Below are 274,476 nucleotides of genomic sequence, written 5' to 3'. Positions count from 1 at the left end.
TTCCAGGCAAACTTTATGTAAAAAAACTGGTGGAGGGTCAGATTTGACCCTGGGGCCACAGCTTGCCATCAACTGAAGGTGTTGAACAGATACATGAAGCTGCTTATCACTCAGGACAATGTGGTTTTCTGTTGAAGGGGAAAAGGAACAGGAGTCTAATGTTGTGGCAATTTATCCTAAGTCACACTGAGAATAAGGAAAAGTGATTTTGGACTCTGGCCAGAGGAGATGTCATTCTGCCCGTTACTAGAAGTGTGGGATGAAAACTTGTTCACAGGGATAATAATGGTTTTGGAGCCATTCCCTTCAATGACCTATACTCCTGTTCTCATGTTCCTGGAAAATCTGCTCAACTGTCCAACACTGGGAAATCCCTTCACTGACTTCTCAGGTTGAGGTGAGCATCTTAGTTGAGCCTAGACAAAGGAATGAGTTCATGATTATCCTCTCCCTTTTGAGGGTGTTCTCCCAAAGGGACAGGTCTGCTTTCCTGCCACTGTCTTTCTTTTTCTGGAAAGTGCATCTGAAAGTAAGCCTCAGGCAGGTCTAGAAGGCTATCTATCATCACCCTGTGTCCTCACTTTTGGAGCATGCCATTGTGAAAAGCAACAATCGTCTCCTTCACCTGGGTGGGTAAGTTTCTCCTCTGCAGCCCAGATTCTCCCTAGGTGGGTCATCTCAAAATCTAGGCTTTAAGAGAACATTAGGAAGTCTATTGACATGAGTCTAAGCCATGCTCCGTAATCAGCACAATATAGTGCTACTACTACTTACAATAAAGGTGATGTTTTGATTTTCAGATGACTCTCTGAGAGGAGTTAACACCGCAGGTCTGGCTCCTTATTTCTTTCTTGTCTCCAAGGGAACCATGCTTGAGCCTTCATCAATCTCCCTAGAAAATGTGTTCCCTTCCCCACCAAAGTGTTCTTTGTATTAATGATTGATGATTTTGTTATATATACCTGGAGTGATGGATCAAGCCATACTGGCTTGCTTTGCATAATCAGTCTTGATAATGTGCACCTGGTTTTATTGTTGGGGGTCCTAGTCTCCATTGTTATAGCTGGTGGTATAGCAATGGTTGCCTAGCAAGATATGTCTATATGACCAGTCCCCACATAAAGGCCTCAGGCCCTGAGCCTCAAAAAAACAAAAACATCCCTAGGTGGAAACATTCCATAGGGGTGCCTGGGTGGCTCAGTGGTTGAGCATCTGCCTTTGGCTCAGGTTATGATCCCTGGGTCCTGGGATTGAGTCCTGTATCAGGCTCACCATGGGGAGCCTGCTTCTCCCTCTGCCTGTGTCTCTGCCTCTCTCTCTGTGTCTCTCATGAATAAATAAATAAATAACTTTTAAAAAAAAGAAACATTCTACAGATGTCCTGGAAGTTTACTACCAGAGAGCGAAAAACAGCACTGCTATGTGTCCCCAGCCAAGGAAGAACAGCAGAAGCCTATTCTGGACCTTTCTGGACTCTGCCAATGCTTATCTTTTTCCTGATGCTTTTGCTCTGTATTTTCCATTGTAGTAAATCTCAGCTATAAGTATAATCTGCTATTGAGTCTTGTAAGTCTTTCTGGCCAATCACTGAATGAAGTACTCCGATATTTCAATGATTTAAAACTTAGAGGACAGGGCTAAGAGGAGGATGTAAAATTTGAGGGGTTCCCAGAACTCAGTAATCAAGATACATAATATTTTAATAAATATTTAAAAAGTTAAACATTAATGCAAAAAATCCATCATGAACAAAATATCAAAAATGCAAATAAAGACAGGATTCCACCCTATACTTGGGCAATCTCCTGCCTCACTGGCTTCACCCTAATCCCTGCCCTGGAGAAAAGAGAAATATAAGTAATTACTTCCTTTGAATTGCTAATACCTAGAACAATATCACTGCTAAATGGTGATAAATATTTGCTGTCCATCTCTCTGTCACTTTCCCTCCATCTCACTTAGTTCCTGCTCCTTTCAGTCAATTAATCTCTGCCAATGTATCTGCTGTTTATGGGGCTGACATGCATTTTTGGACTTGAACACCATGGGAGAGTGCTTTTATTTTCCCTCAGGTGGAACCCTCCCTCTGTGTCTAACACCATCCATAACAGGTTGATTCCCAAATGCTAAGATGGCTTAGCTTAAGTGGATATTGTAGTTATTCAAAGACTTTTAGAGATCTCTCTTAACAACTGTTTCCGAATTTCTGTTTATTCACAAACTTTCAGGGAGATAGGCACACAGATAGATTCTAGAGCTCTAGCAATAGTCTTATTTTAAAATATGCACCAAGTCCTGTGCTAAAGCACTTTATATACATTATCACAAATTTTCATGACAACAGTTCAAAGGTACATGATATAGTCCCTATTTCATAGAGAAGGAAACTGAACTCAAGGTGGTGAAGGCACAGTCCCAAGGTCACCCACTAATAATCAATCTACAGCTGTCTGACTCCAGAGACAGCAAGAATTAGCTGCACTCTTTTGGTCAATGAGTCAAGCACTGTTTCTTATGAACTTGAACACTGAGCATTTGGGAGGGTGATTCTCCAGGGACCACCATCCTCCTCACTTCCTGTTGTCTCATTTATTGTCCCTGCCTGGCCCTTAAAGACACCAATCCTGTCCTCTCTTGAGCACACCAAGGTGTTGGGGATTCTTTCAATCTCTGTACCTACTTGAAGAAGGGAGCTTGTTGGAAATGATTTCTATGACCTCAGCAGGAGCCTTACTGTTCACAGGCAAAAGGGCAGGAACTTCCTCCCACTTGATGTGAGCACAGGAGCACTCAGTTTTTCTGAATTATTCACTTGTAAATAACTCTACTTATTAGCATCTATGCACCAATATCCCATTGCTCTTATGAGTAGATTTAAGTGCTTTGAGAAGCCATTTACTCTCATATCAAAGAATGAAAGATGGAACCATTTTCTGATGTTGGCCTATGTATAAGCAGTTGGCCAAGATCCTAAGAAATTGTTACTCTTCCCTTCTGCTATTCCATTGACCTAGCCAACTTTGGTCTGGAATCAATGTTATTAGCCCAGGGGATCTACTGATGGGCTTCAGAGCCTCGATGAATAACTAGTATTATATGCATATTGCAGTTTATGTGTATATATGTATTTTTCTATTTACAATAGAATACAGTATAATATTCTGGTTAAAAAAATAATCAGCCAAAGTTTTGGATGGTCCATCTGAAAGGCTTTGCAGAAATTTTTTTTTTTTTATTTTAACCACACTGAATCTTACAGGAACAGGATGTGATGTCCCAGGTGAAAACATGAAGGAAGGAATACAGCAGGAAGGAATAATTCCACCTTATTTATTACCTAGAATTTGCTTTCATTGTCCTTTGCCCTAACACTGTGAAATAATTACAACTGTCGTTTATAGTGCATGCCTGCTAGGTGGCCATCCAAATCTGCGTGAAAACTTCCAGCACCACGTAATGCCCATTATCCACCATGACCCTGAGTCATTGTTAAATAGCTTTACCTGTTGCAACTTTTAAGTTTTATTTGTTTATATTCTATATATTTTGAAAATATTTGAAATGAGCTAGAATCAAGGGCAAGATAAAATAACAAAACCATTCAAGTATGATTCAATATGCAGATGGCAATTACGGAATGCCAGGAAACTGCAGATAAAGGAGGCTATTGTATTTGAGTAAAGGAAGTAATCTTGAGATTATTGGCACCAATAGACAAAGAGAAACCCTAAACCTTCTGATCTAATGGAAGGGAGTAGATCATATTTTTAAGGGTGGCAAATATTCTCCTAACTCTGTTCTATGAGGAATTATCACAAAGCTTTTTACACAATGTACATTTTGAAAGGTATAATGGATCATCGTTCCTTGCCAGATATTTTACTAGAAATGTGAGTACATTTCTTATAACATCCCTTAATAGAAACTGGATTCTAGGTGGGTTTTTAAAAAATACTAGGTAAATAAGATTTACTTTCTTAAGCCAATTTTCAGTTGTGCTGTCCCAGATAAAAGAAAGATGGAAGAGGTCTCAAAGTGAATTTAATTTTTTTTCTACCCTAAGGAGAACAATGAATGACATTGGTAGCCTTCCCAGTCAACTCCTATGAGAGAGGAGGGAAATTCACATAGACTGGTTGGTTCTTTTGCACAGCTATGCCCAATTTTCTCTGGTTCCAGTGATTTTCCTGTGTAGACCATTACAAGGTAGAACCTGGGGGCATTTCAGAGGTCTCAGGTTTTGACCACAGCTTTAGATGCAATGGTAGAGGGGAGTACCGTCCAGAGACCCTATATAGATGCTAAGATACCAAACACTAGGGATTGAGTGGAAGAGGTAAAGAGATCTGTAATACCATCTCTTTAGGATCTCCTGCGTGCATTTTTTTGCTGTTGTCTTTTGTACAGAAGATTGATTCTTTGTCGAAAGGAAGCCAGCATTGCAAATCCTTTCTGTAGGTTTTGAAATGATATCTAAATTGATCCAAGTATGAATCCTTCTGGAGATCACACTGAAGTCTAGAAGTAGAATTATTTGTATATTATGCTATAAATGATCTCAAGTTGTTGTTGTGTGTGTATTTTTAAAAATAACTCCATAACCAGGATGGTATGTTGGTAATATTCAATGTGACACTCAGTTCTCAAGAACATTTCTTGGGACATGGATATCCACGTTATAAAAGGCTGGCTGGCTGATGCTGGAATTAGAATATAGGGAGATAGATGAGCTTAACACACGGTCATCAATTCAGTTAGTTTTATTTTCTGTTAGCTAACTGGCATAAAATTCAAATTTTAGATCCTTCATGCTGCCTAGAATACAGGCATTTTGTTCCATCAATTCAAAAGGGATCCATACCCTGTAGAAGATAGTTAAGAAATAATTGAATATAAGAGGTCACCCCACCCAGCTGAGAGTTTTTCACCTCCATACAGAACTGAGACCAAGCGGGGCCAAGCCTTTCCTCAAATTATAGCTATGGATTTGATCAAGAGCAGCCTAGACACAGAGTCAGTTGAGAAACCAAAGCTTTGTTTCATAAAATGGAGAACAAACTACTGAATGGTGATAGACCTTAAGCAATATCATCTACAGAAGAGATGAACACAGAAATCTGTTCTGAGCTGAAGAGAAATTCTCCAGTCAGAATGAGAAACAGCAATGCTGGCAGTGGGATGTCAGGCAAAGACAGCAGCTCAGCTTTTATTTACTCTTTCATTTATTCACTCACTCATGAATCAAACACAAAATGAGTATTTTCTACCAAGGGGGGATTCTTCTAGACATTGATGTGAACTCCTCTGGGTGCTTGAAACAGTATGACAAAAATACATGAAGGTCTGAGTCAAACAGAAGTGGGCTTGGAAAAGAAGATTGGGTTGAATTATAGAGAAATTTGAATGCCAGACTTGAACACGAGGGTTTAGTCTTGATTCTGCAGACAGTGGAGGAGAAGGGGGATCCGATTTTAAATAGAGGAATGACATATGTGGAGCTGTGCCAAGATCTATTGGGAAAAGAGAAAAGATCTCACAGATCTCTGAGTGTGAACTCAGGTGAGGAGGTCTATCACACTTGTTTGTGTTATAGGGAGTTACAGCTGGAACTAGAGGTAGGGACGAAATTACTAAAGGAAAAAAAAAAAAAGAATGGGAAAAAGATAGAACCTTGGGAAATACTTACATGTTAGGACAGCAGGAGATAAGCCAGAGAGAGCTTGGGGGCAGGATCAGGGATAGATGCCAAAGGAGGAGGAAGTTTCCAGAATATAGAAGCTAGTTAGTTAATGGTGCTTTTGTGTAACCAAGGAATACAAGGATTGAGAAATGGCTATTTGAATTAGATGCTGGAAGATCCTTGGCGACTTTTTAAAGAGCAGATGAAGGAGTAAGTGGAAAATGAGAACTGAAGGCAGTAAGTATATTCTACTTTTTTGAGAGTTAGATCATGAAATGAAGGAGAGTAGTTTAAGAGAACATTAATTTTGTCATTAGAGATTCTTTGGTTGTAAGTAATCGAAAAAACAACCCCAGGTTTACACAACTAAAGAATCTGCAGGTGTAGTACAGCTTCAGGCATGGATAGATTCAGGGTTCAATCAATGCCATTAGTATTTCCTAGTTTGACTCTGCTTTTTTGCTGTGTGGTGGCTTCTTTTTCAGGTTCCCTGTGGTGGCAAGCTAGCTGTAGTACCTTCAGCTTCATATCTTCCCAAGTTCAAATCCAGTGAAATCAAAAGAGAAGGCTTGTACCTAGCTGCTTATGTCAAGTCTTAGAATTAGCTCTGATTGGGCTTGGATTGGCTAGACTGGAGTCAAGGGCCCATTCCTGATAAGAATGGAGTTCACTCACGGGTCCAGGCCTGGAGATGAAGCCCTAAGGAAGCGCATGGACCAAGAATGGGAAATTGCATGGTTCCTTGGAGGAAAATCAAAGAACTCTTGATAGAGAGAGAAGAATGGCAGTCAGTGGCAAAAAGGAGCATCCAAACACTAGGTCCAAAAGAAGACAGTTGATCAATGGAGGCCTGGAGCACACAGGAGGGAATGCTATCAAGTTGCAATGTATGAAATCCATTTCCAAAGAAGGAAGCATTCTCATTTCTGAGATGGAAGAGAAGATAACAAAAAATGACACATAAACAATTTGATAGGTGGGGGGTGGGGAGTGGAGGGTGCATCTGTTCAATAGTTTCCATTTTCAAGTAAACACTCAAGAGAGGGAATAGGTAGTGTTGATTCTTTTTGAAGAATTATTTCTATCTATTGCACCGATTATGTTCCAACAAATACACAATAGATAGAAGCTGAAAATTAAATAGCCTATCAACTGCTTTCATTTTTTATATTGTAGACATAATCTTAACAAAGTTTAAGCATGAATATTTTTGCTTTCCATATGTTCTTCCCAACTCTTTTAATTGTATACTGTTTCATAGAGTAGATGTATCACAAATCACTTTGCAATTCTGCTAGAAAAGACATTCAGCTTGTTTTGTATTTTATTAGGAGTAATGCTACAATTACTATACCCTTAGCTGCTTATTTTTCCTTTAGGTATTTCTGTAGCAAAAGTTCCCAAGAGTGGATAATTGAGTGAAAGGAAATAGTTTGTTCCTCTTATTTGTATTGTAAAGCCACTTTCATAAGGTGTGTACAGTTGTCAGTGCTCCCAGCCATATGTGGAATTACTGGTTTCATTAAACAGGAAGTATTTTAGACATTTTATTTCATTAATATCTGCATGATAACAACTACCACAATGTGCCAGCACTTAATGCATGTTAGGATGGATCTGCAAACGTGAGTCACATTAATTCATTTCTTATTTCACATTAAATCTCCAACACCCCATGAAGGGAAAAACTTGTGACGATCTTTGCTTTTACAGATAAGGAAACTATGATCAAAGAGAATTTTTAAGTAAAATGCTAGAAAGTAGCAGAACAGGTCTTTGAACCACAGAAACCTGAATCCAGAGCCTGCATGCTCACCCACTAGGCTAATCCTGCCTTGAGACTGTTTGATTAACATTTCCCCAGGCATTGCTAACAATCTCTGTGCATTTGTGTGAGAATTTCATCATGTCCTTTTCTGTAAGATTCTTTTTTTGATGGTTCTGCCCCCAACAAAAGGGAGAAGATAGGGATGAGATGAGATATTTCTTATGGATTTGGATATCTCAAATGGTCTGAATGAGGAGATTTATTATAATTCATGCATTTTTGTGTGCTCCTTGCCAATAATGGAAAGTGCGGAAACTAAGAGTTACATTGCTATATATTAAAAATAAGTGCAGTTGTTTCATCCATCCTGGATACCTCAGGCCTTTTTTTAGATTCTGATGATTCTATAATTCAACTCTGCCAGTTACCATGGAAACATACCTTCTGGGTCTGCTTGAACATCTGAAATGTGGGTACTGCTTTGACGCGATAAATTTGGGCCAACTCCTGGGAAAGGAAAGAAATGGCATGAAGTCATAATGTTGGTATCCTCTCTCTACACCGAGCCCAGAACCTGGTGACTTCTCAGGAGGCATGTCTGGAAGCCCAGGGACAGCTAACACTTTACAGATTCTCCTGCCAAGGAATGTCAAAGCCTCCAGGAATGTTACAATAGAAAATGGTTGCTCTCCGCATTCCTGAGCTTTCTCAACCCAGAGCCCTAGGAGAGGGCTGAGAGATGGAGGCCAAATAGAACAGATGCTGAAGGACTAAATGAGCTCTATTTAAATGAACTTGTGAAAAGATTGCAGAGGGACCCCAGTGGGACTCAATATGGAAACAGCACATTGCAAAAATAAGGAAGTATAAAGACATCTCTATAAGGCACACTTGAGACATGGGGTAATACACTAGTCTTGCTTTTTTTTTTTTTAAAGATTTTATTTATTCATTCATAAGACACACACACACACAGAGGCAGAGAGGCAGAGACATAAACAGGCTTCATGCAGGGAGCCTGACGTGGGACTTGATCCTGGGTCTCCAGAATCACACCCTGGGCTGAAGGCGGCACTAAACCACTGAGCCACCCAGGCTGCCCTGGTCTTGCATTTTAAGTAAGGCTTACATGTCTTTTTCTTTTAAACCCTACTCCCTCCTCCACTGTCCATATCTTTCTGAAAGATGAACCAAAAGACAAGAAAATATGTCAGGATTCCAATTGTTTTAATCCACTACAATCTGCTTTCAAATGCCAGTTTTTGTTTATTTTGTTCAAGAGTCAAAAGAAAATTAGCCACCCACATGATCAACAGAACTGGACTTTTCTCTGTAATATACCTATCATTTCATGGAGTGAATCTCTCCCCTGCCACCTATAACGTGCACAAACATTAAATTATAATTTTCACGACCACAGCAATGGTAACTAAAATAAATAAATTATTGTTAAAGAAAAGTGGGCATTTTGTTCCACCTTCAAAGGAAAAGAGCTCTAGTCAAAAAGGCAGACAATAACATGTGTTGGTGAGGATGTGGAGAAATCAGAACCCTCACACATTGCTGGTAGAAATACAAAATGGTGTAGCCACATTAGCAAACATTTTGCCAATTCCTCCAAAAGTTAAACATAGAGTTACAATATAACTCAACAGTTCCACTGCTAGATAAGTACTCAAGGGAAATGAAAAAATATATATACATGTTTATGCCAGTATTACCCATAAAACTCCAAAGGTGCAAACAACCCAAGTGTCCATCAACAGTTGAATGGCTAAATAAAAGGTGGTGAAGCCATACAATGGAATATTATTCAGCCATAAAAAGGAATAAAATGATGCCTGCTATTACATGGGGAAACCTTGAAAACTTAGGCTAAGTGAAAGAAGCTAGTCACAAATGACCACCTATATAATTATTCCATTTATATGAAATGTTCAGAATAAGCAAATCTATAGACAGAACATGACTTGTGGTTGCCCAGAGTTGGTAGAAGGAACTGGGAGTGGCCATTAGAACTCCAAACGAGGGGTGTTTTGTTTTGAAATAAAATTCATTACAGTGATGGTTGCACAACTCTGAATATAAAAAAAAAGGACAAAGAGATAATGATTCTAGTATATTCTGAATGCACAGCTTTTCTGTGTTCTGAATTCTGAATGGTTCAGCTTAAAAGGCAATTCAACACTGTCTCACTTTGATGAAGCTTGATGGAAATGGAGACATGGAACTTCTATTATGTGCTGGACACTATGTCATGCATCTTATGTATTTTAGCTCATTTTATATTTTGTTAAATATTACTTGCCCTGTTTTATAGATGAAGAAACTAAGGTTTATAGAGGTGGTAAGAAGTTACAAAACTATTAAAGAAAAAGATGGGTGAATAACAGGATTTTTTTTTTTTTTTGTATTCTAAAAGTCAGATTCAATCCAATAAGGCACATTTTGACTGAGGACATGAGGTTGATTATTGTTGCGGGGGATGTGGAAAGAAGGTTTCTAGGGAGGGTCATGAGGGAAGGATTTCTTGGAATTCCTTGTGGTGTTTAAAAAAACTCACAAAAAGCATAAGGTATAGCAAGAGGAAAGCAAGGTAAATTAAAATGTCTGTATTGCATTCGGTTAGGTTTTAGAAATGGATTAAAAACTTACTACAAGGGTGAAAAAACACTTTTCATCTTGAGCCCAACATCACCCAACTGGTATTGTCTGCATAGAGCAATTCTGCTGAGCCCAGGGCAAGTGGAGAAAATGTTAGGATTGAGTGGTGAAGTCTGCCATAGTACGGGAGGGGATGGGGGCAGCAAGAGAGTCACATTCTTGCTGGGGATGTTTTGTTTTTAAAATTAATACAAAATATACAAGGACATGATGAGAAAGTTTACTGCAATTTATCAGGAAAAAAATCATGAAATTCCACTAGACTTGAAATTGATTATATAATCACCAAGGCAGTGCTGTCAATGACATGCATTTGGGGTTTTATGTATCCTCATGGAAGGATTTATGATTCTTACCTGAGAAGCATCCACATCCACATTAGCAAACATTACATTTTGGTATTTCAGAGACATTGCCTTCAAAATAAAGGAATAAAAATTTCCTATTAGCCTAGGAATAAAAATTTCCTATTAGCCTGGCCTAGCATTTAGTATTAACTAAATCCCACGTTAGGATTACACACATGTCTTTTGGCAAAAGCAAACAATGAACAAAAAGGTTGTTCAAGAGAGCTAAGCATCACTCTGGCATTTCACTACTGCCTAGGACCTGAAGCATCAAAGTCAAATGTGGGATGATACCAAGGTCAAGCAAGGATCAGTGGAGTCTAAACCAGAGTCTCAAGAACCAGAGTTTCAAAGCTGGGAAAGGACAGAAAGCAAAGAAATAATGTCATATACGTGGTGGGTCCAGATTTACTCTGCAGGGTGAAGGGACAGATGGTAGCTTTGTCCTGGAGTGGCCAGAGGTCAGGGGCTGCCTTCAATGATCTTCAAAACACAGATCTCTGAACCAAATACCCAAACTCTGCTTTTACCTTCATCTCTTGCCAGGCTTTTTGAGAGACTCCTTAAGAGGACTAAGGTGATACAAAATATGTGTGCAAACCCTCGGCTTCGCTGCTTTTTATGCTTCTTTTGACATCTTCCGCGTTCTACGTATTGAAACTGTACCTTCCAGGATCCTCTGCCAGCTGTCTTCCATGTAGGTTCTGCTAATGGGAAGCATTTGTAGGAAAACAGACAGTGGGAGGAGAAAGAAGCAACTCTCTTCTGCTTCTGTTTGGTTCTGAAAGCATCTTTGGCAGCAGTGGTGACAAAGATGTTGGTAACGGGTCTGGGAGTAGTGGATGCAGTGGCAGCAGCCTGTGGATGTCAGCTCTTGGGGTTTTTTTCCGACAGTTGTGCTCATACTTTAAGGACACTAACTAGCTTCTTGATTTGTTTGCTTTAACATCATATCTCAAGCATTTCCAGTGACCTATTTCAAATGGGATCTCTTTCTGAGGGGATGAGGTGTCCAAGACAAGACAGGAACAGATGGAGCTGGCTCTGGGAGCTGCTCCCATGGAGAAGCAGGGAGAAGCATGGGATGGGGTGATGAGGTGGCTATGTGCAGAGTTCGGTTGTAGAGATGCTTTCCAGTTGTTCGTGGATCATGACCAAAGTGGAAGTTCTTTCTTCAGTGGCTCATCAAGGTTGTAAAAATGGGGGAAAACTCTCCAGAAAACTCTAGAGCTTTCTCTTAGAGAGTTCTCTTAGAACTCTTAGAGTTCTTGGGGGAAAACCCAAAAGCCTTTTCAGAATATTTTTCACACAGAAAAGAAGCTGATTTTGGTCAGTGGCATCCCTATGTCTGGCAGGAAAATGGTATCACCCATGAACTCCAGGGCAATTGATTTGTACTTTTTGGGTTTGAAGAAATACGGATGTTCCCCAGTAGAAGTTGTAGGAATGAGTTTGACTGATGTGGACATCTAACTGTATTTATGAAGTTTTGAGAGGCTGGCAAGTCTGTTGGAAAATGGACAGGAAATGGCAGTTGCCATTTTCGCATCAAGTGGTACATATACATGGAAGACATATGGGTTCTTTGCTAGGCCGGGGTTCCCCTATGGACATTGTGTTTCCTCATTATCCCATTCCATCCCCCTAGGACCCCCTCCCCTCCCCTAAGAACTCTTCCTTCTGCTCTGTTCTTCCTCATAAGTAGTTGGCTACCATTTAGTTACCTATTCTATTGGTCTTAACGCTAAAATAGCTCCTGAATTTAATCCTTCCTTTTTTTCTCCAAAACCACTGTCCTAGTTTTGGAAAACCTATCATTGAGATTGTTGTCACCTTGGGTTTCCTGCCTTCAGTCTTTCTAACCCATTTTTATACAGCATGGCTAAAAATATTCTCTAAAACCTCCCTTTGACCATGACAAAACCCTTAAAAAATTTTTCCGTTTGGACTATCTACAGCAACTCACTAAATTATAACATGAAGTCCTTCTTGATTTGGCCTCAGCTTTCCTTTTGAAGCTCATGTGTCACCACTCCCACCATGTGCCCTGTAAGTCAGCCTCACAGACTATTTGCCTTCCCCTGATCATACCATGCAATTTCTTAACAAATTTATGACTTCTCCTTTCCCAGAAATGTTCTTTTCAGGGTTCTATGCCTGGTGATCTTCTTAGCCCACGGTCAGCAAACTGCACCATGTCGAACAAATCCAGGTCCCCACATGGTCTTGTAAATTAAATTTGATCAGAACACGGTTTGCCTGTTGATTTGCTCATTGCCACTGGATGCTTCTGCACTACAACAGTGAAGCCAAGTAGTTATCACAGAAGACCACTGGGCCACAAACCTGAAAACATCGACTGTCTTGTCCTTGACAGAAGTTTAGTTGGCTAACTTCCATTCCACTTTCCTGCAGGGCCTTGAAAGGAAAAGAGGTAGAGATTCCTTGGACTCCCTTGTAGCTAGAGTTCTGGATGCAACTTGGTTTTACCCACAAGATACATGCAGGAGAGACACGGAAGGCAGAAATGAGACAGCAGCTACTTTCTTCTTGCCTTTGGATGTTCCTGCTGGAAATCAATGGAAGTGGTTGTGCTGAAGGCAGCAGCAGAAGCCAGACTCTGGCTCTGGTGTCAAGACATTAGCTTCCCAGATGTCCAGAGGCACTTGTGGCAGCAGGAGCCTCCTGATTGCAGTTCTCATTCCGACCTGCTGTTGCTCTGTTATCAGTTTGTTTGTTTTTTTTTTTCCTGGGTGGGGGAGGTAAAAGGAGGATCCCCAAAGGTGGGTCTGTGGTGTCTTGAGACAGTCATGCATAGAACCTATTCATTTAGTCTTCCAATAATTTTATAAGCGATCAATTCCTTGTATTAAAACTCTTTTCTGTTTAATTTGCTTTCTGTTGCCTGCTTTGATATCTGACTAATAAAGTGACCTAGAGTAAATAAAGCCTTTTCTCCACCCCCTTATGTACAGGCAGTTTCAAAAAATTACACATATGGTACTTGGATACATTATCATGCAAAAGCTCAAACAGCATGAGAAAAATAAAGGAATCCAAATTTAATACCCTTTCACTGAAAAAAAAAAGCTTCTTTGATATGCATCCTCTGTTCCCCCTTTCTCTACATATATGTGTGTTTGTATATGTATATACATACATGTATGTGTCTGTTTTATATAAATGGGACCATACTATATACATTTTTCTATGTTATACTCTTTTTACTTAATACTACATTGTCTTGGAGACAATGCCACCATTCCATATGGGTCTACTTGATTCTTTTTAACATCTGGATAGTATTTCAGTAAGGATGTACCAAAATTTATTTTAAAACTGTATTTGCATTAATCTGGATTCCAACAGGAAACAGATGGCACATTCAAATTAGGATCATTTGGGGAGGTTTGTCTCCAAAGGGCTAACTGTACCTACCAAGGTGAGAATAGGTGTAGGAAGACCTGCAGGAGCCTCTACAGAACAATGGCAGGGCAAAGGTATGAAGGGAGGAGTTAGTAAGCCCTAGATTTCATTGCACTGTCTGAAAATGTTGCATGTTGGCTGTTGGAATTTGATCAGCTTTGACTGTGGCGTGTGAATATATTTATACTCTGGAAGCCGAACCTCGAATACTTTTCTTTCTTCAAGTTTTGAGTATCAGAATAAAGGGGCCTGTGAGATAATAAAATGTTTCTTCTGGATATTCCAAGAGTTTTAGGCGTAGAATGGATGTTGAGATGTCATGTAGCCAATTTCTGTACTTGGATATGGGTTTGTTCTTAATTCAATATCAAAGCTTGTGACTGTGGTTAGAATGAATTCAGGTAGATTCAAGAGTTCAAGTCAAAATGCTAGAAACCTTGCTGAAAAGAACTCAGAGTATTTTTGGTTGTATAGAGAAATCAAAACTTCTTTAACTTTGAAGAAATAGATTTCCCAAAATTGACCATAAGTGTGAAACTTCTGCATTATAAGGAGAAATGAAACTGCCCTGAGGTTCTTTCTGTGACATATGATACCAAAAATAAGTAAAATAGTGAAAACTTTTAAATGGGGCAATAAGGAAATTAACTAGATGAAACATTGTAGAGATATTAAAATTATAATCTGGAGACTCAACAAAAACACAAACAATTGTGTACGTGGAAAAAAGACCCAAATATAATTATACGATTACAACTAGGCAGCATATTTTACTAAAATATTTTATAAAGTAGAAAAGACATGAAAGAATATGTAAGACCTCAGTTCTGATAATAGGGTTGAAGGATGGGAGAAGTTTATTCTTTTATGTTATAGTTAAAAACAAGTATCACATTTTTCTATAAACCAATATTTGGAAGTTCTGAACTCTGAAACTTTGGTAAGATGTTATTATTATGAATAATCCATTCATTTGTACAATTGTATTGTTTTGCACATCTTGATGCTCCTTGCAGAATTATCCGTAGGCAAGTAGTATTAGTCTTCTTGTGTGGATACTAATGATCTAATTAGATCTTGATAGATTATCATCTGGAAATCAGGATGCTTCAAAAAACCATGATTCCATATGACTCACAAGTGCAAACTTTTACGACTGACTGAGAAAATTATTAGGGGATTTAAAATTCCTTCTAAAGCTGGGATATTATATACAGGTGATACTTACATGAACAAGAGGATATATCCTTTGGCAAGGACCACACCATTTTGCTGAAAATTCAACCACCACAAGTTTGCATCCGGCAGCTTTCAAAAATGTTTTTAATTCATCCTGAAACCAGAGCGTAAATGAAGAAACATGCATCATCACTGAATCTCATAAAGCCTTACAGAGAATAAATGGCAGTTCGGTTCTTTGTAAACCTAGAAGAGGTACCTCACCCTTTCATATCATTCTCCAGGAGACACACCTTTCCTAGAAGTCCCTGAGGTCACATACGTTTATTATTGTAAGTATACATAAGTGACCTATAAATCTGCATGATTGATTAGTAGTGTATTGACTAAATGGTGGTTTGTAATGGTAGGTTACCTCTGGGGAGAAGTGAGATGGACCAATGAAAGATAAGGGGTGGAGGGTCGTGATAGATCGTTGTTCAAGGTGGACATCTATATTTGGCTTCTTTTAACAAGGCCCTAAACATATATTAATAGTGAAATTTAAAAGGAGAAATGTAATCTAACACCTTGAATCATTTCTTGTTTTGCTTTGGGGGGTAATCATTACCAAAGCTGTAGTCAAACCATACATTTAAGCATTTGACATGCTTCTGGCTGAATATCTTCAGTGATTTTTCCATCAGCTATCCAGATCATCTAAGTAAAGGTTTCCCTTTCTAGAACCTCAGATCATTTTAAATTGCCTTGCTTTATGGACAATGACTGTCCATACTAGGTATATCATGCATGGCTTCTCTATCCAACAAGCTCCTAGAGAACTCGATCCTGATTCGGTCCTGAACCACCATGGCTTCTGACCTAGGCACATAGTTAGTGCTCATGGATTGTTTAGTTGATGAATGACTTGCTAATATATACTTTTATGTTCAAGATTTATTTTTCCTTTTCTCACTGGAATTGCAACAATAGCAGCTAATTCACTCTGCACCTGGTGTCCTCTCCTTTAATCCTTACAACCATCCTCTGGAAGGGGTGTTAGTTTTATTTTTATTTTTATTTTTATTTTTTTCTTTTTTTTTTTTTAGGGGTGTTAGTTTTATCTCCATTTTACAGGTGAAAAAACAAAAGGTCATTAACTTTCTCCTGATCAACCAGCTGGTGACTGCGTAGTTGGGATTGCTAATCTAGGCAGCCAAATCCAGAGTCCCTTTCCTTCGCCACTGCACAAAATCATCTCCTGAGTTCTTCCTAGTAATGGAGTTCACGCTCCCTCTCACTGGCCCTGATTCTGTCCTGTGCTCATCCTGGACCAATCATTAAGATGGGGGATGGGATCATAATTAATCAAGTCAAGCAGGGCTTATCACTGGAATGAGGGATGGGGCTAATCCCATACAAATGGCATACTGCTCTGTAATAGGGGGATCTTGACCATTACATTACCATTTGATTTAGTTCAAGCAGGTGAAATGGATGACTGAAGGAAGATAAGCTCTCTTCCTTTACTCATATTCCTCTAGGATGGGGGTCACCTAATTCCTCAGAGAGCCATACCAAGCCTTTGTTTCTCACTTGTTTCTGAACTTATACAGCAGATGCCTCTCACAAGCCCTCGGCACCTTCACTTCTCAGCAGGTTCTAGGGTATAAACTGGCCTAGCTGGTTCTATGAATTTGACTTGGCTAAGTTCCCCCGAAGGGAATACCCCCATAGGATACATATTGTTTTGACAAGTACCTACTGAGACTGATGCTAGGCCAAGTAATGGACACACTGCTAGGAGACAGCTGTGCACAAAAAACCGGACAAACATTTCCCTGCCTTTATGGAGCTTACGTTTAGAAGCAGAAGCCAATGGTAAGATCGGTAAGTAAAATATGCAGTGTGTTAGTGACCATTGCAAATAAAGAAAAAAAGGAGAAAGATAAAGCAGGAAGGAAGGAAATGAACTGGATTAGACTTGTAGTCTGGGTGGCCATGGTCCATCTTGACTAGACGGTGACATTTTGGATACAGACATGAAGGAGACAACAGGTCCTTAGGAGATGTCTCTGAGGAGGAGATGGTGAGGGCTTCTCAGGGGCTAGAGAGACCCTGGCTTATTCTGTGAGATTCCCAGAAAGTCAAAAAAAGAAGTACCATGTGCATTAGCTAATGTGTGCTATCTGAAAACATTTTCTTATGACAAATCTACACGGCAATGCCATCTTTCAATCTGGCCAGCCTCATTTTTTGTGACCTTATATATAGCTGCAATTGGGGAAAATGCCAGAAGGCTAAGTCTGAGGGTGCTGATGGATGGCAGGCCCAGGCCCTAGGCCTTCCGTCTTCCCTCCATATAGAAAGAGGGCTTTGATAGGCAGAGTCCAGGATCTGCGCCTCAGGTAACAGGGCCCGGCATCAGAATATCTGGGTTCTAATGCCCATTTCACTCCTACATGGTATAGGATCTTAACCACTCCTTTAGAGGCAAATCTCTTCTTTATAAATAAAGAACTCTCCCTGACCTATCTATACATTTAGATTTTTTGTGGCAGTAACACTGGACAATGGATAGAAAGTGGCTTTATAAAATACCATCTAAGGAATTGTTGATACTGTTGGCTGTCATTTTTCCTACCCTATTCCATAAGCATGTCTGAGGCTTCTGTTTTCTAGAATAAGAGAAATATGTAGACTTTTCCTTTCATAGAATGTTCCAGGTGCAATTAAGGTGGAATCAGTGGCATCAGGCACAGGACAGGATGTGTTAGGAGCTGGCCTGGATCCAGCTACAGTCAGAGCAAGAAATGAGAATCTGGGAAGAACAAAACCCTTTGATCAATTTGTCCCTTGGCTATTCTCTAGATAGTGCCACAAAAAAGAGAGCAAGACCTAAAAAATCTTCCTTTGCTACACAGCAGTGAAGGAATACTGATAGAGGAAGTCATTCTTAAAGTTTATCCAATCTGTTCTCAAGGTGTCTCCTTTGAAATATCAATGAAGCCAAATAAATACTTGCCATGTCTTTAATAATCTGAACCATGATTTACTGGGAACTGTTGACGAAACCTGCCTGTTGGTCCAGTCGACTCACTGTAGCGGTCTCTTATTAATTAAAGGATCCTAGCTGGGATAGAAGGGTCACTTCTCTATGACATCATTAAACGTGACATCTGAGAACCTAGAACTTTGGCAGACTTGAAGTCAATTTCACTTTCATGTCATGACTAGGTAGTCACCGTGTGGCCAGCCAAGAACCATCCATCTCCAGGTCTTGTGTGCAGACTCCACAATATGTTTGTCTACTTTTGATCTTCATCATCTATTTCCATGGCCCTTCTTCCTTCTCCACCCCCTGCAACCACCAAATGAGAAATAAGCAAGCCAATATTAAATGGGTGAAGATTATTTTCATTTAGGATTTTGAAGGGATTATTTTACACTTCAGAAAAATATTAAAGCCTTAATCCTATAATTGCAAGTTTCCTATGAGTTAGGTTTTTTGAGTCATAGATTCCCTAAACTTTGTTATTTTGCTCTAATTTTTTAGGAGGTAAGGAAAATTCACTTTTATGGACTGGATCATGGGTTGGCAAACTTTTTCTGTAAAGGACCAGATAATTTGGGCTTTATGGACCACAGGCACGTGGACTTTGTTGCCTATTCTTTGTTTTCATAATCCTTTAAGAATGCAAAAACCATCCTTAGCTGGCAGGCCATACAAAAAGAGCATTTTGCCAAGTCTTACACATGGTGATTTGTCTCTTTTCAGAATTTAATGTTAGAAAAGGGGATCCCTGGGTGGCTCAGTGGTTTATCTCCTGCCTTTGGCCCAGGGCATGATCCTGGGGTCCTGGGATCGAGTACTGGGATCGAGTCCTATATCGGGCTCCCTGCATGAAGCCTGCTTCTCCCTCTGCCTGTGTGTGTGTGTGTGTGTGTGTGTTTGTGTCTGTGTATCTGTGTCTCTCATGAATAAATAAATAACATTAAAAAAAAGAAAAAGACCCAAACATGGACATGCCCAATGTTCCCCAAATCTTCTTTAGAGCAATAACAAGAAAAATAACAGGAAAACGAGTTGCAGAATTCTAGACTAACACAAAAACAGCAAAATCCTCCTTTCTGGCTTTTCCATACATCAGTTAGGTCTCTTAGGAATGAGTTACCTGCCTTTCCTTTTTGTATCTATTAGATGAAGTATGAAGCATGCATATTCCCTTTATAGCCACAGGCCAACTTGGCTTTTGTAGCAGATACCAGTCACCTCCCAGTACCTTCTTCCTCCACTTTTCACCAAAGACGTACCGATTTTCCTGTGAGCAAATTTATCCCTCCTCCATTTTATAGCAGCTCTGCAGTTTGTGTGGGATTAATTTAACCCTAAATCCAGGGTTAGACCCCCATTATCTTGACTCAAGCAATAATCTTATCTTTAGGTCAAGGTTTAATGAAGAGAGAACAATAAAGCAAGAGAACGCCATTTCTAGCACTTGTGACAGAGTCAGTAAAACTTTCTCTTTCTCATCTGGATGGAACAAGATGCTGGCTGGCAACTCTTATAAAACACACGGGAAGCCAGTCTTTGTTTAAGGCTCATATTCCACAAAGATGTGAGGAGACACTGAAGAAACGTGGGGTTTTGGTGATACCTTGATCCACTGGATTAAGCGTGGTAGAAGCTTAAGCTAAGTCTGAAATTTTCATTTCCACAGTAAATTCCTTTATAGTTTAAACTGGATTAAGGTGGGATTTCTGATGGTTACCTGGAAAGAATTCAGACACAGTATTTTAGAAATTCCTCCACTTGAGTCAAACTGCAAGCACTATGACTAACATCATCATGGGTGCTTAAAAATTTCTCACACAAGGTATGTAGTAATAGAGCAAAATCTAGCTTTAGGATCAGGGAATTTAATTTCTGGTTTCCAATATGTCCAGGCTCAGAATATTCATTAATGCTCTGAAATTCCCAGGGGGAATGTGGAAGGAATAAAGGAACATGAGCTTTGGACTCTGACAAATGTCATTTTTCCACTTTTTGATATATGATAGGTGCTAAACTTGGGTAAAAGAACTTGGTTTCAAATCTGAGTGCCCTTCTGAGATCTTGAGCAAAGTTTTGCTTAATTCCTCATCTGTTGAAATGGGGATCATGTCCGCCTCCTGGGGATATGGTGAGATGAACAGATATAAAAAATAAGTCTGGTCAAGTGTGTACAATTCCTAGCCCAAGCCAGCAGAGACATGCATTCCATTTCGGATTGCCAAGCTTATACTTCAGAAAGGGATCTCTTACCTCTTGGAGGATAGAAAGCAAACAGAAATTCAACGTGTTACCCTTCTGAACCGGCAGAACTCTAAAAAGAGAAACAAGGGCAGCCGAGTGGCTCAGCGGTTTAGCACCACCTTCAGCCCAGGGTGTGATCCTGGAGACCCGGGATCGAGTCCCAAGTTGGGCTCCCTGCATGGAGCCTGCTTCTCCCTCCGCCTGTGTCTCTGCCTCTCTCTCTCTTTATGTCTCTCATGAATAAATAAATAAAATCTTAAAAAAAATAAAAAGAGAAACAAAACCTAGCTGTCCACAAGCCTTTGATGGCATGCTACGTTGGCCGTATGGTAGTGTTGGCCAATATTTATGAACTAAATGTTTTAGGAACACACAAAGTCTCTTATTCACCTTGATAAAAGTCATAAGCTCTGGCAGCACTGGGCCTGTAGTCTTGTACTGCATGATACCTGTCAGGTGGAGAGTAGTGACTGCCCCTCTGGAGGGGGGCATACTCTTTCCGGTTAACCACTATTCCACCATTGTCTACCCCTTTAAGAACTCAAGATGGAGTGGCAAGGTGCCTCGTTGTTGTGAGTGTGTAGCTATTTGACTTTCACTGCAATAGGTATTTGAGGTATTTCTAATGTCTTTGTCCATTGTCTGTTCATTCCTTTTTCTTCGCCTCTAGGGTGTTCTGCTTATTTATAAGACTTGCCTGGCTTCTCTTGGCATTTGACTTTGAGACACCTGATTCTGATGTTTCTACCATCAAAGCTAGGAAATTTTTTGTGCCCATGTATTGATGATCTCATTGTTTCCTTCTGCTTTTCTTTTTCATCCAAGAAGGAAAAATGGATGTTGACACATACTGAACATCCCCCCAGCCCCCAGTTAAGAACCACTACTTTGAAGCATGGCCTCTAGGCATCACTTTACTTAGGTTACCTTTCAAGTAACCATCTCATCTACAGGTGAGATGATCAAGGTATAGTACTGCAAGTTTAGATAACTTATCCTAATTGGAATTAATTTAGAATTTAAGTCTGGGTCACCTGTCACATAGAGAAGAACACAGGGCCAGCTAAAATATCCAGGTCTCTGAGCCATTTAACAATGGATGAACTGAACTTGGAGAGGGAATTTCTTTTTTTCTCTGCATCAACATGACATCTATTATTTCCATTTCCCTTTTCCTCATAGAATTAGCTCTTCTTGAACTTTGCTGCATTTGCAAAGACAGTAACACAGAATTAACTCTCAGGCTGCTGTACCAATAAACTCCTGCTGAGGCTTGCTGGAAGTTGGAGGCCAGTAGTTCTCTCTTTCAGTACTTGTAGACTTTTCCATAGAATTTGCTAAGCTGCTTGCTCAGCCCCAGGGAAGAGAGAGTACAAGCTGACAACTCACAGAAATCTGTTTATTCTTAACCAGAATTAAACACTATTCAAACAAAGAAAAAGGCCAGGTTCATAAGAATGGACATCCATTTTTATGGTTTGCAGAGAAAACGCTTATACGGTAAAGAGGGCAACTTTTAAGTCCTAGAAAAAAGTTCCTGATCAAGTCTTTTCTAGAAAAGAGCAATCCAGCCTTCTCCTTTGCACTTGACTGCCTTCTTTGTTTCCCTGACATGCACTCACATGTCATTTTCCTAGACTCATTTCTGACCTCATTGTTGGAAGTAGGAGGCTTCCCTGTCATCTGGGTGGAGTTTCTGTTTGAGAAGTCAGGGGTGTGTGTGTGTCTCTGTGTGTCTGTGTGTTTTAGTTTACCCAGGGTGGAATCCTGAGAGTGGGTTGGGACTTTTAGGCCTTAAAAAAATGGACAAGAGAAAACAGAGAGTGAGCAGATGTTGAGAAAAGAGGAAAAAAGTTGAGAGGAAATGAGAGAAAGGACGGGCAAAAGAAGACAAAGTGAAAAAAAATCTTAAAGAATAAAAAATAAGTAGATAAATCATACCTACACCTTACTTGTAACCTACCTCAGAATTTAAGGAGATATACCAGAATGGTAAGTACCGTGGGGCACCTGGGGGGTTCAGTTGGTCAATAGTCCGATTCTTGATTTTAGTTCAGGTCATGATCTCAGTGTCGTGAGATCAAGCTCCACATAGGGCTCTGCACTGAGTGTGGAGCCCGCTTGAGATTCTCTCTCTCCCTCTCTCTCTGTGCACCCCCCATCCCCACTAAAGAATGTTAAGTGGCACAGACATAGGGAGATAACTACTAAGAAACTCAGATCATTATTAGTCTTATTCTAAAGAAAAAAAAAGCCAGTTTTGTGCTCTTACCAAAAGCCCTGGTGACAGCTTCCCCTTTGTGGAGGTTTAGGCTTTGGCTGAGAGGGAGTAGCTCAAGGATATACATTCACCAGGGAAAGATCGGAGGGGCTTCTCTAAAGTACTTCGCAGGAGAGGCAGACAACTGGTATTGGACCCACTACTGGAGTCTGGTACTGGGTACTAGGTAGACCAACAGTATCAGCATCACCTGGGAGTTTGTTGGGGGTGTTGGCGCAAAAAGAAGCTACAGGAATAACAACAAAAAGAATAATAAATGCAAGAAGGAATGTGGAAAGGAAACGGTATAGAGGAACGATAAAGGATTTACAACTAGGACTTTATGTGCAGGAGATGCATGAATTCTCTTTAGTGCTGTAAGACCTTGCTAGTCAAGGTCACTTGTTAACACTGGGAGGGCCTGGGAGCTTAATAACCACACAGAACTTCATCCACTGAGTAAGAATCTGTATTATAAGGTTCCCCAGGGGATTCTCAAGCATGTTGATTTTTGAGAAGCAGTGCTCCAGTGGTCTGCTTCTCTCAGGGAGCTGTCGGTGGACAGAGGACCAGGAGCACTGGCATTAGCATTGCCTGAGAATCCTGAGTAATGCAAATTCTCAGACCCCACCCTGAACCTACTGAATCACAATCTCCGAGGGTAGGGCCTAGATGGGTAGGTTTTCACAAGTAGTCCAGGTGATTCTGCTGCATGCACAAGTTTGAGAATCACTGGGCTAGTTTTCTCTTTTTTTAAACATTGGGATTGATTTATGTTGGTCTAGTGTAGCACGTCTTCAACCCCATAATGATGCAGGAGTACCATTCAAAATATTTAACACCCTGAATGACTTGGAGGCTGATCGCTCAGAATGGACCACAGCTATGCATTTGCTCAGTGGGGTGGGTGGGGGGTGGGAATGAGGGCTGCTCTGTTAGGTGTTAACACCTCCAGTTGCTGGAGTTGGGGGAACTCCAGAATGTCCTGGGGGAGGAATGAGTCAGCCTCAATGAGGTGGGATGTGAGAGTGGGGGTAGGGGCAGAGGCTACTTATCAACCACTACATATTCCAATAATTTAACAACTGGTTAAACTGGCCATTCCTGCCTGTATTGACTGCGAATCGCTCTTGTGATATTGATGGGAAATATAACTCTTCCCAGAGGTCAGGTGGGCAACTGCAACCTTCAGAGGTAAGTTCTTTACCAGACAAAAACATTTTAAATCAGAACAAGCAATCATATTTGCTTAGAGTTGCAGCACTAAAATGGGAATTTATAACCTTCAGTGATTCCCTTGACTACTAGGAAGCAAAACTGTGCTAGGTCCCCAAGCCAGTGGCTAGTCTCGGGAACAGAACAGGAAGGAGCTCTATCATTTGAAAAGCGCTTGGCACTGGCTCATGCTAATGGTGCAGGAGTCACAGCAGTGACTGGGGTGGGATGGATAGTACACATCTTTATACCCCTCAACTCTGGAAATCTTCATTTGCTCTCTGTGTCACCCCCATTTCCACAGGAGGCTGACAATCTAATAGACTTGATGTTTCTTGTACAAATCTAGAGTTAACTATGTACTTCTGATTGCTTTTATTACAAAACAGTTGAAAATACTGAAGACTAGAAAGTGGAAAACTGGGATACACTGTCTCTAAGATGGTATCATCACCACTGTGTTTTGATGCCACACACACACATTTCTACGTAATATGTGTGTTTGGGGGCTCCCACACCAACAAGGAATTCTGGGGACAGCAACAGGGTGTCCTACAATTCAACTCAATTCTGACACTCTCTACTCAGACAGAGTCAGATCCCACAGGCTGAGGGTTCAGTCCCAACAGACCCTGCCCCTTCAGACCCTAGTCACAAGCTCAGGTGTAAGGTTTACCTGTGCTTCTAACTGACTATGAACAAGAGTTTCCCATGACCCCTCTTCTGGTTCGATTAATTTGCTAGAGCAGCTCACAGACCAGAGAACCATTTTACTTACTAGATTACCAGTTTTACTTACTAGGGTCTTAATCCAAGGGATGCCATTTTGAGGATATGGTTTTCTTTTTTAACAACACAAAGGATAAAAGATGTACTCCTATGTCTCTTAGAGTGATTTCTTAGGAATAGAACTATTTTTAGTGATCTTAATGTGTAATGTCAGACTCCTGTCTGGAGAGCTTATACCAATTTGCAATTTACATAAAAGATGTACCCACCTTTCAACCAATAAAATATTAGACACACTGCTTCCCTATTGCGTCCATCTACACTTTAATCTTTCACTATTTGTTGTTATGGGAAGAGATGAGAATCTACATACATTTCTCTGGAGTCAATTTACTGAATGTCAATAAATCTTTCTCCATTGCCTTGTGATGTTTTCCTATATAACCTACTGAAGTCATATCTAACAGAGCATGTTAAGCATTTTTCCCCCAGTGGTTTGTGTGTTTACTCTTGCCTCAGACTCACATTTATTTATGACACACTTAATGAAAATATAAAAGCTAATATGATTACTTGTTCATTGAAAACTTTTTTAGCTCTGAGAAAAAGTTCTGAAAAAAATGTAAGTGCTGGTAAAGATAAATAAAAAATAGCTTTGCACGGGAAAGACAATAGAGTGTTAGTATGCGACACATGGAGACACGATCTGTATGAAAGCTAAACACTTGAACATTGACTCCCCCTATGCAGGGCAGGTTTCAGGTGATGTATAAGAAAACTAAGGTTGGGGGATAAGTAAACTGGGGTAAGACTATGGAGGTCCTTCAAGGAGAGAACTTTGAGGTTCATAAGCAACCAAGGAGCCTTAAGGGTTCTTGAGCTGGGGACAATGATAAGGAAAAGCCATCAGTATGATAATGCTCTACAGGCTAGAGGTCGGGACACTGGATTCAGAAAAGCATACTGGGAATTACAGAAATTCATCTGTGACAGAAGGAGGCATTTTACAAGAGTGGCAGAGCAGCAGAAGACGATGTTTTCTTCATGTGTAAGACAGACATAAGGCGCCCACTCAACAAATACTCAAGTTTGCATATATTTAAGGTGTATAGAGGACAGCAAAGAGTCAGAGAATGCCACTGTTATGAGTCACACCTAAAAGAAATAGTAATACCACCGATCAAAATGGGAACATTTTTTTCCTATTGTGTAGACTGCTGCATGGCCTTTTCCTATTCAACTCACCATCACTAATCCCAAGAAACTCTGTCCTTGTCATTTTTCTCTATGATAACTTCTAAGGGGATTCCAAACATTCCTGTGGTTTTTTTTTTTTTTTTTTTTGTCCACCAATCCATGGATGAGGAGTCCAATTGTGATCACTGTTCATGTGCTCTGATTTATTGGTGGTCTTAGCTTCCCTCCACTCTCCCCAGATCTCATATAGGATGAGCTCTAGTATGGGCCCTTTTGCACCAGAGGTCTCTACTAATGTGGGAAACAAAGGCAGAGGAAAAAGTATTAAATTTCCTTGCTACCTACACCCCACCAACAAATCCTTGAAACAGGCAGAGTGACATTCCTCTAGGGACTCAGCCGCCTCCATGTTATTACTTTGCTAAGGACAAAGGCAATCTTAGCCCAACTCCTAGGATCCTTTAAGTCTACTTTAACATGTAAAAATTCCTTTGGAAACTTCCTTTATCTTTACTCCCCAGATACATGTTGGTGATCATCCCCCAAGCATAAGACCCACTGATATCCCTCTGAAGGGTTTCATGACTCAGGTTTTATTAAACAGTAATAAATGACCTTTTCCCAACATTAGCTGCCCCCCTCAAGGTCTTGGAAACCTTACTTCCAAATTCCTAAGAGGCTCACACTATTCCTAACCCCCTCCCAACTTGAGAATTTATAATGGGCCACTCCTCATGACCCCAGTGCAGCTCACTCTGACCACAGGTCCTGACCCCGTGCTTTAATAAAACTATCTTTTTGCACCAAAGACATCTCAAGAATACTTTTCTGGTCATTGGCTTTGAACCCTAATGTCTTCTCCTACATCATCTATCATCAATTTATGTAGAAGGAGGACATGGATCAAACTTCTCTTATGCTATATCTAGGTCTTGGAAGAAGAGTCCTCAAGAATGGGTCCAGCCCATCTCAGTGGGGTAAAAGATGATTAACATTGACTTTACTTCACCATTTTGGTTCCAAATTTTTGGCTAATTTCAGTTTCTTACTTAACCATCATGAAATCAGCAGGAACCCAGGGACCTCAACCCTGTTCCTAGTCAACTATCTGGCCTTCTGACCCCTTTCTCTGCATTATCATGTCTGTTACTCTGAGCTTCTTGCTTTGTCTAGGTTCGCTTGCTTATCTTGCTCTTTGGATTTGGACTCTAAAAAGCCTTCAGATCACTTCTGTATAAAAGTCTGCTTTTGCCTTTGGGCTCTACTCACTACTACCCTCACCTAAACCAAGTCCCAGTTCTAATCACCTCCTCTCCCAAAGCCCACATGGATTTCCACCTAACCTCTAGTTGGACATTGCCTGCCCCAGAATCTACAGTTAGTTGCTATGTAATTTAAAATGACATTAGTTCATACCATCCCTCAAAGAGTACCATGACCTCTTATTGCTCCAAATCTAAATAATTTGAGAACTGCTGATCTATAAAATGGGGCTAAGATGATCTGGTCTGCCTATCTGAGTTTTTTTGAGGATCAAATGAGATTATATATGGAAATTATATATGGAAATCCACAAATCCATGGGATTACTATTACCATCCTTTAGACACTGAGCCAACAGTCACTGGGCACCTATCCTGAGGCATATGGTGAATGACCTAGTGAAGACATTTAGACATTAAATAGAGCCTAGGTCTTAAATTTATTGAAATGGAGCTTCTCCTTGGCCTGGTTGAGCAACATCCTCTTTTGGATTTTGATAATGCAAAAAGGTAGAGGATTCAGAATACATAGCTCTTTAATTAGACCATCTTGTCTTTCTCTTTTCTTTCCTTCCTCCCTTCCTTTCTTCCTCCATTCCCCATCTTTTGAAAACAATTTCAAAGCATGCTTTTATACATGCCATATGGCATGTATATGTTTGGGAATACAGAAGAGGTAGATTTCAGTGCATTAGTCAATTTTTCTAGAAGCTGTTGGATGGCCAGGTAAGTAGCTCGATCAACTGTAACTCCCTAGACTTTTCCCACTCTCATTCTTTTCAATGATGCTCACTGGGACATACGACAGGATCTAATTTGAGAACTCTACTACAATATGCTGTATGTGCTGCATGACATAGAAAAGGCAACAGTCTGCAATTCCCACCTTGCCTAAGTGAACAATTCTGGGACAAATTGTAAGAGCCTTCGCTTGGCACTGGAGCTGGTAGTGAATCAGCCAGCATTGGTGCTTGAAAACAGTTCAGTGCTTGATCAAAACATTGTGCTCTCCTCTCCTCCTATCACTTCCCTAGTTGCCTTTCTTACTTTCTCCCCTCCGACCTCCTCCCCCAAGAGATAAAGATAAAACATGAGCAAAACCAATACAGACATATTTAGGAGATTATATTACCACCTTCATAAATGTAAAACCATATGAATTGAAGGTTTAAAAATCAAACACAAGGCTTTACTTAATTGGCTAATGGGAGAGGGCACAGAAGCAGATTAGGAGTAACTAGAAATAGAGAGGAAGATTTGGGGAACCGAGTCTCAGAGAAGGGTCTTCTGGCCCACCCTGGGGAGAACTCTGTCTTAAAAAAGACTGGAGTTCACAGTGTTCACAGGATGTTGGGAATGTGAGCACTGCTACTTGCGATCACTGTGCCAGACTGTTGCTACAATGGTTGTGGGGGGCAAAAGAGACTTTTCCTCTTTTAGTAGAGTATCACAGGTCAGTGTGATGGACACAGGTGAACTTCAGGGGCCTGACTACCTACTGGTGGGAAGGGAAATGGTGGCAAGTTCCAGAAAGAACTTCACAATGTACATTCCAGAGATGTCTCATTTTAAGGAACCAGAGACAAAGAAAAAAAGAATGGCAGATGTTATATATTTCGGAAAGCTGTAAGACTGTCTCAGGCCCTCCAGAAATGGTGGAGAACACAGTGAGGAGAGGTGAGCCTGAGATCTTACAAGAGCAACAGATGCTTAGTAGGAAACACATCTAGAATATACAGGGGCACAGTCAAGTCCAGATTTCTTGTGCCTCCAAAAACAGAGAAGGTGGACCCAGCACACCTTCAGAGGAGGTATCAGTGCTTAACACCACACATTAAATTCCTTCTTTTAGAGTAAGACCAGATTTATCACCTTTTTTTTTTTTTTTTTTTTTCTGAGCTAGTGTTACAAGGGAGTTAGCTCTTTCAGGTAGTCAGGGAGGGGCAATCCAAAGAGAAAGAAAATACAAAGGAAATTATGCCCTAGTCCACATGTCCTCCCTTTTCCTTGGGAACTAAAAGCCTCCCCTTCTGCTGTATGCAGCAGTTTTAAAAGATGGAGGAGAAAACAGCTAAGCTGAAGACTGAAGATTCACAATATATTCAAAGAATCTTGGGACTTGCCAACTTTTGGGAAGGGGTATTGTCTGGTAAAGGGGGGCAGGGAGATGTGACTTCTGGAGGGGAAAAATGTTAAAGGAGAATGGGGAGAGGATAGAAGGGAGGGTTTATTTTTATTTTTTAAAGTTTATTTATTTATTTATTTATTTATTTATTTATTTATTTATTTATTTATGATAGTCACAGAAAGAGAGAGAGAGAGAGGCAGAGACACAGGCAGAGGGAGAAGCAGGCTCCATGCACCAGGAGCCTGATGTGGGATTCGATCCCCGGTCTCCAGGATCGCGCCCTGGGCCAAAGGCAGGCGCCAAACCGCTGGGCCACCCAGGGATCCCCCGAAGGGAGGGTTTAGATTGGACTTCTCTCCACTGTGTTGGAGAACATCAAAGAGGGGACATCAAGAAGGTCTGGGCATGGAGGCCTCACATTTCTACAGAGTAAAGGACTATATAGCTAGATTAAGAGGCACCCTCACCTCTCACCACTAAGTCTGTTAAGTTTTGATATTATCACCTTTATTTGAGACAAAATTATTAAATCTGTTTTGGATTCTGTGTGTATGCTTTTCCTCAAGAGGGAGCAGAGCCAAGTTGTTCAATAGCATGGGGAAGAGATATACATCCCCAAGTCAGTGTCATACAATTTTACTAAAATAGGGAATCAATCCAGCCAGGAAAGATCCCCAAATGGAAAAGGCATTTAAAGGGTCAAAGATGAAGAACCTATCACCCAGTTGGGTGAGGATGCCAAGGACATAGCTTAGGGCATGCTCTGACCCTTTCCATACATCCTCCACTCTTCCATATGGACAATTGATTCTTTCCAGTTCTTAAAGTCATTTGCAGGTGTGCCTTCAAGCCCCATTTCCCAACCTCATTGTTGTACCTATAAAGCCATCACTCTCTGGGTTATTTAACAGTGATGTTCAGTACATTCTCATACCTTTTTATTATAATCCAGAAAGGTTTCAAAGAGGATGGCAGCTGCCCAGGGTTGCAATTCATCTGCTCTTTTTGAGATTGCAGTTGGAGACAATCTAAACTGATGGAAGAGGTACACACTCCCTGGAAGAAGGGGTAGTGGTCGTAGCCAAGGTGCTGTCCTTCATGGTATTCCTAATGATGTCACCCTGGGTAAGTCCCTCACCCCTGAGCTTCATTTTTAAAATCTGAAAATCAAGAAAGTCCCTGGCTCCTTTCCAAAGCTCTATCCCCTTCTGGTTATAACAGTATTTTAGAAAGTTATGCCATTAAGGGGACTGACCAGCTGTGACTGCTACTGCAGAAGCTGATTGGGAAAAAGGTATATTTCCTGGGAGACAGGAACATGAAGGTCAGCAAACCAGGAGAAAAGGGAAATGTGATCATATCAGCAGTGGGAACACAAAGTCAGGGTGTAGGGGTGTAGTCCAGATACTGCTGCCAAAAAGACAGGCCCTCCAGTGTGTTTATGTGACTCACCGGGGAACTTGATGACAAGGCTGATGATGGGTGGAGAAGGTATTTGATGTGTGTGAAAGGGAATGATTCTGTTATGAGGCTCGATTTTGCCAACTCTCCTTTTTTCCCACTCTCTCTACTCACTTACTAGGAAAACCAACAGAATTGAGGGGGAGGGTCAGGATCTGGAGCGGCATTCCATAATGACTCATACAAACAAAAACAATGATACTAAGGAAAGCGTCTTTTTCAAATCAAAGTTTAGGTTTTCAAAGAACTCATATGATTTTCCTTTATCTTGATGTGTATTTTTTATTAGTAATAGCAGAGTTTAAAGAACACAGAGACTCAAAAGGCTTTCCCCAGACCTAGAGAGCACCTCCAGGGCCCTGGGCCAGAAATTTACCCTAGGCCATAAGTTTCCATGTGTCAAATATTATATTAATACTAGGTCAGGCACTGAAGATGTCATTTGATTGCTTCTTATTAAATCTAAGATACCGTGATGGTAAGATACACCATCAAACTGGCAATTACAGTATGCCATGCTGTTGTAAGACGAATTTCCATCTTAGAGATGTTAAAAATATATTTTGGATGAATGACACATGTTAAATATCTCAACTCTGCTGAATTTTGTGGCTTATGTTAAAATCTACGTTTAATTGCTACACGCTACACTGTTACATCTGGGGATGTGGTCAGGCAACTCCGGTCAAGAGATTATTAGTCCTTAAGGCCTTATTCTAATACATAGATCAGAATGCTGAACACTAAGCCAGTGGAACTATTAGAGGAGGGTCTCTTGTGCTGTGCTGGTAGCAGTGACACTGGGTAGTAGGGTATGGGAAAATTGATTGTCTTGGCAACTTGATAGCAAGCCACAAGAATGGGCCAAGAATTAGAGTGCTCTTCAATTCCAATTCTGGTGCTTGGCCGTGCAGTTATCTCAATGTCATTCTTTCTTTCATGGAAGATGTTTAGGGCCATCGAGGCATGAAATCCATAAGATCCACAGAATTCACCGGTCTACAGTATCGGCAACATTGCATGGGGACTAATGCTATCCGTATTTCCTCTGAAGAGCTCAGTATTCGGTATTGTAATGTTTCCTGCAGTCTAGTCTGGTCGCTTGGACAGAATGTGGAGTCAGGAAATAACAGAGCTTGGGTTACAGTCCCATGGATGGTTAGTGTAGTAATGGGACTCACAAGGAAATGTACTCAACTGAGAAAAATTGACTGATTCAGTGAATTGTGCGAACACTTACTTATTTGTGAGACTTTGTCATCCTCATAACAATAGCCATCAGAGTAGGTCCTATTATTTTTTACATTATGCAGATGAGGAAAGAGAGGCTCTTGGACCAGGACCTTGTCCAGATGATATGGCTCATAAGGGGAAGGGCCAGGATGTGAATGTGGGTGGTTCAATTCCAGAGCCTGTGCTTCTCTTCACTGTATCCATAAATAAGAAATAACTCTTGCCATTTTGGAGACTCAGACACATAAACTAGTCAGGATATAAAGAGAAAATTGCCTTAATAGATACGTGTACAAAGTGCCCAGAGGATGAAGCAATTAAGTTCAGAGATCTGACATGATATGAAAAGTGACCATGAGAGTGAGCCAGCTACATTTTCATTTTAGAAAGCGACTCTCTAAATGTTCTAGAACTTCACACTGTGGTTTCCTAGACACCAATGCATTTGCCTGTTTGTGGATTGAGCAGGAACACCTTCTCTCCAAGTCTCAGGAATATCAAACACAAGGCTCTCATCAGCTACTAGCCAATAAATGTGATGTAAACACATTGGTTGTGAAGAAGAATTTCAACCACACCCAAAGGTAGAGAGGACAGTGTAATGAACCCTGAGGATAACTCACTCAGCTTCAGCTCTTAGCAGCATTCTACTGTTCTTGCTTTAGCTGTTCCTGCCTGACCCCCACTTTTTCTTTCTTGGGCATTTAAAAGCATATCCAAGCATCCATATATTTTCACTAATAAACACTTCAGTATGACTGTCTAATATACCAAGCCTTAAAAAAATAATGAAAATACCACCAGCCCAACCACTGAAATCAATGATAATCCCAAATACTCATCTGATACTTGGTTTGTGTCTAGTTTTTCCTCATTAATTAATGCCCTTTTAACCGAAGAACTTCCACTTCTTCTGTGTACAGTAGAGGTAGACAGTTTTCCCTCACAGTTCTATCCTGGCATATTCCTGAGGAAGCATTTCAATTGCTAGGAAATAAAAATGAATAGTTTTCATAGATCACACATCCACATAACTTTATGTATAAGGTTAAAGCTGCTATGTAGATTGAAAAATAAATGCCTCATAATGATGGAAACAAAATAGCATGTGCCAAGGTGAGTACTGCTGAGGCAGTGGCTACAAAAATCCTACTGAAGTATTAGCACATTCTTGAGACGCCAAGGTTCCATTTCTGTATTTTTGGATTTACCCAAGCTTCCAGGGTAGCAAGCTAGGCAGTGTCTTAAGACCAACATCATGGATGAATTTAATAGGAATAAAAAGGATTGTGGGGTGTGTGTGTGTGTGTGTGTGTGTGTGTGTGTGTGTGTGTGTAAGACAGCTTCTGGATATATCTGACCTGTTGTTTCTCCTTTTGAATCGTATACACACTGTATATTCATTCTGTAGGTGGATAGAACATTGCTTTATCTGTTCTAATCATTGGCATCATTGACTAGAGGGAATATTGGAGTAAGAAAGGGCAGAAGTCACTCTCCCTATATCCTATGAAGTTGACTTTGGGGTGGAAGCAATGGGGTTTAGGGCACAGTCAATGACATCTGAGAACCCAAGAACAGCGTGGGGGATGGTGATTACCCTGGTGGGGGTTAGGTCAGAACTGGGAGTAAGAACAGTGACACAGGTGAAAGGAATGACTTGTGCCAAGGCCTGGAGATGACAACACGGGCATTCAGAGAACTGAAAAGCCATTCATCATGAAGTCTTCTCAATGTGGCAATTATGACTTATGGAACATTTTGGGCTGCCCTTTAAACATAGCCTACAGTTGTTTGGTGGGACTCTCACAAAAACCAAGGCTGCTTTGTGATTAAGAACATTTTCTCTTGCAAACGCCAGAAACATAGGCTGTCATAATAAACTGGGACTCGATCCCAGGACCCCAGGATCACGACCTGAGCCAAAGGCAGATGCTTAACCACTGAGCCACCCAGGTGCCCCAGCATTGCTTCTTGGTACCTCAGTTTTCCTAAGGTCAACAGGGAGCTTTGTAGAATTAGCCAAGAAGGGTTGGGAAGGGGCTAAGGAGACGGAGGACGTGAACATTTATCCAGCCACTGGTTAACACAAGGCATCCATATAACTTCCAATTCTTACAACTTTTTGAGACAGCTTGGGAGAAAATACATTTTACATGCCAAAGCAGCAGGCCGACAACTATTAGGTGTGCAAAAATGAGTTTGGAAATCTTTCCCCTTTGATTCCATACTTCAGAGAGTCTCCACAACAGCTCTCAGAGAGTCTCAAGCAACAAACGCACATGGTTTTTGCTTCTTTTTTTGTGGTTTTCACCTTAATCCATTCGTTCAGGTTTTTCTAGTTTGTCAGTTCACACTCTTTATTGCCTTGGCTGATCGGATACACTTGAACTTACAGAAGCAGAAGCCAGCTTGAAGTACTCCACCGGGAAAGCAAAAGATCCAGTGGACATAATGAAAGGAGGGATCTCAGTGATTCAGAAGGGCGAGGATCAGGCGTGTAATTAGACAGGTTGGGACTCATGAGGGTGGAGGGCACGCACCAGAAAAATGTGTTCTGTGAAGGGTGGGTGTGATCAGCATCTCTCCCCCAGGACAACAGTCTGTACTGTAACTCTTAGAGACACCCAAGCTGCCCAGCTCTGTGTGGGTCTCTTTAAAGTAGTGTGGCTTCGTTTCACAAAACTCAACAGGGCAGCAAGGTTCCACTGGAAGAGCATGTATTTTTAAGTGGCTTTGCCCACTGACGACTGCAGCTAGGAACACGTAGATGTGTGGCTCTTAGAACACGTTTGCAACTTTGCATTACTTTTAAAACAGTCCATTTCATCCAGGTGCCATCCAAGTCTGCATTTGGGGCCCGGTTTACCTGGAATGACTGATTTATAAGATCATTAAGGAGAAAAAAAAATGGAAGTCTGAAGTTGTTGTCACTGCCTTAAGATCAGAGGTAGGAGGGAATCATGAGTAATTAGGTGTAATCCCTTAAAAAAAATAAAAGAGTACTGCTGTCGCTATGTTGGTTGCTAAGGAAGCATAAGAAAGTAATTCTGATGTAATCTGGCCTGTAAATTTGCAATCTTGTGTCAGTCTCTTACATTCAGTCTGGAGCATGAAGCACAAGAATATACTGTAAAAATACACTAACAGTCCCCAAAATTAATTTGTTAAACCCTTCAATTTGATTATCAGTGAATATTTTTCCCAGGTGCAGAAATGTAGCTCAAAATTTATATATATTTCCTCTGGGTAGCAGTTTCCATCTTTATTTAACCTAATGATCACCTTGATCTGAATTCTTCTCTAAATGTTCCTGAGAAAGTGTTTGTTTTTTGTTTTTTTTTAAGATTTTATTTATTTATTTATTTGAGAGAGAGTGTGAGAGAGAAAGCAGGAGCAGGGAGAGGGGAGGGGATGGGGCAGTGGGAGAGGAAGAAGCAGACTTCCTGCTGAGCAAACTGGGACATGAGGCTCCATCCGAGGGCCTGAGGTCAAGACCTGAGCTGAAGGCAGACTCTTAACCAACTGAGCCACCTAGGTGCCCCTGAGGAAGTGTTTAAACAAAACTTTATGAAGACAAGATCTTTCAAATTATGCCAATGCCTACGCCAGATTAATTAGGGTAGATAGAAAGATGACCTATGCATTAGTGTGGGGCTTTTACTTCAATTAATTTTTATTAATTTAAGATTACTTTTGATGAATATGAAAGTATACTTATGAATATAAAAGTAATATATTTTCATTGAAAACATATTTCATTGAAAATATATTTCAAAATATTGCTGTTGGTCCTTGAACCGTACTAATACCTTGCCTGAACTTCTATATGTGACTCTGTTCTTTAAATATTAACATATGCGATAAATATAAATTCTCTTCATGTTTCAGCAAAAAATTAATAAATAAAGGAGAATTTTGTATAAGAGATAAAAATTTCCCAATGTTCCATGTCTTGGGGAAAATCATTAAGAAAGTTTGGCAAATCTCTTCCTATGCATACTGCATATGCATATTCTAGGCAATAGAGAACACACTATAAGCACTTATTTGTTGTTTTTTAAGAGTTTTTATATTTAAGTAATCTCCACACCCAATGTGAGGCTTGAACTCACAACCCTGAGATCAAGAGACACATTGCACCAACTGAGCCAGCCAGGCGACCCCATAAGCACATTTCGTATACTATCTTCCACTGAATGTTATGCCATAATGATTTTTCATGTTATTAAAACTCTTTGTAAATATAATACTTAATGGCTTCATTATATTCAATCCTATATATATATATATATACCATGAATTCCATAACCAATTCCAGGAGTTTTAGTCATGTAAGCTGTTGCTAATTTTTAATATTAAAAATGCTGTTGAAGTCTTTGTAGATAAATATTTGCCTCTAAGTCAGATATTTAAAAAAAGATTTATTTACTTACAATGAGAGAGAGAGAGAGAGAGAGAGAGAGAGAGAGAGAGAGAGCGCCTAAGAACACATGAGCAAAGGGAAGGGGCAGAAGGAGAGCAAGAGAATCTTCAAGCAGAAGACTTCCTACTGAGCGTGGAGCCTGACATGAGGCTCAATCCCAGGACCCTAAGATCATAACCTGAGCCAAAATCAAGAGTTGGATGCTTAGCCACTGAGCCACCCAGGAGCCCCTAAGTCAGATTTTTTTTTTTTTTTATGGGAATGCTTCTCGGACTAGGAATTACTGAGGTAAGAAATATGCATGCATATTTTTAAAGCTTGTAATACATGTTGCCAATTGTTTTGGAGAAAGGTTGTACATTTCCTAGAGAAGTTCAAGAAAATGATTTTATTTAATAACCAACTGCGTATTATCTTTAAAACAAATACTACCACCACCACCACTAAAAATCTTTGCCAATTTGGTAGGCAAAAATCTGTATTATTTTAATTTGCATTCCTTTTATAATTCATGAGACTGCTCCTTTTTCTATCTGTATTTCTTCTTTAGTGAATTGCTTGTGCATATCTCGGCCCCAAACAAAGTGTTTTCTAATGATTATCTATTAAATCATAATATTTTAGAATATTATTATTTTGTCATGTATGTTTTTGCTTGGTTTCAAAATTCAGTTAATGGTAATTTTTGACTTGTGAGAGAAGTTTTCACATTTTGTAGTCAAATTTATTTGTTTCTTTTGCAGATTGCTGAAAATTTTATTTTCAAATTATTTCTGAAGTGGACAATTCTGTGGTTTTTCGTATATTCACAAAGTTGTGCAATGATCACCACTGTTTAATTGCAGAATAGTTCATAACCCTCCAAACAATTCTGTACCCATCAGCACTTACTCCTCATTCTCTCCTTGTTCATCTTCTGTCCCTGTAGATTTGCCTATGCTGGGCATTTTACAGAAATGGGATCAAACAATAAATGACCCTTTGCATCTGGCTTCTTTCACAGAGCATAATGGTTTCAAGGTCCACAAGGTTAATGTCAGTCTTTGTTTTTTGTCTCCTCCTGACCAAGTTTGGTTTTGCTACATCCTTTGTCATTTTTGAGAAGCCACAGGAACTTAAGATTTATTTGGACACAGCATACCCTAACCCACTGACTTCAGTTAATTTGCTAGTCAGCTTCTACTAAGCATCCTGGATATTAGTTTGAAAAGAAAAGCCTTACTCTCATAGAGCAGTACCTTTCCAGTATGAGTTTTAGAGATTTTATTGAAAATGGATATTAAAAAATAAATAAATTAAAAATTAAAAAAATTAAAAAAAAAGAAAATGGATATTAAACTTTGCTGAAAGTTTTTTTTAAGCAAAAAAAATTGAATTTATGCATACAGACTATCACACTGATGCCTTTGTGATTCTTGATCCATCATGCACTATTTTAATTAGTGCAGCTTTTAATTGTTTTGGTTTTTAGTAAAGTGGGCCTTTTCATTATTTTTCTTTGAAATATTTTAATTTTCTACTTTCCCTCCAATGAACATTAGAGTAAGTAATTTGGTCACGCTTCAAAAAAAATCCAATATGGCAAGTATGACTGGAATTAAATTATGCCTATAATTTTATTTGGGAAAAATCAACATCTTTAAGACATGTTATTCTCTCATTGAGGCAGGCTTCTTGTGGTTTGAGCATTTACAAATGTTTATACATACGATTTTATAATATTCTTCCTTAAGGTCACATGTATTTTTTATTTATATAATACATACATACATACATAAATATGTATGTATATATTGATATTGTGAATAGGATTTTCTTTACTATATATCCTATTTATAAATGACATTTAGGAAAGCTCTTTTTGTGTACTTATCTGTAACCACGCAGTTTATTGGACTCAGTGTTTTTAAATGAATTTTCATGCCTTTGGGTTTTCATTTTATAAGGTATATCACCATACCTTTTCCCAGAATAAAAAACTGTGCCTCTTAATTTTCTCATTTGTATACCTTTTATTTATGTGATAAATTTATGTATTACTACTTTGGTTAAGACATCAGTGGAGATAGCTTTTTTGCTTCACTTCTGATGTGAATGGGAAACATTTAATACTTCACTCCAGGACTAGTTATAGTTGGTTTGAAACAGATATGCTTTAGTATGCTGGACAAACACCCTTACTTCCTTTTTAGAAATTTAAGAATTCACTATGAATGTATGCAGTCCTGAAAATTTAAAAAGTAACATTCTTCAGTTAATTTTGGTATTGTTACACTGTGACTCACATTTCCAGATATGAGATGTCATTTGCAAACCTCATTTGCATGATGCTTCACTGTACTGTCTGCATAACACTAATAATTTGACTTACTATGAAGTAAAGATCTTTTCATCTATTCAAAGCAACCCAATACAAATTCCACTTAGTAGGTACATTTTCAGAGCTGAGTTTTGTTTTCAGATGCAGTAGCTTTCCCCGGCTTAGATTTTCTGGTACCATCTTTCTTTTTATTACTTGGCTTTCATTTTGTGATTTTTATGATGATAAATGACGAAGGTCAACATAGTTTGGAGGCTGATGGGACATCCATAAGCTAAATAAAAGGTATACTGATAAGCATGTAAAATTGGTCAAGAGAGTGAATGTCAGGAGACGGAAGGAGAAGTCAACGGCTGAGGTGAAGGGCAGTGAAGACAATCACTAGACAATCAAGATCTTTTTCATTGTTCCTGCATTTCTTCATAGTGTTACAACACACCCTATGTCCTATTTGGGAGCATTTCTCCCAGGATCAAGGTGAGTTGATTGTGATTTTTCCTATTTTAAACACAATCTAGTGTTTGGCTTCATTTTCCAGAAGTCTGGGGAAAGTATCCTGGCAGAGGTACAGTGATGGAATTAGTGGGGACGGAGGGGCAGCCTCAATTCTTTTCCACAAGTGAGACAGAGGAACACAGTTTTGGGCAAATTCTCCCCTTTGCCTTTCTCCATCCCTTTCTCTGTTCTGCTATTCCTACCTTCCAAAGCAGTGAGGTGTGGGATTATGACACAGTAGTGGGCTCTGTATTAATCTTCCGGTTCTTGCATTTATAATTCCACCCTTGAGAAGGAAGGGAAGCACTTTGTTTTGTGAGCCATGATCATACTTTTTTCCTCCATCCACTAAGGTGTTTGCCTATAGCTTTCCAAACGCTGGGAAAGGAATTAGCCAGGATGCCCTCAGCACCAGGGCAGCATTCTGTGTGGAGGATAAGGTCCAATAGTTACCCACTGACTAAATAAAAGGAAACCTTTATTGTTTCCCATGATGTAGAGAAGATGGAACTGGAATGAGAGGGGTCTCCTTTATTGTGATTTCTCGGTACCCCGTATGCTGCATGTGATCCTGCATTGTGTCGGCAGCATGGATGAAAGATCTTTATCCTCTTCATTATTTCCTGGACATCTCACAAAATGGCACTATCCAGCCAAATATGATTTAATAGCAAAATATATTTTAATTGAAAAATCATTTTAAGTAACCGAATAAAAATGTGTAGCGGGAACTTCCCCAGTAGACAGCAGAGTATGTACATTTTGTGAGTGGAGCAGCATCGATTTAATATACTTTTATTTAGAAAATACAAGCATATTTAAAAATGGAAACATGTAAGAAAGTATGTCACAAGGAATAACAAAATAGAACACAAAATACAAAGGCAAACCCCAAATAACAAGTTTACCAAACAAAACAAGACCCAGCACCGTGTTGGAATTTCTTTGCATAAGTTCAAGGATGCCCAGGACTCCCAGGAAGAGATGATCCTGCCTTTAGGAGAGCGGGTTGGCTGTGCAGTTGTTAAAACCCAGTCCTCCTTTTCCTGGAACAAAAGACAAAGAGATTCAACAGAAGAACTGAACCGAAGAGGTAATAGTTTAGGGGCTGATTCAAACAGGATTGAAAGTCTCAGATGCCTGGGCATCATCCATGACATTGTTTTGTACGGATGCGGGTCAGAAGAACACGGAGAACACGTATCATCTTACAGAAAGACCCGAGAATCAGCAGAACCTGAGTTTTGATCCTGGCTCAGTTTCCTGTCTGATAATCCTCTTATATATAAAACGATGAGTTTGGACTTCAAATCTGAAGGCCCCTTATGGCATTAACAGTTAATGGTTTTTATTTATGGCATTTATTTAGGATCAGTTTTCTGAAGATACACATGGAGATCAGAGGAAAGGCGCTTTCTTTCTGAAAGATGGAACTACCTGGGAACAATACTGGGTCGGTCTCACTCATCAGCAGAGCAGGTAATAGGTTGAGGGAGTTAATGGATGTCACAGGGCGTTTCACCACCAGCTGCTACTGCTGCCTGGAAACTGCCCCATCTGTGAACAAGCTTTACGGAGCACTGTTTTTTTTGTGCCTGTACTCAGTAGGAGGAATGCAATTTTGTGGGAGAGAAGGAAATAAAAACATGCTTGGAAACATTTACTGTTTTGATTTCTCAGAAAAGCTTTCTCCTCTTCCCATTGCAGGGAATCACAGTCCACCTTTCTTTGTTCGTGGAATCGTCAGCCTCCTTTCCCCTTTCCCCCAAAAGTAAAGATTTTGACAAAATGACCCTTCACATTAGTACAGAGTAACTCAACCTAGGACCACAGTTCACGAATCCATCGTGGGCCCTTGAATAGATCTGGAGTAGTCAGTTCTTCTCCTGGAGTTTTAAACTGGGTCAGCACTCTATTTCTGTGGATGCTGTGGTATGACCTGTAAAATGTGGAAGTTGTAAGCAGGTCGGTCCTTCCACTTGAACCGAGTAGCAGAGAAAACCACACTGCAGAGGATGGAGCAGGCACTGGAGAGAGGAGGGGAGATGGGCAGTGGAGGGTCTTAGGTGGCTTTCAAGTCCTCAGTCTGGTCCTACTAATGCTTAGGCACCTCACGTCTTTGGCTTTGATGCACGGTCCTTCTACTGGGATAACATATTCCTTTCTTTAATTGAGCAAGTTAAAGTTACAGTGAGAGAGTCCTAACTAAGATGTTTCTCCTAGGATAATCGATCACGGTACAAGGAGGCAGGGGCTTACCCAGTCTTCTGGGTTGAAGATGACCTTTCCTTGAATGTGGGATATGCCCCCGGAGCTTATTTTGCTGAACATACACATATGGATTCCTTTATCGAACTTTTGCATAATAAAATCTAGATTTTGTTTTCTTTATTAATAGACAATATTTTCACCAAAGTTAATAGTTATCCTTCCCCTAGTTGAGAAAGAGCTCTTTTGGGGAGTATTTTGATGTTAGGGAACCACACAAACAAACTCTGGAGGTCCTTTTCTTAACTACAAGATGGAGTTGAGTAGAGAGTCTAAAATTATAAGAATGTTATAAATACTTCCTGTTCCTTTTTGAATCACTGCCATTCTTACTCCTTCTATCTTTTCTTTTTCTCTCTCCTTTTTTCCCCAGAAATTCATTCCAGCTTGATTTTCATTTTCTTCAAGTCTTTCAACTCTGCTCTCAGGTAAAACTACCATTTTTATCTTGGAAGCTTCTACATATATAATCCAAATTTGCTCTTTGGGTTTTTTTTTTTCTCTCTGCAAAGGTGGCATATACTTGAGATGATACAAAGAAATTCATTGGCACATGACTGACTTTTTTTAAAATCAAGTTTGGACTTTAATAACTTTTTGTCTTTGCAAATTGACTCTGATATTCTCATCACAATGAAATAAAAGGAAATGGAAAAATTAGAGTTGTTTTCAGTTAACTAAATTTCCCACTTTTTAAAGGGAATATGAAAATATCCATTTGTTTTTAATGACTATTATAAGATGAAAGTAAGCATACATAATACAAATCTAAGTGATGTAATGCAATAATATATAATGAAAGTCTCAAAATAGAGCTGGTAATATTCTGACATTTCAACATTTCTGAGGACGATGTTATAATATTGAAAATATTATATCCATTGTATGATGTAGTATGTCTGACATTCCCGAAGTTTAAAAAAGCTTAAATGTTGAGAGAGAAGAACAAAGCTAGAAGCATAATGTTCTCTGATTTCAAAGTATATTACAAAGCTATGATATTCAAAATAGCATAGTGTTGGCATAAAAAATAGACACATAGATTGATGAAACAGAATAGAGCCCAGAAATAAACCCATGCATATATGGTCAATTGATTTATGACAAAGGAGCCAGGAAGATACAGTGAGGAAAGAATAATCTTTTCAACAGATGGTATTGGGAAAAACTGGACAGCCACATGGAAAGGATGAAACTGGACCCCTTTCTTAAATGATACATAAAAATTAACCAAAAATGGGTTAAACACTTGAATATATGAGCTGAAACCATAGGACTCCTAGAAGAGAACATAGTTGGCAAGCTCCTGACATTGGTCTTGGTAAAGAAGTTTTTTTTTTTTTTTTTTGGATTTGACAGCAAAAGCAAAGATAGCAAAAGCAAAAATCAACAAGTGGGTTTACATCAAACTAAAATCTTTTGCACAGCAAAGGAAACCATCAACAAAATGAAAAGGCAACCTACTGCATGGTATCATATATCTGATAAGACATTACCATCCAAAATATAGAAAGAGCTTATATAACCCAATAGCGGAAAAACAAAACAAAACAAAACAAAACCAAAAGACACCCTAAAACCAAAGCCAAAAAACAACCCAAACAATTTGATTCAAAATAGGCTGAGGATTTGAATAGACATTTGTCCAAAGAAGACATACAGAAGGCCAAAAGGTACATGAAAATATGCTCAACATCATCAGTCGCCAGGGAAACACAAATTAAAACCACAACAAGGTATCACCTCACAACATTTAGAATGGTTATTATCAAGAAGACAAGACGTAACAAGTTTTGGCAAGAATGTGGAGAAAAGAGAACACTTGTGTTCTGTTGGTGGGAATGTAAATCACCAACAGTGTACAACTATGCAGAACAGTATGGAGGTCCCTCAAAAAAATAAAAAAAAATTAAAAATAGAACTGCCATACAATCCAGCAATTCTACTTCTGGGTAATTTTCTGAAGAGAATGAAAATATTAGCTTGAAAAGATATGTGTACCACTATGTTCATTGCAACATTATTTATAACAGCCAAGATATGAAAACAACTTAAGTGTCCCCTGATGGATGAACAAATAAAGAAAATGTGATACACACACATACACACACACACACATACAAATACTATTCATCCATGAAAAAAAATGTCATTTTGCCATTTACAGCAACATGGATGACCTCTGAGGGCATTATACCAAGTGAAGTAAGTTGGACAGAGAAAGACAAATACCATATCTCACTTATATGTGGAATCTAAAAAAAAAAAAAAAACCCCAAACAACCAAAAAAACCCTCTTACAGATAGAGAACAGATAGATGGCTGCTAGAGACAGGCAGGGGGTGGGGAGAGGGTGAGTGAAATGTGTGAAAGGAGTCAAAAGATACAAACTTTCAGTTATAAAATTAATAAGTCAAAAAAATTAATAAAATAAATAAGTCATGGGGATGTCATGTACAGCATGGCGACTATAGTTAATAACACTATATTGCATATTTGGAAGTTGCTAAGATAGTAAATCTTAAAAGTTCTTAACAGAAATAATAACAGAACACAATAACAGAAAAAATGTTATTATGTGGGGTGATGGATGCTAACTAGATCTACTGTGGTAATCATTTTGCAATATATATACAAATATCAAATCATTATGTTGTATACCTAAAACTAATGTAGTGTATATCAATGGTACTTTGTAAAAAAAAAAGTTTAAATTATTTTTAACTATTTTCCCTTAGACTTACTTTTGTGATAATCTTTTCTTAGCCATGATATGTATCTGGTTAGAAATGAGAAACCAATTGACAGACATATTTTTACATCAGTTTCTTTAGTCAACTAAATACTGCATATACATATACTAGAAATATGAAACAAGATTTTTGACTTGAAAAACAAACATTCCTTGTCAATTTCAATACTATTTTTTATTGTAATCAGGATGCAAATGAACATCAACATGATGTATTGAGTTTATTATTCATTTTACATCCTTACATATGAATGATGTAATCTTCTGTTCAAGAGGGCAGTTAATTTGTTTGTTTAATTAACCCCTTTTTGTGGAAAATTATGAAATGTTTATGGAATATTTCATGAATTTGCATGTTATCCTTTTAAAGGGGCCATGTTAACCCCCTCTACATTGTTCCAATTGGAAGAGTTGGAACTGTTCCATCTGGGAACAGCTGTTCCATCTGGGCAGTTTACATGCTGCCCAGATGAGTACAAGATTATTTATTTTCGAGATATCACTTTGTCAATTCTTAATGAATATTTCTTTGTGTTGGCTTTAGTTCAAATTTAGAGGATCTGAAAATGGACATTTTTGGATGCAAAAAGCTTATACTTAAACTAGAGATACCTTCCAGCTTTTGGGAGAAACTTAACTTGATTTTTAACTTCTTTACATTATAGATAAACATTCATTTTTAATTGCCTTACCTGGAGCAGTCATGTCCTGTCCAAGCTGAGACACAATGACATCGGTTTGGTCTTACACATTTTCCACCATTTAAGCAGGGAGACTGGCAAACAGCTGGGATGAAAAATCCATGCATTTACTTAATTAATACTTAGCAAGTTGGAAGATGTCCATGAAGGCACACAGAATAAGATATGACTCTGCTTTGTTCCAGCCGCTGCTATTCCCCATTGACCATTTGTATTACACATTTCTACCACTTTTTTGACCTCACATCATTATGTGACACCATCTCCCTCTTTCCCTCCAAGCTAATCCATTCTCATATTTAAGTCCCAGGCTAAGTCCTACCTATGTATTGAAACCTTTGCTGATAACATTAAATCCACTGATTTTTTTTTCATTTAATCTGTATGCAACCAATTTGACATATACAGTTTGAACTGCAAATTTTTCATATGCTCAATTAGATTGTATAGCACTGGAGAGAGCTAGCAGTGAATTCTATGACTGAGTCATTACACCAGACATCAGATGCCCAGATTATCTAAAATAATGAAAAGCAAAGAAAGAAAGAAAGAAAAATAGTAGATGACTCAAAGCCCTTTGTATTTGCTAGAAAACATATTTCATGGCTTTTACCATCTTTAACTGGAATTATAGAACCTGGAATAGAGTTAAAAATCAGCCACAGATAAAACCCTGAGAGAACACCCAAGGATTTACAATCTGGACATCTTTCTCACAAACCCACTGTATCATAACCACACTCTTCAATTGCATGAATTTACTTGTTAAAAAACTTATAGATGCTAAAAACTGATGAGGACCTAACACCCATGAGTTTAACATATCAAAGAGAAGAACTTCCTCGTGGAAGAGAATAAAATTCCTGTTGAAAGAAGGCTGGAAACAGGAAATGTTTCAGCCTCATGATAGCTTGGAAAAGTAGGTTTCCCTAGATGAAAAACTCATCTTTGGTGAAATATAAATAAATGTCATTCCCTTAATCACTCATCCATAAAGCATGGGGGAAAATGTCAGCAAGTTCCAGATACTTGATAAGCAAGCACTAGGTGGGAAGGGAGAAGACAAATGTAAAACCCATCTTCACCCTTGGAGTAACTTTCTTGGGGGTTCAAGAGTAGCAGTGGGTCAAAGAATGTATGTATTTGCCACAAAATAAAGAGGAAACTATGAAACAAAGCAAGATTAAAAGGCAAAAATAAAACCCAATCATTGAAAACTCACTCTCCATAGATTCTGCTTTTTAAAGATTTATTTTTGAGAAAGAGCACAGATGTGCGTGCCTGCATGAGTTGAGGGAGGGGCAAAAAGAAAGGGAGAGAGACAGTCTCAAGCAGATTCCCCCCTGAGCATGGAGCTCAGTGTGAGGCTTGATCTCACAACCCTGAGATCATGACCTGAATTGAAATCAAAAGTCAGGTGCTCCAGTGACGGAGGCACCCAGATGCCCCACTCCTTTTTAATAGTGTGATGATTTAGTGGTTCCTGACTGTACTAACAAATTCATTTCACCTCTTTGCCTAATACCTTACTACCTTCCTCTTTCCCTATAACATTGATGCCCCCAAAGTTCTCTTTGGGCTATGTGCCTTCTGCACCATCTTACACTTTTCTCCATGAATGTTTTCCAGGGATGACTTATGTATCGCTATCTTCAATCTAGATGTATCTTCTGGGAACCCAAACCCAAACTAAACTATCAGACCTCTACCTTATATGTTTCACAGGCTCCTCAAACTCAGCACGTAGCTACTTAACTCCTCATCTATACCTTCACATCTCCCCTAAGGTGCCCAAAAGGTGTAATCAATCTTGATGCATCTCAGACTTTTACTCCCACGATAAGTCTATAACCAAATAGTGAGTCACCTCCCTAATTTCTCTCAAATCCACTCTTCCTGGTTATCATTTTTTCAGACTTCATTACATCTCGCCAATGCTGTTTTATTAACTTCCTAAGTGGTCTCCCTATCGTATGTCTTGCTTTCTGCCATTTTCCATACTGCTGCCAAAATTACTTTTCTAAAAGAAAATCTCATCATGTGATTTTTTTGTTTAAAACCTTTCAGTGGCTTCTGTTACTCATAAGACATAATTCAGGATCTTGACCTTGGCACACAATGCATTTCCTTCTTTGGCTCTGCCCAACTTTATAGCTTCATTTCCAACTACACCCCTACATTTCCTCCATGGCTTCAGTTCTACTATGTTGAACACACCTGTGTTATGCTTCCATGCTTTTGACTAGAATGATCGTCTCCTGGTGACTACTTTTGTTCTTCTTCTGATTCTATGCTTATGAAGACTTCTGAATGTCTGTGCTGGGTTAGTATGCCCATATTCACTGTTGCCATAACCCCTTTTAGAGAATTTAATTAACCTCTAGTTATCTCTTTATAGGCCATTCCACATCCTTTCTGCTTTTCTAGATTAAATTCCGGAGGGCAGGAACTCCTGTTTCATATGCTGTTTTATGCTTAGTGTGTAGGGTGTGCGAGTAGGATATGTGCTTAGGTAGCTGCTATAAGAAAGGAACATTATGTGGCTCAGTGTCATTAGGGAGCTTATGCTAATTAGGGAGTCAAGGAGCTAAAAGAAATACAAATACATGAGATCAACGGGGCTTTAGATTGCGTGGTTGTACCTAATTGTGTCATATCTATAGAAATGGAATGCTAGAAAATAGATTATTGTGGTATAAAGCAGGTTTGGAAACCAGAAGAAACTTAGGCAGGGCACCCAAGTTTGGAAAGGGAGGGGAAAGAGGGAGAGGCAAACTTGCGCTGAGAGATGGGGATAACAGGGAAGCCCTCACTGCAGGGGACAGCGTGTGATTGGCTGGACAAGAACTGAGTTTTATCAGTTTATCAGAGGTGTGTCAGCCTCTGCAGAGCCTTGGAAGTCAGAAGAATTTGTGCTGAAAACTTTGGGCTGGATGTGGAGACCACAGGGAACCATTTTAGGTTCTGAAATAGGGCAAAAAGATACACCAAAAGGAGTACATAATGATGTTTAGCTTGGAAATAATAGAGACAGGAAGATTAACTGGTAGACTCTGATGGTGATCCCAAGAAGAGATCTTCTACTAGCTGGTGATAGCGGGGACACAGCAGGATGGAGGAGGTACTGTGTAGAGAGAAACAGAAAGGTGCTGATGCTGGTAATCTCAGCAGAAGGAGTGGGAGAATCAAGGATGCCTCCACCTGAAAGAGCAGGGCCACCACCTATAGTGTCAGATGGCTGGGAAAGGGTCAGACTCCTTTGCATGTGACTTCAATTAGGGGAATGCAGATAAAACAGCAAAGCTGATTTGTTACAAACACTAGATATAGTACTTTTAGGTACCAAGTAAAAGCTTCTCATTTAGCCTCCAGTAGATCTTTACTTTTCTACATTCATGGATGGCTGTTTCAGCTTTAGGTAGGGGGACTACACAACTGGTTTTGCCTGTGGCAGTACATTTTACTCCCATTTCCTTAGTTTACCCCTTTTGCTTGCAAAAATATCCTAGTTTGAAGGCTAAATTATATCGTCACTCAGCCTTAGAGCTCATGACAAGCTCTGGGACCAACATGCCTGTTCTACTTGGTGTTTCACCCCACCAGAGGTGGTATAAATATTGTTTACAGGAGGGGTGGTGGTATGTTGGAATTAATCTCAAATAAATACAGCAAGTTCTATTCTTTTAACAGTTGTCTTAAAATTTCAGACTTTAAAAAAGGTTGAAACCTATCATTTTAAACTGAATCATTTCTTCAACATGAGAAACTTATCATACACAGGCACTATGCTAGGTACTGGGTATCTAACGATCACAAAGAGGTATCCCTGCTCTCAAGTGGCATATAATCTAATGGGAGCAAGGACAGATGGATAATCAATTATTAAAGTGTAGAAGAGCAGATGTCTTATTTGAGATAGGTAAGGGGGTTTAGGGGGACGTGTTTATCTCCCATCAATCAACAATAGTTTGTTACTGTTGTCTGTGAAGGAATCATCTCTTTGATGAGATTTTCACTTTAACTTAGATGGTATTTATGCAGAGCCTTGTTCTTTCTAAATAGTTACAACAAGTTAGCAATTCGATTTCATAGAGATTAAAATAAATATTCTTCTGAACCTCTGCATGTTTTCTCAATGTTGCAAAGAGCAGACAATACGAAGAAGGCTGACAACTGAGTGGACTTAGATGCGTATCTTTGGTTCATGGCCCAGACAGGTGTCTCTGGAAGCAGCTATAGAGTCCAGCATTGAGACTCTCATTCAAGAGACCATCTTGAGGAATTCTTGAGAGGTTTTGGCATCTTTTTGTTTCACTGCTACCTGTGAATCTGAGTCACACTCACCAGTGTCCTCTAGGGCCTCTTGGAGCCAAAGCAACAAGAAAACAAACCCGGAGAGAAGGCCTACCTGTATGACAGCGGGACCCCGTCCAGCCAGGTGGACAGTCACACTGGTAAGGGGCTACACAGCGACCACCATTCAAACAGGGGAGAATGCATATTGCTAGAAAAGAGATTGAAAAGGATTTAATCAAAATACACTCAGATATGTTCAAGTGTTCAAAAAACATTTTCCAGGAAGATAAAACCCTCAAGGACCCACTAGAGAGTCTCCCTGGCTATGTTCTGTTTATTCATCAGTATCATTGGAAAAACACCAGCAGGAAAGTAAGGATGGACCTTTAGCCTAACAGAATGACTCTAGTGCCAAATGCACTCTTTTAGAGAGGATATACCATAATCGACGTCTGCTAAGTGCTTTGCTCTCTCTTCACAGACTAATCTTCTCCATTTATTATCATTTCAAATTTCCTTTTCAAATTACATGAAATGCTCAAGAGGGTTGGCTGTCTCAAGGCTTCTTATTGTCTTGAATTAAATGTAAGAATAGGGTCAGATGGGTATCGTGGAGGCTGGTTTTGGCAATACATTAGTATCTCCATTAGTACTGATGGGACACCTCACCCTTTATTTCCTTGGAGCAGTGGCACTTACACCCTCCAAGGCAATCACTCTTCCTAGAAATCATTGAGCTCTTTATAGAGGAATAGTCCATTTAAAAGGAGTGAGATTGTCTATTGACTTGCCACACAAAGTACGGTTCTCAAGCCAATAAATAGCATTGGCATTACCTAGGTGTAGGCTAGAAATGCCAACATCTCAGGTTCTAACTCAGAACTTCTGAATCAGCATCTGCATTTAATATCTCCCAGATGGGTTGTATGCACATTAAAGTTTGGGAAGCCTTGGTCTAATGCAGGAGGGTGGGCACATGCTCAGTGAGCTAAGCTAGGCCTGCTATCAGGGTCCTCCAGGGTAAATGTTTCCCTGGTCTTTGGACTCTTAGCATGACAGCAAGTCAAGTTTGGGAGTCCTAAATGGGAAGGAATGATTGGAGAGAAGAGGAAGGAAAAACATAATTTCTCTTCTTTCTTAATCCCTGTGAAACTACTTGTTTTCATGAGTTGTTAGCAGCCTCAATTTATTTCCATTGCATATTTTCCTTTCTAGATTAGTTGCAAAAGCTACACTCAAAACAGTTTTAGAATCTCTTGTAATGTGTCTGGCCTTCAAAAAAACTGATATAGACCAATGGGCATCACACAAATGACTCTTAATGTGATTTACACACACCACTCCCAAAGAAACATGAAATCATTTTATCCCCATATATATTTTTAAAGATATTGAAACAAAGTATAGTTTAGACATTAAAAACACCCTTTTAAAATCACTTATTTTCATTCTCCTGAAAGTTCAAATTCAAATGTATTTTTATAAGGATCAAAATTCCATAATAATTTACTAAGCATTGTGTAGATACCAGAGTGCCAACTTTCCCTGTTTTCTTAGTTGAGAAGAACTACCCCTAATGAAAAAGAGTCAACGTTGGGCTGCAAATACTAGAGTGTGACCCAATGCTGCGAATTTCTCCCAACCGCAGCAATGAGCAGCGTGGTACATAAGTGGGTCTGAGATAGGGAAGATATTGGCTGGGAAATCCTCTATTATAAGTTCCTTCTCAAGAGGATTCTTGGAAATTTGTGACAAGAGGCATTTGGCAATGGCTCTGGATGGATCTTTATAACTGTATTTGAAAGGTCATTTATATTCTAGATCCTTTGCAACTAATTGACATACTCAGATCAACTTTAGGCGCTCTTGTCTGGTCTGCTACAGGATTTAAGCAAATCAATTCCTTCTAATAGTAAAGCCAGTTCCTAGTAACTTCCTCGAGTTGGCAGCTTCCAGGCAAATTGTCAGGATTCAAAGAAAAATTTAAGGATATAACATGTAAAGTTTGAGGATAGACTCACGCTCTTCACAGAGGCGCCCCATCCAGCCATCTGGACAGGAACAAGCATTGGGGCGTTGGCAGATACCTCCATTCTGACATGGGAATCGACAGACAGCTGGAAAAGAAGGAGGATGGATCATAAATCCAGGGAATTACGGAAGAGTATTTGTCAGAAAATAAGATTTCTTATTCACATTTCATAATATTTCCTTGAGTCAAGCAAAGAAACAAAAGCAAATCTCAAGATTCAGAAAGGGATAAACATGAGAGCTCTCAGAAAGGGGCATAAACAAGCTTGGGTAGTTCTGAGAATATGGTTTTCTAAATTTTAGTAATTTGGGGACTCAGGGCAGAAGGGAACAAGTGGTTTAGACCAAAGGTAAGCTCTTTTGGTCTGGACCAGGGGAAGTGTCTCTTTCAGCAGAGCTGAGAATGCCCTTCCAAAGATGGCCTTTGATGGTCAATAGCTCTTGGGAGCTGCCACCATCATTCACTGTCTTAAAATAAGCAAGTGAAGAAACAAACAAGTGAGCAAGCAAACACTGAAGTCTCATTTGGCTTCTGTTTTTAAGTGAAGCTTGGGCTGGTCTATGAGGCTGTTACCTCCTCCCTTGCCCTCTCATGAGGAGGTTGTATGTTCTCTTATATCCCATGTGTTAGTGATTTCATTTCTCATTGTTGCTTTCAGACAATTAATCTCCCTTCTCCTGCAAACTCTCTTGCCTCTTTGAGGCCCATGCCATTTGTTCATTGGTTTTTCTCAATTGTCCCATCCCCCAAGGGTCATTAAAGGCTCTGGCCTTTTTACCCCAAATCCAAATCTGACCATTGTCATGTGGACAACCCACTCAACAATCTGAGTTTTCTTTTAGTTCCTTGGTTATATTTGTCTTGTTCACTAGCATAGCTCTTGACTTTCAGTAAATATTTGTAGAATGGAACAATCATTATGATTTGTAAGAAAGAATTCTATTTTATTAGAACAATGTAAGTTTTAGGACATACTAGAATGGTTCATTATCTACCTCTTTCAATTTTGCAGAATTTGAAGCACAGATCCTTCTTCCCCCAAGAAGATTTTATTGAATGCACACACACAATTCATTCTTGGGTTTGCAAATTCAATCCACCAAGTGAAGGGACAGTAGTGCTTATATAAACATGGAGTGCTTTTCACCAACCCCCAGCATGGCCAGGGAGACCAAGAGGTAGGCTTCACTTCCCTGGGACTGGACAGTACCTCTTGTCTCTTACATTGCCCATGGGATGGACTACCCCATCTCCAGTGGGGTTAAAGGTCTGTTCAGAATGAGGATGGAACTGGAATCTGCTGAGACACCTGAGTATCCCAGAGGTACCCTCAAGGCTCAGATATGCTGCAGCTCTCCCTAGCAGTTGGAGAGTAGAACACTATGAGGAGCCATGATTGACTCAGGAAGGAGCCATATGCCAGGTCAGAGTTCCCTATGAAAGCTTTCAAAACTCAAACCCATAATAAAGTTAAGGAAAATGACATAAATGTCAAAAGAAAATTTAAAACCACGGAAAAATAAAAGAGCATGCATACAGTTGTTGGCTTTGTCAGACTTTCATATGAATTTCCCTACAGCTTCACTGAGACATAACCATGCAAATATTTCCTTACCTCTGCAAATAGGAGGTGATGTCCAGGTTCCATTCTCTAGGCAAATACTCCTTAGGGAGCCCTCCAACATGTATCCACTGTAACATGAGTAGGTGATCATGTCCCCATACTGATAATGTATGCCTCGAGCAATCGCATTTCCTACATGAGTTGGCGGACCACAGGATATTTCTACAGGAAAACAAAACCACAATGAAGTCTGTGCTACTAACTCAGCCAGTGGATAGAAGAGAACACAACCTCAAGCCAAAGACTGAATTTATTTTAAGAGCAAGGATAAAACACATAAAGGTACCTTTTTATAATAACTAAAAGATACTAGGGATTAAAAGCATAATCTGCTCCTGTTTAGAAAAATGAGATGTGCACAATCAAAGGTTTGTCTTCTAATTCAAACACTGAAGCTGCACTGCCATTTTTTACTCAGCCAAGAAGTCTCTAGGAGCCCAATGAGCTCTTGTGGATTGCCAAAGAGATGGCTTCCGAGAGAATGTCAATGCAGGATGCTTATCAAATTAGAAGGGGAGAAGCCTGGGGATTATTTGTAGTCTATTGTTTTAGAGTGAAGATCATGAATTACAGTACTGCATATTCCATCAAGGCTGTTTTATTAGTGCCTAGGACAGCACCTGGCATGTAGTGGGCTCTTGATACGTGTTTGAAAAATGAGTAAATGAATGAATATTGTCTCTAGCCTGTCCATACTCAGTTTACACACCTTGGTGAGACTTATGACATTCAAGGTTTCACATCAGTCTCCTTCTTTTCAAGACCGTGAGGCAGTGACTCTTCGCTTTTGCAATGTGTGAGATTGAATGATAAGCCTCTTTTAAAAGCTACATGTATTGTATGTTTAAATAAAAAATCTTATAACTAATTTTGCCTTGAGAAGCCCTGAAATAACTAGAGTTATTCTGGGGTGGCTCACAAGACAAGGACTGGATTGGAGCTGGGACTCCAATCAATATCCAATTTGTATAAATGTATGATGATGACTCTCCATGAATTGGCTTATCAAAGGTCACTTTGTGGTCATAATACTATTTAAAAAAAAAGATTTAATTTATTTATGAGAGACACAAAGAGAGGCAGAGACATAGGGAGAAGCAGGGTGCCTATGGGAGCCTGATGCGGAACTTGATCCCAGGATCCAGGGATCACAACCTGAGCCAAAGGCATATGCTCAACCACTAAGCCACCCAGGTACCCTTGTGATCATAATACTACTAAGAACTTATTTAAAGCGATGACTGATGTGTATGATTTTTCTAAATTTTCTTTTCCTTCTAAGGTGATTACAAACACCAATTCAGTGAGTCAGATGTCAAATATGTATTACTGCCTACTGTCCATCAGAAACTGGAAAGAAACCAATGAAGATAATGCTGTCCCTTTGCTCAGACAAGTGGAAGAATGATGAACAACTTAAAAAGAGCTGTCATATAGGCCTGGATACTACACTATAGGAAAATCAAAGTGAATGCAACTAATTATGCTTAAGATTATCAAGGTACAAATCACAGTGAAAGTGACATTTGAATTGGGCTATAGAGCTTGAGTGGATCAGAAGGAAAGAGCTTCCAAGTTGGGGGAGCAGCATGTAGAAAGACTGTGATGAGAAGATGCCTGGTTTCCTGAAGTGATCAAAACACAGATTTCAGACCACCTATATGGGAATCACCTTGGGTTCTCGCTAAAAGTGCGAGAAAATTTTGGGAGTTTCTAGTTTATGAGTCTGCATCTTATCTACCTTCCCTAGGTGATTCCCATATGTGCTAAATTTTAATCACTGATTTGTAAGGATAAATATCAGGATGAGGTGAAAAGAATGAGGTAATTTGTTGCTCTTGTCCCTCAGGGAAGAGACTTTCTTCTAAACCGGAAGTTTTGTGTTTAATAAAAAATGCAAAAGAGGGACTGAGGAAAGCAAACAATGGTAGAAATTGTCTCCTTCTCTCCAAGGCAACCCCTGAGCCTCTCAAGAATATTGAGGAATAGGGCACTTGGGTGGCTCGGTTGGTTAAGCCTTCCACTCAGGTCATGATCTCAGGCTCCCTGCTCAGTGAGGAGTCCACTTCTCTCTCTCTCTCTCTCCTTTTGCTCCTTTCCCCCACTTGTCTTCTCTCTCTCTCTCTCTCTCTCTCTTAAATAAATAAATAAATAAATAAATAAATAAATAAATATCTTTAAAAAAAGAAAAAAGGAAAAAAGAATATTGAGGAATAATCAAACATGTACTCGAGTGCATGTCTCTTCTTGCTCTTCCTTCCAGTGCTCTGAGTGGTACGTCTCAGGGAGCCGAGACCAATGTGGGGATATGTGTGCAGAATCAGGCCACTTGGCCTGCGTTAGTTAGGGCTGGTGGTCAAAGCTTACACATACATATTTCGTTCCACTTCACTTGGAGTAGATTTTATAAGGCTAAAAGTATAGTATACATTTCCTGGAGTAAGATCTAAATTCTAATACTGTAGTAGGCTTCTAGTTGAAAATTCAGGCACGTGGGCTATTGATGTATGTCTTCCTGTCAAAAGACATTGCTAAGATAAATACGCTGATTCATTTATTCTTCAAAACAAACCTATAACATAGGTATTATTGGTGCTATTAATAAATGAGAGCCCTGAGGTTCAGAGAAGTTAGGGCATGGCCATAAGTTTACTTAAAAAGTTTTGAGGATAGGATTCAAACCCAGGTCCTCTCTGACTCCATAATCCCTACGCCCTTCACATGCACATTTCTTTACTAATTGGAGCGCAAATGTTCTGAAGATGAAGGCCATCGCAGGCATGGTATAGGCTATATAGCCCAGTGTCCTGCAGCTGGTTAGACTCAATGAATATTTGTTATTTTTTTCCTACAGAGGGAGTTGTTTGGACTACAAAGGAGCCAGAGGGTAGGATGTTGGGCAGAGCAGATGTTTTAAGTGATGGAAGTATGCGTCAAGAGACGTCAAGAGTAATCACAAGGCAGCAAGAGATGCTGCCGTATTGTGTATTATGTACCAACATCGTTCTAGCCCAGACTGGAACCCAAATTGTGGTTCCAGGACCAATATCGCCAGCAGCAACACTTGGGAACTTGTTTGAAATGCAAATTCTTAGGCCTCACCCCAGACTACTGAATTAGACTTTCTGGTGGGGGGGGGGAGCAGAAATCTGTTTTAAACAAGCTCTCCAGGTGGTTCAAGTTTGAGAACCACTGTGGAATAATTTTTGTATTGCAAAGCATCCACAGCCTATTAAAGGATAGTTTGGGATGCTCAGAAAATATGGGAAAAACATGTACTTTATTTTATTTAAAAATTTTTACAATAATCTCCGCGCTCAACGTGGGGCTCAAAATCATGACCTCAAGTTCGAGAGCTGCGTGTTCTACTGACTTAGCCAGCCCGGCACCCCGGAAAAAATATATTTTAGATTTAATATTTTGCCCATTCTTAGAAGAACATATTTTGAAAATCTGTTCAGTGAATTCTGGCCAGATAGGTTTTAGCCAACTTCTGGAAAGTTTTTTCTTTTTATAGTTGGAATTCAAAGATCTTTTTTACAAAAATTATCAACATAGAAGCTGATAACCATGACAGAGATCTAAATATCTACATTTAAGTTACTTGATTGAAAATATCTCACAAGGAAGAATAAATATTCTGCACTAATGAACTGGATTCCATCATTTACTTACTTTCACATTTGGCATTTGTCACCGTCCATGTCTCATCGGGGTTACAGGTAATGATGCCCCAACCCTGGAGCAGGAAGCCTTCTCTACACTTGATGGACACGTTCTGATCAACATAAAACTCCTTTTCGGAAAGGACAGCATTCTCAGGAATCACAAAAGGAACAGGGCATGGATTTGCTGTTAAACAGGAAGAAAAAATGCTTACTGATATTCTTTTCTTCTTCATTTATTTCTCTAAAGATAGAGAACGATGAGCCCTGTAGGAACTGGCTTCTCAGTGATGATAATATGAGGCTTAAAAATACAGAACTTCAAACATTAAAAAGAGTAAATGTGTTTTATAGCCACATGAAATTATCTTTAAGGATAAGATCAGATAAGATCTGAAAACCCCAAGTTATTCAACCACTAACACTTTGTCCTAAAATTCTAAGATGGTAAATTAAATAGTTGTTTGAAATATGGCCCAACACTGGGAAAAGAAAAGGTGTGCCAGGAATCAGGGAGCACATCAAACATCCCCTTAGTTTTTGAAAAATATTAAGAAAGCATAGTAAGTGCTTCTCATTGTCACTTTACTTTCTTTTACTGAACATCCTTCAGAAGGATGCCCCAGAACATCATCAGACTTTTCTATGTGACTGAATAAAAGTTCAGACTCACACTGCTTAAAAAAGGGTATTATAACTTAAATTGTAGAGTTTGTGAGGCCTGTTCATAAAAATGGATTCATTTTATACATCTGAAGCAAAAACAAAAATGATTATAGTGCAAGGATTTCTTAGTTCAAGTGTGTGACACACACATCAACATATTTCAGAAGTTTTGGTTTTTCTGATTTCTAAAGAAGTATTTATGAGTGAAGCAGATGTCAGTGAATCCTAAAGACACAGTTACTACATTATAATACTTTAAATAACACCAGGGCGCTCTCAATTTAGATCTTGCATGTGAATATTGTTTTCATTCTAGTGCTTACAACTAATTATCTTCATTCACTATATTTATATATACTTTATTATATTAAAATTCCATGTAAATATATTCTCTTTACCCTTTTACATCTTCAATCAAATTCATTACACATTTGTGTCAATTTTTTTCCATTAAGTTGCTTTTTTTTTTTTTTTAAATTATTAGTGCCTTGGACTACCTGTAATCATCCAAGGAATCTGGTGAAAGCTAATTTGCAGACTGGATATTCCAGATAACGTGAACAGATTTTAAAAACACCCATAGTATTTGGTTTGAATATGCACAGATCGCTTTCTCGGGGCTAATTTCACTCAGTGGAGTTTCCTCTAGGTTTTAGACATCTGGGAAACGAGTCAGGAAACCGAATCTGATTAAAACCTCTCTTAGAGTCAACACACACGTTTGCAGAGAGGATGTGGGTGGCTCCAAACTCCGCGTCCGGTGCAATGTATCTCAGGTGCTCCTTCAAGGCTGTACCCTCTGTTGCAGGAATACACTACCCTGAGTCCAGCAGTCGTGTTTTCAACTTCAGCTTTCCCATTCAGAAACCCAAGCGGAGCTTCACACCTGGTCTCTAGAAAGAAAAATGAAAGCCTTGTATGAAATGCTTCTTCCAATCCTCTTTCCTCCTTCTGCTACAATTGCTGGAGGTACTTAATTCATCATATCAAATATTAAAGCCTACTCATTTGTGAGACACAGGGATATGCTTTGAATCAAAGGAGGAAAAAATCCCCAGCATGGGGACACCTGGGTGGCTCAGCGGTTGAGCGTTTGCCTTTGGCTCAGGGCTTGATCCCGAGGTCCCAGGATCAAGTCCCACATTGGACTCCCTGCAGCATATGTCGCTGCCTCTCTCTGTGTTTCTTATGAATAAATAAATAAAATATTTTAAAAAAAGAATTTAAGATTTCTGTATATGTAAAATCAAATCATTAATCTACCCCAGAAGATATGGTAAAAACGACAATGAACAAAGATTTGCAGACCTCAAGTCTTACTGCCAGCCTTGCCACTAACTTAATTTATGATATTGGACAGGTCACTGTACTTCTCCTCGTCCCTCTATTTACTTACTTAGCAAGAGAAATAAATCTAGCTGATCTTGACTTAGTCCAATCTAGACCGGCTGACTCATCTAAGAGGCTGCTTAACTAGATAATTTAAGAGGCCAATTCTAGTTTGAAACTTTGATAACTCTCCCAGGATTATTAAGAGAAAAAGGTTTAAAGCCCGACATTTTAATAGGCTTGTACACTTCATCTAAATATAGCTGATCCTTGAACAACTTGGGGGCTAAGGGTGCCAACACCCCATGCTGACAAAAATCCACATATAACTTTTAACTTTCCCAAAACTTAACTAACCAAAGCTTACTGTTGACTGGAAGCCTTCCTGATAACATAAACAGTTGATTAACAAATCTTTTGGATGTTACATGTATTATATACTGTAGTCTCACAATAAAGTAAGCTTTAGAAAAGAAAGTGTTATTAAGAAAATCACAGGGAAGAGAAAATAAGTTTCTAGTACCATACTGTATTTATTGACAAAACCCCACATGTAAGCAGACACGCACAGTTCAAACCTGTGTTGTTTATGGGATCAACTATACATTGTCTCTGGCAGAGGAATCATATGGGCTATGTGTTGGGAATAAACTCATATGGATTAACTCGTATTTTGATAAATAAACTTGGATGCTCTCATAAAATGAGTGAATGTAAAATTCCAGAAAAATGTGACTTTCATTTATTTGACAGATGTGACAGCATCACTTTAAGAAAATGTCAGCATTGGATGGTACCATCACCAAAAAAGCAACAGTGCTAAGCCTTCTAATTTATAATTATTTGGGGGAAAAAAACCACAAAAAGAATGCAAATAGTTAACTAATTACTAAACAAAATCTTTGCCATTCCAGAGCCAGTAATCTTGTGTTCTATTTCAATTTAATCATTCATTTCTACCACAATTTTTGATGTAGATGTGTGGAATCTACATCAATTTTTGACTCTTTTATTAGTTTGGTGCTCTTGAGCAAAAGCCCAGGAAAGATTCTCATACAGTTTATGGAGATGATTAAAATTTTTTTCTGAATTAAAAAACTGGTTTATAAAGGAAATGTGGCCACATTATTATGTGTTCTCAGTATTGTTTTTGGGACTGCTAAATGTCATTTGACTTACTTTTGCACGTTGCTACCTCTCCACTCCACCTTCTGTTCTTCTGACAAACACGTTCCTTGTTCCCCTGTGAATCCATGAAAAAAGGGGTATTTTCAAGATTATACCTCAATAATGGGAAGATAATAAGGGAATACAAAGTAATCTTAGCTATGAACCTGAATCTCCCGGCACTGGAATGCTAAATAAATTCATTAAATAAATAAAGTTTAAGGGCTAGGCTTAGATTTTTAGAAATGCTTTCATCAAATTACTTCAAAATTCATACCTGGGCTGACCAGTGTAATTAAAGTACAGACTTGGTTTCACTTTCTATTTAAGTGACAACTGATTATAACCAATACCAAAGGTTGATGAGGAATGTGTCTGAAATATCAAAGAGGTATATTTGCTTAGTAAATTTTAAAAAATATCTTGGATTGAATTTATTTATTTTATTTTTATTTTTTTAAAGATTTTATTTATTTATTCATGAGAGACACAGAGAGAGAGGCACAGAGACACAGGCAGATGGAAAAGCAGGCTCCATGCAGGGAACCAACATGGGATTTGATCCTGGGTCTCCAGGATCACACCCCGGGCTGAAGGTTGCGCTAAACCGCTGAGCCACCAGGGCTGCCTGAATTTATTTTTCAATACCTGAAATGTGCAGCAAAGAATGTGTTTTGTTTTATTTACACCTTTGAACATGAAACAAGTCAAGGTATCTTATTGGTATGAGGACTGAATTTTTTAACAATGTAACTTATCCACGGAAGATAAACTTATCTTATTAAGGGTCCAAGCATTTAAAATTTTAAATATTTGAAGTAAAAATCTTCCTAAAATGTACTTCCCTGCCCCCTGAAATAAAGTAAAATGAACAGAACTTACTTGAAAAATTATTTACAACTATTATTCTAAATATATTTTTGTATAATTCTTCAGTATCTCATAGCTCTTGGTGGTTATATAGGCTGTTGACCGCGCCCCTATAGTTATTATAGGCATATATGAGCTAAGATTACTCATATATGAGCTAAGATTACTATTCTTTGACTTCTGGGTATAATTTTTATGAGTCTTTGTTTCTTCCTTCTTTGCTGTTTACCTTTTACTATAATCATCAATGTTCCTACATAGTCAGGGAGCTGGCTTTAATGGCTTGTCATATACTTCCTCAAAATTAATAAAAAATAATCTACAAACTAAAATAATACATTTTGTGCATATTTAAGTATATAAACATAGTAAAAGTATAGCAAAAGTTATCAGTGTTTATCTCTGGATGAAGAATCCTGATAAACTCTATTTTTCTTTTGCATCTTCCAACATTTCTATAATCAATGCATATTGCTTTTTTCAATAAGAAAAAAAATGACTATATTAAGAGACATATTTATTTAATTGATTTAATTATTTTCTTAGGAAGTCAGGATAGTAACCCTCCATTAAAATCAATGGAACCTTAAAAAAATAAAAAATAAAGTCAATAGAATCTTTATAGGCAAAGATTTATCAGTAGTTAAACTGACAGCTCAAAGAAAATATCTTTGAATAGAAGAATAATGATGAGAGGTATCAGATAAAACCAAAAGAGGCAATAGCTCTTTTTCAGACATCTTGCTAATGTAGAACACAGTTTTAAGACAATATGATGTCTCCAAAGGGCTCTGAGCAATGAAGAAACAGGTTAACAAAATTTGTGTGTATATATTCATTTAAAATCAAGCTCTTTAATACATTACTCAGAATCTAATCTTTTTAAACCTATATTATAAAATTTAATGCATTATTTCATAGTAGATAAGGAATTTAAAGCATGGAGAAGAACTCAAACATGAAAAATGTAACAGTAGAAAGAATAGTAACAAACTCCCATGCAGCCATCACCCACTTTACAGTGTTAATTCAAGGTCAACCTTGTTTCATCTAAGCTGTTCCTCTTTCCTAAGAACCCACATTATTTTGAAGCAAATTCCAGACATCAAAACACTTAACAGCAGTTATTTCAGTATGAATCTCCAAAAGATGAGGGCTCTTAAAACTATAACCACAATAACCAATAACACTATCACAGCTTAAAAGGTAACAATTCTTTAATATTAATAAAAATCCTGTAAGTAGTCAAATTTCTAATTGTTGCATACATTTTATAATTTATTGCTTTATAGTTTCCTTGAATCAGGACCAAAACATGGTTTATGTACCTTTTTAAATAAGTACCTTCTCTGTATTTCTTTCCCTCTTACCCTTTCAACTTATTTGTTTCAAAAACTAGAAAACTGGGTCATTTGTTCTGTAGCTGTTTCTACAAACAGTTTTGCTGATGGTCTCATTATGGTGTCTCTTAGCATGTTCTTCTGTCTTTGGTACTGGTTGTTGGATTTAGAGGTTTGATAGGATTCAAATTCAATATTTCTTCTTTTTAGCAAGACTTTTTCATATGGTATGTTTTTCCATCCAGAGGCACATAGTGTTTGGCTGTATCTATTTTTTCTAACACCAGTAGCCATGATGATGAGGACCTAAATCCGCTAGTTCATCAGAGTTGCAACCTCTGAGATTTAAATTCTATCATTTATTGACTGAAATAAATTACTTCTATAAAGGAAACTTTTCTTCATCTACTACTGGTTTTGTCATCCAGTTAGTGCTGAAAAGACAATTCTTCCCCTTTCATGGTCTTTTATCAAAATAATGAGTTTGTTCATGAGCCTCCTCTCATAGTTACCAGCTAATTTTCTTGTGTCCCTATGAATCTGCTGTTAGGGATGCCTGGGTGGCTCAGGGCATGATCCCAGAGTCCCAGGATCAAGTCCCACATCAGGCTCCTTGCGAGGAGCCTGCCTCTCCCTCTACCTATGTCTCTGTCTCTCTCTGTGTGTCTCTCATGAAGAAATAAATAAAAATATTTCTTTTTTTTTTTAAAAAGAAACTACTGTTATTCATGGAATATTTGATATGTTTAGTCCATTAAAATTATTGCCTTGTTGAAGCCCAAATGGTCTAATGTTGGCCTATGGGAACCTTATCCAGTTGGCTCCCAAGTCTTTTTAACATGTAATCTTCAATAAGTTCCCTAATATCTCACATGACAAGCTTTTCTAGGCTAATCTTTTATATTTCATGTCCCAGACCTGGCTCTGATTATTTATGCAAGTAATTGGACTTACATTAAACAATTATTAAATAATACAAAAATTACTTTGTAATTTTGTAATTACTTTGTATTCCCTTATAAGCAATATTTTTTTAAGGTTTCTAAGATGATTCTAATAGGTAGCTTAGAATGAGAATTATTGCTATAACATTTCTCTCAGTTTTGTAGTTAATAGGATATTCCTAAATTTTAAGGTAATTTATCTACTTCCTTAAATTTAATGACCCATCTAGTTACTAAATATTAAATTTAAATTCAAAAGTTTAAATTTTGTAACACTTCACTTCTTAACAAATTGCAGGATTAGTACTCTCACATGAAGAAATAAATTTCAAAATCAGAAAAATTCTCCAACTGCAATCAACCATTACATTATCATACTTCTTTTTTTCTTTTCTTTTTAATCTTCTAAGGAAATGAAATAAGATCCATACAAGTCTAGTTCTAGTTTTCATGGACCTATCTTATGACAATCCTCTGAATGTGTGGTCAGAAAACAATGGAATGAGTGGTCAGAAAACAAATTACTGATAATGAATACTTCTGCAAAACCCACACTTAAATATAATAACAATAAAAGCAGGAAGAAGTTGCCTGAAAAAACAGGTGATGGCATTATGAAATATGAATAAGCCTCTCAAATTTCAAGTTTGATGATATGATCAGTGCTTCAGCAAGATTGACTCCAGATAGGATGGGAGCATGGCAGTGAAGTAGGAGGACGCTAGACTTACCTCATCCCACAAATACAACTAGGTAACTATCAAATCAGAATAAATACCCCCCAAATTAACTTGAACATTGGCAGAACAATCTCCACCACTAAAGGTAGAGAAGAGGCCACATTGAAGAAGGTAAGAAATGCAGAGATGCAGTTTGGGAGAGAAAAAGATCAAGGCCACTGCAGTGGGGAAGGGGAGCTGCAGAACAGAGAAGGATGAGCAACAATCTAGCACACAGGGGAGCACATGGGGAAGATAAATCTCTATAGCAATTGGCTTGGAAAGCAACAGGGCTTGAGTTTCATGAGTTCTGGCAACCAGTGAGGCTTAAAGCCTAGAGTTTTAAAGATCAGTGTGCTTGGCTCTCAAAGAGCTTGGAGGGCACTGGGGTTGTTCTTGGAGAGAAGGCAGGCAAACATCCCCAGACATACAGTGTGGACACAGTGATCTGAAGAATGCCTGACACACACAGTGGGGACGTTAGTTGCTCATTTCAGAGTGTGTCTCAGAGAGGTAGCATTCATGGAAAGACTACTCTGGGAACAAAGGAACTGGCAGGCACAATTTCCTTCTCCCACCCCTCAGCAGAAGCGCAGGGGTACCTGCAAGCACCAGCACAGTTCTGACACTTACACCAAGCCCTACCATCCCGCATTCCAGGAGAACCGCCCTTCCCAGTCACACTTGGCTGAGTCCCAGTGCAATGGGCTCCCTACCCTAGAAGATCAGCCTAAACCCCTACCAATACTGCATCTCTTGACCTGGGAGTTTTCCAAGGCCTCAGTTCTGGTGGTAGTGATGACAGATCTCATTTCACAAACATACCAGAGTACACCTAGTTAAAATTTGCCACATTTAGGCCAGGGACAAACACTGTCCACAATAGGCAAAGAGAACCTCTACAGACCACTGGCCTGAAGGATAAAGCAGCCAGGATACAAAAGCAGAGCACACACAGCACATATTGGAGATACTCTCAGAAGTGCCAGGCCCTGGGGAATAAGGGACACTACACTGCAAGGCACTATAGGAACACTTCCTCATAAAGCCACGACCCTCAACAAGGAGACATAGATGACTTTTTTAACATAGAAAGGAAACCCCATATGGCTATCAATGGATTTTTCAGCAGAAACTTTCCAAGCCAGAAGGGAATTGTAATATATATTCAAACTGCTGAATGAGAAAAATCTACAGCAGAGAATACTCTAGTCAGTGAGACTATCATTCAGAATAGAAGGAGAGATAAAGAATTTCTTACACAAACAAAACTAAAGGAGTTCATGACCATTAAACCAGCCCTGCAAGAAATACTAAAGGGGACTCTTTGGAAAGACCAAAAATGACATTATGAAGGTAGGAAACATAAAGCAATAAAAATGAAATTTTTTAATAAAAAATATTTATTTTGTGAGTTAAGGAACTCACAAAATAACAGGATGTAAAATATGACACCATATACCTAAAATGTGGGGATGGGAGAAGAAAAGGAAATGAGTTCAAACTTAAATATCCATCAACTTAATATAGACTGCTATATGCAGAATGTTATATGCAAATTTAATGGTAACCACAAGTCAAAAGCCACTGAGAAATACGCTAAGAACAAAGAGAAAGAAATCCAAATGTATTGTTAAAAAAAATCAGCAAAACATGAAAGAGAGAATTACGTAAAGGATTAGAGAAAAACTTCAGAAATAACCATAAAATAAGTAATAAAATAGCAATAAATACTTATCTATCAATAATTACCTTGAATGTAAATGGACTAAATGCTCCAATCAAAAGACATAGGATGACAGAATAGATTAAAAAATAAGACCCATTTATATGCTTCCTATAAGAGATTCATTTAAGACCTAAAGATACCTGCAGATTGAAAGTGAGGGGATAGAGAAACATCTATCATGTACCTGGATGTCAAAAGAAAGCCAGAGTAGAGATACTAATATCAGAAAAAACAGACTTAAACAAAGACTGTAACAAGAGACAAAAGAAGGAAACCATATAATAATAAAGGGGACAATATAGCAGGAAGATATAACAATTGTAAATATTTATGTGTCTGACATGGGAGCACTCAAATATATAAAATAAATAACAAACATAAATGAGCTAATCGATAATAATATAATAATAGTAGGGGGTTTTAACGTTCCACTTGCGTCAACAGACAGATCATCTAAACAAAATCAACAACGAAACAATGGCTTTGAATGACACACTGGAATAGATGGATTTAACAGATGTAGTCAGAACATTCCATCCTAAAACAACAAAATACACATTCTCTTCAAGTGTACATGGAACATTCTCCAGAACAGACCACATATTAGGTTACAAAACAAGTCTCAACAGATTAAAAAGACAGAAGTCATACGATGCATCTTTTCTGACCACAATGCTATAAAAATGGAAGTCAACCACAAGAAAAAAATCTGGAAAAACCACAAATACATGGAGGTTAAATAACATGCTACTAAACAAATGAATGGGTCATCCAGGAAATAAAAGAAGAAATAAGAAAATAAAGGGAAACAAATGAAAATGAAAAAACATCAGTTCAAAAGCTTTGGAAGCTCCAAAAGTGGTAGTAAGAGGGAAGTTTATAGCAGTACATGCCTACCTCAAGAAGCAAGAAAAATCTCAAATGAACAATCTAATCTTAAACCTAAAAGACCCAGAAAAAGAACAACACACAAAACCTAACACCAGGAGAAGGAAGGAAACAATAAACATTAGAGCAGAACTAACTGATATAGAAACTAAAAAAACAATAGAATGGATCAATGGAACCATGAGCTTGTTCTTTGAAAAAAAAAATCAGTAAAATTGGCAAATCCCTAGCCAGACTTATCAAAAAGACAAGAGAAAGACTCAAATAAATAAAATCATGAGAGAGAAGAAATAATAACCAATACCATAGAAATACAAACAATTATAAGATAATATTATGAAAATCTGTTGGATGTAGAGATTACTTGAAAATAAAAATCTTAAAACAAAGCTTTTGTACAGTGAAAAAAAACCACAATCAATAAAACTAAAAGGCAAGCTACAAAACGAGAGAAGATACAGCAAATGAAATATTTGAAAAAGGGTTAGCATCCAAAATATGAAGACCTTATATAAGTTAACACCCAGAAAACCAAATAATTCAATTAAAAATGGGCAGAAGACATGAACAGACATTTCTCCATAAAAGACATACAGAGAAGGTCAACAGGCATATGAAAAGATGTTCAACATCACTTATCATCAGGGAAATATAAATTAAAACTACAATGAGATATTATCTCACACCTATCAGAAGAGCTAAAATAAAAACACAAGAAACAAGTATCGGCGAGTATGTAGAAAATAAGAACCCACTTGCACTGTTGGTGGAAAGGCAAACTGGTGCAGCCACTGTGGAAGACATTATGGAGGTTCCTCAAAAAGTTGAAAGTAGAACCACCCTAGGATCCAGCAATCACACTACTGGGTATTTACCCAAAGAATACAAAGACATTAATTCAAAAGGGGGGTAAATACACCCCTACATTTATTGCAGCATTATTTACAATAGCCAAGACTTAGAAGTAGCCCAAATATCCATTCATTGATGAATGGATAAAGAAGATGTGGTGTATATTATAATGGAATATTATTCAGCCATAAAAAGAATGAAATCTTGCCATTTACAGTGACATGGATGGATCTAGAGGGTATAATGCTAAGTGAAATAAATCAGAGGAAGACAGATACCATATGGTTTCAATCATATGTAGATTTTAAGAAACAAAACAAAGGAACATAGGGGAAAAGAGAGAGAAAGAGAGAGACAAACGAAGAAAGAGTCTCTTAACTACAGAGAACAAACCAATGGCTACCTAAGGGGAGTTGGAGGGTAGGGAGATGGGTGAAATAGGAGACAAGGACTCAGGAGTACTTATTATAAAGAGCACTGGGTGATTAAAAAAAAAAAGAAAAGGAACTTAAAAAATTAACTGCAGCCTTCCCACCAAAGTAAGTAGGAAGACATAGATGTTGCTGATGGGGTTTATAATATTAATTATAAACAAGGGGTGGTCTTGAGACCTAATTTGGTATTTGGCTAGAACTGCTCTGAGGATTTTCAGGCCACACTTGCCACAGGCCAAAACACAAGTTTAAATGGCCAACTAAAGAACAGAATCAGTCTTGTGGCTGGTATACTAGCTTCCTCTTCCTTTTCATGGCTCTGCTGTGTGTTTTTGTTTTTGAGACTTAGTTTGTTTTTTAAAATTATAAGGCACTTTAAATGTTTCTTGGAAAGTGTTCAAATATACAGTAACAAAGTACAAAAAAATATTTTCGGACCAAAATCAGAGAAACAAACTGGTGCGAATACTAAAAATTCTCCAATGTATATATGTTGGAAAAACAAATGAATTCTAGCTAAACAATTTGTTCACATACCTGTAATTCATAGCCAGTTTCACACTGATAAATAACTGTGCTTTCAAAACTGTATTTACTGCCAAACACAAACCCATGTTCTGGACTTTCAGGTTTCCCACAAGAAACTGGACTGCAAGATTCATCAGAAAATGGTGGTTCCCAGGTTCCATCAAGCTAAATGACAAATGACAGATTAGAAGTTACATTAAGGGGTTTATACATATGAACTCAGAAATTTGCAAATATTGGCATAGCAGAATAATCCCCAAAATGATGGTCAATAGAAGCCAGAACTTGGTTCTACTTCTGATACATGTTATCTGTGGCCTGAAAAAACACACATTAATTATTAGATGGTCTCATTAATTATCGCTGAACAATTTTAGACATTTCTCAAGCACAGAAAATAAGCATTTTCTTCCTAATAGAATCCATTAAAAAAATCAAGAATACCAAGGATTTGTTTTCGTTATGATGAAGGACTGGGCGGTTGACACAAATATTCCATGACTGATATGAATGTGTCCTTACATTTCACTCTACTTCCCCACCACCACAGAGTTAACATCTTTCAGCCTTCTGTTTGGGGAAAGTGAGGCATAACCAGATGTTTCTCTTGACTGTTGTTTTCTTGCTAGTATTTTTTTGTTTTCTTTGAGGAAATAGTACATGAGTTGGATAACAGTCCAAAACAGGACATTTATTCTACATATGATGCATAATTAATTTTATATATCTGTCTGCCTCATAATTAACCATTCCCCTAATGTTGGAAATATAAGTTGAATCTAACTTTTCAATACAGAAATAATGCTTTGATAAATATATATTTCTGCATAAATTATTCTGGGCATTACTATCCACTTTTAAAAACTATGTAGTATTGGTTTCTTCTGATATACCCAGGATCTGTTTGGGTAAATTTTAATTTTTCCCTATAATGGCTAATTCATTATATCAGAATAATTTATTAATGATTCCCTTCATAGACTTGTGATGATTCCTTTATCAGGATGTACTTTTGATTTATTTCTTCCATTCTACTATTTTTCCTGTCTGCCGAATCTATACCAAAACCACACTGATAGGACCTTTGTAATTCTGTAATACGTCTTAACTTCGGGAAAGGCTGGATCTCCTTCAGTATTTACCCTTCAAAATTCCTATTAATCTTCTCATCCATCTATTTGTTCTATGAAGTACAGAATCATTTTGTTGTAGCAAAATAAAATATTTCTAGGCACTGAACAGAGTTTTAGAGAATTTCTGCATTTAAACACTTCGAAAGGACCTATTCTACTTTTCAGACTAAAATTCAACCTAAAAATCAGTTGTGTGAGGGTGAGGGGTTATACCTTATGTGGAGAAAGTAATAAGGGTTGTTAAAAATAAATTACTGAGTCCCCCCCCCCAAAAAAAAAACCCCAAACCAATAGCAACACACTAACCAAAAAGAAAAAACAACATAGTTATCAAGATGTCAGGGTCCTACAGGGGACATATTTAAATTAAGAAAACAAGTTGGGGTAATAGGTCATCACAGAGCCTGTCAATATTTGAGATGGAATTCAAAAGAATGTTTAAGGTAAAAGTCATTTCTATACCATGCAACCTGTCCCCCCTTTCAACTCCTCCCTCCCCCAACTCCAGCACAGAAGACTATATCAGTAATTCATTTTATTTTTCTTTTTCTGGTCCATCTCATGGAAGCAAGGAGAAGGTGATGCGTTAGGGATATCTGCTCTCTATGGTGCTGATTTAGACACTTTTCCCTTCTTGACTTTCTAATTTCTTGTTCCAACCATACAAGACACATATTATTTTTTTTTTAATTCATCTATATAAAGTTCTACTTGTAGACAATTGAGATTTTTTTTTTTAATTTTCATTTATTTATGATAGTCACAGAGAGAGAGAGAGAGAGAGAGAGAGGCAGAGACATAGGCAGAGGGAGAAGCAGGCTCCACGCACCGGGAGCCTGATGTGGGATCCGATCCCGGGTCTCCAGGATCGCGCCCTGGGCCAAAGGCAAGCGCCAAACCACTGCGCCACCCAGGGATCCCCAAGACACATATTATTATACACAGTTTTATATATTATTATAATTTTATGTATAATTATAATTATACATTATTATATACAGTTCTTTTATATATAGTTTTTCAAATAAGGAAACAAGGCTCAAACATTTTAAGTGACTTCCTTAGAGTCACACAAGTAGTAAGTAACAGAGACAGAATTTGAATCCAAGTTACTGTTTCTACAACTTTCGGTTTTTTAACTAAAACTGGAAACATTTGGTATCAATCAGGGCTCATTTCCCACACAAGGATACTCTTTACTAAAAAACAACAACAACGACAAAAAAAAACAAAAACAAAAACAAAAAACAAAAAAAAAAAGGATATTCTTTACTGCATTTATGTGTAGACCATCTAACTTCTGGTTAATTTTTCACGAATATTTTGTTATAGATATTTTAACATTTTATCTCACATTGGCACTTTTCACCTACTCTTGGTATTTTCTTAAAAATAGGAATATTGAAAAGAAAGATATGTTTTGTAATATTTCTACCAAAAAACTTCTCAAATTCTTGACATGATTGGAAACTTGAGACATTTTTCCCCCTTTTTTGGATAGCAAGGTACTGCTGTGGACAGACACACATTTAATATATATAAATGAGTTAAAGGTACACGTTCTAGGACAGAGAGTCTTACCTGGCACGTTGATATGTTAACTCCCTCATAGATATACCCTTCTGCACACGACACAGAAACTTGCTTATTCACACTGAAATCATCCCCCTGAACAAGTATGTGTGCTGTATTTGCTGGCAGAGGACATTTTTTAGGGCTGCAGGAGATCCTCTCAGGAAACCAACGACCATCTTTCTGACAGGTGAATGTATCTATATCTGTATCCATCACATAACCTTCCAGACATCTGTAATGGAAAATCAAAATGAGTGACCTCAAGAGAGTACGATGCACTTGGCGACCTATTCTGGATTTAAGATGCTGTCTACAAAGTTTAGTAGGCATTTTATGTGATATATTAAAACTGATTCAAATGTCAAGGGAATGGCATCACCATGCAAAAACACCAACATAACAATCACAAGCAGATCAGTCCTTAGCTGTCCACATTAAGGATTAGCCAAGCCTAATGTCGATTTAAATGTCCTTTGTGAAAGGGAATAAAGGGAAAGGAGAGAAAATGAGTGAAAATATCAATGAGGGTGACAAAACATGAGAGACACCTAACTCTGGGAAATGAACAAGGGGTAGTGGAAGGGGAGGTGGGCGGGGGGTTGGGGTGACTGGGTGATGGGCACTGAGGGGGGCACTTGGCGGGATGAGCACTGGGTGTTATGCTATATGTTGGCAAACTGAATTCCAATAAATTTTTTTTTTTTTTTTAAAGAATACTATTTAAAAAAATGTTCTTGGCAGGAGCAGCCTGGGTGACTCAGCAGTTTAGCGCCACCTTCAGCCCAGGACATGATCCTGGAGACCCGGGATCAAGTCCTACTCGGGCTTCCTGCATGGAGCCTGCTTCTTCCTCTGCCTGTGTCTCTGCCTCTCTCTCTCTTTCTCTGTGTCTCTCATGAATAAATAAATAAAGTCTTTAAAAAATGTTCTTGAAATTATTACCCTTGTAGATTAGATCAACATTGAATTCACTTTTATTCTGAAAATAGCTAACAGTTCAAAAAATTCTAGATGTAGTACAAAACAGACTCAGAACTAATAAGAATATAGCAATTAATATTTATTGAGGATCTACTTTGTGCCAAACACTGTTCTAAGTCCTTTATATAGGGTATCTTTTAATCCTGAGTAGTAGATATTATTATGTAACAATAGTATTTGGTGTTCAAACTCAAATCAACCTGGCTGTAGAATGTTCTATGATTTTTAAAGCTCGCATTTACTTATTTGGCATATGTTTACATGGCACTTATTAAATTCCAGCCACTGTTCTAGTGCTCCACAAATATTAATTCACTTATTTCTCATGTCAACCCTATGAGTAGGTACGTTTATCTTGATTCCCATTTGGTAGATGATGAAACTGACATCAAAGACACTAAATAACTTCCCCAGGAAGCAACAGATCTGAGATTCCTGCCTAGGGATTCTGGTTCTAGAATCCATGCTTCCACTACTATAGGACACTGCCTTTTAAATTAAACCATTTAGCTAATTAGCATTTTAAAAGTGTATATATTTTTTAAATTTCACAATTCACTAAGCTAGATAGGAGTCACATGTTTCACAAACTTGTAATCTGTTTACTACAAGTAAAGATCTAAAACATAATCAAACATGACAAGGCATAGCAAACAGGGGGCTCTTGAGAAACAGGTGATGTGATTTTTCTAGACACCTCACACATCAACATCCAAATAGAAAACTGAAAATGTATTTCAAAAGCAAGGGATAATTTTTGTTTTTCTTCTCGGTGCATGAGCAACCGGTCTTCAGCTTTCTGATCATTGATGATACTCCCTTGGGTCTCCTCCTTACTGCAATTAGGAGAAGATGAAGGTAGGCCTAAAATGTCCACAACAAGCATGTTTAAGAAGAGCTAGTGAATTATTAAAATCTAAGAAGCCAATATGTGAAGGATAATCCATAATTCCTTCCAAGATGTGACTAAAATCTACATTGATTTAGAGGGTTGAGATATCTTACGGGCATTTATTCCAATAAGAATTTAATTTATAAGTTTATTCCATATCTCTAATTTCTTTTTAATAATGCATTGTAGAGAGGGAACTTTACAGCAAAAATCACTATTTGTGCATTAGTTTAGTTTGTTCAAATAGCATAGGTTGGAAATCTCCTTAAGATATCTTCCTATTTATATTGATCAATGAAAGTATGTGCCTTTTTGACCTGAATTCTTTAGTGTTTGCCTTATTTCCCCAATATCTGCTTGTATGAATATAACCATAAAGTGATATCATAAAGAAATTTACCAGCATGACTTTTGAAAGGAAAAAGAGCCTGATGACTTAAAAGATAAAAAAGCCAGCAGAGGATCTCACTGTTTCATGAAGGTCAACAGAATATGATAATCATAATTATTTTAGGAACTACAATCTGAAAATGTAGAAATTTATTTTTTGTAGCCAATGGATTTCTACACAATTATGAATAGAATAAGGCCAAGTGTTAAAAGCTTCAGTTTTTGGAGAGCAGTCTAGAGATGGTATTTTCCCAATTAGCTAAATTTTTGACCTAGCACTTTTTTTTAAATTAATTTTTATTGGTGTTCAATTTACCAACATACAGAAAAACACCCAGTGCTCATCCCGTCAAGTGTCCACCTCAGTGCCCGTCACCCATTCCCCTCCAACACCCGCCCTCCTTCCCTTCCACCACCCCTAGCACTTTTTATTTTACAATTCTCCTGCCTGCATCTTTTGGAGACTCTAGAGCCATGGTCTTACCTGAGTTTCACTTTACTTTCGTAAACGTGTGCGTCTCCAGTTGCCACTGCATTGGCGACAGATGGTGGGGATCCACAGGATAAGGGCTCACAGGCTGGATAAGGCTGGCTCCACGTCCCTTTCTCTGTACAAACCAGATCTGAACTCCCTTGTATGACATACCCAGATCTGCAGGTGTAGGTTATCACATTTTCCTCCAAAGAGCCACTCTCACTGATGAATGCATTTGGTATCACTGGGGGAGAACCACAAGAAGTGTGTTCGCAGTGTGGGAAGCCAGAGCTCCACTGATCATTGGCTTCACAGGTGATTTCAGAAACTCCGTGGAGCTTGAAGCCTTTGAAGCACTGAATCTGGGCTACCTTTCCACAGCCAAAATCTGTCCCATTGACAGCTCCATTTTGAATTACTGGTGTGGAACACCTGCAAGGCAGGCAGGAAGGTGGGCTGCCACTCCAGGAGCCATCAGAAAGACACCTTCGTGAAGGACTTCCATAGAGCTTATAACCAGGAAAGCACTGATACTGTATATGCCCTCCATGATAAAAGGAGAAGCCATTAGGAAAGCCATGGGGAGGATCTTCAGGAGGGCCACAGCTGACTGGTTTACAGGAAGGAAACTCTGCATCCCAGCTGCCGTCTGACTGACAGGTGAGTTTTGGGGCACCATGCAGCATGTAGCCATCCTGACAGTGGAACACCACTTCCTTTCCAAATTCATAGTCCAGGCCGTCCATCACTCCATTTGCCACTTGTGGTGGGGTGACACATCTGACAGGCACACAGATGGGAGTGGTTCCACTCCAATGTCCATCAGCAAGACAAACACGACTCCTGTCTCCCTCAAGGAAGAACCCTACATTGCAAGTATACTCAATCTCCTTTTGGAATGTATATTGGTTTCCTTTCACCTGGCCATTGGCTGAGATTGGAGGTGAACCACAGTCACAGGACTGCAAGTTGGCTCACTCTCATCCCATTTTTTATTTTGTTGGCATGTTCTCCTCTCAGGGCCATTCAACACATACCCAGGATTACACTGATAGTACAACACACTCAGGTATGTGTAGTTACTTCCTTTGACAGAGCCATTCATAACTGGATTTGGTTTTGGGCATGAAATGGCCTCACATCTTGGGGAAGTACCACTCCATTCTCTATTCTGTAGACAAAATCTCACGTCCGAGCCCAGTAGAATGTGTCCAGGTTTGCAAATATACTCTACAGCATTGCCCATAGTAGTCTCTGTAAAATGCAAAAAGCCATTTTCAGGAGCAACTGGTAAGTCACATTCAATTGAAATGCAGGATGGTGCACTGCCATTCCAAGTTCCATCTTCCTGGCAGATCAGTATAGGGCTCCCTAAAAGTTCATATCCTGGATTACAGGTGTATGAAACTATGGTGCCATATGGAAAGTTTGCTGAATGTGTAGCAGGAGATCCTTTTGTGTTTTCCCAGGTTGCCACTGCTGCCATATGATGAGGAGGGCGAGAAGTCAGATATGGAATCTCCATCATATCTTCTTCTTGGTCAACATGTCCCTGACCATCTTTGACCTTAGTACATTCTCCAAAATCAATATGAGGAGGAAGACCACAGTCTACAGGTACACATTTTGGTATGGCACTTGACCATCCCGACTCTCCACAGGTCTGCATGGCATGACCAGCTACCTGCCACCCAGGAAAGCAGCTGTAGATGATCATGGCCCCATAGCCATAATCTGCACCTTCTACAAAACCATTTTCAATGGGTTGTGGGGGACTACAGTGGATGGCACTGCATGATGGGACATCCATATCCCAGTCACCTGTCTCCAAACAAGTCAAGGCTTTGGGACCCTCAAGCCTGAAGCCTCGGCGACAGGAGTATGTAATGGTTTGCCCATAGTGCAGGTGTGTGTAAGATAATTTGCCATTTGAAATCTCCCTGGGCTTTGGGCACTCAACGGGTTTACAGGTGGGTTTTCCTCCAAGCCATTGACCATTTTCTCCACAAAGGATGGTAGTATTTCCGACCAACTCAAAGCCTGGCTTGCAGGTATAGAGAGCTGTGCTGAGATAGGCAAGACCTTGTACATCGATGATACCATTGAGAATTTCCTCAGGGTGGGGACATTCCACTGGGACACATTCTGGCAATGGAGAACTCCAGGTACCATCAGCTTGACAGGAGGTGGTGGGATCCCCTCTTAGGAAAAACCCATCCACACAAGAATACTTGACAGTACTTCCAAAATGAAGTGCAGAAGAAGGAGCAGGGACACCAAAGGAAATGAGGGGAGGTGGGAGACAAAGAACCATCTTACAAACAGGAAAAGAATCATTCCATTGCTGTGATGGCAAGCATTTCAGCACAGAGGGCCCCTGAAGGGCATGTCCCTCTTTACAAGACAATGTCACCACTCCTACTTCAGTAGCTAACTCCTTTAGGACAAGCTGGTTTTCCAAGAGAGGTGGCTCTGGGCACTTGGCAGGCACACACTTCTGGTTTAGTTTCTTATTCCATTTGCCAGATTTCTGGCATGTCCAAGAATTATCACCAATGAGCTCAAAACCCTCATTACAGAAAAACTGAACCTTGGATCCTACTTCAAAATTTTCTCCTTTCATGTAGCCATTCTGGATTGGGGGAGGTTTTCCACAGTTAAGAGGGACGCATGACAGTGGGGATTCACTGTGCCAGTGGCGATTGGCTTGGCAGACAAATACAGGACTTCCAACAGATTTGTAGCCTGGATTACATTGATATCTCACTTCACTCTCAAAGATCCTGCCAGTTGTATGCTGTATAATAGGGAGAAAACAATTAAGTATAATTTGTAAAACAATATAATTAACTAAATACATTGAATAATAAAAAATAGATTAAAATGCCTCTGTTAAGACAAATCAGTTAAGACATAAGCAAATATCGATTTATGGTTTTTTTTTTAATAGGTCTACTCTGCTTTTAGTGAGTGAAAAGGATGGGTCAAATTAGGTAATCCCCACTACAGAAATGTTTATCATTGGGCTGAGCCTACAATAAGTAAAAGATAATAGTTTTAAAATGATGATTTGGTGGATCACTACCAAAAATTGTAAGTTAGTAAGTTCAAAAAAAATCTTGCTCACCAAAGCAATGCTGTAGTTCATTGCTTTAACCACCAAAAAGGAAACATGCACATACAATGTACATTTGTTAATATTGTTTAAAAAAAAGCAAATAAAATATTTTTCATGGATATATTCCAAAGAGTGCTATCAAAGTTTCGTGTTCATTCTTAACACAAATTTTAAAATTGTGGCTATAAAGATGGGAAATTAAAAAGCAATATTTTATCTTCTAACCAAAAAGTTGATACTCAGGATCTCAACATTTAAATAAATGAGTGATAATATGATTAACAGGTCATTTTTAGGCAGTACCAAAGATGAATTAGTTATGAAAACTTTAAGAAAACTTATCATGGTAAAGGCTAGCTAGCTTGCATGCTATAGTGAACTTCTTGTTCTAGTGGACATAATTCTTTGTTTTGTTCACTTATTTATTTCTTGGGTGCCCTACATACATGTAAGTGCCATGCCATCACAGACCTAATATGCATTGTTAAATACTAGTTCTCCAATGCTTACCTGGCACCCAGTAGGAGCTACAGAGATATTTGTTAAATGAACAAATGAAAGCCTCCTTATCTATATATACCCTCTTCCAGTGGAACCCTACTACAGCAGAGCAAAGATGTGAAACAGCAAGTGTTTACTGCTGTTTGAGAATATAAAGGAGAAAAGGTATTATGTATATGTGGGTTTTTACATAATATTTAATCAGAATATTGTCTCTTTCAAATAGCCCTTAATTTGAAGAAAAGGCACATGTTATTGCGAAAGGAGTAAATGAAAGTTTCACCCTTTGTCCTGGTGAAAGTACCTTTCACCTTACTAAATGTGTTATTAGGCACATGTTAATGCGAAAGGAGTAAATGAAAGTTTCACCCTTTGTCCTGGTGAAACTACCTTTAGGTCTGCTGAAAGAAAACCATAAAAACTGCATTATAGTTAATAGATGATTCACCCCATCTTTTGTCTAAAACTTAGAAATGATACCAGATATCACTAGGTTCCATTGGGCCTTGATTTCTATAAAATATACATCCATCTTGGGATGACTTCTACATAAAGGAAAATAATACTGTATTAAAATTGGTTCATTCTAAAAAAAAAATAAAATTGGTTCATTCTAACTTCATAGCTAGGGCTAAGGTAGTGCTACAAAGCACTTCAACCGTCTATATACTAGGAGAAGGTAGAAAGCTATAGATTAAAAAGGCTTCTCTCTAATATTCACCAGCTAGAGGTTTAGCCACTTCTGTTTTTCCACAATTAATCTGTTCAGTGTTCTGCCTCTGAATCCCAGGTTAGCCATAGTGGGCTGGCTGTCAGTGATGAGAGCCATGGACCCCTTGCTCATTAGTCTCTTACCTCCAGAAAGCCATTCTCAACCTTAGGCGGTTCATTGCAAGACACAGGGTGGCATGTAGGTGTGGGGCTACTCCACTGTCCTGTAGCTTCACAGGTGCTCTTCTTCTCCCCTTTGATGTAGAACCCCTTGTTGCAGCTATAAGCCACCATGGCCCCAAAACTGTAGTTTGATCCACTCGCATAGCCATTCATGATGCTTGGTGGCTCTCCACACCGCACGGGGAATGCACTGGATGGACATCGGGGAAGGGTTCCACTGCCCACCTTTCAAACACTCAATCTTTGCCGAGGTATTCAGTACAAAACCTTCTGTGCATTTAAAGCTTACAACTGACCCTGCTGCAAATTTTGCTTTGCTCACAGATTCCAAGATGCTATAGGAAACAGATGGAGGTTTTTCACAGAAATGAGCTATACAATGGGGCATGGCCTGACCTTCTGGGGGAACCCACTTGCCCTGGGCATTGCAAAGGAGCTGGGAATTGTCTGCCAAGCTGTAACCATCTGAACAATAGTAGAATGCAATGTCTCCAAATAACCGATGGGCAGTCTCTGGAGAGGCATGTTCCACGTTGGGGGGCTCATCGCAGGAGACAGCCAGACACTGCTGGTTACTTCCATTCCACTTCCCATTGGCCAGGCATTCAATGGTGTCGGGACCAGCAAGGGTGTAGCTATGAGATTGGGAGGAAAGGAATAATAATTAAGTAAAATATGTTTGTATCTTCGTATATTCTTTTTATTTTTTTATCTTTCCAACAAGGACTTTACTTTTATTTTTTTATTCTTTAAAAATAAAATAAAATAACATTTTTAAGATGGAGGCATAGTAGGAGAACTCTACAGGCTCGTCTCATCCTTCAAATACAACTAGATAATTATCAAATCATTCTGAATACCCAATAAATTGACTTGAGGATGGATAGAACAAACTGTACAACTAGAGGGGGAGAAGAGGCCATATCAAGGAAGTGCAGAGACATGGTTTGGGGGAGAAACAGATCCTGAGTACTGTGGAGGGGAGAGAGCATTGGTCTCAGACAATGGTGAGAGAAATGGGAGTGCTCAGGGGAACTCACACAGAGAACACTTCACCACAACCATTGGCTGGGAAAATGAGAGGGGTTGATTTTTCGTGAGTTTTTGTAAATAGAAGGGCTTCAGCACTGGAGTTTTAAAGGCTGGCAGGCTTGGCTGGTATAGAGACCTGAGGCTGCTGCTCTACTCCTGGAGAGAAAGTAGGCAAGCAGCCCAGGGGTACGTAGCACCATCTGAGGAACGCCTAGGTCACATGGGGAGACTGCTCTTCTTGGAGAACGTCTGTGAGAGGTGGCATTTGCAGAGTTGCCTCTCCAGGGACAAAGGAGCCAGCAGGCTCTATTTTGCAATCCTGCTCCTCAGCATAAACACAGAGCCACCTGTGGGTAACAGCACTGTGCCGACACTGGCTGCCTGACCTGCTTATACCAGATCCCAAGCCCCTGTGCTCTGCCAGTACTGCCCTTCTTGGACAAGTGTGCCTCAGTGCCCGCACAGCAGGGAGGAGAGAAAACCTGTCGACCCTATCTACACCACATCTCCCAGCTAGAGTTCTGAGAGGCTTTAGTTCTAGTGGAAGTAGTATCAGGGTCTCATTTAACAGACCAGAGTACAGCTAGTTAAAACTTGCCACACTCTAGTTAAACTGCCCACTGCACACAAGGAGAACCTCTGCAGACAAGAATAGAGTAGCCAAACACAGAAGCAGAGTGCACACAAGTGCACACAGCAGCAGAGTCTCACACAGGAGTGACAATCTCTGAAGCACCAGGCCCTGGGCACTATCTAACCATTTCTTCAAAAAGCCATTACTCTCAAAATCAGGACACATAATACGCTTTTTTAACACAGAGAAAAAGACAGAGACTTAAACAATAATGTCAAGATAAAGAAGTTCATCATTAATGAAACAACAAGATAAGGTCATGGTCAAAGATCTAATTGAAACAGATGTCAGTAATATGCCTGATGGAGAATTTAAAACAACAATCATAAGGATACTTACTGGGTGAGAGAGAAGAATGGAAGGCTTCAGGGAGGCCTTTACCACAGAGATAAAAGAGTTAAAAAACAATCAGAAATGAAAAATGCAATAATGGAGATTGGAAACAGGATGTAATGAACACAAGGCTGGAAGAAATTATAGAAAATAAGGAAGCAGAACAAAGGAGAGAAAGAACAAATATGGGTGATGAGAATAGACTAGGGGAACTCAGTAACTCCATCAAACATAATAACATTCATATCACAGGAGACCCAGAAGAACAAGAGAGAAAAGGGCACAGAAAATTTATTTGAGGAAATAATAGCTGAAAACTTGCCTAATCTGGGGAAGGAAACAGCTATCCAGATCCAGGAGGCAAGAGAGCTCCCATCAAAATCAACAAAGACAGGACAACATCAAGGCATATTGTAATTAAATTTGAAAATGCAGTGATAAAGAAAAAATCCAGAGGCAGTTAGACAAAAGAAGTCCCTAACTGGGATGCCTGGGTAGCTCAGCAGTTGAGCGTCTGGCTTCAGCTCAGGGAGTGATCCTGGAGTCCTGGGATCGAGTTCCACATCAGGCTCTTTGCGCAGAGCCTGCTTCTCCCTCTTCCTGTGTCTCTGCCTCTCTCTCTCTCTCTCTCTCTCTCTCTCTCATAAATAAAAATAAAAAAAAAGAAGTCCCTAACTTACAAGGGAAGACCCATAAGGCTAACTGCAGATCTCTCAACAGAAACTTGGCAAGATAGGAGAGAGTGGCATGATATATTAAATGTGCTGAATGAGAAAAATCTGTAGCCAGAATACTTTATCCAATGATAGCAAGACTATCATTCAAAATAGGAGGAAAAAAAATAGAAGGAGAGATAAAGAGTTTCCCAAACAAACAAAAACTAAAGGAGTTTGTGACCACTAAACCACTCCTGCAAGAAATATTAAAGGAGACTCTTTGAGTGGAAAGGAGAGACCCAAAGTGACAAAGAAAGGAACACAGAAAATCTTCAGAAACAATGACAAAACAAATAATAAAATGGCATTAAATACAAATCTATCAATAATTACGCTGAATGTAAATTGATTAAATACTCTGTGTCAAAAGACACAGAGCGTCAGAATGGATAAAAAAACAAGACCCATCTATATGCTACCTACAAGAGATTCATTTTAGACCTAAAGATACCTGCAGATCGAAAGTGAGGGGATGGAAAAACATTTATCATTTATGATGCAAATGGACATCAAAAGAAAACCAAATAGCAACACTTATATCAGACAAACTAGATTTTAAACCAAAGACTATAACAAGAGATGAAGGGCCCTATATCATAATAAGGGGGACTATCCAACAAAACGATCTAACAATTGTAAACACTCATGACACCAGTATGGGAGCTCCTAAATATATAAAATGGTTAATAACAAACATAAAGGAGCTAATTTATAATAATACAGAAATAGTAGGGGACTTTAACATTCCACTTATATCAATGGACAGATCATCTAAACAGAAAATCAACAAGGAAACAATGGCTTTGAATGACATACTGGAACATACCAATTTAGCAGATATATTGAGAACATTCCATCCCAAAACAACAAAATACACATTCTTTTCAAGTGTACATGGAATATTCTCCAGAACAGATCACATATTAGGTCACAAAACAAGCCTCAACAAATTAAAAAAGATTGAAGTCATACCGTGCATCTCTTCTGACCACAACACTATAAAAATGGAAGTCAACCACAAGAAAAAAATCTGGAAAAACTACAAATACATGGAGGTTAAATAACATGCTACTAAACAAATGAATGGGTCAACCAGGAAATAAAAAAAGAAATAAGAAAATAAAGGGAAACAAAGGATAATGAAAAACATCAATTCAAAAGCTTTGGAAGCACCAAAAGTAGTACTAAGAGGGAAGCTTATAGCATAAGAGGCCTAACTCAAGAAGCAAGAAAAATCTCAAATAAATGACTTAACTTTACATCTAAAGGAGCTAGAAGAAGAACAACAAAACCTAAAACCAGAAGAAGGAAGGGAATAATAAAGATTAGAGCAAAACTAAATGATACATAAGAAAACGAAAAAAAAACCAATAGAACAGATCAGTGGAACCATGATCTGGTTCTTTGAAAAAAAAAAAATCAATAAAACTGGGCAACCCAGGTGGCTCAGCAGTTTAGCGCCTGCCTTCGGCCCAGGGCATGATCCTGAAGACCCCGGATTGAGTCCCACATCGGGCTCCCTGTGTGGAGCCTGCTTCTCCCTCTGCCTGTGTCTCTCTGCCTCTCTCTCTCTCTCTGTTTCTCATGAATAAATAAATAAAAATCTTTTTTAAAAAAGAACACTATATAAAAAAATCAATAAAATTGATCAACCCCTAGCCAGACTTAACAAAAAGAAAAGGACTGAAATCAATAAACTCACAAATGAGAAGGGAGAAATAACAACCAACACCACAGAAATACAGTTTAAGAGAATGTTATGAAAAACCACACACCAACAAATTAGACAACCTGGAAAAAATGCATAAATTCCTAGGAACATATAAATTACCAAAACTTAAACAGGAAGAAATAAAAACTTGTACAGACAGATAATCAGCCAAGAAGTTAAATCAGTAATCCAAAACTCCCAACAAACAAAAGCCCAGGACCAGATGGCTTTAGAAGTGAATTCTACCAAACATTTAGAGAAGAGTTAATATCTATTCTTCTATATTCCAAAAAATTGAAAGAGAAGGAAAACTTCTAAATTCACTCTATGTATCCAGCATTACCCTGATACCAAAACCAGATAAAGACCTAATCAAAAAAGAGAACTACGGGGCCAATATCCCTGATGAACATGGATGCAAAAAATCTCAATAAAATACCAGCAAATTGAATCCAATAGTACATTAGAAGAATCATTCACCATAATCAAGTGGGATTTATTCCTGGGCTGCAAGGGTTGTTCAATATTCACAAATCAATCAATGTGACACAGTAAATTAATAAAAGAAAGGATAAAACTTTTCAATAGATACAGAAAAAGCATTTGACAAAGTACAACATCCATGATAAAAACCCTTAAGAAGTAAGGGTTTGAGGGAGCATACCTCATCATAATAAAGGCCATATATAAAAGACTCCATGGCTAATATCACCCTCAGTGGGGAAAAATTGAGAGCTTTTCCTCTATAGTCAGGACAGATAGGGATGTCTACTCTCATCACTATAACTTAACACAGTACTAGAAGTCCTAGTCACAACAATCAGACAACACAAAGAAATGAAAGGCACCCAAATTGGCAAGGAAGAAGTCAAACTGTCACTATTTGCAGAGAACATGATACTTTATATAGAAAATCCAAAAGACTCTACCAAAAAATTGCTGGAACTGATACATGAATTCAGTAAAGTTGCAGGATACAAAATCAATGTACAGAAATATGTTGCATTTCCATACACCATTAAAGAAGCAGCAAAAGGAGAAATCAAGAAATCAATCCCATTTGCAAATGCACCAAAAAACCATAAGCTACCTAGAAATAAACCTAGAAGAGATAAAAGATCTGTATTCTGGAAACTATAAAACACTTATGAAAGAAATTGAAGAGGATAAAAAGAAATGGAAAAACATTCCATGCTTATGGATAAGAACAAATATTGTTAAAATGTCTATATTACCCAAAGCAATCTATAGATTTAATGTAATCTCTATCAAAATACCACCAGCATTCTTCACAGAGCTAGAACAAACAATCTTAAAATTTGTATGGAATCACAAAAGACGCCAAGTAGCCAAAGCAAACTTGAAAAAGAAAAGCAAAGCTGGAGACATCACAATTCCAGATTTCAAGTTATATTATAAAGATGTAATCATGAAAACAGTATGGTACTGGCACAAAAATAGACACACAGATCAATGAATAAAACAGAAAATCCAGAAATAAAATCACAATTATACGGTCAATTAATCTTTCATGAACCAGGAAAGAATACACAATGGAAAAAAAAGACAAATGGTGTTGTGAAAATTAGACAGCAACATGCAGAAGAATGAACTGGACCACATTCTTACACCATACACAAAAATAAATTCAAAATGGATTAAAGACCTAAATGTGAGACCTGAAACCACAGAATTCCTAGGAAAAAACATAAGCAATAGTCTCTTTGACATCAGCCATAGCAATATTTTTCTAGGTGGGACCCCTTGGGCAAGAGAAACAAAAGCAAAAATAAATTATTGGGACTACATGAAAATAAAAAAAGCTCTGCGTAGTGAAGGAAACATCAACAAAACTAAAAGGCAACCTACAGAATGGGAGAAGATGTTTGCAAATGACAAATCCAATAAAGGGTTAGTATCCCAAATATATAAAGAACTTATATAAATCAACACCCCAAAAAACAAATAATCCAGTTAAACCACGGGCAGAAGATACAAATAGACATTTCCCCAAAGAAGACATATAGATGGCCATACACATGGAAAGATCCTCAAACATCACTCATCATCAGGGAAATACAAATCAAAACTACAATGAGATACCGTCTCACACCTGTCAGAATGGCTAAAACTAACAATACAGGAAACAACAGGTGTTGGTGAGGATGCAAAGAAGGGGGAACCCTCTTATACTGTTGGTGGAAATGCAAATTGGTGCAGCCATTCTGAAATATAGTATGGAGGTTCCTCAAAAAGTTAAAAATAGAGCTACCCTCCCATCCAGCAATTGCACTGCCCTGTATTTACCCAAAGGATTTATAAAAATACTAATTCAAAGGGATACATGCACCCTGACGTTGATAGCAGCATTATCAACAATAGCCAAATTACTGCAAGAGCCCAAATGTCCCCTGACTGAAGAATGGACAAAGAAGATATGGTATATACATAGACAGTGGAATATTAGCCACAACAAAGAACAAGATCTTGCCATTTGCAACTACATGGATGGAGCTCGAATATTCTGTTAAGTGAAATAAGTCAGTGAGAGAAAGACAAATACCATATGATTTCACCCATATGTGGAATTTAAAAAACAAATCAAATGAACATAAGGGAGAAAAAAGAGAGAGAGAAACCAAGAAACAGACCCTTAACTATAAAGAACAAACTGATGGTCACCAGAGGGGAGACGGGCGGGGGCATGAGTGAAACAGATGATGGGGAGTAAGGAGGGCACTTGTGACAAGCCCTGGGTGGTATATGTATGTATTAAATCACTAAATTCCACATCTGATACTTTCATTGACACTACTTACAGTATGTTAACTAACTGGAATTTAAATAAAAACTTGGAAAGAAAAGGAAATATTTACTGTTTGAATACTGAGCTTACTAGTAAGGATCAAATGACCTTCATTTAAGATACAGAAATGCATCCTGATATTAATATTATGCTTGTTTAGAAAGGGCAGTGGATTAAAAGTTTTTTGCTATTTAAGGATCTCTAAAAATTACTCACATTTCTTTAAAAATAAATATGACTCAGTATACATTTAGAACGTCATCTGTCAATAGATGGTTTTAGTTGATTTCATCAGTAGTATTTGAAACAAAAACACTAAAAAAAACATAGGTTTCCCACACATAACTCATGCATTTACTTAAATTCAATGAAATTCAAAGCAATGATTGTAATTCTAGTCTTCTGTGTTTCCTAAACCCTTTCCCAACTGAGTGTTAGCATTTCGAGCTGTGTTCTGTGTATGGCTCTGCTATTCAACAAGGATGAATCAATTTAGCTTAATAACTCTCAGTCTTTCTTTCTGCCTTTGACAGGTATTTTCCCACAGAGGGTGATAGATTGATGACTTGCAAAAATCTTGAATTATTCTCAAGTGCTCTTGCAATGCAGGAGAACAAAATATTACGATATGTAGTATTAGAATAACTACGTGTGATTCATTCTTGATTTGTTCTCGCTTTCTTACTGAAGAGAAAAATGACAGAATTTTAAAGGAATGTCTAACACCTGAGCCATCTGTCATTTTGATACTAATGAAGGATAAGGGTATTAAAATAATTTGGCGCCTAATTTAATTCTGTTAAGACATATTAATTTCTTCATTTTACAGATGAGTGAATGGTGGTTCCACAGGCTAACAGACCTGTCCGGAGCTGCACAGTTACATACAACTGAATTAAAAAATCTGAATTTGATTTACCAGATTCCAACAATTATACCTTTTCCTTGACATTGTTCTGTTTCCTTCCTTTTATCTTTTTAAAATGAGGTGGATCATAATTTGTGGGTATCCTGTGGAAACTGCACTGCTGAATCACCAAGTACAAATTATTTGACCCACCTTTCAGCAAAGATTCTTATGTCATTAGTTAGCAAACATTTCCCCTAAGGTTCCTTTTAGTTTTATAGGGGATCTGCTATGATAGAGAGGTTGGAGTTCATCCCCCTCACTGGCCAGATTCATGAGATCCACAGGAAGCAGACAGATCAAGAAAATAGAAGAGCATCAGCAGAAACGTGTGCATGCATCCTACCTATGGCCATATATCCTGCTTTGGACAGAAGAGGTCTCGAAATACTCATGGACATCCCTAACAACTATGTGCAGTCTCTAATTAGGGTCTGCTGCAGGTTCATTGTTAAGGATAAGCTCTGCTCTTTCTATTAGAATTCAACTTAATAAGTTTTTAAATGGTTTCTGTCTAGGAGGATACAGGAAGACATACAAGATGCTAAAGGCATCATAATCTTATTATTAAAAAATCCATTATCCCAGATTCTACTGTTCCTGTATAGAATGTGTTCTGAGTAGAAGTTCCATTTATAGAGACTCTTGACATTTAGTCTTTCATTAAATAATTCTTCAGGATCATGCTATGGGCTAGAGTCACTTCCTTAGTGCATAATGCAATGCTAACGCATTTGCTTGTTTGCACATCTATGTCCATCCTGCCCTCCTTACCCCACCTACTGGCTGCCGCACTGTGGGCCCCTTTACACCTATAGCAGTGGCTTAAAGAGGAAATGATTAATTCTATCTGAAGAATGGAGAGGGAAAGAAAGCCTTCCCTGTGGAAATGGCTTTTGAGGAGTCATGAGATAAGAGTAGAAAAGTCATGAGATAAGAAGAATAGAAAAGAGAGGAAAAGTATTTTTCAAGACAGAAAAATAACACAAACAAAGGACTTGGAGTATGATATGGCTGGGGCATAAGGGGAATTTACAAATAATTAGGAACAGCACCTGAACACCTGAACAAGGAAGTGGCAGTCACTAGGATTTGTGTGTTTTGACAGGTTGTGATGGTTGATGGATAGAGATGTGGCAGGCACAGGTAAACTGGAAATAGTTTTTGACAGTTTCTTTTACAAGGACTTTCATAAGATTTTAGCAGGCAAAATGTCACTAGAACAGAAAGATACTTAAGTGGTTTATTAACTGGATGACCCAAAGAATACTGGTTAATAGAAATAGCCTCGTTGAGAGTTTCATTTCTTATGAATGCCATAAAACTGTCCTTAGACCCAATGTCCATCAGTTTATAAGCGACACATAACTGTAGGGTGGGGAATAGGGTGTTTACAATCCAGTTCAATGTTCTAATCTTACAAGGTAATATTTAACAAAGATAAGACAGAATGTACTGCATGTTCACAGTAAAGAAAAACCACACAAATAAAAAACCCAGTTTATCACATGAAAGACTTTGGGTTTAATTGAGAGTAAGTTGAATGAGTCAATGGCGGCATCTTAAAAGGGTGACTGCATTTCTAAACTCATTTATTTGGAAAGAGAAGATGAGAAATGAAATAAATTATTGCCTCTGTATGTGTGTATATGTCAGCCCCTAGATGTGGCATTTTTATCTCTGCTATATTCTAACTTGCATGTGTCAATGTGCATATTCAGCTTTGGGTACTGTAATTGAAAATGGCCCAGCTGGTTGGATGTCTGCCTTCGGCTCAGGTCATGATCCCAGGGTCCTGGGATTGAGCCCTGCATTGGGCTCCCTAATCAGCAGGGGAGCCCACTTCTCCCTCTCCCACTCCCCTTGCTTGTGCTCTATCTCAAATGAATAAATAACATCTTTTTTTAAAAAAATGGGCTACAGACCTACTGGAATAGGCTCAGAATGATTCTGAGAGGAACAGACTCAGAATCATGTTCATTTATGTGAAAGAAGTACCGATTGGAGGCTGAACTGGCTGAAATGTCTGTCTCCCTGCACCAAAGTGAGGGATCATTTCTCAGTCGGGAGCTGTGGGAAGGGCTGGGATCTTTCACAGAAGCCTCCCACTTGGCTCTACTGATTCATTTGTAGAATCTCAGGATCAAGCTGTGAACACTTGAATGGCTGGGATTTCACAGGTGCAGAGAAATGTACACTGAGTGATTTCAAGAGGTAGAACCAGAACCTTAGACTAGATGAAGTACTCAGTTAAGATGGCAACTAAGGGTTATTAAAAATTACCATCTTCCAAAATACATCAGTTAGTCTTTGAAGGTGGTAAAGAAGTACATATTTTCCAAATGACAAAAAGTGAGGAATTGTTAGCTATTGCCTAGATTGAACTATGACTGGCCTCTCTGATCCAAGTGCTGTATTATTTCCTTATGTTAGACATCTCAGGGTGTGTTACAATATCTGCAGAACATATTTCACCTGCTTATTTGTTTAAAAGAATCATTTGAGGTACCTAGGTGACTCAGTTGGTTAAGTGTCTGACTCTTGACTTCGGTTCAGGTCATGATCTCAGGGCCGTGAGAGTGAGCCCTGAACTGGGCTCCACACTGGGTGTAGAGTCTGCCTGAGTTTTGCTCCTTCTCACTTTGCCCCTCCCTGCTCACACAATTTTCCTCACTCTGTCTCAAAAAAAAAAAAAAAAAAAGAATCATTTAAAAAAATGATAAAGTTTTGAAGAGATGATGACATTCATCCTATAAACATTGGCTACCAAAGCAGAAAAACTGGAACTGGTACAAATCTAAAATGCTGGAATATTTAATTTTATTCTGTGGCATTTTGTATTCTCATTCAAGAGACACTGGGAATGCTATTGCAGACTATTATTTAAAATCAGGCCATATAGGGGCACCTGGGTGGCTCAGAGGTTAAGCATCTGTCTTCGGCTCAGGTCATGATCCCAGGGTCCTGAGATGGGGTTCTGCATCAGGCTCCCCACAGAGAGCCTGCTTTTCCCTCTGCCTATGTGTCTGCCTCTTTCTCTATGTGTTTCTCATGAAGAAATAATAAAATAAAATAAAATAAAATAAAATAAAATAAAATAAAATAAAATAAAATAAAATAAAATAAAATAAAATAAAATAAAATAAAATCTCCCTTCAAAAAAAAAATCAGGCCATATACATTATAAAACAAATTGTCCTATGCCATAACTCCAAAGAAAAATGGCCCATTGATATTACAGTGATGCTACAGAAGGACATATTTCAGGATGAACTTGCAGCAATTAATTAGCATATTTCTGGAATAATAATGAAAAATTCTTTGAAAATGGGCAGAGTAATCTTCAGATACAATTTTCAGTGATTTGATTGACACACTGAGTGGAAGCCAACTAATGAGCATGTGGGAAGCTTTATGAAAGAGCTCCCCAGTGGATCATCAGCTCCTCTCTTTTTAAAAGAACCTTCTAAGAGCCTTAAAAGAGCAGCATACTAGATATTTAAAGAGTTGCAACTTAATCAAAGCAATGGAAAGTAGATATCAGTGTCAGCAGTTAATTCTGTTTTCAGCTAAAAATGATCAAAAAATTTATCTTAGTACATTCAGTAATTGCATTTAAAAATCTACATTTAAGAAGAATCAAAGGGGAACCTTCTATGAGGGTTTTGGGATTTTGATGACCCTTCCTTCCCTCTGAGCTTCTCACCAAGAGAGTAAACACATAAGGATGAAAAGGGAAATGGGAAACAAGTTATCACTTTATTAATTTGGGCAAACAGCTGAAAACTCCCAGCCCTGTGTTTTGGTAACAGGTAAAGGTGGAAGGCCAATTTTAGGGCAGGAGGTATACTTTTTGCTTCTCTCCTTCCCTGGCAATTATCTTACTACTCGTGTCTCCTAAAGTATTTGCTCTTCCAACCTGAAGTTGAGAGTGATTCTTTCCCCCTTATTTCAAGGGAAGGTCTGGGCAAAGCACAACACCAATATGAGAAGAAACAACATTGGGACCAAAGTAAGAATGTGTGTGTGCACATGAGAAGCAGGTTGGGGTGGCTCACAGAGTGTGCAGGGCAGTGGGAGTTGAAATGGCTGGAGAGGCAAAGAGGCCCTAATCCTTGTTTCAGGCCAACAGCATCTCAGGAAGCCAAAGGAGACGGCAGGTCCATTGCACAAATAGGCCCATTGCACAAAAGCCATGACTTGAATACAGTGATGCCATCCCAGAATAGAACAGACACAGAGGATGTTGGCCTACACCAATCAATTCCTTAGGGGGAAGAAACAGAAAAGGAGTGAAGAGAGAAAACTCCTAGCTCTGGCTATACCATAATCTGAAAACCTTCCCTATATCACACTTGATGAAACATAACAAGTTATTTTAGGTGCACACATTTCTTTAGAAATAAAGAGGAAATTAACAACAGAGAAGTGAGCCTGTGATCCAGTGCTGTGACTGCCATCGGATTAGACGGGGAAGGGAAGAGGAGATGACAGGAAATAAAACTCTGGAGTTGAAACAGAGTAATAGCTGAGTCTCTGGCATGAATCTGTGTCCTAGAAAAATATTATCAGTTTCAGACAAAGATTTATGCTGATTCTTACTGGAAAAAAAATACATAATGGATATACTTCAGGAAGCAGAAATGTTAAACTCAAAAGGGTGGGATGAGATGCAAAAAGCCACGGTGATGAAGAGAGATTAATAAACCTGGGAATAAATCTAAGCAAACACTGGCTATATTAAAAAATGACTAATTTGAGAAGTTGTAAAAGAAGAGGGAAGCAAAACATAGATGGTGATAGGATGTTTATGGAGAGAGATGGGATAGAAATTTGTGCTTTCCAAGATATTTGAGTCGTTCAGGAGAGGCAAAAATATTCACTATGACCTCGGGGTAGGATGATTTCTTAAATTTGAAACACACACGAAATAAAATATAAAGGAAACAACTGATAAATATCAAGGACTATCTCATAAAGCTTAAAATATTCATATTTCATGACTCAACACCTTCAACTCTGGGTATGTGGGCCAGAGATGGCCTTAACTTACATGTACCAGGAGGCATGTGTGAGAGACATTATTTCAGAACTTTTACATCAGCAAATAAGGTAGAAACAAATTAACCTTCTACCAGTAAGGAAATGGGTAACTTAACAGATAGCTCATTCTTCCAAAGGATACCATAGAGCAGTTAAAAGGAACTCTGTTGATTTACATGCATCCATGGAGAAAAATGTAAAAAAACCCCACAGAACACGGTAAACTTCAAAAGGATAGTACAAAGCCGCCACATATATAGCAATTAAAACACAAAAATCAATAGAAAGTTTATGGAGACATAGATATGGAAGGACAAAAATGCACATTTGTTACTTTGAGGAGGATGGGAAGGTGGTGAGAATGGCTTCTTGTTTTATCTGTAATACTATATTCCTTTGATAAAAAGAGAGCTAGCAGAACTATGGCAAAAATTAAACATGTGCTTTTCCCTCAAGAATGGATGCCCAGGGGGGTGCCTGGGTGGCACAATCAGCAATGGGTTCGACTCTTGGATTTGGCTCAGGCTGTGATCTCAGGGTCGTGGGACTGAGCCCTGCCTTGGGCTCCAAGCTCAGCACGGAGTCCGTCTGAGATTCTCTCTCGCTCTCCCTCTGCCCCTCCCACTTGTGCTCTCTGTCTCTAAAATAAATAAATAAATCTTAAAAAAAGAAAAAAAAAAGGATACTCAGGTAACTTTAAGTAGAGATTAATTAACTACCTTTTCTGTGTTCCTATCTATTTCAAATGCTTCATTAGCTATTTGGCCAGAAAAAAACAGGAGTACAAGGGCTTTCTTTCTAGTCCGGCCATCCTTGTAGCATCCCATGGTGGAGTAGGGATATTGCCAAAAGGCGTCAGTGTTCTTCCTCTCACTAAAAAGTGTTACTTCCAGAAAAAAAAAAAGGGAAATGTTCTCTTAATAGGTATTGGTTTTTTTTTTCTTTTAGAACAAAATGTAGGTGGTAGTGATTTGCAACTATAGATACTCTCTACTAATTTGATTAGTTTGATTAACTATTTAAGAACTCTTAATTCGGTTAACTATTTAAGATAGTTTCCCCTTAAATTATTAAAGTGTCATCACTGTATACAGCAATAATGATGACAGAGAAAATAAAGCTATATATGTACCTAGAACTCCATGGATCTATAAAGCACTTTCATAAGACTGTTCTCATTCCTTTTAACAGGTATGTGATTTAGGAGGGTAGATTTGGTTTCCATTTTTTCGATGAGATAAAAGCTCCCACAGAGTGCCTGCCTGCCGAGACCAGAAGGAATATGCAGGATAATGTGGTCTAATACCTCAGGTTGGAATACTATTTATTTTGCCAAGCTTCCATTATTACAGTAGGGAGCACATAGGATAATGCACGTGAAAGTCCTCTGAGAATGGAAAACCCTCTACAAATGTATGGACTTGTAATTTTAATTAGTGCCTTTAGTGCTTCTTTTAATAAAAACCCTTTTGTACAACATAGAGGCCTAACATTAGGCAGAACTGTAACCCTTCTGATATATTTTAGGTGAATGATTTGTAAAGAAAAGAAGAAAAATATTAATTTGTATCTATCGCATGGTCTCTAATATTAAAAATATATCTAAAGACAAAATTCTGAGAAGAAACATAGTCAAACCCCACTGTTTACCTTTGGATAATGTTTTAAAAGATATTTTCCATTTTCTTGTTTTATATGGTGATAATGCATTCCCTGTTTCATCAGAAAAAAAAAAAACCCACAGGTCATCAAGATCTAGCTGTTATCTGGAACATGTATAGTTGATAAGACTTCACCAACACTGAGATGACTAATCTCAAATACTCCTGTGCAGTTCGTTGGGAAGCAGTTTTTAAAGGAGTCAAACCGTGGGGGACAGACAGAGATGGAGCCATCAAAAGCTAACTCCTGCAGTGACATTTTATTTACTTATTTAATCCTAGTACACTTAACACACAGTGTTGTTCTATCAGTTTCAGGTGTACAAGAGTGTGATTCTCCACATCACTCAGTGCTCCTCAAGATAAGCATACTTTTAATCCCCTTCCCCTATTTCACTCATCCTCCTCCAATTTATTATTTTTTTTAAATTTTTTTTCCTCCTCCAATTTAATATTAAAGATTTCTTTTTCAGTTCAGAAGGTGTTAAGATTTGGGATTTCCATCAACTATTTAACCAAGTGTTTGACTCTCAGAAGCTTTTTGCAAAAAGACAGAAACAAAAACCCCCAAAAAACCGAACTGTCGCCACCTGCTGGCGGTCTTGTATGACCGGGACTGTCTTCTATCCAAGTGAAAGGAACTTCAACTCTTAGGATAGAGTAGAAACTACCCTCTCATTTGGGCTTCAGTCATAATAATGGCAAGGTTGGTTGAATTAATGAAGGCCTTTTTTTTAGCCTGGGTAGGCCAGGCTTTGTACTAGGCATTTTATTTCTCACAGTATCTGTAAGTATGAGCCTTTAATGAAATTGTTTTTATATAGTACACTCGAAGCACAGAGAGGCTATACAATTTTCCCAAAGCCACACAGTGAAGGACAGAGCTGAGCTGTAAATCCTGAAGGTGGCAACTCTCTGCTAGTGCTGCTTCCAACTATGTCAAAAACACCTGTGGTCAAATCTGGAGCACGAAAGCACTCTTCATGGTGAAAATATTTGTTGAAGAAGCATGGGGGTCGGGGGGTGCAGTGGGAAGCAATGAAATGCACATCGGGGTCCTGGGATTCACTTACCCTCACTTGCTTATCACCTTCTTGAGACAAAGCAGACCACCACCCCAGGCCCCCCTTCCCCTTTCTCTGCACCTCACAGGGCTTTTGTAAGGATCGAATGAGACGGTGAGTTAGAAAGCTCCTTGTGATCTGCTTCCTTGCTTTTCACATTTTACCTCTGAATGAAATGAGATCATTCAAAATATAAAAACCTGAATTTTATTATCTTTGTTCCCCTGTGGACACGTCATCTTTAGGTTGTGACTCAAAGTCTTGCCTTCAGTTTTGCAGAAACACACAAATGCCTTTTGCATCTTTAAGTATAAAGATGGTTTCCACTGCATTGCCCAATGTCCCTTATTCGAGGCCTACTGCGATAAATTACTCTAATTCCAGGAAAACACTGTTGCCACAGGAGACTATATGCTCCGTCTCTGCTGTCAGGAAATAAGAGCATAAAGCTCTCTCTGGCTTTGGAGGCCAGGAAACCTGATCTAGTATTCGACGGAGCCCATCCCCATGGTTAGGGGCGCGTCCACTCCCTGGGGCTCCCAAGGCTTCTTTCTCCTGCAGGGTCACTCACCCTTCTTTGCAGGTGTAAGTGACAGTGCTCCCAAAAGTGAAGTTCCTTCCGTGATGACAGCGTCTTTGATGGCTGGTGGCTCTCCACAGACAACAAGATGGCAGGTAGGTGGCGCTCTGTCCCAGCTGCCCGAGGCCGAGCATTCAATGACAGAAGGGCCCTGTAAGCTGGGAAAGCAGGGCTATTATTCACTGCCATGGAGCAAGGGAACCTGAGCAGGCTCCAGAGCGTTTCTGTCAATGAATGGGCTAAACCCACATCACAAGGGCTGCAAAATAAAATGTGCTCCCTGGGGGTGCAGTAGGGCTCCAGACCTCGCAGACAGAGCCCCTGGATGAGAAGGGGTTAATAGGCTGGTTGGGATCCAGTGAGAGCAGAGAGACATCCAGGAAGTCACAGTGGCTGAGGTCAAAGGGCACACTGTCCTTGTCCTGAGCCTGGGCACCTGCGCTGTGTTGCTCATGACTCTGACCTGTGTTCTTCCTTTCACTTAACAATCCTTGCATCCCAGTGGCGTGGCTTCTCCACCTTTGTCTGCCTACCTGATTCTGACTGTATCGTTTGACTTTCTCTTCACTGCATCTGTTTCACTTCAGATCCCATTGGCCAAGTTTCTGACTACAGCCTGTCCCTACTGTCCCTTCTATTTGAACACACACACACACACACACACACACACACACACACACACACACACACTGTTGATCTAATCAACCTCATGCGGTATTAAGAAACTGGGCCCTTGCCCTGATATGCTTTTTGCAACATCCCATGCAATGTTCAGTATAAGCATGGTAACTTATGTACCAAAAAAAAATCCAGATATTGTAGTAGGCCTCACAAACATGTTTTTGCTTTCGTGTTTAATGACTAAATGTTTATAGTGACTCAATTAGTGCTCCCAGAGTCAAAGTTAGCTGAAATATTTCCCTATATAAGCTGGTTTTCCTGAAACATACTAATTTGAGAATATCTTTTACATTTAGGAACTTGTGTCTAAAGTCAGCTAGTTACACATAAATGAAACCTATTGAGTAAGTAATGAGTAATAGGGTATTTTAGAAGCTTGGCTGGTGTCTATGGACATTACCTGTATCCACTCTCACATGAATATGATGCAGTAGAAAGGTAGGTAAGCCCACTCAAAATATATTTCCCATTATTTATGCTTTCAGGGCTAGAACACTTGACCAGTTCACATACAGGAAGAGAATGACTCCAAGAACCACTAGCAAGACAGGAAGATTCTTTAGCACCATTCAGAGTATATCCTTTATTACACCTAAAGAAGATAAAGGGAGATTACTGAATATAATTTGCTTTATTTTGCATAATTTTATTAGCACCAAGACCTTTAAAAATGTTGAGAATTCACACTTTACAATTTATTGGAAGAGTTGTTTCTTTTTTCTACTGAAATCATGCTTTGAAATTATTGTTTTTCAAGGTTGAATACATCTTCCCCATAGGGACCTTGGTGAGTGGTAGGTAGAAAAATTAAGAATTTGGCTTGCCTGCAATTTATGTCATGGATTAGTAGCTGCAAACAGAAAATTCTGAGTTTGAGAATGTTCTGGTTTGGTGTAAGTACTTGAGATAGTGGGTCTAGAGCCAAAGCTCCAGCTTATAACCAAGAATATTCCTTAGTTTGCAGGACCTTCCTCGATTGCATCCATTCTCAAAGCTCCTCAAGGATGCTGGTGACAATAATAAGGAACTTGTCAGAGGATTTAAGGATTCTAGATGGGACTATCACCATTAGGCTATTGAACTTGATTCCTTCATCCTACACATAATTTAAGTAATTCCATATTAATTAAAAGCCATCCTCTGAGAATCTTCTCTCTTTCTTTCAGTTTTATATTACAGCCTGCATGTCATCAATAACTTTTACAATGTAGTTTTAACCTTCACACTTACCTATATGTTACTTTACTGCCATAGGTAAATGCTGATACATCAGTGTCAGTGTCACCATTTTCTGGAATATCTGGGACACCACAGAAAACAGCTACAAGGTAGAGAAACAAAAGAAGTATGTATTGCTTTTTTCACAGTGTGTACAAAAAGCTTTTTTTTTTTTTTTTTTACCATAGTTGACTTTTTATTTAAAAAAAATTACAGGGTGCAATTTCCAGCATATTTTATAAAAGTACTGCCTGTCTTAAACCCTTATGTCACTATTAATTCCATTGAAGAGCTGCCTTTTTTTTAAAGGTGCTAATTCCAATTGATGGATACATGGCCTTAAAATAGAAAGTTTCCATTATTTATCCAAATGTCAAAATTAAGATAACCGAGAAGTTTATTGCCTTATGGCAATAATTTATTTTACATAAATAATATTCTTTACTAAAAACTATGAGGTCATCCTGTTTAAAACTTTCAGGGTAATTCACAGAAAATGGATGTATTTATTCAAATTATACACTGAAGCGCTGGGCTATTGGCTATAGACATTTATAAGTAAAGCAGCTCTGTAAAGAAATAAGACACACAAATGGATCTGCCTTGATATAATATACATAATTGAAATTAATGAAACCTGGAAGACCAATATTGTTATACTATGTTCTGTTAGGATCTTAAAGAAGAAATCACACATTTAGTAGTCCAAGGGCAGCTCTGCGTTACCTTGATTGCCTTTAAAAATGAGCCTAAGAGTTGGGTTTTAAATACAAAGAATATTGATACAACCTAACACGTAACATGTCTATACCTTAAATGTTTAGTATTGCCAGACCCCCATGAACACGGGGAACTTATGAAACGTACCTTCACAATATGGTAACAGATCACTCCATTCTCCAGACTCTAAACATGTGATTTTGGTGGCTCCCACCAGCTGGTATCCTTCCTTGCATGAGAATGTGACTTTGGCACCCAGTGTATAAATCTCACCAGAAGAGTAGCCATTTTCTGGATTTCCCGGAGCCTTACATTTTATAGGTTCTTGAAAGAGAGGACAAAGGTTTTGTGGGACAATAAGTGGGTGTTCATACAACCATGCAAGGTCTCATAGCAAAAGAATTTCACTACAGTTAAAGTACCAATTGAATCTTGTGGGAAAAAAATAAAAAAAGCTTTTGAAGGGAGATACAGGAGGGTTTGGGGTACACTGGACATTAGAGCAGAACATACATTTAACAGGCATTCAAACTACAATATTTTGAAACACAATGACTAACAAAAATATACAAAATTTATGTGGCCGAAAGGGAGGTGTTTATTGGGTGGTGCCGGGGCATTTATTAAAAGAACTTTAGCTTCTCCTATCTCCCCTCACCTTCACGCCTACTTTTTAAAAGCAACTGGCTTTCTGTCAAATTTATGTAAAGGCTGTATCCTAAGGAGATGGAAAAAAATTCTCAGCCTGCCTTTCTAATCAGACTATGGATCAGAAATCCCTACTATGTGCAAATTTGGGGGTTGGTCACCACTTCTACGAAGGGAAGTAAGTTAAAGGGATATTTAGGACTAGTGTTGGATATGAGTAATTATAAAACTTGAATTATCAAAAAGGGAAGATATATTGATTCAATCTTTCTGAAAGTAATTCTGGCCATATGAGTCAAGGACTTTATTTGTATTTATTTATTTATTTTTTAAATTATTTATTTATTTTTTTGAGGGGGGAGGAGCAGGGGGAGAGAATCTTTTTTTTTTTTTTTTAATTCAATTAGCCAACATATACTACATTATTAGTCTCAGGGGAGAGAGAATCTTAGGCAGGCTCCACACCCAGCACGGAGCCTGATGCAGGGGTCAATCTCACGACCCTGAGATCATGACCTGAGCCAAAATCAAGAGTCAGATGCTTAATATACTGAGCCACCCAGGCACCCCATCAGTCAGGCCTTCAAGTATTTTTTTTTAAGATTTATTTATTTATTTTAGAGAGAGAGAGAAAGCGCACACATTGGGGGAGGTGCAGAAGGAGGGAGAGAGAGAGAGACAATCTCCAGCAGGCTCCGTGCTGAGCATGGATTCTGATGCGGGGCTCGATCCCACAACCCTAAGATCATGACTTGAGCTGAAATCAAGAGTCGGCTGGTTAACCAACTGCGCCACCCAGGCGCCTCCTCCGCCAAGAACTTTAAATGAATCCTCTCAAAAAGTGAAGGCCATTTTAAGACTTGATTTTGAGAATTCGTCTTTACTTTCTATTTTATGGGAGTTGCTTTCTCACAATAAATGCAGAATGACATCAGTGAGTTGAGAGATGGCCTGTTTGATCAAAGTTATCACAAAATATAGAGACGTGATATGGCAAGATGTCCATTTCTTTTCAACAATAGAATTCTGTGTGGCTGAGGCAGAAGAGACGCACTGATGGTGAAGTATCTTTTTTTGCTCTGACTGAGGCCATAGAGGCCAGTGATTGTATTTCTAAATCCCCTCTATGATTCTTGTACTATATGGACACTGCTTCAACTTTCTGGTGATATGGTTGGTTCTCAGTTTTATTTTTTAGAGATTGGGAAGTTGGGAAGGGCACAATGCTAATTTAAAGCTCCTTTAGTTATTACCTATGTGTCTTTTTAAAGATGGTTTATCTTCTCTACCTGCCCTTTGCACTTGAAAATGATGTCTTTTTAAATAGCATACATTTGAAATAAATATATACTTAAATAAAAAATTAATAAACTTCCCAATGATACATGTACTAGTTACCTGCACAGTTTTTACCATCTCCTGTGTAGGGTGGGATACATGAGCAAATGTAGGATCCATTTGTATTCAGGCAGGAAGCATACTCACTACAATCTGACCCAACTGCGCATTCATCAACGTCTAAAATGAAGATAGCTTACAGGTAGTGAAGTTGATTGATTTTTCTTATGTATCAAATACTTGTTTTTACTCTTAAGTCATTACATATTGCTTAACGTATAACACCAGAGATATTTTCATATAGCAAAAATAAACTATATTCTAGCAAATATAGTAGTCATGAACACATTGCAGATACACAATAAAAGCTGTTATTCTCCCACTTTATAGGTGGGTAAGTAGAAGAACAGAGATAGATTAAAAATAATCTTGGTATCGAGCCTGGTAACAATTCTAAATATTCTTGGCACATCTAGAGACAGCTGCTTTGTCACAGTGGCTTGTCCAGAGCTTACTGGGATGAGATGAAGTTAACAAAAGAATGTCACAAGAGAGCCTCAGGAATTTGGGATGATTGTCTCCCAGGGAGCTAGAATAAACCCAGACAGTACTGCCAAGATTTATCTCACCAAGGCATGATGGTGAAATGCCATTCCAGCTCCCGTTGTCTGTACAGAACATCCTTGAGTCACCCAACAAGTAGTAGCCATTGTTGCACTGGTAGGTCACTGTGCTGCCAGCATGGAAGTCCTCAGCTGAGTAAAAGCCATTCTCCAAAGGGGGTGGCACCCCGCAGCTAATGCCTGTAACATGCAGGGAGAGCACACCTACATTAGGAGCGAAATGCTCCAAGGACATTTGGTTCATGTTAAGCTAGTAGTTGAGTTAAACGGGACGTTTTCATTGGACACGAACACAGATTGAGAGCCCTGGAGGGGTGGAAGCAGGCCGTGGCCGTACCTGTGCCCTTGGCAGCTGGCAGGCTGCCTGGCTCAGAGTGGGCACGCGATTCATGAATTAAAAACCAAAATATTTATGAAGGTCCTGCTAGACACTGTCATAGGCGCTGAGGTTACAGTAATGAACCCCAGAGGTACACACCTGCCTTGCGGAGCTACTGTCCAGTGGGAGCAGAGAAACAAGCCACAGGTGACCACACGTCAGTGAGCATAAACACTACGGAGAAACGTTGCTATCGCCCGACCTAAACAAGCAGTCTCCTTCCACCCAGCCCCTCTCTTGGGATTTCCCTCCTTTGCTTTATTTTTCTCCATAGCCTTTACTTCTGGCCCTTGTTCTTATTTATGATAAGTCATATTTACTCATTATTTTCTGTCCCTCCTGTTCCTGCGGAAACTCCACCAAAGAGACTTTCTTCCAACCGCTGCATCACTAGAACATAGGTCGCTGTCTAGCCATGTAGCAGGTGGTTTAAAATCGTTGGATAAATAAATGAATGGATGCACTCAACTCAAGAGTTCTTCTCCTGTGTCCCACCTGGCCTGTAACCCATCTCTCTTTGGGCTCCGGGCCCCAGTTCAGTCTTCCCTTCCCATGGCAGTTCCCTGTTGCATGTGGGGTGCAGCCACAGGGCTGGTCTCCTCATCCCCCATGTCCCGCATAGAGAGGGAACTGCTCAATGAGTATTTGCCGTGTTTACTACTGCGGTGTATCTAGCTTTTATCTGGCATTCCTGAAAAATGTTCCTGTGGTGCAACAACTGTCAGGAGCTACTGAAATGCCTTCTGCAAAGGCGGCTCACGTTCGCAGTGGGGGAGTGGTTGTGTCCACTGTCCTTGATTCAGACAGTACTGCACAGGGTTCCCAACCATCTGGAAGCCTGGGTCACAGAACAGACTGATTTTGGAGCCTGGCTTTAAGTCTACCGACGTGGTTCGCAGGTGAGGTATCAATCCTTCTAAGGGCGGGCAATCTGCAGGCAAAGAACACAGGCACAGAGCTTGTCAGTGTGGCAGCACCACCAGGTCAAGTCTCAAATCACATGTGGCACCAGCATGTGAGCGCCACTCTACTGCTACTAAGACAAGGCGGCATGTGACCCGATCACTGGCGAGCAAAATTGCGAGAAAAAACTATTTGAGTTAACCACTTTTCCTCCTCCTTCCTCAGAAGTCAGCTGAATATTTTCTATAAAAAAAAGTGGTATTTTACGAATATTGATGAAAGATACTTAGAAGTTATCAAAACCCATGAATTCTAGGACGTCTTTAGAAACTTCTTCAAATACATTGGATTTTATGACCATTCAGAGTTTGATTATTTAGTGAGTGGACTCTACCATCCATAGCTTTTCTCTCTATGCTACCTGCCTCTAGATGGCCACTGGGAATTACAGGGTTGCAGGTAGCCCATCTCACACAGGAGGTTAGGGCTTTCGTGGCATTTGAAAAATTAACCGTATCCCTCTTCTCATCCTATTCTCCTAATCTGATTTCATCATTGTCCAAGTTTCTTCCACAATCAATTTTGTACTCTCTAATGCAGCATGCATTTGAGTATTAAAAAATAAATCCTTTGGGTGAAGGTAAAGAAAATGTGAATTAGTGGTTAAGCAGCAGGCTGACAGGCACACACTACTTGACCCACAGGGAATTCTGAACTGTCTCTTTTTTCACTAGAAAATCTTGGGAGTAGTCAAGAGATGCCAGTTTACAGAAGAAAATTCTAACCAGAACAGAATATGCTCTTGTAATTTATCTTCACTTTTCCCATAATTCCAGACAGGAAATCAGGCCAGGCTAACACATTTCCTTTTTTGAGTTCCTCTGGGCATGAGGTAGCCAGTGATTTCACCTGAAAGTGTAAACACATGTCTTTAGATACACCTTCCTTGTTTCCATATGACAGAGTCATTATATCTTAACGTAGTCCTATTGAAAACATTCACAGATCTGGGGGTCGGGGTGAAGGGAAGGCGGCTTTTGAACAGTATGGTTTCAGGAGTAACAGATAAGTCTCTTCCCTCCCCCTCTCTCCTCCACCTCCATCATCCCCTCTCCCAAATAGGTCAGTTGCCAGATATTCTGAAAATCTCCACATAGAATCTCTAAAGTTCTGCAGTTTAATGAGGTATTGTAGATGTTCCCTACTCCTCATTCTCCTGTCTTCTGCCTCTGATGTAGAGGTGGGTAAACTGAGGCCTAGACAAGTTCTGTCCCTATAATAATAAGGGCAGACACTGAGGAAGCCCTTGCTGGGTGGCGAACGAGACCACTGCTGTACGTGCCATGTTGTGTGCGATCCTGCTGAAACTTCCCTACTCACTATGCTATCTGCTCATCTTTCACAGATAAGGAAACCGAAGCATAGAGGGATGGAGTAAATATGTTCAAAGTCATCACTACAAGGCTGTTGTAGAACTGGGATTTGAACTCAGGCTGTTGCACTCCAGCCTGGCTTTAACTGCTGGCCTCTCTGTCACTCTCTAAGCATGATCTTGCACCAGCTCTCAATTTCTGCATCTCTAGTCCGAGGGATTTGAGCCAGTATCTCTCTGATTCTCTCCAGCTTGGAGATCAGTCATTTACAATTATCCTAAAATAATCATATCCAACAAAATTTAAAAACAGCACCAAGAAACAGAAGAGGGGATTCATTGAAAGCAACCTTAGGTAACCTCTGCCCAGCTTAGTCTACGACCATAGCATCAAATGATATCGGTGGTCAAGTCTGAAAACCCAGAGGTTACAGTAAGATACGGCAACGTTAGTCTGTTCACATTTTTACTAGGTTTGTACCTTTGTATCTCATTACTGTCATACACTGAAAATGGAATTGACCTGCTGTGGAGACAGGACATAGTCCCAGAGGTTCAGCTGGCTTATGGAGCCCACAAAAGACTCAGCTGGGTTGAATCCTTCTCCTTTCTGGTCTTGCTCTTGCCCAAGAACTAATGCACCACCACCTAAAGAGAGGAGACAAAGGAGGAGGAAGACTGACTTCATTGTCTGTTATTCCTAAAATGCTAACTGAACGAGAGCATTGGCAATATAAACGTACCAGGGAAAATTGTTGAAAAAACCAAATTACCTTACCAAAAAAAAAAAAAAAAATCTGCATGTTTCACCGATAAGGACAAATTCAATATTGTATATAGAGCCACTTAAAAATAATCAGAGAGGCTTTATTTAGAATATTACATCAGACTTACAAACACTTCATGACAAAAACCACACATAAACATATGTGCAGGTAATATTATATGTCAACAAAAGAGGTAAGTTCTAATTTGCCTCCTTTCTTCCAGGAAGTTACCCTCCATGACAACTACTACCAGTAGCTGCTCTGCCTTTTCTTCTTCTTAACCCTACAATGATTACATTTCTATTGCCAATTCCAAGGTAACTCTCAATTTGCCAGCGGCCACCAAATTGCCAAATTCAATGGAAACTCTTTTATATCCACCTCTGGTGATTTCTTTTTATCTTTGGTTCCTACTGGCCATTTCATTCTATTAAACTGTCCTTCCTGGATGTACTGGATGGTCTGTTTGCCCCTCCAGAGACATCTGCTACCCTTCTCAACGCTGCTTTGTACCCTCAAAGGTTGACACCACCTGGTTGCCCAGTTCCTCTGGCTTCTGTTCATACCTGACCAATGGAAGGACCAACCCAAGACAAGAAAGTGGGATGAAAGAGAAGTTTAATTTCCTGGATACCTTCTCCCCCAGGCAACAGATTGGCGGTGGCTGCTTTCCTCTATAGAACATCATGGCTTCTGCTGGGTGAATACTCTCCAGAACTGCAAGTTTGCCTAAACTCTGGCCACATCTTTGAAAATCGTCCCTTCCTTAAACTCTCTTCAGTTATCCAACTTGAGTAAGCCACCTGTTTCCTGCCAGGGGCCTGGTTGATTCCACTTATTTTTCATAAAGGCATCGTTTCCTGGTTCTCCTTGGACCTTTGTGCTAATTCTGTCCCTCTTCTCTGCTTGCCTCTTAAGATGCTGATGCACCCAGGCTTCCACCTCTGGCCTCCTCTCTTCTTCCTTCAATAATCTCCCCATCTGATATCATTCACCTGCCAATTGATACACATAGAACCCCCTTTTGGGATTTCCCAAACTATGTTCTTTGCTTATTAATCATTAAAAATTAATATGTGCACGGAAGAAAATTTGAAAAAATAAAGCAGAAGGAATTCCTCTTATCCAGAAAAAAAAAGTCATTAAACAGTTTTGTGTATTTCCTTCCACATTTTATTTTTATTGTTTTTTTTTTTTAGTGTATGTGTATGTGTGTGTGACAGAGAGATTTTAAAGCACACAACTCAGGATCATACTATGAATGATGTTTGAATCTGGCTTTTTGTCTTAGGTAGTTCTCATTTCATGAGTTTTAATAGCTATTTTATATATGAATGCAGAACAATCCAATTAATTAATTAACTAACTAAACACCCATTTCTTATTGGATACTGGAGTTGTTCCCAAGTTTGGTACTGAAGTATCACTGAGATCAACATATTGATACATGAGTATTTATTCAGATCATTGATTATTTCCTTTAATCTGATTCCTGGTAGTTGAATTGTTGGTTATGTGCCAAGGGTTTCCCTAAGGTTCTTGATGAAAGTTCCTAAACTGCTTCCCAGAAAAGTTGTACTTTTTCATACCAGCACTCTATAAAAGTGTCTGCCACGCTGAATCCTTGCCAATCACATCCTATCACTAAGAACGACTTTGTCAATTTGATATAAAGCGATATCAACCTATGTTTCTAGTTGCATGTATTCCTTTGATTAGAATTCAAACCCAATATTTGTAAAATCAAATGTAAATTCTTCCCTCACCTCTAACCCCTGCTCTGATAATTATCCTTTTTCCTAGAATTCTTCTCTCAGCTTTTAGACTCTTTAATAGCCCTAGTCACCCAAACTAAAGCTAGCTATCCACTAAGCTCTGTCAGTTGGGAGCTCTGCAATACTTACGGACTCCAATTCACTCTGACTGCTGTGGTGAGACAACCATCTCCTTGGCTGGCTACTATTACAATCTCTGTGTTTTAGTTTCCTATCTTCCTGAAGATAGGAAACCTACCTTCACTCTTTTATCAGGGTGTAATTTTTTTTAAATATAGAAATGCTCTTTTTCTTATCATAAAGGAAATACATGTTCATTATAAGATACAAGAACAGAATAAAGAAGAAAATAAAAGCCACCTGCAACCCCACTATCCAGGGAAGAGAGAGCTGAAAACAAGAATACTTAGACACAAAAAGGAACCACCTCTCCACCTGATAATGCCACTTCTTTTTGAAACATTCTGAATGTTTCCTTATTTACTACAGGGAATCTCCAACTTTTCCTCTTCATGTGATATCTGTCATAGAAGGATCTAGATAGATGCCATGTATGATACTAAGAACACCGTATCACCTAATGCTTTTGTATTCCTTCAAAAGAAAACTCCTTGGATACATTTTTTAAAAAGTATTCTTAGAAGAAAGTTGGAGTTCTATTTGAAAAGGGCATAAAGACAGACAGTTTTAGCAGTGCTGCAGCTTATACACTGGATGTACTTGTGTACTATGTAGAAGATCACAAAACAAAACATACCAGTAATTCATCTCCTTGGAAGACAGTTTAGTAACCTTCCATTGATAGCTCAGCCTGCGACTTCCTAGTCTTACTAAAAGTCCCCAAATGCATTTCTTACACAGAGAGTCATACAGCTCACCTAGGAAAAGCTTGTAATAATTCAGTCTGGATAATCAGGGAGTAGAAAATGGGAGAGGTAACTGTTGTCCTTTGTGTAGAACCAAGGACAACAAAGCTAGCGAAGTTGATGTTTATCTAAGCACCACCACATCTGGTATCTAACATAATTATATTCCTTTAGCTAAGACCTACCAGGTATGGCTGAACCAACAGAGAGGCCCAGGCCACCATCAGATAATTTCCCATCGATATAGACTTTCCAGGCTCCATCAGTACTCGTCCAAGTGATTGCAATGTGATGCCAATGGCCATCATTCACGGAGGGACAATCTGTTATCTTTTCCTTGCCATTCACATAAAGAACCCAGCTGTGAAAAGATTCCAGACAATAGAGTCATCAGTCATATGTCGTAATCTCATCTATGGGGCCACATTACTATTTTTCTTCTTTTTTTGTATGTAAAGCACTTCACGTGAAACCATTACATCTTTTTCTCCATTTGGTCATATTTCATACGCAGGGTTGATTTATAAATTATACTTCATTGTAGCTCACTGAAAATTACTTTATGTTTCTTGGGCAGCCCGGGTGGCTCAGCAGTTTAGCACCGCCTTCAGCCTAGGGCATGATCCTGGAGACCCGGGATCGAGTCCCACATTGGGCTCCCTGCATGGAGCCTACTTCTCCCTCTGCCTGTGTCTCTGCCACTTTCTCTCTCTGTGTCTCTCATGAATAAATAAAATCTTTTAAAAAAAGAAAATTACTTTATGTTTCTTAAACACGAAAGGGTAGGAAAAAGTCTTAAGATAATGAGAAAAGTTGATCCAAGTTGAGATAATTTACCAACTGTCTATTCCGGAGAAAGTGAATCAAGAATGGAAGGAATGAGAGCTGTACAAACATCAGACTGGTTTCCTTCCTTCGGAATGGATGTTTTCCTAAGACCAGGAACAAACTTTAGATGTCTCACAGAAAGTAAGCTCTGTCTGGATTGCCAAAACAGTCACATAGCAGACAAACTATGTCAATCCAAAGGCAAGCATAAATAGAACAAAGATGACCAACAGCAAAAGATTCTAACAATCATGTCACATTGGGGAATGTCAAAGATACTAAGCAGTTTAAAATGAAACATCTTCAATAGCAATTGGAGAAAAAGAAAAAAAAATAGGGAAAATTGATAAGGAAAAAAAAAGAATTCATTGCATACCTCTCTCCATATCTTCTCAGTTCCTACTCAAAGATATTTATGGAAAAAATGGTATTTTTATCACACCAATCATTTCCCTCTTTGTGTTTTCCCATCATCCTCCCCTGTTCAAGTGGGTAACAGGTTCTCTCTTTGTATACATTCTGCCTCAGGGAAGCTTTGTGCAAATTTCTTGGATTTTATTTTTAAAAGTTCGGGTCAGTTCAGAAGAATAGGGTTTGGGGATGAGGAGGGTTCCACCAGAATAGTGAGTCCCATGGACTGAAGAAAGGAAAGAGAGTTCAGTGGGGCCTGCATCCTACTCAGCAGCAATAGGACAGAAACTTGAGTGGATCTGAGATGAAAAGGCCACCACAGAATCTGTCTATTTTGAAGATTGGGATTCCATGTGGCAAAGAGCTGTGATTCTGAAGGGCCCACAGAGGTTGAAGCAGTTCACACAGCCCAGTGATAAGCAGTATGGACAGAGGACAGTGATGGAAGTCCTGGCCAAGTCTGTGGCTCTTTAGCAAGACCCTGTGGGTCTTGCACAGTCTATGAGAATCTATGATAGGAAAAGCATTAGGTAGAGAAAGAAGGAGGGAAACAATTGAGGTTGTCCTTTCTGACAGCCCAGAGAGTGATGGGCCCTGCTGTTGAATTAATAACTGACCCAAAGAGAAATAAATATCATCTGTACACCTGAGATTGTAGATGGAGTCATATTTCATATATGTGTCTTCCATGGGTCAGTAGTGTCACTGAAATCCTTAAATCCCCGCAGGCTCTGACATATAAAAGAAAGAGCATCAGTCTTAAGAGTCAGTCTGAGACTTAGCTCTACCACTCCCAGAGTGTGAGATTTGGGGCAAATCATTCAGTCTCTCTGAAACTTTGTTTTGCTACCTATAAAGCTAGTTCCTCAGGTCATTGTGAAGATCAAATGAGGTAACACTTAGCAAAGAGCAAAACATAATTCATGCATAAGGTGCTATCACTGAAACTTCGCTTTCTTACAGAACTTGTCCAGATGCTTTGTTTGGTCACTGGTCACTCATCACTCTGTTGTCCTGCTGGAGCACCTGACCCTCTTGTTCCTCTCTCCCCCACCCCCATGTCATTTCTAACGTGGTGCCAGGATAAGATCCAGAGTATGTCTTTCCTGACATTTCTGCTTACCCATTGTAATCAGTCAGGAGGAAGGTATTATCACTGCCATTCTCAAGTGCATAGGAGATTGGTGTTCCATAATTATTGATGTCAGAGGATTTCATCCAGAATGTGCAAGTTATAGCCCAGAGAGATGGAAGCACACCGTCTAGCATGACATAACCATAGGTACCCGAAACTTCAAAATCCAGGTTAAAACCTGAAGACTGGTCTGTAACAAATAAGAAAAGTGTGTAGACTATGGCACTTATGAGGCATTTCTTCAGTTGTCCAAGGTAAGCAGTAGATATGCAGTACTATTGTCAAAGAAGCCCATTTCAGTCAATATGATGATCTGAGATGCAGTTTCAACATTAAATATCTATATATTATTTACAAAATACATCACACATCCTTCTAAATAAAATAATCAGTGATATCTAAGATAGGGAAAGAATTCAGTAGGGCAAGGAAGCAGAGAAATAGGAAAAAGCTGGGGGGAGAGGTGGAATCAGGAAGTTAATAAAGATAGAAGACTCTAGGGCACGTCCATATGCTGATGGGATGACTTCACAGAGTGGGGTAATTGAGGCTGCAGGAGAAAAGGGGGTTAACTGCAAGAGCCACATTCCACTTCTACTCAGGGCCCTCATTCTTCCCTATTTCATGAGCAATTCAGCTCTGCCCCAGTCGTGCATACCCCATCAAGAAAATGAAAGTCCTACAGCTAAAGGTCACCAGCACCCTGAGAAAGCAGCTTAGCACTGGTTCTCAAACATGTCTTTGAACTCTGAGCTCCTAAATCAAGTGTCCTTTCTAAACATGTAGAAGATGAAGAGTTTTATTTAATTCAATTTTCTCCTCTGAGCTTCATTTCCCTCCATCTTTGCCATTAGGGTTAATAGGACCTAGTTTGCTGGATCGGTGTCAAGATTAAATAAGTATAAAATGCTTAGCATCATTTTTAGTATGTAGACAGGGCTTGAAACAGGCAAAAACTAACATTGTTATAAACTCATTATTTTTAGTATTGTTATTAATAATACTGAGCTCCTATATACCTGTTTCACACCTGCTGCCTGAAAATCCTGGCTGGCATTTACAACTGTATGAGTTTAATTCATCCACACAGGTGGCCTGATTTCTACATGGGTTAGACTGACATTCATTGATGTTTACTTCACAATGTGGCCCTGTGAAGCCTGCTGCACATTGGCACCTGCAAAGAAACAAAATATTATTAACACATAGAAGTGCATTCGAGGAAGTCTCCCATTTATGATGACAATGTCTCAAAGGACTTTGAAAACTGAAAGCTCACAGATGCAGAGAATAGACTGGTGCTTATTGGGGTCAGAGTGGGGTGGGAGAAATGGGTGAACTGGGGTTTTGTTTTGTTTTTAGTTTAGATGAATTGAGTAAACTACTCTGAAATCATGAAACATTTTCCACATCAAAACAGTGCTTTAAATATCAGTTACCTTTTTTTTAAAGTTCATTTAATTAAGCCTAGTTAAGATAATACATATCTGAAGTGTTGTAGCAGCAAAAATAGTGGTTCTGTTCCGGGTGAATTATTATTTACACACTGGGAGTTTCTTTCCCTGTAGAAGTGCTAGGAAAAAATATAAAAAATTCACATGCTGTTCCAAAGGCTTTATATATATTAAACCAGTCTTTATAATGAGGTAACATTATCCTCATTCCCATTTTACAGATGAGTAAACTATGGCTCAGGTTAATCTGCCCAAGTCTCCTGGTCACTAAGCGGTGGAGTAGGATTTTAAACCCAATCAAAGTGCCTTGTTCTTAAACAGTATGCCATACAGTCTCTGTGGTATGCAACAAACCATTTAAACCTATCAGAATGGAAAATGTATCAAATATTGAGATCAAATGTTGACAAAGGTGTCATGAACTGGGAAATATCACATAGTGAAGAGAATTACAATTTGGCAATGTCATATGAGATTGAGGGTTTGCACTCCCAGAGCCTGTATATCCATCTCTACTTATGTGCTCTCAGAAGTTACTCCCCAGGTGCAAAAGGACACAGGTAATGAACATTCATAAGAGCATTATTCTAAGTGTTTATGAAGAGGAGAGTGGGAAAATAAACTATGGTATGATCATGGACTACTGATCAGCAGTTAAAATAAATGAACTAGAGCCAAATGTATCAACCTTGACAACACATGATGTTGAGTGAAAACAAAACCCAAATTGCAAAAGGATGTATATAGTATAATACCAATTATGGAACATGTAAAAGTGTGCTATGCACTGTTTATGTAGTAATATATGAAGTCTGAATGAGAAAGATGTACACCAACTTCAGAAAAGTGGTTACTACTGAGGAAGAAGAGCAAAGTGTATGTGTGTTTGTGTGTGTGTGTGTGTGCACGTGTGCTGTATTGGATGAACTCTAAAAGGATCTTTAGAAGGTTTTTCTTTAAAGCAAAAGATGTGAATCAAATATGGCAAAATGCTAAGATTTGGTAATTACTGTGATGAGTGTGTGACCTTTACTGTTCTTGGTAATTTTCTGTATATCTGAAATATATTTTTAATTAAAAAGGACCTGTGCAATACATGCTAATTAACATTGTCATTAGCATGTTTACGTTGGAATTGGGGTGGAATCTTCGCTGAGTTCTCTGCATCTGATGATAAATCTATTTTGGCTAGAATTTCACTCATCTTTATCTGCCCATGTTGGACATCATTCTAGCAATCCAATATCCTTGTCTACAAAGTAAGTTCACTTTGGTGACAACTCACAGTCCCTTTGAGTTAGGAGAGTTTACCTTCCCTTTTCCTCTAGTTAGGATTTAGGCAAATTTGGTATTCATCAATTGTTTTTGACTCTGGGTGGGGGGGAGGGCGGAATTTAGAACTCTTATTTCTCTGGAAATTTCTCACTGCCTATGGTTAGGCACTACAGGCCAGAAGAAGCAAAAAGCCTCTGAAAAGATGAAACAGTTATACTGCTGAGACTTCATTTCCATATCAAGAGTAAAAGTCTCATACTAGAAATAGGGTTGCCTATTTCTTCTGGATCATGCCCTGGCTATCTGTTGGGGGAACAGAATATTGAAGGAGGCTGAACCACACGAGGACTGGGAAATGGTGCAACTGGGGTGCTTTTTTTTCCCTTTTAAGTTTTATAAGCTTCCAGAGCCAGTGGCATGTTGAGGATAATAATGTTTCCTAAGATTCTGCAAGCAAGAACAGTCTGTCTTTTGTACTGCAGAAGCCACAGACCCTGCAAGGGGAACGGATGTAACGGAGTTAACTTGACAGTGATGAAGGAGAGTACTGATTTTTAAACTGTATTCTACTGGCACCCCAAGAGCTGCCTCAGGAAGACAAAGCATGTCTCCTCTACAAATCCTGCTGTTTTCAACCACAAAAGGTTAGTTTTTATTATTTCACTTGTTTACATTCGTATTAGATTTCTTATGAACCAAGGGTTACTAAACCAAAAAAAAAAAAAAAAAAAAGCGTTTGAAAACCACAGATAGAGAATGTCAATTGGGACTGTAATAGAATGATGGCACAATTCCTTTTGACTTCAGCTAGTGCAAAAACTCCAGCTCAAATTTAAAAATGAGTTTTGTCTAGTGCTTCGGGGTTACTGTGTTTTCTTTCATCTTTTGTGACTTCCCAATGACAGAACAGTGGTTTCGCAATCTGGTCATGCATCAGAACCATTAGGGAACTTAAAACACATAGGTGGCCTATTTTAAAATTACAGACTGTACCCCAGACTTAGAGAATCAGGACCCCAGGTGGTGGGGAGCATCTATGGCAGCCTATCCTTGGACTAGAATTAGGGAGTGGCTGACTTGGGACTTAGAGTAATACTCCATAAAGGCTGCAGGATACTGAGTGGTTGAGAAAATAAAACTAGTGCGAAGAACCAGACCTAGGGCTTTACCTGAAGCTATTGGCACCATCTTTACAGGTAGCTCCATTTTTGCATGGTTGACTGAGACACTCATCCAGGTTTTTTTCACACCGGGTACCCAAAAATCCAGGAGGGCATTTGCACAAGAATCCTCCAACCTGATCTTCACAGACTGCATTATTTAAGCATGGGCTTGACTGGCATTCATTGACTTCTGTTTCACAGTGCAGGCCTGGGGATGGAGGAGGGTGAGAAAGAGCCCAAATGTTAACCCCCCTTGGGAAACTAGGACCCAGGTGTTGACCTCTTGGAGGATGTTGCTCCTCAAGGATTGGAATGGAAGCTGCAGAACTACTGGCCTCTCACACTGGTTTGAGATCCACTCTTGAGTGAGATTTGGCTTTTGTAAGTCAGTTTAGGATTGTATTTTTGATAATCTGCTCTTTTGATCTTGGGTCTCTCTGAAACTAACATTTGCAACGGACATCTAACTGAGATGATGCTAAAAAATTAAACTAATTTAGTTCAAAATTTTCCTCTCTTTCTTTGACCTTGTCTTTTTTCCTTCACTGGTCATTTTTGGGGAACTTTGTCTTTATATATATTTCTTCTTATATATATTTATGTCATATTGTTTAGCATCTATTTGCAATATTATCCTAAATGATTTATTTCCAGTGCCTTCTTGAATGTTAATCTTAGCACATAAACTCTTGTCTTCTCTATATCTCCTTCTCTTTCTGTGTCTCCCTTGTCTCTCTCTCCTCTCCCCCGCCCCCACACACACTCTTTTTTCTAACCTGTTTGAGAGTAACTGCACCCCTAATGCCCTTTGACCCCAAAATCCTTTAGTGTGCATTTCCTCAAAAATAAGGACTTTCTCTGGATAATCACAGCACAGTTACAAAATCAGAAAATGAACAGTAACATAATATGATGCTTAAAAATGTAGTAATTTTTGGTGCCTTGCAGAACATTAAGACAATGTAGGAAGAATGGAAACATCTTACCCGTGTATCCTTTCACGCAGGTGCAGTGATAGCCAGCCAAGCCATCAGTGCAGGTTCCCTTATTTAAACAAGGACTGGAGTTACACTCATTTATATTTTCTTCACATAGTTGACCTGCAAAAAATCACAGAATATGTTAGCTGGAGAAAACTTGAAAAGAATTTAAGACTAATAGTTTTCAAGCAACCTGTTCAGGTGTAAGAACAGGATAATCATATATCATGGTTAATACGTTTGTGAAAAACTTTGCTCTTTGCCAAATACACTGAAATGTTTTCTTCCATTCTATTTATTGCAAAAATTTTCTAGCAAGAAATCTGAAATTTTCAACATACAATGAAAAATGATAACCATGGATATCTAGCTTTTCTTTTAGTTAGTATAAGTGTTATCTATCTTAAAAATGTTATAGTATTTGCTAGTCATTTACCTCTTTGCTGAATTTATTCCTTGAGTTCTTAAACATGACTTGTTTATCAACTAGTTGCAGGTTTGTAGCCTTATAAAACATATTCCCAATAACCCCACACCCAGCCCCTGGCAACTATCATTCTACTCTCCATTTGTATGACTTTGGCTTTCTTAGATTCCACATATAAGTGAGATCATACAGTATGTCTTTCTCTGTCTGACTTATCTCACTTAGCATATGCCCCCAATTTTTATCCATGTTGTTGCAAATGGCAGGATTTCCTTCTTTTTATGGCTGAGTAATATTCTATTATGTATAGCTCAATCATGTTCTCTTTATCTTGAGAATACACTTAAGCTTGCTTCCATATCTTGGCTATGGTGAACAGTGCTACAATGAACAAAACTTCCAGATAATGATTTCATTTCCTGGGGATAGATACCCAGTCGTGGAATTGCTGGCTCATGCAGTAGTTCTATTTTTAATTTTTTTGAGGAGCTTCCATACTGTTTTCCATAGTGGTTGTAACAACTGACATTCCCACCAACAGTACACAACAAGGGTTCCCATTTCTCCATGTCCTCACCAAGATTGTTATCTCTTGTCTCTTGATAACAGCCATTTAAACAGGTGTGACATGATATCTCATTGTGGTTTTGATTTCCAGCAATGAAATTTTAAGGATTCCAAGGTTTATATTGTAAAAACAAGAAACTTTCCTCTTACCTGTGTAACCAGATGGGCATTCACAAATGAATTCCCCAACTAGGTCTTTACAAATTCCATTGTTGAAGCATGGCAGTGAGCTGCATTCATCAATGTCTATTTCACACTTTAAGCCTAAAATGCAAACCAAATACTGAAGGACAATCAAAGAGTGGGATCAATAAAAACAGAACCATGATCATTTAAAGGTAATGATCTCAATAATTGAATTTATAGGGAGTGGTGGGGGTGAAGGAAAGGGAAATATTCCTTGAGTGCTACTGTCTAGTTAAGCATTTAATAAAATTATTGCCTCTTTCTAGAGATTCAAGATATCTTGGGGTACCTAGGTGGTGCAGTAAGTTAGGCATCTGACTCTTGGTTTCACCTTGACTCTTGGTTTGGGTTTAGGTAGTGATCTCATGGTCATAAGATTAAGCCCTGTGTCAGGATCCGTGTTCAGTGTGGAGTCTGCTTGGTTTTCTCTCTCCCTCTCCCTCTGACCCTCCTCTCTGCTCTCTCTCTCAAATAAATAAATAATTAAAAAAAAGATATCCTTATAAGGAGGGGCTTCTGGGTGGCTCAGTAGGTTGGGTGTCTGACTCTTGGTTTCAGCTCAGGTCATGCTCTCAAGGTCCTGAGATCTTGGGGCTTCATGCTCAGCCCAGAGCCTGCTTTTCCCTCTCCTTCCCTCTCAGCCCTTCCCCCCTTACTTTCTCTCTCTCTCAAATAAATTAATAAATGAAATATTTTTTAAAGGATATCCTTATAAGAATACATAAAAGATAGCAGAAAATCCCAAGTTAGAAGTTGGTGGTAGGTAGTGCTGGGGGAAGACTTGGGAGCATAAAATTAATTTAACTCCAAAGTGCAAAGTATAGAGTCATATATACTTGCTACCAAGCTGAGGAGTAGGGGTAGGGCTAAGTCCTGCCAGATATCAGCTCATATGCCAGGTGTCCTAAAGTGCAGACATATTTTCTGAGAGGGTGCACACAAGCTATCTGTGGGGTAGCTCTGCCAGAAACCCATGCTCTTCCTCTACACCAGGGGGTCTCCAAGTGTGGCCCCTGGACCAACAGCATCAGCAATTACCTGGGAATGTAATAGAAATGCAAATTATGAAAACTTCTTTAGAGCTACTGAATGAGAAATTCTGGGTTCAGGTCTAGCACTCTGTGTTTTAAGAAGCCCTCCCAACGATTCCGATGCACATCAAAATTTGAGAACCACTGTCCAAATTATGCCCTTTCTCAATCACCACTTGCTTATAAAATTCTGGGACAAGATCCATTATTTCTTATGGAATGTTAGGACAAAATCTTTTATAAAAATCGAGACACACATACACATATAAATGGAATGAAATAAGTGGAATGCCAATATTCTTGATAGCCCTGGGCTGCATTCTGTTTTCCAATTTTCCTTTTGCTCATTTTGTGGTAAATTCTTTTATTTTAATTTTGTGGTGAATTCTTTTATTTTAATAACATCTTTCTCATTGAAATGACATTTCACGTTGGCTGTACAAAAGTCAGAAAAAATGCAAAAACTGCATTTCTAGGAGAAAATAGTGAATTAGTTGAAATAAATTGCAGTTTTCAGATATAGTTCATTTTCCCCTCAAAAAGTATATTTCTGAACTGAACTGGAATGTGAATTACACTACAAGAAGATATAATCGTTATATAATTTTTACATAATCAAGTTCAAAGGCATATTGTTTTTCCAAGAATAGCTTCCAGAAAGAGAAACAAAGCAACAAATCATAGCCATTCATAAGAACTTCCATTAATGTAAAGCCAATGAGAGAAACTGGAGTTTGTTTAAAAATATTTGTGCTGGACAACCTGTTCTATGCTGGTATCATGTTATACATTTGTTTTAGTATGGAACCTTGGTCATGGCTCTGAAACTGTATTCCTCTTTAAATTGTGAGTTATGATGTGACTTTTCATAGAAAAGATGATTCTTTGTTCTTCCTTCAAAACATGCAAGGAGAACTGCCATTTGTAAGATATGTATACTTTTTTTCACCTTGGTTTATCTTGTTCAACCAAAATTTTTTGCACTGATATAGCCCAATGTATTTATCTTATAGGGTTAATTTTTAGAGTTCCATAGTTTGATATGCAAGTTACAATGATTTCATCTGAAAAACATACTAACATTTTCATTTCTCTGTTACCTGTATATCCAGATGGACAGAGACAAACATAACCACGCCCAAGCTGTTGGCAGGTTCCACTATTGTGGCAGGGATTTAAGAAACATTCATGGAAAACCTACCAATGGCAAAAAAGAAATCTATCAGAGACAAAACACTCCAATCATTTCGAAGTAATTCTGACCAGGAGTTTGAAGATTTGCAGGATTAGACAGGTGGTCCCTGTTTCCAGGTGAGTTCACTCAAGCTAGCTGGCCCACTGCCTGCATCATGTAGGTGCCTGCCATATATGAACACATATGACATATTCTTGAGTGATGATTTTAAGTGTTTCTAAAGGCTGGATGCATGTTAGAAACCATTTGGGATGCTTTAAAAGTATAAAGGATAGGGCCCCAACCCAGACGAGCTAAATCAGAATCTCTGGGGGTGTGATCTGTGCATTATTATATTTTAAAGTTGGCCAGTGGTTTCTAATATGTCTCCAGGGTTGATAGTCACTACTCTAGCAATTCTTACAAATGTCTGTGTCTGCTAGGCTCAGTTTCAAATATGACTTTCAAAGCCCTTACAAGTTGTATGTTTGGACGAGACTGTAGGAAGTTGAAATAAAAAATACAACCTTATTATCCCTCTTAAAAATACTTAAAGCCAAAGAATTTATCATGACATTGAGCAAAGTCTATTCAGAGTAATGGCTGAATCTACCAAAATAACTGGTAATCTTCACTAGTCTTTCTTTTTTTTTTTTTTAAAGAAAACAGTTTAGTTATGTTCATGAATTATGTTTCTTAATTTTTAAAAACCCATACATTATTCTAATAAATGATCTTTTATCTTTTTCTGACAAAAATTTAAATGAACATTATTGAGTAACTCTTCCTGCCAATCAGAAAAGGCCTTTGGCTAAACCAGAGGCCTCTTACTCAGATGATAGGTTATGCTTGACGTAAGTGTTAATTACTAATGAATTTAAAGGCTCCCCACATTTACACATTCTCTGTGCCAGACATTGCTGGGAAAAATTCCCAACTTTTGATAGTTAGAACTTTTCTAACGCTGCATTTTTGGATAGTTCTTATTGGAAGTCACAAGTAAATACTATTGTTCATTGATAATGATCCTGAGACTTGATTACTTAAGGTTCCAACTTTGGTAGTATTCCTCTGTGTAATGTGTAATGACAAAGTGTTTTCCAAACATTCCACTGGAGATGATTCTGTAAGTATAAAAGGGACTTGCCTGACTGCTGGTTTCATACTTCTTTTTGATATGTCCAGGAGAAGCACGGGGCACTACACTTTCCTCTGCTGCTGAAAATGTTGAACTGAAACCTAATAAGATTAATAAGAAAACATTAGAAAACCCTCTTAGTGTGTGGTAGATATTGCCCATACAGAGACTCTGCCTAAATACTATGATCAATATTCCAGTCTCAGAGCTGGTAAAGTCACATGTATTCTGTTTTACTAGTAGTAAAAATAGAGAGTGTATAGATGGATGGGGTCTATCATTAAATTCTAGACTCTTAGAAAGAAATTGGGAAGCTGTCAAGTTCAGAGTTCCCAAAGTAAGAATCTTTGAGTCATAAAGGCCTCAAAAGACCAGACACCCAAATCCCCTGAAAACAGGAATATTGAGAATCGAGACTATCACAAACACAAATCTCCAACACTCAGGATTAGGTAAGAAATAAAGTATATCTTCTTACTGGAGCAATCTGTGATAGATCTTGTACCACTGGTGGCTGTAGTTCCATAAAAGGGACAAGATAAGCAGAAGGACTTCCCTGGATCGGGTTGGTAGTAGTCTTTAGGACATGGATGACAAGGCATCAATCCAGAACGAGAGAACTCTCCTACTGGACAAGGTACTGCAAAGGTAAAAACAAATTGTTTGTGAGTCCGGAACAATGTACTCTACTTTTGAAAGAAGTGCATTGATTCTCGGTTGTAAGAAACTACTGAATTGCTAATATAATCTCTTGCACATATTTTATACCTATACTATTTTATCACCCAGAGAAATATTTTGTTGTTTCTTTCTTCTTACACAAAACACCTTTAACTCAATAAAAATCTGAATTGACCATGTAATATTGTATTCTGATTTTTCCACTTTATATCCAAAGCATTTCCCAGATCGTTAAATAACATGGTGTCTAATAAAAAAAATATTGCATGCCATTGACAGACCATAATTGAGCTAACATTTCCTCTACTATTAGACGTTTAGGTTGTTTCTATTTGTAGGCTATTATAAATAATGGTGACATGAAATTTTCTGCATAAACCTTGTATATAGCTCTGATTGTTTCCTAGGGATAATAGTTGAATTTGAACAGCAGAACTTGAGTAGTTGAATCTATAGATCTAAAGATAATGGAAATTTTATTTTATTTTTTTTTAAAGATTTTATTTATTTATTCACGAGAAACACAGAAAGAGAGAGAGAGGGAGGCAGAGACACAGGCAGAGGGAGAAGCAGGCTCCATGCAGGGAGCCTGACGTGGGACTCGATCCCGGGTCTCCAGGATCAGGCCTGGAGCTGAAGGCAGGCACTAAACCGCTGAGCCACCTGGGCTGCCCAATAATGGAAAATTTAAAGCTATTAATATATAATGTCAAATCTGCAAGAAAAAATAGTTCTAACTTCCAGCCCCATTATTAATGTATGGAATTCCTCTTGCTTCATACTCCTCATCACTGATAATGATCATTTAAACATTTTTTTCCAATTTGAAAGTGAAAATGGAATTGCACTGTTATTTCAATTTGCATTTCAATGATAAATTAAGGGTCTTTTTCATGTTTATCAGAAATTTTTATTTCTTCTGTGTAGCCGTCCCTTCTGCAGAAGAGGGCTTTTCTTTTTTTTTTTTTGAACTTTCAAACCTTTTAATGTCATTTTGTGTTAAATGTGCTTTTTATAAACAACATCCCGTTGAATACTATCATTTAACGAAATCTGAAATTCTCTTGCTAATAGTTGGTGGAATATTAACTAGATAAGAAACAGCTTTGAACATAATATGAACCTGCATTTTCTTCAGTAAATTTTGGCTGCATCTACCAGAGGGACACTGGGGCAAACCAGTCATGACTAAATCTTTAGGTTGGGATTTTAGCTTGTGATCCAAAGATGAAGTAAGTCAGGCGGAGCATGTTTTTTATTTGCATGAACTGGGGTCATCCGCAGGAGGCCTTAAACCATTACAAACTGAGAAAATCACTAAAACTATTAAGACTTGTATTTTACATTTAAATAAAGAAGATAGAACACAAGGAAGTAGCTATCTGGGAATCTCTGCACATTTATCACGCAGACTTTGGATTTTGTTAATAAAAATTAGTACAGCAGAAATAATTAGCAATATGGTTGAAAAATTTAGAAACGCACTCAACTCCAGGGAGCAGGATACTCCAAGTAATGTCATGTCTTTTTTTTTTAACATGACAATAAACATTAAATAAACAATAAAGCATTTGTGGTAATCTCAAGATGTTTAGATCAAAGTTTTTAAGAAAAACAGCCAGCCACATCTTTTGCAAAATTGCTCTTTTACATACCCACTGACAAAAAGTCAGGAATCGAATCAAGAGATGGCTGAAGATATCAATAGATATTAATGCTTATTTAGAAAAACTTATTTCTTCCAGCTACATTTGTTATCTTAAAACTTTATAAGTATCTTGGTGAAATAAGATACTTGTTATACCTGTGATAAACAAGATACTTGTTATAACAAAAATATTTGTTATATTAAAACTTTTTAAGCATTTAAAAAATATTTTATTTATTTGAAATAGAGAGTCAGCACAAGCAGAGGGAGAGGGGGAAGCAGACTCCCTGCTGAGCAAGGAGCCCAACAACGTGTGGCTTGATCCCAGGACCCCGAGATCATGACCTGAGCGGAAGGCAGACACTTAACGGATTGAGCCACTCAGACACCTCCAAAACTATAAACTATAAGTATCTTTGCTTCACCAAGAATAAATTAATCTATTATTTGTTGCTAGACCTCAGAGTTCCAGACAGGGCTTTGCACAAACATATTACAAAGCTGCTGAGCTTAAAATGGGTTTTCTGAATCTCAAGTTTCAAAAAAATGATTACCTATTTGGAAAAGGTAATTAGCTCCAGATAGCTAATTAAAGGAGTTAATTAGAAGCACAGATCTTCTACTGGCAAAGGTATGAAACTTCTGTTTGAGAGAATATCTATGAGTGTGTATGATAAGATAAAAATGTAAATTCTGTCAGTGAAACCAAGATCTATGATGAATTGAACTATTTTGCACCATTTTTTTCAGCACAACCTTATCCTCAAAAAGAAAAAGACAATGCCCTAGAAACTGACAGAATGTCAAAAATTATACTAATATGTAATAATAAAATCTTGATTAAAAATCAGAAAGTTCATTAGAGAACATACTGTTGTGATGTCTATATTTTGTCTTTTGATATAGAAAATATAAATTTTCATGTAAAAATTGGTTTCTCTTACATATCAAAGGCAGATGGTTGTCATCAGAAATATACTTTCTAGGGGTGGACAATCAGTACTTAATGTATTATTTATGTATACATATAGTAAATATATGTATGCAGTAAATATACAAATGTACATATAGTGTATATAAGTGTAAATATAACACACATGCATAATAATGGCATTATCTGTAGTATATAATACAGCATTAAGTACACACACATGCACATATACAGAGGGAGTTCCTGATGGTCTAATTTCCTAAGAAGAGAGAGGAGAAAGTTTCATTTTGAATCTTGGCCAAACTGTGGTTTCTGAGTCAAGAAAAATGGGACAAAATCCTTTTGACCTCTCATATTGGACAGAGAGAGAGAAAGAGAAAATCTAAGTATGCCAAAAGTGATATTAAAATAGAATTTAAAAGAGTGCCTTGAAATGACTGGGAAAATGTAATCTCACACGTCTGTTCCCCAATGGTGTTAAGGGTAACACATATAGCCCTGGAGTCAAGTGAATTTTGCCTTTTAAATGGGTTTCCTAAGACAAATTCAAAAGTCAGAAACTCTCATCCTCAGCCTCCTTTTGACTTTGTCCTATAGGCTAAGGGTAAGAAATATCATCCTGGCTCAGCAATAATCTTTCTTTTTTTATAGGACCATATGGAAACAACACCATCACCAAAAAAAAGAAAAAAAAGAAAAAAAAAAAAAAGAAAAAGAAAAAAGAAAAAAAATAATTTGCAAGACTTATTCCTCAGATAAAAGTCATTTTTTAAAAATGAAAGATTTCAAGAGTCCCTGGGTGGCACAGTCGATTAAGCATCTGACTCTTGATTTTGGCTTAGGTCATGGTCTCAGAGTCATGATCTCAGGGTTGTGGGATCAAGCCCCACATCAGGCTCCATGCTCAGCAGGGAGTCTGCTTAGGGATTCTCTTTCTCCCTCTACCCTTCCCCCATCTCTCTAAAAAAATAAATCAATTAAATTTTAAAAAAAGAAAAATTTCAGACTCTTGAGTTTGTAACCATGAACCTATGGATATTTAATATCCTAAGTAGTGATAAAAACAAAATACATGGAAAATATATTACTTTAATATAGGAATATGCTTAAATATAATAGCTGTGTTGATTATATTTTAAGTTCAACATGCTAAAGAATGCAAAAAGTGATACTTCAGTAAAAAGTGAAATAAACCGTAAACATACACATAAAAATAAATCACTACAGAAAGAAAAAAAATAAAGAAGGAAGGAAGGAAGGAAGAAATTTAAAACTAAGAAAAATATATATGGGGGGCTGTTTTAGAAATACACGTGTAAGTTTAAAGTAAAATGGTATTTATTTAACACCACAGGACAGAGTGCTGAGTGCTGCTGTTCCCAACTCACTCATGACAAGCAAATGTGGTTAAACTTGTGCTGGGAATATATTAGGAGAAATACAACAGTTACCAGAAATCTAGAGACTTTCTGGGAATTATAATTACTTAATTGGAATAATTGGTATTAAACCAACCTCAAGGCTTCACTGGAAAGCTAAAGGGAAAAAACATCAAATATGAATTGGTTTTACTGTAAAAATCCTAGTTACTTTTGTGGTTGGAGGGAGAGAAAGAGAAAGAAAGATTTTTTCACTGCAGACTTTCTTCCAAAATTCATTTGTATATTGACAAAATAAAAGAGTCTCTAGTAGATCTATTTCAACCATAATGTGGGGCCTTATTTGCCTTTTAATAATAATTAAAAAAAACCCTCAAAGCTGGTATTACACAACAGACATGGTTTATGAGTTGCAACCAGGTCCTGGTTAAATTCTCTTCTCTTTAGTGAAACATCAGGTTGATGATTACTGCTTGCCCGATTCCTCAGGTCTAAGAGACTTTATCTACTGTGATCCTAATATGTTGAGATAATTTAAACAGGTGGAGTATGTAAAAATCTGTAAGCATAGTATGCTCCTCGTTTTCTCTCTGCTACACTAACTTTGAGGACTACATCTCCCAAAATGCAATGTACTCCCCTCTCCCCACAACAAAAATGTCCTATACAGTTGTTTTCTGGGAATTTGTTTCTAACTATATGCAGAGGTATATATGCCTGGGGTACAGTGAGGCCGTGTATATGTGTGTATGTGTGTGTGTGTGTGTGTGTGTGTGTGTGTGTGTGTGTGTGTGTGTCTTAGGAGAAATGGAGAGCTAACAGATTGGTTTCTTAAAAACATCACTATTCAATAGGGGAACAGTTTTTAAGTTTTCAGATGGCCATAGGTAGACCTTAGATTTTTTAATAAGGGTGTAGTGAAAGAGGAAGATACGTAATTTTTTAAAAAGTCATGTTTCAGCCACCATGTTTGTTCTCTTCTCAGTGATGTAGCAGAGGTAGGCCAAGAACTTTTTATTTTTAGTCAAGTTCCATTGACTTTGCAGAGTATGTGGAGTTTGGAGTTCCTGGCAGCAGAATGACCTTGACTCTTAGTCCCAGTTTCATGGCCATTTTAAGTTTTCATCTTTTTGTTTTGTTGACACCTTCTAGCACCTTTACCATGCTGGAAAACTGTACTTGGTAGGGATGTTAGAAATATTTGAAAATTGGAACTCTAATCTTTTCATTTCCATTGTGATTTGTACCAAATGGTCCCTGGACCAAGTAGGAGCAGCATCTCTTCTGAACTACTTAGAAATACAAATTCTCAGGCCCCACATCAGAACTGCTGACTTAGAAATTCTAGGGGGTGGGGCCTGGCAATCTGTGTTTTTAAGCCCTTGATGCTGACCTTTGAGATCCAAAACTAGTCATACTCAACTTTTCCTGTTACTTTAGAATCACTGGGGTGGGGAACCTTAAAAAGAAAACCAGACCAGTTAACTCAGAATATCTGGGAGTGGAGATCGGCCTTCAGTATTTTAAAAATGCTGATGTCAATGTGCAGATGATTCCAAAGTACAGCCAGAGTGGATAACCACTCACAAAATCCTCCAAACTGTAGGAAATGAAATATCGTAATTCATAAAGTGTCTTTTTAGAGTTTTAAGGGACATGAGACAGGACCTCACTTTAGAAAGGAGGAGACTCAGTTCCTAGATGAGAAGTATTCCTAGCATATAATGAAGCCATATGTTTATTTATTAATGTTGAATACTAGGACCAAGTCTTGTACTTTTTGTGTGTTCCTAAAGGCACTAGCATAGTGTTTATATTGAGGGTGTTTATACTTAAGTATTTACTGGCTGAATACATGGAAACTTTCCATGAAGATACAGTTATTTACATTCTTTGCATAGAGTAGACATATGGTTTTGCTGAAAATATTCCACTCCGCCATGCATAGAACCTATTAGGTTTGAAGAAGTATCAGTGTCTAAGGCTTTGATAACCTCCACAAGCAGAAATGTCCACGGCTCCTCTTTTCACAGATGAAGTGTTTTCTGGACATGAGAGGCAGCTCTGGGAACCAAATGCTGGCTGATAACTGCCCAGAGGACACGATTCACACGTTTCAAGCCCATTTGATGAGTAGGTGCCTGGTTTGCACTTAGCTGAAAAGAAAAATGTAATATGGTTAAGAATGATGCCATTAAGCTATACAAAACTCGCACTGGATAAGATAGGGTTTTCTGTAATTCAATTATTCAGGACACAATGAGCGACACAAAGAATTCCACACATATAGATTGTATTTTAGATCGCCCTATGCTTTCCTGTACTAATAACATTTAGGCTGATTTCCATTTACTTTCTTTATTACCAGTTGCTTTCTTTACTCCAGTTGCTTTCTTTATCACACAGAAAATGCTAATAAATGAGGATTTTTTTTTTTAAGATTTTATTTGAGAGAGAGAGAGATAGCAAGAGGGAGCATGAGCAGGGGTAAGGGGAGAGGGAAAAGCAGGCTCCTGGGAGCCCAATGTAGGGCTCGATCCCAGGACCCAGGGATCATGAATTGAGCCGAAGGCAGATGCTTCACTGACTGAGCCACCCAGGTGCCCACCAATAAATGGTTTTTAAGGAGCTTAGAAATCTCATCTCAGAAAGTACAGTCAAAAGAACAAGTTATACACAGGAAAACTTGTTCTTGTATAAGTTCCCAGCTCGTATACTATTCTCTGGAGCGAGAGAAACCAAACCTCAAACTGGGCTAGAGCCTCATAAGTTTTGTTGCTCTAACAATTGGCCCTCTCCTGTCCTCCTTCTACCTACAGACCCCATCTGAGGGCTGGTGGAGTAGAAAGTAAAAGTAGTCTTAGCATGAGGCCCAGGGATTTTAAGCAACTTTCTAGGATTCATAGTGGTGGTTTTGTGGGAGAGCAGGACTAGGGCCAGAATCCTCAATCCCCAGTACGCTACCCTTTCCTTCCACCCCTGTTCTCCCCTGCAAATGATTCTCATTTGCAGCATTGCTAACATTTCAGTGCACTTTTAATCACTTAGCACAGTTCCCAAGTTTATATTTGTCATTAAGCAGTCATACCTGCATTTGTAACAACAGCAAGGGGCACAGTTCTGAAATTCCTTCTTTTAGGTGCATCTCTCTTTTTTTTTTTAAGTTTGTTTGTTTTTTGTTTGTTTATTAAAGTCATCTCTACACCCTTTTTGGGATTTGAACTCATGACGCCGAGATGAAGAGTCACATGCTCTACTGACTGAGCCAGCCAGGCACCCCTCAGGTGCATCTTATTGTGACCTTAATCACGAAAGAAAATGTTTCCATCAGAAATGTTTATTTGGAGAAGGACAATCATCATATGGTTTCACTCACATAGGGAATATAAGAAATAGTGAAAAGAATTATAAGGGAAAGGAGGGGAACTGAGTAGGAAAAATCAGAGATGGAGAGAAAACATGAGACTCCTAACTCTGGGAAATGAACAAGGAGTAGTGGAAGGGGAGGCGGGTGGGGAGATGGGGTAGCTGGGTGATGGGCACTGAGGAGGGCACTTGATGGGATGAGCACTGGGTGTTATATGTTGGCAAATCTAATTTCAATTAAAAAATAAGAAAAAATAAAAATAAAAAATAAAAATGACAATAAAATGTTTTTGAAAACATTGAGTATTTTAGTAGCAAGAATACATGCATACGTACCTATGGTTATTAATTTCCAAGTAAATGGAGAGTTGATCTCATTGTATCAAGTATTATTCTAAGATAAAGCAAGTTTCTAACTGCTAAGTGTTATGAAAGTCCTTTTCACCAATTAATTTAAATCCAGTAAAAAAAAAAAAAATCTGAGTTAACTGATAAATGTGGATTAGAACTAAGGCACACGGGTGGCACTGTGAGTTAAGTGTCTGACTCGTGATTTCTGCTCAGGACGTGATCTCTGGGTCATGGGATCGAGCCCTGCATCAGGCTCTGCGCTCAGCATGGAGTCTGCTTGAGATTCTCTCTCTCCCTCTGCCCCTCCTGCTTATGCGTGCTCTCTCTCTCTCTCTCCCTCTCTAAAATAAATACATAAATCTTTTTTTAAAATGTGGATTAGAATTATGGACAGTGGAGTCTCACTTAGAGCAACAGAATATTCCAAAGGGAAAAAAAAAGAGACTTCTTTAAAGTGAGAGAAACTTTCAGATACTAATTTAAAGTTAAAAGAAAAAAATAATAAGTGAACGAAATTGCTTGCAGTGATGCTCTTATTTCATCGTCTTTGCCATTTAGACTTCGTAACTGAAGATAAAATTCAGGCTTCTGGTCAACCTGTGCATTGAGCCATTACCTTTGCATTCTGAGCTGCTTCTTGAATGAAGATACTCGGTGTAAGTCCCAGCTGGACAGAGTTTGCACTCGAGTTGTCCTTCTTCATCTTGATAGTATCCGATCAAGCAGCTTTCACAGGCGGAATGCTCCAGAGAATAATAGGTTCCCAAAGGGCAATTGACTGAAAAGAAAACAAACAGGAGACATAGTGAGCTGTAGAACTGGAACACATTTGGGTTCCTTTATCCTAAGGCATGAAAATAATAAAGCATGCTTCCAAGTACTATTGTTTATGCATTAAATCTTACTGTCAGGGGTTTACTCACAAGATAAACCTTCCAGAAATGTATTCCTAGAAAACCAACAGTAGATTTTTTTTTTAAGAAAATGCAAATTCTTATCGACCAAGCTTAGGGCTTGTGTGATAGGAGCTTTAAAGTGTGGGTTAAACCAGATCATCCTGGGAAACACACAGCTAACAAAGGAAAGGCTGCTGTAAGGAAAGAATAAAACAGTGAACATTTAGGTTAATTTGAAGCTTCAAGATATGAAAACCCCTTTCTTAGCTGTTCCTCTGAATGGTTCCCCTTATGAAAGTGACAGCTTGTCTATTACGGCATCATTTCTAGAAACAAAACCAGGCAAAGGTTGTGGGACTAAGCCGGGTGAGTTAAGCAGACTCTTGTCTCTGTTTATAGGAATTCCTGTCCAGTGAAGGCAAGTCTGAGACATCCTCAGACTCCAGGATCCCGAGGAAACAGGCCAATTTTAGGACCTCCCTTCCTTGGAGGTTTTGGTCTACTACTTGGCAGGCTCGAAGTGACTCAGGATTTCTGAGACCAGAGTGGAATGCTAACCCCACGAAAAGGCTGCTAGCAAAGTTAGTATTTGTAAAGAGAGGATACTTGAAATTAGCACCCAGATGATTCTGATGATAATGTGTATAAGAATTACCTGGGAACTTACTAAAAATTCAGATTCCAAGGCTCTGTCCCCAAAGTGCCACATATATTAGTTCTGAGATGGGGCCTGAGTCAAGATGCATTTTGATAAGCACTTCAGGTGATGCTGACACAGGTGGTTTGAAGACCATACCGAGAAATGCAGAACACTGACCAAGGTGATTTCTAATTTTTACTCACAAGGTAGGGAGGAAACACGAACTGGTTCAGAACGACCATTTCAATGTGCTTTCATTGGGCTGAATTTATCACCCAACTGAGCTCTGGGAAAAACAGTAAGAACTGTTGAGGAAGGATTTCCTGAACAGGAGGCAAGATCCCACGCCTACAGAGAGGTTAACGCCAGGCTCATGTCATCTGGTTCAGCTGAGTGTTCAGAGTTTGGGGAGAGGAATCTTCCCTATCTATAAGCAATGACATATTTAGGAAACAGGCTGGAAGTGATCCAGATTGTGGTAGTCTGGGTTAAAAGGTAAAGGGCTGTGTGTAAGGAGGATAAGGAGTGGCTGCTTAATGGTTATTGGGGTGGGGCTCCTTTGGAGGTGATGAAAATGTCTTGGTATCCGGTGATGGCTGAACAACACTGTATCATGAATGTGCTAAATACCACTGATCGGTACACTTTAAAAGGGTTGATTTTATGCTGGTGAATTTGGCAGTGGCTACTCAGGTGGAAATCTTAGCTATAGCACTTACTGTCTTAATGGGTAACTCCCTAGCCTCTCTGACTTCAGTTTTGCTATCTGTAAAATGGGCTTAATTGTAAAAGCACTTCATGGAGTTGCTAAAACAATTAAACACGGGAGATGCTCAGCCAGCCTATGGAAGTGGTCAAAACTTAGTCGTTATTTTTATTGGAGATGCTGCTAGAAGTTGGGAGCTCTAGAGATCTATAAGGAAAACTAAGATCTGAGTCCCTTACCTGAGATAGTTTTCTTGTCCTGAATAATTGGTGGTTACTTAGAGGCCTGAGACAAAATAATAAGAACAAAAACCACACAACAATTGCAAAATGTTTCATTTCCATACCCCTGGAGAGTTGCAAAGAGGCTCTACTCATCTCACTTGACCCACTATGAGCCAGATATTTTTTTATTGCAGGGAAAAGTCTTACCACACATACGCCCTCTCAGCACCGAGCCTGGTCTGCAGAAAAGGAAAGCCTTTTCTGTCTCTAACGAATTGCTGTCGGCTACAAGCATCTCAGATGCAAGCTGAAAGGAATACATGGGCTCCTGACTGAGGGTCCTTTTCAGTTGATTTGTAATGGTTTCCAAAGTCTTAATGAGTCGCTGTTGATTTTCCAGCTCAAGGGTATCATTCCTTTCATCGGGTAATGGCACACTAGCTGAGATAAAAACAAGACGAAATAAAACATAACACACACACATGGTGTTTCAGGAAACCGTCTGCAGTTTTTTTTTTTGTTTGTTTGTTTTTTAACCAAAGAAAGATGGCATATTAAAAATCTTCTGGGCAAAACAAACTCAAACTCAACCACTACTTACTGAGCAACTAGTATATGGATAATCTTAAGAACAATGCAATTTGTTTTAATCCTTCCCTCATATGCTGGATCTACATCACCTTTTTTGTGAAGTTCTTCCTTACAGCATGTTAAATTTCTGTAAATTCTTGCTTTTTAAAAACATGCCTTAGTTCGTCATGCCAAGAGGAGTACAAAGCAGGATGCTTGTTGCTGCGAGAATCATAAAATACATCTGTGATATTAAATTGCAAAAAAATGACGAAACTTAGGTGATTGGGCTCTCCCTAATTTTCAGTTCCAGGATTATTTCCTAAGGATGATAACAAATGGAAACTTTGCAAAATAGGTTTCCCACCAAGAATGTCACATAATATTGTTTTTTCAAACAGTCTCTCCTTACCTGTGATGTTAAAAATTAACTTAATTTTGTGGTCAGATAATGGGGCATTTCTTTTAATTCGTGAAGATCTGGCTTTGCCGGCACCTGTGGGTGTTTCTTGCACGGAGTCCAAGAAATCATCATAAGAGTAATCCAGCCTATTAGCTGCGCCCCAACCACCAGGTCCTGGACAGTTGGGGCAGAAAAACAAGATTCTACAGTTGCCTCTTTATCAGCACTTAGGTTCTAATGGTAAGCCACAGGTCAAATTGTTCCTATTTCTTAAATCGTCCATAATGTGCTGCATACAGGGATTCATCTAGAATCTCATTTTTCACCTATAATCTTATATTGTAATTTTTAGGCACTTCATTTTAGATTTAGGTTACCAATGAATTGCACAAGAAGAAGAAAGAAAAGTTCCTATGGAGCCACCTGGGCATTTAAGCCATTCTTATCTTTGAGTTAATAGTTAAAATTACATTAGCTTTAGAGGTAAATAGGATGTGGGTGCAGAATTTTAATCAATCTCTATTTCCCTTCAGGGTTGGCTCCATTCTTTTCTAAAAAATTATAGTATCAGATTTATAAACTTAATGCAAATGAACAGGTTTCCTTTTGTGAAGATTATTCAAGATCCTGCATCTTTCATTTTTTAACGGTGAGGACATTCAGTTAAGCAATGGTGGTGCATTCAGTTAAGCAATAGACTCTTGGTTTGGCTCAGGTCTTGATCTCAGAATTGTGATCTCAGGGTCATAAGATCAAGCCCCACTTGGTCATTGAGTCTGCTTGAGATTCTCTCTCCTTCTCCCTCTGCCCCTCCTGTTCATGTTCTCTCTCAACAAATAAATAAATCTTTAAAGGTGGAGTTTCTAAAGGTAACATGTTAGTTAAGTGTGTATGTAGCCACAGTGGACTATATCACACAGATATGTGAGATTCTTCAGATGCCCCAAGTGCCATCGTAGTCACCACCTGCATAGATTCAGATTGTGGCTTCTGGATGTAGGAGATAAGGGTGTACAATACTAGTATAGTTACTTTCACTTCTCTGAACTTCAGTTTCTTCATTTATAAGTTGAGATCATTATTCTTACTTCACAGGTTTGGGGGATAACTGAGACAATGTACACTAACCATCTAATTCAGTATTTGACTCCTTCTAAAACCTCAGTAAGTCATACTAATATTGGTCTGGGTATATTGTTGTTGCTTGGTTATATGCTTTAAATATCAAATTATATTTATACAGGCCTGTCCACCTAAATAAACTGTTTAAAATTTTTTAAATAAAATTTAAAATAGAGTTTTAAATAAAATAAGCTGTTTAAAATTTTTTTGTGTGTCTAATTTATGTCTTTGGCCTAGGATAAAATTACCTAGGATAAATATTTTTGATTTTCATTTAAACATCTTTTCTGGGGATCCCTGGGTGGCGCAGCGGTTTGGCGCCTGCCTTTGGCCCAGGGCACGATCCTGGAGACCCGGGATCGAATCCCACGTCAGGCTCCCGGTGCATGGAGCCTGCTTCTCCCTCTGCCTGTGTCTGCCTCTCTCTCTCTCTCTCTGTGTGACTATCATAAATAAATAAAAATTTATAAAAAAAAAAAAAAAAAAAAAAAAAAAAAAAAAAAAAAAAAACATCTTTTCTGCAAGTATTATGTAGCCATTATAGAAAAATGGATGAGCAAAGTCAAAAAATTTTTTTGATTACCTATAATTCCACCATATAGAAATAATGACTAGAACATATTAGGCAAGATTTTCTTTTATGAATATATAAACACACACATATGCTTATGCATCCATAGATGTATGAATCACTAGAGTAGAAATAAACATACCATATCTTCAAAAAATGATTACACTATGTGTATTTTATTTAGTAAAAATTTTCTAATTTTCTCAATGATACATTATGGCATTTCTGTATCAAATGGCTTCATAATATTCTCTTTTATGGCTATACCACAAACTAACCAGGTTCCTATTTTCAGACTTTTAGGTTATTTCAAAAATCTAGAACATCCTTGTGCATAGAAGATTTCATAAAATATAAGGTGCCATCAATGAGAAGATACATTCCAATCTTAGAGATGTCCAAATGAAAAATGTACACCTTAGAATTTATGAAATGTAGTACCTATTTGCACACTGGCGTGATTTTTATACTGAGAAATATTCTTAGAAGTAGATTTCTGGGTTTGAGTATTTTTAATCTTTTTGATATATATTGTCAATTGTCCTCCAGTTTCTCCCCTGTATACAATATATGAATATGATTTTTTTCCCTTATATCCTTACCAGTTTTGGGTTTTATGATTCTTACTTGAATTTGTTTATCTGACAGATCAAAAACGGCATCTTGTTTTAGTTTTTTTTTTAAGATTTTATTTATTTATTCGTGAGAGACAGAGACAGAGACAGAGAGAGAGAGAGAGAGAGAGAGAGGCAGAGGCACAGGCAGAGGGAGAAGCAGGCTCCATGCAGGAAGCCTGATGTGGGACTCGATCCTGGCATGTCCAGGATCACACCCTGGGCTGAAGGCAGCGCTAAACCACTGAGCCACCTGAGCTGCCCTCATTTTAGTTTTAATTTGAATTGCATGACTATTATGATGTCAAAGCATTTTAATATATTTATTGGCCCTTTGGTTTTCATACATTATGACTTGCCAAGGTGTTTTTAGAAATATTATGCTAATCTTGTGACTTTCTACTGTAAAGGTATTCAAGGAGAAAGGCTTATCTCTTAGGATCAATTGTACCATATTGTCCACATATGATTCTAGGAAACTGCCACTTTATCCTTATTAGATGACAAATATCACTCATTTCAAAGCCATATGATGACACCTGGCTCCCTCTAGGTGTATCCTTATACCCTCAACAATCTACCTCAATAATCTGGGAGGTGAAACCTGTGTCATGTGTGACAGAAGAGTCATGCCACTGCCAACTCTATTGCCAATGCCACCTCATGTTCTTCTAAAACTTTAATGTCCAAAATCTTCACTGAGAAGTTTTACGTAATAGTTAAAAATGGGAAAGATAGCAAAGCTTACCAGTAGGAAATTGTTTACATAAAACTGATTAAATATGTGGCCATTAAAACTGAAGCATAATATTTAGTGACAGAAAAATGTCCTCAGTATAATATTAGGTAAAAATTCAGGTTTAGAAAATAGTATGGCCATATATACATATGTGTGTATAGTTATATGTATGTATGTTAATGTACATATAGTAATACATATACTAGTATATTAACCAAATTTTTTATGGAACTGTGGATTATCTTGATTTCATTCTTTAGGTTTTAGCATTTTTTCAAATTTTTGCAATAAATATATATAGTCAAAAATGATATTTTTAAAATTTGAAAAGTGTAAAGAAAATGTCAACATCAGTCTAAATGTTAAGTCACTAAAAATATTACACATATGATTAGTGTCAGAAACAAAAAAGGATGTCTGCCGTAATGTCAATTAATATTGTCTCAGGTAGCCTTCCAAGGACTTTATGTGTACTTTTACTTATTCATTTAATCCTAAGAATGGCCCTATGAGTACAGTACTTTTATATAATATCCATTTTATAGGTGAGGAACCTGAGGTACAGAGTATGAACTTGCTAAAGACCTCACAGCTAATAGGTGGTAAAGCCAGAATTTGGACATAAAAAGTTGGTCATAGAGTCCATGTGTTAAACCATGATACTTTTTGTTATCGCTTTTTTTTTTTTTTGAGAAGAAAAGGGAAGAGGGGGAGGGACAAAGCATAAGAGAGAGAGAATCTTAAGCAGGCTCCATACTCAGCATAGAGCACAACACAGGGCTCAATCTCACAACTGTGAGATTATGACCTAAACTAAAATCAAGGGTCAGACACTTAAGTGACTGAGCCAACCAGGCACCCCCATCATTATTATTTTTAAAAACATTATTCTGGAAGTGTTCGACAGTTTTATAATAATGCAACGAAAATGAGAAATATAATTACTGGAAGGTTTGATGATTTTACTAATGAAAGACCCAAGAGTGACTACTGAAATCTTCCAGAAATATTAAGGCAATTAGCTAAATGGCCAGCTACACCAGCATACAAATCACATGTCATACTTACGAATAACTTGAATAATAATGCTCAAAGATAATATGGAGAAAACATGAAAATAGATTTAGAAGGTAAATCAGACTTGAATAGGTTGAGTCTGAACACATTCTGGGTAAGAAATCTGAATATTTTACATGTGTAACTATTTTAAATCAATGACTTAGTTGCAATTTAAATTGAATGCCATATAAAAATTGCTTTAGTACAAATCTAAGATATCATATACATATTGAAATTTCACCATCATAATGTGACTTATTTTTCTTAGTTTTTATCATCTCAAGAGTTTTGGGTTAAAAAAAGTTAATTTGTCTAGTTTGCCCCACTCTTCTGAAATTATGTTATACTGTGGATCACTCTTGCAAACTACTGACACTGTATAACTTAATTACCAATTGCAAAGCCGTTTTCATAGTCATAATTGTATTCGAGGCAATATTTTTTGGTCAGGTCCTCCAATCTGCAGTCAATGTCATCAGCATCACTACAAAATGATGGGACCTGCAAATGAAAAATGAAGAGCGTGAAATGTCAATCACATATCTGTGTGGTCTGGATAAGTCCTTTGTTCAGCTAGACCTCACATTTCTCTCCACAGGAGGGAGGAGAGAACCACAGGTCTGCTTGCTCCTGGACAGACTCCCGCCCTTTCTCCATGTCCTCCCCTAGAGGCTCTGGTGCTCATGGACCATCAGGATTAGTTTCATGGCTTTTCTCTGTGTAGGTCACAGATCACCAGAAGCCCAGGACTCCTGGCATATCTCTTATCTCCGAATTTTCACCCCATATGGGTCCTTCGGTCCCTTTATCTGGCTCTATCTCCCACTCATCTCTAAGTCCTTAGTATCTTCCTCTGCCCTCTGAAACTCAACAGTCATCAGTGAATCCCCCGTTATTTTTTTCACCTCTATTTATGGTCCCTTCACCTTAGTTCTCAATGACACCTCACTTTTCACTTTTCTCAAACATGGGCATGGAGGCGGAAGAAGTGTCTTCCTCACTCTTCCCTGCTGTTTCCAGATTACACTCCCTCGCCCCTCCTTAGAGCCTCACAATCCTTAAACTCATGGTATAGTAGACAGCCTCTCCATGTGGCAGCTACCTACAGCCTTTCTCCATTCTGCATCACCCCCTCATTCCAAGAACATCCAGTAACTGTTGCTGTTATAATTGATTTCTATATCCAAGATCCAGCTAATCCTTCCATCACCATGGCTTCTCATTTCCTTTTCCCATTCTCCTCTAGTAGTTCAGCCTTACTTTGTCCCTTGCTCTCATGGTCATACCCTCAGACCTCCTCATTACCAGTAACGGCATCCTCTTGTACTCTTGGAAGTCCTTGACTTCATCCAATTTATAATCCATTGACCCTATCATCTCTTCACTGTCTCTCAGCCTGATGTCTTCACCTTCTTATTTATCTATCTTAGATTCTATGGCTCATCACCAGAAATCACTCCCTGATGGGCCCCATCCTCTGATGATTGTCTGCAGAACGCATAACCCTAGTTAAACTAAGTGCTTTGTTTTCTCCACAATCCTGCTTCCTGCCAATCCTACCACCTTTCTGGGGATCCCTGGGTGGCGCAGCGGTTCGGCGCCTGCCTCTGGCCCAGGGCACGATCCTGGAGACCCGGGATCGAATCCCACATCGGGCTCCCGGTGCATGAAGCCTGCTTCTCCCTCTGCCTATGTCTCTCCCTCTCTCTCTCTCTCTCTCTCTGTGACTATCATAAAAAAAAATCTTTAGCACATTCATCTGTGCTGTCCTAGAAAATTATTTTATACTATCAACTCTCTTTCTAAACCTCAAAAACTCCTCCCCATCCTTACTCTCCCAGCTGATCACTCCGCATCTTTTTCCACTGAGCAAATAGAAGTCAGGAAAGATCCTCTGACACACTTCCACCACCGTGTATACCCACTCCAGCATCTGTGTCTCTGTGTACACTGCCTCCTTGACTCCCCTCTTTCTCTCATACTGTACATCAAATCTACTACCACTAAATCTACTCTTAGAACCTATCCAAAAATCTAAGCTGCCTACTCTGTTAGGGATACAAATATGTATATAACACATTTCCTTCGAGATGCTCAACACAGTTAAATACATCATTTTGCTTTCCTGTAAACAGTAAAAGAATCCTAAACACAAACGCATGAAAGAGAAAATCCTCACAATGTTCAATTATCTCATCATAAAACAAATACAGTCTACAATGGCATTTTTGTCATACTTTAAATAACAAAGCAGATATTTTCAAACCACATGGACCCCACACTTCTCTAGCTTTCTGACTCAGAAGAATGTTATAAAAAATTCAAAATGTTTTAGTAAAGATTCACTTATAATTCATTCCAGAAGTCCAAAACCTATGGGTAATTCTAAATATTAGGAGCAAGTTTGTATTACAGGGGGCAGGAAATCATCAGGACACAGAATTCCAGTTATAGGTAACTATGAGAGGCTATGAAAAGCTCAGTATTGTTAAGATACGACAAACAATACTTCTGACATACCATTTTCCCCAGGGTAGTCTCAAATGCTTCGGAAAACTTCTTCAACAGATCTGTATCATCACAACGAGTTGCTTTGTACAGCATCTCAAAGGATTTGAACCCATGGTTTGCAAAACGTTTTACTGGAAAACGTTAGAGAAAACAGCTTCAGTTGGTTAAGATTTTTCAACACAAAGATTTAATTGTCTTTGGAGTAACTGTAACTTAGTACTTTGATTCTAAAATGATCTGTGGATTCCTTTAAAAACAAGAGACAGTTGAAAAAAGTTTCTAGGCATTAATTGATCACAATAAACCATGAGCCAAGCAGCACTGTACCCAGTTACCCAGTGATGAGGTTTGCTTTATTATTCCTTAGCTTGCAATCACATTAAGAAAATGAGCATTTAAGGGAAAAAGTGACTTGAACATTTTTAAATTATATTTCTGGAAAGTTTTGAAAAGTCCAGCCTGGGTCAAAGATATCTTTTATGTTTACATAAATTTGTATCATATATGTTTTTATTATATTTTTAGCCAATATACATTGAAAATTTTCTAAATATGATGTACAATCATAGTCCTTGAAAGTGTAATTTTCATAGAGAATTTCCCCTTGGATCAAAAACTTGCATGGTTAGACTTAGCAAGATGTCCCATAATATTCTGAGACAAGGAGTCCTAAGAGCATCAACATTAAAATCCTACTGTCTAAATCTGTGATAAAGGTGAGTGATACTGTAGAACTTTTAATTACTCCCCAAATTTGGGGGCGGGAAATAGCTCAATTGGGCTTTACTTTTTCCAAGAAGTTGGTATTTAAACTCAATCTATGGTATTGAATCAAAAATTCATTCCGAAGAATATTTATTTATATTAGACAAAGATATTGGCTATTTTTATAAAAATACATATATTTAAGATTATAGAATATTTCTAAATCTAAATCAGACCTAAAGAGATTGTGACTCATCTTTCATTCCATCACATATTATGGATTTTACTTTAAATATAGCTCTTTTGCGGACTATGAGACTGTAAGTTCAAGTTTACAGATCAAGAACATGCTGACAAGTCTCTATTTCTGGTAAATAACAAGGAGAGGACCAAGATGGACTTGCCTTAAACTGAATCTTGTCCTGTTGCAATCCAATCCATAACCAGACTTTGACGGGCTAACATTTTAAATCAGAGGCTGAAGATTTCTCTTACTCATAGACATTGCAAATTCATGGCACCATTTTTTTTAAAAAAATAAGCTCTATGCTGAATGTGGACCTCAAACTCGTGACCCAAAGTTCAAGTGTTGTATGCTCTCCTAACTGAGCCAGCCAGGTTCCTCTCATGACATCATTTTTCACTCATTAAACCCAATTCCTATAAAAAGGCAATTTTCCTCTTACATGCTCAGAAACGTACACTCACCCAAACACACACTCATATATATGAAACGAGCCCAGAAAGAAATAAAACATACTAGCACAGTCTGGCCATTCAGTGGAATATGGTGGGTTCCATATACCATCTTCATAAGCACAGTAATACTTCTCAGTAGACCCTTCTGTGAAATCGTAACCCTCCAGGCAACTTAACGTGCAGTTAACTCCGGCGCTATCTTGAGTACATATAAAATCCCCATTTACAGGTGTAAATGGAACTTCACAGGGAGAACCTGCATTAAAAAAATTGTACTATTTACATACGGTGGTATAAATAATATTAATTAAATTCTATGAATCTAAGCTGAATTTTGAAGAGGACTTCTGTCTACCAGTATTCCAGGAAAAACTTCCATCACAAATCCTTAGTATGGGAACATGACAACATATCCTTCTTTGTTCCTAGGTGGGCGCAGCTGAAAAGCTGTACCAACGTGTAGTCAGAGGCTGTGCATATTTTACAAATGCTAATTTATCTCGGACTTGGGGTTGTTACTTGTGGCATTTCTATAAGAAGAGTGTAAACTAGATAGCATTATGTAGCAAGTACAATTTCAGAACCTGTCACCTCAGTTACTCAAAAGAGAATTATGACAATAACATTGTGTACCTTTGGTGAAGATGTTAATGAAATGTTAGTTAAAGACTACCCTTGAAGAAAATAGTTCTATGTATCACAGAGTGAAGCAGTGACAACTGGAAATGTAAATAAGATCTGTCAGTATTCAATCTATTGCACACAGTCCATTTATTTTTCACAAAATACAGAAATTACATATAAAAATGTCAACTAGATTTCTGGAACTTTATGAAGAAAATACCTTTTATGACAATGTGGATGTCACAGCTCCTGTTATTGCCCGAGGGGTCAGTGGCTGTATATCGCACTATAGTCTCTCCATGAGGGAAAAGTTCTCCTGGTGAGTGGCTCCTGGTGATGAGTAACACGGCCCCTGGAGAGGAAAGAGGGGACGTAGCTTTGGGGTGACTAGTCTGCAGTCACTTTACCAGTTTGTTTATTTGATTTGAATTTTCATTTTCTATTTATACAAACCAGCTAGGCATTCAATTTGTGTTGATTTGGTCACCAGTAAAAAAAAAAAAAAAGATATGTAATATTTATACTACAAAATAGAAGTATAAGACTCAAAAACCTCGAGGCACATGGGTGGCTCAGTGGTTGAGGGTCTGCCTTCGGCTCAGGTCATGATCCTGGGGTCTTGAGATTGAGTCCCGCATCAGGCTCCCCACCTCAGGGAGCCTGCTTCTCCCTCTGCCTATGTCTCTGCCTCTCTCCCTGTGTCTCTCATGAATAAATAAAATCTTAAAAAAAAAAGACTAAAAAACCTCATTAGATTAAGGCATTCTTGAGGTGTCTACATGGTTGTCAGTTAAGCGTCTGTCTTTGGTTTAGGTCATGATCCCGGGGTCCTCAATCCTGTAGGGATAGAGCCCTCCGTCGAGCTCCCTGCTCAGCGGGGAATCTGCTTCTCCTTCTCCCTCTGCCCCTCCCCACCCCGACTTGTGCTGTCTCTCTCTCTCAAATAAATAAATAAATAAAATATTTTTTTAAAAGATTAAGGCAAAAAAAAAAAAGATTAAGACATTCTTGCTAAATAAATGATTTTCCTTGAACAGGCCAGTCTATTGGAATATTGGAAAACTTTTTAAAAACTCAATTTAGTTAACATATACTATATTATTAGTTTCAGAGGTAGAATTCAGTGATTTATCACTTGCATATAATATCCAGTGTTCATTACATCAAGTGCCCTTCTTAATGCCCATTACCCCATTATCCCTTCTGCCCTAATCACCAGTATTGGAAATTTAATTAAGAAATTTATTTAACTCGCATTTTCCTATTGTTGCTTACTGGGTTTTAGTGAGACTTTTAACATGAACTTCAACTGTATCTACTCATTTTTGTCTGCTTCCCTATGAACTTTTCTAATTTGGGGGCACATGCTTAAGGAATGAATATGAATACATAGAACTGTACTAATGATATTAATAAAATGAATAGTTTATGCCTTCAGGACAATGTAAGCTTAGAGACTCAATGAATTTATTAGAAATCTTCAAGTACGACAACTAGTATAGGTTTAATAAATGTGCATTGGATACTGAATGAAGGGAACTCTACGGGTAGGTAGGATTAATGATATTAAATTATATATAATTATCCTAGCATTAAAACATATATTACCTTATATGATTATTCATTCCATTTAGATAAGACGTAATTTGCTTTTCATTTCTTTTATCTTTTTAAAAAGCATTTAAAAATGAAATAAAATTCAGTGTTAACCATGCTGACCATAAAATCCTTGTGTCCGCACCTGAGTTGTCTGAGAACTGAGGCTCATCCCACGTTGCAGAATGCTCCTTCTCTGAGACCTGCATCGGAGGTGGGGATCTGCACCAGTCTATGCTAGGTGGTTCTACATCTGAAAAACAAGAAAGCAGAGAAAGAAGTCACAACTGATACTCAAAAATAACGAGGGGGTGTGCACAAGAGAACTGAAGTCTGCTTGTGCTAGCAGAATACCTTGACCTTGTTAGGCTGGCCCTGGAGCCTTTTGGACAATGATATCTGTTTTATTCCTGGTCTCAAGGCAAAAGAAAGAGTGGATTCTTATTAGGTTGCTCTCTGCCTGTTGAAGAAGAAATACTAGGTTCCTAAAATCACCCTGAGCACAGCTATGTAAAAGGCAATTCTGGGGGTGCCCAAGTGGCTTAGTTGGTTGAGCATCCGACTCTTGGTTTTGGCTCAGGTCATGATCTCAGAGTCGTAAGACTGAGCCCCTGCCAGGCTCCGTGTTCAGTGCAGAGTCTGCTTGACATTCTCCCTCTCCCTCCCAATTGCTCTCTCTCTCTCTCTCTCTCTCTCTCCACCAAAATATATAAATAAATAAATCTTTAAAATGAAAGATTTTAAAAAGGCAATTCTGGATGTGATGGCCATCCTACCCATAGTAGTTGTACTGATCAACCAGAAAGAGAAATGAATCTTCCCAGAGAAGCAGAAGGAGTGAAATGACCAAATCTCAGACTATGTAAATTTAAGGGGCTTATCTGAGGTCATTAAGCTAGAAGATTGCAATCAATGGATTAAGACCAGGGTATTTCTAACCATGAAACATGAAAACACATACTTGGAAATTAAATGAGCTGTATCTGTGAGAATATAAATTTCTGTTTTTATGCTACGTCTTTTTTCTTCATGTTTGTCATTTCATTAGTGCAGTGCCTTTGGTTTACTACTTTCCTAGGCCTATAAACTCAGTCGACCAGTGCCGAAGCCTCTCTTGCTCACAGTGAGCTTTCCACAGCAGACCACAGTACCAGGTCCATAATACATGCTTAGAAAAAGGTTGTTTAATAAAGAAAAAAATTAAGAAATGTTCATTGGAGGTCTATGTACTTAAATAATGCTAAATCAAGTCAATTCATAGTTAAACTGACCAATCTGGCAGGGTTTACTATTTTTCCAAAAGAAATTGCAAAAAGGTGTTTTCAAGATTTTCTAAACTTACCTGATTCTAGACAAATATTTTAAAGTTGAACTGCACGTACAAGAGAGCACCAAGACTCAGTCAATTACTGTCAAAAGAATGGGAGGTACTAGCAGAGGCACTGTCTCCGAAAGAGAGGAAAAGCCTATTTCAAAGCAAGGGAGGCAGCATTCCCTGGAATGTTAAGCAAAAGCATTCCTGCTTCCTCCCCTTTATCATCAGTAAGACATCCACACCCTGTCATCAGAGGAAATAAGAAAATGTAGGCTTTAGAATATTTTCTCTGTCTCTCTCTTTCCCTCCTCCCTCTCTCCTTGCCTCCCTCTCACCTTCTCCCGCTTTCTCTTCTTTCTCATATCATCTCTCTTTCATAAGCTGAAAATTCACCTAGTGTCTAGCTAGACACTTGAGTACACATTTTACATTTCGCTGCGTTGACACTTCATTGTGAAAAATTAAAACTTGGCAAACGCTTGAACCACACTTCCATGTTTAAAATCACAGTACCATAAGAAACAAATCCAGCATATTTTCCATATGACTGGCAAAGTTCATGTTTAAAACAACACTGAAAAAGCAGTGAAAAAAACCTAAGTACTATGAAATGGGTTAGACTGGTTTTTTATTTGCATTTCTTTTTACCTACTTTTACCAATACCTGTAATTTCTAGGGTAAGGAGCCAGTCTGATATACATTAGTTACTTCGAGAAGTTATGTAAAATTCTTAACACAAAATGAATTTAATGTGTTGGATTTTTAAACAGACATATTAAAATATGAGATGAATGTAGCAAAATGTCAATATGTTTACATAGAGCCGAATGTGCGTCCGGCACCAGTTCAAGTGGTTCATGAATTTTAACTAACTAAAACCCTCACAACAACCCAATGATGTAAGATGTTTATTAATTCTATTTTTGGATAAAGAATCTGAGGCACAGGGTGGCTACTTGTCATACTGCCTTTAAGGGTTAGAGCTAGATGTGGACTCAGATTGGGCTCAGAGTCTGTGCTCTTGGCCACACTACAGACTGCTTGCTACATATCCTATTTCTCCATGTATTATATCTTAGTGGTGGGTATCTGGTATTTGCTGAATATCTACTGAATTGATTGAACATACGAAGACAAATTGGAAGATAGAACAGCAAATCAGTGGGCTCACTTCCCCCTGAAAAGACTGATGTACAGCAGTGATTGTAAGGATGAAGAGACTGGGGCAGATTTCAGGGACAGTAAGTAGATGAAACCAGCAGACCTGGATAACTAATTGGATGCTAGTGATGGAAGGAATGGAGTCAAGGATGAGTTCCAGGTTTTTGCATTGTGGACAGGTGGTTGGCTGTGCCATTTTCTGAGCTGAGAGATAGATAAGGTGTGAGTGAGAAATACACAAGGATGATCTTACATCATTGGGTTATTGTAATACATTGGTTATTCCCAGTGTAAGACAGCTCCACGGAAAGCTCAGTAGGCAGTTCTATATATTGGTTTGAATTTCAGAAAAGAGATCTAAGCTTGAGAGAGAAATCTGAATGTTGTCAGTTAACTAAAAAACTGGGAACACTATAGAAAGAAAGAGAAAGAGGACTAGGCTGGAGCCCTGGGGATGATCCACAAGATGATCTGAGGAAGAGAAGCCATGTAGGAAAGAGAGAAACAAGGAGAAATGAGAACAATGTGTTGAGGAACCAAGAAAGACTGGTATCGGATAAGGAGAGTGTGGTTAACAATGTAAAATCTAGGGGCACCTGGGTGGCTCAATCAGTTAAGTGTCTGCCTTCAGCTCAGGTCAGGATCCCGAGTCCTGGGATGGAGCTCCTGCATAGGGCTCCCTGCTCAGTGGGGAGTCTATCCCCCCTGCCCCTCCCCTCTGCTTGTTTCCTCTCTCTCAAATGAATTGATGAAAAATCTTTTAGAAAATTAAAAAAAAACTATGGAAAGATGATGTAAAATAAGAACTAAGAAGTGTGCAGTAGGAGTAACTCTAGAGACCACTATGACCCTGTTGAAAGTAGTTTCTGTGAGTGAAGGGAACAAAAGCCAGACAGCTGAGTGACTGAGATAAATGGCCTGTGAGACAAAACAGATGGCAACTCCTGGGAACTTCAAAAGGCTCCTACTGGAAGAAATCAAAGAGAGATGGTGACACTTAAAGAGTATGTAGGTTTCAAAGAGGGAGTGGCTTGAGCAGGCTTCAGGACCAGGGGGGACAATCAACAGGAGGAAGGTGTTGAAGATAAAGGAGTAGCAAAGCCCTTGGAGTGCTGGATTATTTTCACAAACCTACTCAAGTAATTTTATGACTTACCAATAACCTTGACATGGAAAGTGCAGCTGGCTTGGTTGTTGGATAGGTCAATGGCTGTATATGTGATAGCAACATCTCCAATCGGGAAAAGGTAAGGTGGGGTGAAAGCTGGATGAACATGGATTGATACCTTTTAGGCACAAATAGATATTTTGAAAGTTAAAGTTAATAGCAATAGTACATTCATTCTTTTTTACTTAAATATCATCAGGAAAAGTGAAATTAAAAATGGCACAGTATTTCATAGCAAACAGAAAAAAAAATCAGGCACAGCCTTTTGATGTGTTTCTTTCCAAACTATTAGTCGATTTACATAGTTTATACAGTAGGCATACATATGAAATGTTGTCTCTTGTTTTTTAAACATAATGTCTTAAAACATTCTTTAAGCTACTACATAGTCTTTAGAACTTAAGAAGACTCTTAAATGTCTCCATAGTTTTCCATAGAATAAATATATGCTGATTAAAAAAAAAAATCAGTCAAAGGACATTTAAATTGATCCCAGATTTTCCTATAGTAAACAGGACTGGGATAAACAGTTTTGTACAGGTAATTCTAAAATATTTTTATTACGTTTCTATAATAAATTTCTAGGCCAGAGTTACTAACCGCAAAGTCATTAACATTTTATTGATGATACAAAATTTCTTTCCCAAAACATGGTAACAACTTGCATTCCTATTTGTCAATATTTGATTTTTTTAATAATAAATTTATTTTTTATTGGTGTTCAATTTTCCAACATACAGAATAACACTCAGTGCTCATCCCGTCAAGTGCCCGTCAAGTGCCCATCACCCATTCACCCCCACCTCCCACCCTCTTCCCCTTCCACCACCCCTAGTTCGTTTCCCAGAGTTAGGAGTCTTCATGTTCTGTCTCCCTTTCTGATATCTCCTACCCATTTCTTCTCCCTTCCCTTCTATTCCCTTTCACTATTATTTATATTCCCCAAATGAATACGACCATATAATGTTTGTCCTTCTCCAATTGACTTATTTCACGCAGCATAATACCCTCCAGTTCCATCCACGTTGAAGCAAATGGTGGGTATTTGTCATTTCTAATGGCTGAGTAATATTTGATAAGTGTCAGTGTTAAATTTCCCACTAAGTTCTCTGCCCTGTATTAAATTCCATTACTTTTTGGTAACTAAAAAATATGACACAAGGTCACTGTTTTAATTAACAATTTCTTCATGCCTTATACTAAGATTAAATTCTCATATGTTTACAAGATATAGATATATTCTTTCCTTTTTGAATTACATGTTTGCCTTATTAGTCTGTTTGAAAATTATGATAGAAAAACACTTATAACAATGTGTAGGTAATAAGTATTCTAACGTTTAACAAGTTGGAAAAATTTTTCTCAAGTTTGCTCTTTGTCTTTTAGAATTTTTTTAAAATATAAATTTAAAAATACTTTTGTAGTCAAATACATTTGTTTTTTTCAATTGTACTCTTAAAAATATTTCAACATACAGGTGCTATATTTAGTGTGAATGCTCATTAGATCCTGAAATACAGCCCTGTTCTCAGTGCTTGTTGATGATTATGACAAAGGAAGCAACAATGAATGTTTTCATGAGCCTTTTTTTGGAAAGTAGAAACCACACATGATAAACTGATTATTCAACACATATACCACCTACCGTACATTTAGCCCTAAATGTCATATTTGCGCTTTTAAAATGATCTAAAAGCTACCTTGTCTTTAGTTACCTAAGGAAAAATACCATATGATCTTATTTAATGTGGAATCTAAGAAACAAAAAACAAACTCTTAGATTCAGAGAACAGGTGGTGGTTGTCAGAGGTGGGACGGGGGTGGGGAGGGATAAAATGGGGTAAAGGAGGTCAAAAGGGGGTGGGGAGGGATAAAATGGGGTAAAGGAGGTCAAAAGGTACAAACTTTCATTCATAAAAGAAATCAATTCTGGGAATGTAATGTACAACACGGTGACCACAGTTAAATTTTTTTAAGTCACCCTGATTCTATATATATTCAACAGAATGATCAGAACAGCTTTTGTGTGTGCGCTGGGGCTCCCCACCCTGATACATCCTAGCTGGCACAATTTATACATGTTTACAGGCAGTTGTGAAAACAATATACCACAAAAGCATCTTCGTGTAGGTGAATACTAACGGTGTGGATTCAAGTGGAGTTAAATCCCAAATGAATTCCTTTTCTAACATCTGATGGGTAATTATCTTAAGCTGCCACATATAATATTGAAATACTGTGTTCTGAATAAAATACTGTGTTAGAGAAAGCTGAATTCAAAACACAGTGATCTCTCCTTCGCATTGGCCAGAATGCAATCCTTTGAGGTTCATATGTTAAAAGATATATTCATGAGCAGGAATTAAGATTGTTTCCACATTTTTTTCTTAAAAGATCATCCCAGCCTCGTAAGGAGCAAAGAATTCTTAGTCACGTTATCTTAGTGGGTACATAATACATCAAATCTATGCAATAAAAAAGTTTCCGTTTCAGAGATTTTTATCTGAGATTTCTAGTCAAAAACACAAGGCTGATCATTCTCCTATCCAATGAGATATTAATATGCATGAGTACAGTTTATATAGAAGTACTATCATTAGTGTATTAGTAAATCTTCAGGATCACACATATTTAGAATCTATTTGAAAAGAACACAAATATTCGCATAAACCTTACCTTTTCCCCAGAGTTGTCTTTAGCTGTTGGGATTTGCCAGGTGATATTAGCAGAGTCTTGCTGTTCCTGAGTCTTAGCCTCTATGTCCTTAGGACAGCTGATTTGAGGAGCCTCCACATCTGACGCAGAAAATGCACAAATCAGTGAGAAGATTGATAATGTCATTCTAAGTCATTTAAGAAAAAGGTAAAAATATATGAATACTCTGTGACTCGGTTTTTACATCCCACCTCCAGATTCATTTGGAATATGCAACTGCCTTGCAGCGTGGCTTGTGAGGCCTTTCCTGAAATGGTACCCACTGACCTCTCAGCTACCAGAAGTCATTCTCCACGCTGGATACCCACGTTCCCATGAAAATGCCATGGTCTTTCTTGCACCTGGGCCTTTGCCCATGGTCTTTTGTGTGCCTGAGTCAAGGCCCTCTTCCCGCTTGGGAACACAAGGCTGATCATTCTTCTATCCAGTAGGTATTAATATGCATGAGTACAGTTTACATAGGGAGTACTATCATTAGCGTTATCATTAACTCTTCAGTATCACACATATTTAGAATCTATTTGAAAAGAATGCAAATATTCGCGTAAACCTTACTTTTAATAAGGTAATAGCTTTAATAGCTCCTTGTTCTTTCTCAGCTTAGACACAAGCACCTCAGGAAGTGTTCCCTTGGCTGGTTCTCACGGCCCTCCATCCTTCCTGACCATAAAACTCAACATGCCATTTTGAAATTGAATTTTCTCCCCCTGACAAGAATTCACATTTGTTGAAGGCCAGGATATCTCTTGTCCCATTGGGTTAAATAGTGCCTGGCAAACACCCGAAGCTTGGTAAATATTTTTGAGTGAAATAAAGAAACAGAGAAAACAAATGTTGACTGTGGTGGGAAGGAACCACACGAGGAAACAAGGCTGTTGAGTAGAATTAATTAGCAGTGCTAAAATGCATTGTCAAAAAAACACATTTAGGCCAATGATATTTTTTGCAGTGTGGAACTTTGCAATACAGATACTGGGTTAGAGGTGGTAACTTTAAACGTATGCACATCAGTCACTGTAGAGCTAAGTTCTTTTTTTTTTTTTAAGATTTTATTTATTTATTCATGAGAGACACAGAGAGGCAGAGACACAGGCAGAGGGAGAAGCAGGCTCCCTGCAGGGAGCCCGATGCAGGACTCGATCCCAGGACCCTGGGATCACGCCAAAGGCAGATACTCAACCACTGAGCCACTCAGGAGCCCCTAGAGCTAAGTTCTTAATTTATAATGTAAGAGTTGCCTTCTTTTAACTTGTGTTAAATTAGGTCTTCTATAACTTGCAGCTGAATATATCAGAGTTGATAATTATACTTTCTTGTTTCTTGAAAACTTTATACAATTTATATTTTCTCTTTCTTAGAGGGGCTGATACTTGGACATTTTTTCCCTACAAATATGCATTTGCATACTGACTCTGAAAATCTAAAAAAGTAGTTGATTTTTCATTCACACTTGAATAATAGGTTAACTTGGAGTTGGAATTTAAAGTTTCTATCTATTTCCTTTCTGTATTCTTTGGACATTCCTGTATTTTCTTCAGGCATTTATAGTTGTAAATGAGAAGTAAAGTATAATGTAGGTCCGGTTCTTGTTTCTTTTGTGCGATTTCTCTTCTCTCTCTGGAAACTTATTTAAGATTTCCTTGTTAAACTCTGGACCTCAGAAATTTTGCCAGTAGTGAAAATATGCCTGTCTAATAGTCAGGGGCTCTGAGTGATCTCACATTTCAAGTTTGGCTCAGAGAAGCTTCCTTCGACCCGTAAGAAAATTCTTCTCCATCTACCTCCCCCTCTCCTTCTGGAACTCTTTATTAAATGGACACTGGGGCTTTTTCCTATAATAATAATAAAATACTTTAATATAATATAATATATACAATAATATATAATAATATAATATATTGTATTATATATAATAATATAATAATTTCTCCAATCTTAGGGAACTCTCAATTTGGTTCTTCAAATCACTAATACCATTTTCAACAACTTCTGTTCTACTTTATCCTTCTCCTAGAGATAGTTATGATGTTTTTACTTCTAAGAACAATTTCTTATTCTCAATACCCCCTTTTTCATAGCAGTCTGTTCTGGTTGTAAGATGGCAACGTCCTCCTATGAAAGTCATGGGACACTGGCTTCAAAGGGCTGATAACTTGCTTATTTGGGCACCTGGGGGGCTCAGCTGGTTAAGTGTCCAACTCTTGGTTTCAGCTTGGGTCATGACATTAGGGTTGTGGGATCGAGGCTTGCATCAGGCTCTATGCCGAGCATAAAGCCTGCTTGGGATTCTCTATGTATCTCTCCCTCTGCCCCTTCCAACCTCCTAAAAAACACAAATCAAGGTGCTGATAACTTGTTTCTTTTTAAATTGATTCAGCCCCATGGGCTTTATATGGACCAGAAATTCCTCAGACATTTTTATCTCCTGATTGAAACCTTACCTGATTTCCAGCTTTAACATTATCCTTATATTCTCTTTCTTCTGTTATTGCCTGGCATTTTATAGTTGGATTTTGTAAATCCATCATCTTGACACAGAAACCCTAAGTATATAAGAACAATACCTACCACTTTATTATGGATTTGCAGCAAAAGCTGCAAAGAGAGACTGCCCCGCAGTGTCCCAACATGTCATTATATAGGAATTTCGTGTTCAAGCTGACCGATGTAGGGGACCTACCTTTACAAACAGCCGTCTGAACTTTGGCACTCCACTTTCCAGAGGTGGTACATCTCACTTCTTCTCTGATGCCCGATAAGATGAATCCTTGGCGGCAACTTAGTTGACAAATCGTCCCAGGTCTGGTGGGCTGCTTGCCACAGCTGGGCGGGGAGATGATGACACCTCTGGGCTTCTGGAAGGTGGAGCAGTAGCGCTCTATTGTAGGGAAATGAAAAAAATGTTATTTGAATTCCCACAAATTCCAAGAAAGACATAATTGTGCTGCCTTGGAATTGACATAAGTCACTGAACGCTATCTGTTTACGAGGCTGAATATATGACATATTATAAATAATGTATAAACTGTATCTCTTTGGTTATCTCGTGTTATTTTGTCAGTGTGTCACTACCTTGGAAAACTTCTAACTGATATTTTAATGAATGCCAACTGTGACTTTTAGTGCTTGCTTGGCGCACATTCTTTCAGTTTGCAGAACATTTATGGCTATAAAATAGAAAATCGAAAATTAGGGCACTTGGGTGGCTCAGTCAGCTAAGCGTTTGACTTCGGCTCAAGTCATGATCCGGAGTCCTGGAATTGAGCCTGGAGACAGGTTCCCTGCTGAGCTCTCCCTCTCCCTCTGCCTGCCTCTGCCCCTACTTCCCTGCTCATGCTCTCTCTTGCATTCTCTCTCTCTCAAAGAAATAAATAAAATCTGAAAAAAAAACCCCAGTAAATTAGAGTTCCTCTTTCATGGATTAAGCAATATATTCAGCAACCAATCTCCATTTTATGAGTTTTTTTTGCTTCCATCTTTAAGTGAGCACATTATGAGAAAAGGTTTATTCCCTCCCTCAAATCATAGGGTCATAGTTGCGGCCCTGACCCTTCATGTTATCTTTGGAATAGATGAAGGAGGCAAAATGCAATGGAATGGAAAATCACGACAATGACTTAATGAAGGGTGTGTGTTCGTGTGTGTGTGTGTGTCCCCACCCATGTGTGCACGTTTATTTGTTTTGTTATGACTCTATTGGCAGCACTGCCAGCATCTTTAGTCTGTATTTCCCGTGTAATAATTGTTAACATTTACTCCACACGTACTATGTGCCCAGCACTATTCTAAGTGCTTTACATGTTTTGACTCATTCAGTCCTTTGCACTAAGGGGAATTGTTCTCATTTCACTTACAGATGAGAGTATTGAGATACAATTATGGGGAAGTTACCCACAATCAACGTGGGTAACAAGGTCACCTTGCAGTACGTGGCCGACTGTGTTCTCCAAACACTTCACTACCATGCCTCCTCCCTGAAATTTCTTTCAAACCCCTGTGACATGAAAAGCAATTTTTCCTGAGAAATTGGTTTGTGTCTTTATTTTTGCACAGTATGTGCCAAATGACTGCCCAGACTTTCTGTTCTGCTGTGATGAAGAGGAGAATTAGAGTAAAATTTGTGGTTCAAATGCAAAGACCATGCGAGGCTCAATATCCTTTACTTAAGGAAAGTAAGGATTTAAATTCAGAAAATTTTTAAATTTTAAAAATTCAGAAAATTTTAAATTAAAATTTAAATTCAGAAAATTATCATTTTGACTGTGGTAATCATTGAAGATTTTGTTCCCTGTTAATATTCTCTTTTTTATTGTTTGCTTATTTGGGTATTTTGGGTAAGCATTTCTTCAATTTTTAAATTCAGAAAATTTCTTCAATTTTTAAATTCAGAAAATTATCATTTTGACTGTGATAATCATTGAAGATTTTGTTCCCTGTTAATATTCTCTTTTTTATTGTTTGCTTATTTGGGTATTTTGGGTAAGCATTTCTTCAATTTTTAAATTCAGAAAATTTCTTCAATTTTTAAATTCAGAAAATTATCATTTTGACTGTGATAATCATTGAAGATTTTGTTCCCTGTTAATATTCTCTTTTTTATTGTTTGCTTATTTGGGTATTTTGGGTAAGCATTTCTTCAATTTTTAAATTCAGAAAATTTCTTCAATTTTTAAATTCAGAAAATTATCATTTTGACTGTGATAATCATTGAAGATTTTGTTCCCTGTTAATATTCTCTTTTTTATTGTTTGCTTATTTGGGTATTTTGGGTAAGCATTTCTTCAATTTTTATATAATCTAATCTACTGATTTTATTTCCATTGCTTTTATGCTTAAGTTCTGAAATCAGTTAACAGTCACATGTTTTATCTATACTCTCTTCTCATTTATAATGGGTTTATTTTTTAATTTATATTTTAAAATTTATGAAGAATTGATGTCAGGGCCTGGTGTAAATTAAAGACATACAAGAATTACATTTTGTTTCATTTGTTTCTCCCAAGGAGCTAGCCAATTGTTCTATTTTATAAATTGAATAAATCTTTTCTTCTCAACTGACCTGTGATGCTTCCTTAGTAACATGAAACTCCTAAGTTTCAGGATTTATTCAGTCCTATTGAACTATATGGCAGTATTTGCAAACTCTTCACTTTTGTAGTTTTAGTACATATTTTAAAACCCAGGAGACCTACTTTCTCTTTACTATTCCTTATTACTCTTCCCTTTTTTCATGATTTTTCCTATATCTTCTTCCAGATAAACTCAAGAATCACTTCCAAATTCCAAAAGGGGGGCACAAAGAAAGTCTCTTTGTGGGTATTAATACCCTCTTCAGGGTATTAAATGAGATTGCATTTTACCCATATACATATCTAGAGAGAACTTAGGTTTTGATAAAATTTCATAAAAATTCTTAAGTGTTCCTTTTTGTCTCTAACATTTTGTAATCTGTGTCACAAGTTCCACACACTGTTGTTTGGGGTTATTCTTCCTTATTTTTTATTTTGCAAGGATCTTCTGATTGTGATTTTCACTGTGTACTCTGTTTATCATTGTATATGAAAAGTTCTTTATTTGGTATTCTTATGACTTCAGTGAACTCTCAACTCTCTTAGTAGATTCATTTCATTTTGGGGTAGACATGTAATCTAGAAATGATGATGGTTTTAAGTCCCCAAAGCTCCAATCCTATGATTTATTACAAGTGTTCCAGCTCTGAGAACAATGCTAAACAATATGGATGATTCTGGGCATCCTTTTCTCTCCTTGGATTTCATAAGACTGCCTATACTGTTTCCATAAGTGGCTGCAGGTTTAAGAAGGACATTCTTTTTATTATGTCAATTATCAATATGAGTTTCTTAGAATTTTATTGAAAATGTGTTTTAAATGATGATGAATGACACTTTCATCCTCTGCTAAGTAACCATATGAATTTCTCCTATTTGTTATAATGAAATAATTTATTATGTTGATAGAATATATCTAATTTTATTTAAGCCCTTCTGCATACTTAGGATAAACTGCTTGTTTTGACAGGCCATTCTTTTGAATATGAATTGGTAGTATATTTGATGTCAGAGTTTACTATCTGCTTTTAGCTATCAAGTTGGCAACTTGTAATAGTTTGATAATATATTTAGTTTCCCGTTATTTGGGCCAAGTTATATGGTATAGAGTTACTGCTTCTGAAAAGTTTAGAAGAGTTTCACTGATCCCTCCATCATTTTTGGAGAAATTAATACTCTAATAACATTTTCTGGGTTTTTTAAAAGATTTTATTTATTTATTCATGAGAGACACAGAGAGAGAGAGAGAGAGAGAGAGAGAGAGAGAGAGGGAGAGAGAGAGAGGCAGAGACCCAGGCAGAGGGAGAAGCAGGCTCCATGCAGGGAGCCTGATGTGGGACTCAATCCCAGGTCTCCAGGATCAGGCCCTGGACTGAAGGCAGGTGCTAAACTGCTGAGCCACCCAGGCTGCCCACATTTTCTGTTTTTTATAAGTAATTATACACTTGCATTTCTACTTTTTTCTTGATTCATTTAAAAAATTTCATTTCATAGAAAATCATAAATAATATCATGAATTTTTAACATGTGCACAAATTTATGTACAGTTTTTTATTATTCTTTGAAAAACTTCAGGCCTCTATATACTTTGTTATGGCTTCTTAGAATAATTTTAGTTTTGTATTTTTCTTACTTATATTTAAATAATCTATTACTACAGGGGCACCTGCGTGGCCTAGTCAGTTATGCACCCAACTCCTGGGTTTTGGCTCAGATGATGATCTTGGGGTCCTGAGATCCAGCTCCACATCAGCTCCACACTTAGCATGGACAGAGAGAGTCTGCTTGAGATTCTCTCTCCTTCTTCTTCTGCCCCTCCCCTTGCTCATGCTCTCTCTCTAAATAAATTAATAAAATCTTCAATAAAATAAAATAAATATCTAAAATAATATGACCTTATTCAAAGATTTCCCTCTTAGCCATTCTATGGCATCCCATCTCCCTTTATAACTCATTTGCCTTAATTATTAATTGTATTTCTTTCAAATTCTATTGTAATCATTATTTTCCTAATTTTTGGATTAATGTTTAATTATTTTCATTCTTTCTATTTAATAGTGTAAGGATTTATAACTATAAAATTACATCAGTGTATAATTTAGCCCATATCTCATAACTGGTTTTAGGAGATTTTCTTTTTTCTTTTTTTTTAAAGATTTTATTTATTTATTCATGAGAGACACAAAGAGAGAGGCAGAGACACAGGAAGAGGGAGAAGCAGGCTCTACACAGGGATTCCAGGATTGTGCCCTGAGCTGAAGGCAGGTGATAAACCTCTGAGCCACCCAGGTGTCCCAGTTTAGGAGTTTTTCAACTTCAATTTTTATCTTTGAAAAATTATATTTTTTAATTTCTCATTTGTCCACTTAACTCATTTCCCTTATCTCTCTTTGTATCGGAATCTATACACTTCTGTGGTTTTGTCTGGTTCCATAATTTAGAAAATGTTAAGAACAATCACTAATAATGATTTTTAATAACACTGATACTGTTACATATATTTCAAATAACCAAGCTTTTTTATGCTGGTTGCCTTTTAATAATGTAAAGATGTAATAATGTAAAGAATTCATTTAAAGTACAGAAATTTAAATATTTATGTATTCAAATCTATTCTTCTTTTCTTTTTAGTCTTAGGAAAATTCAGATTGTTTTTTATATGATTAGAAAGTTCTCCTCCATAAAATCTGTATCTTTTCTTATATTTCACTCCTTAATTTGCCTGATTTAATAAATTAAAATAATTTAGTGATTTTTTTGGGGTAGGTATATAGTGGAGTCAAAACTAATTTTTACATAAACATTTTTCCCCATTGATATCTGGAATTTATTGAGTGTTATATTCTTCTATAAATGAATGTTTATTTCTACATCATATTTAGTCATATGTAGCTCCACTGTTCTGTGTATCCTTGTACAATTAATGTTCTATTTTAATTACTGTGGGTTCTTATGATGGCAAAAATAAGTTCTCCCTCATTTTATGTCATGTCAAAATTTTTTCTATTTTGTGCTGGTCTATTTTTCAATACATATTCTATTCATTTCTATCAACTTTTTAAAATCAGAATTTTCACAGTGATTACGGTTGCTGTCAGAATTTGGAGGCTACAGTAAATTGTTCCCCAATAAACTGTAAATTGGGACTCAATTTTCTTTTGATAGTTACACAAATCCACCAAGATTTGCATAGGCTTTAAATCATTACAGAGATATGCACAATAATTTTAAAGAGAATTGACAACAGAAAAACCTTATTAGAGACATTACTATTTCTAATGAAAGATTGGGTCTCTCATAAGAAGAGGCAGTGAGTCACGGAAACAGGCAAAGAAGTGATTCTCAGGAGTAAACAGTATTTACATAGAAAATCTAGCCTAAGGAGACATTATCCCAACTAAAGAGGTTTATTGAGATTTATTGTCCCATTTTAAAGGCATCTTTTTTATGGTGATAGATCCATCACCTTCACTTCATTTAATTCTGTGGAATATCTGAAGAAGCTAACTCCTTTTATTTTGGTTTTATGCAACCTAAGTGTGTTCTCGATTTGGATGTCCTTGTAGCTTCTACCTACAGGGAAACAGGATGCTTCTCAGACCTAAGTCTTACAGTCCCATTAACAGTAGGTATCTCATTGCTAATGAATTGAATTTTTGTTTCATAGTCAATTTCATTTTCCTATCCAAGAGAGATTAATCTCTTCTTAGTATGAGAATATCAGTTTTTCTGAGTTTACACAGTGAGAGTCAATTCTTGGACTTTTAAGTGAATCTGCCCCCCACACCCTGTAAAGTCAACAACTTTCCTGGTGATACCTTCCTTTTCTATCAGCCATGGATTCAATACCAGATTATAATAGAACAAACCTGTAAATCAATTTGGAAGGAACAGACATATTTATAATATCTAGTTTTTTTGGAAGTTGTTTATTTTTATATGGGAAACAAAGACAAAAGAAAAAACTTAAATTTCCTGACTACCTACAGCTCACTGACAAGTCCTTGAAATAGGCAGAATGACATTCCTCTAGGAGCTCAGCTGCCCTGATGTTGACTCTTTGCTAAGGGCAAAAGACAATCTTAGCCTGACTCCCCAGGATTCTGTAAGTCTCCTTTAATATATAAAAATTCCTTTGGAAACTTCTTTTATCTCTACGCTCCCCATGATATATATTAGCAGATCAACCTCCAAGCATATGGCCCACTGATACTTTTCTAAAGGGTCTCATAACTGAGTTTTTACTAAACAGCAATACATCACCTTTTCCTAATAGCTGGCCCCCTCAGGATCCTTGTTTCCAAACTACCTTGGAGGCTTGTGCTATCCCTACCCCCTCCCAACTTGGAAGTATATAGTCAGTCACCTGTCACAACCCCAGTGCAGCTCTTTCTGCCCTTGGGTCCTGTCCCCGTGCTTTAATAAAATCACCTGGTTGCACCCAAGACATCTTAAGAATTCTTTCTTGGCTGTGGACTCCCAGCCCCAACACTTCTACATCAATTTAATTATACACCTGCCATGCTCCTAAATATACTATATCTGACATACAATAAGGATTCAGTAAATGGCAGTTGTTCTCTCTTTCATCATCATCATCATTATTATTACCATTGTTATTTGTATCTACTATGTAAAAGAAGCAACAAACTGGAAAAGTTCCTAAAGTTATTCATTCTGGACCCAATTTCGGTAGTGAGATGTCATGAGCTTCATGAAGGACAAGGCAAAAAAAAAAAAAAATCTTCCAATGAAGGAGAATATTATGGTCTATCCTAAGTTTCACTGGTTCTTAATATTATCCTTTCATCAACAAGGTAAAAGTCACTGGTATTTAACAAAGCAAGGGATCACACAGCATTTTCTTTTTTTTAAAAAAAAAAAATCTATCCAAATTGTTAGATTTGTTAAAAAAAACAAAAAAAGTTAAAAAAATCATCACCATTTGCAGCTGTAAACTTCAGTGACTTGGAAAATGGGATCCTGGCGTAGATGTGTTTTTACCAGTGGAGAGAAATTAAACAATGTATTAGTTTATGTGCCTGTGTCTCTGTGCACCCATATATAGGGATGTGGAGTTATTACATCCATTATGAATCAATTTTTGGTTCTAGGTCTTCACAGAAAAGAGTAGAAATCAGAGAGCAAGAGAAATAAATCACCAAAGGCACCATGCCTTCCATGACTTACCCACACACCGGGGTTCTAGACCATCCCACTGGGCATTTGCTTGACAAGTAAGCTTAGCACTTCCTTCTAGTCTGTACCCATCATCACAGGTAACCAAACACATCGTCCTATAGGACATTTCCCCTGTAGAACAGCTGATGCGGCCATGTTTGGGCTGGCGGAGATGAGGGCATGTTCTTACTATATAAAGTGAAAACAATTAGGTCACATTTTACTAAATAAAGACAAAAATTATAAGTTTAATAATGCCTACACATTGCAAGCAAGAACATACTTAAAATGGCAAGGAGTAAGTAATGCACCACCATGTTCTGAGCTAGCGTGAGACAATTAAAAACATGTGTTTTGTCAGGCGTGCTGCCCACGCAAAAGCACTGTGCTCAGCCAGCCACCTGCCCACAGGAGGGAAACTTGGGTTATCTGAGGAGTCTGGTCCTAGATGGATGATGACACCTGTAGATTGGAGGTGGCTGACAGTGGGAGGTATCTGCAACCCTCAGCTGGGCTTTTGCTGTGATTTTCCAAAATATGATCCAACAAAAGGAAGGAGTCTTTTCCAGCGCTGGGATTCAGGTTCATGATTAACTCCATTCTCAGATCTCATGGGCATATGGGCATATTCTGGGTCTTTTAATGTTCCCAGCCTCTGAAAAGCTGTCCAGCCTCTGCAATCTTAAATTTCAGTACCTTCCTCCCTGACCGTAACTCTGGTCCTTTTAGCTTTTTAACCCAAGACACTTACTGCAAATCCTCATTCATTATGCCAATGTTGATGTATGCGTTAACATTGTTTTGTTTGTGTGTTTTGCTGCTATGGCAAAGATGGCCAGTTGCCAACCCAATAACATTCTCCCAGTTTTATTCAACATAGACTACAAAGAGCTAGAAGGTAATAGCTGCTTACCTCCATCACAACAAATGACAGCCAATGATATATAGGCTGTGTGGGATGTCTGGAAAAGCTTTTAAATGGAGACTTTTTTTTAAAGACTTAGTATGAAATTTTATTTTTTTATTTAAATTCAATTAATTAACATATAGTGTATTATTTGTTTCGAGGTAGAGTTCAGTGATTCATCAGTCTTATATAAAAGCAGTGCTCATTACATCACATGCCCTCCTTAATGTCAGTTAATGAAGACTCTTTCAATTGAGAGTACTTTCTGCCATCTCCTCCTCTTTTGTCCTGAAATATGGACATGAGGGCTAGTACCCCAGCATATTACAGTATAAATATAGGATACTATTACAGGATAACTATCATGCACTAAGATGGTAGAGCAAAAAAATTAAAGAAGCCTGGGTCTCTGATGACAATGGAGCTACTGCACCAATTTAGGATTACCAGTTTCTCTTCTTCTTTTAGATGAGATAAAAATAAACTCTTAATTGGCTTTGTTATTTGGGTCTTTGATACCAGTAGCTGTACATAATTCCTAATTTCCTGTGCCCAGCACCCATTCACTTTTCCTTTGCTGATTTCCTAGGGAAAGATCTCTCCCCACTATCAGTTCATGGGATTTGTGTGTGCTCCAGCCCTGCTCAGAGGTAGAGCGCTGTGGCCTAGGATCACATTTCCCTGGTCTGGTAAGAGAGCAGATACGACTGGTGACATAATTCCTCTTTCTATTAGCTTCAAAAATTACAATAAGAGAGCACTTAGGGGGTATTTACTAGGCCCTTGATGCTAGAAATGTCCCTGTGCCTCAGTCAGGCTCAACACCATCAGCAGAAGTGCCATGGGGTGTCCAGAGAAGCATGTATTTTCCCAGTACTGCTAATTCTAGCTCGCTAGCCTCAAGACAACATCAGAGAAGCTCTAAGAGGGCATCTTACTGCTCCTGCTTCTGCAGGCCCCCAAACAGCATCTGTGCTCTAAGGTCTCCTGGCAAGATTTTTCTCACTGCCCAGCCCACAAGAATCCCATACTGTCTCTTAGGGTCTATCTCAATGAATCCCATGACACCCTATATTCCTGTTTCTGATGATCTCTTAGGAAGCCCAAGGCTCCAAAGCTATCCTTCAACTACCAGGATCACCATGTAGTTCAAATCTTTTTTTTTTTTTAAAGATGTATTTATTTATTCAGAGAGGGGGGGGGGCAGGCAGAAACATAGGCAGAGGGAGAAGCAAGGCTCCATGCAGGGAGCCCGACGTGGGACTCGATCCCGGGTCTCCAGGATCACACCCCGGGGCTGCAGGCAGCGCTAAACCGCTGCGCCACCGGGGCTGCCCATGTAGTTCAAATCTAATTTACAAACTCTTGCACCTGTCCTCTGGAATACATGATCAGTCTTCAGTAAATCCTCTCATATCCTAAACTTCACTTATTGTCTTTTCTTTCACTTTCTTACCCTCATCAAAATCTTATTGCCTCTTTTTTTTTTAATTTTTTTTTTTAATTTATGATAGTCACACAGAGAGAGCGAGAGAGGCAGAGACACAGGCAGAGGGAGAAGCAGGCTCCATGCACCGGGAGCCCGACGTGGGATTCGATCCCGGGTCTCCAGGATCGCGCCCTGGGCCAAAGGCAGGCGCTAAACCGCTGCGCCACCCAGGGATCCCAAAATCTTATTGCCTCTTATAGACAAGGCCTACAGGTGAAAGAGGTGTCTTTGTTCCTTGTGCCTTCCCAGAGTTTTCTCTCTCCCTTCCTCTTTTCTTTCTAAAACCCTTCAGCTCCCCCAAAGTGTCATATACAATATTCAACATCTTTTCTCTCCCCCTAATCATCTGCTGACCTCTGGGTCACTTCTTATTGTTCGAAGATTTTATTCTTTCTGTTTCTGTCTCTGCTCTGTCTCTCTCTCTCACACACACATACACACACACTGGTGATTTCATATATTTTATCTAGATGATCATTCCAGTATCCAGGAATCCTATTCTTCACTTATTCTCCAATAGCCATATCCTTCACCCTATCTCAGCCCCCCTTCCACCGCCTTATCCTCTAGATCTGGCCGTCACCACCTAAGCATCCCACTCTGTGACAACAATCTCCTATCTTCTTGGATCACTCCTTCAAGGATCCCAGATCCTACTGGGATCTCCAATCTATTGTATGTTCCTGTAGATAAAAATCATCTCTGAAAAGTTGCTCTTTCTACACTTCTTTTCCTCCAGTTCTAGCTTAAACCTACTCTGTTCAGTATTTCTAATCAGGGGAAGGAGGACAAAAGTGAAGGAAAACGGAAGTGGGAGAATAAGAAAAGAGGAGAAGAAAGGTAAGAGAAGGGGAGGGAAAGTTAGGTAGAAGAGAAGAAGAGGAGAGGAGGGGAGAAGAAGGAAAAATGAAGTAGGGAGGGATTGTGCAGAGAAGGGAGGAGGAAGCTGAAGAATGGGGAGAGAGAGATAAATTAAGAAGAGGGGGAAAGTAGAATAAAGAGCAGGGGGTCGGGGAGGATGCAGAACCCCATGGAAATTTACCCTTTCAGTCAGATGGCATGTACATCCCTGTCATGAACAGAAATATGGACAGAAAAAGAGAACGCGTTCCTGTTGGATATGCCAAACAGTGGTCACATACACTCATTTGCTCACAGATATAATCCTAAAAACACCAGACATAACACAAAAAGCCAAAAATGATCTTTACAGAAGAGCAAAGTTTCATTATCAACAATAGCATTTCAACAACACTAAAGACCAGAGGACAACATAGCAATCTAGATATTTTTGAACAAAATCATTTGGGACTCAATTTTGGAGGGAATCTGCATAAGATGTATTTTTCTTTCTTCTACATTTCTCTATTTGCCAATTTTTCATATCAAGCATATATTTGTAATGAAAGCTTAACCTTATAATAGTTGGGGCAGGATGTCTAGAGCATGTTCAACTGAAGTCACTGTTTGGCAGGACCTATTCTAAAGGAACTATTCAAATGATATTAGTCAGCAGAGCATAAATATTGGGTGCAATAAATACATATTTAGGGGGTGCCTGGGTGGCTCAGTCAGTTAAGCATCTGTCTTCAGCTCTGACATGATCCCAGGGTCCTGGAATCTAGCCCCACATCAGGCTCCCTGCTCAGCGACACCCTGCTTCTCCTTCTCCCTCTGCCTCTCCCCCTGCTTGTGCAATAGCTGTCAAATAAATAAATTTAAAAATCTTTTTAAAGTAACAAAAATAAAAAATCAATATATATTTAGGATTGACTATTCTTAGAGAAAATTCAAGAATCAGATTAAGGGTTAAACCATAGGCCTTTCAATCCCTGATATGACTTGGATAGAAGTCGACTACTAATGACAGATGAGTAGACATATTTTCCCTTCCACATCTTGATGTTTATTGAATGTGTCCATTGCATAAGTAGAATCATTGTTGAGTGCATCCGATGCATAGAAATATTTTGCCTTCCACATTTTGACTATTGTTGAGTGTGTCCATCATACATAGCACAGTGCCAAGTGCCAGGTGAACAGATAAATTCCTATGATCAATACATATATAAAATCTGGAAAGCCATATTAACAACTACTTTTAGATTTAGTAAACTGCTGAAATCATTTCAGCTTTCCAACTCAAGATGAAATGGATTTGCAACATCTCTCAAGAGTACTGATAGTAAATTAGAGTTGGTGTTTCATACACATACAAATTACATTGCTTCTCAAATGTTGGTTTCAATAAACTTTCATTGCTCCTCTGGGGAAACAAAGCATATGCAAGAATTCCTATTTAGTCCTTAAACATCTTATATTCCTTTTCAACCAAGAATGTTTTTAATAGAAACAGACTTATTTATTAGTTTCAATTAAAAAATGGTTTATTTCAACAAGCTGAAAAATTCTGCAATAAGTGTTTCTTGATGTACATTCATGTTAAAGCAATCCTTACATTTTATTTGGCCTTTTTAGAAAATAGCAATTTAGTCTCTCAAGAAAACAGTCTATTAAGAAGTAGACAATGTGAGAACCGCTCTGGTTCTGATTTAAAGACTAATTAGATTTTTCCCCAGGTAAACAGCTCCTGTCAATCTTCAAATTGCAATGAAATCTATATTGAAAATAAGACAAATCTAATATTAAATGCAGGTTTCTCTTTGTTTAAACCATTTTCTGAGGATAAATATTATCACAAAATTTAATTTACCATGATGTGGTTTAGCAAGTTCTCATTAGGAAACCACAAAAAATCGTTACTAGTTTAGAAATAAGTGTATAGTTCCAATAAAATTGAAAAAGAATATAAATGCTTAATGATGAATACAGAGTAGGAATAAGACAAGCTTATTGAGTGTTATTTAACACTATAAAACATTAACAATGCAACATGAAATTTGTAAAAGGCTTTATATTATACACTGATCTTTCATTTCTGTCTCACTTTCAGAAAGATTTTCAAGAAAAAGATAATTGTTCCTATGACTAGATTTAAATTAGGTCTGTAAAATACTACATTTTCTATGTTACCACCCTGAAGCAGAAGTGAATCCCCATGCAGCTACCATATTTCATTGAATCCCAGATGCCTCAGTTATGAGGCACAACATTATTTTATGTGCCACTAATAAAGAAATAATAATATCTAGGAAAGGATTTAATGCCACTGATTTTAAAGCGCATCTGGTTTTTTAGAGATGTTAAAATGTAGGGGAATGTGCTTTTGAGTTAATGAAATATGGTATATATTTCAAAGAACAGTATCTCAAGTAACTAAATTCACTAATGATGAGCCAGAGGAAGGGATTAAGCATCTTCATTCAGGACAGCTTTGTACACTGGTAAGTTAAACAATAGCTTTGGGGATGAAACTGAAGCTAACTTAGAAGAGCCATGATCCTATAGCCTCTCTCCTTCGATTAAAATTATTTTACTGGGATCCCTGGGTGGCGCAGCGGTTTAGCGCCTGCCTTTGGCCCAGGGCGCGATCCTGGAGACCCGGGATCGAATCCCACATCGGGCTCCCGTGCATGGAGCCTGCTTCTCCCTCTACCTGTGTCTCTGCCTCTCTCTCTCTCTGTCTGTGACTATCATACATAAATAAATAAAAAAATTTAAATAAAATAAAACTATTTTACTTATATATCAACTGAAATTAAATAAATAAGAACAAGAATGCTTTTTAAAAATGCATAATGGGAAGTGACACAGGCAGACCACCAATTTATCTATTTATCAGTGCACTTATCAAGATGTATATTTGTCAAATTCAAGTTCTTGATCATTCACCAGAGGTATAACCAAGGACTGAGAGGAAAAGATACATTCTGTGCTCATGAAGAACTCACAGTCTTGCAGAGGTGATAGATAAGTTGATTAATAAAAGTTAAGTGTATTGGTTTGTATTATAACACATTGGTTAAGCTGAGAAATAGGCTGTGAGAATCCCCTTACTCTAGGCCAGGTTAGGGTTGGTCAATAGAAGAACCTGCCCTGGATTTTACAAAGTGCAAGGGAAGCAGTGGTCACTGTATCCAGACTCAGTGACGGACAAATGCAGACGAGTCCCATGGGTTCCAGCTTGTCTTTGCTCGCCTCTGTTCCAAGTCCCAACTGCTAACTGTGTAGACCTAAGAAGGCCCCAAGCTCACTGCCAGGTTCTTGGCTGTGGAGCCATGGGGTGTGGTTACACCCAAGCAAAGCTTCTCTTAGACCTCCCAACACATTTCCCCTTTAGAGTTCCACCCCTGCAGCTGGGCAGACCTCGTCTCAGATTGAGTTGGTAGTAACACCCGATGCTCCAGCTTCTCTTCTAGATCTTCAGTTTGCCAGCTCTTCCAAAATTGGGTAAGGTCTGATTCCTAAAATAAATCCCTTATCCCACAACACTCATGGTACCTGTGCTTCCCTGACTGACCCTGACACACAGAGCACAGGGGCTCTAATGAGGGCAGAACAGATTTGTGGACGTGCATACAGAAGTTAGAGGCCATCCATCCAGGCTGAGAAGCCTGATAACAGCAGAGGGTTTATATCTAGGGACCGAAAGCAAAGGCAGGGCTCTCAGACACTCAAAGTTGTGGGAACAGCTTGTCAAAGGATGGCTTCCTGAGAGGACACAGCCATTTCTTACCGCGTTAGTGTAGGATCTGAGGCCCAGGGTACGTACAGACTATGGAAGGTAAAGAGGCAGGGGTCAGATCTTATCCTAAAGGGGCTGTCTACCTGCTTCTCTCACTCTTCTTTGGAAGGCCAGTACGTGGAAAGTTAAAATGCAATGTCTTCCACCCTCTGCCATGAAGTATTTGGAAGAAGGGGTAGAGATCTCACACAGAGCTCATTAAGTGTTGGCTTTACAGGAGGCTTCCTACGATTAATTCTCTCAGTAATGGCATGTTGGCTTTTTACCATTCGAGATTGCAGGATGGAAAATGTCTTTCCTTGGCCTTCCCACATAAACAGTAGCTTGTCTGGGTTTGGAAATCTAGGGTCTGATTTTTTTCCCTCAGAATTCTGGCAACATACTCTCATCTTCTCATATCTACAATGGCTAATCAGAGGCTCAAGTCTGATCCTTTTGCCTCCGTAGGTAATGTTACTTATTTCTAACTGTGAAACAGGGACAATTTTCTGTTTTCCTAGGGCATTCAGAGATTTCACTGAGATTATTTCCAGACATGGATCTGTTTTCAATCTTTTTTTTTTTTTTCAAAATAGCCCTCATTAAGTGATGTTAAGCTGAATATCAAAGATTTTACTTGTGTGTATTTTCAAGATTGCAGCTTGGGGATATGTTCTCCTTCATGCCATTCTGTCTCTAGGTTCCTAACATGAGAAGAGTCTATTTCCTGGAACTATTCGCATGTCACTTTACTTAGTATTTTTTTAATCTTTGAAATTGTGCTCTACTTTCAGAAGAGTTTCTTGAGCTGGTTTTCTAACTTATTAATTTGGCTTTTAACTATGGCCATTCATTGTGTTCTGCAACCTTTTCCCCACTCCCTCACCCCTTGCCCCCAAGAAGTCCTTTTGTTTTCAGATTTTTCCCATTTCTTGGAATCCTGGCCTTAGTTACCATGTGACTACCTTGGAATCTCAGTGATTCCATTTGATTCCCTTTTCTTTCAGGTCCCCCTTGTATAATTTTGCTGATTTCTTCTTGTTTTGTAGATACAGAGAAGAGAATGGCTTGGGACTTGAGTCAAGCAGGTTCGTATTTATGGATAGGCTCCATGCTGGTAGCTGATAACTGCAGTGGTGGTCTCCTGGGGTTCACAAATGACCTCAGAACCTGAGTGGATCACCTTCCCTGATGAAAGGGGAGAAAGCTCCCTACTGGACTCTAGGGAGCTGTGTGCTGTGGGGTCCTGGAGCAATCAAATCCCAAAGCATACTGCTAAAAGATGCCTGGGCGACATGGTAGGGGTGAGGCTGCCAGATGTAGCAAAACAAACACAAATGAGGAGAGTCAGGTAAAACTGAGTTTTAGAAAATCAACTCCTCATTTTTAGCATAGTAAGTCCCGAATCTTGTATGAGCCTTACTTATCCTAAAAACTGTTGTTTGTCTAAAATTCGCATCTCACTGGCTGTCCTTTGTTTCATCTAGCAACTGTAGGCAGAGGGTAAATTCTCAAGTCCTTTGGCTTCTTAGATAACCCTCTCTTCCAACTCTACTTGTGAAACCTTAAAAAACTGTCCAGGGACACCTGACAATTCAAGATCTCAGGGTCATGAGAGTGAGCCCCCCATCCAGCTCTGCACTCAGCGGGGAGTCTGCCTGAGATTATTTCCCTCTGTTTCTCCCCACTATTCATACATGCTCGCTCTCTCTCTCTCAAATAATAAACCTTTTTTTTTTTTTAAACTGTACTTATTTAAAAAAAGACCTTAGGAAGTTGTGTATGCAGGAGATCCTAGGGATGGCATGAGTGGAGGTGAACTAAAGTACCATTCTTATTTGTTTTTTTCTCTTTATTTGATGTGGGAGCCTTAGGTTCTATTCAAGGTACCATCTCTGTATCGATTGGCCTGACTAGGCTCTTTGGGATCTCACTTTAGCAAATTCCCACTTTCTGTAGCATGCTGTCTTTCTGAGCAAAGGCTGGAGACATACAAGTTGGCTCACTGCTCACGTTGCAGGACCCTGGTGTGGTTCCCAGTCCTCCAGTGACATTAGTCATCAAAGCCCTCATTCCAACCATTCCAAGACTCTCCTTGGCAACCTATCTTGGCTGCTTGAAATCTGAGGTTTGGGGTAACCTGTCCATTTCCTTCCCAGGAAGCCCCTTTCTTTGCTCTTTGCTTGTTCATAAAAGAAACATAGAGGGCATAGTTTATGATGATGTGGTCAATTGAACTTGGTAGTCCTGACTTCAACCGTCCTATAATTTTTTCTCTTTCTGTGGTCTGTGGTCTATGAAATTACAAGAAACAAAGAACTCAACTGGTCCATTAAAGTTTAAGTCGAGGAAATCAAGCAAGGCAATCAATAAACAATGTGAACTGGCAGTTTGCATACCTCTGCAGGAGCTCTCTGAACCGGACCACAAACCATTGGGTAGACACAAGAGGATGCTGCTTCCCACGAGGTCAAATCCAGGGTGACATCGGACCCCACAGGCTGCATTGAAGTGGTTGTTACAAGTGTTCTGGATAAAGTAACCGTTTTCAGGAGGCCTCAGGGCAGGGCAGTGGACCACTAACATTTACAGAAAGAAAATAAAAAAGCAAAATTAGCCTTTGAAGCAGCCTCCTTTTCTTTGTTTGTGTAAGAGGACATTTTATACACACAGCTCAATTACCCACATCATTCCTATTTACTGCATTTCAATTTCTAAGTGCATATTTGGAAGAAAAAGCCTTATATCTCACTCCTATCAGGTATGCATTTACTTCCAATTACATTTTTTAAACAAACTAAATATTATCTTTTAAGCTTTAAAAATGTTTTGCTATCTAGGTGTATATGAGACTTTCCAGTTCTTGATCTTCATATGTCACTAGCTATTTTCCTTCTTAATTAAGGTGACATGAAACAAAGAATAAGTCAAAGTATGTCTGCTTCAAATCCCACAGCCTCTGGTACATTGACAGGCTAATTAAATAGTTTTAACTTTTAATATGAGTAACATCAAGATACTTTATTCATAAAAATATTCTCTTTAAATGGATTTAAATATCACTAGAGCCAAAACCCAGCTCATTTGTTATCAAATTTGTTATTAGATTTGTAGCTTTTAGATTCATCTTAGATCTTTTTCAACTACTAAATTTTTCTGGTTTCATGGTTCTAACCTCCTGGGGGTCTCAGATCCACTTTCTCTGGAGCAAGATATAGGTCTATGCAATGATAAGAAATGTTACTGAATAAAAACAAAGAACTTCTCCCAAATAAGATTAGAGAAAGGAATACTAAAGATCACTTAAAATGAATTGGATGGAAACACTGGCATCATTTCTCTCAAAGAGATCAGCTTTTATATTTCTTATTTGCCAAATGTGAGAGACTGACCTTCACAGGTCTGGCCGGATGCCCGATATCCCTCCTTGCAGACACAGTCTTCCGGGGATGTACTTCCAGGTGGAGAGGTGTGATTTTCATCAGGACATGGAAGGCAAGTGCTGAGTCCTCCTGGAGAACCTTCTGGTTTGTACGTCCCAGACGGGCAAGCTGTGGAAGTCCATTTTACATTAATTGATGGCACATGAATTGATAGTTAACAGCATTTTTGAGACTAAGTAGGCAGAAAAAAATCCAATGAATATCTTTTCATAGAAATAATAGTATAATTCAAACAAAGCCAGAGACAAAGATTCTTTCTGTAAGAATGATGTAGTTTTGAGGGTTTTTCATTCCAATTTTTATTTAAATTCTAGTTAGTTAACATATAGTATAATATTAGTTTCAGGAGTAGAATTTAATAATTTGTCACTAATATATAACATCCAGTGCTCATCACAAGTGCCCTCCTTACAGCGCATCACCCATCTAGCCCATCCCCACCCATTCCCTCCATCAACACTCAATTTGTTCTTTGTTAAGTTTCTTATGGTTTGCTTCCCTCTCTCTGCCCCCACTTCCCCTGCGTTCATCTGTTTTGTTTCTTAAATCCACATATAAGTGAAATCATGTGATATTTGTCTTTCTCTGACTGACTTATTTCACTTAGCATAATACACTCTAGTTCCATCCATGTTGTTGCAAATGGCAAATATCCTTTTTGATGGCTGAGTAATATTGCACTGTGGGGTGTGTGTGTGTGTGCGTGTGTGTGTGTGTGAGTGTGCATGATATCTTCTTTACCCATTCAAGGAGTGATGTAGCCTCCAAAGTCCCACAATGAGTTACAATTACAACGCAACACAGCATGAGATGTCTGGGCTTATTTGTGGGGGAAAAATAGCAATGCACCTTGGGAACTAAAAGGAATCAGTAATATGTGACATGTGAAAAAAAACTGAATAAAAATTGCTGAGTCCATATTCTCATGACCTGCCCTGTGCAGCCCCACCACCCCCACAGCACTCCTGCACCCTCTCCCAGCAGAGGAGAACTACATAAGCAAAAAGCACTGAGCCCACTGTTTCTATTCAAAGCATGTGATTAAAGACAGGAGAAAGTGAAGAGTTTGAGGGAAATAATCCAACTGCTGGGAAATAGGCTCTTTGAAGAAAAAAGAACTAAGACTCTGCTTTCCCCAGCTCAGAGAAAGGCACACAAAAATAGTGAAATCAGCATCTAATTGACCTTGCTTCATACCCTCCCTCTGCACTGACAAAGTAGCTTTGAAGCTGTAACTTCCTCTCTGGAGTTATACATCAATAAAATAACTCAAAATTGAGAATTCAAATAAAAAAGGAAATTGCAGAACAGAGGGACTGGCAATGCTCAGCTAATTCAATGTGGCACTGTCAAGTATGCATTTGAGTATTTAAAAACAGTAGCACCCAGTAAGGTGTTCTAATAGGATGATATTTTATTTAAATTGTCTCATTTAGTCTACACAGTATTAGTAAGTAGTATTAATGATATTGTTATTAATAAATGCATAATTTTCTTAGTATTATGTCCATGTTAAAAGATGAAAAATTAAGGCTTAGATTTTTAGACTTGATGGAGGTTACTAAGTAGGTGATAGAGCTAGAGCATTTTTTTATACCTAACATTGATTTACTGCGTATTTATGACAAAAAATTCAAAATCACATTTACATTTTTTAATTAGCAAGTCAAATGTTTTTAAGTGGTAGCACACTCCTTTCCTCTTCCTTGTTGTCAATTTGTTTAAGGCTTGTTTCTGGGGACATAAGGTCTGACTTACTTATTTATTACTTTTTATCGTTTTGGTCTGGCTTATTTTGTTTTTTTTTAAAGGAATTTTTTAAAAGATTATTTATTTATTCATTCATTAGAGAGACACAGAGAGAAAGGCAGAGACATAGGCGGAAGGAGAAGCAGGCTCCCTGCAGGGACCCTGATGAGGAACTCGATCCCGGGACTCTAGGATCATGACCTGAGCCCAAGGCAGACGCTCAACTACTGAATTTATCCAGGTGCCCCTATAAAGGATTTTGTTAAGGTTTACAACAAAATTGAGAGGAAGGATAGAGCTAGAATATTAAAGCAAATATTTATGTGGCATTTACTACGTCCCAGGAAATGTTTTATACATTTTAATATTATCTTTTTAATCCCCTTAAAAGCCTATGAAGTAGTTAGTATTATTAATCTCATTTTATAGAGGAGAAAAATAAGGCAGTAAGTAAGAGGTTATAACTTGCCAAAGTTACATTGAGTAAATGGCAGAGTTGGGATTTGAATCTAGATAATTTTTATCCAGTCCATGTTCTTTACCACTACATGTGCTGTGCCTCAAAAACCATCCAGGCAGGTCTCTTGGATGTTAAAATCCTTGTATTAACCACTATAATAGGCTAAAATAAGAAAAGACAAGATTCATAATATAATGTAATTATCAGAAAAAAATAATCATGCCTCTGCAATTCTTGATTATAAAAATAGTTATAATGGTATGTGACCTATGAAAAATACTTCAGCAGAAAGACAACATTGCATCCAAGGAGAGAACCTATTTGCTCACAGGCTTACTGGCAATAGGATCCCCCCAACTCTGTAGGACAAGCTAAAAGTAGACATCGAAAGCCTCAAATGGAGCTTTCCTTTTGATAAAGCACTTCATTTCTAAGAATTTGACCCACATAAAGGTAAGTAAACATGTATGTATAATTGTTGTTTACAATTGCACATTCTGCACTGGCTATCACACAAATGTCAAGAGATGAGGAGTTTATTAAATTCTTACGACACATCCATCCAGTGGAATATTAGCCACAAAAATAACAATTCTTGACATAGAAAATCATCCAAATTATGTGGTCAAGGGTAAAAAAAAAAGCTGGTTTCAAACACTATGTACATTATGTGATCCTTTTTTGGCTTATAAGTACATATATAAGACTTGAAGGAAATGATCTATTAAGGCTATATTTACACGGTATATATATATTCCTGGTAGAATTATGAGACTTTCAGGTTCACTTCTGTTGATCTACATTTTCTAGTTTTGCTACACTGAATAGGTATTACTTGGGCAAAAACAATGAAAAGTAAATTAAAATTTTATGTAAAAGAAAGTCATTGTTCCCAATGCTATATTTCATTTCATGGTTACTAGTTCTCTGACCTCAGAGATCACTTTGATTCCTTCTTCTCCCTCTATCTCCTCCAATATCCAAATGAAAACCATGATGTTTGGCTTTTACTCCTTAAAAATCCTCATTTCCCCCTCCCTCCATCAGCATTGCCCCATCTTAGATCTGGACTTTCCATCTCTCATTCGGCTTTTACAAAGCCCTTTACTGATCCTTCAGCCTTCAGACCTGTTCTTCATTCCACCATGAATGTTGTTGCCTGAACATCTTCCTAAAATATAAATCTGATCAAATAACTTTCTACTTAAAAACTGCACCACCAGGATGAAGCTCTCTCTCTTCACTCTGACATCTAAGGACATCTTTGATCTGTCTGTAACCTTCCTGTATCTCTGCTACAAAGGACCTGTGAATTCCGTATCTTGGTTAGAATCTGCTTCAGAATCAAGGAGAGCCTAGTCTTGCACCACACCTCCCCTACCTCAATTTACTGGACTGGGGAGTTTGAACAATTGCTTCATTTCTCTGAGACTTGGTTTCTTTGTGTGTAATATCAGTAGTACTTCCCTTATAAATTTTGTTGTTAGAAAAAAATAAATAAATGAATTAATTAATTAATTAATTTTGTTGTTAGGATTGACCTAAATAATATAAGTAAAGCAACAACGTCTGGCATGTAGTTAGCATTCAGTAAATTTTTAGAATAAGGTCCCCAATTCTGAACTTTCTCAATAAAAGAGACAATTATACTTCCTTTCTCGAGTTGTTGCACCTGGTAGATGCTCTGATAAATATCACCTCTTTTTCTTAACTTCTACTTAGCTTCTGCCTTTATGTATGCTTTCCTTTTTCTGAGTGAACCTCCAGCAGCCTTCAAGACTAACTCATTCTAGATAGCTCCTCCAACTTTTTCATATTTTGTTGCCTTCATTTCTGAGGCCCCAGAGCACATTTCCCTTACCTCTGTTCTGGCACATGTCACACTGTATGTAACAGATGCACTTGTCTCTTTCTCTCAGTAGGCAACATGTTCTTGTATGTTCAGAGAGTCTTCCAGTGATCTGACCTAGTCATTAGCCATCCCATTTCCTGATCAACAGTCACTCAATCAAAGAAGGGCAAGGGTAAACAAGCTCTTTTGGAAGGCGGAGGTGGGCCTAATGTGGAGGAAGGACTACAGTCAGAGAGAATAATAATCGAGTGAAGTGAAAGAATGCTAGATTGGGGACAAGACAACTGAATTGCAACCTTGGCTCTTCTACTGGCAAGCTATAGCGTCCCTGGCAAGTGATTTTCTTTTCTTTTCTTATAAAATACAGACATTACAACTAATGATGACTATGGCTTTTTCAATTTCTAACATTTGATTATTCTATAAGTAGAATAATACTAGAAAGTAAGTTAAAGAAGTCTTCCATATGAGCAGTCAGACTCTGTTTACAGATTTTATAATTTATTTGAAAATATTATTACATAAAAAAGGAAGCAATCTTAACAATATTACCTTCCAAAATGTTTTGAGTAATCAAGAGTTGACAACACTGGAGAACAGTGTTTTGGATAAAAATATCCAAAAGTACATTTGGAAACGTATTGTGAAATTCATAATGATAATGGAAAACAGACTTTAGGAGAACTATTTAAAGGCATTGCACAATTCTAGTGGGAGAGGTGTAATCAACTTCTTTGATACCCAAGGGGGGGTGGGAAATTCCTCATCTAAAACCAAGCAAAAGTTGAAAAGACGAAATAAAACTGTGGTTTGAGCAAGTTTCACAAGTGATGGTAAAGGGCTGGGGGTATGTTCTTTTCTTTTTAATATGAAATGTTTCCTTCCTGGAAATGTACCCAATATTGTTTCTTAATTGCTCTTTTAGCTGTTGGTAAAATAAGCACGTTCTCTTTTCAGAAACATCTTGGCGGTTATCAGCTACTATTACTGGAAGTGTGATTCTTGAAGTTATGTTGTGCTAATGTTAGTTTTTCTTCGGCTGACAGTGCAATTCTTTGACTGAAATAAATTAAAACGTCAACCAGTTTGGAATTTGTGAAATACAAAGAAGCCTCCATTCTTTCTAATCCATCTTACTCACTATTTAATTTGTTAGATGACTATTTTAGTTAATATAAATAGCATATATTATACAATAACAAATATTTTATAAAATTCCTTCATATACATAATCTAAGATTAATTTTTTAAAATTTGTTAAGTATTAAGACCTCTTTTCCTTGAACAATTCCTTGAAAGGCTAGTAAGTTCCTTTGAAGACTATAGTGGTAAGGTAGCTGCATTACACAACTACAAAGGTGCCTATTCAGATAGATTGTAATGCCATTCAAGAGACATGCAACTCAAAAGCCCTAGTTTCTGTTCTATCTAGGAAGGACACCAAGCAAGTGTCTGGGCCCCCAGAGAAAGGCTCTTTATTATTACCACATCATGCTCCTTCTCAACTTTATGGATTTGATCTGAATAAGGATCTGTTCCTACAAATAGTTGTGCAAAGACTTTGAGCACAGGGATTCACTGCCCTAGAAGAGAAGCAGTTTTCCCCACACTGAGCCAATGTTTTCCCAATTGCAAGACAAGGACGTAGGCATGCATACGAGGAAACTTGCCTTTACGAGCCAGCCAAGATCCTTTCCATTTTCATTAATAAATTAGATAGGGAGACTTTTAACTGCCTTGGATGCTGCACAACTGAATCTGTGGTAAATGAATTGGCATCCTGTCAATCTTCCTGCGATTGCTTAGCTTATTTGGCTGAAGTACAGCATATTTGGACAAAATTGTGAATTTGAGCAACTGTGTGGTGCCAAAGCAGCAAGTGGCACACTGGTTGTAGGATGCCATGTTGCAAATATAAGCATCTGCTCAGACTAGAGAAGAGATTACTGATGGATCAGGACAAGTCTATCAAAAAAACAAAAAATAAAACCCTTAAAAGACCATGTCTGAAAAGAGTATGCATCAGCAAAGTAATTATTATACGTTAAGAATTAATATATGTAACAAACAAACACACACACACACACACACACACACACACACACACAAATACAACCTGGTTAAGTCCAGAATACTTAGGCAAACCCTTTTTGTTGAAAACTCTGTGTTCTTAACTGTCTTAAGGTGTTTACTGTCTGGATGAGAAAAATGTGAGATCATCCAAAGTTTTATAACAGAAACTTTATAGGCAAGTACTTTTAGGAGAGGCCATGGAGATTTAAAAATTATCTTTAACCTTGTTTATTCTTTCTAAAATAGCCAATAACTCAGAATCATATAACGAAGAAAATAAAATTTACCGTAAGCTAATCCACATTGGTAAGTTGATTTCAATTTTTCATCATTATCAACAACTTGCCTTGTTTCCTTGTTTCTTTCATCCCCTGAAATTCTTTTTCTCAAGCAAAATAATATTAACTTTTCAAACTCCTCAGCCTACTGCCAAATTACTTTATATTTCCACTATTAGAACTAAAAGTATGCATCTTACTGAACTCTCACTGGCACTGGGTATTAATAGTTTTTAAAATTACCAATTAATCAGGCCAATTTGGAGCCTGTGGAGGCCTGCTGGGAACAGAACTCCTAAAATGACAAAAATGTCTGGAAGGCTGTGGTCCAAGGCCATGTTTGCTGGCTATATGCGGGGTTTCTGGAAGCAGGGGAGCACACAGCTCTCTGTAAAATTGAAGGTGTTTATGCTTGAGGTGAAACTGGATTCTATTTAGGCAAGAGATGTGCTTCTGCATATAAAACAAAGAACAACACAGTGACTTCGGGTGCCAAACCAAAAACAAACAAACAAACAAAAAACAAAAAAGCCCAACAGAATAATCTGGGGAAACGTAACTCATGCTACCAGAAACAGTGGCATGGTCCATGCCAAATACCAAAGCAACCTTCCTGTTAAGGCCATTGGCCACAGAATCCATGTAATGCTATATACTCCTCAAGGATTTAAACCTACTGAAAAGTAAATAAATAAAGGCATAGATATGTTCTCTTTAAAACAAAACAAAACAAAACAAAACAAAACAAAACAAAACCAAACAACCAGTTATTTAAATGTGAAATCCTATGAGTTTCAGTGTAACAGGATTTCAACTTGAACATAGGATAGATCTATCCCTGAGATTCAGACACGTATAGGAATATATGTAAAGGATACATGTATAGGAATGTCTATTGCTTGAGGAACTTAAGAACCTTCTGGAAGAAAGCTCCAACCATGGTAAGGGTACTATTCAAAATATTACAACTCAGAACGGCACAATCATTGATCAATGACAATAGACATCAGCTGTAGCATCAAGCAGACTTCTATAGGCCCCCTTGTCTGCCAGATGTTACTCCTACAGGTGCTAGACTGTGGCACAGGTGCCAGGGAGCCTGGGAAAGGGCTCAGATCAGTCAAGGAACATTCAAGAGACTTAGAGCGGTAGCTATTCACCAACCAGAACATAAGTATTTCAATATCTTAACAATGTTTACAATGGGACTAATGCACAGCTATTGAATGTTAACCTGTCCGAAGGAAAGAGAGAAATGGCACACTTTGGATCTAAGAACAACCTTGACAGTAAGAAAGCAAGAGAAATTCTGGGTACGATTTAGTGTTTGCTGCCAAAGTCATTTCCCTGTGGTCTTACAAGGAGTGGTGAATTACGAGTAAAGTCTTAGGCCATACTTGCCTTCCCTCAGCATCTCTACTTTGCTTCAATAAGACTTGAAGATCTTGGGGAGTTTGGAAATGTGGCTACCTTTTGTTTTCCATTGTTGTTAACGTTAAATTAGGATCTTATGACTCGATTGATTCTGTAAACTCCATGCATATAACTCTTCTAGGTTTCTCCACAGGCAGTGATTTCTGTCCACAGATGCCAAATTAATATCCCTATAACACAGCTTTCTTGCTCAGAAATCATCCATTCCTTGCAGTTGCCAATTAACCAAAGGCCATCTCTGTAGCCTGGAATTTAAGTCCTAGTACAATCTAGTTCCTACTCCCTACCTTTCTTGCCCTGAACCCCACTATGTTCATAGATGTAGGCCATTCACCCGTCCATACAAGCTACTACTAATCCCCATCACAGGTCTGTACATTCTGTCCTCCACAGTGGTATCTCCTATTTCTAACTGTCCAAATCCTATCACTCAAACCCAGTGCAAATCCCATAACCCACATAACCGAAAGCAGATATTTTTAGAACAGCTATAACATTTTGTATATGATATATGTCATATCATTTTAATTTTCATTTAATCTCAGCTGCTTAGAACTGGATTAACCATAATGCTTTGTTTATACCCCACATTCTGAATTCTGTATTATTATAGCTCCATTTCATAATAAGCCACTTTAAGGCAAGTACTCCGCAAAATCCTATCTTCCAAAAATACCTAAAAGTTATTTGATAAAGAAGTCAATGGATAGATTCAAATTATTTCCTTCTGTAGTTTCCATAAAACCCAATTCAGAATGATCTGTTCCACCCAGCATTCATTCTGATATCTGTGTGGTCTAGTCTACTATACCTCGAAGTAGTCCACTCATCCAGCAATATTTTTCCTTCCATATTCCCATATTAAGATGTTTGGATTATTTTCTGAATAATCCATGTGTAAATAAAATTGTAAGTATTTTACTTTGGCAATTGCACTGCTTTCAGCACATTAAACTTCACCATGTCACCACCTTTCTCCCATTTCGTCCATTAAAGTCGGGTGTGGTGCAAAGGATCAAGTGAGAATCCTTAGATGAGAATTCTGGTAATTATTCCTGGCTCTGACACTGTCTGCCCTTCTCTAAGTTATATAACCAATTAAAGAACTGGTTTTTCCATTACAACATAGTTGTAACACTAAAATTTCATGACCCTCTGTAGGGATGAGAAGGATATTACAGGTAATGGAATACTAGGGATAGAGAGTAAGACAGGACTCCATCTGCACCCTTATAGCCATTGTAGTCTTATACAGATGATTAAAAGGGCAAAGTACCATGTTATATGACAACACATAAGAGAGAGATTACCTAGATTTGAAGCAGGGAGGGTGGTCAGGTAAGCTTTGTCTATCAAAGTGATTTCAGAATGAGACCAGAACCATGCACACAAGTGAGAAGCAGAGGTGTAGGGTGATGGCATTCAAAACAGAGGGATCAACACGTGCAGGCCCAGAGGCAAGAGAGAGCATGCTTGAGAAAACAAGCATTCACTCTGGCTGGAGTACAGAGGGGTGAGGCTAGAAAACGAAGTGGGTGCCAAAACCATGAAGATAGGATAGGTCACATTCAAAAGCTAGGAGTTTATCCTTAAAACAGCAAGAATAAGGACAATGTTCAAATTAAGGTATGTGACAAGATCATTCTGGGTGACTTCTGGAGAATTATTTTGAGGGACAATAATATTTCATTCTCAAACACATGGTATGATTCAGTCACTCATTTTTCCCCTATGCATAAGGATCATTTCAGAACTTTGAGCTATGATGAATGCTTTTTTTTTTTTTTGCTTAATTGCAAACAAAAATCAAGATTTTTTTCTCTATAACTTTTTCTAAAATTGTTATCCTTTATTTATTGGCCATTAGTTATTTTTTTTCTACTTTACTTTTGGTTTTAATAGAAATAAATCATTACTGGGCATAAAATGTGGGAAAAACAGACATTACCATACTTCCACAAAAGGTATTCCTAATTAAGATAATACATAGAAAGCAATACCACTGTTGGATTGATCCAACCAATGTGGAAAAATCTGTCACCAGAGAAGATACGATGCACACAAAAAGTAAAAGAATTTGTTTCTGAGAAGATGGAGTAGATGTACTTTTTCTTAGTCTTCCTGCTAAATCCAACTAAAAACCCTGAATGTTATATATAAAATGAACATAAAATGACACTATTAAAAAGGCACAGAAGCTAGGCACTTTGATAATACATATCAAATACATGGTAGTGAATTCTTTGGGGTTCCTTTTTTCCTCACATAGCCCTGACTGAGGGTGACAAAAACTGAGTGACAAAACACCAACAGGAATGGACCGAAACAAAACAAAACAAAACAAAACAAAACACCCCAAAACAACAAAATACTGCTCTCTCCAGGCAAAGGGTGAAGAAATGGCAGTTAGGACACTTTTAAACAAGAACCAGTCAACTCCTCTACTCCAATCAAACACCACTGAAAAACTGTGGCCCAGTGCAGCCATACCAGGAAGAGATCAAGTGGGAAGTCTGTATTTGTACTCTTGCAAAGCTCTAGCAAGGCACCCCAATACCTCTGCCAGAGTGGTATCAGAGAAGGCCAAGCAGAGAGAGGAGTCTTTCACACCAATGGAGATGACAAGGGTGAGGGTTAGGTCTCACTTCCACATTCACCCAGACGTAATGGTGTCAGGTCCATGGAGAGTCAGAACTTTTATCACCACCAAGCAGCAAAGAGGTCCCCTCTTAGTAGTGTCTGGGAAGGCCATGTGGGGAGCAATAAGGAGACCTCCCTAGAACCAGAAATTCCATCCACATCTGGCAGTAATGAGGATCCTTCTCACACACATACATATTAGTGTCGGGGGGGGGGGCAAAATGAGGAACATAGATATCTATGTTCACTTGGGAGGAATAAGGCAATGCTCCCCATCCTTCTTTCTCCGTTGAGGGAATGATTATATAACATTCTTGAAATGACAGAATTATAGAAACGGAGAACAGATTAGCATTTGCAAGAGGTCAAAGTGAGGGCAACTAGCAGCAGAAGGGAAGTGTTTGGGGCTCTAAAAGAGTACACTATGAATCCTTGTGGTGATGAGCCTGTTCCGCGTCCCTGTCAATATCCACATTGTGATGTTACTCTACAGTTTTGCAAGATGTTACTGTTGGGAGAAGCTAGGAAAATGATATAGGGGATTAGTCTGTATTATTTCTTAAAACTTCATGTGACACTATCATTATCTCAAAAGGAAAAAAAATGTGATAAAAATTAAAAAACAAAAGGCAGAGAGGCAAAATTTCAAAGTACATCCCAAAATATCCAAGATTGAGAAGCTGCATTTTAGAGTTTGGGCTGCCAGGTCCAGTTTGTGGTTGGTTGGTGGTCAGGGATATTTCTTCATGCCTAACTATTGCTTTACGGATACCTTGGTCCATGAAACAGAATATGATGAAGAGTGTACATGAGTATTAGATTCACTAGAAATTGGGGCACCTGGGTGGCTTAGTTGGTTAAGCATCTGCCTTCAGCTCAGACCATGAGCCCAGGGTCCTGGGATCAAGCCCCATGTCAGGCTCCTTGCTCAGAGGAGAGCCTGCTTCTCCCATTGCCTCTACCTGCTTGTCCCTCTCCCTCTGCCTGCTGATCCCCCTCCTGTGTGCTCTGTCAAATAAATACATAAAAATCTTTTTAAAAATGACTGGAATTAGTATTCCTTCTGCATAAATTCATAAATTGACTTTCTTATTCATATATCAGTTTCAATAAAATTGTATAGTTCCTCATGAGGAGCACATAATTCTCTTTCAAGTTATTCTTAGAAAATGTATATATTTTTTTACTATTGTGAATGGGATGTAATAAGTTTTTTAGACATAATGTTCTTGCATAAAAATTTATTGATTTTAAATTATTTATCTTATTAACTTATAAATCTATTAATTCTAGTGACTTCCAATTTATTTCTTTGTATTTCCTAGGTTAAGAATAATACTTCATACAATGGTAAAACAACTCTTTTTTGTTTAAAATATTAAGTATTGATGGTGAAATAGTAAACTTGCTTTATTAATATTTATGGTCGTGTTTGCAGTATTTCACATATGAAATGCATTTGATTAATTTTTTCTTATAACTTATTTCATGATCTGTGACATATTTTCATACACCTGCTTCCATATTTTTTTCCTGCTTCCATATTTTGACAAAATTTATAAACCTCGAGTTTTAATGGAAATTTTCCCAACTACTAACATTATACTACATATAGTAATGATGATTTGCTTTATATATTTGTTAAATGAGTGCTTAAATGGTAAAAATTCAAAACATCCTGGAATGCTATCTTGCATTGCTACATGAATTAAAATACTTCTCCAAGCCATCAATCATCAATACATGCAAATAGCTACACACACACATACACACACGCACAGCACACGCATACACATGCGCACACAGGCCACAGTTTTAGGACTAGATTTGGAAAATAATGTCAATAACTAGATAACATGAAAGAGATAAATGTGTTATTAGCTACTTCCTATGTTGAACTCAGCCTTCCAGATGGCTTGCTTTGATTCTAAGCCAGTGCTTCTCAGGGTCAGTAGACTTGTTCACCTTCACTTCTCCAAAAAAGGAATGGAAAATTCTCAGGAAGTTGGGAACCAAGCAGAGTTTCCATATGCTGTGTTCTAGTATCTGAACACACAGTTTGCTTTATTTATTTACTCATTCATTCTTCACTCAAAATGCATTAATGCTGACTCCAAGTCCCTGTGCCACGTAGCAGCGGCTATTAAAAAAGAAAGAGACGTTGAACATAATCCTGCACTAAAGGGATTCATAGAATATTAAAGAAGAAAGACCTACCCCAAATGATCATACTATAGAGCGTTTTAACAGAAAGAAAGTTTTTTAAGAAAATCAAAAAACTCTAAGTTTTTTGCTCGGGCAATGACTCTGTGGAAGAAGGGATGAAAGGGAAAGTTTCATGAAAAAAGTGAAATTTGTCATGAATCTTAAAGAACTGGTAAGAAATTACTGGACAGACAAGATGTGGGATATTCTAGGCAAAGAAGACAAAGATGCACAAGCACGGAACCATAAAAGGCCTGGAAGTGTCTGAGAAGCCACGAGCAGTTTGGGGCAGATGGAGCATACGATGCTTGCAATGATCATAATTAAGAGATAATTTACCCCAATAGGATCACATGGCTTTGCTATTTCCTCTAAGACTTTACAAAGAGATACAGTAATGCTTTTTTAATCTTATGCTAAAACATTAACTCTGTCAATACAGGACACAGTTTTGCAACCTCAGTACTATTGACATTTGGAACCTGTTGATGACTGTTGAGTGTATTGTAGGATATTTGGCAGCATCCCTGGCCGCTAGCCACTAGATGACAGTAGCTCCTTCCAGCTGTGACAACCCATATTGTCTCCAGACGTTGCCAAATATCCCTTGGGGGGCAAAATCGCTCCCTACTGAGGACCACACGGGTAGAGTAGAATAATTTAAATTAATCAAGCACTTGCTATATGCCAAGCATCCTAGCAAGCTTTCTGTACATATTATCTCATTTAATTTTTATAACCATCCAGCTATTATAGACTAGAAAAGTGAAGTCCAACAGAGGTAAAAAAACCTGCCCAGAAAAACACAGTCAGTGACAGTCATGAACCAGGATTCATGAGTAAGATTCATGCCACTAATCAATCGATAACTATATGTTTGTATGTATACGATATATAGATGCTACGATATACATATTTCACGAGTACCTGCATTTAGGATGCTACATGGCACATCATGATTTTGCTGAGTCTGATTTTCTGTAGCTTGTGCTATCATTTTCAAATTGCTAACACTGGCTAACATCCAAACTTGGCTAGTCATCTAACATTTTAGTAAGCACCAACCCCACACAGACCCCGCAGAACCAAACATTTGGGATGTTAAGCTACAACTTAGAAGCAACAGTTTACTTTCAACATAACCTAGGAAGATTAGTAAAATATTTCTAGATCATTTCTTTGATGGATAATGACCGTGCAATGAGTGCTATGGATGGACTGTAGGCAGTGTAATGGCTAAAAGGCGGCACAAATTCTGGGATCTGAGAGAGCTGGGTTTGCATGCTAGCTTCTTTCCAGTTGAATGACATTAGAGAAACTTCTTAAATTCTTTAACACTGTTTCTTCGTCTGCAAATGAGGAACCTAATTAGGCAAAAATTTTGCAAGAGGTTTGTGGTTGTGGCATGAATCATTTTAGAGAAATGACTTCCAGAACCTCAACCATGATAGGTATCCTCACCTAAGTTGATGTACCAGAGAAAGCGCGTAGCACACCTTTTTGCAACTGCCCTTCATTCATTTTTCAAACGAAATGTGTATTTTTCATCTCTTCCAAGTCTTACTAGGGTGCATCATCCCAAGGCAACAAACCTCCAGCACAATTCAAAATCTTGATACCTGGAGACCTTCCTTTCATTAAGGTACCACAAGCAAGTCCTCTAAGAAATGTTCCTTGTTTTACACATATTTCAGTTAAATATCATTCAGTATTTCCTGACATTGGAAATGGGAATATTTAGGCTCATTTCTTGGAGATTCTGAATTCAGAAACATGTTAAGCTGGGGAAGTAAGAGTAAAGGCATTGTTCACTTGCCACCTTTCTTTTTCAACTTCCTGAATAGTGTCAAAGAATATGTCACTTCTTCAGAAGAGTCTGATGAGGGCAAAGCTACGGAGACAATGTCCACGGGAGATACTGAAGGTGGCAGTAACTTTCTCCATCCAGCTGAGACATTCAGAGCAGGGTCTCCGCCTTATTTAACAATTGTGGAAATCTAAGGTAATATGCTGGCCACCAAAATGTGCATTAGCTTATTTAGCCTTTTTCTCTCAGAACATAAGTCTGATTGAGAGGATAGGTTTAACTGCGTGAAATATTTTCACAAAAGGTTACATATAGATATTTGTCCATAAATTAAATAAGCTAAATATTGGCTCCAAGATTTTGGTAAGAATATATTAATGCCCATTCTGGGGCACCTGCGTGGCTTAGTCAGTTAACATCTGCCTTTGGCTCAGCTCATGATTCCAGGGTCCTGGGATCGAGCCCCATGTCAGGTTCCCTGCTCAACAGGGAGTCTGCTTCTCCCATTGCCCCTCCCCTTGCTTGTGCTTGCTCTCTCTCAAATAAATAAAAATAAGTAAATAAAATTAATGCACATTCTAAGTAAAATAGTTTTATCAGAAATGACTGGATTGCTAAAGGTTTTTAAAAATTTGTATTGTTTTGATTTTCCCAGACATGATCAGATTTAAAAAAGCACTTCCATGTGAGATAGTAACAGGTAGTCCTTTCACGGGTCCTCGTAAAGTCTCTTTGGAGCACTTCCAGAAACTAGTGAAATAAATGAATGATTATAACGATTTTAATGATTGGGTAACAACTCCTTTTGCAAGTCAAAAGTATTCCAATTCTTCAGTTTCGATAAAATTGGAAGAGGACCTAAGGGAACAGTCAGCTAATAGATCATCTGCAATATTTTTTTGATGATAGATAACTCATGTTATTTTTGGCACATAACTCAGGAGGAACTCAAAGAACTGAATGATGTCAATACAACACAACTCCTTTAAGCTCAATCCACATATTTGTATGAAGAAGTGTTTTCAGCACTAAAACCTACAAAAATGAAAAACAGAAACGAAATTGATACTGTATGCTATCTTATTCTAATAATACAAGTCCACAGACACATGAAGTAATCAATGATCCATCTCATGAAGACATGAATCTCTCGTAGCATCTTATTTCTACAGGTAATAAGTATCAAAATATCTTTGACAAATTACATACAAGTAACAATAATAACTTGATCTAACAGTAATTTTGTTCACATAAAATTTAAAAATGAATTTCAATGTATATCCACAATTTTTGTGGCAGAGTAGAATTCTGTGATCAATAAAAGGCTAGAATATAAAAATACATTGCATTTGAATTATGTGGCTCAAGTAGCATGGAAGACACAAGAAACTATGCAAAGTTTCTGCATTGAAAAAAGCTGCTCAACAAACAGATACCACTAGAAGGAATCAAATTTGTTATATACTTCAATTTCAATGGGTACATTTAAAAGTGATATAATAGTTTTGCTTTAAAAGCCAATAGAGTGTTATGGCAATACCATCTTTTAAAATCCCGCTGAAAAACTTCCCGCGGCTACTTAAAAATCAATAAGGGGAACATGGGTTTTCCATTTTTTTAGGGGTTACATGAGCAAATATTTAAAGATTGCTAATTGGCAGATGTTAAACGTTTTCCTTTGTGTCCTCTTCATTGTTAATGGAGTTACCTCTGAGGGGGCTAAGGAATAGAAGGAAAAAAGTAAGATTTTTTATAATGATAAGAATTTGGTTATAATCCTTATTTTGATAATTTTAGAATTCTGGATACATTTTTTATGAGTATTTTAAAAAACACAACATACTAGGACGTCTGGGTGGCTCAGCAGTTGAGCATCTGCCTTTGGCTCAGGGCGTGATCCTGGAGGCCCGGGATCAAGTCCCACATCAGGCTTCCTGCATGGAGCCTGCTTCTCCCTCTGCCTATGTCTCTGCCTCTCTCTCTCTGTATCTCTCATGAATAAATAAATAAAATCTTTAAAAAAAATACACATCATACTGACTTGGGGAGGTCCCTGTTCAAGATGGCAATTTAGGAGGATCCTGGGCTCACCTCGTCCCAAAGATACCTCGACTCTACAGCTACCTATGGAAAAACTTCTGAAAAAAAAATCTAAAAACTGAGCAACCCCTACATATCAGACAATACGAGCAGGCCCACATCGAGAAGGGTAGGAGAGGTTAGGACACAGTCTCGCTTTAAACCACATCCCTGCCTGGGGTGACCCACCACTGTGAGGAAACTTGAAGCCCAGAGTTTCTCCCTGAGGGTTGAAGGGTTTGGAGCCCACATCAAGCACCCGGACTTTTAAGCCTTGTAGCTGGGGGCACCTGGGTGGCTCAGTGGTTGAGCGTCTGCCTTTGGCTCAGGTCGTGATCCTCAGGTCAAGTCCCGCGTTGGGTTCCCCACAGGGAGCCTGCTTCTCCCTCTGCCTGTGTCTCTGCCTCTCTCTGTGTCTTTCATGAATAAATAAATAAAATCTTAAAAAAAAAAACCCAAAATGAGACCTGGACCTGATTGATGAGGCCCAGAAACATCTAGTTTAGAAAACCAACCAGGCTCAAGGCTTGTGTCCCTGTTACCTGACAGAGCTGAAGCTCTACTAGGGTGTAAGCAACAGAGGAGCAGCTCTCACAGGCTCCTGCTGCTCACCTGCCCCACTCAGCCACAAGCAGACAATCCAGAGGCACCCAGACTTCCTGTGATAAGGCTCATTTGCTAACCTTCAAGGGTCAGCCTGGGGGGCAGGCATCTCAAGCAGTGCACAGCTAGATGCCTGCTGGCCGGCAGGTGCCATCTTCACGCTTGCTCTAGCCAGTGGGCACCATTTTGTTTATTTGTTTTAAATGCTAGGCTTTTTTCCTCCCCCTTTTTCCCAGCAGGCACCGTCTGTACTCAGTCTCTCTGCCATACTCTACAGTGACAGTATCTCCCATCTGGTGCTCTGGCTTTGCAGCTGCCATCCAAAGGCTGCCTCTTGATCCCCTGGCTCTGGGGGCCTGGGGCTTGTGCTCTTGGGTGCCAGAGATGGTATCAATGGGAGAGAGAGTTTTGGGTAGGCTACCACCCCCAAGGTATTGCACAGACTGCAGACTGAAACACACCCCCTGTCCTTCTTTCAAAGAGGCCTGCTACTTGTCCTGGAGCTTGGCTTGTGGGCACAGGTCTCAGGTTTGGCACACAGAAGCCTACACTCTGAGGGAACCAAGGCAGGTGGACACAATCTTGGCGCTCTCCCTCCGTCTCTGACAGCTCACCAATATCTCCCCGAAAGGAGCTTATACACTCCACTGGAGCCTCAATTTTTTATGACTGCCACCCAAGGGACACCTCTAGACCCCCTCTCTGTGGCTGGAGGTCTTATGCAAGCATTCCCACAAGACTATATATATTTGCATACTTTAAAAGCTGCTGCCTGATGGTCTGGCTTCTAATCAACCTGTAATCGGATGCCAACTGAGCTCCTCCTCTTTGGGACACTGTCCTGTCTTGGCTCACCCTCAACAACTAGGAGCCACTAAATAAAAATGGCTGCTTGGACAATCACAAAATTTTGAGAGAACCAGAGTTAAGGTTCATCCCTACATGAGGTCATTTCTTCAAGACTGGGAGAGGTGGCTGTTTTATCTAATACACAGAAACTAACACAGAGAATCAAGCAAAATGGAGAAATAGAGGAATAGATTTCAAACAAAAGAACAATATAAGACCTCAGGGGGAAAAAGAAACCTTAATACCTTAAAGAAATGGAGATAACCAATTTACCTGATAAAGTTCAAAGTAATGGGTCATAAAGATGCTCACTGAGCCCACAAGAAGAATGGATGAGCATGGTGAGAACTTCAATGGAAAGAGAGAAAATATAAAAAAGTACCAAAGAGAGGGGTGCCTGGGTGGCTCAGTTGGTTAAGCGAGTGACTTGATTTTGGCTCAGATCATGAGATAGAGCCCCAAGTTGGGCCCAGCATGGAGCCTAATTAGGATTCTCTCTCTCCTATCCCTCCCCCAGCCACACAGGCATGAGTGTGTTCTCTATCTCTCTAAAAGAGGAGGAGGAGGAGGAGGAGGAGGAGGAGGAGGAGGAGGAGGAGGAAGAAGAAGAAGAAGAAGAAGAAGAAGAAGAAGAAGAAGAAGAAGAAGAAGAAGAAGAAGAAGAAGAAGAAGAAAGAAAGAAAGAAAGAAAGAAAGAAAGAAAGAAAGAAAGAAAGAAAGAAAGAAAGAAAAGAAAAGGAAAGAAAAGAAGAAAAAAAGAAGGAGAGAAAAGTACCGAACAGAAGTCACAGAGATGAAGAATACAATAACCAAGCTGAAAATAAAATTAATGACTTTGGAGTTTGATGATGTGTCACACCTGTGATTATATGCATCTAATTCTCTACATTTCCCTGTTATGAAATCATGATAGACTGGAATATGCACCATCAGGACTGAATACCTACCTTATTCAGTGGAAAACTGAACAAACTAGCCTATTACAGTTACCCATGCTCCTTTTTAAGGTAATGGTAACCAGTGTTAAAATGATAGCAATATTCCCTCACAAAAAGCAAATAGGAATACGTTGTACAAATTCCTTATACCTTACAAATCCATTATTAGGCACCACTGGGGATGTTTTTGGAAAAAAAAAAAGTCAGCTAAGCTCTGCTCAGAGAACAAGATTTCTAAATGTTTTGGTTTCCATTCAAGAATTTCTAGAGCTCTCTGTCCTCTCTCTTTCCAAAGAAATGACATAATATTTATACAGGAAAATGTCTGTGTGCAGCAGGGGGATGGGGATTTATGTTCATAATTTACATGTATAAGATACTTCCACACAAATAATTTAGTGTTTCTATTTCTACAGTGTACCCTCCTTTTATGAAAAATAATATAACTTGGGCTTTTGCTCATTGTCTAGCCCTCAGCCTTGGCCCTCATCCAGCTATAATTTTCAATCTGCAAATCATTCCAATTTCACTGAAATGGAGTCAATATCTGCAAAGGAGCAGTGTCCTCAAGATGCCTGTTGTCTTCATACTCTGCATCTCTCAAATCCCTCCAGGGGAAAGCTTAGAACATCTGCCATTGCTTGGATTTATAAGAGTTCACTGACTATTCACAACTGATTTGATGATCTAGCCATTAAAAATGACTCATCCAGGATATCAACCAGGATGTATCATCCAGGATACACTGAATTTGATTTATTGTTGTCAAAGATTAACCAAATGTAAATATTTAATATTAAAAAAATACATTCTTCAATTTTTCTTACCATATGCCTTCTAGCCTAGAGATCCTTTGGTGCTCCAGGCAGACATGGAATTTATGCAATTGTCTGAGATTTCAATATTCAGTTCTCATCCATTTAAGATTCTGATATTAAACTTGACCTCTGACCTACATCCTCTTTCTTGAGCACTTATTAAATGCCTCTGAAAGTAGGCAGTGGGCATACACAATTAATGTGTCAGTGGCTGTTAACGATGAAGGACATCATTATGAAGAAGGACAAAGAAAATAGCTGGGTGTGGTGGGGAAGGGAACCAGAAGAAGCATGAAAAAAGTTCTGAGGAATGAAATAACATGATATTTGGTGGAAACTATAACTAGCTCCAGCTTTTATCTCAAAGGGTAAAGACAGGCCAAATCAGGCAAAGCCTTTATGCCATGCTAAGATGCTTGAAGTTCATTCTATGAATGAGTAATAATTAAAAAACACTAAGCAGATCTGCATTTTCTATAACTCATTTTCTTCTTTTCCTTCCTAGTATTCAGTTAAAACATTATGAAGCTGCTATTTTGTGGGTAGCAAATGATCAAATACTGATGACCTCGTAAGGGTCAAACTATGAGATTAAGTAACAAAATTTGAAATTGTATTTTTAATTGTGTGTTCATTTGTTAAATATCTGTCTCTAAAGCTGGACTGTAGCCTCTGGAGCCAGACAACTTAGGTTTACTTTCCAGCTCTATTAGTTATATGACTCAGGACAAATTACTCAACCTCTCAGACTTGAAGTTTTCTTGTCTCTAAAATGAAACAATACTCTAAGAGTTATTATAAACATTAAGTTAGTTAACATATATGAATGCTTGGGGAAGGGCCTGGAATATCATAAGTGCCCTTTAAATATTAATTATTATCAGTTATTATTGCTGTCATCCTCATCACTGTCTAAATGCCACAGATGCAGGATGAAGAAAAGAATACTAGAGCTAGAAATGGAAGCAACACCTTTTCATTAGACTCTACAGTTCTGTAGTACAGTTCCCTTGGCTGAAGTTCAATTACTAATCCTAAAGGAATAGTGTCTCAAACCTTTAAATGTGGATGTGCAGTGCTAAAATTCCACACCTGAGGGACGCCTGGGTGGTTTAGTCAGTTGGGCATCTCCCTTCAGTTCAGGTCATGATCTCAGGGTCCTGGGATCAAGCCTAGGGTCAAGCTCCCTGCTCAGCATGGAGTCTGCTTCTCTCACTCTGTGCCTCCTCCCCATTGGTGCTCACTCTCTCTCTCTCTCAAATAAATAAATGAAATCCTCAAAAAATTCCATACGTGAATTCTGAATTATACAAAATATTTACAGTAAATGAAGTTGACTTATGTAGTTCTTCAAAAAAAAAAAAAAAGAAACAAAATATCATAGGCCTTTTATAAAGCACTGATTTACAACAACAAAAAAAGGATTGATTTGCAAGTGTTCCTGGCCTTTCTCCATTTGTGGTTCCCCAGAGAGTGATGCAGACTCTAGAGGAAAGAGAGAAGGATAAGGAGTTTGAATTAGGGCTTGGAAGGCACATGTGTGCTTGAGTATGAATATAGGGAGGGTATAGGGAGGAATTTGAAGAGATAAGTACAGAAGAGTTATGGTTTCTAAGGGAAAGGATGATGAGAAAAGCAAGGCTTTACGAATTGCTGTGGTCTACATGACCCTGTTTTGGAGTTAGAGTCAAGAAAAGGACTTGCACTATTTTGAAATTTATTTAGTTGCTGAACTAGATTTCTTTTATTGCAATGCCTCTCTGAGACTTGACTATCTGGGGGATGGATCTGTGTTTCAAATTACAACTGTGTTTCAAATTCTCTTTCCCTAGCAAATTTTTTAGTATTACTTGAACTTCTATCAGATATGGTTTCTATAGTCAGCGCCATAAACAAATGAATGAGACATACACGAACAAAGCATCATTCTACCTCGGATTATCTATTTATTTTATGGTCCTCCCTTCTGTAACACCTATTAGCACACGCTCTCTAAGACCACCAGCTAAAAGCCTGTGATTGTTTTGAAATGAACTCAAAGAGAACTTTTGAGCCAAAGGAAATAAAAAACCAGTTCAATCCTATTAGGAAATGTCTCATAAAATTGAACTCTTCAGTCAATTTCTTGCTAATATCTTCTAATGAATGTCTTCAAGCTCACGTTCAAGTTAAGATGTTCAGGATATAGGACGGATCCACAATGATTAAAATCGTTTTGTGCATCAAGGTCTTGTCCATGAAGCAGCTGCTTACTGTGACTGTGGTGCCCAGGCCATTTCAAGCAACAACACTGCCTTGCGTGGGGTTTAAGAGAGTCATTGTTTGAGAACCCAGGCAGTCCAGGTTGCTAATCACCAGAACAAAGAGGGAAAATGAGAAGAGCCCAGTCATATCACAGTCATCAGCTTTCCTTGAAGTCTCCCAGCACCAGCGGAGACAATCGAAAGTGAAGGAGGGACCACACGAAGTTGGGAAACCTTGAGTCAGCTTCAGATCTGCCACTTACAACCCCTATGATCATGGGATGGAGTTTCCTCATCTCCCAACTGAGCAGTGAGCCAAGCCCTTACAATTAGCTCTAGCATTCTTTTCTATGAAATGAATTAACAACTATAATTTACCTCAGCCTATTTTTCCCTAATCAAAGCAAACAAGCTCTGCTTTCTTCAACATCCTGTGGCATATTATCCTGTTGCCCTCTCTCAGTATTCTTGATTTTCTTTTTTTTAATAATAAATTTATTTTTTATTGGTGTTCAATTTGCCAACATACAGAATAATGAAGATATTATTATTATTAATGAAGATATTATTACCCAGTGCTCATCCCGTCAAGTGATTTTCATTGGATACTCATCAGGTAAAAACCTCATTCCAGGGGTGCCTGGGTGGCTCAGTTAAGTGTCTGACTCTTAATTTCAGCCCAGGCCATGATCTCAGGGTCAAGGGATCGAGCCCTGCATCAAGCTCTGCGCTGAGCGTGGAATCTGCTTGGGATTCTTCTCCCTGTCTCTCTGCCCCATCCCGGACTCATGCAAATTCTCTCAAAATAAAACAAAACAAACAACTGCATTCCACCTTTGGTAGGTGCAAGTCTTCTTGATGGTGTTCACCTGCATGCATAGGTCTTCCTTATCTTCCCATAGCAAAGTTTTACAAAATACACGGTGTCATTTATCTTCAAGTATCTCATACGTGAGGTAACTACTTTAATATTCATTACCTTTCTCATAATAATATTTATATTATCTCACAATAATTAATAATAAAAGTACCATTGATTAAAATTGATGTACCCGATACTATCCAAAGCAATCTAAGTATATTCTCTCAACCTAAATACGTATATGTACATATATGTATATATACATACACAGACAGACATATACCATTATTAAGCCCATATAGAAGAAACTGAGAATCAGAAAATATTGTCTAAAATCACATAGCTTCTAATTGGCAGGGGTTGAATTTGAGCCAGATCCTCCCATGTTTTTAAATACTCTGAGCGCAGTTCAGTGTCGATGGTCTCTAAAAAGCAATGTATATAAGAAGTTATTTTCAAAAATGCAAAATAAGGAGTGTAAGAACTTGGAAATAACAGAGAACTTAGAGAAAAGTGTCCCGGGTCCCTTTTGGGGTCCTGCTGATATCTGGCTATGCCATCTTACACAAAATATTCATCTTTCCGAAGACCTCAATTTCCTCTTGTAGAATAAGGGATTCCAAGGAGACAATCTCTAAGGTTCCTTCTGGCTCTACGGAGGAATGATTTGTTTCTGAAAGGCATTGTTTCTACAATGAGGAAAAATACTCAGAATTTCAACTATTCAAAGCAAAGGTAACATCCTCTCTTGAGGCAAGAAAACAGCTATCATCAAGGCATCTTCAGACCTTAGTTACAGGGACGATCTTAGTAGATCTTTCCCTGAAGTTCCTTCCTTCCAGCGCAGGTCTTTTTACTTAATAGCACATATCACAGGCTGTGATTACAGACTGATTTGTGTGGTAGACTGTAAGTTCCCAGCAGGTGAGAGGACCATGTCAGTCTGCTCACCGTTGAATCCCTGCCTGGTACCCAGCACAGGGCTTGGCATGAAAAACCAGCTCAGTAACATTTGTCGACTAGATCGATTTTAAGAGGGGCTCCTGGCTTCCAGGTTTTTCGTACTGGATGATTTAGAGCTAATATTTCTTTTTGCCTTTCCTAAAGAGGTCTGGTGATGAGTCTCTCCTGCCACAGGGAAGATGTAGTTAATTAATTTTCTCTTAGTTCCCAGCATGTAAGAGAAGCTAGTGACAGGTGCTACCTCCCACAAATCTACAAATCACAGCAAACACGTTGGGGTTCCAATATTCCTTTTCCTAACCCCTTCCCAACAAATACTAAAGATGACAATAGGCACATTTATATCGATGCAGTCGTCTAAATTTGCTTGAAAGAAAGTAGTAAGCTGAGGCTTCCTAATTTAGAAGGGATGGGTAAATTAATCCTTTTGTGCTTGGTGTTCTTGGCAAGAACTAGCTGCAGAAGTACTCCTGTCCCCTCTATGGGCTCTACAGACAGGTCCACACAACCTCACTCATATTTCAGCCTGGAATGTGCAAGGAAGAGCAGCCACAGCCACTTGGGGAACCAGGGATGGTGGGTCTGTGAACTGCCTCCTGTCTCATCCTGTCACTTACCCCTTGGGATGTGAGATTATAGGGCCATGGGGCTGTGGGGGCTGTAGCCCAGCATGGCTGAGGCTGTTGGGCAGCCACACAGCAGTGGCTTCTTGGCAAGGGACAGTTCAGTCTCCGACCACACGGAAAGCAGACATGCTGACTACAGCACGGAGCAAAGAAAATGAGAGCTTCTGCCTGTGTCTGGTGGGCTAGGATGAGAGGAGAGGAAAGGAGGGGGCGTTGGGGCGCGTGCCAAGCTGGGCTGTTGATGAAAGTGTGGGAAGATTCCAGGGGAGGCATGTTGCCAACTCGGAGGCAGTTGGGCTGATTTCTTTCCCCTTTCTTCTGCTTCAATGAGAATTCCTGCTGGGTGGGGTAGGAGCAGAGCCAAGAAAGGAGTGATTTGCTGGGTGAGCATGGACGCTCGGACCTCGGAAGTATGTGTCTGCCCACTGGGACCAGGGCCAGGGGAGGAAGGAGAAGTTAAATGAGGGGAACTGAGGGGCAACGGGAATAAAGGAGAATAAAAGAAGGACACAAAAGCAAATGTCCTATGAGAAAGAGAAAACAGGAAAGCGAGACAGCAGATCATGTAGACAGGGGAGAGACACAGTTCTGTGCCATAGAGCAAGCCTACCTCCCTCCTAAATGTCAGAATGAAATAATGCTCAAATGAAACAGGCAGCGAAAGACCACAGGGTACAGTAGAGAGTAAACCTACTGCTCCTAAGTTTTCCTGGTGGCTGTTCATTGCCATGAGAATACATGCTTCCCAAAGAGCAGATGTTGCCTTTTAGGCAAAACAGAACAAGCAAAATGTTAACACGGAAAGCCACATACTACTTCTAAAGATTAGTAGAATATTATTTACAAGTATTTCCTTACAAAAAAAAAAAAAAGGTGAAACACCAGGGTCCTTAAATTGCTCTTCTCGGCCTTTCTGATAAAATATTACAAACATCAAGATCCTCTTGCAAGAAAATCTAGAACAGGTTAGAATGACAAATGTCGATGAAGTGAGTTCTACTGTGAAGTGATGCCACTTTTAGAGCTTTCTGAGGTCCCTTTGTGGACATCTGTGAAAAGCTGTAAGATCATCAAGTGAATGTGGCATTTTTTGTGACAATCCCACAAGTTACATGCAGCCCCAGGACCAGAATCCCACCAGCTTCAATGTCCTACAGAGACATAGGTGTATTTTGGCTTAAGTGTCTATAGGACAGATTTGGTTATTGATTGATGATAAATAGAAGACCCAGGGCATCTGGGTGGCTCAGTCAGTTAAGTGTCTGCCTTCGGCTCAGGTCATGATCTCAGGGTCCTGGGATCCAGCCCTATGCTGGGCTCCCTTCTCAGTGAGGGGTCCTCTTCTCCTTCTCCCTCTCCCTCTGCCACTCTCCCTGCTTGTGCTCTCTCTCTCTCTCTAAAATAAATAAATAAAATCTTAAAAAAAAACAAATAGAAGACCCCAAATCTTCCTCTTCCCAGGTTTCAAGAGGCCTTGCAAACTTCCTTTCTCCCTCTTAGACTTCAGCCACCACCATGTGAACAAGCCCAGGCTAGCTTGATAGAATCTGAGAGGCCACATAAGGCCAACCTAATGGTGCTAGCCCATCATTATTGACCAGACTCCAGTCAGCTGATCCCCAAAGAGGTTAAAACCCCCTCAACCCAGCTAAGATCAGCGAGGCAGCCCCCCCAACTCATAGCTAATGACAAATACGAGTCAGCACACCTGAGACAAAAGGAGCTGCTCAGCTGACCCACAGATTCATGAACAATAATCAATAAATGTTTTAAGCCATGGAGCTCGGGGATCTCTCTTACACAACAAGAGATAACTGAACCAATTACTCACAAACCGGAGACTCACCTGTGCATTCGTACTGCAGACCTTTCCCATAATAGCCCTTCTCACAGACGCACTCAAACTGACCCGTGTGTGTCCCACATTTGCAGCTTGCCATGCGGTCACAGCACTCCTTGCCAGCTTCACACAGATAGGAGCAATGGGACATATCCTCTTGAATAAAACTCCCAGAGGGCAGATCTATCAGTGACATATGACAGAGGGTAATAAAAAACAGATTAGCAGCTCGATGTCACATTCTCTAGTTACTAAAATTTAGGTACAAGTTGCAGAAAACATCTTTTCATATCCGTCCAATTCCCAACTGCACCCCACTCCCGCCCAAACATGAATGTGTGTTATTTGCACCACCACAGGCTGGGAATTTGTTTCGGCCAGTTAAGCTATTTCAGTCTGGGACCTCATCATAAGCTTTCGAGGCCATGCAGGGTCAAGCAGAAATTAAGCGCTTCAGCAAGGAATCTCCAGATGCGGCAGGAAGTAACATAGTCGGTGCCACAGGTCACTCCCCTGGCTTCCACGCCAGCAGTGTTCCACTGCTTCAGTATGAGGTCAGGCAGCAGTAACTAGATTTCCAAAACCCTTTTTCCAAAAGATAAATAAAATTACAATCTTGACTGCCGCACAAGAGTTTTGATTATGGGCTGCTGGCTTTAGACACCATCATTTCTATACTTACTGGATAAAGACTTAGCAACCCCACACAGGTGTAATCATAGAATCAGAATATGGCTAATTTCTCAGTTGTGAGTAACTTATCACGTTTTATGTGAATGGAGATCATGCTGATTACTTGAGCCATGTTCTGAAGTGAGGCATGCTGAGAATTCAATACCTCAGGCAGAGTTGGCGAGAAAGTGACTTCACAGGGTCACTGGCTGATCCAGAATGAATGGCCTAGAATCAGGCAAATAATACGTTCCATTCACTCTGTTGAAGAAGTTCAAAAGCCTTAACCCAAATCCCTGGGCTGGTGCTCGGACCAGATATAGCGATGGGCCCCTCCAAGGAACTCAGATGTGGGAGTTCCAACAAGACACATGCACTGCAATTGAATATCTGGCAAGAAGATTGGTGATGGCTTCATTTAGGGAACATCTGTGTCTATTCATTAAGACTCTGAACAATACACAGGGGCAAAGTAAAAAGAAGACGCCAGCCCCAAGGGAAAGAGACCAGTACAATCAGGTACCCTATTAAAGCTCCATCTAACAGACTGTGGTGTGGGTAAAATGTCTGCAACATGAACACTTAGTTCTAAGGCACTGGGCCATGAGACAATTTGGCAATAGAGCAGCTTAGGAGGCAGAAAGATCTAGCTACCAAGACTGGTACACTGGCATTCAGGTATGGGAGAGGTTAAGTATATGTTTACACGTGGGGAAAACTATTATTCTGTAACCTATGTTGATTAAGGATGGCCAGAAGCAGGCTGACCTGCTTCTTCTGAACATGGATGGTCTCGAGACCAAAAGTGGATCCATCCAAGTTGAAAGTAGCTTCATAGAACTTAAGGGCAGGGAAAATGAGACTCATTTCTTTTGGTTTGATCATGTCTTTGCAGTAGGAACAGGATCTTTCCTTACCAAACCTGGAAACTCAATCGGAGAACTATGCATTCTAGATACTTGCTTATTGTAAAAGTGATGCCTTCCAAAACTCTGTTGCAATATTGTAACCAAAAGAACATTCTGTCCCACCGAGCTTCTGGGTCAATTTGGCCTTAGAGTTCTACAAGAGCCCACTCCTAAGAGCAGAGGAATGGTATGACTGGAAATTAGTCCTCTACAACACAGCAGGTAACACCCATGATTTCAGAATCCATTTAGTCACAGCCACCCAGCCTTCCCACTCAACCTATCACCTTTCCCTGAGAAAAGGAGAAACAAAGGAAGCCCCAGAGTTACTGAACTGCTGCCATGTAATAACACTATACTTGGTAATACTTAAATATTTTATTTAATCCTCTTGACAAAACCATATGGTACACATTCTAATACTTCCATTTTAAAAGTAGAGGGGGACCCTTGGTGGCTCAGTGGTTGGGAATCTGCCTCTGGCTCAGGTCATGGTCCTGGGGTCCTGGGATCGAGTCCCTGCATCAGGCTCCCCGCAATGAGCCTGCTTCTCCCTCTGCCTATGTCTCTGCCTCTCCCTGTGTGTCTCTTGTGATAAATACACTCTTAAAAAATAATAAAATAAAAAATAAAAGTAGAGGAAGTGAGGCTTGTAGATATTAGATAAATTGCCGAAGGTAATAATAATAGTGGACAGTTAATGAGGGCTTTGGTTAATATGCGCTCAGTAATTTTTCTAATCATTTTATATGTATTAACCTATTTAATTCTTGTGACAATCCTATAGAACAGGTACTCTTCTCATTCCATATTCTATTTACAAGAAATCTAAGGGTAAAAAGCTAAATAACTTGCCAAAAGCCACTCAGCCAGTAGGTGACTAAGATTTTTTGCTGTGTCCATAGCTACTCTGGGATCCTACTCTTAAATGCTTCTCTTGGAACTATGATAGGACTGATCTGCTTCTTCTGAACATCACTAATTGCTTGAAACTTTGTGTGGCCATGATTTGCCCATCAGACTGAGTCTTTCACATGGATACCTGCAGGGATCAACTTGCTGTATGGCTTTGGTCTGGGGCTGGATCTCCTGTCGTTTCCTCCCAATCCATACTTCCCCTTGTGGCTTACAAAGACACATGCCCATACCATGCCTGGAAGTTCGTCTAACCTAAATCATACAATTAAATATCCTTAAAAATGGAGTATGAAGAACTCTACTAAATGGGTTTACCGACTTCATTCCTTTTTGTGGTAATGCTCTTCAACTTGTACATAATCTTACGTGTCTTAGAACTGTCAGGTCAAGAAGTATGCGTTAAGTGTTTATTGTCCTTACATCTTCATGTCTATTTCTGGAAACATTCTGGTGAGATTCAGGACACATGTCTCTGAATGTTTACTCCCCCTCTCCAGATAACTGTAAATAGATCTAAGTCAAGGCTTCCTGCTCTGTGTGTGGCCTTAAAACACACCTAAATTCATTCCATTGATTCTAACAGTTCCAGGTGGGAGCAGACGGGTAGTCTAGTGGAAATCCATCCCAGCTGTTAAAAAACAAAATAAAGCAAAGCAAATACTCTTGTTGCATGTCAGATTGTCACCTCTGTTTAGGACGCTCAACACAGCTCCTGCTACACTGAGGATGTATGGGCATCCTGCTCAGTGAAGACTTTCATAGGGTTTGGTATTAGCCTCTAAGGGGTTTTCAGCCCTAAGAGAGAAGGAACTCCCATTTAAATGCATCACGTGAGGCCACTGGGTCTCCCTTACCTTCATGCAATGCACGGCGAGCTAAAGCCTCAAATTCTTCAAAACTGTGGAGAAGGTAGCAGTGCTCTTCCTTTGGGGTGGAAGCCATGTCATTTAGTTCTCGAATGTTCCCTTGCCATATGCCAAACGTGAAGACCTCTACTCCAAAGTCTCGCAGGGATGCTGCGACTGGCCTGGGGTCTCCCCCATTGGAATATCCATCAGTAATGAGGAATATAACTTTTGTTGAGTTTTCTCTAGAGTGACGAAGAATTTGCTGTAATGAAATAAAGTTAGCATGAGTTGGCATTGTGTTGGCCTATGTGCTTCCCTTCTTACATAAAACAGCATTTGTGAAGATCGTTAGCATGTCACAAGAGGGAGAACAAACACGGATCATTGAGAGTAAAACAGAAATAGGCACAGACTAGCACCTGCAATAGTCTTCTCACAGACCCACAAAAAAACCTAAAAGTGCTTACAATGGGTCATTATCATAAGTGGCAGCATGCTCATCACTGCCATGAACCTTGGTAATGAAGAGCAGCACATGTTTATGGAATGAGCTCTTACTCATATTATCACTTATTGTTAAAACTACTTTTTACGAATTTTCAGGCTCTCAACACACAAGCCAAATCTGAGTCCTATGTGTCTATTTCCAAGTATATCCAGCTAGCTGCCCATCCACCTAGTTAGCTGATCCATCCCATGATCATACATCAAAAGCCTACTTAGAAGAAAATGTAACAGAAAATGTCTTTTCCAGAGTTAATAATGGCCAACCTACTTTCCATATTTGTTTTTCCACTGCTCCTCCACAACTGTAGAATTCATTCAACCCTTCATCTTTCCTGGACCACCCAGCATTAGCACAAAATCAGCTGGTTTTGGTGCTGTCCTATCTTTATGAGAAAATACTGATTTATTCAATCTGACACTTGGGCTTTATTTTATTTTAGGACAAGTGAGTTGTGCTTTATAATGTTATATGTTATCCCTCCTCTATAGATAGGAGGGAAAAAGTGAAACCTTTTTTAAAAAAAAAAAAAAAAGGCATCTATTTATTGCCATTGATGCTCCGTAACATCAAACTGTGAAAGCACAAGGAATCCAGCGGCGAATCTGACATTGTAATTAAATTGGCTGTTTTGCTTTCCATCAGAACTGGATAGGAAAGATAAAGAAGTGCCAGGGTATGTTTTCTGGCAAGTTCTTAGAAAGAATTCAATGTCTATTAGGCAATAATTCACGTACATTCAGTAGGTAGGAAGAACGACAATCATATCCTATGTTTTGCTAAAATTAAAAGGAGATGATACGATTAAAAAAATAACAGCCTCAATTCACTTTAAGGGGCAGACTCAGCTACAAGCTCCAGATTCTCTCAGATTGTAAGATCCATGTCTCCATTAATATATGATTCATAGCTATTTATTCTAATTTAATGACTCCTACCAAATGTTATTGCTGTTTGTGAGCTAAAGATAAAGCCATTAAACATGAATTTAAAGACAATTTAATTAAACTAAAAATGACTTTGGAAAACCAGCAATTTGCAAAGAAGTATTCAAACACTTCACAACCCTCTCTCAAAAGCCTACTACAGCTAAGGACCAAAGAGAATCCGAAACCAGCTTGAAGAAGCTTCTTCTGGCCAAATAAAGGGCAATCTGAGTATCAATAAAAATAAAAACTGAAGTGAATTTAAATGCATTATACACATTTACATTTTATCACAAACATTTACATTTAAATCTGTATAAACATTTATAGTTTCAGTTAGATCACACTGCAGGTGAAAAGCCCTATTGGGATGCCTGGGTGGCTCAGTGGTTTAGCATCTGCCTTTGGCTCAGTTCCTGATCCTGGGGTCCCGGGATCAAGCCCCTCATCAGGCTCCCTATAGGGAGCCTGCTTCTCCCTCTGCCTGTGTCTTTACCTCTCTCTCTGTGTCTCTCATGAATAAATAAATGAAATCTTTAAAAAAAGAAAAGAAAACCCTATCAATACAAACAATAATTGGAATGGCCTGAGATATACACACACCCACACACTTTTTTCATTCAGGACAGCCTCTGAGGGGAAATCCAATGATCTGTGATGGGTGGCCTGAAGTGAGACATTATTCTATTTGTCTTTAAAGTTATACAACAGGCTTCGAAGGGTAACTCCTAGTTCCAGTAGTCCAAGATGTGGCAACTTGTGTTTATACTGGCTTTGCTTTTTACCACGTGATAAACTCTCCCTTTCTGAGTTGTTCTACTCTGAAATCATAACCTAACCTCCACAGACACTCCCCTAAGCTTCTGCTCATTTCGATTGCTCTCTCTTCTACAAGACCATGGGAGCAAACTGTGAGCAAGACACTAAGAGAGTGAGAATTTGGATGGAAGTAGAAGAGAGGGGAAAAAAGCAAATGGTCTTGTACAGTGTGGTACTCTGGACATTGTCCAGCACAGAGTATGTGTTCATAAGTATCTATTCAATGAATGAATTGAGGAGGGGGTGAATGGATAAACTCTAGGATACTCTGAAGACTGTTACTTGAGTGAGTTGGTCTTGAGGGAGCCGTAGGAATGTGCGGAATATTTGCGTGCGCACACATAATTTATTTTGTATAGATTTGTACAAAAAAGATGAGGTTTTCTTGGTGTGCCTTTATTGTCCTTCTGAGCAAATACTATTTTATAACATTAATTTTGGCTCGCATCGATAATATTCCTTAACATTCAGGTTCGGACTTAGGGATTTAGCGGAGGTTTCTTGCCCTCCTGCTCATTGCATGCAAAACACATTAAGCTGTGATTCTATTTTTCTTCTCTTCTTGCAGGGAACTGGTAAGTATTTACAGGAACCATTATATCTGTTGGCACGACAATATATTAAGCTTAAAATAGTCAGAAGAATAGCAGGACTACTAGTCCAAGCAAAGAATTACACAAGATCTCGGTTTGGAATGCACTCTAAAAGACAGAGGAGGAGTGGATGATTTACTGAAAATATTTTACCCCTTTCCCCCAATCTTTCTGCTCTATCATACTTGAATAAAAACATAATTCAATAAAAACATTTGCATCCCACAGATCTAAGAAGTAAATAGATCTGTGGTAATGTTTGTGGAATGTGGTAGAAGCCTGGCACTTGATTCTCCTTTTAGTATTCCTGAAATAGTTTACATCATCTGCTCTCCTTTTGTAAGGCATTTTAGAAATAGAATTTTCTGGTCCAGACCATTGAATGAGCCAAACCCTCTGCTGCCCAAGTACAATGCAACATGGACTTCGTACGGCAAAAGGTTATCACCATCTGTATTGTATCAAGCCTCTGATTAGCTTGTATAAATATCTGGCAGGGAAGTAAGCTCCCCTTGTCCAGCAAAAGTCATTAGAATGATAAAAATGCAGGGTTGTGTAACATTGTTCTAACACCCGAGATCCATCACCATTACACAAGACTGCAACCCCACCCCTACCCCCCAAGGCAGGCCACAAGGGAACTGTTTTTGAAAAATGGCCTTGAAAGAAGAAGAGAGGTCACCACAAATCTGATGTGGGGACCATATTTACCCTTGGGTTCCATTAATTAAAATACATGTAGATAAAATACCAACAACCCTCCGGCTCTCCACCATGGCCCCACTTGCCTGAAGAGAAGCTCAGAAGTCATCTTTGAAACTGTTTAAGTTGATACCTATTGTGACTCTATCAGAGCCACTCTCTTCCAGGGAGCCAGAAATTAGTAAATACTGTCAGTGTTTCAACTTGTTTTCCACATATATTTTTTTCCTTGTTAGGAAACGTTAAGTACAAATAAGACATCATGAGCTGCTTCTAATACTTTCGACATCCTTCAAATTCTAAGATTTCACCAAGCTGCATCTGTTAGCTCATATTTTTCATTTGAATACTCAGATATTCTTCAATTCAAGCAATGTTTATGGTCCCGTACTTTTGCATAACATTTCTGGGGAAGTTCTTCATCTGTTGGCTCATCATTTTCTGGACTTCCAATATTCTATCCGTTTTTTCATGTTTATCTCCTCTTCCTTCCTTTGGAGCTTGGAAGAAATGTCTGAAGCTTTTGTTCCCTACCACTGTTTGTGCTTTATGCATGCCTGTCTCTTCCTTTGCCCTTCTAATTAAGAATCAATTGCAAAAAAAAAAAAAATCAATTGCATTTTATTTCTCTTGCGACAATATTTCTTTATCTTGCATAGTCTTTCTTTCTTCCAGTTTCCCAGCCCAGTATGTCCTCATGTCAGTCTGTAGTCTATCTCCTTGCTGTTTTCTTTAAAGATTTTATTTATTTATTCATGAGAGACACAGAGAGAGAGGCAGAGACACAAGTAGAGAGAGGAGCAGGCTCCACACAGGGAGCCCAATGCAGGACTCAATCCCAGGACCCCAGGATCACGCCCTGAGCCAAAGGCAGTCACTCAACTACTGAGCCACCCAGGTGCCCCTAGTTTATCCCCTTGTATCTCATCTTCATTTCACTGTGCTTTCTAGGATCTTGTTCTATTTTTCATAGGGAATTCTTGTACTTTTTCTGTATCTTACATTCTATATTTTACTATATATAAATACTATATATATTTACATATAAATACATATTTTACTATATATATAAATACAGATAAAGTATCTGATCAAATAAAGTATTATTTGAAAACCAGGGGATGCCTGGGTGGCTTAGCAATTGAGCATCTGCCTTAGGCTCAGGGTGTGATCTTGGGATCCCAGGATCGAGTCCCACATCAGGCTCCCTGCATGGAGCCTGCTTCTCCCTCTGCCTGTGTCTCTGCCCCTCTCTCTGTGTCTCTCATGAATAAATAAATTTTTTTTTTTAAGTAGAAGCTTTTCAAAGAAGCTGGAGGGAGAGGTTCTATCAGATAGCACAAGTAAAATAGATAGAACCTCATCCCAGGAGGAAAAATTACCAAAAGCCAAGAGCAGGCCCATTGAAATAGTCTGTGAACCCAACAAGTGCAACAACAACTTGAAGATTTAGAAGAATACATAACTTAATACCAAGAGAGGAAGAAAGTAGTACAGTGCAGTGGTGACTGCATCACTAGGATTTAGGAAGTCACAGCCTCTATGAGAACAAGAATGGAGAGCCATGGAAAGAGAACAGGCTAAGAGGGAAACAGAGAAGTGTAGCAAGGAGGATTTTATGAGAAAATTATGAAGGAAACACAAAACACAAGGAAAGACTTAAAAATCTACATTGGTGGTAGTGAGATAAAATGTCAAAAATTCTAACTGATAAATTTAGTGCAAACTTTAATGTACAAGGCTGCTGACTAGTCTTACTTATAACCATAGAAATACAATTCCAAATAAATACTTCCAAACCAAATTCAAATAATACTCGAAGAATCTTTCTCCCTTATTCAATAAGGCTTATTGCTCAAAGACAAAAATTGGCTAAAATTAGTAAATCCTTTGCTGTACTACAACACCGTAACTGTCCCAATTAAAAGAAAATGATAACCCAAGATGCTAAAAGCACATTCAACAAAACGGATTTCTGCTATTTTAATAAATAAAAAATTATGAATAAGACACCCCATTAATATAATTGTCTATTTCAAAGCAACACTATAAATCATGCTTAACTGTGAAACACCAGCTAATATCCTAATGAGATAAGAAGTGAATCTGTGATTCTATGTATTTTCACTATTATTTAAAATCCTTTGAAATTCCCAGCCAAGGCAAAAAGACAGAAAACCAGAATAAATATTACACTTCTTAAAGATTTTTGCTGCTTCTTAAAAAATCAAAATTAGAAACAAGGAACAAACTGAAAAATCCATTCATCAAGCTTATCAAATAAAGTACTGAGGTCTTTATAAAAATCTTTTACACATCTCTAAGGAAAAATAAAGAAAAATAACAGAAATATAGGTGGGTGTTTTAACCAAAGAAAACAAAGACAAAAAAAATTCTATTTGTCAGAAAATGTACAGAACATTTAACTTCACCAACCAAAATAATGTATAACAGTAATACTACTTTTTCACTTCCCAAATAGCCAAAGACCTTCTTAATTAAAATTTGGTAATATTTATGAGGAAACAGATCTTCCTATCAGGGATGCAATATGGACTGGTAATATTTGGAGTACAGTGTGACAAAGTGACAAGAGCCTTAAAAATTTCACACAATTTGAACCAAAATTCTACATCTAAAAATATCTTAAGGAAATAACTATGGATACATAGAAAAAAAATAATTAAAAGGATACATATCCCAGAATAATTTGTAATATAAGGAAATGGAAACAGTATAAAATTCCAATAATATATGTTGGTTAAAGAAATTACAGAGCAATCACGAAATATCATTACTATGATATTGTTGCATAATAATAAATTTTAAAAGTAACCAAATGTGATGATTTTATTACATTAGTGCACATGTATGTGTGCATGTACTGCATGTGTGGGCATGTATGTATTAGTACGACTGACAGTATATACATCAAAATGTTGACTATCTCCTGATAGTGTATTTAGGGAGTTTTATTGACTTCTATATTGTAATTTTATATCATTTCTAAATTTTCCACTTTCTCCTCTCTATTCTTCCCCTAGGAATGTCATGTGAACTCGGAACTTTGAGTCTCACCTATATATAATGACCACTAAATCTATGTCAAATCAAACACTTTAACTCTCAAAATGAAGTCCCATTGGCCCAGCGGACACCTTTGCCTGTGTTCCATAGAACTTTCAAACTCAACATATCCTCTCCATGAACAAATTAGGGTTCCTTTCTCCTGTTTTCAAGATACATCAAATGTGGCACCAGTGTCTATCCCATTGTACAAGTCTACATCCAGGAGCTATTATGATGACTCCTCTCTGATCTATCACCTTTAGTAATCCATCCAGACTCATACCTTTATACTTCTGAATTATCTACCTACCTTGAAATCCTATTGCTCTAGCCTTGGTTCAGGTACTACCGTCTGGGTTATTGAAAAGCAAGAGTTCTTTCAGGTGTCTCTAGCTGAAGTTGCTCTTCTTTCAAACTCATTTTTGGACCTATCCTCAAAGCTATTGTTCTGAAATAGTAATCCAATCATGTTTTAAAGCTTCCATTATTTTCCCTCTATCTATAAAGTTTAAATTTCTTTAAATGTCCTTAGACTAATCAGTCCTATACTTCCAACCACATCCCCTGGCACACTCATCTCCTGCGTACTTCCTATGTTCCTCTCACACTATGTTCTCACCACATGGATCTATGTAAAGGTTTTGGAACATCCATTCTTTCCTTGTGTTTGCAATACTTGAAAGTTCTTTAAGATTTTATTTATTTATTCATGATGGACACAGAGAGAGAGAGAGAGAAGAGAGAGAGAGAGAGGCAGAGACATAGGCAGAAGGAGAAGTAGGCTCCATGCAGGAAGCCCGATGCAGGACTCCATTCCAGGACCTGAGGATCACACCCTGAGCCAAAGGCAGACACTCAACTGCTGAGCCACCCAGGCATCCCAATACCTGAAAGTTCTTAACAAATCTTTCTCATCTCCTAATATGTCTATCTTAACTCTTTTAAGATTATATTTATTTATTGATGGGGGGTGGAGAGAAGGAGAGACACAGACAGAAGAGAAGCAGGCTCCATGCAGGGAGCCCGATGTAGGACTTGATCCCTGGACTCCAGGATCACACCCTAGGTCGAAGGCAGGTGCTATACCACTGAGCCACCCAGGGATCCCCTCTATCTTAACTCTTATCAGCCTTTCAAAATCTAGATCAAAGTTCACCTTCTCTTTGAAACATTCCCAAATTCTTCTGCTGTTGCAGAAAACATTAAATCCAACTCAACAATTCCACAACATTGCATTACACTAACCCCATCATAATTGTAGTTAACTTATCTGACTATATCCCCTAGCTAAAAAAAAGATACTCTATGGCAGGGATTAATTCTTATATTTTCACCTTGTTGATGATAAAAAAATAACTATGAAACAAATGGATGAAAGAATCAATAAACGTAAGTCCTTAGTTTTCACTAGTTATATGTTCAACATGAAGAATAAACTAATACGTTCTAAGCCAAACACTATTCTCACAGTAAATCCTTTTCTGCAGTTTGTGAAATGAAAACTCTTATAAATGTTATGTCTAAACTTATTTCACCAAATCTGTATGAAGCCTGTATTACATATGAGGCCTGTGCTAGGGTTTTTACTTATACTACTTGATGATACAACAGAACCATTAACTAAAAACCAAACCAAAACTAAAACAATGACAAAAGTAAACCTGGGAAGAATATTCTACAGTACCTAAGTTTTCCTATTTACATTATAATACAAAATAGATCATATTTAGGTATTTTTGTATGTCTCATTTAAGTATTTACTCAGACTTTACAGACTGCAATTCTAACATAAAAAAAAAAAATCTTGGCTCAAATAACATTAGGCTATTTGTTACAGTCTAGCCAAATTACAGAAGAACCAGAGGGTCAAAAAAGAGCTTAAGCTTCAGATTTATGGTCACAGAGTTTTTCCACCCACATACATGCTTTCATTATTAAAACATGGACACAAATCATTATCAAATGGACCCAAAGGGACAGTACATCAAATTGGGAAATGGTGTGCACAGGAGTTGATGAGTAGCAGACTAAATTCAGACTGTAAAAAACAAGAATAAATAGGCAAAAGACCAAGCAAACTTCCCATAATGCTGAATTCCACTATTCATTCTATAGACACACAAAGAATAAAGAAAATCTGAATAGCAAAGAGCATAGTCATCGGAATCCAAATAAAAATGAAAAAGAGCTAAATGACATGTCACTTTAGGCAAATTGTTAATTTGCTACAAAGATAAAATCAAACCCAACTTTACTATTAATTTCATTATGAATAAATGCATAAAGTGACTTCAGCTGACATGTTAAATACCTATGCAAGTGACCAAGTAAGAGCCTTTAAAGTCAAAGATGATATGGAACTTATTCATGTTCCTCACATTAAGGAGGGCAAAGGAGAAAAAAATAAAATGATCTCAAATGATATTTGGACATCAGTTTATAATTTTACAAATGACTGAGGAAAAAAATACAGCAGCAGTTACTTAGTAACACAGTTATTAAAAGCCAGTGGGCAAAATCATGTTTGAAACATTCTCACTAAATTCAGGAAGAAGACAAGAATGCCCCATCACTTCTATGGAAGAAGTCTAGCTAATCTAATGAGGCAGGAAAGAGATCGAAGTAGAATTTAAAAAATTATTCCAATTTCAAAAAAAATCAAATTGGAAGGAAATATTGAGAGATGTTGAGAGTGATGCATGAGAATATTTTAACTACAAAATTATGTAGTAACAGCTGACCAATAATCCTTGAAAATTGAACTGTGGTAGATCTACATGGCAAAATACATTTAAAAGGTAATTTTAGGTACCATATGGGAAAATTTTCATTAAAATAAAATTCTTTTTTTTTTTAATTTTTTTATTTATTTATGATAGTTACAGAGAGAGAGAGAGAGAGAGGCAGAGACACAGGCAGAGGGAGAAGCAGGCTCCATGCACCGGGAGCCTGACGTGGGATTCGATCCTGGGTCTCCAGGATCGCGCCCTGGGCCAAAGGCAGGCGCTAAACCACTGCGCCACCCAGGGATCCCTCATTAAAATAAAATTAATTAAATCAGATTATAAATTAGAAACTGCAGCTTTACTGCATATTTACATAATTATATATGCATGTACACATATACATAAAAAGAGAGATAAAACTATAATAGTTACTATATTTTCCTATTTTATCTAATATTATTAATGGGGACATGACTTCTATAAAAAGGGAAAGAAACAAAAATTATTTTTAGAGAAACACATGCAAACGGAAGTTAGCAAAGACTTTGGTTACCCCCAAAATTAAAGGTATCTGCACAGTTTCAAGATAAAAATTCAGAAATGATGTTTTAACCACACTTGGCTGGCAATAAAAATTGGATATCAACTGTATTAGCTTAAAGAAAGTGGGAAATTTATTAGAAACATATAGAAATATCTCTTCAAATCCAAGAGCAGAGAGAAAGACTGAGCCCCAAGAGGGCCTAGAACCAGGGGGCACCTCGGTGGCATAGTTGGTTCATTGTCTGACTCTTGGTTTAGCTCGGGTCAGGTCATGATGTCAAAACCCAGAGTTGAGTCAGAGTCCATGCTCAGCAGGGAACCTGTTTGAGATTCTCTCTCACTCCCCCTCTGCTCCTCCCACTCATGCTCTCTCTCTCTCTCTCTAAAATAATAAAGTTTTTGTTGTTTTATTTTGTTTTATAAAGGAGAGGAACTGGAACTGGGAACATTCAAGCTGCAGAAACCAGTGGCTACTCCTCCAACCTTCCATCTGTGTCTTTCTAGGACCATGTTGTATCTTGTCTCGGTTTCTATCAACACATCTTCATTCTCTCCTTACATTGACAGAATTCCTCTGGTTTTCTGTGCACAGTCTTAACTTTATATTCCCCACCTACTGGTCCCCCCACCCCAAAAAACCTACTTTCTTGGAGCATTTTTATGGCCTACTTCAAATTCTCGAGAGAAAGAATATAAATGATCCATCTCAACCTCTGAATTGCCCCTCTCAATCCAAACAGAAAGGGACAGCCTCTCTAGGTGGGCAAAGGACTCAGGACAGGGTACGATTCTCAGTGAAAATGACTGGTGATTGACTCAGACTATAGAAGAAATGAGCTACAAAGAAAAGAGAGAATTGAATGCTATGCTTGGACTTATCCAGTAGAAAAACTGTTTTGAAACAGTTTATCAGAGTAAACTGTTCTTCCAGAAAAGCAGCAAATGCCAGGGAACAGCGTAGATTTTTGGGAGAATTCAACTGTAAAAAATTTCCTCAGAAAGCAGAAAAATCTTATTTATGAATCAAAGCTGTCAGGAAAGAAACGATGTCTTCTTACAAGGTATATTAATAGCATCTATGAAGAAAAAATTTATCAGGAGCTTAGACAATATAAAGGGCACAGATAACCTAACCACTATATTGCAAGTATTTGGGCTTCAGGAAAAACCTAACTTTTCAAAAGGCCAGATATACTTCAAATCAAATGTACTGACACGTGGAAATTCAAATGGGGTCAAGGTTGAGGGGAGATTTTAAGTTCATGAACCTACTGTGTAGTTTATTTGTTATAGTTATCTTAAATTTATCAAAAAAACACATTTAATTGGGATATTTATTAGCGTTCCAAATAAATGACACTTTGTTTTGCTTTTCTTTTTTTTTTTTTTTTTGTCTGTTTTGTTTTGTATTTTGGCTTGTATAAATGACCACATCAATTACCATTCTAGAGCAAAAGACTCTGTATTTCATATATTTAAAAACAACAAACCTGAAATTAAACACCAAACGATTTAATGAACGATTTAAGAATAAATTAGAAGCCCTATTATATGCATATCCTTAAATCATCTATCAGTGACTCTAGTAATGTACACATTTGTAATTACTCAAAAATGTTGACTTTTAAAACTACTTTGAGAGTAATATAGTCTGGTGGATTAACCTATTCTTATAATTTAATTACATGCTTGCACTTTCCACAGTGACAGTGTTCCCTAACTACGCACTGGATACATAAATAAATCTAGTTCATTGCCTAAGGTATTTAAAGAAAGATTTTTCCAAGCATTGATGATCATGGAGCTGATTGCTAAAGCAAGGGTTCTTTTTACCTGAAGAAACAACTAGAATAGTCATAAGGAGATTTTCTTTTTCTTTTGTGATATGGGATGGCATACAAGAAAAAGAAAAAAAAGAATGTGATGATGCAGGGGAACACTGCATATCCCAGATTAAGAGAAACTAAATTTAGTTTTGGAAGACCAAGTTTTGTACAGAGGTTTGGCATATACATGTATAAACTTAAGTTTGGGCCATATAATTTGAAAGAGGGACTAGATGTACCTAGAACAAAAGAAATGAATTCTGTTGAGTCATATCTGTAGTTTAATCAAGAGTGTGAAGTTGAGTACGGACTATGGATTAGAGAAAGCTAAAAATACAGGAACTAGATAAATGAAGAGGACAGAAGCAGGTATGTTGCAAATAGAAGATGATCTTTCACTGCCTCAGTGCCTTGGTCTCTGCAATGGCTGGTAGACATATCTGTTAAGGCATATGAGGTGAGAGATGCAAGCCAGTGAAAATATATTACATAAAAGTGGCACAGGAAAGTCAATTCCCTGGACTAAATGGGGGTCAAGGGGGTGGGGGATAAGGGTGATGACTTGGGACTAGTAGATGTTTAGAGAGTGTCCAAATGACAATCTCCAAATATTCACTCCTCCTGGTCCTGCATCTGCTCCATGTGGCCATCTGCTTGGTCATCCCCAGACCTAGTCCCCATGATGGCTGCCCTTTCTGCCTCAGGTCTTTGCAATGAACTTCAACGATAAGGATGTATCAGAGGGCCCTGCACCTACCAGATCTCCAGACAAGATAGCACAGGGTAGTACTACCTGGTGGCTAAGAATTTAGACGCTGGCTCAGACTGCCAGGATGTGGATCCCAATACCTTGACTTACCAGCAGCATAACTTCGGTCAAATTACTTGTATTCTCCATGTCTCGGTTTCCTCATCTGTACTTGGGGATAATACTAACCTATTGGGGGAGATTTTGCTCTTGCAAGGATTTAATGAATTCATCTGGGGGAAAGGGCTTAGAGTGGTACCTGACAAGCAGCAATTACTCATCATCATTATCATGATTACTAAAAGAAATTGCTAGCGTGTTGCTGGAATATGTCAACTAGATAAGCCAGACAATAAAACCAGCATTTTGTTCAAAGCTGTGAATGAAAACAAATAATCCTGTTTGTGGAGGCTGAGAACATAGGTCAGGGGATTTAGGAAAACTAAGACTTTATAACCAATGATGATACAGCCCCACCAGAGGCAGGAAGGAGGTGATAAATGCCCTGGACAGAAAAACAGGAAAATAACTGCTTGACCTTTGCTGTTATGAGGATGACGTTGGAAGATTGGTTAAAGAACAGTGTGGACCTGATGTGGAGAGGGAATGCAAATTCACAATTCAGATGCCTGGAGAGTCCCTTCTGAACTCACTGCATGCAGTTCTCCACAGAGGTGCTGTGGAGCCTGCCCCCTTGACCAGATTTGGGGGTGCAGGTGGGGGTGCAGGTAGCGATTCACACCTGCCTGAGATTCTACTCAACACTTTATATTGTTCCCTTAGGAAAGTGGTCTGAGAGGTGAATTTGCTAAAATTATTATACTTTCAAAAGTCAGGCACCTCCTAAACAGTCCTTTGAGAAGATGTCATAAGCATCCTTTCGTTAGAGTTCGAAATCAGATAAGCACAACAGTATCCTTGATATACTAAAATTTAAAATGCTAAATATATGAAGATATGTCTTTTCCAGAACTCCAAGGTTATAATAAACATCACTTTTTTTTATCCTGGAGCATATATAAAATCAAATAAGATGTGACCTTTGTCCTCATCAAGCAGAAGGGAGACAAACATCCCATCCCCTCCAGAACAAGTGCTATGATGGATTTACTACACTGTTTCCCTATAATTTCCTTATTTAATCAGATATGTCCCTATAGTGTTCCTCCGCATTTGGGCAACATGTCAGATCGGTGAATACAGATTACTCTCCAATCCCTGCAAAGTTGTCTATTGCTAGGACTGCAACAATCTCTGCCTATAAATCCTGATAGTAGGTCTTATGCCTTGAAACTGTAGGAGAAAAAGGAAGTTTTGAAAGAGTGAAAAGTGGAAAAAAAATAATAAAGAAAAAGCAGGTGCTTGGGTGGCTTAGTCGGTTAACCATCTGCCTTTGGCTCAGGTCATGATCTCGGGGTCCTGGGATGGAGCCCCACGTTGGGCTCCTGCTCAGCAAGGAGCTTGCTTTTCCCGTTCCTCCCTGCTCGTGCTCTCTCTCGCTATGTCTGTCTGTCTGTCTCTCTCAAATAAATAAATAAAATCTTTAAAAGAAAGGAAAGCAAGCAAGCAAGCAAGCGAGCGAGCCATTGGTGCTTCCTGGATTTGTGGACTACCAGATGTGGTCAGAGGGCAAGCTTTGGTGCCTGGAGACCACTCAGCCCAGTTGCAGAGGAGGTGACAGTGACAGAGAATCGAAGCCTTCCACAGAGCACTTCTCGACAATGACAGGTGAGAGTAGGTCTGTAAATGCCACAGATCCTTCTCAGTTGTGGTCACTCTAAGGCTGGAACTCCATGCTGCCCCCTACCCCCCACCCCTGGGGGAGTTAAACTCTAGTTACCTTTCTTGTTGTTGGTTCCCTTCCCTGTCTCATGCTCCCAAAGTTTAGTAGGATCACCTCCCAAACAAGCAACTTGCTCTTGAACCCTCATCTTAGGTTCTTCTGCTTCTGGTGTCCCCAGAACTGTGACATTGGCCCTGCCTCTGGCTTGCTTCTTCTCCATTAAGTAGGCACAGAAGCAACTGAAAACTTCTGCCCAAGTAAATTTCCAACCGGTGTGTAAGATGCTAGTCTCTTCTTTACTGAGTTGCTGGAAAGGAAAGTATTCCACGAGGGGCAGAGAGATCTGCTTTCAGCCTGAACCCTGCTCTCCCCAGGATCCCAATGCCTGTTCTGCTTCTCCGTCTCTGTTTACCTCTCACTCCTCAATCCTTTAGTGATAGAGACTAGAGCTGGGTGCTGGGCATGGGGGTGAGGGCCAGTTGATTTTGTAGGATCTCTTCTGCACAGTCTGTGAACTCTGAGTGAATATAGCGTTCTCAGTTATTGGTGGCTCTCTTCAAAATGTGGAATGCTCAGTGTTCTTTTGTTTTGTTTTGTTGAAGATTTTATTTATTTATTTGAGAGTGAGAGAGAGAAAGAGCATGAGTGGGGGAGAGGGGCAGAGAGAGTAGACTCTCTGCTGAGTAAGGAGCCAGATATGGGGCTCAGTCCCAAGACCCCAATTCCAGGATCCCGAGATCATGACCCAAGCTGAAGTCAGATGTTTAACTGACTGAGCCACCCAGGTGTCCCTCGATGTTTAAGCCATGGGTCCTGGTGCCAAATCTGAGACAACAGAGTCCCACATAACTTCTGCTGCAGGTGAGTATTTACAATACAGATTTTTGGGCCACCTGGGTGGCTCAGTGGTTGAGCATCTGCCTTCAGCTCAGGTCATGATCCCAGGGCCTGGGAGTGAGTCCCACACCATGCTCCCCACAGGGAGCCTGCTTCTCCCTCTGCCTGTGTCTCTGCATGTCTCTCATGAATAAATAAAATCATTAAAATAAAATAAAATGCAGATTTTTACTACCGACTAGATAAAAAAAAAAGCCTAAACTTTGGTATCTTTATTGCTAGAAAATTCCAACAAAATAACTGCCTGAAATCATTACTTTTGAAGCAACATTTAAAAGCCAAGCATGCATATTTTGAAGGAAATCGTGACTAAAAAGAGAGCAATCTTGGCTAGAAAGATGTGAAAAATGTGAAAAACATAAACAAAAATTGCTTAACCTCTTTCAAAGTGAATTTCAGATTCATCTGGAAAGGTAAAGCCTATAAAATAGGATTAAAATGACAAGGCTTGCAGATATGACTCAACTGGTGTAGGTCAAAATATGTGAGCCAAGCTGAAAGAAATGCCAGGATCAAAATACAGCATCAAACAACACATCTGAATGTGCCTGAACATTCTCATCAACAACAGCAGGCAAACAGACTGTCTTTTACTGCACAGGACCAAAAAAAAAAAAAACAAAAACCAAAAAAACAAAAAACAAAACCACACAATAAAAAAAATGAAGCTTGAGAGTTAGAGAATTAATTGAGGAAAATGGGTCCTTTGAGGCAACCATTTCATTTACATGTGATAACATTACAGGGTTAGAGCCCTTCTTCCCTGAGAATGTTCTTTGATGAGAATTACCAGCCTGAGTGAGAGACACTGACAGGGCAGTGGGTGAGCGTCCCTCTCGGTGTGTGACAAGACAGAGGAGGGCCACATTCTCCAGACCTCTCAGCAAGGTGATGGAGTCTGTTTCGCCCACCATCTGTGGCCTCACCACCCTGCTCTGCAGCACACCATGGCCAGCTGTCCAGGCTCCCCTCCTCAGTGAATAACTAGCTTGCCAAGCCATGGGAAAAAAAGAAAAGCCACTACCTTCTGTGTGCAGAGTTGTACATGAGTCTGGATTCTCAAGATCCAGTGTGGCACTAGGAGAGTGAGTAACAGGTCTGGAGGGCCAGTGCTTTCAACTCAATAGATTCACCTAAGAGACTCAACGCTACAGCATCTGGCATCTGATGAAGAAAAGACTAGAATTGTATCATTTCAATTTCTTGATAATAAAAGTGCCATTTTATTTCTCTTTTTTTTTCTAGTTTCTGTGTGGAGTATCAGCCATCACTTACCCCCCAGCCCCCCTACATCACCATTTCTCACTCTTCTCCTAGGGAAGAAGGTTTTCCCCAGCTGCTCCCTTTCTCCTTCTCTTTAGCCTTTGGCTGCCAGGAAAGAGCTCTCTGTTTTACAAAGGCGAGCTCCCATGGGCCCAGAACTGTCTGTTCCTGGAGAGGCAAGTCCATTTAATTTCAAGATTCAATATCAGAAAGCTACACACCTAAGCCACAATCTCCATGGGCAGGAGACAAGGGCATGTGTGATTCTCCACCTGTCTTTGTACGTTGTTTTATAATCCAATTGATCTAGAACTCGGGAGAGGTGAAGAAAGGTATAATTTACTGAGCCCTCCCAAACCATAGCCAGATTGTTTCTAAATTTTTCCTACTCCAAGTAATGCTGGGATGAATATCCTTTTACAGGAATCTTTGAGTATGTCTTAAGTTAATCGTTTGTAAGAAATTCCTTGGGTTGGTGGTAATTACTTAGTTTAAGATTTTCTTACTTTGAAGTCTCTGTAAACTTGCTGACAATTTATCATATTGCTCTCGAAATATGCTCTGAAGTTTTAAATGTATAGATGTATCATGAATGTTCTACATTGAGAGGAAGATATTGAAGACACAAGAAAGAAGGGTAAAGACTTGGTGGAAGGTCTTCTTTGGCTGAGGGAAGAGACCCTCACTCTAATATGCACAAGGAAGTATGGGTGCACATGAGTTTAGAGGTGGAGCTGATGGAAACTTGAAAAAGTTCATATCTGAGAAAATTTAAGTGTATATATCTTAACCACATACACACATTTTAAATATCACCTTTGGAATTTTTTTTAAAAAAACTACATATAAGAAATAGTGAAAAGGATTATAAGGGAAAGGAAGGGAATTGAGTGGGAAAAATTAGGGAGACAAACCACGAGAGACTCCTAACTCTGGGAAACAAACAAAGGGTTGCAGAAGGGGAGGTGAGCAGGGGGATGGGGTAGCTGGGTGATGGGCACTGAGGAGGGCACTTGATGGGATGAGCACTGCATGTTATACTGTATGTTGGCAAATTGAATTTTAATTTAAAAAATGTAAAAAAAAAAAAAAACCTACATTTTTGCATTAGCAGCCAATATATCCTAACCAGTGTTGTGGGATGGGCAATACACAATGAAGGCTATTAGTAGTGGTTCCCCAGGAATGAAGGAAACAGTGCATCGAACACATGTATCTATCTACCTACCTATCTGTAATATATTTTATATATTCTAGTAGCAACTTACAACTGGAAAAACATCCAACTTGGACCTTCCTTATTCGGCGACTGAGTAAATTCACCAAGTTAACTAGCTTTACTTAGTAAATGGTTCAATCATGGAATAGGTCCTGCAGAGAACTTTCTTCAACATGTTTCTCTACTAATATTGCGGAAAGTTATTTTTTCCCTTAATTTTGCATTACATCTATTCACATCTAGAAACAAAGTAGCTAGCACTATTACGACATACATAGTAATGAGACTCTATCCTCAAGTGGGTAGCTTTCACATTTCCTGCACCTCTGAAAGAAATATATGCTCTGATTTGAAAAAAAAAACTTTATTGCTTAACTCTTTCCACAAATAAACAGCAACTGCAGGACAGATGGCAAAGACGATGCGTACTTTAAAAATCATCTTATGAAGATTGATAAGAAAACACACCTTAATGTGTTGCAGATTTCACCTTCTGACCACTACCATTCATTTCAAGTGAAGCACTGTGACAACACCCAAAGCACATCCTCAGCTCCCCCAGAGTTTTCCCGATCCACAATTGGCCTCCAAACCAGAGCAGGTTACCGTATGTAAGCAGAGTCTATGCCAGAAATCCATTCTTCATATGGTCTGGGGAGCTTTAGAGAACAGTCTCAAAAATCAGGGAAAGGCAGACACAATACAGAACAGGAAATTCCTTGTAATGTAGATGTCTCTTGACCTGACAGGCTTACTCTAGAAAAGCCAAGGAAGCTACCATGTTTTTCTGAGAAATGTTAACCTGGGTTCATTAAATAAATGATAAAATACTGATTTTATTTTGTAGGATGCATTTTCCCCATCACGTTCGGTATACTATTTGATTTGGGAGTGGATGCCACACTATTTAGAAGCTTCTGGTTCCTGGGAAACTAACACAAGAAGGTTTTGTTGCCAAAATGTAAATGGATTGCTCTGGAACTTTGATAGTTTTTACTACAAGAAGTGTAATCTAGCACAAGGATGAAAATGTTTCAGTCAGGCAAGGCCTGACTCTTCTACCTTGAGCTGAGTCGGGCCAGTGCCATTTGCAGAAGAAATGAAGTGGGACTTCTACAATTTCCCTGGTTAGACTCATGCTCTTCCCGGCACACTGGTATGGCAAAGGCTGCTTAACCTCTTCAAGGATGGGCATGAGCCCAAGCTGTCCCGAAAGAGATCTACACAGAAGTATTCTTTTCTTTTTCTTTTCTGTGGGAAGTGCTTTAATTCTTTTTTAATATTTTATCTAATTTTTTATTTCAATTTGCCAGCATATAGTATAACACTCAGTGCTCATCCCATCAAGCGTACATAGAAATATTATGTGGATTGCCACAGAGTCTCCTTAATGATGGTACTATCTTTGCCCTGTGCTCCTCCCCAGGGTCTGGCATAAGGCCCTGATAGTAGGAGCTCCAACAGCTATCTTAAACCACTGAGGTGACCTATAGATGGTGGAGCAGAAAGGAGAGACTCTGGATCCCTGAAAACATCACAGACCTACGATATTAGAACTTTCTTACAATTTTCAAAACAATTTGAGACAGAAATCAATGTTTATTGTGTTCAAGCCAGTGGCACTTTAGATTTTTCAATTACATCCAGCTAAATCTACTTTTAGCTAATTCACTGGTTTATAAGGAAGCTCAGAAGGTAAACTAGAAAAGATTACACCATTTCAGGCTCTGCCCATGATTGGTCTGTGTTAGAGTAGCAGTCAAGGACCAGGAAAGGAAATCCCATGAGCCAAGTGGGGACTCTGACGAACTGAGACAAATCCCACCCAGAATTGCTACATATTCCAATTAGTCAAGAGTAAGACAAAAAGATTTTTTTTGAATGCTATCTTCTGATTTTAAAATACCTGTTAGAATTAGAAAATAAATTGTATGGAAGGGGTGAGGGAGGAAAAAAGGAAATATATATATATGTATATGCATATATACACACACACACACACACACACACACACACACACACACATATGTCCAAATGAAATGCATCCATTGAATGAAAAGGCCTGAAAGCCACTATTTAGGTCTTCTGGGCTAGAATGTTTGGCTTTATGTCTTTTTTTTAAAAAGAGATTTATTTATTCATGAGAGAGAGAAGAGAGAGAGAGAGGCAGAGACACAGGAGGAGGGAGAAGCAGGCTCCATGCTGGGAGCCTGATGTGGGACTCGATCCCGGGACTCCAGGATCATGCCCTGGGCCAAAGGCAGGCGCTAAACTGCTGAGCCACCCAGGGATCCCCAGGCTTTATGTCTTACGTAACACTTTTGCAGTTCTAGAAATGGAATCCTGACCACTTCTCTCTAGGTTTTGATATAACCCAAGACATGGAGGTAACATAGTAAAATGTGGGTGAGGATAGGAAATGGCAGGGAGGGGAGGAAAAAGATGACAGGTCGGAGGACTGGATTGACTGTGACATTTACTTAGTTTTGTCATGAGCATTTAGTTACCCAACTTCTTCTAGAATCTGATGCTGCTCCTGTAAAACTTGACTCTGCACAACAGATTCTGTAAAATCCTAACATGAAAGCACTTGGTGCATTATAAACCACTTTACAAATTAAAGGTATATTTGACCAAGAATGAATATATTTAATAATTCCATGGCCACTATGAAGAGAGAGCCTCTCTGAGCACATTTGTACCAGGAGGACCTGGTAGGGGGCAGGGGATGGGAGAGCCTTTCCTATCCTTTGACCACAGAAGTGAACTAGGACAGAACAGCCCAACCTCTCTCTGTGTCTAGGCATTCAGGTCTTAGACCAAGAGTTCTCATGCTACATTTCAACCAAACATAACGTACCACTGGCAGCCAATAATGATAACAGAAGCAATAGGTGTACATTTTTAAAATAAACCTGTAATAATATAATACAGTGCCCTATGTTCTGGGAAAAACAAAACTAAACACATGCAAGTGGTAGATTCAGAAGACATTTGGATTCAATATTTGAGATTTGCTCTCTCTTCTTCAAATACAGAATTTTGGTACCATTTTTGCCTGGGAAATATACATCAGGTCTGGATCTACTTTAAGCACCTAGGACTCATTCAATTCACACTTCTAGAGTTTGGATGGGATTACAAAACAAGTTCCAAGTGCAAAAGGAGAACTGCTTAAAAGTTTAAGAAACACCAAAGAGGAAACATTTCCAGAGCTACATTTAGGAATAGAGCTTTTCAGCACTGGAGAAAAACAAAACAAAACAAAACCAAAAAACAAAAAAAAAAACTTAGCTTCTGCATCCATGAGCAACTCTTGACATCTAAATCACGTTCTGAGTTTGGGACAGCTGAATCCACTGCAGACTGTATGACTCCCCTCAACCTTTCCCTCTAGGAAAGGAAAACTCAAACCTTCCCTATTCCTTCAGCATTTGGGCCATCAGGAAGCCTGCTGCAAAATGCACAAAGACTATTACTGGTCTACTGTTTGGAAACAAAATGGCCCTAATTTCCTTTATCAGGCTTTGAGTCTAGTGTCATCTCACACATCTCCAGATTTTATTAGAAAACTTACAAGCAGATCCTTTCTTCCCAAAAGGCTGAGGGAGTAGATCTGTCTCCTGGTAAAAGTGTGAACGTATACCAAAGCAGACATATAGCAATGATGCTCTTTCCCTAAAGCTGCTGCCCATCTATTCCCAGTCTTCTGGCTATCTAGAGCTCGAATTTTTTGGTGAGACAGCACATTCCCCGCGAGAGGATCATATTTCTGGAACTCTGGAACAATGGAGGAAGCAGAATTTTTTTTCAAAGGAAGTTTCGTGCTGTTTGTTTAATAGATATTTAACAAAAGTTAAGTAGGAACAAGGGGCTCTGATTTTCTTACACCTTGAAATGCTGAAGAGGTGGGGAGTCTTGCGTTCACATTGGGGCCAATCCAAATACATAGTTTAGGAAAGGCAATTTATAAACACCCAGTGGGGAGAAAAACTAAGAAGAAAGGTAAGGGAAGAGTCATTCCTTGGAAAGGATAATCTGAAGAGCTCTCTGTTTATTTTGTAAAAGGTTTTCCTGTAACTAAGTTCAAGGCGCTAAATCTTCCTTCCATTCTACTGACTGTGTTTCTGGAAGGATCTGTCCTAACCACAGATTCACTGCTTTAGTCCTTGCACGCTGTGATAAGTGCTCGGGGATGATGTCTAAAAGGAAAAGATCTACGATGCAGTTGACCATTGAAATAAAATGTGGTAAGTGTGCACACATATACACCTCCCATCAAGCTGTACAATTCTGATGCCAAATTTAAAAAAAAAAAATGAAGCCCACTGCTATCCTCTTTGTTTAGTCAATCACATATGCTGAAAGCTAACAGCAAATTGCACGCTTGGTAAAGAAAATTCTACATCTTGAGATTTCTACGTAAGAAGAATAAGGGGTCTGGATGTGAGGGGTAGCTATGAACTTGCAAGCACGCATGTAGGTGTACATTAATGTGTCTGTGTATTTGTCTGCCTGTGTTTGTGTCCATGTAGAGTTGTGTGGACATTCAGTTTCAAGCGGAAAAGGCTTGAAAAACTAATTTTTCTGGGGAAAGTAATTAACCTCAAAAACGTTCCTGTGATGTTCAGTTTCCCAGCTCACAGTCTGTTCTAATAATACCGTTCTGCACACACGTGGGAATCTGACAAACTGTCTCATTTCCATGATGAAACGTATCAAGTTTCATATCCAAACCCAAACGACACAGCTTACCATTTTCAAACTAATTCCGCATTGAAATAGGCTTGCCTGATCCCCATGCAGACATCCATATTCAAACCTCCACTCATGTCACTTTTAAACATCACTCCTCTTCTATCCATTTTCTCCCAATACCATATTTTAATTACACCTAAGAATGCTCATCAGAGGTCTGGAAAAGGTACAGCAAGGATACGTTAAGTTTCCAGGTTAGCCAGGGACTGAGTCCAGCTGCACCTTCACATACCCCGATCCAAATGAGAAAAGAAAAATAATATCAAGCGGAAGTTCAGCAAACACCAACTTTTGAGAAGTCTCGGCCTGCTAGATTACAAATGGATCCAGACCGAAGAACAGCACTGGGAAACCTTGTTGGCAATTTCACGTTCCAAGACAGGATGTAGTACTTGGAAGGAAAAAGCTGAAGACAGAGCAGGTCTTGAGGCGAGCCATGTGTACTCGATTCATTACCCATTTAACTGTTTTGGATCAACATACTCAGAGGCCCCACGCAAACCTGGCCAATCCAAACAGAGGAGCTGGTATATGACAAGTTTTTCCCTGATGCAGCAGGGCTCTTCTCAGATGGAGTGGGTGGTGACATCAGGAATGAGGCCAGCCCTAAGATCTCCTGAGTCCTTGGTGTGGGACCAACAGAGAAACTGGATCTGCAGAACTGAACCCTGCCTGGTGAAACTACTTCAATTAAAGGGGAACATCTTTAAGGAGTTACTTCATCTCCTAAATGCAAAGGTTTTGCAAACTTCATAGGGAACGAAAAAAGCACGAAGGAAATGAAAAATCAACTGATAAAATGAGAGATATTATCACCATGAACAAATTTAGAAAGTGAGTGAAATACCAAGAGAAACTACTTGCCTCATCCTTAAAAGTGGGAGGGTTAATACCACTAAGACTCAAAGAGCATTTGCAAATCAATAAGAAAAAGAATCACCCTCGGACAAAAAATGGATAATCCCAAACATTTTAATGAATATTCAAAAAAGAAGAGTTATATATGGCCAATAATTATGAAAAAAAAAAACGTTCGGCCTCACTAATAAGGAAATGCAATTCAAAATAGGATTCTATTTTTCACATATAAAGTGGGGTGGTGGGGGGGGACAGAATGTTTAAATACTAGCCTATGTTGGCTGCATCCTAGGTACTAATCCAGGCCCTATTGGGGGGACCTAATCCAGGCAATTTGGTACCAATTTTCTGCAGGGCAACCTGGCACATGTACCAAAGGCCATAAGAAATGGGCATGCTCTTTGATTCAATAATAGCTGCCACTTTAGAAATTTGCATTGAGGAAATTATTAAAGATATGAGCAAAAATTTAGTCACACAGTGCTGTTTAAGACAGCCTAAATATATAATAATAGATATTTACATGATAAAAACAAAGTTATATTCTATAGTGGAATACTATGTGACTTTGAAAATGGATAAAGCAAGAGTGTATTTCTTATTATGGAAAGAAAACTGAAAATACGATGGAATAGAAAGTCAAGTGACAAAAGAGAATGTACAATATAATCCTTTTTTGGGCAAACACTTTCTGCATGCCCAAAGCATACCTTTCCTCTAAACAACTGCAAAAAGTCAAGAAAGGTGTGTATCACAATACTACAGTATACTTATAGGAATTTTGTCTGATTATTTTATTTTCTAAAACAGCCACTTATTATCGGTAAAAATAAGGAGCCTCGGTGTCCATCGAAAGATGAATGGATAAAGAAGATGTGGTTTATGTATACAATGGAATATTACTCAGCAATTAGAAACGACAAATACCCACCATTTGCTTCAACGTGGATGGAACTGGAGGGTATTATGCTGAGTGAAATAAGTCAATCGGAGAAGGACAAACAGTGTATGTTCTCATTCATTTGGGGAATATGAATAATAGTGAAAGGGAATATAAAGGAAGGGAAAAGAAATGTTGGGAAATATCAGGAAGGGAGACAGAACATAAAGACTCCTAACTCGGGGAAACGAACTAGGGGTGGTGGAAGGGGAGGAGGGCGGGTGTTGGAGGGGAATGGGTGACGGGCACTGAGGTGGACACTTGACGGGATGAGCACTGGGTGTTTTTCTGTATGTTGGTAAATTAAACACCAATAAAAGTTAATTAAAAAAAAATGTATTCCAATATTTTCTGTATTGAAATCAAAATCCTGGTTGCTTTCACTTGAAATAGGTGAAAATGAATTAAAAATTAATAGTAGGTAATAAATACCTAAGAATTTATTTCAAAGGGATAAGAAAAAGGGAGAATTTGCATTGCCAGATATTTACATATATTGTAAAGTCATAATAATTAAATCACTTTTGCAAAGCTTAAAAATAATAGATAAATTAATAGGCAGCCAGAAGATCAAATACCCATAAGCATTTAGTGTATGATAAAAGTGGTATTCAACTAAATTGGAAAGGATGGATAGCTTTCAAGCGAATGATACTAGGACAACTTGTCAACTATTTACTAAAAAATGAAATTAGATATTGCCACACCACATGCTAAAATAAGTTCCAGGTGGATTAAACTGTTAAATGGGAAGCCATTTCTCCAATTTGGGAAACGAAAAGGCCATTCTAAGAAGATAAGCAAATTTAGGATCTTAAGGACAATGTTTAGAAGATTTGAAAAAAGTTTACATCATCCATCTAACGACACTGCAATAAACAAAAGTAAAAGACAGTGACCTGGAAAAACATTTGCAACACATACAAAAATGAGTTACCGGTCTTCCTATATAAAGAGCTTTCACAAATCATTAAGAAAAGAAAAGAAAAAAAAAAACTAACACGTACTAGCAGTGCAAAATGGGCAAAAATGATGGCCAGATAGTTATTAAAGGGAAAATACAAATGCCCAATAAATGTACTGGAAAATGTTCATCCACAATAAAACTAAATTCATTTCAGTGAATTTGCTGAAATGATACCTGTAGATAACTATGACATTGGCAGATATTTAGAATAACAGTTCAATAACAGTAAGGCAGCCTTACTGCTGTGAGGAGAGCCTTACTCTACTGGTGGGAATGTAAATTTAATAACCCTCCAAGGGACACTTGGACAATATGTTTCAAGAAGTTTACAAATGTTCATAGTCTCTAATTCAGGAACCTCTATAGAATTTCTTCCTAAGGAAGTAGTCAAAAGGGCGCACAAGTATGCGTGGTTTGCCATGACTTAGTTAATAAAGAGCCTAAATGGCCAATAATAGGTGGCAGGTGAAATAAACTGCAGTGCACGGATTCAGTGGACTAGTATGCAGCTGACGTAGATCTCGAACACCTATATTAGATATAATAATATACTTACGTAGATCATTTTTGATACAACAAATGAAAACCGCAGGCTACAAACCAGCGGGCTACCGCTTTGTGAAACCTATGCCCAGACGTGCCTGGGGTGGGGGGCGACTGCTCAGCAACACGCACACGGTGGTTCTTTTAGGGGTAGGGCTGGGGTTACAGGGTTCTCCCTCCCTCCCTCCCTCCCTCCCTTCCTCCCTTCCTCCCTTCCTTCCTTCCTTCCTTCCCTCTTTCATTCATTCTACCAACACCGGCCGGTGCGGTGCGTGTCAGACAGCTCTGCGTGTTCCAAATGTTCTTCGACATTGGAGTATGCATGACTTGGTAATCAGAAAAAAAAAAAAAAAAGTGAAATTGTGCAAAAGTCCATCCTCCAAAAACCGACCTCGTCTTCCAGATGCTAAACCAAAATCCTATGGAGGTCCCAGACTCAGAAGAGGAAAGGCGTGCGGGGAGATGCGCACCGGAGGCGCAAAGCCGGGAGGAAGGACCCGGGGAGCTGGCCGTGCGCTGCTCCGCGCCCCGACCTTGGAGCCGCTGCGTAAAACGCGCTCACCTGTCCCAGCCCGGGGCGCGGTGTGCCTCCAGCAGGGGGGCGCGAGCCGCAGCCCGGGACCCGGGACCCCTTCGACGGAGGGGAAGGGGCCTGCCCTCCGCTGGGCCCCCCTCCCCGGCCCGCAACCATGGGAAGGAGGGGGCGGCTCTGCGTCCGCGCGCCCCGGGACTGGCCGGGGGCGCCCGGGCGGGGGGCGGGGGGCGGGTGGGGGTGGGGGGCCCCTTACCGCCGCTTGCTGGAAGGCGCCCTTGGTGTAGGTGCCGCCGCCGCGGTAGGCGATGGCCGGGATCTCGCGGCGCAGCAGCGCGCACTTGTGCTGGTGCGCGCGGCGGTGGGAGATGTAGTCGACGCGCGGCACCACGTTGTTCTTGGACGAGAAGGTCACGATGGCCACGCGCGTGGCCGTGGGCACCACGGGGAAGTCGGACAGCAGCTTGCGGACGAAGCGGAGCTCGCTGAGGAAGTTGGCCTGGCCCACGCTGGACGACTCGTCCACCAGGAAGACGAGCTCCAGGCGCCCGCTGAGCTCCCGCAGCCGCCGCACGCGCCGCCGGAACGCCTGGCCCAGCCGCTCCACTCGGCGGCCCGCCGCGTCCTCGGCCGGCGCGGGCGGCACCGACAGGCGCCCCGGAGCCCCGGGCGCGGCCTCGGGGAACAGGCGGAAGCTGAAGTTGCGCGACGGGGACAGCTGCTGAAAGGTGGCCCAGCCCGAAACGAGCGCCAGACCCCAGCAACAAAAGGCCAGGCGCGGCCACATCGCGCTGCGGCCGGAGCGGCGGGCCCGGGAGCCCGCGGGGCGCGGGGGGCGCGCGGGGGGCGCGCGGGGCGCGCGGGGCGGCCGGAGCCTGGGCGCCTGGGGTCCCGGCCCGGGGGACGCGGGCGGCGGGCGGCGGCTCGGGGGCTCGCGGGGCTCCCCCGGCGGGGCTCTCCTCCGCCCTCTCTCCCCGAAGCCTATAAAATGTTAGAAGGAAAGGGGCAGTCGGGAAAGAGCTCCCGCGTGGAGGTCCCTCCCTCGCCCTCGCCCTCGCCCTCCTCTCCGGCTGTCTCTCCCGCTCCTCTATCTCTCTCCTCCCCCTCTCCCGCTCCCTCCTCTCCCTCTCCCTCTCCCTCTCCCTCTCCGCCCGGGATCAAGCCAAAGCCTCGGAGATTCCATGACACCAGAACCCCGCGTCTGTCAGCCTGTCAACATTCCCGCAGCAAGCGCACCAGCGCCGAAGCCCTGATTGATCCCATATGTCTGGCAGGAGCTGCAGAGGAATTCGCTGGAGATGGATCCAGATGCCGAGAGTGCCACAGTAATTGGAAACACTTTGTAGAGGAAAACACACGCAGGCTGGCCAGCCAGGGGAAAGCATCCTTTGAAAACTGCTTGCTCACCTTTTTGGGTCTCCTTTTCGGTGCCCCACAACCCTCACCACATGCATGTTTATTTGCCTTTCCAGGTGGGGATCTCTGATGCGTGCTGTGTGGTGAGTGTGTAGACTCTGGAGGGCCCTCTCAGGCCACACCATGCGGGGACTGCAGCTACCCCTCCTCGGCGCTTGGGGATTTGTCCTGCTGCTTCACCCCTGCGTTCAATTCTTTTGTTCGTTTGCTCCTTCATTCATTCAACAAATAGCTTTGAGCACCTATTATGTGCCAGGACCCCAGGAATGTAATGAGGAACAGAAATCCCTTGTCCCCAGGGAACTTACAGGGTAACAAGTGAGATGGTCTATTAGCCAGATACTCCACCGAGGGTATGTAGAATTATAGCCCTCAATAGCAAGCCCTGTAAAGGGGATCTTAGATAGCCAGACTTGACCTTGAGGAGGTCAGGGAAACCTCTAAGAACATCTGTGCTGGAATCTGAAGAATGAATAGAGAGAGGTCCTCTTTCCCCAGTCCCCTCTCATGTCTGTTTCAACAGGCAAGACCCATAGAGGTCTACTTCCTTGACTTTGAGTGGTACCTGTCACACAGCTGCGGTGAAACACAAGTTGCCACCTGGGTGTGGTTTTTCCAAAGCAAGACCCCAAAAGTAAGGGCACACTTTGCATTAGAGGCCGGGCCCTTGGTTAAAACATTAACCATTAAAACACTCCAGCTAGGAGTCAGGGGTCTTGTGTAGAAAGGCCCCCGCAGTTACATAAACCACCTAAACCAAGTTACCTCCCATCCTTGGCATCAGTTTCTGCATCTGTTTCATGATGGAATTCAATGATCTTAAAATCTCCTCTATCTCTAGTATCAGAAGATCTAATGCCATCTAAATTTAATGGAATTCCTTCACCGAGAGATATCACCGTGTATTGGTTGAAATGTGAGGGTTCTGGAGTCAGTTTGGGATGAAATCTCATTCACTAGTTGTATGACCTTGACATCAGTTAGCATATCTGGAAAATGGAGTAATAATAATAATAAGTCTGGTAGGGTGATTGTGAGGACTTAATCATAAAAAACTAAAGTTATTAGGACAGTGCTTAGAATATGGTGAGTCCTCTATAAATGCTGATTCTATTATCACCACCTTTAATCATGAATGTTCTTCAAATTCTTATTTTCCCAACAGTATTTATTGACCATCGATCATATGCCAGAATGTTCGATACTAGGTTTTAAAGTTGAATACGACTCGGATCCAGTCCTCCAGAAGTTCAAAGGATATCAGAAGGCAATATAATTGGCAAACACTGACAAAGCAGTAAGAGGACTGCAGGAATGGAGAATGGGGAACAGGAAGGAGAAAGGTCAAAATCCTCCTGGGGAATGAATGAGCAAGACCTCATCTGAGCTGCGACTTAAAACAAAAAAAAAAGTTTTTCCAAATTGTATCTACTCTGTGTTATTCAAACACATCATTAAGAGCTAACATTTCAGGACTTGGATGTGCCAGGCACCATGGCAACTACTATGTGAGCTAGCTCATGTGCTCTCCACAAAACTCCAGGGAGGTAGACAATTGCTCTAGGACTGTTTGGTTGCAAGCAATAGGCACCCAGCTTCTCCTCGTTTAAACAAAAGGGGATTTTTTGGCTCATAGAGCTAAACTGGGGAAAGGCTAGGGGTGGAGCTGGTCTCAAAAAGGCTTGGAAAGGAAATCAAGAACTACCTAGGTCTTCCATTTTTCTCTCTTCTCTCTTATGCTTCTCTTTGCATGCTACACTTGGTCTCTGTCTTCACACTTAGGATCTGAGAAGGAAAGACTCATCTCCTTAAGTTTGAAAAATTGTTAAAATAACAACCACCATGGCATTAAAGAAGGACTCCACTAGAGCAGCCATGAGTTATATGCCCGTCCCTTAGCCCACTCTGTGATTGAAGGGATGGGCCATCATAATTGTCCTAGCTGGGCTCATATGCCCACTGTGACAGAGACTCCTAGTCACCTACCCACTATATCGGTCTCATATTCTTCAAGTAATAGAGCTCCTGAGTTTTAGCTGGGCATACAGTGTTGATATATATATATATGTATATGGCCTACATATCCCAGCCACCAAGGCAGCTGAATGTGGCCATATGACTATGTTCTAGGCAATGATATACATATATATAGTGGTTTTGTGTGGCAGTTTCCAGAAAATCTCTTTAAGAGATAACTGCTATCTTTTATCTGTTGTCTCTTCCTTTCACCCCATCTTTCTACCTAGAACATGACTATGGTTGCAGAACTCTGGTAGCCATCTTGGACCATCTTGGACCGTGAGAATAATAGTTGTATTCTGAGATCCCTGGGTGGCTCAGTGGTTTAGCGCCTGCCTTCAGCCCAGGGCGTGGTCCTGGAGTCCTGGGATTGAGTCCCGCGTCGGGCTCCTTGTGGGGAGCCTGCTTCTCCCTCTGCCTCTCTCTCTCTCTCTCTCTCTCTCTCTCTCTCTCTCTGGGTCTCTCATGAATAAATAAATAAAATCTTTAAAAAAAATAGTTGCATTCTAGCAATGGGTGAGTAACAAGCTGGAAGGGGCCTAACTTCCTGCAAACTTTGTGGAGCAGAACCACCATTTTCATCTCATATTTCCAGTCTACCCACTTTGACATTGACTCTTCTGTCACATTCAGCTGAACTTGATCCTGACTAAAAAAACCCAAACCTGTAGCCAGAGGCTATGTTTCAATGCATGCTTTGCCTTAGAAGAGTGCTGTGGCAGAAAAAAAGAACATAATTGCTCGTGGGCTCCTACAGTTGTCCCCGAAGGTGACACCCCTCGCTTCTGCTCCATTTCATTGGCCATCTCTAATTCCAAAGGGAATGGGGACATACAATCCTACCATATTCCCAGTAAGCAAAAAGCTAGAAAGATTTGATGAACAGAACAAATAATTACCAGATTGAGTCGCATGACAATGAGAAGACAGTTGAATTCACAATGCAAAGGAGGGGGGGGAAACGGGGTGGGGGAAGCAAAGGAATGCTAAAAGCCTGGAAAGCTTAGCCTACTCTAAAATTTAGGAGGTTCCTACAGGAAAGAGTTATAAATCAGTTTCTGCAGGGGTTTTCTGATCTTTAGTTTGGGACAGTGAGTGTACCTGATGCTGCTATATTTACATATAACCATTATGTGCATTATGGAACAGTGCCTGATTCTAACAGGGGATTTAACTGAGCAGCCATGGAGATTAGGTTATAGTCTTCTTTTCCACCTTTTTCATCCCAGCTCATCTCGGAATCTATGCCTCTTTGCATTAAAAAACCACTGGGTTATATCAAAATACAGTTATTAAAATATTTTTTAAAACTAAATGTGTCATAGGGATGCCTGGGTGGCTCAGGTTGTGATCTCTGGGTCATGAGTTCAGCCCTGTGTGGGGTTCCATACTGGGTGTGGAACCTGCTTAGGATTCTCTCTCTCCCCTTCTCCCTCTGCCTCTCCCTAACCCCTGCTCACACTCACTTTCAAAAAAAAAGAAAACAAAAAACAACAAAAACTAAATGTGTCATACAGGAATATGCATACTTCTTCATGATCACATTAAATGACATCACCTATCAACTGTTCCAGAAAATGCCTTATTTTCAAAGCAGTGAAGAAGGCGAGATTTTCAGGTATTTGGCATGGGTCTAGGCACATTTAAAGCTCCCTGGATACTCCTGACAAACGCCTTCAGGGTGAGCACATAAGCCAATGTGGCATCGTGTAGTTGCAATGAACTGAACAAGCTGGACTACGTTCATCGTCCTCACGGCAAGAGAGTGAGGGGCCGTAGAGAACGTTGTTAAGACTGCAGCTCCAATTTTGGCACTACTCTTCCGAGCTCCCTAGTGCATTTTACTCTCTAGTCTAAAGCAGTGGTTCTTAATGAGGGTTGGCTTTGCAGGGAACATTGGGCAAAATTTGGAAATATTTAGGGGGAGAGCAGCGTTACTAGTATCTAGCGTACAGGCCAGAAATGCAACTAAACATCCTAGAAGGTACCAGACAGCCCCCACAACAAAGAATCATTCACACCGACATGTCCACAGCACCAAGGTTCAGAAACCCTGGCTTACGCCACAAGAATTAACAGGCACAGAAAACGATAAACTTTCACTAGACCCAAAAACTAAGGTTGAGAAGCAACCAACAGGTACTGAAATGATAACTGGAGTTAAGCTGAGGGGAAACAAACAAACAAACTATCCTGGCTTCATTCCACGAAATAAAGACTTCTGTGAAAAAAACTGGGTGATGCAGTCGGGGGAGGGGGGTGCATTGTATTTTTCTCACCACCTGCATGTTGACTCAGAGTACCAGAGTTTGATTGGCCAGAGACTGAATTTCCATCCCTTTCTATTGAGACACCCACCCTGCAGTCTAGCCATCTTTCCACGTAAAGGCAGGTGCTATAAAAAGATAGGACGCATGTGTGTTTGGGGAAACGTGGAGAGGAGGCCAAGGAGGAGAGCAGAGGCATGCCGGCAAAGATCCTTCTGAGACATCAAGCATTAAGTCAGGTAAATGGAAGTGGAGCAGGAAATTTTTCAGATTCCATGTGTGTTGGGAATGGTGTCTTGTTTTAAAATCTGTTACAGTGTTAGCTAATCACAGGACAGGCATTAACGACAGGAGGAAGATGCCCCCTTGTGACTGTTGTCTACAAGAGTATCTTTTTGTTGTGAATTTAACAGAGATAGTCTCCTACATCCAGAGGCTGGAAAAATAAACCACCCGGTATGTTTCTTTAAGTGGGATTACCTGAAGATGGAGTTTAGGATAGAAAAGCCCTAGCAGTAGACATTGCGAACAATTAAAAAGCAATATGGGTAAATAAATGTTGTAAATCTGGTTACAACACTAGATACAGATTTAAAACATTTTCAATGCACTTTATTTTATGTGTTTTAGCTCACTTAATCCTGCCAGGAACCCGAGAGGGCTATCATGGTCACTCTATTTCTGTAGGTGAAGCAATAGATCTATAAAGTGCTCAGAATCCGGAAATATAAACGGTTTATTGGCATTATCTTTCAACGCGTGGAGTGTTCAACGTGTTGTGCTTTGGTAGCAATGCAATCTTGCAGTGAGTTGGTGCACTAATGTACTGTTGGTGTCAATCTCTGCATTCCTATCTGTGCTGTACTGCCCTCAGATAATTTAGTATCTGATTTCCACAGGATAAACCTGAGCCTTTTACGAACCCCAGAGGAAAGAATCAAAGGAGTTCTGATCTGGTGGTCTACTCCACACAACTCCATCAGCCGATGCAGTTCTGGAAATTATCCAACGAGTCCCTTCTCTTTCTGGCTCACCAGGGTGATGTGCCAGCCTGTTGGAAGCACTCCTGGCACCCCGCCCCAAGTCTGTCATATGCGGGCACTAATTGGTCATTTTACATGATGAAATTCATCTCTCCAGACATCTGGCTTCAAAGAAAATGGTCCCAAGACATGTCCTTTCCATAGGTCACATCACACCATCACCTTTGCCTTGTGTTTGGGTGGCCCAAGTCCAGTGGAAGTTGTCTTGATTGTCTCCTGACCCAACATGGCATCTACTATTTGTTGGCCTCCCTATTCAAATGAAAAGTAGCCTAGTCTCAAAACAGTCTTGGGAAAAGCAGGTGTTCTTATCTAGGAGATCCGAGCACCAGGACCAGGAAATGTGGTCCAGAAGCCCATTCCCAAACAACAGTTGGGCTTATCCTTGGCTAAACTTTTCAGGATTTGCATCTTGAACAGGTGAAAGGCACATGTGTTGAGAATCTTACATGTGGTACTGCCAGACACCCCAAGCTTCTAGAATGCTCTGTTAGGCTGACTTTCTTCAGGCTGGCCATTACATTCACAGTGACCATTTCCTTTACTTCTTCAGGAGTAATCATCCACAAAGGAGAGGGCCCCACACATTGCCTGTATCCTTGATACTATCTTTAGATTCAGAGACAGGACCAGCCCTTGTGTGCACTCAGAGGTAGCAGCTTCCTGTGCTCATCCTTCATCATCCTCAATCTATAAAAAATAAAATAGTTTCATCTATGTTTCTAGATCTTACATCTGAGGTCAAGGCTTGAATCAAACTCGGTGATCTCCAACATAACCCTAGAGGTTGCTCTGCTAATAACAAATAGCAATCACGGTAAAAGTTTTAAAAAGGCATCTCTTTTCCTTCTCCCGCCAGTGTGGGAAATACAAAAGGAACAGTAAAGGTAACTAACTTCCTATTGACAAAGTTTACCACCACCACTCTCACTGGGGGCAGCTCAAACTATGGTTACATTATAAATTTTACTTTTAAGATTATCACACAGTAAAATTGACTTCACGTGTGTTACAGGTCATGGATTCAGACACCTCTAACGGATTCATATAACTACAATCACAATCAGTATATGGAACAGATCCATTCGCTCCAGAAAACTCCCTCTGTAGTTATACCCTCTCTTGACCCCAACCCCCAGGCAAACCACTTATCTGTTCTGTATCACTATGGTTTTGTCTTTTTTGAGGATCATATAAATGAATCACACAGTACATATTTTTTGGAGATTTTTTTTCACATAGCATAATAACTTTGAGGTTCTTCTGAGTTTATGTACAGGTTTTTGTGTCAGCTTAAGATTTCATTTATTTAGGCTAAATATCCAAGGATGGAATTACTAAATCATACAGTAAAAGTATATTTAATGTTATAAGAAACTGCCAAAATGTTTTCAGAGTGGTACATGGGCCATTTCTTGTTCATGATAGAAAGAAATGTGTGAGACTAGTAGTGGCTGTGTCTCCCATCCACATTTGGTATTGTGTGTGTTGGTGGGCAGGTCTATATTGCAGATATATCACCATTCAAATAGGTATGTAGTGGTATCTCATCATGTAGTGGTATCTCATCAATTTATTATTTTAAAAATTATTATTTTTTAATAATAAATTTATTTTTTATTGGTGTTCAATTTGCCAACATACAGAATAACACCCAGGGCTCATCCCGTCAAGTGCCCCCCTCAGTGCCCGTCACCCATTCACCGCCCCCCCCCCCGCCCACCTCCCCTTCTACCACCCCTAGTTCGTTTCCCAGAGTTAGGAGTCTTCATGTTCTGTCTCCCTTGCTGATATTTCCTACTCATCATGGCTTTAATTTACATTTCCAAATGCTCAGTCATATTGAACATCTTACTCTTTCTTCGTTCCCGAAGTTTCAAGTTTCAATCTGTCTGAAGAACTTCTTTTATAAACTTTCATAGAGCAGATCTGCTGGCACAAATCCCTTAGTTATCTTTCATCTGAAAATGTGTTTATTTCACCTTAATTCCTGAAGGCTATTTTGCTGGAGATGTATAGTATATCTATAGATACAAATCATATAAAGATCTATAAATATATAAATAATAGGTAGATCAATAGATATATCCTCATATATATAATTATATAAATATGTATAATTGTAAATTGATAGTTCCCCCCTCCTTTTTCTATTATTCCTAGTCTTTCTATTGGGCTCATTTAGTACATTTTAAATTGCAGTTCTTACATATTTTAGTTCTCAAATTTTCATTTGATTCTTCTTCATATCTTCTATTTGCCAGAGTAATCTATTTTTTTCCATTTGTTTCAAGAGTACTTGTTTCAAGAGTGTTTATAATTGTTGAGACATTTGTATGATACCTTCTTCAAAGTCTTTGTGATATAATTTCAATTATATAATCCTAATATCTGCCATCTTTTCCCATGCACGTTGTGAATTCTTTTTTTATATGGTAAGTAATTTTAATTGCATCCTGAATATTTTTAAATATGTGATGAGATTCTGGGTCTTGTTTAATTCCCAAAGAAAGTGTAGATGTTTTCGTTTTTGTTGGCAGTTAACCTGAGAAGTTTCAGGTCACAAGATCCAATGAGCTTTTTTGTGGGTGTTAGTTTCAATGTTAGCTCAGATTTCAAAGTTTTTGCAATGCTATTGGACTTCTCCCATGTGTGAGCTCCCTAGTGGTCAATCTGGAACCTGGGTGGTGTTCAGTTCCTAATCAAGATCAAATCCATGCATGAGCAGCCAGTAAAACCCCAAGCCCTTTGTTTCCCATGACCTCCCCAGTATATTCCTATTTTTCTGGAGCTCCCCTTTTCAGTCCTCTATTCCAAAAGCTGAAAATTTAGTTACTCTGCTCTCCTGCATGCTTCTGGGACTACGTGTGCATTTGGACCAAATGGCAGGAGCACAGATTTTGGCACATCCTCCTGGATTTACAACTCTGCTAATAAGAGAGAAAGGTTCTTGTTCTTCTTCCAGATTTGGCTCCTACAAATTCTGGTTGGTTTGCAACCTCTGCAATCATTACAGCTGCCAAGAGATCGCCTGAGGTTTGGGAAGTATGAAAGCAGAGAGAGGAAAAACAAGCATGCTCTCTCTCTCTCTATCTATCTATCTCTCTCTGCACCAATATCTGCCTACTTCAGGGTTTCATACTGCTGCATTCAACCCTGAAGAATCCTGGAAGGCAAGAAAATGATAAACTCATTGCTAGCCTTTTGAATTCCAGTCTTCTTCCCCAAGTCCCCTGCTACTATTAACTTTTCTGAGTCCTCAAATAGTGGCGCCATGCCTCCTGTACACTTTATAGTCATATTCAGTGGAAGAGAAAGGGTGGAGTAAACTTATTCCATCTTGAGCAGAATTGGAATTATTACTTTATATTTTGAATAATTATTTTCTTCCATTACTCTTCCAGGATTATTTGTTCATTTAAAGTTTTATATCTTTTCTTAAGAAAGTTTAGTAATTAACATTTTCTTAGGAAATTGTCCTTTTTTTAATGTTTTTTTTAATTTTTTTTAATTTTTATTTATGATAGTCACACAGAGAGAGAGAGAGAGAGAGAGGCAGAGACACAGGCAGAGGGAGAAGCAGGCTCCATGCACCGGGAGCCCGACGTGGGATTCCATCCCGGGTCTCCAGGATCGCGCCCTGGGCCAAAGGCAGGTGCTAAACCGCTGCGCCACCCAGGGATCCCAGGAAATTGTCCTTAATTAAAATGTAAATTTAAAAATTCATTAACAGATTTAAGTAGCATACATTTCCAATTATTATATTCTGGTCTACTTATATGGCATCATTTAGTTTCTTTACAATAATAGACATGGATCATTTTACTTATTTTCTCTTGATAATTTGCACGAACATTTTATCTATTGTTCCTTTCAGAGACCCAACACTTGGACTTTTTGTTTTCTGATACATTAGCTTCTGCTTTTACCCTGAACAGTTTCTTTTGTAGTTCCTTGAGTCTCCTGTTCATTTATTTTGACTTATTCTGTTTTTTAAATAGAGCTCTTAGAGATACTACTTTCCACTGAGTCTAGCTTTAGCTAAATCTTACATGTGTGCATGATTATTTTCCAAACACCCTATAATTGGACGTTTATCTCCTCTTTGGCCCAGAAATTATTGAAGTGAGTGATTTATTTTATTTTTATGTTATCATTTTAACTCCAAGTGTTTGTATATTTTGTTAACCTATCTTAAAATTAATCCCCAAGTTTATTTCATTGAGGCCAGAGAACAGGTCTGTTCTTACTGAAATTTTCTATGGCCTCATATATGTCCTAGGAGTAAAACATAACATTAGGTCTTGAGAAAAATAAGCATTTTTATTTGTAAGATATAGATTCTTCTCTTATAAATAAATTTTATTGTACATATTATCTAAATGCTCTATATCCCTATTCACTTTAATCTGTCCCATCTGTTCAAGACTGAAAGTATGTTAAACTCTGGTACAGTCATTTTTTGATAATTTAACTGTGTATGTTTAGCTTTGCTTTATATTTTTGTGATATATTAAGTTTTATGCATAAATGGTCAGAATGGTTATATATTCTCTGTGAATAAAGATACACTCATTAACAAGGTGATTTCAAACTTTAGCAGCATAAAATTAGTCTTTGTTCATATATCATATTTACTTTTTTAAAGATTTTATTTATTTATTTATTCATGAGAAACACAGAGAGAGAGAGAGGCAGAGACACAGGCAGAGGGAGAAGCAGGCTCCTTGCAGGGAGCCTGAAGCAGGACTCAATCCCGGGACCCTAGAATCACAACCTGAGCCAAAGGCAGATGCTCAACCACTGAGCCACCCAGGCATCCCTAGTATATTTATTTTGAACTTTACTATGTCTGGATGGTACTTCAGCTTTGTTATAATTATTACTATGATTGTTATTATCGATATCACTATTTTCAATTTGCTTGTTATTCCCTTACCTCAGTCCTTTTTTATCCCTTCTTTAAGTCTGTCTCTCTTCAATATGCCTTAGGAGAGTATTAGATTTCTGATGAACTTAAGAGATAAATATATATTAAATCATAAGACAGAAGAATATACAGATGAACATCTATAAGATTTTAGGGTAAGAAAGCATGTTTTAAACATACAAACAAAAGACAAAGCCACAAAGAGAAACATTAATTGATTTGACCACATAGCAATTAACACTTTTATTCATCATAAAATATCATTAAACAAGTTAGAAGGAAAAAAGATTAGCAAATGGCAGAAAAAATCTTGTTATCCTTACATATAGAGCACCCTTGTAAGTCTACGTTAGCAAAGACAAGTGAAAATATGGACAAAGGGCCATGGAAAAGAAATTCACAAAAAGAATAAATTCATTTTTTTAAAATTTTATTTATTTATGATAGTCATACAGAGAGAAAGAGAGGCAGAGACACAGGCAGAGGGAGAAGCAGGCTCCATGCGCCGGGAGCCTGATGTGGGATTCGATCCCGGGTCTCCAGGATCGCACCCTGGGCCAAAGGCAGGCGCCAAACCGCTGCGCCACCCAGGGATCCCAAAAGAATAAATTCAGATGGACGCCAAGCATATGAAAAACCATCCAACCACATTTTTAATTGGGGAACTAGGCATTATAATAAAAACAAGAAACTTTTTTCTTTGCATTTCATGTTGGCAAAAATCACTGAATATATATCCAGCCCCAGACTGGCTAAGGCTGAGTAGCAGACACAAAGCCGTGTGCTTCTATTCTTCCATTACCTCATCGAAGTTAAACCTCACTAATTTACCTTAGCATTCTTTGCTGCTGGCCCCAAATGTGGTCTTACAGTCCTTCTCATAATGGAGTTCCAAGTCACCACTACTAATTAATTGATGCTGGAATCTATCTGCCATCCCTAAAATCTGATAAAAGTGGGTCTCTAAAAATGCTCACTATATCCTGCTAAATTGGGAGGGGGGAGGCAAGAAACACACTTGTGTAATGTGAAAGAAAAATATACACACAGAATAAAGAACAATGCAAGGAAATATATAAATATGTAATAATGTTTATCTTAAGGTAGAGCAATTGCTATCAATGGTTATTTCATTCGTTGTATTTTAAACTACAGACTATACCTTTGTATCTACATCCAGATAGTGTTGAGGAGGTCATATAGAGGATGTGACTGCCGGTTGACCTTGAGCAGGACCCAGGCAATTGGAGGCTGCCCACTACCTCCCCTGTCCTTGGAATGTATCTTTGCCCACCATTCCCCCCAGCATCTTAAAGAAAGCAGCCTTGAGAGAGCAATGTGTTGTTGAGACCATCTGGATGGTATATCTGACTAAACTCAGTTAAAAATCCTCCATATAGGGGACCCCTGGGGATACCTGGGTGGCTCCGCGGTTTGGCGCCTGCCTTTGGCCCAGGGCGCGGTCCTGGAGTCCCGGGATCGAGTCCCACGGCGGGCTCTCGGCATGGAGCCTGCTTGTCTCTGCCTCTCTCTCTCTCTCTTTCTATGTCTATCATGAATAAATAAATAAAATCTTTTTAAAAAGTCCTCCATAAGGGTATTATGCTGAGTAAAGTAAGTCAATCGGAGAAGGACAAACATTATATGTTCTCATTCATTTGGGGAATATAAATAATAATGAAAGGGAATATAAGGGAAGGGAGAAGAAATGGGTGGGAAATATCAGGAAGGGAGACAGAACATAAAGACCCCTAACTCTGGGAAATGAACTAGGGGTGGTGGATGGGGAGGAGGGCGGGGGTGGGGGTGAATGGGTGACGGGCACTGAGGGGGGCACTTGACGGGATGAGCACTGGGTGTTATTCTGTATGTTGGTAAATTGAACACCAATAAAGAATAAATTTATTTAAAAAAAAAAAGTCTTCCATATAGGGCACATGGGTGGCTCAGTGGTTGAGCATCTGCTTTCAGCTCAGGTCATGCTCCTGGGGTCCTGGGATTGAGTCCTGAAGTGGTTCCCTGTAGGGAGCTTGCTTCTCCCTCTGCCTAAGTCTCTGCCTCTCTCTGTGTGTCTCTCATGAATAAATAAATAAAATCTTTTCTTAAAAAAAATCCTGTATATAAACTTTTGAGATTCTGGTAAGTGGGTGTGGAGGTCTACTGATCTTTCCGCTGACAAGTCTTGTATATAAATTCCCTTGCTTTATTAAACCTACCCATCTATCCATCTGGAGTGGTCTTCCTCTTTCTTTGAGCTCCCTCCACTCTCCATGTATAGGGGCAAGCTTCAGATGACTCTTGGGAAACTTTCAAGTCTGAGAACCAACAATATAGAGATGATGAAACATGTATTAGTGGTTTCCTATGGTTAAGTAATTTAATACTGCAAACCTTCCAAAATGTCCATGTCTCATATAAAAAATTTTTTTTTCAAATTCTGGCTTTGTATGTAGTGGTTTCTGACAATCTACTGTGTATAAGCCACTCTGAAACTTAATGGCTTAAAACAGTTATTATCTTTTATGATTCTGTCCGTTAATTGGGATCAGTTGACTGGGACTCATCTGGTTCTCATGTGACTCCAATTACACAGAGGCTGTGGCTGGATTTACCTAGAGAATCAACTGAACAAGACGTCCAAGCTGGCTTCTTCACTCACATGTCTGAAACTCAGTGCATCTCCATGTAGTTCTCTCTCCAAAAGAATAGCCCAGACTTTTGACACGGGAGCTCACAGCTTCAGCAGGCAGGAAGCAGAACCGCTGGATGGGTTAAGCGTGATGACTAGAGATGGCCTGGCATTGCTTCTGCCATAGGCTAATGGTCAAGCAGATAGAAAGCCTATCTAGAGTCAAGAGGGTGGAGAAATAGACTCTACCTCTTGATTAGGAAGTAGTGAGATCACACTGCAGAAGATCATGTGGAATGAAAATTACTATATTGTGGACCTCCTCGGAAAATACACTCTGCCAATGAGTATTAGAAGCAAACCTATCACTTTTAAGGATCTCTTACTTGTTCTTCAACTTGCCAGTCTCATACCTAAGGATTCTAATCCTTCAAAGATCTTCAAGAAGGATTCAATCCTTTGATGGGTCTTAAGCTGATACCTAAAGTCTAAAAAAAGTCTAAAAAAAAAAAAAAATAGGAACTTTTATTTGCAGTAGCTTAACTTATCCCTTGTGGAATGTGATTTGATCTAAGACTTACAATGTTTGCAAACTTGAACAGTTTAAAATGAAATAACATACTCCACTAACTTCTGTTCATCCTGTTAATCTGTGCCTTGTTTTCTTCTAGCCAGATGTTTCTTATACTTCATTTGCCTAACAATATTCAGACTCGGAAACGATTCTAGCATGAAAACGATGCACCAAACATACCCACATTTATTTTCCATATCCCTGGCTCTTTCTCGATCTGTCTTGCATTTTTCAACATCCTTAATTTCTATTAAACCCAGATGGAATCTATGTTTGCCAGGAAAGAAAGGAAACCAAACACGTGCCAATATTTTATACTCTTCCATGCTATATGGAAAAGGTCTGAAGATACAATATGCTCTTTAAAATCGTGCACACCAGGCTTTTAGTTGAAGAACTTCTGAAATGGCCCCTAATGATCCCTGTCTCCTAATATCCATGCCCTTTTGTAATTCTTTACCTTTGAATATAGGTTGGACTTAATGACTTACTTCCAACAAATAAAATATGGTAAAAGCATTGGGATGTTACTGTCAAGATTAGGTTACAAAGGACGCTGTTTTCCATTTTGTTCACTCTCTTTCACTCTCTTCCCTTCTTGCTCTGAGGAAAGCCAGCTGCCACATCATGAGATGCCCTATGGAGAGGTCTACATCGCAAGGAACTCACGTCTCTGGCCAACAGCCAACAGGGACCAGCAGCCTGTCAACAGTTATGTAGTGAGCTTCAAAGTAGAACTTCTGAAGCCTGTCAACAGATGTATGTTCTGAAGCAGACCTTTCCACTGTCAAGCCTTGAGACGACTGCAACCCTGGGCAGCATCATGACTGCAAACTTGTGAGATGCTATGAGTCAGGAAACCCAGCTTAGCAACACCCAAAATCCTGGACTCCAGAAAATGTCAGATACTAAATGTTTGTTGTGTGAAGCCACCAAATTTTAGGGCAATTTGCCATGGCAGCAGCAATTTGGATACCTAAAGTCCAAAGAGAAAGTTCATGTCTTTGGCTATGAGACCAAAGAAAAGAGCCCCTGTGGTCCAAAGAACATGGGGGGAAATAGCTTTTTTTTTTTTCTCTCTCTTTTCTCTTGCTACTTCATCCTGAAGGCAGTCCTGATGGCACAGTCGATACACAGAGTGGGAGGATAAAACTCCAAAAGAAACTCTGGCCTTCTAGATGGTGGACCAAGGAAAGGCACCACAAGAGACAAAAAGTACAGGGGAAATCCCAGGGAGTAGACCGCCAGAGAAAGATTCCTTAATTCTATGTACAAACTGATACACATTCTCATTCATGAGCTGCAGGTGAGTGAACAGACACAAGGAAACATGGCTTTGAATTGAACTACAATATAAACCACTGCTCACAGCACTGACTTAACCTCTATACCGTGCATGTATGGAGCAGACCCAAGCAACACAGAAAAGCTTTTGCAAACTAAATTTACACCAGAATCACCACCACCACCCCCTACCGAAAGAGAGAACTTCTGGTCTAAAGCTAACTGGATTGTCTGCCAAAACAAAATAAAACCAAATGAAAATGATTGGAATCTCCAAAAGATTGTAAAAGGACGCAGAAACTCACAATATAATATCTCACAATATAATATTCTAAATACTCAGTATACAATCCAAAATTATCTGGGCTGTAAGAAAAAGAAAAATCTGATCTCTTTTCAAGGGAGAAGACAATGAAAAAATGCAAATCTCAAGATGGCCTAGATGTTTGTTATCAGACAAAAATGTTAAAGCAACTATTATATCCATTCTCCCTAAGGTAAAAGTGAATATTCTTCAAAGTGTTTTTTTTTTTTCCTCTTGGCTTTACTATTACATGCAGAGATAACACTTCACCTACATAGACGCATTTCTTCCATAGAGCCTTTGTGTTCAAACTGAGGATTTTTTTTCCCCTTTTTTTCTGTTTTCTCTAAAGTTTTACTGTTGCATGCAGAGATAACACTTCCCCCTCACAGAGGCATTTCTTCCACAGAAACTTTGTTTTCAAAATTCAAAGCCCCTCCCCCCCTGCCTTTTTTTTTCTTAAGTTTTACTGTCACATTCAGAGATAACATTCCACCTACATAGAGGCATTTCTTCCACAGGAAGGTGAATATTCTTAAAATGCATAGAAAAGTAGAATTTTTGAGCAAAGAAACTATAAAAATGAGCCAGATAGAAACTTAAAAACTAAAAAGTACATTATCTGGAATTTTTAAAAAACTACTGGATGGATCCATTGGCAGAAGGGGATGACAGAGGAAATATTTAGTGAACTTAAAAATAGATAAAAATTATCTAATCTGAAGGGGAGTCAAAAAATTTTGGAAAAAAATTTTGGAAAAAAAAGGAACAAAGTCACAGTTACCTATGGGATAATATCAAAGTTTAATATTCATGTCACTGGAGTCTCAGAAAGAGAAGAACATGACTGATGCAAAAATACATATATTTGAAGAAATTATAGGTAGACACTTCTTAAATTTTGTGAAAGACATAAACTTACAGATTCAAGAAGTTCTGAGAACCCTATATAGAATAAACTAAAAAACTAAACAAAACAAACACCATTCTTGGCCAGATATATTATAACAATATCATAGAATAATCAAACTATCAAAAACCCAAGTCACCTAGAGAAACAATCTGAATGACTATGGATTTCTCATCAAAAACCATGGATGCCAAAGACAGTGAAATAACAACTTTCAACCACTTAAAAAAAAAAAAGGAATTATCAACCCAAAACTATATGCAGCAAAAATGTTCTTCAGGAACAATGGTAAACAAAGACATTTTCAGCTGATGGGAAACTGGAAAAACTAGAAACTAGCAGACCTGTTCTAAAAGATACTAAAGTAAGCTCTTAAAGATGAAGAAAAATGATACCAGAGGGAAACATGGAACTACAGAAATAAAAGGTGACTATATCTATCTTTAATAGATATAAAGGTAAATATAATAGATTACTTTTCTCCTTTTGAGTCCTTGAAACATAACTATCAAATGCAAAAAGTATAAAATTGTCTGGTGAGGCTTTCAAGGTGATTATGTGAATATTATTACAACTATAACATAAAGAAAGGAGTATAAAGGAACTTATGTGGATGTAAAGCTTCTACATTTCTATATGCTCTAATTAAAAACAAAGACTGGCAGATTATATTTTAAAGCAGACTCAGCTATATGTTGACTACATGAAATCTACTTTATATATAAGCATAGATTGATAAAAGTAAAAGGAAGGTAAAAGATATATTATGAAAACATCAATCAAAAGAATACTACAGTAGCCATATTAACATCAAAAAGAGTAGACTTTAGAACAGGTAAATATTATCAGGATAACAAAGGACATTAAATTAATTATTAAATACTAATAAAAAGGTGAATTCTCCAAGACGTAATAATCCTTAATGTGTGCTCGTAACAGCAAGCATCAAACTACATGAAGCAAAAACTGATAGATCTAAGAGGAAATAGACAAACTAACAAATACAGTTGGAGATACCTACAGTCAATAATCAATAGAAGAGCCAAATGTAAAAATCAGCAAGGATATAGAAGACTCAACATTAATTGCCATTTATAGAACACTTCATCCAACAACAGCAGAATACACATTATTTTCAATCATTCATACAATAGTCACCAAGATAGATCATATTCTAGGCCATTAAAAAGTCTTAGTCAATTTGTAAGAATTGAAATCATACAAAATATATGCTTGCTATAAATGGAACTAAGCTAGAAATCAATAACAGAAAGGCATCTGGAAAATCCCAAGACACTTAAAAATTAAACAACCCATGGGCCAAAGAAGAAAACCTCAAGGGAAATTAGAAAATATTTTTTTAACTGAAAGAAAATGAAAATGCAACACATCATAATTTATGGAATGTGGCTAAAGCGGTACTTACAGAGAAATTTGTAAAATTAAATGCTTAGATTTTTAAAAAATGTCAAGTTGGTTATCTAACCTCACATTAAGAAACTAGTGAAGAAGAATTAAACCAAATCCAAAATAAGCAGAAGGAAGGAAATAATGTATACATTACTTCAGGCGTGTACTCTCCAAACATATGAACAGATATAAATGGATTGGAAAACAGAAAAATAGTAGAGAAAAATCAATCAAACCAAAGAATAGATCTCTAACAAAATGCTAGCCAGACAACACATGGAAGAAAAGATATGCAAATTATCAACTCAAAGGGGGGATAACACTACAGATCCCACAGATATTACAAGGACATTAAGGGAATAACACTACAAACAGCTCTACACACATAAATTCAACAACTTAGATGAGATGGACCAATTTCTTGAAACTATCAACTACCAGAAGTCATTCCAAACCAAATTTTTGGTGACTGAAAGGCATTCATCTCATAAAACTCTCCAGGTTTTATTCTGGACAATTGCTTGCTCCCAGGTGCTGTTTCTTTAGCCTCAGGCTGATTTCCTATCACCACCCTCCAGCTATCAACAAAGTTTAGTTCCAAATTTCGTCCATTGATTCTTTGGTCTCCCCTTCTCCTTATAAACTCCTAATTTCATCCCTTCACCACTCACCCTGTCCCTGACTATTTTTGTTGAAAGGAGAATTGATACCATCTTCAGAACCTTGGGCAGCCTAGGCTTCTACAGAAAAAATTTTGAAGAATGTCTGATTAGCTTCTCTATCTAGGAGTCCTCTCCTTACTTATTATCTGCTGCCAGAACTTTCTCAGCAGTGATGTGTGCACTTTGTATTACTGTACATTCGGGAAGGATCAAAGCACTCGCCTATTACTCTGCACATGGACAAGCCCTCAATCGAAGGCCTTTCTCCATCTAGCCACACTACTCCCCAAATCAGCCAGTTTTCAGCAGCATGTGGCTGGTCTCATTAGCTTTATTTCCCACTTTGAAGAACCAACAGAGTCCTCAAAGGAACTAAACTCCTTGCTAGAATAATCATGGTAAGGTTAGGACACTGAAAGGACATCTGCTATAACTCTTTCTTCTAATTTATACAACTTGTCTGTAGACTCTGGTTTATGGATTAACTTCTAGGGTTCCTCCCCTCTTGTTGGCTTTCCAGTTAGTTTCTGTGTGTTTATAATAAGATGGAAAATACATATTCCAAAAGCACAATTCTCATCTGTTTGAAAAATGATTAAGTAGCTTTTTACCAATTTCTTATAATTTTGGGTCAAATCCCCAAACTAATGCTGGACAAATACATATTTGCAGCTAAGCATTTGCCACTACCTTAACAGGTATGATACAGTGCATTCCTGGCAATATTTTAAGAGAACACAAGAGCAATGGAGTTTGTAATAGATTCATTCACTAATGAAGCCAAAAAGTTATGATGTTTGAACTTCCCAAGAGCCACCCCCTTAATTAATATGAATTTTCTTTAAACCACCAGAACTGGGCCTCATTCCTCTCCCACACTCCCTGGAAATTCTGACTCCATCCAGGATCTTCCCTATGATTTACTACCATGAGGACATGGTCTTTATGGTGTCTCCCAAAGTGGAGTTCTCCTCTTAGTTACATGTTGACTATTAATTTCTCATGGAAGTGATCCCCAACTTTACAGAAACACCTGAATGCTGACACCAAAGCCTCTCTGAGCTGAGCCCTTGCCCTTTTATTTTTTCTTGTAACAAGAATCTGTGACATATGCTTCTCTAAGAAAATACAACTCCTGATCCTCTCTTTTCTGTCTTTCAACACCTAGCAGGCACTGCTTACCCTTCTTTTTTCACATAATTACCTCTTTATGCTCTACCTCTTTTGTTCTTGTTTCCCTTTTTAAATCCCTAGGAGTATTAAGTTCAGAGCTAGATTTTCACTTGGAAACGTTTTCCATATTTGTGGCACCAGTGCCACCAGAGGATTTACGGTAGGTTAAATGCAGAAAAACAGAGTGCAAGGTGAATGAAGAATTAAAAAAAAAAACAAAACAAAACCTCATCTGCAACAGATAAATCAAAATGTCAGTCAATTATTTTCTGCTAGAACGTATTTCATCAAATAATTCATAGTTATTCTGAGAACTATAGCTGGTTTGATTAGTCAGAAAAATGAATTTGTATAGTCTTTTCTCCTTTTCTCCTTTCAAATTGGAATGCCTAGGGAATTTTTTTAAACTTAAAAAAAGAAAAAGATTGATTGATTTCATAGAGAGAGAATGCACGCATGCACACACATGGGGTCAGGGTGGGGAAAAGAGAGAAAGGCTCTCAAGCCGACTCCACTGCTGAATGCCAAGCCCCATACAGAACTCAGTCCCACAACCCATGAGATCATGACCTCAGCTGAAACTAAGAGTCGGATGGTCAACTGACTGAGCTACCCAGGCTCCCCAAATGCCCAAGGACTTTTTAAAAACACTAATACCTGGGTTCTCAGCCACAAAGACTCTAAATTAACTTGTATCAGTTGCAACTGGGGCAACAAGAATTTTTAAAATTCCCCAGGTGACTCTACTGCGCAAAGAATGACTTTCTCGTGCAGCAAATTTATCATGATCACAATCACCAGGAGTTTGAGAAAACGATTGATTGTTTGAATTCCTGATTCAGTAGGTTTAGATGGTGCCTGAGGATTTCCATTGCTAACAAACTCCCAGCTTAAGCTGTTCTGGAGGTCATACTGTGAGAGCCACTGCTTTAGAGCACTTTCATCTGTGTATGAATCACCTTCAGAAGCAGGAGATTCTGTTAAAAGGCAGGTCTACTTCAGCTGGTGTGGGACTGGAGTAGAAATTCTGCATTTCTAATAAGCTTCCAGGAGGTACTAATGCTGTAGGGCATTCATGACATAAATATGAGTTTGTGAAATAGTGAGAAAAAAAATAGCACCAAGCACCATTTTAAAGCAATTCAGTATCATTGAATTTTATATTATATGGATATATGAGAAAAATTTCATGATCTTTGAGAAATTACCAAAAAATGTTTAATGCCATAGAATGAGAAATTCAAAATTACATTTTTTCCAGGTTTTATATGTTTATTCAGAAAGTGATATAACTATGGAAAGATGCATTTTTAGCACTATAAAATCCAATGTTTTAAAATCCTTTTGTCCCTGTAATTCTGTTTATTACATTTTTATAATCCTGAAGAAATTCTCTTATCTGAAGTTTTTCATGCATTCGAGTACTTTGCATGATGATGTCTGATGTGATCAATAATAAAGGATGCAGTGAAGCTGTAGCTATAATCATAACCCTCTTGTAACCTAAAAACAACAGGGGCTTTCTTTTCTGTGCTGGCAGCTATGAACTTACTGGGCAGTGACTGGGAAGAACTACTAATCTTTTCCTTGATCAATTAGTATGTCCAGCTGAGCACCTGGATAGGACTTTACAAGATGGGTAGCATCATAAGCTCTCCATTTACTTTGATCTGTTCCCAAATATCCACTAAAGGCTTTTTTGTCCCAAAGACAGAGCACTGAGTTGCAAACTGGAGCATACGCTGACACAGATTTGTGCTTTCCAGTATTCTTCAAAGCACAAATCAGAGTTTCATGGTCGCCCATAGCTTCAGTTTTCGGAACTGCTGGATTTTTTGGAAACATCTGAATGTGAGACTTCCAAATTCTGAAGAAGTAAGCAAATAACCGAACAAAATGGCACTGTAGTGTGAAAACTGAACCTTTTAGACTTAAGATTCGAGATTTTAGAGGAAGCAACAGATATAAAAGTGGTAAGGAAGAGAAATATTAGAAAATGATAATTTGACAAGGCCATCTTTCAAAAGTAGGAATAAGATATTTAGCAGATTTTAGTAAAAATAAAATCAGTCATATGTATATTTCTCTCTTGCGAATTAGGATTATTCTCAGCAGTCTGAGAGTTCACATGTGATGGTAGAGAGGTTCTAGGTGATCAGTACAAGTCAACAAGGCCTGACAGGGTGACAGCTCATCAGGGCTCTCTGTAAAATGAGAAGGTTCTATTTGACACTGCTTCTTAGTCTCCGGGGACAGAAGGAGGGCACAAAATGCTTTGAGAAGCTTATGAAGGCCTCTAGGCCCTCTCTCCAGAAAAATTCATAATTTCTATGTGATTCCACAGATTCCAGATGCCCTAAAGATGATGGATGAGGATGCCTAGAACCCCAGTGAACCATACACTTCACACAGTACTTGGCATAGAATAAGTTCTATATGTTGGTGATGATGATAAGAAATAGCTTTGTTTCATGAGGTGAAGAATGAGAAAAAAAAAACCCACTAGTTTCATAAACGGAGTTTCATTCAGGCTAGGGATTAGTGAAAATTCCTCCCAGATTCTGGCAACAGGCTGTCAACCTGTACTGTCAACATTCGTTATTTTGAATTCTCATTCTTTTCTGTTTTTAATCAATAACTTTTGGCAACTTGGGAGAAGATCTATTTAAAAACTACTGACGATTTATTTATTAATTCCTTTGTACCAAGCTCTCTGATAAGCAATTAGTCTGCATTAGCTCATTTAATCCAAACAAATCCTAGTAGATAAGGTTTACTAATGATGAAGTTGAGGCTTCATCATCTAGTAACTCCCAGGGGCCCCACAGACTATTGTGTGGCAGGAGCAACTCTGTTTCACAAAGTGAAAAATGTGTAGAACACAAATCATTTTTGTAATAAACACATCTTCATTGGCTCAGGAATTACTAAAAATTCTAGCAAAGGTCTGTTAATACTCATTTTCACTCTTTGTTGTTTTAGGTTGTCATTATCTCCTGGCTTTGGTCAATATTTTAATGTGAACTCTGGATGAGGTTAACTAGGAGCTGCTAGCCAGAGGGCATTCTAGCCCTTGGATACAACATTCTGACCAGAATTGTCATTTCCATGGCATAGTTCCAACATTGCCATTTGGCTTCTTTTTCTTTGGCTTTCCTCAAGAACTTGCTACCTGGATTATAAACTGAACCTTCTCTATGCTCTATACTTGCATACCTTGTTTTCTTTTTCATTCATCTTGGTTTCATGCTGAACATGCAATTAGCTAGAAAATCCCACTGCAAAATGTCATTGCAGGGTTGTGAAGAAAAGAACACCAGATTTTACAAGACTATCATGCCCAAGTTTATTTGGTAAATATTTGCCATTAATGTCAATAGGTAATGGAAACTGCTCATCTTGTGATCATCTGCTTCTCTTTTTAGGCTTCCAGCCTCTCCCTTCTCCTTCCATCATTGAAAAGCTTTCCTGATGCATATTCCTGTTTTGGCCTCATATTTTCATACTCTACACATTCTCCTTGAGTGACCACATCCATTCTCGGATAATCATGACATGCAAATCTCCATTCCCAACCCAGACCTCTTTCCAGACTTTTGACTTGTTTAATCATTTACAATCTGGAGCAACCATCCAGTTTTTCATGGGCATCTCAAACTCCACATGTCCAAAATAACGTTATTATCTTCAACAATCCTTCTACCTCCTGAAACATCCACTCCCCTCCCATCATACACCCATGAAGAATTAACTTCTGATGTTTCTCACAACCCCATAACGATCACCTGCATTAATTTATCCTTGTGAAACTCAGAATCACCTACATTCATTGATCCATGAATTATTAATCTCTACTTCCTGCATATGTAAGTAGGAAGAATAACATCCACTTATCCCAGAAGGATGGAGGGGTGAGAGGAGTTCCATTTGTGTAAAGGCTCTTTCAAATATATCTTTGTGTGATTAAAATGATGGAATATCTTTGAATGGATTTAAGTATAAAATGCAAAATAGTCCATCTCTGTAAGTTTTTTTCCTTTTGGCTTAGAAAATGTTAATATTTTTACTCAAGCCATCTGGGTCTTGGAAACATCATGTGCTTTTGATGACTATACGTGCAAACTATTTTTTTGCATCTTTAAAAATTACCAAAGGAATGCTATTACTATGTTTGCTTTTCTATTTTTCTGACAACAGATTACAATTTACTTGCAATTCAAACGGCAATTCTTGAAATATATTTAAGCAGTTCCAAGTGAACATCACAGATATCAAATGGTCAAATTAAAATATTAATAGCTATCGATAACTCAAGGGCTTCCTTGACTTACCGTCATTTGTTTGGGTGTAATTTTCTTTCATATTTAAAAAGTCCTTTAGCACCATCTGCTCCTATAATACTTTGCCATGCTTAAAAAATTTTATTCCCAGGCACGGCAGTTTTGAAATTACTCCATCAAAGTTTCTTAAAAAGAAAATAAGTTGGAAAAAGAATTTCCATTCCTCCTAGCTTATTTCTTAACAAACAACAGATGAAGAAGACGTTTGTTACCCAAGAAACACAGAGCTACATGAATGTTTTCTTATAATCAGACATTTCCCTTCTGATTTTCCCTCTGACCCCAAGGCTAAGATGCCTGAGGAAACAATATTTTATGCGCTATATGCACAATCTGTGCAATACTTTTCCTTTAAGATATGCAGATCTAATTTTATAATCTAAACTATAAAATGGGGTGAATTTTCATGTAGTCTCATCCATTTTATAGATAAACATGTAACAAATGACTAGATGGCCAAAATAAATTCCCCAAGGGAAGCTGATAGACTGAAGCAGTAACACCAGTAAAAGAAATCCAACAAAGTAAATAGATTCTTCCTCTATGAAACTGAAGCATATTCTTAGATAAAAAGCAGACCTTTCAGGGCACCTCATGGCTCAGTCGATGAAGCATCCAACTCTTGGCTCAGGTCATAGTCTCTGGGTCAGGGGATGGAGCCCTGTATCAGGCTGCTCAGTGGAGCCTCTTCACACTTGAGATTCTCTCTCTCCCTCTGCCTCCCACCCCACCCCCACTCGCCCACCCATGCTCTCTCTCTCTAAAATAAATAAATCTTTAAAAATAATCAACCTTTTCCAACTCTTGACAGTGGTATTAGAGAATGAAGCAGCTGACTTTTCCAACGTGTCCAACTGCAAGTCAGTGATATTTGCTTAGAAACATAAATAAGTGGTGTTGGGAGAGCAATATTGAAATTGTTGTAGATGGAATAAGAATAGACCAATTGTCTTCTTAAGGAAGTCCGAGTATGGATGTTAAATTGTTTACAGACCTCCTCATCCTTTCAGTCAGTATTCAGTATACACCAAACACCTGCTATGTCTAGATTCTGTATTAGTTTCCGGAATGAATCAATAGTTTTCTTATAACGTATCATAAAATGTATCCATCACCTTGTAGCTATAAATATAAATGGACCTCCATCCTCTGGCACTTTCTACCTGAATCCATTTTCCACCCACTAGCCAGAATTAACTTTGTAAAGTTAAAAACTAAATTGCATGGTGAAGTTCAAACTCCCTACTATGGTTTACAAAGACCTTTATGGTTTGACTCTTGCTACCTCTCCCGCTTTGCTGTTCTACTTTGTTCTCTGGCTGCAATGAATTATTAATCATTCACAGAGTAAGTCAGACCTCTGCATGCTGTTTCCCCAGGCCAAATGCTTTTCTGCCTCTCCTTGTCTGACTCTTTTCCCCTGACTTTTATTTCTAGCCTAAGCATCTCTTTGGCTAAAACTTCTTCAAGGACTAAAGCATGGTCAGGTGAGCCTCTTCTGCAGTCAATGCTTTACTCCTGAGCTATAGCCACAGGTGAACTTCTTATGCACCACGTAACACTCTAGGCCTTTCACCCTGTAGCCTCTACCACAGCAAGTGATTTATTCGTCTGCTCCTGATAGACTGTATACCCCTCAAGGACAGGCAATATGCCTTGCTCGCTCTGGAGATCTCAGGATGTGAAATACAGCCTTGGCACATCTTAGTGATGATAATTTGCTAAACGAGTAAATAGAAAATCGAACCATGCCTTCTTCCCATTCATCTTCTTAAGGTCATTTCACAGTGGCAAGTGTGTAAGGAACAGTATTCTTAGCCTACTTGATTACGTGAATTGAGACATCTGATGGTAAATGCACATACTTAAGTATATTCTCTCTTTACCCCCTCACACATTTTAGTTCTAATTTATCATGAAAATTTTTCATCCTGAAATCAATAATGCCCAATCTTCCTACTGAGGATATTAAGTGGCTTCTTCTTGCTTTATGTTTTATGCTGGATCAAAATACAAGGCATCTCCAAAATCAGCTTAAATCTTTTTTTTTTTTTTTTTTTTTTGAAAGCAGGGTAGAAAGTAAAGCAAACTACTCTGGAGAAATAAATATGCTCTTGGTAGAGAGAGAAGTCGGTCTGGATAAATTGTTTTGGTCTGCATGACCTACCATATAAAAAAATACTGAAAAAGTTTTATTTCATTGGTAGTTTTCTTTAAATATTTGTTGATATGGCTATAGCACCCCAGTGTTATAGCATAATTTTAAGTGATAGCTATAGATCTCCAGAGCAAATCTATAAACATACATCTACATATATTTGACTGGGAGGACTTAGATCAAAACACTAACAATAGTTACCTGTGGTTGAATTTTATTTTCATTTTCACTCCTCTGTATTTTTCTAAACTTTCTCAAAAAAGTCCAAAGAAAACCAATAAACACTTTACACACGGGAATGAAGAGAAAAGCTAGTAATATTGTTCAAGACAGAAATTAGTAAATACGGGAGTTCTGTAAGTTTCATGCTATCTTTAATATTCTATAATTTTATGACTTTTCAGCTGCACTATGCGAAATTGTAGATTTCAGTCTATATGAGACACAGCAGGGATTCAGATAGAAATGTCTGTCAAATGTTCTTTCACAACCGAAATAATCAGTGAGATAGTTTACATATAACTTTGATCATAATAAAAGGTGAATGCCTTGCACATGGTGGGCCCTCATGTGTTAAATGAACAAATCCATCAATTAATTGATCAGTGAATGTTAAATGACCTTGCTGTTAAAATTCCGTCTCTGCTGCCCTCCAGTGGCTCGTGTACTGAACTCCTAAAGAGAAAATCCAGTGCCTTCCATTCCCACACCCTTATTTCAGGGGAGTATGAATGTTCAGATTTAGGAGCTTGGTATTCTTTTCGGGACAGAGTTTTGTATCCAACCTCTGTGATATTACCTTGGTAGGTCAAGGCCAAATGCATTATCGGTCCTCCTTTCACTTGCAGAAAGTCAAACTGAAGCAATAGTAATAGATGGTGCCAATAAACACTAATATTCTTGTGTTCAAACTTCCTAGAGATTTTTCATTTGTGTCACTGCACTCAACTTCTAGCAGGAAATTGTGGTGAGGACTGCGTGGGTGGCTCAGTCAGCTAAGTGTGTGACTTCAGCTCAGATTATAATCTCAGGATCCTTGGATGGAGCCCTGCATCCAGCTCCACGCTCAGCGGGGAGTCTACCCCTCCCCCAGCTCATGCTGTCTCTCTCACAAATAAATAAAATCTTTAAAGAAAGAAATTGTGCTGAGGGTAATGATAATAATTGCAATTATTTTATTAGAAATAGCTCTGGCCCCTTATTAAGAGGTGATGGTGTTGTCCTGTGCCACTAGGCATGAAGGTTCCCATCAATGGTACATCTTACTAAGCAGCCTAGAACTCTAAACTTACATACCATCTAGGTGCAGTACTCAAGAAAAATGTTAATTCAGCAGCAAGTATTATCAGCAAATATCAGCACTGCCACTGGTGAACGTTAGAAATATATTTTAGTATTGCCCTGGTCTGTGAGAGTTATAGCTTGAGTTCAGTTGGTCATTAGAGTGATGGCAGGAGGGAACCTAGATTCCAGAACCTTTAGTTTCAGGTTTTTTGACATTGGCTACGATCTGCTCTGAGATATCCTGTGCTTCAGGCCTCATCCTGCAGTTTTAGACAATAATTTCGAATTGAGTTATATGCTACATGACTTTTTTTAAAAAAGGATTTATTTATTTGAGACAGAGCGTGAGAGAGTACGAACACAGGGAGGGGCACAGGAAGAGGGAGAGAGAGAGAATCTCAAAGCAGGCTCCCCACTGAGAGTGGAGCCCAATATGGCACTTGGTCTCATGACCCTGAGATCATGACCTGAACCGAAGTCCAGAGTCTGACACCCAACCTACTGCGCCACCCAGGTGCCCCTACATGACTTCTTAATATGTTTTTCTTCCCCTATTATTGTAGTTCTTCTGGAATATCCTTTTAGTGTTAGCCAAGGAATCTCTCAATTTCTCCCTCACCTGCTACCACCATACCTCCCGGTGAGGTGATTATTTCTATCTTTCTGCTCATCTGCAGTCTATCTTTTTAAATTATATTTAGTCTCTTACTTTATTCATTTTTATTTTATTTGTCTCTTACTTTCTATCTCTTACTTCATAATAACGAGTATGTGTGTTTTCCTCATTCTCAGATTACTAGAATTTTGTGCATGGTATTAATGTTTTCATAAACACTTGGATTTATTTAGCAAATGTATAATTTTTGTGCTTTTCACTTCATAGTAATTTTGTGACTTGTTTTCAACTCTACTAGGAATATTATAAAAGAATATTCATTTTTAGAACTAATCCTAAGAGAATAATTTTCTCACAAAAGGCTTTTTTGTAATACTGAAGCACTTGAAAAAATAAACTAAATGTCCAATAAGCAATGTATGATATAAACTCAGTGGTATCATAAAGTATGATAATATTCAGGAATTAAAATTGGTTTTTAAAAATACTCATTTGCTTGTTACAAATCCATGAAATATCAAGTTAAAAGTTAAAAATTATAAGACATTTTGGGAGTTAAAAATAAAAACGAAGTAGTGAGTTTAAGCAGAATTTTCCCCCATTTTTAGAAATGAAGGTGCATGTATGTTTTGTGTCTATGTGTTGTGAACATGCACACAAAATGTCTGAAGGAATATACTCTAAGCTACCAACAGTGTTTTTATCTGTGGTGCAGTCGTCTTTATCTGACTCTGGAAGCAAAAACTACCCCAACTCTTATTATTCTTCACAAGGCTTTTTAACCTACTCCAATTGTGCCTTAAACTTCAGCATGTATTTTCATACAATTTCCTAAACATTTTCAAAAATTTTTATTGTAATGCAATAAAATCTAACACGTCCCAATACCATCTCTATTCTATCAGTTCCCATCAACTATTAGCAGAATATATTTGAAATTAAAACATAATTTCACTGACCAATGGACATTATTGAATAAGGGGAGAAATTCAGAAGTGGAAATTGCAGCACATTTGAGAAGCAAAGACATCAAGCTTGGTTTGTAAGTATAAACTGATAAATTAAGATGACATTTGTCCTTAAGAACTTATGGAGAGATACACACATAAAAAAAGGAAAATACTTAATTAACTATGGTGTGCTTTTCATTCTTGTTGCAACAAAAGTGAGCCTTGAACACAATGAGAATTTGTTTTAAACCACCAAGTCCGTGATACTTTGTTATGGCGGCCCTAGGAAACAAATATAATTTTCTTAGGAAATTATCCATTTTTATCAAAGTTTTAAACTGTTATTTGTATAGACATCTGTAAAGCACTCCCTTGTCATTTTTAATTCCTTTCTGCTCGTTTGTTTCCACTCAGTTAAATTTTGTATTTTTTAACTTTCTTTTTTAAGTTAATAGTATTTTGTCTATTATTTTGCCACAAAATGGAGATTGTATTTATGAATTAGATGTACTGTTTTCTATTCTGAACCTCAACAATTCTTGATTTTATCTTTACTACTTTCTTATTTCTTCCTTTGGTTTGTACTATTTATGTTTATTCTTTTTTCTTTTTTTTCCCCTTGAATTTTGATCTGGGAATTTGATTCATTTCTTTTCATTCTTTCATTTTTATTCATAAAAATGTTTAAGGCTACAGAATTTCCTCTGATCAATACTTTAAATACATCCAATAGATTCTGATATATAATGTTTTCATTATCATTACTTTTTAAAAATTCTTTAATTTCAGTTTGTATTCCCCCTTCACCTAGTAAGCAAGAGCTGTTGAGTGGAAGTCTTTTAAATTTCCAGTTGGACTTTTCTTGTAACTTTTATTTTTTGGTTTTGTGATAGATGATGCATATTTCTACTTCATGGTACTGACTGATATCTTCTTCATGACATGATATATCATCAATTTTTGTGACTGCCATGTGCCCTTGAGTAGGTACACTCTATTACTAGAGTTTGAAGCTTTCTATATCCTTGAGATCTCATTATCAGTTTGGTATCTGTGGTCTCAAGTCTATCATATTACTATATACGTCTGCTGAGTTCTTTTTCCAGACATTGTATCTTTTCTTCATTCTTTTTGCCTTTTAAAATCTCTTTTGCAGGACACCTGGGTGGCTCAGTGGTTGAGCATCTGCCTTCAGCTCAGGATGTGATCCCGGGTCCGGGGATCAAGTCCCACATTGGGCTTCCCATGAGAAGCCTGCTTCTAACCTCTGCCTGTGTTTCTGCCTCTCTATCTGTGTCTCTCATGAATAAATAAATAAATAAGATAAAATCTTTAAAAATAAATAGAAGTAAAATCTCTTTTGCTATTTAGAAAGTTCTAGTGTTATCCTTCTCCTTTTTTAATGTTCTTAGTCCTCTCTTTCTTCTTTATTAACCTTTTACTCAATATTTTATTTTTTTCTGATATCCATTTACTCTCCCCTACTCCCCATATTAAAAAAAGAATGAAATTATTCTACCTTCTTCTTTTGCTGTGCCTTATCCTCCCATATTTTAGTTGCATTGTTTATATTCATCAAAGAATAACATAATATATACCATACAACGTATTTTTTCTACCACCTGTGTCTTCATTTTTCTTTTGGTCTTACTTAGATCTACAACCAAACATATTAAATGTGTGCCATTAGTCTTTTTGGCTGAGCTTTAACCAATCATATCTCTGGTTTAAAAAAGCTCTTGCTCTAGTAGATTTCTCAAGAAAGGCTGTTGAGTATAGAAATATCCTATTCTCTAGTATATTAGCATAGGTATATGAAAGACAACTTGCCTTTATATAATTTTTCATTCACACCTCCTTTCTTTGAGCTGTTTTAAAATGTCGCCAACTAATCCTTTGCTTTATATGCGTTTCTCTGAGAAATATGATGCTGGTCTAATTATCTTGTCCTTGTAACTTATTTGATTTTGATTCTTTAACCTGGTGGCCTTAAGAATCTTTTTCCTCATGTTTAAAGTCTAATAATTTTAGGTCTAATAGGGTATATCACCACATTTATCACTGTGGGTCAATTTTCCTTGGTATCTGATGGCCCCTTTCAATATGTAAACAGAGGTCTTGTTTATTTCCAGAAAGCCTAGTTTACAATTTTAAGTATTAGTTCTGTTGTATTTAATTTTTCCTCCTTCTGAAACTGCACTTATACATAAGTTAGTTCCTCTTTGCATGAATACCATCTCCATCACTCTTCTTTGGACTTTTAAAAATCTCTTCTTTATTTTTCATTGCCATGGTTGTTTCCATACTATTAATCATTGCACTTTATCAAGTGTTCACTCATATCTTTTCTTTCTTGGGTTCCCCATAATTTAATCTTTATTTTTTATGTGATTCCCTTCCCCCCTCTGGTTCAAGGAACTCCCATTTCATTTCTTCCTATTCTTGGCTCTTGGATTTTTTTATACAACCGGTTTTTTTGTTTTGCTTTGTTTTAATTCCCAGATGCTAGTTTCAGAATATTTAATTCAGCTTGGAATATTGTGTTATAGTTTCCTTCTGCTTTGCTTTTCTTCTGTTTGGGGAAATTTCATCAGATAAATTCTATTTTCATTCTTGTTTTCTTTTAAAAGTAATTTGTACAGATGAAGACTGTGTCCCTGCTTGGGATAGTTTATGAGATTCTTTTATTTTTTAAGATTTTATTTTCAAGTCACCTCTATACACAATGTGGGGTTTGAACTTATGGCCCCGAGATCAAGTCATATGCTCCACTGACTGAGCCACCTGGCATCCCTTATGTGATTCTTAAATCAAAAACACTTTCTGCTGTCAGTATAGCAAAGTGTAACAATTCTTTCTAGAAGGTGCTTGTTTTTAATAGGGAGTAAAGAAAAAATGTGTGCTCTTTATTTTTATTTCCTTTTGTCTTCCAGGGTCTTAAATTTCCCTCTTTTGCTTCTATTTCTCATTCACTCTGAAATTTCCAAGACATGTCTCTCTCATCTTTTCAAACCTTATCTCCCCCTCAAATTTACTCTTTTCTAATTGCTTCCTTAGATGCTATGCACATTTTTAAGCCCCTTTAATGAGGTCACTAATCTTCTACAGTATTTTCATGCTTAGCATTGATTTTCTTTCTCTGGAAGTGATTTTTAGATCAATCTTAGGTCTGCTGACAAGTCACTTTTTCTCTCATGAAGTTTTTAATGGGCTGCTATTACTCTCAAATAACATTTCTGTCAGGAGTATGAGATAGAGTTCCCTGGTCTTTTGGTTTTATTTTTCTAATTTTACACATAATTTAAACTTTGGACCATCTCTACTACAAAAGTTCTGCATGGTTTTATTTGTTTTTCTTGTTGTTCTGACTTTTTTTTTAAAAAAGAGGCTGTGTTGAAAGATTTGAATTTACATCACTGCCTTTGTTTTTTGGCTCTCCAGATTCCACCAATTTTAAGTGATGGATTTTAATATATTGTCGTCAAGTTAATTAAAACTAACTTTGAAAACAACATGTATTTTTTTAAACAAAAACATACCACAAAGCTGCACAAGATGCTTTTCAGCAAAAGACATGTTTAAGTCTTCAGGTCTCTGCTCAAAGGGAAATTTCTTTTGAGATACCAGAATCACTACCAAGCATCTGTGAGGTATCTAAAGAACATAGGACAGTTGCATGGGTATTGCAAGTGGGCAAATACTGTTGAAGTTTTCTCAATGTGAAAGATGATTGGGTAAGATAATTATAGCAATTTTGATTTTGAGTCTCAATAGTGTTATAGAATGGTTATTAAAAAGGTAGTGTGCAACTGCTAAGATGAAGCACTAGTTGAACAAGGGTTTATTGTGAAGAAGTACTATCAGCTTATCTAGACTACTTTTTTTTTGGACAGGATGGATAGATTTAGGGATTAATGTAAATGTAATGTATCTGAAAATGAATACATTTGACAAATCTTTTATTAAATCCTTTGGGAGAAATTAGGAAAATGTAGGCTGTATGTTTCTTATTGTTTCCTATAGGCTATTATGCTTATCTTGGTGACAGATACTCATTCCTTCATATAAAAGAAGTCCATCGACACATTCTTTTTTCACTATCATTGTCCTAAACAATTTTTCCCTTATTTGTTCCTTGTTTATTTTTACCCCAATTTCTCACCCATTTATGACTTTGTCTTGAACTTTGGAATTCATTACAATTTGCTGGCTAGCAGCTATATTTGGCTAGAATTCATATTCTCTTGGATGACTCCTATGAAAAGGGATGGGTATAAATTGAAGATGATAAAACTAATATAAAACAAAGGGATAAAAGAATGATAGAGTGCCTATTCAGATTTTGAAAACTATTTTAAATGGTGCACACATAAGTTAAAATAAGTGAAGTTTATAAGATTTTTTCTTATATATATATTCCTCTTTTTTCTTAAATATGTTATAATGTTTAATTTTGATAATTATTGACTCCTAGGTTCTGAAATTTTTTTGTTGTTTTGAGGAAACACTCCCAACATGATCAGCAGATGGCACTGCTAACTTAAAGAATCAGTTTCTAGATGCATTAAAAATTGGAGACCGGCCTTCTTAAAACAGACACTATTTTTTCATCGCACATGTATAATAATAAAAAAATAGTGTTAAGCAGATGGAAGAAATTTAAAATCATCCATAATTACAGATAAAATCACTATGAACATTTTAGTGCGTACCTGTGCTTTATATTCACATATTTAACAAAAATGGAATATTTATAAGAGCTTAGTAAGTAGGCTTTTTTAAATGAACCATGTATTATAAACAAATTACCATGTCATATTTCAACAACATATTTTTTATGGCTGTAAAACTATATCATAATTTAGTTAACCAATAACATGTCTGAAATTTGGGTTATTTCCAATTTCTTATTCTAATAAATAACACTGTCATGAACATCCTAGTGCCTAATTCCATACTTCTAGGGTCACATACTTGTCCCTATAGGACAAATTCCTAGAAATAGAACTTCTGTTTTAAAATATTTAAAATAATTAAAATATTTAAAATCTATATTTTTAAAGTAATATTTAAAATTGATCCCAAGAAAGGAAATGTTAATTTACACACTTTTTTCCCTTTGACTTATATACATTGTATATTAAAGTATCATTTGCTTCAAAATAAGTACAAAGTATAGTTTTTAAAAACTGTTTTGATTAAATATTTTCAAACTTTTTGTAGGTTTATGACCTATTTGATTTTTGTGAATTTCATAGAATTCATGTCTTTTACCCCTTTTGAAAAACAGAATAATTCATGGTCTCTCTACTCACTTTGTAAGAACTCTTGACATATTAAGGTTTTCCTTGCCATTAAAGTTATCCTAAATATCCCAATGCCATTAACCCAAGAATAATGTGGGAGAGCATTACTTTACTTCAGAAAGAATATGTTTCTTATTTTTAAGGTGTACTGAATTATTCTTTGAGTGTTTTCTAGGATTAATTTTAATAATTATCCTCAGGGACTATGAAAAGAGTCTATACTTGAATGCTATAGAATTCAAAATTTATAATCCTGTTATATTTCTCAAATCCTCTACATAATGTTATTTATTTTTGACAACTTAGTTTCTCATGGAAAACAGATGCTAAAATTTTCTACAATTATGTTTCTTTTCATTTACATTTGTTTTTTTTAACATATTTTACCATTATATTGTTTGATGCATTAAAGCTCATAATTAACATTTTCAGTGTGGATTTTGCATTTGGGTCAAAAAAAGTTCTTTGCCTTATTTCAGTTGTTTCTTTTTCTGTCTCAAAAAAAGTTCTTTGCCTTATTTCAGTTGTTTCTTTTTCTGTCTCTCTCTCTTTTTTTAATCTCAAAGTACACTTAGTACTTTCTAATGTACTTCTAATGTATCAATTAGTACAATATTAATATATCAATCAATAGATACTTCTAAGGTGGTCAAAAAGCTTGATCTTTTCAATAGCCTTAAACATTCTACTGATCAATGTTATCTATGTTTTTTCAATGCCTTCCTTCAAACTGTAGCCCTACCACACATATTGTGGATTATTAGAGTCTAAATTCCATAATATAAATGCTATAAAGAAAGATATGAGTGCCTCTTATGTACTCCCTGCTTAGAGAACTGCTAGTTGAATAGAATATTTCCATTGAAATTAATGGATTTTTAAAAATAATGGTCATCCACTTAATGGCAGAGTTTTCAGGAATAATTTTAAATCCTTGAGCATGAGATAGGTGTATTTCCTTATCAAAACATCCATAAAAGGTAGGAATTATTATTACAATATTTTAGAGATGAGGAAACAGAGATTAAATTATTCCCCCAAGGTAAGGCAGCCAGGATCCAAACCCACATGACAAAAATATCTGAGTTTGTGGTTTTATTTCCACAACCATGCCAAAAGGGAAAAGCCTGTGATTTTTTTTTGTCTTTGTTGAATCACCTGTTGTAATTTTTTTCTTATTTTATATAGTTGACATAAGCTCTTTATGCACTGTAGTTAGTAATCCATTACAGTGTCAGTGACAAATATTTACCCTTAATTTCTCTTAGGTAGAGAATGGTTCTACTTCATTCCTGATGTCTATGTGTGAATTCTGTTTGCATAAGGCTCCTGGATATTTTCTGACCTTGTTATCACTCTTGCCAAAAGAGAAGAAGCATCATGATCCTATCAATGAGTTTGGGAGCAAACTTCTCCCCCAGCGAGACAAGAGGAACAAATTGTGTTCTGCTCCTTCATGTTGTGAGTTTGACAGGGGCAAGCACCATATGTAAAGAACTGAGTTGGTCAAATGTTGTCTGTGAGTGGATGGGTATATCTGCTGAATTCAGGGACTTTATACTAGTAACACAGCCCATAAGTGTCCAGCAACATTCTCCAATATTAGCATAATAATAAGAAAGGTGAGGAGCACCTGGGTGACTCAGGTGGTTTAAGTGTCTGCCTTCAGCTCTGGTCATGATCCCAGAGTCCTGAGATTGAGCCCTGTGTCAGGCTCCCGACTCAGCAGGGAGCCTGTTTCTCCCTCTCCCTCTACCTTGCCCATGATCTCTCTCTCTTTCTCAGTCTCTCTCTCTCTCTTAAATAAATAAATAAATAATCTTTTTTAAAAAAAGGTGATCTCTTTTTCTTCAGCAAGTTCAGAAGCTGGACAGAGTAGACAGGTACTATTTATTGGACACTTTGAATTTCAATAATTTGGTGTTTTCTTCTTAATGATATGTTTTTTACAATATAAAATATTTTAACTTTCGTGAAGTCAAATTTATTGCTGCTTTTTTTTTTTATTCCTCAGATTGCTTTTATCCTTAGAAAATCTTCTGCCATGCTCATTCAGATTTATCTATATTTTCATCTAGCTATTACATAGTTTGGCTTTTTGTTAAGTTCATGTGAAATTAGCTTGTGCACATGATATGAAGTGAAAATTTCTTTTCTAAATAATTAAGAAAATACATTGGCACAAATTTTTAAAATTTCCTTTTTATTCATAAAATTGCTATAATTTCATCATATACCAACTATTTGTGTGTGTGTATATATGTGTGTGTGTGTGTGTTTATATATGTTATTTGTTTGCCCACATATTAGTAAAATCATGTCTCTGGACTGTCAGTTACATACCCTGTTCATTCTTCTGCCAAAGTTTTATTTTTCAATTACCACAGCCACATATATATTCTTTATTGAAGTATAGTTGACATGCAATACATATGTATTTTTTAATCATGTAAGGAAAGTTCTACTTTGCATGATCCGATTTTTTGAATACAATGTTATAATCTACAACACAACCTAAAATACTATGGTTCAGCTATCAAGTTTGCAAGAAAATATTTAAATCAATTTCCTACAATAGCTTTTATTGTTTTATAAGTATGATACTTAAGCATTATTCCTGTGTACGAGGCGCCTGTGAGTTAGGCCATAGACTGTATTGTGGATTGTGCTACCAGCTGGCCTGTTGCATGACAGAGAATGGTCACCACCAGTCACAAATTACATCTGTTTGTGCCTCTATTTGTTAGACAATCTGGCACCAGTAACAGCTGAGAAGAAAGATTTGCAAACAGCTTGCTTGATTGATGTGTCTAGAGCTATCTCTAAATCCAAATAAAATGTTAAGTGCTATCAAGAAATCATAAATCAGGCATATCTCTCTTTGAGCCATGAGAAGTTCTTGCTAAAGCTTTTATGACACCCATGTGTAAGTGTTACGATTGGCTGATATTCAAAAAGAGAATCTGGAACTGTTGTTTCACACAATTAATTAGATCACATTTTTAACCTGATTGAGCTGAGAAGTGTACCACAGGGCCTACCATTTAAGTCATGATGATCTAAAAAAAAAAAAATAGGGTTTTTAATCAGGTAAGAGGAATATAGCATCAACTAAAAATGCAGAAGGTGGTTGATACCAAGGAGTATGTTGGGAAAGCAGGTAACCTGTGGTCTAGGTTACCTCTGTTTGGGGGTAGCCAGACATCAATCAGGACAGGCATGAACAATGCAGGGTAGCTGAGCACGAAGCAGTAAGACACAACACTGAGGAGATCCCAGCACTGACACCTCATGGGTTATGACAAGAAGTTTTCACATTTTTATATCTATGAAGACTCTAAATACCCATGAGAGAGTGCAAAGGTACCTCTTTTCAGGCAAAACTTTAAAAAAATCCTGATTTGTTATATTAGATGCCACCAATTAATACCACTTCTGCCTAATTTCAGGGGGAAAGTAATATTCTTACTGGAAGAATATTATGAAGCTCACAGAACCAACCAGAAGGCTAGACAATCAAACTTGAAAAACGGGTAAAAATCAAAGAAATTTATGCAGGAGGCACTAGATCAAAGCAAGGTCCAAGGAGTCATTGGGGTCTGGTGACATCTTGGCACCAGCACTTCTGTCCTGGACTTTGCTGCTGCCATGCACTCTGACAGTGAATAAATTCTAAGTAACCTTTGGTTTTTGTTTGACTCATTCAAGACTCATATGCTTGGTTAGGAGCATCTGACTGGCCAATCCTGTGCATGTGCCCACTGGGTTTGGAGGCAAGGGGGAAGAATCTGAAACCTTGAGTCTCTTTAGCGTAAGAAAGTGCCTTGACTCCTTAGGAAGTCCCAAAGAGTAGGAAGGGAGAAAGTCTCAGTGTTGAGTAGCAGAGAAAAAAAGGAAAAGAAAGAAAAAAAAGAAAAAGTAAAAATAGACAGGCACCCCCCCCACACACAAATAAATATGTCAACAATGAAGTTCTATACCCAAAATTTAAACATTGTGAATATTTGTTACTTATATAACAAAATTGTTGCTCATAATACTAAAAAAAAAAACAAAAAACAAAAAAAACACCTCTTTTTTTCTGCAGTAATTTGTTTCTAAAAGGATATTTCTTAAGGTCTGGGTTTTTTTTTTTCCTACTTTTAGTGAAAGAAGTATCTTCTGTTTATTCATTCTTTTGAGAAGTAGCTGGTATATCTCCTAAAACGAGGGTCCAAGCACCTTGTTTTGGTGCTTGGAAATCCTCTTGGATTTCCCCAAGTAAGGTTGATCTCTAGCTCCTTGATCCAGTAGCCCAAACGGAGTGCAGAGGGATCTGGCGTAGTGGGCAGTCCTAGCAGATAAATCTCATTTCTGAAGAGTTTCTTACCTATGCCTCTCAAAACTTACATACCAAATACCTCATCCTAAAGGCTGGATCTCACTCCTGGTGCAGCCTAAGCTATGGCAACCCATGCATAAGTTGTGTCGCCTACAGGAGAACTATTCCCCACCTCTGCCCACCCCTATTTTAGCACTCTGAACAGTTAGTGGCCTGGGCCTTGGTAAAACTTTTCCAACATCGCCATTGTTAGCATCTAGTTCTGTGTCTCAGAACTCTCAGGATAGCTACTCTTGAACCCTGTTGGACTCCCCTACAACACCTACACCATTAAAGTCTGTAAGCACCACTGTCAACGGCCTTCTGGGGCAAGGATTTTTCTATGATCCGATGACCTATTTTGAACTCAAGCACTGGACCATATAAACTAATGTAGGTTTATAATTCTTCTTAATTTTTGGAAGGCTCTAATTTCTAGGGCAATGTCTTCTTAATGTTCAGAAGGCTCTAATTACTAAGGCAAATGATTTGCAGGTCAATCCTGACTCATCTTTAAACAGGTCCCATGTGCCCTGTAATTAATAGAAATTCTAGCATTTGGATGGTACCCTTCCCTAATTTCTTATATGAATGCAGTTGTTTCTCCATTTCTTGGCTGATTCCACTAGTTACTGGGAAGGGAAATGCTAGACATCTGTTGTCAAGTAGCCAACTTGTCCCACAGATGGCAATGTGATCTGCAATTGTTATTTTTTACATTTTTTTTCACCTCCTTCTTTGAATCTTGTCTCCTTACTCTCTTTCAGCATTGACAGAAAGGTAGGAGGCAGAAATGAGTTAGGCAAGAAGGGAAATAGCACATTTCTGTCATATCCCCACTTCTTGGAAAGCCTGCTTCCTGTGAGCTTTGCTTCTCTCCCTGCCCTCATATCTACTTGGTTGACAACTGCTCAGCTCAAATGCCGCCCTCCCTAGGGAGTCCTCTCACACTGCCCTCCCCATTGCTGGACTCCCCATAAATGCCTAGAGTGCTCCGCTCGAGTGCTCTAAACATGACTCTCTAGCACTTATCCATGCTATCTTAATTGTTGATTTATTTACTCATCCCCCGCCCCCCCCCCAGACTGTGAGCTCCCCAATAGAGATGGGCTCATCACTAATTCCCAGGGTCAAATTCAGTTGGTTAAAAGAACGAACAGGTTTGAGACAGGAGAGTCTAGAAGAAAAGTTTCTTTAGAACCTCTAGATTGTTTCTAAATTGGTAACATTCAAGGTCTCTCATGCTTTGTTCGACCAATTTGAGAAGACAAATGTGAAGAATAAAGAAAGAGCTGGATCATTGGAGCTGATAACCATTTTTGTTTACATTCTATTAAAAGCATTAGTGCATGGTTAATTTATTAATCGTAGATAGTTACTAACAGCAAATAATTATGTAACAGAGCTTTTGATAATAGTTTCTATATAATCCCAGTACTTGATAATACATGCACTATTCTGAGCTGGTGGGAAAATGAATCACTCACTGTGAAAGTGCCACCCATTAGTGCCACTGCTCCCAAACGATATACAATCTTGTGTTTTATGGCTCTCAGCTGCACACTGCCTGGAAGATGCTTTAGATGTGAGCCAACTTTTTACATCTAACAAATGCCCAGTAAAAGACACTTAGAATTCCAGTTGGACTAAACTTGCCCCTTCTCCAGAGGGCACATAAATGAATAAATACAAGGAAATCCCCTCCCATCGCGCACACACATATGCATGCACGCAATCCTCAGAGCAGCTGTGTTATATTATAAGTTGGAGGCCTTTTGTTAGTTCAGATGTTTCAGGTCTGCAAAGGCACTCTGGAGAAGAAATAAATATTATGAGTAAGTCTCGTTTCCATGCTTGTAGTGGGGAAACACTTACTAGTACCATTTACTACAGTCTTATAGTGAAACAATCTCGTAAAAGAATACCAGCATTACTCACTCAGCACATGACTGCTAAGACAAGATGGTGTCTGTTTTATTCCCTAAATATTCAAAACATGATTTCATTCAGACTCTCCCAGATGGACTTTATTTTCAGTAAAACTAATCAGAATCATCACGGATCGTGTGCTCGCTAAATCTATCCTTGTTTTTATTTTTTTCTTAGACCATTCATCTCTCTTTTACTTTTACTGAATAGTGCATATAAATAAAACCTCTCAAATGAGAAAGATTGGATATTAGCATTGAATTGCCAAAGGCAAAGGCAGACTGGAGCTGTGTGGGAACTCAACCTAGAGTCCAGGTCATTCCACTTGAGGATTTGGTCTTCTGCTGTGAAAGCTTAGAGTCTGAGGTTGACAAATTTGGTAAGAAGACAATGTACTGGAGACTGATATAAATGTGGATTTAGTCATTTACGAGGAGAAAGGACTCTCATAATGACAAGAATACTACAGGTCTGCACAATCATTGCATTCTCTTATTATTATTAAAGAATGTGTGAAGCCAAAGCATAATAAGATTGTTTAGTGAACATAAAGTCAGAACAAAGGGACACAGAGAAATTTATTTTTAATGACACTGAGAGCCTGATATGTCCATTTCCCTATGAGGTCCTGTCAAAGGGATTACAAACACTTTGCCATGCTCCTGCCAAAGCCTGGTACATTCTTTTCCCATTCTTCACTAACTTTTACTAATCCATCTCATCTTAGCTTAATTATCACTTTCTTAGAGACACCTTTTTTGGTCTTCTCATCTAAGAAAGAGTCCCTACACTCCAGAGCACTCTGATTTCTCTTTATAGCACTTACCTCAGCATGTACCTAAATACTTATCTGTTGCTTTAGGGGCTGTCTGCCTCTAGGCTGTAAGCTCTAGGAGAGCAGGAACTGTATTTGTTTGGAGTCCCACTAGTTTCTCAGTGCCGACCAAGTGCCTGGCACATCTGCAAGCATTCAGCACATACTTGATAAATGAACAAATGAGAAAAGCTCATCCAGGAGGTGTGTGGGGCAATGGCTAAGGGCACAGGTGCTAGATTGTTTGAAATCCTGCCTCTGCTTCTTTAGTAACTATGCGAGCTTAGGCAAGTTACAAAACAAGATTCATTATAAAATATGAGTGATACTGCCTGCCTCACAGCATTCTAATAAGGATTAAATAAATTAATAGATAGAAAACACCTGGAACAATGGATGGCACAGAGTGAGCATTCAAGCAGAATTAACTCTTAATATTTTATCTTACAAAGGATAATTCTAAGAGAAACCGAAAGCCTGATTGCTAAAACTGTTTCCTTGGGATGTTACAGGGATGGGTACAATTCGTATAAACCTCTGGAGATACTTATTCATGTTTCCATGGTTTAGTAATTATCTTCCTGATTAAAAATACTTCCACTAAATACGGAATGTATTAAAACATGTTATACCCAAGCCCTTCCAGCCTGGAAGCCACTTGATCCTCTTTTCATAGTGTTTTGTGACTATGTACTGATCCATCGGGCATGAGCATCAGAACTTAACTCTAATGGCAGCTGTATTTTATCTTTTTCTCCAAGTTCTTGGGAGGGTCGTCTCTATAACAATTATGGACAACAATATTCAAGTTGGGTTTTTTAAAATAACATTCAGAAAGTAGAAAAGGACATAATAAATATACACAATTCTGTAACAACAGAGATAATCATTGTTGTATTTGTCTTATCTGGTTTTAAAGACTTTACTGATAAATACTGTGGGGCAAAGCAGCATATTTAACAATTACATGTTATAATGTCAGGCAAAACTGGCATGGTTGTTAGAGTCTTAGTCTCTGGTTCATTTGTTGAACATGTATTTATTGAGTGCCTAATTATACTAAGGGTGGTCTATAACACTTTGGGTTTGAATTGAAGAATGATACAAATAGGACTCTCATTATGTGATGAATTGGTATTTTGGTCATCAACACTTAATACATTTTTGATATATTGTTGTCTGCTATTTTCAATGACAAAATGCTGATAACGACTCTGTGTGAGAATGTAGTGCTAAAAGAACTAGTGTGGGGGGACCACCTTTTTTTATCCCCCCACCCTACATACAGATGAAGTATGTCCTTTGATCATTAGCCATAGGTGCTACTCAAAGAGCCTATTTTCATGCACAATTGAGCATTATTTACTTGAAGTTAAAATACATCTATGTCGAAACCTACTTCTTCCTTACTTTTGATGACATTTTGGGATTAAATCCCAAATCAGGCCTTTCTGATGTACCTTTCTATATTTGAGCCATGATTTATCCATCTTCTCCCTGTTTGGAATCCCCATGTTCTTATTCTCTCATATGGGAGACCTGCTGTTTTTCAGCCCATAAGATACGATTTTTACTTGTGTCCACATGAATATCCCAAAGATTAAACTAATGCACTGAGTCTCAGAATTGGGCCAAACTCAAAGATGTTATACAATTACTCATTCATTGCTGAATTTCTCCTTGCAAAAAAGAAAGAAAAAGAAAAAAAAAACAGAAACAATTGATAAACAAATTGAAGAAGACACAAATAAGTGGAAAAAAATTTATATTCATGCATCAGAACTGATATTGCTAAAATGTCCATAGTACCCAAAGTGATCTATAGATTCAGTGCAATCTCCATCAAATTCCAAGGGCATTTTTCACAAAAACAGAAGAAACAGTTCTAAAATTTGTCTAGAACCACAGAAGACATCAAAAAGCTAAAAACCTTGAAACAGGGGATCCCTGGGTGGCTCAGCGGTTCGGCGCCTGCCTTTGGCCCAGGGCGTGATCCTGGAGTCCCGGGATCAAGTCCCGCATCAGGCTCCCGGCATGGAGCCTGCTTCTCCCTCTGCCTGTGTCTCTGCCTCTCTCTTTCTATCTGTGTCTATCATAAATAAATAAATCTTTAAAAAAAAAAACTTGAAACAAACTAAATTAACAGGAGAAAATTTAGCAGTGTATATAATACTTAAAGTTCTTAATGTATAAATATCTTATAAATTAAATAAGAAACAGACAAACATCCTAGGGGGAAAACAAACCAGGAACAAACTCATAAAATTTACAAGAGAAGAAGTATTAATGGCAAATGCACATATTGCATGAGGTTACTTTCACAATAAAATAACATGAAATATCTTTTTTACCCATCAAATTACCATGAAGAGTTCAGAAATGAGAATGTTGTGACAGAGGGCACATAGGCAAAAATATCCGGAAGGAAATTTGAAAATACATACCAAGGGCCTCATAAATATTCACATGCTTTGACTCAGCAATTCCATTTCTATAATGATCTGAATGAGATATAATGATCCATAATTAAAGCATCATATGAAATAGAATGATGAGGTCCTGACATTTTATTCCTAATAGAAATTGGAAACTAAAACAGGTGCATGGTTACACAGATAATGTGTCTGTACATTAAAATCAAGGTTGTAATTATCAGTGTTGATAGAAATGAACATGAAACCATATGCTGTGTGCTTCAGATTTTATTTAACATGCGTTTTCTATATATTTAACATGAAACAAGTTGGGATAAAAATGTACAAACATGGTGATACTGTTGGTTTTCTAAGTCTGAGCTTGACTGTGAAATGACTGGCTGTTGTTTTTATTCTCAGTATTTTATGACTGTGTTCTTCTTCTAGTGAATGGCTAAAATCAGAAAAAGACTTTTTCAGAAGAAAATGTCAGAGAACAAAGACTGCCTAAAAATCACATCAGTTTATTGCAGCTCTCAAATACTTCCTAATCAACCACTGTCTTATTAGACTATTGCCAAAGAGGCATCTCAGAAACCTTACTTTGCTCATGTGGATAGACTATGTCTCCTTGAGTATGTATTTGCAATAATGCAGAAAGGCCTGTACTCACAACTCAAAATCTCTAGGACTTCCCTGCTCAGCACAGTTCAGTCCAGCCTCGGCTCTGGGCTAACCTAAAGCAACCCCTAACTCTGGTCCACAGGCCACACACACCCAGGCTTTGAGAAAGAGCCAGAGGCACTGTTGGTTTGCCTACCCTAATCCTATGATTACCAGAACATTACAAAAATAAGACTTATCTGTGGGTTTATATTTTTTATTAAATTAAGTCTCCTGAGAGCATCATGGTTATGCATAAACCACATTTATTAATCCTGGCATAGCTCAAAGAGATTACTGCAAAAATAGACTATGAATAAATTGACAACGTCATCCTTATTCAGTGTGCAGTGTAATTTTCCTAGTGTTATTTTGCGCTGCTGAGCCGCTGAGCTGCTGAGGGCCTAAATGAAGGATTCTCTTTCCCGGAGGTAGTATAGTTTCCAAAACTGGAAAATTCCTTTCCACACAGTGTTGACATGAGTACACACTTCCTGAGCCCTTATTCGTCTAGCATGGTCACTTTAAGTGTGCTGCACTATTTATAGAAGATGCGAGAAGACGCATCTAGCATCTAGAATTCAGTCAAGATGGCTGAATTCAGGAACATAAAGAAGCATGTTCATAATCTATGTGTGCAACTAGCAATTATTGCTAGGGAAGGTGAAGGGCAGCTTGACTGCATTCATTTTCTGATCTTTCAAACACATGGCCAAAAAGAGGGCTAGTTTTGGGAAGCAATTTGCAAAGCTACTTTAAATAGGGTGTCAGCAGCTCAAATACATTACGCTTCAGATTTCTGAAATGAGGATCCCACAAATCAAATTAAGTCAAACTGAAATTTAATAGGCGCATCGATCTCCTAAGGATGAGTCACGGGCAATATGGTCTGCAGTCTTGGGTTTTTGTCCCCACATTAGCCATTAACTTGGTAAATTTGAAATATTCCTCCTGTCAAGGTCACCAGCAACCACCATGCGGCCAGATCAGATGGCCACTTCCCATTCCTAAACTCTCTCGTCCTCTTGGCAGCCTTTGACCAGGTTGACCACTCCCATCTTCTTAATGAACTTCCTCTCTTTCCCCCAAGAATGCACAGGCCTGGATCTCTTCCAGCTTCTCGGGCAGTTGTTTCTCACTCTCTTCTGCCCTATTAACTTGCTCTTCTTCAAAACAGCCTCTTAGAGTCGACATTACTAAGAGCTCAAGGCCCTGGGCCCTCACTTTTGCTCCATCTGTACGCACCCCTGACAACCTGTGCCTTCTCGTGATTACACACCTATGTGCTGAAAACTCCCCAGTTTATATTCAAGTCCAAACTTCTGAGCTGCAGACCTATATCAGTCCTAATACTTAGCAGACATTTTTATTTGGATGTCACATGAATGTCTCTGGCTTCACAACATCTAAATCAAAAATCATGATTAAGAACATTTTCCTCCCTAAACCAGTTTTTAATTCGGTCTTCAGCATCTTAATACATGACAGCACGTCCATCTGGGTATTCTCTCCCCAAACCTCAACATCATTTCTGTTCCTCCTTCTGCTTCACCAAGTCCTGTTGTTCTGAAACCCCTGATAGGAGCGGCAATCTTTTTAGAATCTAATCTCGGAAGTGACATACCATCGCTTCTGCTGTGTTTTGGTCATTAGAAGAGAGTCCTTAAATCCAGTCCACACTCAAAGAAAGAGGATTCCACCATTGGGGGCCATCTTGGGGGCTGCCTCTACCACTCCAGCACTGTCAGGGCAGCCTTGGCGAGGCTTGCTCTGACCCTTCTGCAGTGCTCTGAACCCTGCCAAGAGCTTCTCTCCTTACACCGCCACATGGCCTACTGGAAGCAGTTGTCGATGTTTCCTTTGGACTCCAGTGTCTGGCCCGGTGCCTAGCCATGACCTGCTGAACTGAACTGAATTGTGCATCTCCCAGTCAGGGTCAGAATATATAAACAGTACTGGGACTCAACCGAGAAATGAAGCTCCTAAGACGGGATGTTTCCTTTGGAGGTGATCTCACAAGGTCCTAAAAACAAATCTAACATATTTGAGGAATATGTGGTAGGAATCTGGAACACTCCAGTTATAATGAAGAAGTGGAAAGGAGACAAGCAGTGAGAAAGGAGGATGAATCTGTCATCCTGGCAGGAGCTTACATAATGGTTTTCAGTCTTCTGGGTCTCTTCGTAATATCGTGGGAAACTCTGAATGAGGTTTGTGATAGAAGGAAACAGAAAAGATGAGGCTACAGAAGGGAAGTTTGCAGGGTACTCAGGTACCAGCTTTATCATAAGAAGAACCAAGGAAGGAAGGACATTTGCTTACCACCACCCTCAGGTTCCCAAATGGCCAAGGCCAAAGAAGGCCCAAATCAAATCTGCTCTTTTCCTGTACACAGAATGAGCCTGGTATTTCTGCTCGCCCTTTCCCCCCTAATTTAGCTGGGTAAGTAACACAGATGACCCTTCTTCTCTACCAAAGCACAGACTTCAAGTGTGCAGCGCTCCACAGCTCTAGCTCTGCTTTCCCTCCAACATTTGGTGGGCCTCCAAACCATCACTTCCCCAAGCTAAAAAAGGCAGTTCTGCATGATATAACACTCCACATGCTACTATAAAGGAAGGGGGGGTACCTAAGAGACTAAACCAAGGAAATCTCTCTAATGCTTCACCCCTGCTATCAAGAGCAACCACTAGCAAGGCCTTAAATTCTTAGGGAGAAAGGAGGATATGGTTCCATTTATTCCCATTATAACCCGGTTATAATGCATCAGGAATTCTGCTAGGTATAGGAATCACAGGCATAATGGACCCAAAATTCACCCGTCAACAGGCTCAACTTCTTGTGGAGAGACAGAGCCAAGAGCAGGTTAAGAATTCCCCCCATACAGTGTCCTATGGGTTAAAAGAGAGGGGGTCACAGAGTGTGGGCTCCCAGTGAGCACAGAGGACATCCAACCTGGACAGAGGTACCAAATGGAACTTCTCAGGGAAGGAAGAACCAAGTGGAATCTTGAAGGACAAGCCATGATTGGCTGAAAATAAACAGGGGAGCAACATTCCAGCAGAAGGGAAACCATGCGGAGAGGCATGGAGATCAGAAAGAGCGTGTCAGTGATTTCAGGGCACTAGAAGTTACTCCTCAGACAAGGAGTGTGAGGAAGGCAAGAGGAGGAAGGAGAGAGGAGAGGGTGACCAAGGATTGCCACACCAGGGAGTGTGGAGGTTACCCCAAAAGCAGCAGGAAGTCATAAAACATCCCAAGCTGGGGAATGACGTGGCCACATTTATATATAGAAGGAGCTCTCTCTCACACATTAGTGTAGAGACCTTATTGGCAGGGGGACCCATTCCCTGCTGCTGTCATAAATAGACAGTAAATTAATGAGAGCTACAAAGTGAGGCGTGGGGGCAGTTGAGGAAGGACAATTCAGAAAGAATGTAAACTTGCTAAGCCTCAGATAAATACAGGGTTAAGGAAAAAGAAGGGGTCAGGGATGATTTGCAGCTTAATGGTTTAAGAAGCTGAGTAGAAGATGGCAGTATTCACTGAAACAAGAGATAAAGGAACTCCCAGATTTTAGGAAGATGATGAGATTAGCATTGGGCATACTGATGTTATAGGTACTTAGGACCAATTTCCCCAGGTACTAGGATCTTGGGTTCATTTAAATTAAGACAGACTCTTTGGCCAGTAGAAATTTAGACTCTAGGTCTTGAGAGTTTTGGAAAAAAAGTTTGAATTTCGTCAGCTCTGAAACTGTAATACCTTCCCTAAGCTGTCTCCCAGTACTCCCCACAACAACATCCCTCTTTTATATAGGGCTGGGGTGGTCAGGAAACAAACAACGGAGACCACCATAGCTGAGGATACAGCTAGCCATGTTGGGTTAGCTCTTCTCTCATACTATCTGACCCCCGGGGGCACTTGAATGTTGAGAGTCACTTGTAACAGGTCAACTTAGAGCCATATCAACTTGAAAAAGTTCTGAATTTATATACAAGTTGTATATAGTCAGTAATAGCCTGTGATAGCCAGTCACAACTCTGAAGTACTTGTTTTCATAGAACTCACCAATTAAGAAAAAGCTCATATTCTCCAACTTTCGCACGGCTACCTTCATTTACAGGTGCTTGGAGCCAGGTCCAAGGATCTGGAGGTATGTTGGTTTCCAGATACATTTTAGCTCAATGAGAGCACTGGCCTTTAAAACTGCAGCGATGGGGAGAGAAAGCAAAGTTTGAAGGTTTTCTGTCCTCTCTGATCTCATGGTTAATTGTAGTTGAACATTAGATATTTTTAAGATTAATAAGATCAACATTAAATGTCTTTAAGATTCTATCTCAACTGTTGAGTTTCAGTTGCTTGTGAGATAGCCATATAGGTGACTAGAGACACACGTATTTCCAAAAGAGACTTAATTCAGAGCTACAGGTGCAGGAGTTATACATACTTAGATGTTGTCTAATGCTGTAAAATGTTTGAAACCACTCTTCAAGTATTGTATAGCCAAAAGAGGTGTGCCAAGGACTTAACTTGGGAAAAATCAACATTTTAAATTCTGCATGGGGGAGAGAAGTGGGGGAGGGGTAGTGAAAGAGACAATAACAACAAAATAACAAGAAAACCAGGAGAGAACTCTATCAAGAAAAGCCAAGTGAAAAAGAACTTTAAATAAAAAGAATAGCTAATACTGCGACACATTGAGGAAAATTCAAGTGAGATACATCCTGAGTTATCTATCAGATTAGGAAGTTGGGTTATCTTTTATTTCATTTTGATATTTAAGTTTTGGCAATATGTTTTCCCAGGCAGATTTTAAAACTTTACATAGTTAAATGGAGTCATCCTCATATGACTTCCAGGTTTTGTATCATATCAAAGGCTTTTTCCATGATATATATATATATGTATGTATATATTATGAATTTATTCACTTACTTATATTTTAGAAGTATATACATATTTCCTACAAGTAAGTGTGTGTGTACATGTGTGTGCACGTATCACATAACTTGAGAGAAAAGCCTAACTTGGGAAAAAGAAGTGTTTTGGAAGGATACTCAGTAGTTTATGGAATACTTGGGAACACCGGAGAGCCAGGCAGGAACCAAGGCAGTCAGGTGGCAAGTACCAAGGCCAAGATCTCAGCACAGGAACAGCCTGGTCAGGGTGACACAGCTCCGCTGCTGAATGCTGGGCACAGTCACTGGCACTGCCATCGCCAGACACTGGATACTGCTGAGGCACTGCCATGACTGCATGCTGCTCTTGGCACCACCACCACCGAACACTTGATGCCACCATCCCTGGAACGAATTCTAACCACCTCCTTCTTTGTGTCACTCACTCCAAATTCAAAGTCCCAGCAAAGGCGTCCCATTGTCTGAGCTTAGGTCACTTATCCATATCTAGCCATCGGGGCTCACGAGAGTAAGGGTTCACTTCTCTTGGCTTATACAGAGAGAGCTGGGGCCTGCCTCCTCCCCAGACTCACACACACACATCAGAAGAGGTTCAAATACTGAGATTTTTTTTATAATAAATTAATTTTTTATTGGTGTTCAATTTACCAACATACAGAATAACACCCAGTGCTCATCCCGTCAAGTGCCCCCCTCAGTGCCCATCACCCATTCACCCCCACCCCTCGCCCTCCTCCCCTTCCACCACCCCTAGTTCGTTTCCCAGAGTTAGGAGTCTTTATGTCAAATACTGAGATTAAAGAACAAAACCAAAAATTAAAACACCTCTTCGCTGTAGAGGATAAGGCCTTCCTTATAAAGATGTTTTATGTGGTCAAAAAATGACATCTGCAGTTGCCATAATTCTTTATATATAAAAACTTCAGTCAAAACACGAATGGAATAATATCATTGTCCACTTGAGTCTTTACATACGTTCTTTTCTTTTTCAGTTCGCAATAATCATGCCTCGTGGACTGACGGGCTACAATTCTGCTAGTGCGCTACGTACGCTACAAATTCTTTTTTTAAGCCTTTATTTTTTAGGGTAGTTTCGAGTTCACAACAATATTGAGAAGGAGGTACAGAGGTTTCCCATAGTCTCCCTGTCCCGACGTGTGCTCACCTGCCCCATCCATTATCAACATCTCTCACCAGGGTAGTAAGTTTTTTGGCAAAGATGAACTTGTATTGACCCATCACAACCACCCAAAGGTCCACAGCTTCCCTTAGGAACTATGGGAATACTCTGGGTGTGGTATTCTCCGTGTGTTTGAACAAATGTGTAAAGACACATATCCATCATTATTATACATCAAGAATATTTTTACTGCCCTAAAAATCATCTGTACTCTGCCCATTCAGCTCTTTCCCTCCCCTCCTACTGTCCCCAGAAAGCGTCGATCTTATTACTGTCTCCATAGTTTTGCCTTTTCTAGAATGCCAGATAGTTGGAATCACAGGGTATGCAGACTTTTCAGGTTGGCTTCTTTCACTCAGTGATATGCATTGAGATTTCTCCACGTCTTTTCATGGCGTGACAGCTCATTTCTTTTTAGTGCTGAATAACAGCCCGTTGCCTGCATGGGCCACAGTTTATTTATCCACTCACCTACTGAAGAACAGCTTGGTTGCTTCTAAGTTATGGCGATTACAAATAAAGCTGCTATAAACGGGTGTACAGGTTTTTGTGTGA

At 38.6% G+C, this 274,476-nt stretch overlaps 2 protein-coding genes and 1 pseudogene across 3 annotated transcripts in view; all 3 read right to left on the bottom strand.

The window, feature by feature from the left end:
• The window catches only part of TXNDC8 (thioredoxin domain containing 8), a 22,483-nt gene extending 4,391 nt beyond the window's left edge, over positions 1–18,092 (bottom strand). Inside the window, exons 1-4 of one of the 2 annotated variants that reach the window (XM_041760871.1) lie at positions 18,069–18,092; positions 15,114–15,218; positions 10,469–10,528; positions 7,890–7,955 (exon numbers count right to left, since the gene is read on the bottom strand). In XM_041760871.1, the coding sequence (XP_041616805.1) occupies positions 7,890–7,955; positions 10,469–10,528; positions 15,114–15,218; positions 18,069–18,092 (255 nt within the window). Of the gene's footprint in view, positions 1–6,268; positions 6,380–7,889; positions 7,956–10,468; positions 10,529–15,113; positions 15,219–18,068 lie in introns of those variants that run through there. The other variant, XM_041760872.1, reaches the window with a different exon arrangement.
• A 21,752-nt stretch (positions 18,093–39,844) lies between these two features.
• On the bottom strand, positions 39,845–223,436 carry SVEP1 (sushi, von Willebrand factor type A, EGF and pentraxin domain containing 1). The gene is given in 51 exon segments (XM_041761195.1): positions 39,845–40,111; positions 44,778–44,871; positions 49,195–49,290; positions 51,104–51,199; positions 52,730–52,900; positions 56,414–56,590; positions 57,789–57,962; positions 59,578–59,641; positions 67,879–68,034; positions 70,584–70,809; positions 73,325–74,273; positions 74,276–76,112; positions 77,790–78,011; positions 78,013–78,463; positions 94,307–94,358; positions 94,361–94,473; positions 95,397–95,588; positions 96,227–96,317; positions 97,082–97,258; positions 98,981–99,100; positions 99,550–99,723; positions 100,683–100,853; positions 101,611–101,734; positions 102,721–102,845; positions 105,791–105,966; positions 107,968–108,169; positions 108,999–109,156; positions 111,878–112,079; positions 112,858–112,971; positions 113,996–114,109; positions 116,163–116,259; positions 117,384–117,475; positions 117,853–118,014; positions 124,008–124,169; positions 126,347–126,508; positions 128,404–128,637; positions 129,179–129,343; positions 133,667–133,775; positions 135,795–135,916; positions 137,251–137,445; positions 138,034–138,165; positions 139,555–139,662; positions 143,043–143,172; positions 145,731–145,849; positions 148,450–148,647; positions 156,029–156,208; positions 165,439–165,618; positions 166,432–166,590; positions 192,808–192,984; positions 196,154–196,409; positions 222,621–223,436. Coding segments are annotated over 51 exon segments (10,710 nt in total). The 5' UTR covers positions 223,152–223,436; the 3' UTR covers positions 39,845–40,089.
• On the bottom strand, positions 44,411–44,509 carry LOC121496358 (annotated as a pseudogene).
• Positions 223,437–274,476: the final 51,040 nt, after the last annotated feature.

The sequence above is a fragment of the Vulpes lagopus genome, chromosome 7 (assembly GCF_018345385.1).
Source record: "Vulpes lagopus strain Blue_001 chromosome 7, ASM1834538v1, whole genome shotgun sequence".
NCBI lineage: Eukaryota > Metazoa > Chordata > Mammalia > Carnivora > Canidae > Vulpes > Vulpes lagopus.
Note: the sequence above shows the minus strand (reverse complement) of the source record. Positions and strands in the feature narration are given on the sequence as shown.